At 41.0% G+C, this 288,358-nt stretch overlaps 1 protein-coding gene and 4 long non-coding RNA genes across 7 annotated transcripts; 3 read left to right on the forward strand and 2 right to left on the reverse strand.

Annotated features, from left to right (window-relative positions):
- Nucleotides 1-2,443: 2,443 nt before the first annotated feature.
- On the forward strand, nt 2,444-229,095 carry LOC113987308. Of its 2 annotated transcripts, none has more exons than XR_005565284.1 (10): nt 2,444-2,571; nt 132,040-132,107; nt 132,357-132,445; nt 133,464-133,543; nt 134,896-134,980; nt 137,015-137,092; nt 139,965-140,108; nt 141,348-141,424; nt 144,694-144,853; nt 228,856-229,095. It is a non-coding gene; the product is annotated as an uncharacterized LOC113987308 (long non-coding RNA). The 2 variants fall into 2 exon arrangements; XR_003540488.2 differs by lacking the exon at nt 228,856-229,095 and adding an exon at nt 146,234-149,137.
- Nucleotides 222,240-229,923, reverse strand: LOC120324182. The gene is made up of 3 exons (XR_005565285.1): nt 229,250-229,923; nt 227,807-229,101; nt 222,240-223,567 (listed from the first exon to the last, which is right to left on the reverse strand). It is a non-coding gene; the product is annotated as an uncharacterized LOC120324182 (long non-coding RNA).
- Nucleotides 229,098-242,095, forward strand: LOC120324183. Its single transcript, XR_005565286.1, has 3 exons — nt 229,098-230,769; nt 237,439-237,544; nt 240,977-242,095. It is a non-coding gene; the product is annotated as an uncharacterized LOC120324183 (long non-coding RNA).
- Nucleotides 242,096-269,592: 27,497 nt separating this feature from the next.
- On the forward strand, nt 269,593-278,516 carry ARRDC4 (arrestin domain containing 4). 2 transcript variants are annotated; one of them, XM_039385937.1, is made up of 8 exons: nt 269,593-269,960; nt 270,958-271,024; nt 271,297-271,444; nt 273,231-273,333; nt 274,033-274,289; nt 274,908-275,070; nt 275,564-275,718; nt 275,841-278,516. In XM_039385937.1, exons 1-8 carry the CDS (start codon nt 269,618-269,620, stop codon nt 275,895-275,897), a joined length of 1,293 nt encoding a protein of 430 aa, XP_039241871.1. In that variant the 5' UTR covers nt 269,593-269,617; the 3' UTR covers nt 275,898-278,516. The 2 variants fall into 2 exon arrangements, with proteins under 2 accessions (XP_039241871.1, XP_027575685.1); XM_027719884.2 differs by having other exon boundaries at nt 274,096-274,289.
- LOC120324185 lies at nt 270,840-274,337 on the reverse strand. Its single transcript, XR_005565288.1, has 2 exons — nt 274,122-274,337; nt 270,840-271,488 (listed from the first exon to the last, which is right to left on the reverse strand). It is a non-coding gene; the product is annotated as an uncharacterized LOC120324185 (long non-coding RNA).
- Nucleotides 278,517-288,358: the final 9,842 nt, after the last annotated feature.

A 288,358-nucleotide genomic window follows, 5' to 3' on the forward strand; every position in this document is an offset into this window, starting at 1 on the left:
AACACCCCGTCTCAGTCAGGAGGAACTGAATGGTGCTGATGCCTTTCATGCCTGTGGATGAACAAAAACCACCATATAATGCTTAGGGTCTTATTCTTTCCATAAAGCAGTTTTTGCTTCGGGGAATGAAGAAGGTCTAGAAAAACATTCTCATAATATGAGAGAAGTGGCAAAGGAAGCATTGCAGGGCATCAGTGTAATGGCTTGTGTTAACAACGTGGTATCGTTTAATGCTTATGTTGTGTTACACTTCTATGGCTTTCAAGTGCTTCTACACAGTTTTGAGTCCACAACAGCTGCTTTTTTAATATCCACAATTTTGTCACTTAATGTTCACACACTTACCTGAGGTGACTTTAAGGCCAGTTGTATCAATGTGTGCATATAAAGGTAACTTTGATCATTTGAACATCAGTTACTTACAACTACAAGCATTTGAAGGGGTAGGCCCTTAAACAAAATCAGTAGCCTCTACCTCCTCTAGAAATGTTCTCACTAGACTTTTTATACCATCCAGTATTTTTATTTACTTTACCCATAAAGAGTAGTTCCTTCTCACAATGAAAAAAGCTCTAAACAATTTTATTTTTACTTAAATTTCCTTCTGCAGATTGCCTCATGTCCTGATAATGTTTTTCCTTTTAAAAATTCTGCTTAGTTTTCTAGCTTCAGAAGCTGAAACCACATATAGCCATTGAATATGGCATATCTGACTCATTTATCCCATAAACGTTTAGCACCAGTGATATGGAAATGAACTGAACTGATAATGCTGTGTAGCGGCACAAACAACAGTCAGCTTGTCTTTAGAACCATGGAATTGTTAAGGTTGGAAAATACCTCTGAGATCATCAGTTCCAACCATTAACCCAGCCACCACCATGTTCGCCACTAAACCACATCCCCAAGTGCCACATCCTGTTGTCCCAATACATAATGATTAATTTCTGACATTTGGTACAGAGATTACGAAGCAAGTGGAGAAAATTAGGGAGGATTTTTATTGAAGAAAGAGACTTCTGAAGAAACAGTGTAATCAGTGTCAATTCCTCTACTCCCCAAAGAAGTCTAGGAAGCATCATCCACTCTCGCTTCAGTTGCAGCTGAATGCTTTCTAAGGCAATGTATCATCTTACTTTTGATCAAGGAACTAACTAGAAATAGGGCAGGTAGCTGGAGAAAGTTGATTCGGGAAGCACTAGATTTTCATATATATATATATATACACACACATATATATTCACGTATATATATACACACACACACATATGTTACTTCTTCTTCCCTCAGTCACCTCTTGATACTGCCTTTCTTCTACCACCCAGAGACAAGATGTGTCAAGGACAGTACATCAGAGTCAATGCTGCAGGCCTGCTATAGTGTATGTGATGATGCTTTCCAGTTGACCTTGGGTGTTTCTTTTTACTCTGGAACATCTGAGCTAATTTCTGGCTCCACGAGACTGGAAGATGCTTTGCAAGGGGCACTGGGAATGTTATTTAGCTCTGCCAATAAGGGTGTCATTTGGTTTGCAGAGATTTGTGAACAAAACCCAAACCAAATCACAACTCTTCACTTAAATTTGTAACTGGTCACATTTCCAAAGCTAGGGATTTTATAGCATTCAAAAATCTCCAGTACAAAAGACAAGTGGAAAGGTTTGTGTAGCTTGAAATCAGAACTATTCAAATGCAGAAAATCCGTATGAAAACACGTACTTTAGTTTACGGCCGTACAAGCCAGTCCTTGCTTTGAATGCTCCATGGACTGTAATTTTTTTATTTTTTATTTTTTAGCTTTGAGTTCTGTTGAATTGGAAGCTTCTAACAAAGCAGGCGAGTTGGGTGCAATTTCTTTGGAAATACTTCACATTGCTCTGTGTCTGATTCTACTCGTGCTTCACTTAATAAGGAGGAGACTGATCAGCATCTAGAACTTCTTGCAGAATTAGCGGGTAGACAGCTAGAGTGTGGATTTACACACTGTAAAGACTGAATATTCTTGATTACAGCCTGTATTCTAGGTGCTGTTGTGCCATCTGAAGGGGTAATCACCAATTTCACCTATAGCTGCTGGACATTGCCCTGTAGCAGAGCCGACCCCGTAGCAGAGCTGACTGGAAAGGCTGGGGAATACCCCCGCTAGCAATTCAGCAGGCATTAAATCATCAGTGGAATTAATTCAGAGAAAACACTGGTGAAAGTAGGATCAGAATGAGCAGCTATTACCTATATAAATAAATAAACCTGTACCCCTTGTAGAAATATAACAGAGCTAAAAAAATCCCTTCCCTACAGTAGCATTTCTCAGCATACCTTAGTTATTGACAGAAATCCTTATGTGAGTCCTTTGCCGTGCTAAAATCTACTTTCTTGGAAAATGTAGAACAAATACTCAGGCTGTGATCTCATTCCTACTAGTGCCGGTGACAGGACTCCCAGGGGCTTCACTGCAAATTAGATCCCCTGGAAAGAAACAGAGAGCCAGAACGGATCCGACCTCTCTGCCGTTTCTGGGAGCGAGCTCGTATTCTTCCCTGCCCTCCTCGCCTTGCCTCTGACAACTTTTCCAGTAAGATCTTCCCTCCCGTGCGTGCCTTCTCTTCTCTTTCCCTCCCACCTCCCAAAAGAAGTTCAGGACAGGTATTGAACGGGCTGTTAGGCTGCTCCTAAGGTACAGCCTCTGTGAGCTCTCTGTCAGTGGCTATTCCCATTCCCTGAGTTCTGTAGGTTATTTTTCGAAGTATGTTTTGTTTTAATTCCGTTTTTCTCAGTCTCTGTTCTCATAACTCCATCCTGTCGCTCTTTTGATCAGTTATACATCAACTGTAACATAACTCTGTGATTTCATTTTGGTGCCGCTTACTTCATCCAAAAAGGAACTCGCTCTTCAAAGAAAACTTTTATTTCATTGTCTGCTACATATGCAAGTATTCCCTAAGGATCGGGTTATTTATTATTTTGCTCCCCCTCTTTGCTTTCCCCGTTCCTCTCCAAAAGACTAACAGACACTAATCTCCTTTCATCAGGTTCCCTTCTTCCTAATTTTTTTTTCTTTTTGCACAAAATGCTCGCCACTACCTTTAACACCTTATTGTGTCTGGAGTGATAATTACTTTCAGTTGCTGCAGCTGGTGCATGGAAAGGCGTGCGGGCCCTGTAAATTGGGAATGGGCAACCTGGGTGGGATTGCAGGAAAACACAGAGATCTGCAAAATCAGAAACCACAAGTAAAAGAGGGATAGTTGTGCTTTTCAAATGTTTTCTTTTTTTTTTTTTTTTTTTTTTTTTTTACATTGAACTCATCTTTGAGACGTATTTCTGGTGAATCACCTCCGTGACAATTTGTGGTTCCTTTGTTAGAGAAAAGAACTGGCTGATGCATGTGATGGAAAATAGGAAAAATATGAGTTGGTACCTGACACGCTTAGTTAAAGCTCACATTTGGAAACAACACACAGAGACATATCTGAATGTGGGAAACATGGGTCTGTCAGCAGGTTTTAAGATCTTCTCAGGCATTATTAATTCTTATTTTAATGTTTACAGTGTTTTTCTGAACTCACCGAGTCTTGATTCAATCTTTCACTTCTCTCTTGTTTTAAGTGTAGGATTGAGTAGGAAATTTGGGGTTATCGTAAAAATGAACATGAAGACTGGGTTATAACCTTTCAAAAATAAGAAGATTTGCCAATATATATTCCCCATTTAGTTCTTATATAAGTATTAAGCAGAAATTATTATCGGTATTATTAGTGTGTTTTTTAATGTATTTTGCCTGTTGCAGTCCCTCATAGCATTTTGAGATGTTTTATACTCCCACTAACCATAAGGAATTTGGCACAAACTGTTCACTACATAAAATTGGGTTTTTATGAGACTGGTTTATACACGTTTTCTTAGATTTCTTAAAGTAAGAAGTACTAAATTATTTAATATACCACTTGAGATGCTTTTAATAAAATGTTTGCCATAATCAGCACTGCTTTGGGCATCCTGGCTTGAAACTCCATGTTTTGTCTGCTTTCTGCTTTCCCATTCTGTGCTGGAGGCTGGCAGATGTTTCCCATGCCCACCTAAGGTTAGGAATAAGATTCAGGTTTGGAAAAGTGGGGTCTGTAGTGCAGGAGGGGCAGTGGTCTTTTGCAACTTTCAGAAAGGTGAACAAAAAGCGTGACTAATCTGGGAGTCTGTCTTCAGTTCCCAAGCTTAGTTAGGTTAGAGTTAGGGTTAGGGTCAGGAGAAGTGTCCAGTGTGACAGGCTGTGGTATGTTCCAGTTTCTGCGGGGGAAACCTGATGTCCTTGTCTGCTTTAAGCTGGGGTGAGGCTGTGAGTTAGAAAAAACAGGGAGATAGCAGCCAAGATGAGTGTGAGACTTCACAAATTCCTGGAGATAAAACAAGAGCAAAGCATCACGAGCTTTGAAGGAATTATTCTTTTTGATTTGCGGGCAGCGCTGGGTTCCCAGGCCTCTTTGAGTCAGGGTCTGGGGCTGGGCTAAGGTTATGGTTAGGATTAAGAAGAGTTAAGGCTTTTAACTTTGACAAACTGTGGTATTTTGCTATTTCCAGAAAAGTAAATCGACGGAAAGTATCAGTATCTTCAAATTCCTTAATCATTATTTGTGGGCACTGTGAGTGTGTGGACATGTTTTGACTAAGAGTTAATATTCCAGTTGGGTTAAGTAAGCAGGGGAAGGTACAGTCAGAATAATAGGGTACCCACTTTCCAGAGGATAAACTGAATCATTATCTTCAAATAATTCCTTATTTGTGGGCCATTTGCACTAGGAGCTGAAAAATTAATTGTTTTGGTATCATGGCATGCTAAACTTCTTAGGGGTACTGGCATGGGGCTATAAGAAAGGCTGCTAATTCCAGAATTAAGATATGACTGGTCTGAGATTATGAATGGAGGAAATTCCTATTTTGTGTCAGGAATTTTGAAAAATGTAAATAAGGCTTCTTAGTGCAGTCAGAGAGCCCACCTCTTCCCACACTGGTACCTCCATTTAGCTGTCGTGTGACAGCTGCTTTCTACCTATATTTAAGAAAAAATATTCCTTTTTCTATGTGGTAGCTTTCCACTGAGTGCCATTTTTCCTGATTTGGCCTCTTTGAACAGTTCTCTAGGTGATAAATGCTTAAAGAGCTTCAAGATTTCATCACTGTATTTAGTCAAATCCCAAGTTCAAATGTCATTTTCAGGGTAGCGATGACATAGACTTTTTTTTTTTTCTATTGGGGGTGAAAGAATCCACGTTTCTTCTTGCAGCAAGTTTCTCTATTATAATTTCCAAATAGGCCTTACAATTCTGAGTTGAAGCCAAAATCTTTGCTGGAGTTGAACAAGAATCCCAGGCACTTGACCAAAGCAGTATTTCAAGAATATATTGTATTTATTTGAAAGACGATAATGCAATGCGGTCATCGTTTGCTTCACTACAGGTATAAATCCTCCAAAACCATTGCAGATGTGGCAGGGATATTGCAACCCATTAACCTGACAGAACAAAACTGTTTTTCTCTTGCAAGGCTTGTCCGACTCGGTCTTTTTCTTTCTTTGCTGCGAGCGTGGTTGTGTCTGTTGGCTCTGTGTGTACATTGTGGCGTTGAGTTCCGTTGTCTAGACCATCTCCCTGTGAGTTAATACTGGAATGGAGTGGCCTTACATCCCAACATCTTCCATCCTTTTTCTGTGTGTACATTAAACTCAGCCAACTGAGGTCTTACTCAGAGTCTGGCACTTTTATGCTCTTGAATGGGTATTTTTCATGAGTTTGTATATAACTCAGTAGGAATGGTAGAATCTGTCCCCCCCAAAATAATTTAGAAATCACTATTTATTATGGCATTTTAGCATGTATTCAGGATTCCTCCTTGTTGCTGAGTTTGTGTCCAAAATGGAATTACTAGTCTGCGTCTTTGCTGATTGTGAATATGTCCATGAGGCTGAATTTCATATCTACCCATTTATGAATCTGGCGTATATGCTGAATGCAGCATTTTGTGCAGGTCACGTGTTGTATACAAAACATCTGATAAAATGCTGCTCACAGTCTTACAGATCTTAGAAATCCTTTCCATATGTCTAATCTTAAATCCTTTCCATATGTCTCCATCTATACATGAGCACCAATTAGTCAATTAATCTGCCACCTTTATTTAATTAGATAATAAAGAAGAACTTTTTGAAGTTAAATCTTATTTCATTTTTCCAGGAATCAAAAATGACAACTAGTAGCAGCAACAAATTACAAGATAAATTTCCTAATCCACTCAGTGAATACATTAATATTACAGTATTTGCTGAGTTAAAACAAGTCTAACATTCAGTATTCCTCTTTGCAAACAAAATACATTTGCGTGAATCCAAATAATTTTTTTTTTTTTTTTTTACAAAAATGGCTCTTTGTAGCAGTCCTGGAACAATTGCAAGACATTTTGACTCTTCAGTGTCCTTAGAAATTAACCCTGTGTTAATGAAAGTTCATAAGCAAGAATCCCTATGCAATGGAAATCCTCCCATGCCCTCCTCAGGGCAACTCTCCAGCCGCTGTGCCGTGGCTCAGCAGCGCAGGGTAACCAGACCAGGGGCTAAGGTGCTGGCTCAGTATGTCTATCTCCATTGAACCTGTCTCATTAGCATGCCTCTGGGTTCCCTGAAGACATTCCATTTCATCTGAAAGCAAAATATAACAGAAACTGGATGTTTCTGGGTTTGCTGCTGGCAGCTGTTACCTTTCTGGGGAAAAGGAAAAAAAAAAAAAATTAAAAAATTCCTCTGCCAGGTCCAGACCTAGAATAAATGAAAATAGCTACACTGAAGCCCACAGAGCAATATCACTTTGCACCTAGGGAAGATTTGTCCAGTGTATTTCTTACTTCAACTGCAAATAAACTCAATATAGAGGCATTAGTATTTTTAAAAGGTGAAAAGGATGTTATTTGCCTTTTTCTTGTAGCAGTACAAGAAAATGATTTTTTTTTTCTCTTTTCCACAGGAAAATAGTTTTCTAATAATAGCCCAGTATTAAGTGTCAGGTAGTTGCTTTATGATTTTCTGTGCTTTATTGCAGTCAGCTATTGGGAACGGGGTCAGATTTCCAACTCACTGCAGAAGAGCTGCTTTTATTGGGTTGAGCATTGTTGTTTTCTGTCCATGAATTATCAATTGCTTTGAAGACTGATCACTTCCTTTCGTGGGGATACTTGATGAACACACAACTTTTTGCTGGTACCTGAAGCCTTGTTAGCACAGAGCTTATTGAATATAACCCCCTTTGTTTGTAAGTGCAGAGATGACAGAGATTTGGAAAGCGACTCAGTTACATTTGGATTTTTTTTCTCTGAATTCAGAGTGGACTGAACATAAAAAACATTAGAGGCTCTTATGGTTTCACCTCATGTCAAAAAGAAAGTACTTGAGGCGCTCTTAACAAAATCATGACTAAATAATCAAATCGCAACATGATTTATTTTATGTATAAATAAAAATTTCAAAATGAACTGTCCTTGGACAGGTCTTTTTATAGGAACCTGAATATGGAGAAAATCCCTATAAGTCCTAAACAACTAATATGGAAAGAAAGTTATTCCTCTGGCAAGTTTTTCAAAGTGAAAAGGAGAATTTAATTGATTGATATCCAAACGTTTAAATCATGCTTTGATGCAGTAGTGGAAGTAGTTTATCTGAATCCTTCTATTTAGATAGATGAAATCATAACAGAATATGTATTTTATAAGTGATAGAAAAGAAGGAACAGGAAGGGGAAAATGCAACCAATATTTCCAACGACAAAATGTACTTTAGGTCTTATCACAGAGAATATTTATGCACGTACTGTCTTAGAGTTACTAACTTAAGGAGGGCTCCTTGTGATAGTAAAATAAAGCACTGAGGTTTTTTAGGATATGGGCCTTAGAGATTTCAAAGTTGAGCAAAAGAGATTAGGATTCTATTTTTTTTTTATCCTGCTTCTAGTTTTTCATATTTATGTATTAAGCTGCTTGTATTAAGCTCTTTGCTAAGTAGTATTTCTGATCTATGCTGTAATTTGTCATGACATTTCTCTAGGCAGCTATTATAAAGATGTCTGCTTCCTTTTTTTCTTAAGAAAGTAGACTGCAAATAAGTCACTTGATTTTTAAATTACTATCAATTAGGAAAATGGAGTGTCAGGGTCCAGAAAATTGATAGCTGAATTCTGATCTTGGATCTGGAAAATACTGAGCCATAAAATATTCATACACAGACACACAAGAAAAAAAAAAAAAAGCTGATGTTATGTTCATCCGACCAACATATGTTGTTTGTGAGTGTCACTGGAGTTCCAGTTTTTAGAATATGGGAAAAAAAGATACTTGAGTGAAACAGGCAAGCAAGTGCATGATCTGACGATCACCTAAGCAGGTTTTAATTTAGAAACTGTTGATACCGAAGCTGCTTTCCAAGTCTATTCAGTACAAGTCAGTGAAACTCACACTGACTTCGGCAGATCTTGTGTTTTCCTGCCAGTCTTTTCTAGCAGCTTGTCTGTTCTGCGTCCAGCCCGGGGAGAAACAGCACCTGCCTGCCTGGGTCCTTCCACTGCCTCCCTTGTCACGAAATCTGAGTGCTTTCCAGAGAGCGATGGCTTTATCTTTGCTGCCCCCCAGTAAGATGGTGAATTGTCATCGCTGTTTTGCAGGAAGGAGCAGGGGACCGGTGACACCGGGGCTGGTGCCGTGTCGTGGCACAGCCAGGCACCGAGCCCGCGCCACGGGCAGGCATCGTGGTCCTTTAGCTTTACATCTGTCATTCCTCACCCTGCTTTTATGTGGTTTTGTGAATTCAACATACTTGACACCTACCTTTCAAGGTGTCTGAGTATGATCTGACCCGGAGCTTAACTCCTTTTGCAGCACCCTCTGAAAATGTGCGTTTTCTGAACTCTCTCCCGCCAGCAAACGTCGCAATCTCGCTTCTGTCCCCAGAACCAGCCACCCCCAAGGAGAGGGACAGCTTAATAGTCCCTGTTTGCAGGTTTGAGTGTGGGGAGAGGAAGAGGAGTATTTAATTCACAGGTGATTTTGAATTGTAAAAGATTGTACAAATCATCAGAAGCAGGTGACAAACGTTTCTGCAATTTAATTAAAAGTCTAATTGCACCTTTCAGATTCTTGCAAGAGGGAAAATGAAACAGAGAGAAATTGAAATCCTGTCATAATAATGTTTGTGATGAGTTTGATCAAGCCTACCGAATTTCCAGAACTTCACTATGGATTTCAACAGGCTTTGGGTCAGGACCTGTCACCTTTTTTTTCTCTACCTGAGCTCTTTTATCTTTGCCTTTATTTTTATTTTGCCTTTATTTTTTTTTTTTTGCTTTTGAAGTCTAGCCTTTGAATATGCTTTCTCTGTGGAACGTGTGTATATCTTCATGACTTCTATAATGACTCAGTTTTTAAGAGTAAGGCAAAAAAGATGGTAATTTCCATAACACACACATTTCATTTACGATTAAACCAAAAGGAGATTTGTCAGTTAGTACCCTGATTTCAGCTGTAGTTGGAACATTTTCCTGTATAGCAATATGTTGCCTATGAAGGCTGCAACCCCCCCCTTCAGTTATTTGAACTTGATGTGATGTCCAGAGACTGAATTCTTGAAAAAAAAAAGAAAGGAAAAGGTAGAGGAGGAGTACAGGTATTGTAAAATTTACTTTTTCACCTTTAGGTGTCCTAAAAATATTTTCAGAGCATTGAACTCTGTTGTTTCATTAAGAAAAAGTCCCGTAGTTGGATTTATAATTAAGAGCTGCTGATTTACATTGCATTTAACAGTATGCTGATCAGGCAACAAGCTTTTCCCAGCCCTACCGGATCTGGGATTCAGCCTTGGGAATGAACCCAGGCAGAGCTTGAACTACACAAAACTCTGTAGTCTGCAACGTGTTATCATTAACAAACTTTCCTTGTTTTATCTCCTCTCTCAGTAGCTAGTCCACAGTTTCCTTTCTTCACAAATGAATTGCACTACAGCCCTGCACTAAATTTGAGGTGGGGGATCTTTACTCACTGAAATATTAATGGAGCAGAATTTTTTTCTGTGAGACAGACTGGATTTTTCAGTGGTTTTTTTTTTCCCCCCTATCCATCTAACAAAGCTCCCTTCTTGTCAGTCAGCTTTGTAAAAGCATAGGAAGCGCTGAACACATTAGAAACCAAGATATGAGAGAACCCAACAAAAAACCTTTAAAAAAAAAATACTTTTGAACTTCAGAGAGGACGCAGCGATTGCTTTGCTGTGAACACAGAGCTGAAGAGTTTTTTGCTTTTTAACAGACATGTGTAGCACATTTGTGTCAGTTTTATATTTGCTGTCATAATATGATGGTTTTATTCAGGTTTTAAACATGCTTCGGCTAGAAACCCTACATCTTTAAATTAGGCAACCCCGGTGCCTTTGCGATTTCCCTAGCTGCACTCTCTCACCTTACCCAGGTGCATGTTAAATCAGTATTAATGACAATATCATCCTTCTGCAGTCATCTCCTGCCTGCAATTTGGTTTTAATTACCCACCACGTTGTCTTTCCCCCTCACTGACAGCCATTAAATAGGGAATGACACCAGAGCCGTGCTGGTGTCGAATAGACACTTCACCAGGGTGGTTGGTTCTTTTTTTTTTTTTCCTCCCTCTTCTCTTTCTTTCCTGCCTCTTTTTTTTTCTTTTCTTTTCTTTTTTTTTTTTTTTTTATAATTAAAAAAAAAAAAATCCTTCCATAAAGCAGGCTGCAGTGCCTCCTCGTGGTAGTCACCAGGAAAAAAAGAGGGATTATTTTGCTCAGGCTTGTTTTGATGGCTTAGCAATGCTTGCTTTGGCTCGGTTAGAGCTCTTGGGGAGAGGGAAAAAACCAGCAGGATCCTTAAGAGAGAGAGAAGAACCAGCACTAAAAGATTAAGGCATGATTGGGACACACTGAAGTGTCTCCTCATTGAAATCTAACAGTAACTTTGATGTAGTATTTAAGGCTCGTCTGACAGTCTGGAAGAGCTGCTCGCAGGCAGGAGCCCGGTCAGTCCTGGCTGTCAGGGAATAAAGTGCTGGAGGCAAAGCTGCTGGCAGAGGTGACCCAGCCTGCATCCCTCCCTGCATCCCTGCCTTCATCCCTGCCTGCTCCCCTGTGCTCCTGCCTGCGCTGCGCTCGGACATTCGACAACCTCTTTCGTTCTCTTGTTCTGTGTCGCTGCGTCGGATTGTACATAAACACAAGCAACAGGAATTTTTTGTGCCAGACACGGCCTTCTAAAATGTTTCTAAAAGGCCTCTAAATTTCTTTCACTTTGGCCAGTGGTTTGAAATAGCCTTGCTCTGCACCCAACATCAATATTTATCCCTGTGGGAGGATTTCTCTGTGTGAACTAAGTTCCTGCTGGAGGGATTTAATTCTAGACTCATTGCACCAAATTTTGTGGTATTAATCTTGATTTATAATGCTATAACTGGTGGTAGAACCTGGTCCAAGATTTTCTCTGTCAGTCTGATCCTGTCCCAGTCTCTCTGCAAGCTCAAATCTCAGCAAGGTCAGTTGAAAGGATATTGAGAAAGAGAGCTGGGCAGTGATTAGTGAAATAGCATTAGGGAAAATATCTGTCCACTAGAAAACAAGAAAAAAATTTAAAATAGTTTTGAGGAGTGAACAGAACTTTTTTAACTGAGAAATTTCTTATTCCTGTTTTCTCATCAGCATATTAGATTTAAAAAAAAAAAAAACAAACAAAACAAAACAAAAAGGTTATTGGAAGAAAAATAAAATCTGAATGCCCAGGCGATTAAGCTGGTAAAGATGTTTTGTGAAGGACAATCACTGCCCATCCACATTTTGTTTCTGACATGGACAATATTTGATCTTGTTAAATGTCAGCTGCATTGATTTGATTTGAGGGATCTGAATTGTGAATCACTAAATACTTGCTCTGTAAATTTGTTGGCCCTTTCAAGAAAATTTCTGACTGAAATTCTGACTGAGGCTGATAAACAGCAAGTCTACCAGGAGAGTTTATTCTCTGATAGAGCTTCCACATATTGGTTTACAGCTGTATTGAGTCCCCTTAGAATGATTTTTTTTATTTTTATTTTTTTTTTACTTTCCTAATATGAAACTTGATGCTTGGAAAATCTGATAAGTGAGTTTCATTTCCCTGGAAATTTATTGCTTCTATTTCCAAGTGCAAGGAAATAAAACAAGTAAAAACAATAAGCAGTCTGTAAGGAGGGTATTAATGAGAGGTCACTCTTTTCTCATGTAGGCTCAAGCTCAGGAGAAAAGAAGAAAGGAGTTGCTTTGGGGGCAATCTAAATGGCTGGTGCAATATATTTTACTTTATTTATTTGGTAGGATCAGCTCTGTTCTATTTCCCTCTTCAAAACGTGCTCTCCAAATCTGAACAGGATATTTATGACAAGAAATAGAGAGTCTTTTCTTCAGGTACTGGAAACTCCTTTGACTTCAGTTCAGGGACCGGCTGATTTTTACTTGGCAAAAGTCTATTTATGCTGCTTCGAGCATCTCTGAAATTCAGAAGAGCCCATTTGTACATGTAAAAAAGATGCTATAGAATTCCAGTGTCCCATCCTTATTCCAATGGAGAACTACATTATGCTCATCTAATTCCCTATTCTTTCATTTGGAAATGATGGTGTTCTTCACTTCTTCCTGGTAATTGCTGTACAATGCTAAGAAGCTGCCAAGTTCCACTCCAGAACTCATTATATTTAGTAACAGTGGAAAAAATTGCCATCTATGGAGCATTTTATATCGGAAAAGAACTGGGCTTCACAACAATGCAGATGTGCATCCTTGTAGATCCAGTCACCGAATCAGCTCCTAAGTGAGACAGACTGTCCATTTTGGGTGCAAGAAAAACAATTTGGAGAATAAACATGAAGGGAAAGCTGACAGTAAAAGACTTTAATGGAGGAAAATTTTAATGCCAGCAATGCCAATTTGATTTTTAGATTTCTGTTGCTCCAATTCCCTATTATTCCCCTCGTTTGCTTTGGAAAGTTGTACTTCCTCGAGCTGTCTTAATTTTTTGTATTGTAGAGCAGTGACTTAGTTGTATGTTGTAAATGTGATGCTTTTTTTTTAGACTCTGTAGCAGGTTTATTTTTAAATGTATTTTCTCTAGGGAAGGGCGCACAGTTTACTCAAAATTTACCATATGCTTTGCATCTCCAGTAAAACAGTTGTAGAAAATACTGTATTTTTAAATCTGGTGAGTTGTGAAGAATCAGAGAGAGGCTGGATGAAGAACACTAGTTAAAAAGATAGATACTTAGAAACTCCTTTCCTTGCTAGAGTAAACTGCTTCCATGAAGTACCTCAAGAGGAACTATTGAAAACATTATTGTGCTTTTAGGGTTATAGGCCTTGAATCTACAAACACTTGTGCATGTAAATAACTTCATATAGGTAAAGTAAATGCTTTGAACTCAAAAGAACTACTTGCATATAGGAAGTTTTTCATGTTTAAGTGCCTTACAGTTTAAGATTAAAACTGTAGTTAGTGTTTGATTAACATTTAATCCTCCGTGGTTGTGCCGCCTTATGGACAATCCAGAGGGAGTTTCGGATGATGTAACTCAGAAGCTGAGTGTGCAAAAAGCTTTTGGTCCATCAGTTACGTTGGGTTTATATTTTGAGTTTCAAGCTGATATAAATATTTTGTGGGTTTATTTCTTAAAAATAAAAGTTAAAGCTACTTCCTTCTCAACTGGAAGCCCTAGTTTGTGATACATGTTGCTGTTTTGGCTTTTTTCCCTACAAGTAAAAAAAAGTCTTGAATTTAATTCCCTAAAATTTTACATTTTCTATTCTGCATTTTTCAGCTTCAATATCTAAGGAAAAGTGAAAGAAACTTAGAAATAAAATACTGCCTTTTAAAAAGTAATATTACCTTTTAAAAAGTAATCCTAATCTTTGCTCTTCTCATTCAGCATTTTGCCAAAATCAGCATCAATTTGCAGAGGGTATCGATTAACTTAACGTCACTGTTTTTTCTAAAAGAACACAACTCATGCCCCACAGAAGCTACTAAAAGTTTTTCATTAGCTGTCTTGGAAGCTGATGCCATACAAATTAGAGGACTCCTAAATACAGGAAATATAGGAATTCTTGATATGAAATTCTCCATTTGGTTATAACTGTGCCTGTAGGGCCACACAGTCTATGATGGCTGTAAGATTTTTCCACAAATTATTAATCAACCCTTGAGCAGGTTTTATGACAGTGCTGACAGACAATGGATTTAAGGAATGTTTTGAGGAAGTGTCTGTGTTTATAAGGGAAGTAGTAAATGGGCACGGGTAAGACATTATGAAGAAACTAAAATGTGAAAATGCATCCTGCAGAAATGGAGAAGCACACGGAGAATGAATACAACTGAGCTGTTACACCCAAGCGTCAGTCACTGTTCTTTTTGTCTGGAGAAGTCAGGTTTTATGGGGGATACTGGGAATAGGCTGCTTTTTAGTGACCAGGGAAAGACTGTGAGGAGCTTCCTAGTTCATCCAGGTAACATGTCATAGAGAAGCAAGGACATTCCTGATACTTTTCTTGGTTTGTTTGATTACATATCACTTTTCTTCTTCTCCCTTTATACTCACACCTCTCAACTGTCATCTTAAGGTAATCTTTGTTATCTAGTACATCTTTGACACTGTTTATTTGTGCATAAAATAGAAATAGCTTTGTGTTAGCTACTCTGAGAGACTTATCCTGGGCTATGGGTCTATTTTGCTCAGTTGTGTGTGTGCTCACTTGGAGGACAGACAAGTAATCAGGGGTGAAATCCACCCCTGCGCTGGGTAAACATTTAAAGTTTATGATCCTTGTCCTAGCCCTGTACATAAGGGTGAATTTCATCCTCCATAAATGTAAAGTCTTCCTGTGTTATTACAGTTGCCTTTCCCCATTTCCCATTATCTTTGAACCCCCCTCTCCATCATTAAGCTTTCTTTTAGGGTCCAGGCAAATGTCATTCTCTTCTCCTCTTTCTCTGACTGGCCTCTGGTTATATTAGAAAATAAAATTAATCTCAAGGGGAAAATAGCACTTAAAATTATTACTACTGTTTAGCTTACTAAAGTGATTTGCTCTCCATGACCTGTCTCAGGCTGATCCTTGTACAAATCAAATCAGCACACAAAACAGCGCTGCGGAACGGTTTCCAGACTCAGAATTTCACAGCTCCCAAACCTTTAGAATGTCACAAGCAAATAAAAAATAAACATATTGGTTTATCTGTCCCTTTAGATCCCAGACAGTGCTTTCTTTTTTTTTTTTAAAGGCACGTATTCTCCCATGCTCCATATGAAGTGTATGAATAAGACAGCTGTAATGCTTCTAGGTGAGCCCAAGCTTAAATATGTTGTGGAGTGGGGGCTGGAGAAAGTTTCCAGGCGCTTCCAAGTCTATCCCTGTGTTGTCGGGGATTAATGTCACTCTGACCTCCAACAGTTTCTCATTAAGCTGTCTAAAATATGAACTCTTACCGAGCTCCTGCTCTTCATTTTTAAATTGATGGGTTTATCAGTGGGCTGGAGGAGACAGCTTGTGGATAGACCAGACTGCCATGATATTTCTGTGAGGCTCAGCTCGTTCCCTGCCAGGGGCACACGCCGAGCTCGGCACCGTGCATCGCACAGCCTGCCGAGCCCCGAGAGTGCCACGTGTCCTCACAGCACGGTCAGAGACGCCAGCTCAGCGTGGCTGCAACAGCAACACGTTCATTAGTTCTGCCTCTTAACAGCAAATTAGCGTAGGTGTTGTAGCTATCTGCCTTTATATGTGACTGTACTTTTTTCAGTCCCAGAAGGAGCTCAAACCATTGGGTGTCTCTCTGGCACACGCTGTTGTGTGGTGCAGGTGCGTCCTCAAAGGAGTATGAGGCTGATCCTGTGACACACAGGTAACATCACTCACACCATTTGTTGCACAATTGGGCTCTGACATCTTTGCCTTTCTGACCTTGTACGGGATGCCACAAGGATGACATTATCCCTTTTTGCCTTGAAGTCCTTCCCATCCAATTCAGCAGATACATACCGATGTCTGTGAAATTTAAGCAATGACATGACAAAATCCATGACAACAATTTGTTCGTCTTCTGGTGACCTCTTGTGGAGTCATTTAGAAATTAGGCTTGATCTGTTGTGTATGGTACGTTCCGGGGAGGGGAAGACAAGAGTCATAATCCAAAATGTTCTCAGGCTTGGAGGGACACTCGGCTCATGCTGAAGGACACGCCGTCTCCCACGGACTCTCTGCGTCTGGGTTTGATGGCAGGGTCATTTACTTGTCTCTCTGTACTCACTGCATTTGCTGTCTTTGTGCATCATAAAACCCCACTTGTCGTTGACTCTCAAGCACAGGCTTACCTTTAAAGATTTAGTGTAAAAACCCAAAGTATGTTATAGAAATAGATCTGTGCCTTATGAGAAAGATCCTAGCTCTTGTGTCACCCCATTTTTTAAATTGTCGTCCTGCACATATGGTAGACATCAGTGTGATTGCGAAGCCTGCAAGGTGCAACTAGGTGTGAATTGTTTAAAACAGGACTGCCACCAAGTTCATATCCAAGTTTGTATTTGGAAAATCTAGAAGTGATTGTTCTTCACCTGCCCATGTCTAAAGCATAAAATTAAAACCTTCCATGCCATTCATATTACTTTTTGTGCCGATTCTGCTCAAAGCCAACCTTTATTTTTCATTAATTCTTGCAAGGCTTGAAGCTGTTCCCAATGAAACCAATTGCCAAACTGATTGTGGGAGCCAGATCAAATCTGTAGTGTAATTTCCCCCCTGCTTTTTTATTGTCCTTGCTCCAAGTCATTCCTCTCTCATGCAAACTACAATCACTATGGCAAGCATTTACTTGATTTACTTGTGGGAAAAATTATCTCAGCTTCCTCTCTGTGCATGTAGTATCTGGCAATGTACTGTACTGAAGAGCATATTGAGAAATGTCATTGATTATTAAGAGTTTAACATGATGAGCCATTCCATTCTTCTCTTCATTGAGACCAATTTTTTCTTACTCTCAGGTAAAGTTTTAATATTCTAAATAAATAAATAACCCCCTCCCATGACCTATTATGAGAAGGATCCTCTTTGCAATGATAGTTCTAAAAACATCCACATGGGTCAAGGTTGTTTTTTTTTTGCCCTCCATTTGTTTTGGTTTTCATTTTTTGGCTTTATTATTTGGTCACTAAACAAAAGGTTTGCTGGGTGTTTTGGTTTGTTTTTTTTTTTTTTTTAAGCTTGAGGGAGAATATGAATGTCATAAATATTTCATTTTCCTAGCACATCTTGCATTGTTCCTCACTTTCAGACCTTGCCAGCAGTCAACACAGTAGTAAATTTCAGCACCTGTGGACCTTTTTCAGTAATTTATGATTTCCATTAGATTTCCATTAGAGATGGACTAAAACAGTTTAGGAAAGTGCTAGCACCTTCAGCCATACGGATCCTGCCTGTCTCCAAGGAGGCTGGGTTGGATTTTGGTATCTGTGCCCATGCCTGCTGCCAAAGGTGTGGGGCTTCAGTTTGAGCTGTTGGGTCTCAATGCCAGCCAAAATGCTTCCTTGGAGAGAGGGTTCCATATCTGAGGAAGGAAGGGCAGCCTGATAATAGAAAAACAGGTTTCTCAGTAAAAATGTCGCTGTTTCTCACTTTCTGCCCCTGTAGTGCAAATTCAGCCCACAGTGACTGGGTTTGTTGGGTCACTGCAAGTGTCTGTACTTTTTACGAACCTAAAGCCACACTATTTATGGGCAGCACTCCATCCTGAGCTTTTTTGGGTGCCTTCGCCCTCCTTCCAGCTATCCTTCTCACATACCTGTGGTCTGGTACAGGGCTTTGGTGGTAGTGGCTTTTTTCATGTTTTATTATCACTAGGAAATATATTGGAGGGAGGCCTTAAGGAGACCAGGTAAGAAGTGCGGAGTTAATTTGATTGAGAAATTGGCTTGATATTCCCTCCAGGTCTAATGTGAGCTTACAGGCAGCCTGTGTTTGTTCCAGAACTAGGTTTGAACCTGGAAAATCTCCCAGCTTTCAGCTCTTCATGCCTGCTACAAAGCGAGATACAGCGGCAAATAAATCACAGAGAATAATTTAGTCATGAATTGTCCATTGGCATTGTATCATAGCTTGAATATATTTCCCATAATAGCTCACGATAGTCCCATTGACATCCACTTGACTTTTATGAAGTTTTGCAGCTTTCACTCTCATATGAGCAGCTCTGACTGGTGTGTGACTGTAGCAGCTGATTTGAGGATGGAATATTAGACCACATATTAGATGAAATATTGTACTCATGGCATTTTCTGGAAGCTGTCCTTTGGGGTAGGATTGGAATCTTGGTTGTTCTGTCAGTTCAGTGTTTATTAATTATTTTAACCAGCTGTACTACATCTAACCACCATCCCTATGTAAAACTTTTCCTTTGTTGCCATCCTCCTACCACCTTTCAGCATTGTCATTCCAGCAGTAGGGCACTCCGGGGCGCGTGGCTCCTGCTGGGATAACGTCACACTCTGAGTGCACTTCACAATGGTTTTCAGCAAGCTGAGGAGTGACATTATCTCAGCAGGACACCTGCCCTTCACCTTCCATATGGGGACCCACCTCGGAAAGGTCAACACTTGCGGTTTAAAATAATATTTTAGCCATTGCTATTCAGAATTCAAAGAAAGAAAGGAGTGAATGTCAGATAGCCATGAAATTCATGAAACCCATTAATCCCAATGACAACTAGCCCCAGACATACACTTTGAACATTGTTTTACTTAGGTTTTAAGCACAATTTTTTTTTTTTTAAAGAATATTCTGCAGGATATTTTAACATTTAGCTCAAGTGCCAACAGAGTAGGAATTTGCATTCTAAAAAAGTTATGTGTTTAAAAATGCATTGCTGAATTAATAGGCTGAGGGCTTTTGCTTCTTTTATCTCTTTGTTTTCTCTCTGGTGCTTCTTGTACAGTTTATTTTGGAATAGCAATAAATCTGCTTAAAGGACAGTGAAACGATGTCCTGGATGGAGCTGAGTACGTGGCTTGAACCAGTGGATGTGTCTCATCACTGTAGTGTATCTTTCCTCCGGTGAAGCACCTACCACATATTTTTGGGGTAGAGGTATCTGAGAAATGATTATATTCACAAATCTTATTTACTTTCTAACCTGAAACATAAAACTGAGAAAGCACTTTTATGATGTTAGAAATGGTCAAATAAGTCACAGAGTTCCTTTTTTCTGTTCCTTTTTCATTTTGTATGAAGAACCTAACTCGTGGAGCCCAGTTCATAAAACAAAATGTCATTTGTGGAAAATGGAACATATCCTCCACATAAGCTTGACAGTATTAAATTTGCACCTTGTTTTTATCATTTATGCCACTAATGGCCAACAGCAGAGATGGCAAAGGTAAAGAAGAACATCATATTTGTCGCTGTTTTCTTTTATTTTACTGCTGATGCAATTCCAGAGAAATTAGTGGAGTCTCAGCAGCCCGAGTCAGGCAGTGCCGAGCCACACTGAGGCGTTTTGCTTTGAGAATCTGGCTGAATACTTCTGGGAAATGTTTCTCAATATCAGCTCAGCACGACAAAGGCATCAACTGGCTTGTGGGTGGAGTTTATCTTCAGGGGTTAGACACACCTTTGATTTGCTCAATATATGCTGTTTGATGCAACAGCAAATGGGAGGCAATAATTCTGGCGGACGGGTTTAAGAAGTGTCATGGGGAGCAGGCGAGCCTCCATTTACAGATCCCATTTTGACCCTTCTGTTCTAGCAAGGTTCTGTCATTCTGCCCATCACTGCACTTTCTGAAGATTTTGTCAATACTGAAGGATGACACAAAGATTTTTCTTTCAGTATTATAAGATTTCTAGACTTGGCTAAACAAGTGAATCTGATTTTGCTGAATTTCTGGCTGAGTTTTCAAGCCAAGAGGACTTGGCTATGTTTTTATAAGTGCCCTCTTTTAAAATTCCCAAAAGAGTCAAAACTGCTGTTGTCTTGGGAGTCTTCCATTAGTCATCAAGATAACAGGTTATTAATCCGAAATGCCTTTATGTTCAGAATTAATTTTTCACTAATTTTGTCCTAAAAGTATATACCATGTTCAGGCCTGCCAAATAGGAATGAAATTACAGTAACTGTTGAAAAGACATTTGAACAATAGTTGTCAAAACAGCATTGTCTTAGAAATGGATTAAACCAAGAAGCTCTGTTTTCTTCTAAAGGAGAGCTATTTCCATTGAGCTTGTTTTATTGATAAATTTCCAGAGACCTTGAGCAGTGGATTATTCTCTAACAATCAATGTTCTTACTTCACGTATTGTCTTTCCTACCATGTTTTGGAACATTATGGAACATGTCAACAGAAATCCATAAAAATTCAGTTGATAGTTGAAAGCATAGAATTAGTCAGAGGGGGTTTTTTTCAGGGACAAAATCCCCTTGTGGAGGGGTTTGTGAGTATGTGTATGCACCTGGGTGTCTGAGGTAAGCCATGCTTTCAGCTCTACTCCAATGTGCCAGTGCAGCCTAGGACTGATATCCAAACACCCAATTTGGCCTGGACAGAAGGTGGGCCATGTTTTGAGGAAAACTTCAGGCAAGTTTTCTTCCTCTGTTTTCCATGAAGCTGTTTAATTCATAGAGCTTTGATGTTTAAACTGATCCTGACCTTCTGTGAGTACTTCAAAAAGGGAAAATTAGCTGCTTGGAAAAATAGAATGACTTAAATCCAGCAGTTTGGGACACACATGTTAAAGCCCCACTGAACTTGTGTTGACTTCTTCAGTTCTTCTGGGTATTATTTCCTGATTGACTTATAACTAGAGAAAGGTGTTAATTTTCAAAACTTCAGGAATGTCTGTTTATTGATCTGTCTTTGAAACACTGTTCCTGGTACAAGAAGAATCCATCAAGACACAGGGAGCTGCTCTAAACACAGGGTATAAAAGACTTTGATTAACTTTATTTTGGCTTTTACTTACCTCTAATGAGTAAAATGATTAATTGAATAACACTCCCTGGCTTCACTGTAGTTGATGGTCCATAACAACTCCCCTGGTTCTCATAGTTTATAATTTAGCTGTCAAAATATTCTCTAGGTTAGATCTTGGCAAGAAAGGTCTTGACTTTGCTTCTTTATTTTTTTTTTTTTTTTTAAAGTAACAAAGCAAATCTACTTCAACTATTTGTAAGTTACTGAAGTGAGTCGAAAATATCCCACTTTAAAGTATGTGCCTGGTCAGTGTTAGGTAGTTATTATTTTGGGAGGATAAAAATGTAATACATTATTTCAAAGTATTTTAAATGTGCAACTTAGCTTTGCTATGATTTATTATAGGCTGGGATATACATATATTTTCAAAGATTTTCAGGTGGGGGGAATGTATCTACTGTATATTAATGGCACTTTTTGGAATAGGTGAACTGATCAAGTTTTTTTTTTGGTGGTCTACACCTGCTTGGTATTTTGGAACTTTTTAAAGTATTGTTTAAGAGTCTTGTATTTTTAAATTACTTTTGCTCTTCAAGATCTAGTGCATTAAAATACATTTGGGCCCTGTTGGTATGGAAACATAAGTTTCCTTCAAAGCAGGTTTCAGTTTTAGTGCTGCAGGACTCAGCTCTGGGTCCTGGGAGGAGTTTACCCCTCGCATCCATGAAGTTTTCTATTTTCCTGGAGAGATCACACCTCTCCTATGTGTCCTATTTCTGTTTTATCCCACCAGTTTTGGGGGCTTTTTGGTGATTAAATTCCGGCATCTGTTCCTGGGCAATCCTGTTTTCAAGTGGGTCTTTCCCATTCAAAGCCCACGGATACCCTTTGCTTGATTGCAGTTACTAATGGGCAAGTACAACTGTTGGAGCACTGACTGGGACTCAAGTCCTCCAGAAAGAGATTCTCTCACCTTTAAAAGGTTCAGGATAACACCTGAGCCCTACAGCAAGGGCAGCTTAGGAAAAGGTCCTGTCTCAGCTGTTTGCTCTTGGCAGATGGTTTTGTGGGGTGGGATATGTTTCACTTTTCAGAAGATCAGAGCCATGCAAAGAGCCAGCTCATGAAAGCAAATCTCTTCTTTCAGTGATTTTTGATGCTCCTTATAAATCATGCTGTTAAAATTCAAGCTAATTTTGCGCACATATTGCCTGACTTGATGGGGTTATTCTTTTTTTGTAATTAAAAAGACTTGATGAATTAAGCTAGGAGTATTCCCTTCCATTACTATACCCCTCTTCCAGTATGTTTTGTTTCATTTTTTTTTTTCATTTTTTAAAATTTAATATTAAGTTCACTTTCTTAATCCTTTACATCAACTTTCAAAGAAACAAACCCCAAAGTTTCCTAAATTGTTGACTCAGCATCTAAGTATCTCAGTTCCTATTCTGACATATTAAGAGTGTGTGTATGTTCAAGATTTCTTGCTTTGCTGTTATTTCTGGTGGAATTTTGCCATAAATTCTGTGAGTCAAAGGGAATATGCAGTTAAATATGAAGTCTCTGCTGCTTTTATTAAGCCAGATTCTTGAAGGTGCTAACTCCTTTTAAATTCTGTAGTTTTAATGATAACAGAAGGACGCTTATTTTAGTGTAGACTGCTATATCTTCCTGTCTTTTTATTCATTCAGGTCGCTAAGATAGTAGTCCAAGGATATCCCAACAGTAAAACTGAATGGAGGAAAAGATCCTTCATAAATGCAAGACCTTTCCTATAAAAATCTTCAAAATTTCCTTCCCAAAAAAACCCATATAAAATCTCACATTGTAAATTTAAGTTTCTACATGTGGGTCAAATTCTTATCTAGCTAAAATTAACATCTATGGCACTAGGGTTTATTAAAGTAGTGAAAAGGTTTGCACAGATATTGCACACTGCAGAAATCCTTTTTACTGCTATAATAAAACATAAAATAAAACTGTCTGTACTTCTCTATGTCAAAGCCACCCTTTCCATGCAACACCACTTGTTTAAAAAAAAAAAAAGATATCTGTTGTCTTTGTAAAACTATTTTATGAGAAGATAATCTAAAACTGTTTTATGAGAAGATAATCTAAAAGTCTGTCCAGAGATTGTCAGTAGAATCAGATCACTGATAGCAAGACCCAACAGTGAGATACAAAGCCATTTTTTGACTCATGTTGGCAAATACATGGTACAAATGTGGACACCTGGAAGTTTTATAACAAAACTGAACGAAAAGGTGTTGTCAGGAGTTGCAAGAAGCATCACTTAAAAGAGCATCTGAATTACCAGTGGGTTTTAACTGTTGACTTAAGAAAAAAATTTCCTTGAGCATGGCTTACAAAAAACCCTCATGTTTGAAGTGGGCTGATGAGATCAAGTTGTAAAGTGTTCAGACATATTCCTTAGATTTATTTACAGTGATGTTACATTTCACTCCTCACCAGCAGCATTTACAAAACAGTTTATGGTTTCTTCTGAGGACTGGCCTTTTTATCTGTGCCAAATTATGTCAGATGTGAGAATTCTGGGATCTGAAGTGATGCAAACCGGGGAGCTTGAATATTCCAAAATTAATTTCTTTTTTGAATATGAAAACTTTAAAGTGTCTTAAGCTGTAACATTTTCAACTCTCAGTTGACAATATTTATATATTCAAGAACTACCAAGTGGGCTTTCCCACCTGGTTATTTGAAGAAGTCCACGCAGGGTTGGTCTAATTAGTACTACTGTTGAGATGAAACATGAAAAGTCTGTCAGTAACATCTACTGCCAAAGTGAACTTTATGGTTAATAAATTCAGCAGTACAGAGGTTATTTAGTCAGTAATTAAATGTAAGAGTCAATATTTAAGTCCAAGAAGAAATCTTGAGAATCTTGATCTTGTTAAACTCCTATCTCAATTACATGATCAAAGCTTCTAGAAGTATTTTTCTTTCCGAGTATCACTTTCAAAGTCACTGACTCTTCTTCCACAGGGAGTTTGATTGTTGACTTCACTTGAAGTAAGTTTAGATCAACACTGAGCTATTTTGAAAAATCCTCCCTGATACTTTCTCAGAATAGAGACATCTGAACCTTCTGAGGTTAACCCATCCTTGGTTTGGAGTTGTCATCATCATGTTTTGTAACACCTCTGCTGCCTCTTCTCAGCTGAAGTTGTTTCAAATGTGAGAGAAAAAAATTCAAAGTAGTTTAATCTTCTTTCTTTTAAGAACTAGAACAAGCAGCAGATTTAGTGAATTTGCAATCAGATTTGTATAGTGATATTTTTTGTCTCTGTAAGGGTTATCAATAATATAATTTTTGTTCTTTGATTTCCAGTTTGGTTATGAGAGGGAAAGATGGGATTATGAGAGGGGCTTCCTTAAGCTTCTGTTTTGGTTGGTGTTTTTTCATTACCAAGTGTCTGTTTTGCCCACGATGGCACCAAATAATGTGAGAAAACTATGAAGAAAGCTTCTCTCTTCTTAAGAGGGACCTTGTGGCTAAAGCAAAAGCATCCTTCTACCTTATTTTAGTGAGTGAATTGGAAAACTGACTGGATTGAAAAACTGTAAACTAAAGTTGACAGCGTTGCCTCAGACACTTTTTTCTTATTCTGAGTGGAATTTTCCTTTTACATATACAAAGTTCAGAAGGACTTCCAGCCATCTAAGTAGTGGGCAGAAATATAGAAACTTCAGCAAGTTTAGAAAACACATGTGGGCTATTAATGCCTGTACTCACTGAGGTACCTCATTGATATTCATTTATTTGGAAATAAATCTTGCTATTAAAAACATTGAGGAGGCTGAAATTGGGGCCAGATCTTTGACTGGGATAAACTAGTGTAGCGCTTTCAATTCCAAATATTTGAGATTGTCAGTGCTGAGCATATTGTGAAATGACATCTGTCATATGGAATTTGAAAAAAACCCACCACCTAAACATACAAACTGTTTCATTCTCATTTGATGTAGTAGACAAACCTGAGATGCTTCCATCAACCAAGAAATTAGATCAATAATATGCCTTCAGTATGGCTTATCTCTTTTCATTTTAAAGTAAAGCCCATTTCATGTCCTTCCCTGTGGTACATACAAATGCTGAATATTGAACTTTTCTTTTTTCTCCAGTGATTTTCCTACAATTTCACTTGGCCAAACTCCTACTCTTTTTTTTTCCTGTTATTTCTTATTTTTCTGTTTAAGTTAGTTAATAATAAGATGCACCTGTCTCCCATCCTCTTAATTAGACTCCTAATAAAACAGTTGTACAAACTGTACAAATGCTAAGAATCTGCATACTTGCATGTATTTACCTTGGAATAAATTCTATTGATGTTTCCATAAGGGTTCATAGTCTTATTTTTAGAGTAGTTGGTTTTGTTTGGTTTTTTTTTTTTTTGGTTGGTTGGTGTTTTTTTTTTTTAATTCTTGACATGCAAATGGATACTTGTACTTAGTTTATGTTTTTGTGAATGACAAATAACTGTATGAAAATGGTACACTGCCTAGATATGCCAAGAATTTTTATAAAGGGTTTTTTTTATGGCAACTTGTACCCTTGAAAATTAAGGGTATTTTTTCAAGTTTCGTAATATATTTAGAGGAGCTATACTCTACTGTGTATTATGCAAATTATCCGCATCCTCTTATCTTCTCTCCCGTTTGTAGCATCCTTCACGGGTGCTTCTTGGCTATGCGTGGGTGAAGGATAATTTCAGTGCCCTCTAGCACTTCAGTGTCTGCTGTTGCACAATCAGGGAATCCGGTGTCACATTAAGGCAATTCTTATAATATAATCAAAGTTCTGATGTTGTACTGTCCTTTAGATGAAACAAACTAATGAAATGTATTGACCCTCCTTGCGCGCTTCTGAAGCGAAATGACTAAGCGGTATTGAAACTACATGAAATACATTGACATTGATTGTGGAGCCTGCATTCCCCGAGTCACTTTGGTGGCTGATTAAAGTGTCACATTGACAATATAGCCCCTTTTGAACAGGAAATTAATACCAGCCTGGTGGCAAGGAATGTTCTTCCAGACTGTAGCTTGCACTATCACCAGTCCTCAGAAATGAATCAGAGGCTCAGCCTATTCCGGCGTGGCACGCTGCTTTCCTTGATTATAACACATATATTGAAATTGCAACCACCATGAGGTAAAAAAAGGAGCTTGTGACATTTTATGTTTATTCTCATGATTCAATATGCGTATTACTGATAGGAATTTCAACAAAGACTTAACATGAACTATGTGTTTTCAGTCAGTTAAAGCTCCATTGAAAGTACGAGTCACATTATTAACTATGTCTTTCTAATCCATCTATCATCTGTTTGAGTACATAAAAGCCTTTGTTTTACTCTGTGGCTGATGTATGCACAAGTTGGGGGAATTTCTATAGATTGGGATATACAAGCACAGAAAAAAATATGTGTTTGACAGGGAGAGGGAGAGAAAATTATGTATTCAATGCATGGTGCAGTGCTAAAAAGGAAGGTATGAAGCAGGTGGAGCAGCAGTGGAAGCTTAAAGACAGGATCATCTCTGAGATTTCAGGGCCTACTTCTCCATCCCAGGAGCATCCTTTATAAACAGCCTGATGTAGGAGAAATTGAAGCAATAGAAAAGGAGCTGTGGCATGGGAAACAAATATTTATTCATTACTAAGTGAGAATCTAAAAGGGAAAATTATACAGATGTAGAAAACAGACAGCAGTTCTGCCCTGGAGAGATCAGATTTGAGGCCTGTCACCATCTCACTGCACAGTTCATCCTTTTTGAAATTAAAGGAAGATGCATTTTTGAGCACTGTGTTATCCAGCCATAGTTTTCTTTCTTGAGATGAACTTTGCACTGAAGTTCTAGTGAACAGAGCTACGCTGGTTTATACCAGCTCAGGCTACAACTCCACAGGCTGTGTCCCCTTACATCTATTCCAATTCTAAATTGCTCAGACAGCTGCCTCTCCTGCAGTCTCTGCAATTCTCTGCAGCACTGAACCTTATAAAACTCTCACTTTGAGCGCCTTCTGGGTCTTAGACTGGCTACTCAATTCTCATCATATGAGCCAGCTGCAAGCCAAATTTCCTTCCTGTCCCTGGGCAGAGTTATGGAGAGGAGCATGGAAAGGGAAAAAACAGCTTTCTTATAAGATGTTTAAGTATGATGCTGGAGAATAGGCTGGCCAAAGAAAACTGTTCAAGGCTGGAGGAGTTAGGATAGAAAAGGAGGTAGTAAAAACTCTTGCCTTGCAGTCCAGCAGGGAAGTTTTTTTGGCTCATTAACTTGTGAAACAGTTTGGGGATTTTCTAGAAGGTATCACAGGAGTGCAAAGCAACAATATGGCCATTAATAATAGTTTTATTACCAGTTAGCTGTACAGATAATTCCTGCATATTTCTTTCCACATCCAGAGTTCAGCATTCTCTCTCTGTGCACAACTACTCTGAGCTGGGGCTGGCCAGATAGCACCCCATGAAAAGATTTCTGTCAGAAAATACCCAACTGGGAAAAAAGGTAGTGTTTTATGGAGGTACTCTAATCATAGAAACTAAGCAGGTCTCTGCTGGAACCAGCCACCCAGCAAGGAGCCAAATCCTGGTGCCCCAATAGCCCTTGTGCCAGGGTTTCAAAGCCAGTGGAGTTTCCAAGGGACCGACAGTCTTGGGCTTCCCAGCTCCTGGGTGCAAACTCCCCCAGAGTCCCCAACTTCTCTACCATCAGCCTGGCCATGTGGGTTCTCCAGATGGAAGAGCATCCATCTGTTTTTCAGCCTCATTCAAAGTTAGCTAAGCTGGGAGCCTGGCAATGCTGCCCTCACCTGCCTCAGCCCTGGGCACCCTGCTGAGCAGGATCCTGTGAGAGCTTTGATCCCTCCTTTGAGAGCTTTGGGTCACCTGAGACCTGACACCTGAAGGGCCCATAATCCCCGAGCCATCCCCAGATCCATCCCAGGATGCTGCAGCATCCCCCTGCCGTGAAGCAGAGTGATCCATGAAACCTGTGTTCAGTCTGGGTGATTTGTTGGAGGGATGGAGAGGGTGGGAAGCCCCTCTCTAACTCTCCTCTTCTGGAGTCTGTGGCTCCTTGTTCAGGAACATTGTTGTTACTTTCAGCGCTGCTCCTGCTGTTGATCTTGGCCTTTGCTTCTGTGATTTCTGTTCCCCGCTGCACTACTTAGGTGAACAATAAGTTCCATTTCCAGCAGTGGTCGGCCTCCTCTCTTACCCCTTGCCTGCAGGAATTTCTTTTGTTTGGTTTGATATTTTTAGTCAAGCTGTGTTGTAATAATAAGAACAAGACCATGGGTATGCGAGATTCCAGCCTTCCTTCAGTTGCCATGGCTTGCCTTTGCGCGTTGTTATTGCTTTGGATGAGCTACTGCTGCTGCTGCAGCCCTACTCCTTGATTTCTGCTTCTTTAATACTGTTCCCTGCCTTACTACAAAGTGAACAGCGGTGCTTGTTCTCTCTGTCTGACGTCTTGAATCCACCCACGAACCCATTATATTCTGTAACGGCCAAAACTGGTGTAGGAGGGGGGAAAAAGAAATTAAATGAAAAGAAAAAATAAATAAGAATAAAATCCTGTGTGCTTTGGGACTGTTCTCTGCACTATAGAAAGTGCTTGTGCACCCCGTTGGACATGCAGATCAGGATGTGACCCTGAGTTCCTTGTTTACACTGTACCCAGGATGTGATGTGCTGAGAATGAGGACACCAAGGGGCCCTGGAGGTCACACTGAGCTGAAATCTCTGGTCTGTAAGGATTTATGTCCTATTGTTGTCTTAAAAGCTGCAGAAGCTGTGGTGGTGAGACCAAATCATGGATATGCTTAGAACCATGTGCATGCGAAGGCAAGGTCTGAGGGAAAATTCAAACAGCATCATCCCACTCTGCTTGTCCTCCTGTGGCCACTGAAGTGCTAGAGGGGCACAGACTTGGTAGAGGTGCCAAGGATTAAGGATGGCTCTACCATCAGCTTTAATGAAGCTCTAGTGTCTGATGGAGTTTCAAGCTGCTCTGAACCCTCAGTACTTTTTGCAACTGCGCATTTTAATGCCATTGTTAAAACTGATTTATCAACATTTATAACATACCCTTTCATTCCTACTTCTTTCCTTTATCTCCACACATTTCCATCCTTGCATCACTCTGATAGAAGGGATTGAGTAACAAAAATCTGAACACTGAACATCTAAGAATGTTCCCCCAAAGTACCGCTTTTCAAAATTTTCCTCTCTGTGATTTTAGCCAACAAAAACAGAAAGGTCACGGAGCTCTTGACCCAAAGTAGGGACATTGCAATATCCTTTGTCTGCCTAAATTTTAGGTTGAAAATAGTTCATTTTATCACATGAGTAGTTTATCCTGTTAAAATTTATTTTCTGAACTAATGAAGCACTTTGAATACTTCAGTAGAAGGTAACCAGTAAACAAAATTTGTCTGACCTACTGCTGTGATCCCTTTCCTAGGCCTTACTGTGTGCAATCTGTACTGTGGCCTGCTGCCCTTCTTCACAAGCTGGGCTTTCACATGGTAGTTTAAGAACAGAGATTTGGATGCTCTCTTATTTAACAAACAAATAAAACAAACCATATGTATATATACATATAAAAAAATCTATACATCTATATCTTTATGTATATGTGTATATATATGTATATGTGTGTGTATATATATATATATATATATAAAATAAGGAACTGATTTTTCCAGCTGTGGTTAGTCATTCAGCTTACAGTACAAAGCCCTTCTCTCTATATGTAGGTGCAGGCTGCTGCAGGTCTTTTGGCTCTGTTTTTATGATGGTTAGCACAAAAGGGTACCTATTTCATCTATGTAATTCTTCACCTTTTGCACTGAGGGAGCTTCCTTGGAGAAGACTATAACATTTTCTTGATTGCTCTTGTAAGCAATCCAAAAACCAAGGAATCTTATGTAGTTTTCTTTAATGCAGTCTGGATGATGAATTTACATCTATATATCAGAAACACTGTCTTCTGCCCTACATTACTAATGTCAGAAAATTGCCACTATATAATTCATCAAAGTATTTCTATAGACTCCCCCTTTATTATCTCTTCTCTTGCAAACGGTATAATTTGCCTTCATTCTATGTCAATGAGAGGAACTTTAATCTTGGATACTGCTGTATAAGGTGCTGTACACATTAAAAGAATGGCAAGGTAAAGAGGGAATGGGCCTGCATAAAAATATAGACTACGAGCTATTTATTAGCAACTGCAAACATGACAACAGAAGTCTTTTTAAAAGCAGCTTGAAAATTTTGCTTAAAATGGTGTCATATAATGAAAGTCTTTTTGCACTGTATGTGTTTTAATCAAAATTATTTTCCTAGAGTTTCTTTTACACTAAATAGTATAAGCTGAAATGTAAGTTATGTTGCTTTAGAAATGTGTGGAGCCCTGAAGTGGATTTAACTGCGAGAAAGTTTCAATATCTCATAGTCATACTGTACCTTTCACCCTAAAATATCCTAAAGTACTTTTCACACGTAAAAACCTGATATGTAATTGCACCTGCTTCAGATATGAAATGCAGCAGTTGTTTAATGGTGCACAGAAACACTAGACAAGGGTATGAGGCCAGAAATTGAAGAATACAATATCCAGCTGAAAATTCAGGTGGGATTTAGGATGGCAGGATGTAATTGCTTCAATTAGAATTTTGTGAGAATAATATATTTAATAGGTGCAATTCCTGGCCCTATTGGAGTCAATGAGAACATTGCTGCTGATTACAAATGAGGTTGGAATTCCTCTCATATCTCTACCTTTATGAAAACTTTAATGAAATACTGTAGTCAGAATTATTTGCAGGATTTTGATTTTCTCATCTCCTCCAGAAGAATTGGCTTGATCCTCAGCCCAGCATTATAGCTATGAAATCTTGTTAAGCACCTGTTTTACACCCGTAAAAGTGAGAGGAGAATTGGATCCAGCATCTCCTGTGGCCTTTCCCACCAGCGTGGGATATTGGTTCATTCCAGCTCAGATAGAAATGTCAGCTGCAGAATCAGCCTGACGCACACAGCTGTTCCATGGAGGTTTCCAGTGAAAAAGTAATTTCCCATACAAGTACCCAGGCTGAGAGCTCCTGTGCTGTGCTGAGCCTGTCAGCTCTCACGTGGTCGGGTTTTATGACTGTAGGCCATGTTTTAAAATATCAAATGTTTCTTTTCAGTCACTGTAGAATGTTAATAGGTAATGGGGAGGAAAGGATTGTGATTGCGTGGATTCACAGGAAGTATAAGCTGTGAAGCTTAATGTATTTCTGTGGTGAATCCAGAAAATATTTTATTCTATCCGTTCATCTCCCCTTTCCCCTTCACTCCCTTCTGTTTCTCCTTAGTTCTTTCAGTATACAAAGGGTTTGATGCTAATCTTAATGAAAATCTTCTATTGATTTGGTTTAGATACTGAGCTATGTAGTGCAAATACCAGCCTGTGAGCTGTTTGCTTCCCTTTAAACATTCATCCTAAAGTGCAAAAAAAAAAAGAATAGGTGTAAAAGTATATACCCAGGTCTCTCACTCCACCATTAACATATCTACAGGCACGTGCTCTCACTGCCTCCCATGTGGACTTTGGAATGGCCTTCCCCTGTTGCATCTGTGCCTGTCTCTGTGTCCCAAGGAGGACCCCAGCACAGCTGGGATAGTGCAGTAGACGTTTGACCCATCTTGAACGAGTAGCTATGGATCCTCTTGGTTTGGGGGATTTTCTTGCCCAATATCTATTGGGAATACTGAGTCAGTGTCACTTCCAGGCCTTGCTGTGCAGGAGTATTTGAGTGGAACAGTGTATGTGAAGTGTATTTTTCTTACATACTGTCTGCCCATCATCTAGGAATGAGATTTCTGTGCAGGAAAGAGACTGAGAATTTCTGTGAGGAGGCTCCAGTTAGAGAAAGTTCAGATTCTTTGTATTACATCCTGCCATTGCATTCCTGCAGAAAGTTTGATTATACCAGAGAAACTGTTGTGACTTTCCAGGCATGATGTATGAGCGCTCTAAGCAACACCCCAAAACTGATCGGGCAATATCCCATACAGATACTCAGGGAAGAGTTCACACCCTCGTGCTACATGAGCAGAGCTAGAGGCTTTCAACACTTCCACTCAAAGAAGAAACCAAAGTGAGCAGAAGCTGTTCAAGAGCTCAGCAGCTCTTCCCAATTCCAACTGGATGCCGTGTGCTCAGGTCTTGCCCTGTGACACTTCAGTGCCTGAGGACAGATCCAAAGCCCTGCCACAGTGTCAGGAAAAGACATTTCCTTTCTTCCTTTCTAAGATAAACACCAAATTTTTAAAAGTGATTTACTTGAAAGCTACAATTTTTTTCTCATTTCATGCCCCAGCTTGCTTCTAGGTTGTTGCTGTGATTTTTTTATTTTATTTTATTTTTTTTTTAACTCATAGCACATGGACTCTTTCAAAGACACCAAGTATTTGAGATAAAACTGCTCTCAGCCTACGGCATAAAATGTAGGGCTACATGAAAGTAAAAAAGGATGAGAGCTTTTCAATCAATTTGATGAAAAATTTAAGTTAATTAAAAGAATGCTCAATTTTTCCCTAGAAGGCGACACTGATCTTTATTATTAATGCATACCAGTGTTTCATAACTGTGCATAATAATGGCCTGTAACATCAGGCACAGCTTCATCCCCAGCTTAATTTGTTACAAAATCTTTTTTGGTATTCTTAAAGCATGCCCTTTGCCACTGTATCTCTGGTGCTCTTGGGCTAATTCCCAACTCCTAAAGGACGTCTTAGTTTATGCTCACACCTGAGCATTAATTTATCAGATTGTTTTTTCAGTTTAAAGCTTTTTAAAACATAATAAAAAAATTAAAAGGCATATAGAGACCCTTCACTGCTCGGCTTTCATATTACTTTTCTAGTATTCATATTCAATTAGTGGAAATAGCAGTACAGGAACAAATACTCCTAAAGGCTAGAGCTGTGGAGTAGGAGAAGAGGAACAGAAACCAGTCTCTGAGTGATAAACACCTAATGTTTCATTTTCTTCCATGTACATCAGTGGAGGAAGTGTCTTTCCAAGAAGATGGGGGACAGGTATTGAAGTAGGATCTTGGAAAAACCATATCTAGGTGTGCCTCCATTGCTCTTGTTTTCCACAGTTAGTGCAGTCAATTGTTAACTCAAGTTGGTAAAGATTTATATTTTAGAGCTGACAGCTAAGGCCCAGTTCCCGCCCTCCTCTGCATACAAGGAATAAGAGCCCTCCCACTTTGCTTGAATTCCATCCCTTTTTCCATCAAACCCCAGGCACTTCCCTGAAGAACCTAACTATGCAGCCACCAGGCAGTCTAGTGCTTTCCAGACTGATTGAGGTAGATGGTATTTTGGATTTTACAAGAGCTGTTTAGGGAGCTTAAGGTGATGAAACTTCCCAACTAGGGACATTTCTCCTGTAGTAGGAGGAATAAAACAATGCCAGTCTATATATTGGGACTGATGTAGGCATCATGTGCAAGTATCCCTTTGTACTGGGGGGAGTAAGATGAGAGGTAGATTGAACAGGCAGGTAAAAGCAGATCCACAGTCTGTGACTGTTACTGGACATTCAGCTCATCATATAACAGGGAAGAACTGGCACTATTTTGAAAGCCCCTAATTATTATGGCTACATCTGTCTCCATGGATGTACAGGGTTATCTTGGTCTGGGAAGCCAGTACCTTGTCCTGATCCCTGCACTATACTTCCAGTGGGCTGGCTGCAGGCATTGAGAAGTGACAATGGCCAGGTAAATGATCACTGGTGACTGGTGAACCCCTGTCTAATTTGTCTCTCTGTATCTCTGCACCTGTTAGCCAGATTAAAATCGTAGTGAGTTGATGTCAGGTAGTCTTGGTGCTCCACTCCCTCTTTGCACTTTTGCCCTCATCTCTCCCAAATACACTTTTACTGCAAACTCATAGAAATTATACTTTAAGTCCTTGAAAACAAGCACTGTATTGTAATTTTAGGTTCGATCATAGGGTTATGAGGGCTCTGTTCTGGATGAAGTTTTTGGGAACTAAAATAACACATCCATTTTCTCTTCTGCTTTAGTACAGAAGTTAAAGCAGTTTAGTACAGTACTTAAAGGCTCCTGAGACTGGTACTCCCTGTGCTGTCCCAGGACTAGGTGCAAGGATGGATCAGTCCCCAATCTGAGCAGTTTACAGGCTAGGTAGCCATGAGGCACAAAAGGATGCCATCACTACTAAACAGGGATATAAAAGGAAATCCTTGGGATTAAAAAAAAAAAAAAGCATGAATTTTTGAAGCTTCATGTTGTAAAGAACCAAACTGAAGGCTGCTTTCTTTCTTTTTCCTGTCTACTTCTTTTACTTCTAACATATAAACTGTAATAAATATAGAGGAAGGTATACATAGTATTTCTTTCCCCCTTTAATACATATGAAACCGATGTGTAGGCCCTCAATAAAGAAGAGAACTAAAGGAGGGGAGAATGGGAATAAAAGTAAATTCTCGGTTACATAACATTTATCATCAAGATGGAAAAAGCCAAGCTGGGAGTTGAAAGCAAGATTTAATGACAAGGAATGGTGATAAAAAAGTTCATAGCAGCTGATTTTTGTAGTAAGACTTGTAGCCAAGAGTCCCCTCGCCAAACTGGTTGTTTCTATCTATCTACACATCAACATAGCCAGCACCCTGAACCAACTCTTGCTTGCTGTTCCAGCAGAACCCAGGTGCTCTGGTGTAGCCATGGCAGATGGGGAGGAATTTGCACCCTTTGCAAACTGCATCCACAGTGTGGGTTGTCTCCTGCTCCTCCCCAGGAACATGATGGCACCCTGCACAGTGGGGATCCCTAGGACAGGCTTACATGCAGAACTGGTTGGAATTCCTGTGTTCCAAGGGAACTGGTTTGGTCAGGGACTCGACTTTAACAGCCTTCTCCATCCCTAATGACTGTTCTGACCCCAAGTGGGTAGTTTTGCTGGGATGGACTTCCTCAATCTGTTCTCCTGGAGCTTTCTACTTTGCATAAATAATTGAGCATTCATTAGAGCAGGGTCTTGAGCCTGGGTTTCCCACAGCTGAGGTGAGTGCCCTGGCCACCACACTATTGATTTTCCTACACCAACTGGTCAATATTTCATTGATCTCATTTGTGCTAATTGGCATAGGGGGTGCCCACAGGCTGTCTGGTGAGAGCGGGAGACACATGTAACCCCTATGAAAATAATACCATCTATTACCCAAAGGCAATAGCAAACACTGCTCTGTAAGATGCGTGTGTCTGGTGTAGCTTCAGGTATCCCATCTTGCATGTGATCAAACAACCTCCCACTAATGATTCCAGTGGAAATCGCAATGCCACTCGACATAATAAGCAATAATTGTATATCTTCAGTAAAAACAACATTTCTGCCTAATCATGAAAAGCACAGTTGAGCTACAGTCTGAACTGACTCAATTTATGTAACAGGATCCCGCTGTGTTTGCCCAAATTGGCATAGTTCCTCTCCAAGGGACTGAAAACTGACGGCAAATCCAGCATGAAGCCTGTTGTTACAGGAAGTGTAGGGAGTAGCACAAGTTTATTGTCAGCCTTCAAGTGTGCCTTTAGGTGGTCACCACATCCTGAGATGCTGCTGATAGAACTAGATGACATATTTCTGAAGGCCTGCCAAAAGATTCAAACAGACAGTATTGAAGACTCTTGCTCTGCTTTTCTTAGCAGTTTACTGTTTCCCTTCAGAACGAATATGAAATTATGCTGCTGTGAAGAAACCCACAGTGTAATGAGGGACACTGGGAAAGATTAACCAAGGCAGATAATGTCTTGTAAAGACTATCTCTTTGGCACCTTTGATACCAATTATACTGTGACATCTCAAAAGGAAGTCACCTGTCTTAGCTGAGCCGAGATATCCAAGGAAATCTAACAAGCGTTTTTTTTCAGTTCATTGTGCCATGAACATAAGCAATGATATAATAATCATTTCCCCTGGTGTAGCAGGAAAAAAAATTAAGTAAAATTAGTTCTCAACATGAAACCATTATGAGCTGTAATTTATTTCAGTAAGTGGAAAGTGTTAGGGAGAAAAGGAAAAAAAAACCTCAAACCCTTTGCTGATAATTTGTTATGTTCTGGACCCAGCAAATGACCTTATACATATGGACTTAAGTATACTCAGTGGGTACAATATATCTAAAATGACATAGAGGATTGAGCCTAATTGATATCATTAGAGCCCTGGTCCTTTTACACTTGGCCTTTGAGATGTTGGTGTTACCAAGAAAGCTGCTTTTGATTTATTTTGCTTTTCTTCTTCATCCTTTTGCTCTCTCTCTCTCTTTCTCTCTCTCATTTCTGCCCCCCCTCCCCCCTTCTCTCAAGTCCTGCTCAAAGGCCAGACCTGGGGAGGTTAGGAACTCCTGATCCCATCCAAGGGCTGCAGTGCTACAGATTGCAAATTCATTTCTGAAGTGATAACTTCTAACAAGAGGCACTTGGTACTTTTGACCAGTGTGCTTCTTAGGGGAAAAAAAAAAAAAAAAACAACACAGGAAAAAGAGTGCAATTGTATGGATAAAATACCAGCAACATTTATTCCAGGTGACTCCCTTTGGGGTTGGCATGTGCTTTTGTGCTTTATCTTTAAAGGGGATATTGTTTGGCAACGCGTCACAGAAAGCTCAAAGCTCCCAAATAAACTTATGAAGTAGCACATGCATCATGTTTCAGAGAAAATATTCTCTCCTGCTTTAATGAATCCTGGTATGATTTTTACTTGCAAATAACTTGAACTAGGTAGTTCTACAGAATGATGGCAAACCTAATAGTCTGAGTTTGATCATCAGTTGTTTCTTACTTAGCTGAAAAGATCTAGTTCAGGATTGGCTTTAACTGTGCTCACAGATTTCATGTTGATTTAAGAGTTCTCCATCTGTCATAAAAGCCCAAATATTGGGTCCTCAGGACAGGCCCAGCAGTACTCAAAGAGTAAAGTGTACTCCGCATTGTGTAGATTGGTGTGCTTACAGATTTTTAAGTGGTTTTCATTTTTAACTTGTGAATTAGATTTAAAACAAAGTCATATGCTCTCCCCTTAAAAATTCTACGCTGAATATGGTACAATTAATTCAATATTTTATTGTTTTACAGACAAAGCCTGAATGTTGTCACTGACTTTGTACAACATCTTCTTTATACACAAATGCAAACTACTTCTGTGCATACAGCATTTCAAAAGAATGTTTATGTGCAAAAAATAATAACATAGTACAGGAGCATTTTTTTTTCCCATACTGATCAAATGCAGGTTTGGCTGAGACTCAGTTAAAATGCTTCATCAGATATTCATGAAAAAGGAATGAGATTTAGCCATTTGAATGAACTTTTAGTAAACAAGAGGAAAAGAAAACACACACTGGAACTGGTAAAAAGAAACTTCTCTACTTAGAAGTCACTTTTACCTGCATTTTAACTAAGTTAGCCAGGGCCTGATCCAGTGGTCCCTTAAGCCCGTGGATTCTGATTTAGACCCTTACTTCAGGTCAGAAGAGAAAAGACAGGTTCCAGACTACTCAAGGACAGCAGTTTCCTTTCTTTTCTGATTGGGCTGAAAATCATAATCAGAAGCTTGGTGTTCTGTGATCTCATTAGGGTGAGTAACTGTCTCTCCTTGAGAAGCAGTTGTTGCAGGGTGATGGGGATTGGCATTCAAGTGACCTTGAATCCTTAAGCCAGCCTCTCCAGTTGCTGATGACAATCAGAGCCATAAATGCCTGAAATGCAGTTGTTCCACCAAGTCCAGCAGGTATTAATGCAAGCTGTGGAGCTGGCAGGACTCTTGTAATGGTCTGAGCGTGGTTTTGGTAGAGTGGAGACTTATTAGAAAAGCAGGAAAAAAAAAAAAAAGGAGAGTGAAAGAAAATGTTTTAATTGAAAACATGCAATCAAAAATAAACCCCTGCCCTACATCCTTTATTCATCTGCTAATTGAAAATGGGAGACTTGTGAACCCAAAGTGCTTTTGAGCACATCCGTTGCTTCTCCTTGCTGCCCTCAGAGAGGCAGAGTGCCATGGCACACACTGTGCACCGAGAGCAAAAGGGCAGAACAATTAAAAGGAAAAATGCAAAGTGCAGTTCTTGAAATGTCATGCATGTTAACAGCACAAAATGCCAGTTGGGCTCCTCGTCGTGTTTCCTGCATCCTTCTTTTCCTTTCTCCTTTATTTTCTATTTTTTCTTTTCTTCATTTTTGTATCCATGCATGTTGGAAGGCAACCGCGGAAGCAAGGCACGCACAGTTGTAGGCACGACACCACCACCTCCATTCTTTTGATTCATTTTCCCCACCAGCATCTCACTTCCCAAATGTCCACTCTGTCCAACACCCCCAACCCCCCAAAACCTGACTGTAACTCCCCCCTCTGCACCATTAACACCCATTACCAGCCCGTGTGTTTTTACGGTCAGGGAGCATTGTTGCTTAGGCCTCCCTCTGGGCTCAGACCACATAACTATAAATTTACTCTGGAGCCTCTCCTTCCTTGTTGGCTTGCTACATCCTCAGGCCTTCCTCTCTCCTGCACTTTTTCCCTGCTTTTTTCTTGTTGGCATATGCATCTTGACCCAAACAGCCTCGCACATATGCAAGATACAAAAAGTTCACCAGCTGTGATCAACAGTAAATAAATCTTGATGCCAGTATTAAGTTACAGCAATTTTATCCTCTCTCTTTTCCCTTCTCCACCCCTTCATCGATGGGAAAAGAATATGAACTTGACATTTGCTCACTGAAAGCAGATGGATGAGGTAGGTCAGCATTAGTTGTAACCCTAGCACTGTTTCTTTGGGTTTCCTGAAGGATGGAGCTAAAAGAATTCTCCTGGTGGGTCAAAGGCCACATTAGTCATTTGCTTAAAGTGGCAGAATTATCAAAGAAACACATTATGTCTCTATTCTCTCGGTCCTTTTTTCCCTTCCTCTTAGAGGAAGCAATATATTTTATCCTTTTACACCTTGTCCTGCAGAGGTTTTGTTCGGAGTGGTGTCACAGGCCTTCCCCTTCTGTGTAGAAAACCATTTTAATTAGTATAAAGCCTCCATGTGATACTTGTAAAGGTCATCTGAAGCTGGTGTGTTAGTACCAGTGCAACCACAAAAAAAAAGACTCAACCCTTCATGAAGAAGTTTTGAGTTGAAAAGAATGATTCTATTCACTGCATTTTTCCAACTTAAAAGGAAAGTTAAAAGAGCAGCTCTAACACTCAGAAGCAAAAAACTTTACATATTTTGTTTCACTATAACCTGAGGAGAGCAAACTATTCAGGGAGAAAGTCTTTCATTCTCGTTTCAAGAGCTTTACCCCGAAACTGATTAAGAGCCTGACCTTACCATAAAACAGGTCACAGTAATATTTTTAGGGGTTTCTTTTTTTTTTTTTTTTTTTTTTTTTTTTTTTTTTTTGAGGTTGTTATCTTGGTCAGGGAGGTACCGGGGTATTTATGGTTTACAGTTTAAATCATCTCACAAAGGAAAAAGTTTCTTTGGACTGAAAGCTTTCGGCAGCAAACTTTCACCTGCTATGTGAACTGTTCCCACTATTTGGCACACTTGCCTATGAAAGCTTAAAATAGTACATCAGGATTTTGGTTTATCTGGTTATTTTTTCCCCTCTTCTTTTCTTCTCCTGTTTTTCAAATGCTGGAACTCCCTATTTGGGATTCCTGAAAACATGTTATTAACTTATTTGGGATTTGCGAGATTGGCATTTAAAACAGGACAAAATGTCATTAGTCTTTAAGAACTTTCACGTTGTTTAGCTGCTTCCCAGCTATACCCAGCAGTCTAAAATGCTCTTCCCCCAGCACCATGGCAAAGTCACCACAGGCATTCTAGAACCGACTTCTCCTTGTTAACTCAGCTGTAAACCAGTTGAATTTCCACTGTCCTGCAAAATAATCCAGTTTATTCAGATGCATTTATAAAGCAAACAGCAAAACCACCCACTGTCAGTTGCTCACACGTTGGCATATGCACGCACAGACACCTTCAGCAGCCCATATAGCACTGACAGTATGCACAGCTGTTATATTTTACGCTATTTGATGCTCAATAATTAGCGCCTGTTAAGGAAAAAAGGAGAGATGCCACACTACCTTGCAACAAATAGCAGGAATCAGTATGTCCAATTTATCAAGACCTACTGCTGAAAGGAAGATTCCTGTTATAATTTCACATGATGTTGCTGTCACTATTACACTTGTCAGCACTATGATATCAACAAAAGACTTCTAGTATATCTAGCAGGCAATGACTCTTCTCCAGATTCACTGACTTGAGACAAGAAAACCACACAGATGCTTGGTATTGTCTTAGTTTAATCTGTTTTTTTTTGTTGGGGTTTTTTGCTGTAGTTGGCAGTTTTATTAATATTTTTTGGTAAGAGAAATGGATTGAGGATTGAACTCTAATCGCTTTCTCAGCTGCGAATATTTTGTGAAAAGAAAGCCATTTAAAATTGAGTGACATGATGTATTGGGTCCTTTTCTTAGTGGTGTCCAAGGAGCAACCAGCCTGGCTGCAGACTGGTTCTGCAGGTGATGTAAATTGACTTATAATTCTCTTGTGAGTAAGAGTGTTCCATCAACAAAACAGAGGTGTTGCATGGAAGCTGTGCACATTAACTTGCCAGTCTTCAAGACAACCCAGCTGTATAGAAACATAAAGCTGGATTGGTTTGGATTGGAAGGGACCTTAAAGATTATCTATTTCCAGCCCCCCTGTAATGGGCAGGAACACCTTCCACTAGACCAGGTTGTTCCATGCCCCATCCAACCTGGCCTTGAGCACTTCCAGGGATGGGGAACACGGTCATGTGTTAGAGGCATCTTCAATCTTTCCTGATATGTTTTAATTGCCTGCAGCTCAGTAGGGAGAGCGTGGCAGGCAAAGCATGCTGGAGGGTAGCCATGGCTACTGGGGGTCCTCAGCCAGGTTCTAAGAATTCAAAGAGACAGATGTCCCCAGCACCAGCTGGTGGTTCCTGAGCCTCAGAGATCTACATGAGGCAAGGTGAACTACACGTGAGGCAGCCTTTCCCCAGCAGATCCACGTGTAGCTTCTAGAGCAGAGGAAAGGATCCAATCTGTTATACATCCAGAGACCAATAAATAAATATGCACACGCTGGATTATGAAAAACAGAAATGAGATCCTGACCACGTGTCTGAGAACATAATCTGCAGACAGGCCAGATTTTATGTCTGTGCATTCCTTGAAGACAAATGAGACTCTTGGATGCATGAATTTTTCTGGATGAGTTTGATGGAATATAGACATGTCTTAATTTGCATACACTGCATTTAAACCTCATGGATTCAGTATCAATTAGATGTGTTGAAGTCTCTCTGGCAGCAAAATCTCTCTGATTATCCACAGTAGTGTTTTCCTGGGCTTCTCTTGCTGCTTTAATCCACTTGTTGTTTTATTCCTCACCCTGGCCCATTGTATTGTACTTACATGTGCAGAGATGCTTTAGGTTACCACAGCAGGAATGATTTTTCAGTGTAAATCTAAAGATTTAGTGCTCTGGTTCTGCAAATTTTACTTGCACTGGAGCAGTACTGTTCAGCTTGATATTTGCAAATTGCTTTAAGTCTCATTGCCAATGCTAAACTTTCAAAAATTATGAGGTTGGCTTTGAAATCATGAGTCTTTTTTTAAAGCAATTAGTTTCATAAGTTCTGGCACAAAAGAAACACTTAGTTCCTTATGATTTGTTTTTCATAATTTACTGCCAGTTTCAACAGATTTTCCTGTAGCTGCAGTTTCTTTGGTGGATGCTCTTGTACCTAATACTCTGTGTCCCCATGCTTGTGCTTTTCCCTTAGGCCACTGATGGAACAGACACAGTAACTTCTATGCAGCCACCTGTTTTCACAAGGCTTGTTTGAGCATCATTATTTTTGTCAAGTATGTCCTTCCCTTTCCCCAGCATAAACACCTTCTGATCACATACATTTTCTCTTCAGAAAGTAGGCTATAAAAATTAACAGATATCATAGTCATGGGTTTTTTTGCCCTGTGGATTGGGAATCTTACATTTAAACTTGATTGATGTTTTCAGATCTGATATTTTCATTTACCCCTGTAGCTGTGAGGACTAGAAAAGCATGTTTTGGTCTTTCAAAATTAACCTGAAAATCCTATGATTCTCTGCCTTGAGGATGTGAAGAAGACTTCAGTACTTTCAAGAAAATCATTAATAGCGTGATAACGTTTGTAAGCCTGAAGTTCTGAGCTCCATGTAGGCACAATTTACCATCCAAAATCGATGTGATTCCCTGGTACCGTCAGTTAAATCAAGGATGTTTTGTCATCAGGAGACAGGCCCTCTTTCCATGTGTGTAATCTCTCTCTCTATACACAGACCACTGCAGGTTACTCATATGCTGTTCAGCAGTACTATTTCTTCCCCTAATAACTTTATCCTTAGGTTTAGGAAGCAGAGCAGGATGCTGGTCACTCCACGGATTTCTGAGCTGCCTTTTTAGCAGGCCCATCAATATCTGATGGTTAACTAAGGTTTTGTATTTGTGGGCTACGTTTCATGTACATTTTGTGGTGGCAGCCGCTAGTGCTTTCCTCAAGCAAATGTTGCAGATGGCAGTTTTTAAGCTTGGAGTGGAGTAAGAGATGTAGTCACCCCCTTGGCTAGCACACCGTGTTCCCTTGACGCTGAGGAGTGCAAGGCAGCATGAATGGAGAGCAGCACACATCCTCTTGTTTGCCTCATGTAGAAGTGGTGCTTCCTCTAGTCTTGCACTGCACAGGTCATGGTTTGGTGATCTGGTGGAGCAGTTTGCCCCTCTCACTGGAAATATACCCTGCATTTCATATTTAAAATGTCCATATCATACCTAAATTGACCCTGGATATATGCATTAAGAGACTGTGGTACTCTGGAGATCTGTTGCATTTTCTATCATCTTACAGATTTTATGTCCACAGCACATTCCTTAATATCTTCTTCACACAGTCTGAAATCTCGATGCAAATTCATGCAGAAGAGCAGGTACACCTTTCGCTTTCCTTTCAGGATGAAATTGGCTTTGAACCTGCTAAATGTGCTATCATTTAGCTGGCCTGTAAATCCCCTCACCCAAAGGAAAGGAAAGGCCTTGGAGTTTCCATTAAGTTCTTCCTCCACACACCTCAGAAATCAGCCTGCCCGCTAAATTAGGGATCAGGTTATTCTGTCTTAATTCATCATATATGTTTTTCTATCTCCACATTACAACTGAATTTATATACATATATTTATAAAGTAATAAAATACGTCTGATAATTATAACTGAGTCAAGAGATGTTAGCAGTCAATGGTTAAGAATTATACATCTAAGCAACCATCAGCCACTCCAGTGATTTCGGCATTTAAAAAAATAGTGAATTCTAAACATCTAAGTACTGTTGCTGAGCATATGACTGTGCAATGACCAATTTGCAAAGCCACATTAAGAGAAATATATGAGCAGTGCTCTCCTTAGGGAACGGCCATGCCATAGAATGTGGGTATTTGTAAAAAAGCTAATCCTCCCACAGAGTTATGTCAATTAAGTACAGTTCAGGGTAATAAAGAAAATATAGTGTTATCTGGGCCATATATTACTATCCCTTGATTTAAAAAATTGCAGCAAGGTCAGTGGTTTTGGTACTTGCTACTTACTACTAAAGTGCTGCCTGAGTTTTGCTGTCTATGTCTGAGTGTGTGTCTCTTTTTCTTTTCCAGTGGCCTGTAGTGGCCCTGGAATGGGGGGGAAAAAAAAAAGTGAAAAGAATCAATAATGCCACTTCTTTAAATACCAGGGTGGATTTAGTGTGTGTGACTAGTGGCAGATTGACAGCCTAGAGAGCTAAAGGCCCATTCTTAACCACCATGTGCAGCCAAGAGCTGCGCAAGCCCCTCCAGGGTCACTTTGCAGTGTTACCACAGCTTTGACCTGGCTGGAGACACTCTTCCCTCCTTCCAACTGAATCTTTTGCTTCCTTTCTGAGGCTACAAGGAAATTAGTTCCAGTTGCAATGGTATAGTATTTTATTGGAGAAGAGAGGCATGGTTTGGTTTTCATTTTAAGGTGGACAATTTCCAATAGGAAATGGATATTTTAATTTGCTTTTCTGTGTTGTAGTAATAAGTGGCTTACTTTTAATAGCATAGCAGAAAAAGAACCACACAAATAAGAGGGACTAGTTTCTCATGGTTCAAACTATACAGCTGTTTTCTGGGAATAAGCAAAGATTGAATATGTTTTTTAATGCACAGATTATTCACAGTCCTCTGATAAATTACTAGGAATATTAGTGCCAGTTAAAGTTTAATTTTCTCTTCTAATGGACCTCTGAAGACAAAGCTTCAGATAAAAGTGAATCTTAATTCTCTGTCATGTAGCAGAGCAGTTCTTTGTATCCCTCTCTACAGACCCAAGATCTTCCTCACAAGTGTTTTCTCCTCTGGGTGTCCCAGTCTCCCTTCACCTCCGACTGCCAGGGAAGTCATAGACACATGGAATCATTTAGTTTGGATGAACATCAGCAGTTCAGATATTGCTGTTTGAGAAGTGGCAAAAGGCACGCGTTCTTTATCTAGGATGGATTTTACCATGACACTGAGATGTCATATTGAAATTGCACAAGGACTTTTCATTCTAAACATCTGGAAGTCTGTAAAGCACGAGCCAGACCCCAACAACCACCTCAAAATCCTGGTTCTGCCAATGCATACCTACTTCCTTACCTCTAGTCTTATGTATTGAATAGTACCCAGAGGCTGGAAAGACCTGGATTTTGAACCTGATTGTGATGATACAATAGATATTTTACCTACACAGAGCCCCATGTCAGGAAAAGCACAGAGGTTAATTCTGAGCACATGCTTAAAACCTATTGAAGTCAAACAGATATTTAAATACAGATGTCGGAAATATGTTTATGGGTGTTGTTGAATAAGGGCCTTAACTGCATTAACAGTTTGCCACTTGATGTTGCAAGCCAATAGTATGTTGCACTTTGGCTCTGTTAAAAATAACAATGAAATAGTTGTTCTGTAATTTTCCTGCCATAATTGAATGATCCTGCGTTGTGACTCTGCCAAACTTCGTGAGCCAGGTAACACCACATATGTCTTGGAAGTTTCCTCCTGGTGTCCTTAAATCACTGGTTCTAAGAGCATTTAGGATGACAAAGGGTATACACTGGAACTTCTGAGAGATGGGATATTTTTAAAAAGTTAAGCTTTTGGGAGCTACAACTAGACCAAAAATCCCCAAGCATTTTTAGAGACAGTATTAATGTAATTAATTTTATGTTGATGACTATGTATGTCTTTTTTAAAAAGTTTGAAAAAGCTGCCCTTCTGATTTTTACTGGGGTTTACCCCTTTTCACTCAGGAGTAGACAGCAAAACCCTCTGTGCAAGGTTCATTAGACTCTATCTGTATGATTTGTGTGATACATAAAAAATGTCAATAAAATAGTTTTAGAAAGACAACATTAAAAATCACTTTCTCGAGCAACCTAGGTGTTTGTCACAGGAGTCACACTTACAAGGTGAAATCCATGATTTACAGCATAGTCCTAGACAGGTAACAGTGACTTACTTCCCTTCCAGTAGCTGGGGTAGGGCAGATCCATTCATGGGAAAGGATGGTAGATAGCAAGCTACTTCTTTGATAGGTAGATAGCAAGAAGTAAAAAACAGAAAGGAGTTTGTCAAAGTTACAACAGGGCACAGCATTACAAAGTCACTGTATTGACTCGCTGAGATTATTGCAAAGGAACTTCCAACAACTCCTGGCTTGCTGTCAACAGTAAAGACCTACATACTGTCAAAGAGAGACTACTGTGTAAGCATTTCTTTAAGCAGAAATGTTGTTCACACTTAGTGAACTACTACAGGGGAATAAAACAAAACAAACAAAATAAATTTTTTAAAAAAACAACAAAAGAGGGAGTGGAAAATATTGAAAAGAGAATGAGGGGGGGAAAGGTGGTTTCTGTCTGTTTTGTCCTACCGGCAGAAGTACCAGGACAAATCAGCAGGTCTTCAGGTGGATTTTCTAGTTACAGTAGATGAAGCATTTCGTTGGCCACTTTGACGGATTGTTAACGTTAGTTGGGCTGAGTGTGATTAATTTGGCTGCTCTGTCAGTGACAGGGAGGAAAAGGTTCTGCTAAACCCGAGCAGAGGTGACTCTGCTAGAATTGGTTAGAGGCACAGAGCAACGGCGGGTGCGGGGCTGGGAGCAGGGGAAGCACGAGGCAGAGTCATGTCAGCTTCCCAGCTGTGGTCTTCTGGATCAAAGGAAAGATGCTGCTGATTTGAAATGAAAAGTTGGGGGTTTCCCTAATGTGATCTGGCGTAGGGAGCGACTGATATGGGCTTGTCCTTCCCCCGCTTCAGGCAAGGGGAAAAATGGATCCGGATGTGAGCAAATAGTACAAAGGGAAGGCAGAGCTGCTAAGCTACATATTTTTATGCAATTTTCAAATGTGTGAGCTGTCAGGTTTAAAAAATAATAATAACACAGGGTCATTCCTTGGCCTGCTAACAGATGTGTCCAACATTTGGATCCTAGCGCAAGGATTTTGCCTTAACCAAAATGAATACGTCTAATACATTGACAGTAAATCTCTCAGCACCGTTAAAATATAACTCAACTAATAAATGAGAAAGAGAAGACATCTGAGAAACTGCAAGTGTCTGCTTAAAATATATAGAGTTAATATCAGCAACTGGCGAGTGAAGGCAAAGCAATCTGAGCATTCCTGCTCACCATTCCGCTTTGCGGAATCCGGATCCGAAGGCAGATTCACATCTTGTGTTAACACAGTGCACAGCAGTAAAGCTGCATTGATTTCAGTCTGGTTAGTACGGATTTTCAGCTGTTTAAGGGAGAAAAACAGATTTCTGTGCTCAATGGGGTTGTGTGGCAAAGGCAGCAAAGGGAGATCTCCCTGTTTCCAGTCACTCCAGAGCCAGAGGCAACATAACCTGTGATACTTCACCGCTGAACAGTTGCTACTAACACCAGCTTGCAAGCTTAAAAGGGAGGTCACCTAATGTTTCCAGACCCAAGTAAAGCAGGGAGATGCACAATTAGCTGTGAGGTGCTGGGAATAGCTGTGCAGAAGATAAAGCTCTAGAGTCACAGCAGAAAGGTTATTCTCATAGTACAAAGGGTGCACACCTCAAAGCACAGAGACAAAAATATATTGTAGTGGTATTGACTAACAGATTTGTGCAGAAATGTAGCGGCAGGATTTCTTTGCAATCTCTGCTGGCTGGCTCAGTTGTTTGAGAAATGAAATTTTTATTCTGTATATTATTCTCAGTATATAGTTCTATAATACAAACATCTGTAACTTGCTAGAATTTTTTTATTCTGAAGATAAGAGTGGAACATAAACATATAGAACAATAACATGGTGCTTAAACTTAAAAAAATGATCTGTAAATCACAAGGTTCTAAGCTGTGGAAGTTGTTTTGCCTGCTCTTCCATGATCTTCCATTTCCTTTTGGAACTGGTCAGTCTCCTCCTACATTCTATAATAAGAGCTGGAACTTGGACATAGAGCACAGGTTTTGGAAATACAGCTTTTTTCAGGACTTGAGAGGGATCCATCATATTTACACTTTCCCATCCTTAGGAACAACCAGATGTGTTTAATTCCCATTCCTTGCCGGGTTTAGCTGCAGTGACTGAAGAGATAACTTCCAACAGAGTAACCTTGAAGATAAGAGGGGGGCAGACAGCTGGGACAGTAACCTTTTGCAGCCCCATGATTAATCCAATATGGTTATGAATCAGAGCTCTTGGGCACCAGAGCTTGGATGTTCAGCATCTTTGTGTAATCCAGAATTACTGCTGCCCATTCACCCGTGGTACAAAAACTGCAGCCTCAATAGAGGAATTGATGGACAGTAAACTACTGCAGCTAAACCTATGGAGAATTCAAAAATTTCTAGTTTTCGTTGTTGGGTAAAAAGCCATAATGGTTATTGAAGCAGGGAGCTTCAGAATATGCAAAACAGAATGAGATCATTATAGTCCTAATTGAGCAAAGCAAATAAAAACATGCTCAGCTCTTAAGCACTTGAATAATCTCAGTCCTTCTGACCAGACTTTAACGAAGGATGTAAGACTATGCTTAATGTTCAACATGTGAGAAGTTGGCTTCTCAGGGTCTCGAGCATATGCCTAATTTTTTTACTGAGTTAGGGCCATATGAATGAAAATGACATTTGTAGTTAGCATCTAGGCTAAATCAAGCCACATGCCTCAGGGTACAAAATAGCTATCAGATGGAGACAGTAGAATAGTGTTCTCACTATAAAATACTCACCAGAGAATCACTTTTCCCAGGTAAGTTCATAGCAGTTAATTTGGAAATCAAGTATTAGGCTAATATATTTAAGGACTTATTTGTTAATAAGAGGTTTCAAAGCACCTTGCATAGCTTTAGTGGCTGAATAATTTACCAAATAATGGGCAATAAATAATTTCTTCAATTAACTTTTCTGATTTTTACTGCTCCCAAATTCTCTGATGAACAGATCAAAACTTTTACCAGCTTAATGATTACTTGAAATCATTTGTGAATTTTTGAAACAAGTAGTTCTCTATCCAAAAATCTGTTGGCCAGCGTCAGCAAACATTCCACTGTGTGGGTTATTGGTAAAGCCAAGTCAGTCAATCAGAACAGGAGTAGCTCGCTCTGCCTATGGTCACATATGACTTAAATTCATTTTCTAATGAGCAATTTCCTGAGTTGCCCTAAATTTATAATGTGTGAAGGAAAGAGATTTTATTCCCTTTGATGACACCAAAAAAAAAAAGAAAAAAAAAAAGAAAAAAAAAGGTAGAATGTGTTTTAGTTGATTTGGCTCAAATTATTATTATGGCATGTCCTAAATTCTGATAAGCATTTTTGTTGCTCCCTATAACCTTTCACTATGTGCTGGTAGTTATATAGACCCTAATTCTAGTTGAAATAAAACTAGGTTTCATGTTACTAGGTATGGATGTGTTTACCTGGCTAAGCCAATACAGTACTATTTGCTTCATAATCAATATCAGCTAATAAAATACCACTATTCTTGTGAAACATACTCAGGGAAGGCAAAAGGATCTTGGCAAGACTGACATGTTACCTCTTCTATGTTGAATTAACAGGCAAAACTGAAATAGAATAAAATAAGGAAAGTAAAACAAACCAAAATGAAACAAAAATAAAATAGGCCCTTAAAGAAATAAGCTTACCACTGGCCTCTAAATTCTGGTTTCAGTGGAAATTGCTGTAACTTCCCAATATCTATTTTAGATCTGAGGAGAATGTAGATGTGGATGGAATCAAGAAATATTTACTACATTAACATTATACCAATAAGAATTGATAAAAAATCTTTTAGACTGTATTTATAAGTGATATATGGAAGTGTATTTTTATTTGTCCCCCTCTTTTACCTTTCTGTATGTGATCAAAGGCAGATGTAGCTTGCACTTATTTGGTCACGATGCCAAAATTAACAATCCAACATTTCCTATGATTTGTTCTCCATTCCATGCATTACTGTGCTTTGAGCTGGTGTGCCTGTCTGTGCAACCATGTGGCAACATGACTTGAGGAACTGATTTGCCTCAAAAAGCCATGAAAGAGAAGAGCTTGGGTTTCATTTCTCTTTTGATGGATCAGTTTTCCAATCCCATTCACCTTGCAGTTATAAACAGCCAAGGCACAAAGAAGAAATGGTGGACTAGAGCTGTACAAGCTCATACCATGAAACCACAGCCATAGAGAAAAGGCTATAAAAAGATAGTAATTTTTTAAACTAAGTTAAAGCAGTTTCACTATTTAGCTTGCTAGCTTTTCAGCTGGTGTGAATCAATGCTGCAAACCCACATGTACTCGTATATTGTGCCACTGAGATTCTGACTCAAAATCTGATATGTGCTTGGAAATACTCCATCCATGGTTGGATGTGAGTGCTGCCTCTGATTAGGATCATGGGAATTTCCCCTCCTAATGGGAGAAATACCCTACACCCAGCCATGCAGAACCATTAAAATAGCTTTGGGAGCTACAGCGTTACCTGCAGAGAAGCTGTCGCTGGTTGTGGTGAACCTTGATTTCCTCAGCCTTGGTTATGCTTTTTTTTTTAGTATTTTGAAGATAAAAAACCCAAAGAAATAAAATATTAAGGTTAGTTGTAAGTCTGTAAATACAGAGATTCCAAACTTTTATGGAACCTGGTGCAACTTCTCGTTTCCTCATATATTGTAGGACTGCAGCTCTAAATCTTACCTAATGTATATTAGAATCACTCTTCTCCAGAAGCAAATAAATTGCATCTAATTATCAGTTTACACCTGAAGTCTATTGCTGGAGTGACTAGAATAGCAGAACTATAGCAACAGAGTATTCTACCCCTCAGTTACCTTTATGGGGCCACCTATTTTGTCTCTTGGGGGATGAAGACTTGATCAAATGGCACTGGTTTTGGAAAAAAACTGTCAATGGCCTATTCTCTTGGTATTTTTGGTGTTGCTGCTTCCTCTAAGGGAGGAAGCAAGACAGACAGGTAGATGACAGAAACATAATCCCAGTTATATCCCACTCTGTTCTGAATATATAAAACTGGAGTAATACTGTTACTATCAGTGGGATAACTCCACATTAACATCTTTCTGTGTAGGAATTGATTCTTGATCATAATCCACCTTTAACCCATTTCACAGAAAGATGGGACTATTTTGCTAATAAAGACATTGTTCTATTGATGCCAATTTACAAGTCTGGGCAACAGTGCTGATTAAAGCAGCTAAGAGTCTTCTGCAGAGTTTTTGGCATTGCAGTTAGGAAAATAATACAAATATTTCTTCAAAATAAGCTGTCTCTGAAACATAAAACAGTAGTTGCCTACAGTGTCTTTTTTCCATATCAACAGACTTCCCTGTTTGTGCGTTCCTGTGCCCATAATGTAAAGACCATTTTTTTTTGTGTTTTATTGCCCAAACTGTTTGGGCAGTGGCTTTAAATGCTTGCTTTGGTTTGATAAGATTTCATTAACATATCAGGATCGAATTGTTGTCTGTGTTTGTGGAAATGTATCCGGCTTACCCCAGAGGTTTTGCGAATTTGGCCACTCCCCTTTAGTCATTATAGAAAGAGACCTGCCAAGATGAGAAATTACACCAGGAGGGTTGAATATTAGGATTAATTGTCTTGAACCAGTGCAGTGGAGCAGGTAGGCAAGTCAAATCGAGGTGGGGATAATGAGGGCCAATAGGCAGCCTTTATTGTCTTCTTTCATAAAGAAAAGTATTTAAAAGAAACTATTTCCCATCTTTCAGCACAACTAAAATTGGAATTTAAAGCTTCTGCATTTTCAGCAATGGGAAAATTACAGTGTTCAATAAAGGGAGGATTTCTTTTTAAACAGGAGAAACCAGGTTGAACAAAGATCATCTGTGGGCCATTAGCTTTTTCTTCAACGGTAGCTTAGCACCAGCTTTTCCCTCAAGCTGATAGGATTGGTCTAACCTTTTAGACCTTTGATATTGATCTTTAGCCTTTTCAATTGGACATTTTTACTGTGCTTAAACTGTATCTCCTGGTTGCTTCAAACACTTAATTGTGCTGAAAAGTAGTAATTCATTTAGAGGTAGAGGCAAGGTGGGCTAAAGAGGGGAAGGTAGTATTAACTGTAACATAACAATGACTATCAGTTAATAAAGAGAAATGCTTTGGATCCTTCCAAAGACTGAAGATTTTTGTTTAAAAGTATGAATTGAAATCATGAAGGTGTAAAGCTCATCTACTTATTATCCTTACTGCCTTCTGTCATTGCCAAAGACTCACCAGACAGTGCTGCAGAGTTTCAGTATCTCTGAAATGGGAAAGGTCCCAAACCTTTCCCTTTCTATAGCAGCTCCAGTGTGCCCCCATTTCAAAAGAATCCCATTGCTATCTAAAACTTAGAGAGACCTTCAAACAGTCCTTTGTTTTGGCTTTAATCCTTTAACCAGCTGTTTGTTCAGTTGTCTCTCCAACGCGGTTCCAGCAGACTGCTTTGTGTTTCCTTGTCGAGTTTATGTTTCATCACAGAACTATCACAGGCTTTTGAAAATAGAAGACATCCATTCTTGTGAGATACTGGTTCAAAGTAGTGAACAATCAGCTCAGATTAACTTTTCAGGAAATTTCCACCTTTTCAAAGCCAAACTCTTGTGAGAGGTATTTCCAAGATTAGTGAAATCAAAGTATTAAAATGAAATTCCATGGCCTTGGCACACTGTCTCTTCTCTCTTCAAGGAAATGAATTGTGACAATAATAGGATTTTAGCCTAAGGAACAACGTAGAATCCAGATTTGGCCCACAGTCTGCATAAACATTCTTCCACTCTCCAGAGTGGCTAGTAAGGATGAGGATATCTATTTTGCATGCAAAAATTTAATCAGTAAATTCTGAAAAAGTTCTTCGCCAATCTTGGAGAGATTCCAGGATGTTTTGGAAGGTGTTTTAGCTCCTATTTTCCACGTGCACACACATACTTACAAAAGAAGTCTGATGAACTTCAGCAAACTCTGTATTTCCTGACCCTATCAACCAAAATACTTAGTGAATGCATTTGGCTTAGTATTATGGGTAACTTTCATGATCTAAATTTGCTATCCATGATGACAGCATTATTTTTTCCTCGGTTTTTTTTTCAAGATTTATAGATTGTATCCACAAAGCACCTTTGTATCACTGTACTCGAATTCTACCATCCAGAATGAAATTTTTATATACCATCTATCAATGTGAGCTGAGTGCAATGAATAGAAAAGGCAGCTCTCTATCTTATCAATAATGAAAGAGTACTTCACTTCTCAGAAGAAATAAAGTGGGAGACTACATACCTATTTCTCCTGGAAACTACTCGAGGATTTCACAAAGGATGTATATCAACATATTCACCTTGGATCAACCAAATACCCTTCAGCTCTGTAGCTGCTAATTTTCCTGATCAAGCTCCATTTAATGTACCTGCGTTTTTGATGTCCCAGCTCTTACCATGTTCAGAACAGCTTTGTATCCACTTGAGTGAAGGAAGAGTTGAAGCCACTTTGAAATTCAGGCCTATTGTTAATATTGTGTTTTACTTTACAGTAACAATGAAGTACTACATTCTGAAGTCAGAAATTTTCTTACCTGTAAATCATAGTTCTTTTCCTAAATTTGACAACACTTCTCATTTCTGTCTTGTGCCCATTTAAATATAAGAACAGTTTCCATGGCTCTGTGTGGACTGTAAAAACTCTGCATGAGACAATAGTTGTCTTTACAAAAAGTAAATTAGAACTGGCCATGGGAAAAAAAAATCTGTAAACATGCAACCATTCCCAATAGCAAGCATAATTAATAGCAACTGTAATGTAGTGCAATGGTGTAAGTCAGAAATAATGCTACCACCATTAAATACACATATGTTAACAAGATCACAAGGAATGAAAAAACATTCACATTTCAGACATCCATTAGTCTCTCAGCTTTGCCGTCTGCAAAGGGCCTGTACCAGTGATCTTATGTTAATACAGTGTGTACTGTTTGGAAGGCAGCACAGGGGAATGCAAAATAGAGCATGAATTGCTGCAAAGATGGAATCAGATTTTTGCACTACATAAATTCACTGCAAAGATCCTCAATACATTAGGATATAATTCTGTCTAAAGCTTCAGAAATATATTAGGATATAATTTTGTCTAAAGCTTCAGGATTAGTGCATACTGTAAATGAGGCAACTTCATATCAGAGAAAGGGTGGCTTTCTTTTTCCAGGTATTGCAGGAGAAAAATTAAAAAATAAGAGACTAGTTTACATATATTCCATAGAGTGTTGGATAATGCTGTTTATCCGTGTTTTCCAGGGCAACTGAGCATAGCAAGTACACAACACAATGTACACAACAAAATGCCTTAATATCAATGGCAGAGCATCTGGGTGGTGGTTCTTCCCTCTGGTGTCTCACAGATAAGACTGTGGAATATTTCCTACATAAGAAAGGGTCCTTTTATCATACTCAGTGAGGTGTGGGTTATTTACCCTGCAGAATGTCCTTCCTGCAGCTGCCCAAAGGACACCAACTGCAGGGTAATGCCACAGACGTAGCTCGGTGTCAACCCTGTGATTTAGGTTTTTCTTTCAAAGAGGCAAGGGTGAAAAAAAGGGGTAAAAATGGGAGGTTGCAACATGACCCGTTTTTGAGAATTAGGAGGAGCAAACTCTCTTTGCCAGATCAAGCTGCAGAAACTTTGAGCAGATGTTTAGTATTCTAGGAAATACCATTTTTAGCAAACTATATTTGTATGAAATCTGTGATTATGGGTAATTGTCTGTCTTACTTCAAGTTCTATGAAAAAAAAAGTATTTCATCATCATTTCATCTAAACCACAGAGAGTGGTGACTACAACTTGGTTGAAATATTTTCAAAAACATCTATAGGTGTGAGGGGTTTAAAATTTCCTGTGAAATGTTCTTTTTTTTCTTTTTAACTTACCTCATAAAGTAGTACATCACGAGTGGCATTTGGTGGGGATCATTGACTGTAAGAGAGACAGGCAGTTTCTCTGCATACGGATTCAGTATTTAAACATGGATTTAAGAAAGTTGGATTATTTTATTTCAAGTTCACACAACTTCTTTTCTCCTTAACACTTACATGCTGTGACAGAAACACCGCCTGCCTTTGAGCGGGTACGGTCCCCTGCGGTTTATCTTTATTCAACAGTTTATAGAAAGTAACTTTTTAGCTTTACAAGACCTTCAAAGTTTCTTCTCTAGGTGTTGGGGTCTCTGAAGCATCTAAGTCTGCAAAAGGAGATATTTCAACCATCTAAAATATGCCCTGGGTTTATATGTAACTCAAAAAAAGGAAGGAAAACCATAAAAGATTAGTCATAAAATGGTCTAATTGGCCAGAAGTCTTTGTGGTGGCAGGGTGTTTTATTAACTGGAAGAGACATCACAGACAGTACACTGAGATAAATCTGACCCGACTTCTGCTAATGGTTTCTAGGAATGGAATAGCAGGCTGTGAGGGAATAGTTTAGCTGGATTTTTCTTCACAGAAAGTGAAGGTTGATTTTTTTAATTTTTTTTTTTTTTTTTTTTTTTTTTTGCTTCTCCCCTCACCTCCCTCCCTGAAATCTTTTGTGAATTAATTTTCTATTTCCTGTGATCAGGGTTTTTCTCATACCTCATTCATTCCAAACATTGCATTGAAAAATGTCAAAGATTAGGACAAAGGACGAAAGAACTGTGCACCTCCCATCTGGGCAGCATAAGTAATGACAGGGTCAAGATTGAAGTCCATGAATCCCTCCATTACCTCACTCTCCCACTTTCTATTTCATTTTTAAGGATGCCCTGAAATGTGAAGACTTCTTTTAATGCCTTATGAGAGTTACTGTGAGAAAGGTGATCAAAAGGACTCTGCTGGCTTGGGTGCCCTTTATCTCTGAGGAAGGTGATGCACAGCATCTGGAGATGATGGAACGCATGATTAACATTACCACAGAGAATGATTAATATCTTCTTAAAGCACCTACTTCCAGATTATCCATCATTTCATTAGAGTGAAAAAAAAGTTCTTTTTGAAAGGGGGCTGTGCCCCTGAACCATGAATAACTAACCCACCTCTTGACATGTTTACTAATTGAGTAGCAGAGTATGCTTAATATTATGTTGAACAAATAGTGGTGCCCCTCTTTATGCAGAAACAAAAAGGTGGGAAAAGAACAAAGTGAATTTGAGACAGTGGTTTAATAAAGCAGTTAAATGATTTTCATTTCATTGAGAGTGTCTTTAAATACGTTAACCAGCTTTATTTTACTTTTCTTTCTTCTCTCTTAAAGCAGTCTGTGTTTGTCAGGCTAGACTTTTTTGGTAAGGAACGCTTTAGGTCTCCGGTTTATGTAACATTTCTTTCTCTAAATGCTCTTGGAAAGCAGTGCTGTTCCTGTAGTGTTGGAAGTGGGTCCTTGGGGGGGTGTAACCTCTTACATCAACTTTCTGTGTTGAAGTCAGGGACCAATCCTGCAAACAGTGAGGAAAAGCCTTTGTGCGTGTGCTGACTGATCTGGGGCAGGTTAAACTGAGTTTACCAGGGGTCTGTAGTGGTGATTCCTGAATCTAACTGGAGAGATGAACAGGCTGCTGGCAGTTTGTAGAGGGAAAAACAGCTACTTTCTTATTGTCAACCATCCTCCCCTTTGCAAGTGCCTGCATTCTTTTTGTTTTTGTTAATGGCACTGAACAGCTCTAAAGTTCAGATCAATACAGTGCTACCTTAGTGCCTTGCTCACATATATAATATCTTCTTATATTAATCCTGTTTCCAGGGAAGTGTGACAGGCAGTGGTGATGCAGAATACTAAACTGGTGATTATTAATCACTGTCTTTCAGATCAATAATCCACTGGAACTTTTCCTTTCCCCCATCCTATTTTTTTGTCATTTGAAGTTAAACAGAAGTACTTATGTGTATCCTGCTCGTGTCGTTGTTTGTGTGTTTAACAACACGTGTGTCCTTCTGCTCACCATCAGCCTGGTGCCTGCAGCTTTTCGCAGCACCTTCTTGCTGATGGGAGCCTGCTTGCCCGAGGCATTCATCCCCACCCAAGGCTTTCAGGGGTGACCCTGAGACATTCATTGTGGATGCAAGACGGTAGATAATATGGCATTGCTGGTAATATATTGCTTGCTTGGTATTGTTGCCTGCAAACCAACAAAGGCAGGGATCACTGCCCTAAGAAATAAAGCCATCCGTAGCCCTCTGCCTTTGTTTGATTTCAGGAGCATTAGTTACATTATAGTGTGTTCAGATTCTAATGTTGGGAATTTGAGCTCTGGACAGTCTCCCCTGAGTGCTGTGACAACAGAAGCATGAAAGGATGTTTTCTGAGAATTTTAGAGGATTCGTTGAAAACTATACAGTGTGAAAACCCCACTTGACACACTCCTGGCTTTTTCAGGAAATTGTAGTTGGTTGTAGGAAAAAAAAAAGTGCTTTCTTAGTTTATTTTTTTTTTATGTTTCTAAGTTTCCCACCTGGTTTTTTTTGTGACGTATAGGCTTTGCGGGGGTCAGGTTAGGAGAGAGGAATGGCTCCTTGAAAGCCACCTCTGGCATGACTATTACAAGAGACAATGAACTCGAACATGCTTCTCTCCCCTTTTTTCCTCCAAAGATCATGAACTCGAAACTCAGTTGTGCATGCATGAAAGTTCTATAAACATTACTTAAACAGCAGCCAAAAGACCTTTGCCAGCTCTGGCCTACTTCTCCCCTTGTAGGGGCTCAGCACTCCCACTCAGTTGACTACTTGTCCTACTCTTTGCCCTCTCTGCTCTGCTGCAATCGTCCTGGAATTTTCCTCTATGCAACTGCTGTCCAAACCAGCTGCACCCACTACATCTTCAGCAGTGGACCGAGGAGGGTATTAATCATATTTTTGAGGAGGACACTCTGCTATTTATCTCCCTGACACCTCCAGCGTTTGGGAGCCCACTGCAGCACACAGCCCATTGACTAGTAATATTACACATTACCGTGCTCCATTGCCTCTCCCTGCCCTCTTCATTGAGTGGCTGTTCAACAGTGGAGTTGTGTTTGTTCAATCAGACATAATTTATACCTTTTTTGTTCCTTCTGGAGGGCTCTTGCTAATTTTAAGTCTAAGCACTGCGTTTTCCATATAATTCTAGCTCCGTTGTCACTGAACTGAAGAGGGTCGAATAGATCTGATTCCAGACTTGTTCAAACTTGTTGGTTTTAAATCACCAAAGAGGTGATTTAAAAAAAAGAAAAGGTGTTAAGGGAGATTGTCTCATACTTACTTTAAAGATCTGGGGTTTATTGCATGTCTAAGAATATGTATGTGTTCTGTCTCTAAGGGGAATACCTGCAACAGCACATGGTACTGCGATCCCCTGGCTATTGTCCAGCATGCAAAGTCTGCAAAGGAGAAGAGATTAATAATTCAGTTAATTTATAGCAAGTGGGTTTTTTTGTTTTCATGTTTTAAAAGAAATTTATAGGAAGAGGAGTGGGCAAGGAAAGAAAGATATTATAAGACTAAATGCCTAATCATTCATCCTCGAGTTTGTTTGTTCCCCTTTCAGATTCATCAAACTGTGTAATGAGAGCAGCTAGCTTAAGATCTGCCTAATTTTACACTATTTAGACAATGTAAAGAAACAGCAAGTGTTGTGCTCTGAGATCTTTGGGGAAAAGGATTACTCATTACAGGAGATGGGGATTATTTCACATAGGAAGGCTTAAAATAAACTCAAAATGCAAAAGAAATTATAAACCCACCATGTTTTTAGCTTTTCTCTTCTGGATGGAATTTCTGAGGGATGTAAACTGATGAGATTTCTAGAGGAGTTGAACCAATTTAGCCGAGTTAAGGATTTAGCCCATCAGGTTCCAGTAAATGGCCCATGGGATGAACAGATCCCTCTGGTGCCAGTCACTGTGGTGTATAATAATACTCTGTATTTCGTTCTATCTTCTGTTCTCTCCACTCCACTGGAACTGCTCTTGCCAAGGTCTCTAGTAAGCTCTTCAGGGCCAAATCTCAAGGCCATTATTCCATTCATATGTTCTTTGACATTTTGGCTACGTCTGACAGACCTCATTACAATCTCTGTCTTGAAATCTTGGTTTAAAGACTCTGTCCCTGGAACCTGTTTCTCCTGTTGACTTTCTGTTTGCTCCTACTACAGTGACCTTCTTGGGCCACCTTTTTTTTTTTTTCTTTCCTGCTTTTTTTACCTCTTCAGGGCAGTGTCCTCTGAACTCATATTGATCCCTATCCAGATAATTTCCATTGTAATAATAATTTTGGCTGTTATCACCTCTGCTTCTTTCCTGATGGAGATACTGCTGCACTGGCTTGCCTCAGAGCAGCCAAGCCTAGACATCTGCTCATCTTTTTGACATCTCATCCCAGATGCTTTATCACCAGGAAAAATTAATGTGGGTAAAATATTTTGTAACCATCTTAGTCTCTTATTCAAATGTGCAACCTGAGTACCCTGTTAACTGCACCTTCCTTGTACTTTCTTGCTATGTCTAGAACTTGTCTCTTCTCTCATAGCAGCTCTCAAGTTCACTAAATACCCACTTTTTTCCTTGTGTGTAAATTGAAGCTGAGCTTCATCCCCTCCTGAAGTGCAGTTTGTGGAAGAATCTAGGTCAGTGGATGAGGTGGGCATGGAGCAGGCCCATGTGGTTGGCATACAGCCCTGTGGGAGATATGGCATATATGCAATTAAGACAGAATGCTCTGGGAATTGTGCTGCTATCCTCTAACAAACCTCCACCGAGCATATGCAGATGGTGATTTGCAGAGGATTATAATTTGGCCACGTTTTGTTGAATATTCATGAGGACAGTGAACGATACCTCTCTGTCCCTGCATTGGCCTCTACGACATTTTGAGACAGTCCCCCAATGCACATTAGTGGATTTTCACTAAAATCCTAAACCTTTCAAACTAACTGGTGTGAATTCTTAGAAATGGCTGAACTGCTCTGTAGGAGCTCGTTGGTATTTTTCAGCATGAAGCAATAATAAATCCAACAGCTCAAACATAAAAAAGTTGTAGTCTACTGCAAACAACCTTCACTGGGACATGCTCTCGTTCTTGCACCTCTTGTCAATATTTCTGCTCGGAATTAATATGTAAATTTGAAAGTGAGACAGAAGTAATGTCTTCTTGCTCACATGAAATCTCATCTTTTTGTTTCATCTCAGGTGTAAAACTGAGCATAATTAGTCAGAAAACTAAGGCTCAAAGAAACCTGTTTGTTGTAAGAAAGACAAAGAGCAATAAATGAGCTTTACATTGCAACTGAGGTCTTGCATTATGTTTCCTGGTCAACTGAAAGCTTGGAGTCGAATTGCTCTCCTGCTCACTGGAAGCTTTTCTATTAACTTCAAGGGCAGAAACCTTCATCTTTCTGCACCTCTGTACCCTTGATGAGGTTCATACTGACTTCACAGGTCTGGTATCAGCCTCTCTTGATTAGTGCTCACAAAGCCCAGAGAGATGATTTCATAGGACAGCAAACGTTTTTAATACCTAACTTCAAAGTTGGCCCCGCTTTGAGACAGAGGTTGGACCAGATGACCCTCCAGCATCCCTTGCAAGCTAGATTAGTCTATAATTCTGTGATCAGTGTTCTAAGTGGAAGAAACACTGATGGAAACACACATAAGCTCCTAAAGGTTAAGGATGGGTATGATCTTAGTCTATCACATAGCAAAATAAAACAAGTTCATCTAAACTGTTTGGGGTCACTCAGTTACCCTTCTCAGTGAGGAGCAGTAATGATTTATAGTCTAAACTCAGTCACTGAGGATCCTCTGATCCTACCTCAGACCTTGCCAGCAGGCCAGCCCAAATAAGACATTGTTATTTGAACTACAGTTACCACAGTCTTCCCTAAACAAGACGAAAATGAGCAGAGTTATCATTATTCCCAGGTCTGCTGTGTATGAGTTCTTACTGGGTTTGTACAGAAACAACTAGAAGAAGGAACTGTTTGGTACATTGCAATTATTTTAGAGTAGAGAGTTTCATAACACTTGATGACACAGAAGGGCAGTCCACAGTTTGAAACTTTCCACTGTATTTGGCCTCTGATTAAAAAAAAAAGGGAAAAAAATCAAACCCCAAACTGAAAACAAATCTGAAGACCAGGAGAGCTTTATCACAGCTAAACATATCACAGCTGGACAATGTGAAAGGTTTGCAGCTGGGCTGGGTCAGGTTTGCTGTGCAAGAAAGGAGATCTTGTTTCAGAAGCAAAGGACAAGACAAGGAGCCTCTCTGGATTCAGACGAAGAGCAAATCTCTTGACCTCTAGGCCTATGCTAGCCTGTGTGAAATTCAGATCTCGGGACTAAGTAAGAGCTGATTGAGCAGAAGATGAGGCTTGTCTATTACATCCTCACTTTTTAATTAGATCTTCTAGCTGCATGTCCTTTGATCCTGAGCTGTACGTGACAATAAACATATTGACAATGGGGATTACATCAGGCCACTGTCTTTTCCAGCTGAGTGAGGGTGGAGGGTTTGTTCTGTGTAGAATTTCTCTGTGCAAAAAAAGTAAATTCTGGCGTGATCTGAAGTGGTTTTAAATGGAGATAGGTAAGCTGAATAAAAGGCTGTATGGATAATTTTGCTTTGGCATAATGGCAACTTACTCAAAGTTCATTAAATCCATTTCTAATTAACTCTAATTCAAATTAAGCCACTATTACACTGCAGTAAACATGTCCACATAGCTTTCTGAACCAGTCTAACTCTACTTTAAATTCACACCTCAAGTTATGTGGATACAGCTTTCTAGCAAGCTGAGCTGAGTATGAGGCTGGAGAGTGTGACAGATGACAGCATCCATGAACAATATCAGTGTGCTGCCATCTTTAATTTTCTCCTTTCTCTTTGTGTCTAAATAAGACAGCAACAGGAAAACCTGTTTATATAGTTGTTTGCTGACATGTTGGTTTTCCAGATTCAGCAGTTTTTAAGCATTCTTCACACCAACTTGCTCTTGATGGAGCATTTTGATGCGTATCTCATAACTTGACAGCATTCAATGCCTTCCTTGGCTGTTCCTGTCCTAGTAAAATAACAGGATCACCTGTCCTGATGAGCTGTGAGAATGGTCCTGGACATGTTTTTTTCTTGTGCTGCCTGCCACCATCCCAAATCATTCTGGGGGCCTGTAGGAGTGAAGCAATGCATGGTCCATCCCTATTCCAGCCCTCAGTGGCCTCTGCAGAGGGTGGGAGAGAGCAGAGATGCTTCCATTGTATCACGCCCTACTTAATGTCACCCTGCAAAAGGATGCCCTGATGAAGCTCAGAGAGAATATGGTCTAAATCAGCTTGCAGTCAAAGGACTTACAAGTGAATAATTAAGCCCAGACTAACTTCAGGGCACTTTCCTGGATGTGAACAAAAGCCTGTGGCTAGCACTATAAATTGAACCCACCCACCTGAAACGCTGCCAGCAAATCTGCCAAAGCCCCTTCCTGTGGAGAGAAACCTTCTCCTGCAGGTCTTGTAAATGAATTAATTATGTGTCTGTTGAAAAAGAGTAAAGGTTCGTCAGTAGTGCTAATATTTGGAATAACAAAGTTGTTAAGTTTGCTGCAATCCAATGTTGCCTAGTGCTGTTGGAGCTCACAGCTGTCTCCTAACACTCTTGATTGCTGAGTTCCACACACAGAAGGACCCGGGTGTGCCTTGGGAATGTGGTGAGGTGGGGTTTTTAATAATTGTTATGTTAATAAACACTTGGACTAAAGGAATTCATCAGTAGTTTTTGAAAATAACAGTCTTGCTACCAGCGGGTAACCAGAAATGCAGTCTGAAATGGAGAGATGAGCTCCTTGGGTTGCTTTTTTTCCCTTAAAAAGGAAAAATCCCACAAGACTGTCGAACAATTACATCTTAATTTACAAAAAGCCACTTAAATGTATATTGTCTTGTGAGCCATTTAGTCCTATTGTCTTCAAATGGAAGCTTATTCACGTGCTTAACTCTAAAGAGCAGCTTTAAGGCTTCATTGGATCAATCCCAGAGACACTAAGGGAGACCCTTGTAAAAGTAACTATTGATAAACACAGGTAAAACTTGGGAAAAATAGCAAAGAGCAACAAATCTGCCGGTAGGGAATAGCATGGGAGAAATTACTTTAGAGCCTGGGCTGTCTAGGACAGTCGGTGAGGTGACCACTTGGGAAGATATCAGGATGAGAGGTTCCTTAATAGTACTTATGGAAGGCACAGCAAATCAGGTCTGATCCAGCAGATATTGGAATGCTTCTTTTCTGGGCACTTCAGTGACAATTATGTTGACAAAAGGAAGACAGTTCAGAAAGAGAGAAATAAAGAGATGAGGAAGCTTGAGAGAATGACTCGGGAGGAATGAACAAACTGCACTGAGTAATGGAGAACTGTTAAGTGATGTTTGCCCCACATCATGAGTACACCTTGCTGGTGCTGCAAGGGTGTAAACACCAAAGCTGAAGGATTACTGAGGGCACCAAAATTCACAGTGATGTGAAAAGAAAACCAAAACCAGAAAATTTAGGTTCAAAGACAGTGAGGTTGTGCTGGAAAATGCATAGTATCCAAATGGATGAAGAACCACAGACAGGGAGGTAGCTGTGAGGGGTTTGGAACAAACGCCCAAAGGGGCAAGGGAAGTGGAGGAGAGCAAAGAGAAGGGGGAGCAGCAGAGGGAAAGAGAAACTTGCTGTGGTGGCTTTTAGTAGCCAGACCCACCAAGCTGAATTCATCACAGCCCTAATGACTAGACGATCCTGGCATGATCTGTGATACCATTGAGTGTGTTACCATTGTGTAACACACTCAAACCCTGCCTGAGTAACGTGGTATTTACCTGAATCAAGAATGGAGTAGGAGAGAGGATGGCAGCTGGCTTTTCCATACCCAGTACCTCTGCACTGGACCTCTAATAACCAGCATGAACTTAATATAAAAAATAAAATAAACCTTATTTTCACTATCTTTTTCTTTTAAATGTTGGTAGCACCTTTCAAGCAGTGACAGATCCCAAAGCCCATCCCTCCCATAGCTGCAGGTAATATCCTGATGTTCCCTATGGGGTGTTGGCAGATACTGTATATTTTAGCACATTTTGACAGGCCTCTACAGCATCTTTGAATCAATCAAGTTCTGCTAAATCTAATAAAAAATTTACCATTAACTTTTGAATCATAGTAAGAAAACTGTAAAAGGAGAATGGTACCAGGCCTGCTGCCTTGGTTTTAGGAAGATGCATGCTTTTCTGTCAATGTGTATTCACAAGAGTTATTTTCTTAGTCAATCCCGTCTGTGTCTGGAAAGTATTATTATCACTTTGCAATTAAGAAATGAGTGACAGTTTTGTTTTGAGGACATAAAAAGGGGATCTGATGACTCTGGGTGCAGCCATAATTGAGGCCCACCTTGGGTCAGATTTTGCAGAGATCTCAAGTACAGTTTCTCAGCTCCATTGTCAGTAACGAGTATTTCTGAAAACAGCAGTATTTGAGATTAAACTAATAGGAAATCAATGTTCTCCAAACCATATTAAAAAGTGACTTGTCCTGGATTACTTGGGAAGCCTGGTGCAGATTTGGGGATCAAACTAAGCTCTTCTAGATCACAAATACTTATCAGTCCTAATGAAATTCAGTAACCCTCTCCAGACATAACATTCATTACCTCAGAGTCCCAGTCACTGCAGTTATATTAGTAGTAGTACACAAGAATTCAACCTCCTTGGGCTGCTCTAACTATGCTGCAAACTGCTTTGTAGCTGTAGTGCAGATTTATTCAATGTTTCTGTGTGTCAGGGATAATAAGAATTATTGAATTCCACTTCATTATATGTTCATGGATTTAGCAGTGGAAAGATGGGGAAGCTGTTCACCCCTTGCTCCAGGTTGCATGTGCTGCTGCACAGACCTGGGATCACTTGGGTGACAGTGCATGCCCTCAGTAAGCAGGATACTCTCTGCTGTTTTATGCTGAGACATTTAATGTATAAAAACAGGGCCAATGGGAGCTTAAAATGTGAAATGTCAATTGGGAGAAGATGGATTTACAGGTTCTGATGCTAATGGAGATGTTTCTTCCATCTTAGTACCCACATAGCAGTAGTAGTATCTGATGGTAACCCAAAGAGGAATGGATGTCCTATGATGATGAAAGAACCTAATTGCAGACATCATAATTTCCTGATTTCTGTGCATGGCAGTCCATAACCTCAACTTTTCTGGTTGAAGGGCACTCTTTTTCCTTTCTTTTGTCTGCATTAGAGGCCTGATGGGGTGTCTGGTAAAAGAAAAAGGAAGATTTCCGGTGCCTTAAAGAGATGTTGAATCGAGGCTGTAGTTCTCATATATATGCACGTGTGTAGAAATTGCAATATGTTGTATATACACACATTATACGATCACACATATGCATTTGTATATACTGTTTACATGCATCGATGTTATGCTGTATGTGTTTTTATTATCATGGTTTGTAATCCCACCATCATTCAAAGTCTTACCAAATAGCGCTGTGGGCAACGTGCCAACTTCTTTCACATTCCTGCTAAAGTCACTTGGAATATATCTGAACGTGGCAAAATGCATTTGCCAAGTTATGTGCATAAAAACATCCTTTGATCTTTCAGACTCATAAATATGTAATAAAGTACATGATTGCCCTACTGATCTGTCCTACATCAATCTTACGTCTCTCTTTTATTGATTCATCAAAATAAGATATGATCAAGGTACAAAAGAGTTAAAGAAGCTATTTATTTTAATGTTTCCTTGGAGAGCTTGCATGTTATTTTGAGTACAAATTATATATATAATATTTCATGAATGATGTTTGAAGCATTAAAAATCACCTCTGCACTTCAAGTTAACACAAAACTCTGGCAGTCAGCCATCTTTTATTTGCTTTTTTTCCTTTCTTTCTTTTTTTTAAAGGAACACTGCAAGATGTGGTGTCATTTTTCTATGGCCGTACTTCAGGTTTTCCACCTTCTATTTTTAAATCATCTACTCAACTGGTATTGTAATCCAACTTTGAAATGTTCAGGAAGTCATACTTTACAATAGATTTAGTATATGGGCTGTTTGGATTGGGTAGTGAGTCTTGGCCAAAAGCAGGAATTATCCTGATTTGTACTGAGGGTAAAATGAGAGCTGTGAAGGCAGGGACGTATTGTCAGAGCAATAACAGAAGTAAAAACTTGGCCTGAAAATACATAATACCAAGCATTACCTCTGCCTTGTCATTTCTGAACATCTTTAAATGCCACGGTTCAGGCTTTGGCTCTGTCGGGTATAAAGCCGCTGAAGCCGAGAAAAGTGAAATATATTTGGAAAGAGGAAAAATTATGCAAACCATAAATAGAGTCAGTTACACAGCAGGTAATAAAATCTACATTTTGTTTCACAAGGGAGAAATCAGGTGGAGTCCTTAAGTGTTTGAGCTGTTAGTCTTGGTTGCTGGGAGGAGAAGTACTTTTCCCCATGATGCCGCATCTACCGAGTTAAAGGACCATCTGAGTTTGCTTTGACATATTTAGTGCATCCAACAGAGGCTGGTTTATGGCAGCCAATGCATTTTTCTCAACCACTTTATGGCGCTTACTCTTTGGAAGTGTAAAAACATCCAGTTCTGAAAATGTACCAATAATGAATGAAATAATTTCTGAGCAAGACCTGCCAACCAGGTAGCAGGGAGTGAGCTTCAACACACTTCTCTGAAGCTGTAAAATATGGGGAAAAAAGTGACATGGGTGCAGAAGAGTTCACTTCTTTGTCAGGTTCTCTCTTGGCCTGCCATATGAGTTGTAGATTCTGGGAAAACGGAATCATTTTTATGCAGTTCTTGTCGTGAATCCACTAGCAGTAACAGGCAGAAAAGACACAGATTATTGTGTGATTTTATGATAATCAAGATGCTTAGCTGACTTGGATACTGAGAGAGAGAAAAGAGGTGCCAAGTGCTTTGTGATGTTTGGCATCTCCCCTTTGAGGGTCATCACACATAGAAAACATTAATTAAGTTTCAAGTCACCCAACAATAGAAAATGTTGTTACCCTTTCCTTTCACCACTGAGAACTGAGTCCAAGTGCTGTAATCAACAGTATGGAGTGAACCACTGGCTGAGCTGGAAAAATTATTCCGACTCCTGACTCTCAGTTCTGCAGTTAGCCAGCAGAAAGCATTGGCTTTTCCTCACTTCCAGTCTGCAGCAGATTATGGCTTCACGTTACCCTTGGAAATGCTGTCAGTATAACAACCTTTGGAGACAGCAAGCCATATGCTGATTCTGGTGACATGGGTATAACAAGAGAAGTAGTTTTGCACTAAGGAGGGAGAGCACAGCCTCTTTCCACCAGTCACACTTTACACAATCCACATGAGGATTTGATCCATCTGGATACGCTCTCTTGTCTCCCACCCTACTTCCCTGAAGATTGGCTGTCCTCCTTTGACCTCCTTCAGGTTCCTCAGTGTTTGTGTTGTGGCCTCTTCTGCTTTCCTGTAGGTCTTGCCAGTTCCAGAATCACAGAATATTCTGAGTTGAAAGGGACCCACAAGGATCATTGAGTCCAGCTCCTCAGCGAATGTCCTGGACAGGGATCTGAACCCACAACCTTAGTGTTGTGAGCACCATGCTCTAACCAACTGAGCTCATCTCAGGGCCTGGTATCCTTCTTTGGAGCTGAGTCACCAGGTCTCACACCTTCCATAGCTGAGAAGGAAATAAATTTGGTTGTCCCCAGTCATATGTTTTCCTTGCAGAGACCTGCAGGTCAATAGCTGATGAAGCCCAGCACTGAAATGAAAAGGGAGGAAGCTTTCCTGAGCTTTTGTGCCAATCTCTAACCTCAGTCTGATCCCAAGTTTGTTCTGCTGCTCCTGGACAGGTGGCAGCTGCACTCCTAGTAGCTGGATCATTCCTGATCCTTCCCTTTGATGGCTTTAATCTGAATAATTTCAGTGGCACCATTCCCTGGGGCTGTTCCCTCTGTTTAGTCTGAATTGAGAGCAGCCACAAAGAGGAACCATCATGGTTTGTTTGTGCCACTGGGAAAAGGAGGCTTGAAACTGTTGTCAAGGCACAGGTAGTAAATCAAAGTAAGGTCCTAGCAAGAGTGAAACAGCCATGGGTGGGGTGAGACTCCCTGCAGCCACCAGGGACACCATGTTGGGCTTTGGCCAATGGTTATTGTCTTGTCTGTGTTACTGATGCTGAATCATCATCGTTTGGCTTCCAAAAAAATAGATTTGCTGATTGTTCTTTCTTGTCCGGATCTCAAACCTCATCTCCAAAGAATATTTCAGGTCAAAACATCTCTGTTACCAGTAATATGGAGGCAAGTCACTGCAGCCTTTGCTTGACATCCCTCCTGTGGGAGAAGCTGGGTTTCTGGGCTTTTATTTATTACTAATCATAGAATCATAGAATCAGACGGGTTGGAAAGGACCTCTGAGATCATCAAGTCCAACCCTTGGTCCACTATCACCACAGTTGCTAGACCACGGCACTAAGTGCCACGTCCAGCCTCATCTTAAAAACCTCCAGGGACGGAGAATCCACCACTTCCCTGGGCAGCCCATTCCAATGGCTGATTACCCTCTCTGTAAAGAATTTTGTCAGACTTTTTATATTAAAAATAAACAAACAAAAAGCTGGAGGATGAAAATCTATGATTACATGTTCTTTATTCAGTTAGGAAGGCAGGGAACTATTAAAGAAGATTTTTCTAAAACCTTTCTTGACTTCACAGACAACATACTAAACCAGAACAGTGAACAGACATGGGAATTAGGTGTTAGAATGATTTCTATTCCTCATTCTTGTAGATGTTGCAATTGTTATTTTAATAACCGGCCTCTATTGCTTTATATTTTTATTTATTATTCATTATTTATCCCATTTATTTCACTTTTGGAAAGCATTTTTACTGAACAGAAAACCTACTTCCTGAAACCTTCTACTTTTCCAACACTGTAACCATTCAGTAAGAGTAATTAAAGCCAACAACTTTCATTTCTTCAAACAACCTGAAAGAACCCCCCAGGTGAGACAGCAGTGACACACAAGGAGTCTGGTTTAAGTACCTCAAATATGAGCCTCTGATCCTACTTTAATATTAGTCACATCTTAAAATGAAAGAGGAAATTGAAACAGGTTTTGTTTCCATAATTGTTTTTTAAAGCTAGCATATTAAATCTTGGTGAATTATTTGGTAGGAAGGATGACTCTGCACCTTTGAATTGTAAGCTGAATTTTTATTCTTAGCTGCTTTTTCCTGGCAGGATTAAATGCCAGGTTCTCAGCTCTCTACGGAATTAGTAAAACCCTGTGATAGATACTATAGGAAATTAAAACACAGTGGAGAGATGATGATTGTTGGAAATGTTGCAGGTTTGTTTTCACAGAATTCCTTGGTAGATGTTTCTATTATGCATTTATCCAATTTTTACAAAATTTTTCTCTTTCTTCACTGGCCTCAGAAAAAGATTGAAACACTGAAAAGGCTTAGGCTGGTCAGTGTAACTACTCTGATTTATATCTGCTGCAATTGTGCTGCAGGATTTGTTGTTGAGTGTGTGCTGCTAAGGCAGGTTGCTGGGAAAAGGAAAATGCCGTTTTCTGGTAAAGGATTTGCCACCTTGTGGTTGAATGAATTCAGTGGAGGAGCCCACTGTTGAGGACAGAAGAACAGGGGGGTGCCTTTGCTAAACTGGAACAGTAATTTAGGTAGGAGTTTAGGAGCCACCATGGAGGAAGTGGAGCTTCTAAAAGGGATATACCCAGGAGAGGTTCAGGTTGGATATTAGGAAGAAATTCTTCACTGAAAGAGTGACTGAACATTGGAACAGGCTGTCCACGACTGTGGTGGAGTCACCATCCCTGAAAGTGCTTGGAAAATGAGTACACATTGCACTTCATGTCATGGTGTACTGGGGATGGTGACACTTGGTCGAAGGTGAGACCTGATGACCTTGGAGGTCTTTTCCAACCTTAATGATTCTATGATTTAGTTTAGATATCAAAACTAAAATAGCGTGAAAAAACCTTTGTCATGTCTCCCTCCACTGCCTATAGACACAGCCTAGATGGGTGAGACTTACAGATACATAAACTTACAGAGATGGCTGAAGTGGTGTTCGTGAATGCTATCCTTTGTGTCTGTTTTTTCTTCTAGAAGAAACAAAAGAAGTGAGGCAGTCTTTTCCTTCCTGTATGCTTCACACATTTTTCTCATGTATCAAAATTTCTGATTTCCAGGGTATTTATACATAGCTGACCCCATCTTTTTGCCTTGGGTTTCACTTTTCAGTCTGTGGCCTGAGAGCAAGAGGCATCATGTCAGGCAACACCTTTAAGGTGGTCTTTCTTCTGTCCTCCTTCCCCTACTTCACATGTTCACCCTCAATGCATTCTCACCATACAGTAGTTTTTTTAAGGAACCAGGGGCTAAGAGTAAGTTTGGAAAGGTTAAAAAAAATGAATATGTTAAACTTAAAAAGTACAAATGCTGAGGGGAGGAAAAAAGTTTGTCTATTTGCCCACCAATGGCGGGGAAGGGGGTTAGAACAAAATTAATGGGTCAGGGCCATTCCATTAAACTTGAATTTTTTGGGGCACTTTCTGCTCTCAGAAGGAGCAAAGAGCAGCAGAGGAAATAATTATGATATTTTCCTCCTTACTGCAACTGGGCATGAGTTAATGCAGACTTCTAAGCTGACTTACTAATAACGTGCATTCCAAAGGGTCTGTGCATGTTTCCAATTTAAAACTGTAAATTAGATTTTATCCTCAACTTGGCATCCATAAAAGACATTCATGGAATACACCTGCATAAAGGTCCTTATTCATCTCTCTCATCCCTATTTAGGGTTGCTTTTAGGCACTGTAATGGAGTGCAGAACCAGACTTTACCTGTGAAATCCAGTGGCTTGAAGAGGAAAGAGAATAATAATACTTTTTATTTATTACTATCTTCCAGCTTTGCAGTCCTTTGCCAGTTTAACAGGAATTCGAACATACCATCAAGAAATGAGGATACTTTCATTATTTAGTGTATCTGGTAGGAGTATCTGGTTTTAATGCTTTTAGACCTTGAAAGGTGACATAGGATGGTTTTGATACAAAGGATTGAATCCACCCTTCTTGGTGTGGAAGACTATATTATTTATACCACTCTTATACCATTCTCATACCTTATACTACCATGGTGTCAGAATGCCTAAAAACATGTTTCTCTGTAGCTTCTCTACCATGTCTCTTTTCTCCAAAGCTGTTGTTATGAAAATTCTTACAACCATGGCCTTTGATAAGAGTAACTCCATCTTGCTCTACCTGCTGGAAAAAACATATTCAAATGTCAGTCAGCAGCATCACGTTCTGTTTTCACTGGCAGAGGAGCATCGCTGTCATACAGGCTCTGAGCAGGGTGGCCCTTGTGTGGCCACACTGTTCTTACTGAACTCGTTCTTCCAGGCAAGCTTGTAGTGCCTCCCTCTCCAAAGCAGTTATCCCAGTCCATCGGTGGGGTTGTTATCACGCTGTGCCTGTTTCTGGTGCAGCTGTCTGCTCCTGGATGCTGTTGCAGGCTCACTGCATCCCCGGGGCAGCGCGGCATCATCAGCTCATTACTCTGAGCTGTGCCCATCAGATACAATCCATCTTCAGAGGAGCGTTTTTTTGGCTCAGGGGGTGAATTTTCTGAGATCTGTGTGTGGGTTTCAGCCACATGGCTCCTATTGACTTTAATGGGAGTCACGCTGCTAGAAGCCCATGCGCTCCCCTTGGGGTTACGCTCTCCCCTGATGTGTGTGGACTGCTCCACGCATTAGCTCTAAGGGGGAGAGTACACCTCTGCCCTGCCTTGTCAAGAAGAAACCAGCCCCCTCTCCACCCTTACCCCCACCCCTTTGGCCTTGTGTATTTATGGATGAGCAACAATGGAGACTCATTTCTATGGTAAGTTAGCAAGATTTATACTATAAATATTACATTACAAGGTTCCGACACGGTGCTATTTTCGAACACATCCACACTTTGCTGCAGAGCAGTGTGTCACTGAAATATTTCCTTTGAAGAATACGTTTTTGAAACACATCATAAAAAATTCTAGCATTGAGGTTTCTCCATTTGCACCATCATGGTGTGTGTCAAAATGACTTTATTAAAATATGATATTAGAAAGTTATAAATCTGACTATTTCTTTTCTTTCTTTTTTTTTTGGGTGGGGGGGTAGTATTCTGTAAGAGATTCAGAAAACAAGCAGCATAGCTTTAATTGAAGGAGACAATGTTGTCAGTATATGTGTTCCTACAGTTATAAAGCCCAGCAGTATAGTATTCATCAAGTCTGATTCCACCTGACACTTGACTGAAAGCATTTTGCACTAATTTGCTTTGTGCTTGTCTAGTAAATCTAAAAAGAATGAGTGAAGGGGTGATAGGTGGCCATTAAACAGAATAAACAGCCTCTGGCAAGTGAATGAGTTTTACAGACTTGTTGCTTTTGGGAGGGGGAGGGTGGAAGGGGAGAAGATTATAGGTCTTTGAATCAGCATGTGGCTGCCTCTATCACTCTGTAATCACAACTGTTTTCTTTGGCCCGGAGACCCATGTGCACCTCCAGAGAGGCTACTACGGTGAAGAAGGAAGCTCTGCCCCCGAACCTCTGCAGGAGAGCCCTCCAGACATATGATTCATATTCCAAGTGTGATAGAGGCCTAAATGGCAATTATTTTATCATATAAACACCAGTAAGATAGATTTCAGTCTGGAGCTGATTGCTTTCCTCAGATAATCCTTTTCAAATTTTCCCCTACATAAAATATAACAGCTTTAGGGTGTTTTCAGGTCCCTGCTTATGGTTCAACTTATGGTAAAAACCTTGGGCTTGTTGTCATCTTTGTCTGACTTTGCTGATAGCAGGCAGGAAATAGCTGTGTAAAGGCAGGAGGGGGTAAATAGCTGACTCTGTGGTCTGTAATTGGTTCATAGTTTTGGCCTGTGAAGAATAGAAAAGAAGGCAGAGGAGGGCTGGAAGACAGCCTAACAAGGAACACATGGGCATCTGAAAACTAAACACAGCTGGACCAAAAAGTACATTTGACCGTCCGTTCCCTGCTCTCAGACTTCTTAGCATTGTTGTTGTTACTGGTGAAGAATATATAGCACCGGATTCGAGGGGGTGGATGGGAACTTCACTGCGATAAAAGGCGAAATATCATGACTAACAAGAAATCAAAACAAAAACTTCCTTTCTCCATGTTCTTATTTATTTAGTTGCTTGCCTGCTTGGGGTTCTCTTATCTTGGCAACCTCATTGCTGCAGTTTTGCTGGACAGAATTTCAGGGTTTTGCTCCCTGGAAAAGACTTTATACTTCAGGAGGGTTCCTTTGGCTTTTCCTTTTCCTTGTCATCCTCTCCCTTGTTGCCTTCAAAACACAACTGTAGTTAGAAACTCCTGGGCTAAGAGAAGACATAATGAGCCTGAAAAAGAGGATAGTGTGATGAAAAAGTCTACCTATCGATACATCAAAGAGAGGAAGTTTTAATCCTCCCCCTCCAACCTCCCTTTGGAAGGTGGGAAAAGGGACCACACCAAACTCAAAGCTGGGCAGAGGCTCTCTGAGAATTTAGAACAATTCTGTGTCTGGGATAAGTCAGCTTTGTTTTGGCTGCTTCTAGGACAGAGGAAAAAACTTTTCCTCTCGGTATCCCTGAATTAAGGCCTCTCATTACTTGAACCTCATTAAAATAATCTCTCATCTGTACTTGTGCCACGAGGAAATGGCTGATCCCTCCCCATTCCTCTCCCCTGCTATCTGCACAAACGTATTTTTCTTTTCCAAATTAAAAAATATCTCGCTGCTGCTACACTTGGCTGTTTACATTCTTTAAAGAAAAAAAAAAAAAAAAGGAATCAGCCCTGAACCCCCTGACTGCAGAACTGCCATTAGCGTTGATTGTGTCCAGCAATGCACAGTCCACTTCAAGAAAGGCAACATCCTCTATTTTTTAAGCCAAATGTTGTGCACCGCAGCAAGAACAAACAAGAGTGACTTTCATCCTTCAAACACTGAAGCAGCTTTGCAAAGCCTGACATGAAAGGGCCTCCCTTGCTCTCTTGTCCATGTAGGCCTGGAAATGGAGCTGAAATGGCTAACAACATTGGTAATAATAGGGGCCTGCCTGGCATCAAGAGGTGAGCCGAAAGACTTCAAAAGCTGGCTCGAGCATGGCTGCAGGAGCATTTGCTCTGGGATTCAGGCTCCAACTTTTATTCTCTCCCTTTGAAGAGCTTACAATTGGGTGGAGGGTGGAAACCAAGCATTTTTGACATGAACTCTGCCATGGAAAATTATGAGAAAGACGGAGATGAAAAGGAATGTGTCCTGATTGTGCTGGCTACTTTTTTTATTTTATTTTATTTTTAAAAGTCTGCAAAACAAGGGGCTAGCAGTACTATAATCATTGATCCTGAAAAGGTTCTTCAGAGATTAGTGCTATCAGTGCAATGTGAACCTCAAGGCTGAGAGGCAGAGTGGAGGAGAGAGACCCTTTTGCACTAAAATAACACAAGCTTTTAAAGGAATAATGTATTACTCTGCTGGGGAAAAAAAAAAAAAAGGAAGAAAAAAGAACATAATAGAAAAAACACAACACCTGTGCTTGAAAAGAAACAAACAAAACAAAAAAGAAACAGCAAGCTTGGCTTACCTCCAAATTTCACAATCACCTGAGGGTCCCAATTGTTTGAGTGTAGATCCCTCAGCGCACACAGACTCCTGTTTGTTTTGTAAGCTCAGATCAATCTTCGGGACTGTGGTGTTGGTTTTACTGCCTATAAACATGGAATAATTTTACTAAACCTTGAGAAGCTGTTGGGGATTTATTTTATTATGGGCAGCTATGTGGATATCTGTGGGATTTCTAAATATTTAAACAAAGTAATCTTATTGTTTTATCCATTTATTTTTGGCAAAGCTTCATTAGTATCAAATATGCAACAGGCAGGTGGACAGCCCTGCTAAAGGTCACCTGTCATTTCCGATTGCACCACTCTTTTCTGTTGTGTCAACTCTGCTAATCTTTAATCATTGGGGCAATAGATAAAGAAAGGAGGTAAACAAGCTGGAAGTTAGTAGGAAAATGGAAGGAAAAGCAGGGGACAAGGTGACCACTCTCAGAAGCTGACCCAGGAGACCAGACCAAGTCTCACCAGGAGTGAGACTTGGAGAGCAGACAAGGAAAGTAAGAAATAAAGAGCAGGCAGGAATGGGAGAAGGGTGGCTTGGAAGGAAGGAGAGCCAGCTGATGGGAACAGCCATCGTTTTTAAGCCACCTATGCCTGGTGGTTTTCCTCTGAGTGTAGAGTGGGAGCAGAGGTTTGTGCCTGCCATCACTGCTGTAGCTCTCAGTAGAGATCTGCTCACCAAGTGTCCCATTTGCTGCCTTACAGAGAGGGTACAGCCTCCTATTGCTGACCCCTACTTCCAAACTCAGGTATCAATGCTCTGCAGGGGTGGTGGGTAATGGGGAAGGTGTCCTGCACCAGTACACAGATGGAGAATCATGATATGAATAGAGGAACACTGAAGAGCCTGCCCAGAGGCCACTGAAATGAATGGAAAGAGCTGGTTGGACATTCTTGAATTCAGCTTGAAAGCTGAAGAACAATTCCCACCCCCTAAGCCACCCCCAGATGTTGTCACTCTAAGCCTGTATCAATTTGACATTTTAAGATGAATATTCTGTATTCAGTGGCTCTCACTGCATGCTTTTGGCACTTTCTAGTGGTCCTGAGAGCTCCTTCTGAGCACAACTTGTTTTCTTTCTCTCGTTTGTAACCACACCATAAGGGAAGTGTGTATACACAGTACACTTACCTATTTTTCTCTGAGTGGGGAGTTGTGGAGTGGCTGCTGTACATGATTGCCTGTCAGGCACCAATTAGCAATCCATTCAGAATCCCTAAAGCTGTGATCCACAGCCAGGAGAGAGTTTGAGAACACTTGTTTTGAATTATTCTGCACAAATCTCATGCCATAGATCTACAGCAAAATGAGATCATATCCCCATGTCTTTTAAATACCAAGACATCCAGGTATGCCTGTTTTTGAACAAACGAAAACAAATTTAAAGTGAAGCTTTCCATGTAAAGCAGTTTCTTTGACAGTATGTCTTATAAATTAATATAACTCCATCTGAAATGCAATTTGCTTTTATGTCTCAAGCTACAATGACATGAGTATTTCAGCTGTTGAAATATAGAAGCTAAACTGCTGGATGCTGAGTTCTTAAATGCATTACTGACATGAGTCTTTCAGTTGCTTTTTCCAACCTCTTTTCTCAAAAGCAAAGAGAAGCTGCTTAGCATTTCTAAAGCCCAACTTGTCAGTCTGTTGCTGTTGCTGAATTTTATATGTTAAATCTTTGAATCAGTACTGATAGTTCTTAACTAACCAGTTCTCTAACTTTAGGGAGGGAGTAGCAGAAGAAAACAAAGTCCCTGAACTACAAGGACTACAGGTAGAAAGTGAGGCTATATGGGGCTGCTAGTGTTCTCTGAAGGCTGAGTGCTTAAAACAATCAAAGATAGGGAAAATCTAAAATAATATCTTCACTAACAATCTGTTAATTCGCAAGGACAAGGAAAAGAGCAGCCTTTGGTTGTATTGCTAAGTTTAAGAAATCTGCAAAGCACCAAAGCAAGAGGGAATCCGGCAGCAATTCCCAGGGCTCCCGGCTCACTCACTAGCTGACTTGATGAGCCTCTTTGATCTGGTATTGACATCGTATCAGATCTCCTGCACTGTTTTGCCCACTTGCCAAAGCCAACTTCCCAGAAGTGAAAATGTGCGTTCCTTTCCTTGGGGTAATTTGAAACATTGACATGAAACAGACCTCTCACTCTTCCTCTGCTGTGGTCTGCCTTTCGAGTAGTTCCTTCACTAGTGTCTTCTTAAAAACACTTGGAGGTCAATGCTAGGTTGGAATTGCAGTGTTCTCATCTATTGTGAGTCATGCGATGATTAGGTATTTAAGTGTATGAATACCAAGAAGAGAAAAGAGAGAATATATAAGTTGGTTTGGGAGCCTGGGATTCACAGACATCCAGGATTTTTTAGATGCCTTGTATAATGAACATAGGCTTAATTAATCATTTTTGGCTACTCACAGAGTACTGTCCTACACAGAATAGTCACTGTTGTTTCAGTGGTACGTGCAATTTTCATGGTAAGAAAGAAATGGTAAGTTTCCAGTACAATGTAACACATGGAAAGAAGCCAATGAAAAAACTTTCCTCTTCTCTCTGCAAAGGAATTTTTGACATTGGAAATGAAAGTATAATCTAAGTTAATGGTTAGCTCAAGTACCATGTCTACACAAGTGGCAAAACAGCATGGGAAATATGCTGCTCTGTTCCCAACTAGGCATTCCAGGTCTACTTGTTAAAGAGCATCCCAGGCCCTCTTACGTTACCTTGACTGTAATGTTGACCCTGTATTTAATTGATTCAGCAGTATTAGGCATATTTAGATCCCAAATTTCCCCCATATGTTACTGGTTGCCATAGTCCCTTCATGGGGATACTGGGAAAAAACCTCACATAAATTAGAAGTGCTCAAAACTGAGCTAGCCCATGTAACTGTACACAAAGAGACATCTATTTTGGGTAGGAAGTGTGGCAAATATGGGTACTTCAGGAGTTTGGACACAGTGGTTGGATTTATTTTACTATACTGTCTCCCTTTTGGATGTCAGTTGGCCAAGATTTTTCTCTCTCATTCAGTCAGCACTACTAGGGAGGAAATATGCCTGGAAAAATACTATGACAGTGCTTTAAAAAGTTACAATGGCAAAACCGCCCTTAATCAAATGGCTAGTCATTAATCTTAAATACAAGTGGATTGAGTATCAGGAGGAAAAAACTCTTTGTGGGGGGTCAGGAGTAAAGGCATCCAAGTTGTTTGTAGAATATTAAAAGCTAGAGTTCACTGAGCATCTGTCTTGTGCATTTTAATTGTATCTTCATGAACCTGAACTGTGGGGCCCTCAGCAAGCCCTACTCAGTTGTGCTGGCTCACAAAGCTCAAAGCTAGGCTGTAAGTCGTTTTTATTTAGCACCTACTGACAGAAAGTACTGAAGGTGGAGAAACATTAGGTACCACTTAAATCTGTTCCTGTATGTCTTGTTAGAAATGTACTGGAGTGATACTCTGGCTCTGAATTCACTGAGATTCATTATAAAATCCCCCTTGGCCTGACCATGCCATTGGAGAATCCTCAGCCCCCATCCAGCACTCAGCAGTGACTGGTCGAATCCAAAATCAACACACCACAAAGTCAATACTACCAAGTATTGATTCGGTGTTCTTAACTGTGTCAAGGCAGAAACTGGGGGTGACACTGGTTTGGAAACAGAAAATGTCTCTAGAAAGGGCTGCTGAAGATGCACGTAGCTGTTTTCTGAGAGCACATCTCAACTAAATCAAAGTGCTAAATGTGCCGGGGTTGGGATGTGTGGACAAGACCCTCCATCAGGACTCACTTCCTTTTTCAAAGGTAACGTGAGTTTTATCTTTGGCTTCCCTGGGAAATTTGTCCAAAACATTAGGAAACAAAATAAAATACCAAAGGTGGGCTTTTCTTTGGTGAGCCTGTCCCTAGAGAGAAAGCAATCGCTTTGATCTGAGCACTTGCCCAAGCCCGCTGAAGTCCATTTCAGCTCGCTGAGAGAGGCTTGGTGCACTGTTAATGCAGTGAAATGTAGCACAAGTATTTGTTATTGCAGTGAGTATCAAAGGAGGCAGTACGGCTTTGCCACTTACTATAAAGTGTTTCCATGAAAATGGAAATGAATGCTACAGGGGTCTGTTCCCTCTGAATGCACAGGGGAGCGAGGCGCTGAAGGGTTGCTTTCATTACACCATTAACAGGGCAAGTTACTTACTTTCTTTCTTCCTCCATCCCTCTTCAGAAGCACAGGGGCTTGGGGCTCGTTCTTTGGGTCAGCCAGGCAAAGCTGTGTATTCCCTGCCAGCCAGGGTAGTAAATCCCAGTGTTGTTCCCAGATGCCGTCTCGGGGCCCAGCAGAAATCCATCCCTTGTCGTCATTCCAGCTGCACTTTCTCTGCGGGGAGACGGCAGTCACCCCTTTGGCAAGCAGGGGCAAGCTGTAATGTCTGGCCAGAACCATCTACCATAAACCATCGCTTCCTGTTATGACACTCATGTGTCTAAACTTATGAATTTATTTAGGTTGAACTGTCTAACCTGCTCCAGTAAGAGTGAACTCAGCAGGTACTAAGTCATGCAACAATAGGAAGCACCAAAATACAACTTACAGTATTAGATCTCAGAATGAATTTCAGTTTAATTTTGTTCTTTGAAAACTCTCCCACACGTTATCCAGAAATATCTTTCCCATTTCTTCTTCCATTTTAAAAGTTATTATTAGTATTCTTATCATCTGGCCATAGCTTTTTCATTTGTGTATTTCGCTGATTAGCAGAATAGAAATTTTAGAAATTGCAAATCTAGAACTTGGGCCACCAAGGATAAAAGAGAGGGTATTCTGTTTTGATTTATACATCTGTCCTGATTAGGGAATTCTTTCTTTGTCTGGAAGCAATGTGATCTGGTTGTTAGAAAAGGGGAGACAGACCTTGGGGACGCTTGAGTTCTTTCCTGGCTCTGTCACTCAGTCAGATTCTTTACACCTAAATCTAGCCTTTGGGTTTATTAGTGGGTATAAGGACACCTCACCAGCATACCTGTGTGTTGTGAAACTTAATTAATTTATATTTTTGAAACTCTTTCAATTTATCACACTGGAGAGCTTGTATAAAACATGTAATTATTTATTTTTAAAGATGTAAGGTAGTTTCCCCTCTTATGAACATTAGTTTAGGTCAATCACATTTCGAGTACAATCACACAATGCTTCTTTCTAGAAAACATTGAATTTAGATATCCATTGTGAGTTACATCTTTACACCTGTAAATAATAATATCTTGAATGTGTGAGCATGTATGTGTGTGGCCATATATGTCTGTATATATTTATATATGCATGTTTATACACACACAAGCAAGAGAAGACATAGTCTTTCCAAATAGTCTGGAAAATCTCTGGGACTCCACAGCTGGCAGTGCATTTCTTTTATTTAAAGAAAACGTAGGCAAAAAGCTTGCGTGCAGTCAAAAACTTCCCCGGCTCTAATTAATTAATATGAAGTGTAAACAGATCATGAAATATTTTTTAGTGCTTAATACATAGAAATGTCCTGTGTTGATGCTAATGAAAAAGTAATGCCTGGAACGTTTCACATTGCGGGGCCTGGGGACACAGATCCAGGGAAAAGCAGTTCATACCAAACTGCTTTACAAGTGCAAAAATTCTGTTAGCCTAAAGCTACAGCGCCACGTAATTGTGCAGGGTGGGGAGGGGGAAAGGGCAGGAAAACCCCAACCCTCCTCTGCCCTGTGTTTGCAGCAGAGTCATTTATTTCAAGCCCTGGTAATGGGTCATTCTCTCAAAAAACGATGACACCAATATTTCAGCAGAAAGGATTTTTAATCTGCCATATTCTCAGTGTATCTCATTGCCTCACTGAATAGTCTGTCATTCCAGCTGATTCTTGAGATCAGATCGTTGCAAGGGAAGTTAAGAAAATATCTGAAGGCCATGAAAACCCAACCCTCTCCCCTGGAGAATAGTCTCTTAATTGTAATAGCCCGTTTTAATCATTGTGATTGTTTAAAATATTATGAACAGAGGGAAATAGGGAAGATAATTGTGCTTCAGCAGTCACAATCTTTTGTTATCACCTAAGCTTATTGGAGATTTAGCTGTGAATAGTCCCAATACTTCCTTCACATACCAAGTGGCCTTAATTATGTGGGCAGTTAGAATTCCTCTTGAGAGAGGGGCTTGGATAGCAAAACAGCAGGTAAGAAATGCCTCTTCCTTACTTCTTTGTTTCTTCCCAGTCCCCTGTAGCTAAGGCTGCATATGTGGTTGTCTCTGTCTTTGTGACACTTTAAATGTGAAACAAGTAATTTAGTTGAAAATTTTCTGTTATTTTTTTTACATGCTTCATATGCTGGGTTAAAATCCATTAGCATATAACAAAAATCGGAGCAGATGTAGTGCAACAGATTCCTTAAGGGAGTCCATATTTTTACATATTTTGTAATAAGGAAACTGTCACTCCCAGATGGTATCTAGCTAATACTGGTGGTTTGCTTGCTGATAACATACTAAAAAATAAAATTAATTGTATTCTATTTGATGACAATGAAGCCATTATCATATATAATTCACCCTTAAAGGAAACGTCCAAATGATGGTCTCTTGCAATAACTAAGCTTTCCCAGTCTCTGTGTCTGTCCCTTCTCCTCTGCCTCAAAAATTCTCTCACAATTTGTTGCAGCAGAAACCTCCAGCTGCAAAGTGTAACAGCCGTTCATTAGCAAAGCTGGAAACCAGTGTTAATTTGTACTGGGAATCTGGGCCAGCAGTACCTCAATGCACTCACCACAAGCTTCATCCTTTACCAGTGGTTCTCCAGCTACTCTGGTTTTGATGTCACTATTATATATTGCAGCAAAAGGAAACAATTAACCTTTCCATCGGTGCCACTGAATGGTACCTATTTGGTAATGGGTTTGAGTAGTGCAGGAGGTATCCAGAGCTGACACTTGGTGTGAAAATGAAAATCATTATCCAGGGTTTTACACAAAACGCACAACACTGATCTGTAGAATATGTTCAGCATAAAGTTAAAATGCTCCAAATATTTTAAAAAAATTCTGAAAAAAAAAGATTTTTTATAATTAAAAGCTTCTCAATTCCTTTTTTGGGCAAAAACTTGAAGACTATTACAGACTGGCCAGTTACAACATGATAAGAGGAAAATTGCTGAGCTCACAGGATTTAAGGTTTTTGATGAGGTTTGTCAACATCAGACACCAGAACAAACAGCTCAGAGGAATTTTCCTCGTCTCTTTCTGTCCTACCACAAAAATACACAGTTTTCAGGAAGCCTGTGAAGAAACTGCCCATGAAGGTGAGGAATTGTGGTAAAGAGCAATAAGGGAAGAGAGATTTTTCCTTCTTAAAGTTGACCTTGGGCAGGAATCGTTGACTTTGCTGACACTTTCCTGGGACCACAGCACTGGTTCCCTAGGCCACAGGGAAGCAAAAAGCTATTTAGCTGTGCAAAAGAGAGAGTTTGGCAGGACTGACTAACTTAAATAACTATTCAAGAAAACATCTAACTTGATAATAATGATTTCCTCATCTCTGTATGACTGTAGAGTGATATGGTGAGAAATACAGTCTGAAGGGTCTAGAATGTGTATGGCTGTGTTCATTCTAGGTTATTTAGCTTTTTGTTTAATTTGCTTTCTGGTATAAGCACAAAGTGATATGAGGAGGAACAGATGAGTGCTATTCCACTTGGAGAGTTGGTAAAGAAGGACAGTGTCGTAGCTTCTGTCACACAGGAAGTGATTTTATATGCTCCAAGGCCATTGCCTCAACTTGGGAACTCACAGCCAACACAGACCAACATAAAACAACCTGAACCTATTGGCAGACATTGCAGAGGAAACAGGTCTCTTAATATACATGTAATTTTAGTAAAACATTATTTTATTTTAAAAAATCACAGATCAATTTTTGGAAAGTAATATGTAAATCTTAGTCACCTATAGTCATCCATCCTCAGTTAGAAGGTTCTTAGTAATCAGTCAGGATTATTTTACTTCATTTTTCTTATTTTATTTTGCTTTCTTTTGTTCTATTTTAGAAATGAAACAGCACTGTGAAAATAACAAGAAAGTAGTGAAGTTTCAGTCCCTCAGTAGAATTTGTCCCATGCTTTCACCTTTTATTTCAATTCAAAAAGAGAAGACCTTTCTTCCCAGGTCTTCCTCTGCTTCATATCTCACAAAACCTATTCTTGTAAGGTTGCAGCCCCAAATGGCAGAATCTCATGAAATAGCTATTCCTATCATATTTCAGTTATCTGGTGACTAAAGTGCTTTGGAGACTGTCCATAGTCATCAAGAATTTTGGGATTTGGATAACAGATTTTCTCAAAGAGAATTTACCCAGCTCCAAATGCTCTGAACTCAGTTCATAATCCTTTTCTTCCCTAGCATCAGGCACTACCTCTGTGCCCTTTTTCTAATACATTAAGTACTAGACAACTGTAATATTTTATTTAGCATGATTTGAATTCACACTTCAAATGTCCCTTGAATAATAGAATATTTACCTCTTTGAACTTTAGTTCTGTATTTTAACTGACATTATAAGATCTACCTACAGAAGACACATGCCAGAAAAAGCATCATTGCTTCTATGTTTGTGGACCTTAACTCTCTCTCAGCCTTCCTCATTAAGACATCACAGCTGATGTGTTTTCTCCTCTGTGTTTTAATGCCTGAACAGAAGATGTATTTTATTCATGATTTGGTAGGAAATGTGTCTGGTGGGAAGGAATTTGGACACCATTAAAGCAACCTGAAATTCCACCATGAACACTGGGAGGGAGCTCTTTTTTCTTAGCCACATAAAGCATCTGCTTAAATTCTCAAGTGTGGAACGTGCAGACTTGTTAGGCAAGATTTTAACAGACTGTTTGGCACTGAGTGCAATTTTCCCAAAGACCTGGCAGTGGAAATAGTTTAAATAATGGTTTGTCAAATACTCATCAAGAGAAATGCTAATTGATGCCTCGTCTGAATTGAGCACCACACGATACCGGAAAGGGAATGGGCATTTCCTGTTTCTTTCCTACTCTAGGAAAAGAGGTGCTTCTCAAGAGACTGATAACGTTAGATCAGATTTATCCCACCTGTAGGACTATTCTGTAATGTAGATTAGTTTGTGGCATGCTTTATTTATTGAGTATTTTACTGAGTGATGTGTGGCTTCACAAGCCTGTAGTTTATTTAGTGCCAGCATTGCTTAGATGCCCTTTTACCAAATGCCATTTTGAACTCCACATCAACATCTGTGTTCTGGTGTCTTTCTTTCCTTCGTTCCTTGAAGTTTCTGGGTTTAGTTTAGCTCTTCAAGCCAACATGGGGACATGAGGATAAAGCACAGCTGTGGCTGTGGGACTGGAGTGCCAGCTGGCCACAGCACTGCAGCAGCACCGCAGGGCCGTTGGGTGAAGCCAATCTGAACTTTTGCAATAAATATTAAAAAGACCAAGACTTTGAATGGATTTGGAGGCTGAAACCAGAAACCAAATCTAAATGTCAGAGCCGGTCCCTATCTGCAGACTAAACTGAACTGAATGTTCAGACCCCAGCTTTGGCAAAGAAATCAAAGCCATAAATCCAAATCTGCTTTTTGTATTTCAGACCCTCTTGTGACTCTAATAATACTTTGCCCTTTCACAATCTCCAGTATTTTAGAAACTTTGAAATGATTTATCAAATGAGTCAGACTTTCCAGCCAGACTCACATGAACTAGTTTGCTGGAAATACCACCCGAAACCAAGGGCAGGATTGGGCTGTGGCTGAATTTTTGCTCTCTTTGTAGCTGTGTGTGGATACCAAGACTGTAAAATTTTATCTATATCTCTGTAACTCTTCCAATGCAATCCCTGTGTCAGAAGCCTAAGCTCCATGTGTCTTGGATTCCCATAACTTCCGAGATGCAGGTGCGTTACATGTCTCCACATTGACTTATTCCTCAGTTTCTGCCAAAAGGCTTTGATAGAGAACAGGACAAAGTGGTGGATGCTCTTGGTGCAACAAAGTCAAGCTTTGCTTTGTCACTGAGTGCCTACCCCAATATTAGGAAAATTAAAAGATCCACCTGAGGCTCTAAGGGGAGCAAGTGGCAGAGCTGAGACTAAAACACAGAACTGCTGAATCCATGTGTTGCTCAGAGCCTTTATGTTCAGAGAGAATGGGATTATTTAGCATCAAAGGTACCAGTAGCAGATACAGGGCATCTTCATTCATCATGAATAATGCTCTTAGTGAGAAATAATAGTATTCCTTAGTATTGATGATAATATATTGAGCGTTAGCGGAGCCTTCTGCTAAGAGAGTTATCTAGTGAAGTGAATTATGGAATTTTACTACCTGAGTACAAGGACTGATATAAATGATCATCTCTGTGGCAATGAATTGGTTTAAAAAGGCTTCATAAGAACTTGCCTAATGCTCATAAATTAACATTAAATATGAGATGGGTTATCTAATCACATGCTTTCAGGCAAATTCCTTTTTAATATGTATGTACACTGCTGCTGGAAATACAGAAGATATATCAGAGGAGATATTTCATGCCATAAATGGTTACGTTTGATAACTCTGTATTATTTTCATAGTTTTTGTCAGTTACAGAATTTCTTTCTTTACCATCAAAATTTCTACACATAATCCATGTTAAAATAACATTTAGAGACAACTTTAACCCTGTATATGCCTGTGGTTTCAGACTAAGGCTGGAATTTCACTGATCCTTTGATACGAAATATTGGAATAGTGGGTTCATTTGTCTCAAGTAAAAGTGGGGTTGAATCAGTGAGCTGCTGCACATCTTCTGCAAACTGCTGAGGCTCAGGAGCATCCCAGAGTGTGTCCATTGCAGCCCTTGGTATATTTGGTAAGCCATACTCCTGATTGCCACCTTCCCAAAAACATTGGTGGAGAGACTTGGTGAATACACAAAAAGCTGTTCTGAACTATCCCTATGCTGGGGCAGATTAATCTAGTGGATTTAATGAAAGAAGAGTAGAATGACCAAAACACAAATAGCTATTTTTCCCTGGATTAGCTGGGTAAGGAAACATTAGTGCACCAGGTTAAATAGGATTTTTTTCCTGCACCATATACCACTGCCTTCTGATGAAAAACACCAGCTCAGCCCAGAGTTTTGAACTCTAAACATTTACTGTCCTTTGTGGTGCTCGTGATTCAAACAATTCCCTTCTCAACCTGACAGAGGAGATCTGCAGTAGGAAACTGCTTCCACCTGTTGGAGTGACTGGAATTTTAAACTGGGTTAACTGTGGAGCCCCATTTGGAAATAGTTTGTAAAATGCTTGAATCCTCTGGGGGTGGTTGTATTATACACCTTGTAGTTGCTGAACATTTCAGGACTTAAACTTTATCTCTAAGTCAATCACCTGGGGATCAAGCTAGAGGACTGGATAACAGTTTTACTAATCAAAACAATTTTCTGAATATTGTTGAGTTCCAAGGAGTTTTCCCTGCCATCTGAAGACACAGTGAGAGGACGCCAAGAACAGAATTATAAAACAAATTCTTTAAATCGTGTTGTACTTGGAGTTTGATTTCCTAGACTTTACAGTGAGCAATAATAAACTAATTATGATTAAACTGATAAGGAGGACTCTAAGAGTCAGCCAGGAAAGTCTTTCATAAATAAACAAGAAGGAATGCTTGGTCTCACAGTTGACATGCATCAGAAGAGCTTCTTTTTGCCTTTTCAGAGTCAGCTCTTAAAAAAAAATAATCCAAAAACCATCAAAAAAGCCCAAACAAAAACAACTCCAAAACAGTGGAATAAAATATGTATTGTTAGTATTAAATAAGTTCCATTTTATCTTAAATCCCATGACATCCTTCTGACCCCAAGGAACTGGCTCTCAGTCATGTTGAAGCAGCATTATTACTGTTGCTGTTATAGAGCAAAATTCAAATCTAAACTCAAGACTTCCTAAGAGAGGAAATAGTTTGTATCTGGGTTTCTGTCTTTGGCCTTTTTGAATAGCATTTGGGTTTCTCAGTTATAACTGGCAAGAATTTATTCGGCTTAATACATGAACATTTCTTCCCAATAGGTTAGGTCAGCTGTGAGGTTTAATCAGTGTTCAGATTTTTGACATGCTGCTCAAGGGCATATCATCTGAGCAAATAAACAACCAAGGAAAGGCCTGTATACCACAGGGATGATGTAGGATTGCAGGGGATCAGTTCCACTCAGGTGTTCATGGTGGTAGTGTCTTTTCATGGCAGATAAGAGATGACATTCCGTATTACACCCTGCATCGCACCAATATGGATAAAACAAACAGTTATTGTTGTTTCCCCTTTGGAGCACTGTTGTCTAAAGGACTGAACTGAATGTGTGTGCTCCCCTTTGAAGCATGCTGCTCCTTCTCACTAACGTTGCAAATGTTTGGTGTCTTTTATGAAAGGAGCATATTTTCAGTGTTTTCCTTCACTTTAATTTTCATACCGAACTTGCCTCTGGGTAGTCATAGTCCTATTATAGTTCTTTTCCCTACAGTTACAGCTCTAAATTAAGGCCTTTGATTTCCAAGACAAGAATGAAAACAGTAGTGGGGACCAGAATCTTCTTTTTCCCTTGACAGTACTTTGGAGAAGAAGGGGCATTCAGCCAAGGAATGAAACTTAGAGGCAACCCTATCAGCCTCAAAGATTTATTTATTTAATTAAGTCACCATCAGGATGGAAAAATACTCTCAGTTGCCAGAGAGTTGCCTGTTCCAAGCTCAGGGAGGGTCAAAGTGCATGCTTGCAAGTTATATGTTACCAGGACTTGAACAAGAAGCTTCACAAAATGTTGCCCTTTGGTCTAGAGTGAACCATTTCTGCTGTGGGTGCTTTGGCAAGCAAGGAGGAGAGGGAGAAGGGCTGGGAAATGCACTGGTTTGCTCTCCCACTGGAGTAATCCTGCCTTAGAACTCACTTGGCATCTGTGTTAGTGTTGAGTGGCATAACTGGACATACACAGCAAGCCTGACAAATATTGGAGGATGAGTGAATGGGACCACTTCAGACAATGAGAGCAGCCTCCTGCTGTAGGAGAGAGCTACATGATCCAGATAATGTCCTTCAGAAACAGCTCAGTTCCCTCCATACAACTTGCCTCTATTGCCAAGGCAGTGCCGAGGGACTCCGAGAATTAAAAACTCTGGCTATCTCATACAGCTGGAGAAATTTCCATCACTGAGCCACTAGTGGTCCAAAAAAGCTCCCAAATCCCTTTATCAGCAAAGTTCCTCGAGGGCTGGGGTGGGAGGTTTCCAGGCAGTGCAGCCAGAGGCACAGCCCTGTACCAGCAGGTGTCTCTGTGCCTTGGCTCTTCATCTGGTACAAATTGGCCTCGTTCTTCTGGTCTGGCTCTGCACTAAACTTGCTGGACAATGTTTGCTGTCATTTTAAATAGCACTGAACATTTTTAAGAACAATTTGGGAAGTATATGTATTGCCTTAGACGATTTCTAGTAAATAGCTCATATTTGTTGCTCTTCCCCACTGGAAATGCTTCTGAGCTTTAGAGACAAAAAATCCTCTGGCAGGAGCAATTTAGTAAATCCAGGGTGTATTTTAGTGAGGCCTCTCAACTTTCCAGTCAGTTCAGTTGCTGATTTTTAGATAAATCTTGCGAGTATCACTCTCAGGTCTTTCATGCTCCTCTTATTGGCTTCATTTGTCTGTCGGAGGGGTGTGTTGCTGCAATATTTTTCTATTCCAGAGTTGCACCAATTTCTCATGCAAATTAACCTTGTTAATCATCTCTCAGGACAGCCATGATGTCCTTTAGCTAAGTTCTCTTTGCTCAATGAAACACATCAAATGCACTCAAAACATACATGAGTTTTTCCATAATCAATTGAGACACGTTTACCCCACTAGCAATGAAGAAGCTGTGCTGTGATTCTTCATTTTTCTTCATTTTGATTCTTCAAAATTTGCTTCCTCAAAAGCTAGTCCTCCTGCAGTCTGTTCTTATGGGTTACTCTTTGTGATGCTTGGAAGTCTCAGCAACATCCACACTGAGGGCAGCAAGTATGGTTTTGCTTTTGGATGACATGTAAGTGTCAGTCAGCTCTGAAATGTGAAAATCTATCTGAAAAGATACTTTTGGCTTCTTCTAGGATGCACAAATAGTTAATTGAAACTACCTATGAATTATCAGCGATGTAAATTGTTGTCTTGCTTGAAAACCAGAAGAATTGGCTTCAAAATTTGCTATTTTCACCCAGCCCCAGTTCTGGTGATCTTCCCAGACAATGACCTTTTTTTTTTTTTTTTCCCCAAAAAATATTGCTTTATATTCTCTCTGGCCTTAGCCAGAGTCATTACTTTCCTCTTTGTCATACTGAGACTCAATAGCATTGTAATTATTTCTGACATATGGTATCATCTATCCACCTCTCCTTCCAATATGTCCAAATAAAAGAGGAATACCACTGTGGCCACTAGACCATAGTTTCCATCAGTTAATACAACTTCATGGCACTCCATTCATGGGGGAGCATGGACCTAAACTTCACGTGCAGGGAGATGTGCTGTGCCTGGAGCCCTGGAATTTTGCTGTCTTATTTCAGCTCCCTCAGAACTGGAAATTACAGCTCCAGTTTACTTCTCCAGTTTTGTGGCAGAAGGCCAATGATTCTATCTGAGAGCTTTTTCTTTACCTTCATTAACCCCCAAATGTTGCTGTATTCAAAACATCCATAGAGAATGTATTTATCATTCATTTTCTGTTCATGTTGATGTGGGAAAACACGTGCAATCAATATTGAATCTCTTTCAAAACAACTTAAAATGGGAATACATATTGCTCTAATCTAAAAGTAATCATGATGATAAATGATGAAAAATATGCCAAAAAGTGAAAATCCTGGTTTTAGAAATTCTTTAGTTATGTGTATGGGCCTATATATATATCTATTGCTTACCAAGAAATTAAATCTCAAAGCAAAATTCAATTAGAAAGGAAAAAATTGCTTTTAATATTTAATTTTGTTCTCATGTCTAAACCTCATATGCCTAGTTTTGTTCATCTACCATCTACTTAAATGTAACCTGGTTATATATTTTATTTACCTATATAAAAATGGCCTCAAGTTCATGCTGAAAAATACAAATGTAGATTCAGCCATATTAATCTGTCTCCCACAGTTATTTCCTTATATAAAATAAAACTGCAAAGCAATATAAGCTGTGAAACACAACTGTCCTTCCTTATATTTATGGTTGTCCAACTTGTTTGCTGTCCCCTTTCAGACCGAAGGTAAAAGGCATTGCGTTATTAAAGAAGTTAAAGATAAATTTAGATTAAAGATAGATTAGACTGTGGTTTGGTGAACATCTTAATGATGAACCAACCCTGCTAGCAAAAGAAGTCTTACCTCTCTTCATGGGTACTGACCTCCTACCAGCCCTGGCAGAATTAGGTCAAGTAGCAGATCCACCTGCAAACCAAGCTAGCACACACACAGACATTTCTTTTCTCATGACTTTTCTGCCAGAGCACAAACAAGTGGCCAAGGACTAGAAAAGGAGAAGACTGAATTACCATTTAAAACCATCTGACCAGTACTCAGGAGTTCTGGGATCTCCAGGAACTCGCTGGGAAGAAACAGTAGTTTCCAATGTGCCTGCATAGTAAAAAATTCTTCTAGGCACTGCAGCAAATTGAATGGTTTGGACCATGAATAGCTTCTGTTAAAAAGTGACATTTGAGGGAAGAAGTAAATTTTCAATCGATTGAAATTTCAATTTTGATTCTCAAACAGAAAAGGACCTCTTCACTTTTACATTTTAAAATGTAGCAAAAGGATAATCCCTATAAAAAGTAAATTTACTGATAACTATTTATGAAGCTGGCAATAGTATTTTTTGTCCTGAGTTCAGAAGAAAAATCATGAGAGCAGCTAAAACATGAGGTGGTTCCATTCTGTGTGTTTTGGAAGAATAACTTCAACATTTGACTTAAGTCTGGCTGCTCACAGTGCATCAAGTTAAGCAGCAAGACATGGTTTTGCCTCATTAGGTCAGCAATGCCAACCACCAAGGCAGTGCAGCTGGTTCTGTGGTACTAGTAAAGAAATTATAAATATATGCACACATGCTTGTAGCATCAGCCCCCAAATGAAGACATAAGATCACAGAATTGTTCAGGGGGGTAGAATCAGTAACACGGATTATAGTAAAAACATAGTGAGTCAATTTGGGGCTATAAATACTCTGGTTTTCTGTTATGGTTTTAATCTTTATTAAGTTGGATGATTCTTATTTATTTTCTTTCACATATGCCTACGTTCCAGTATGTAGTTTTTTTCTGCATACATAGGCCTGTAAGACTATAACATACTTTGCAGAAGTGTTCTAAGACATAAATGCTGTTAGTCCAAATCCTTATCTGAGAAACCACACAGACACCAACACGCACTCAGCCTTTAGTATTTCCCTGTGCATTTTTACAAACAATGACAAACCATTTGTGGTTTTTTTTTTGTTTACAACCATGCAATATTTTTTGCATTTCTGAAGAAGAATTTAAAACATCTTTTTACTTTCTATACTTCTTTTAATGGCTTTGCATATTACTTTTCATCTAAACTCAGTATTTGAACATACACTTATCAGGCGCCTGTTTTCTTTGTTGCTTGTAATTACTGAATAAGTCGGAATCATAGCCAAGGAAGTCTGTGTGGGATTACATCTGGAGTAGTGTACTGTAGCAACAGAGTTTCTACTCTCATAGATTTGATCTTAATGATGGGCTACACTTTCATCTTTAAAAAAAATCATTTTCCGCAACTCAGTGCTTTTTATACCTCAGCTACAAAATGCTGTTTATTGTTCAGTTTCCCTTGCATACAGTGTTTGTAACTATAATTGAAACTTAAAAGCTACGAGCTTGAATAATTCAATCAGAAAGCATATTGTTTTTACTGTTCTCGGTATGAATTCAAACGATCGCATTATTGTGATGTTATAATATCAGAATGTATTTATTTTTGCTTGCACAGTCATAGAAGGGAGTGTTTCCTTCAAGAAAAAACAGTGAAAAGAAGGGGAAAAAAAAATAATAATAATAAAAAGATAGCTGAGCTTTATCCATGGCGGGGTCCTCTGGTCTAACTTAAGCAAATGAGATATCTTGTCCCCTCCAGCAGGCGCCTGGGCTGTCGCTAAGACTCTCTCTATCAGTGCTGCTGCATGCACTGAAAGTGCCCCCGAGGCTGAGTGTGATCATGTCGGGTAGGACACACGTAACCTCCTCCTCTGAAGGCACCTCCGTTACCGAGTGTGTCACTGATACCACGCTCGTGGCTCTCAGATGTCAGCTCGGGAAGGCACAGGGAGAAAAGCATCCCTGCTTCCCGTGCTACAAAAACGCCTCGTGGAATTACGGGGAGAGAGAATAGCTCCACGTAAGGTTCCGTTGATGTCTCTGGGCACCTTTTCACCCCAGAATTAGCTGGTTTGCTGTAGAACAAATCGAGGTTCATACGTTTTGTTTTTAGTGCGGATTTTTTTTTTAGTGGATGTAAAAGAACACTGAAGAAAAATCCCAATGTTTTAATTAAATTATCAGCTATCATGTTCTCTGGGTCAAGGCAAGCATTGAAAATAGAATGGATAAAACTGTGGTGTCTTATGCAAGCACCATGTGTTTTATCTCAACTCCACAGCAATTTTTTGAACTGATAAAACATCACATGTGACTTTTGGCTTAACATGGTTGAAGCAGTTGGTAGGAATTACCGATAATATGGGAAGGATTCATTTTTTCCTTTATTGCTATGTTTGGATAAATCATTATATATAATCATCTACTGTTATGTAGTGCTGTAGCTGTACCTGTGGAATTAGGCCCAGGAAGAAAAACTGTCCTCACTCCCAGAACCATGAATCTGAAATGTTCTTATTTATATAGATTTTCATTATGTCCTTAGCATAATTTCAGCACAAACAGAGGGCTTAGCCAGACTCCCATGGTGTGTCCTTTGTGTAAGGAACAGCTTAGCATCTTTGCCTCTGCTTACCAAGCTTAACACCTGTAAATCAACCACTCCATTATGCAGTAATTCCCCTTATTCTTAATTCAAAATAACAAAGTTAGCAGCAGAATTTGGGTAATGAGAAAATATATCGTTTCGGCCTGTATCCTCATTCACTGTCTTCTTTCCATTTGGGAGGGGGGCTAAGGGGAAGTGAAAAACCCTTTTATTTGCAAATTCATCCATATCGCTTTATAAGACAAAATATTAGGAAATAGCATGATTTATTGAACTGAGGCATTTCAGTAAGGCCTAAATGACATAGTCTGCTAAGAAACTCATTTTTCCATGATGAGATCTGATGATGGGGGTAAGACCAGGAGCCCCCTGCCAAGAAGACACACAGTAATGAACTTGCAGAAAGCTTTCACTAACACCTATCACTGATGATGGTTCCCCCTTCCCTTACCTCAAACATTGCCCAAATGGGGATGTACGAGAATCTCCCAACGGACTGTCTTGTGAGGTAAAATGAAGAAAGCCTTAAACTTCACAATTGCCAATAATGAGCAATCATTACTCAAATTACACCAAGCACTGATTAGGTTTAAAGTAATGAAGAAAACAACACGATCAATCATCATCAACCCAAAAGAAGTCAATCTGTGCTAGAGATACAGCAAGATCTTAGTGGAGGGCTCCATCTACAGGGTTTGGGAGATGAGAGAGAAAAACCTTCACATCACAATATCTGAACAAGATTCCCCCTGCTCCCTACTCTGCTCACATTTTTCTTACCAATATCCAAAAGCCACACACATAAGGGATTTTTTCCCCTTTCTTTAGCTGCACAAAAATTAAAAGGGCTTTATCAAACAACTAGGGCAGGAAAACTTTTTGGAAGGATATTTCATTGCTGGTGAACTGGAATGTCTGTTTAAAAGCAAAAGTGACAGGAGTTAAATACCTAACATCTATCAAATAGTAAAATTATAGTGAAAGCTCTGACTGTACGAACAGCATCAATGGAAGCTGAGGTTTTTAATGCAGTTTGTATTAATAGGTTCCAGCCACAGAAATAACATTGGAAAAGCACAAATTGCATGGAAAATTCCCATTTGACAATTTGCATCGTCTGCTAAATAGAAAATTACAAATTAGCACAAAGCTTATTTTGAAAAATCCAGAGGAAATTCATCCAGCCCTACATTTCTTAGGCACAGAATAAGATTTCGATACCAGTCACAGACTGGCTCTAGTAAAAAAGAACCCATTGTATTTTAAAAATAGGAAAATAAAAAAGGATGAGAGTAGTTGTGTTGCTATTCCATGCACACGCATATGTAAACTTTAAACTGTGCTAATAAGAAAAGTTAATATATGCATTTTATAAAAAAAATATTATTCCTTGGGGATAATTTCAGTTGAAATATGTCTCCTGCCCGTGTGTTGAAGGCGTTACAAAAAAATTATTTTAAAAGAAAATTATTTAAAATTTAAGCGTAGGAAAATACAAAATTAACATTTCAATCAAAGTCTGCTGAACGTAACAGAAGTTTCCCTACTGACATAATTCACTTTTGAATTGGGGATAATCATTAGAAATAATGAGATACAAATGAAAGCCTAGTAAAAAAAGGCATGACCAAAGGGAAATTAAAAATAATACCCAGCTATTCTAGTGTAGGTTTACATTGTAAGGCCCCTTGTGGAGGATTCCTAAAAATTTAAGGGAAAATTCCTAACTTTTCATACTTTTGCTTGAACTGTTCAGTACTATGGGGCTGATGGTTTGTCTTTACTGGGTTCTCAAAGTGGCCTGAGATAATCTATGGGAATAATGTCATCATCACTAAAACTTAAACTTGATTGGAGTAATTTTTATTAAAACAGTATTTCAACATCTTATAGCAGCAGTAAATTTAATGCAGTTTATATAACATACTTAATATTTATCGACAATAAGGAAATTATGAACTAGTCAAGGAATTTTTATATTGAAACCTATTTTTTGTGAAAGACAAAGATGAGGATGTGGCTGGCTGAGCTACAGATTAATTTGAGTACTTGCATAAGTAAAGCACTGTGAGGAGTACTGTAAAGATAAAAAGTGGTTTGGGAGTTAAGGTATTTGTAGATGTCATTTGGAAATAGTTGAGTATTTTGAGATTCTTTTGTCTTTACTCCTGGAAACACATAGTCTTCATGGGGGTAATTGGGCTGTGCCCTTACAGAACTGTCATGTAGCCCTAAAAATATTAAATGCCAATTTCTTTTTCAAGAAAAAAATTAATAGTTTGTTTATTAAAATTTGGATTTACTTAAATGAACCTCGAATAATATTGATTACCTTTTCCTCCTTCTGCCTTGCAGTAGAGAAAAAAAAGTAATTTATACCAACATGCTTAAAAGTTCATCTGTGTTATTCCAAAGTTTTATCTTTTTATAGAGTTTCTCCATTTCTAAGTGTGTTAAAATAATACTTTCTCCATTGCTGGGGATGGTCTTTTTACAAGGGCATTCTATGATAGGATAAGGGGGAATGACATTAATCTGAAGGAGGGAAGATTTAGATTAGATATTAGGCAGAAATTCTTCCCTGTGAGGGTGGTGAGGCCCTGGCACAGGTTACCCAGAGAAGCTGTGGCTGCCCCATCCCTGGAAGTGTCCAAGGCCAGGTTGGATGGGGCTTGGAGCAACCTGGGATAGTGGAAGGTGTCCCTGCCCATGGCAAGGGGTTGGAACTAGATGGTCTTTAAGGTTCCTCCCAACCCATACCATTATAGGATTCTATGATTTAATGCAAACACTGAATCTGCCTATTTAATAAGGAAAAAAAACCAAAACCAAAACCAACCAACCAACCAAAAACCCCAAGAAAGAAATAAAGTATTGATGGAAGATGTTGACTGCTACAAGTTTGTTTTGGAAAGTTTTTTACATTCTGCTTCTTTAAAATGTATTTGGATTGCCTATCCTTGACAACTATAATAAACTATTTCCATGGAAACTCAGGGGAGAAAACCGTGGAAATTTCATCAACAGAAAGAGCAGGTAGGAACTCTGAGTGCAGAAGGAATGACTTGTCAGCGCAAGGTAAAGCAAGTCAGTTGTTAAGGTATTAAACCCAAAATAATTCCTTTGGTTCTGATTGCTTGTTTTCAGACCTTTTAGAAAAAGCTGTAGAGAGCAGAGGCAAAAATTACATTGGTAATGAAAGTGGAAGGTAGAGTCAGTCCTTGTGGAGGCGAGCTTCCCACAGAATTTGTGGGCTTTGAGGATCCTTGTGGGTCCCTCCCAACTCAAGATATTCTGTGATTGTGTGTTTGGGTGTGTGTGGACCCTCAGGGTGCAGCCTGGGTTCGTGCAGTGACCAGCGGGCGCATTGCCCCTCACCACAGATGAAAACAGCATCTTGGTGGGCTCTTTCTCTGAAGGCCTCAGACATCGCTGTTGTAACTGGACAATAAATAGCCAACCTGACATTAAAATATTGTAATCACAGCAGACAACTCTATTTAATCTTTCATTATATTGTCAGATAGCAATTGGTTTGTGATGCACAAGTAGAAAACAGAAGTCAGTGGCATCTTTAAAGTCGTCTCTAATAAATTTCTTCTAAACCCCTCTGACCTCAGTGCAGAACACCATTTCAAAGTACTACTTGGAGAAGGAGAGCAATGTATTGATTCTGCAAGTTTAGAATTTATCTGGCACAGAGATCTCAAGAGAGGGACCTTAACCCAACTTCTCTAGAAGCAATAAGTCCCAGGTATTAATGGATCTCTGGGGGGAAGAAAATGTGGACTTTTTAATGCCTTTGATGCTTTGCATCTCCTGCAGACCCACTGGGGACTGTCCTGTGTTTCTGATAGCTGAGATCCTTGGATATGAGCAGTGGAACAGGTTGCCCAGAGAGCTTGAGAAGTCTCCTTCTCTGGAGATATTCAAAAGCTGTCTGGACACAATCCTGAATAATGTGGTCTAGGGGACCCTGCTTGAGCAGGGAGGTTGGACTAGATGACCTCCAGTGATCTCTTTCAACCTTAACCATTCTGTGATTCTTGTCCACTAGGAAATGGCAAGAAACTGTTCTTGAGTCCAAACTTCTGCTGACCTTTGTAAGAGGTCTCTTTAAGTGCAAAACTTCAGTAGAATAATTTCAGGAAAAATTTATTCCTCCAGCAGATCACCTGAGAAGTACCTGGTCTGATGGCCAGCCTTACCTCACTTCCACTGGGATCATGAAAAGGAAGCTCCCTCAGCTTTTCAGATCAGAGGAAGTCTAGATGAGAGCACAGAAGAAAGGTGAATCTAGGGAAGATGCTGTTACTGAGCTCCAGCCTCTGTATTCAGTGCAGAATGTATCAGGCAATACAGAGCTAAGGTTATGGACAATGGATTGGGAATTGCAATAGAGCCAGCTGGGAATTTCTTAGAAAACACTTGTCACTGAAAATAGACCAGACCTGTTTGTGAAACTAATATCAGGTTTTGCAAAACTTTTTCATGAAGATTTCTCAGGTTTCAGACAAGAATCCCTGGTCAAAGCCAGGTTGGGGTGGGTGGGAGCAGCAGAAGAGAGTATGATCTCCTTTCATGTATAATTATTCAGAAAAAGTGCAACAGTACAGGAGCTTGATGTACTTCTAGTCTTGTGCCTGAAGTAATTTATGCCAGATATAGGAGACAGTTCCTTTCCCAGCATTACATCAGAAACAGCCCGTGCTGGGACCTTCACCATACAAAGGAGAAATTACTTTTGTACCCATGTGTTTGTTTTCAGAGCAAGTGCTAAAGAAGATTGGTCATGAGATAGCGAACAGGGTTTGAAGAGATCACCCCTAAGAAAACTGTAACCACCAAAACACCCTTTATATGAAAGCCTAATAATGTTGTGAATAACTTAAAATAATTACATTAGAAACAGGAAAACACGAGCACATGTGGGTTGAGCCAAAGCTGGAATTCTGCTGATGCTCAGCTTGGTGGTCCTGTGGGCAGGCAACATACACAAGCAATTGCCCAAGGCAACAACATTCTTTATTAGATTGATTAAGCACCAGGTTTACTTATTGTCGTTAGTAATGGATGCCAGATTTCTGCTTTGCTTATGGTAATAGGAGCCAGCAGAGAGGAGGGAGTGTTACCGTGAGCCTTGGTCCTACTAGTGCTGTGGAATTTTCACACCTACCTTGTTTTAATGTGGAAACAACCAGAAATGGTCCTCACCCAACAATTGCTATATGATTCATTGTTCTCTCAGCTTAAAACTGAGATTTGTGGAAGCTGATTTAGGTAAGATAATAAATAATGGCCCTTTGTTATACCATCCAAGTAACTCCTGGGTTTCCTTTGCCCTGTTTGGGATTTCAACAAGGGGAATAGTTCTTGATTGGAGCTAATAGAGAAAAAGTGCAGCAAAGGAAAAAATTGCATTCAAATTGGCCAAAGGTACAATCCATGCGATGAATTCCCTCGCCAGACCCATGCCTACCCCAAAGAGTCACAAATTCCTCACTGCAGCCTATAGTGAGGTGCATCAAATCTGTAGGAAGGAGGTATAGATCTAAGGCAACTGATGGAAGTGTGAATGTTCCATTGACCTCCCACTGCTGTGTGTGCTCTGGAGCAGATCTGTGCTACATAGACTGCTTAAAAAGTTTTCTTTGAGAGTCAGGCAGACTCAAGTTCCTAAATCATTTAAGTGCTCCTGAAAACAGTACCCATATACTCCATACCCATGTCAAGGCTCTGTCACTTCAACTATCAAAATTTTCTCATAAGCCTTTGATATTGCATTAATTAAAAAATTATGTAGTGATATAAAATTGATGAATTCTTAGTTAACTAATAAATGTCCTTTTCTCACTATTGGTTGTTAACATAAACATCATCACACGGTTTAGATTTTACTTCATTAAATACCATCTAATATAGAAGATGCAACATATTTTATCAATAAAAAGAGTACTTTATATGCTCTACATTCGATCAAGACCTCATGCTTCTGTTTTTAGTTAGCTGCTATTTCCAATAGTTTAAATACAAGTGTGATTTGATTATTTTTAATGTTTTTACATATCAAACATCACTCACATGTATATTTTTCACAATAGAACAAATAATATTAAACAAGAATTATTTGCAGTGCACCGTGTTAACACTTAAGTTTTAAAATGATAGGTAGAAGATGCCATTAGATGTGCTTTTTAAATACCAGGATTTTTAGAGAGGAGAGCATATACAAATATTAATGTGCATATATAAATATATATATATATGTATGTATGTATGTATAAAACAATCATTTAAATCTATTCCTTCCATATTGATATAATGTGGTTTATATATACTACAAAGATTATTATAAAATGTAATAATTTTCATCCAATCCTCAAGTTGATTATGCAGAAACTATTCATTATTTAGAGAGAGAAATATTAAAACAAGAAAGTAACAAGTATCTTAAAAGAAAAATTATCTCTCCTATAAAGGTTGGTTGTTAATTTTGTGTATTTATTGTAGATTCAGTTCCTAGGATTCAAGACACTTCTGACCTTTTTAAAAATATGCTAATATGTTGAATTACTATAGGATGTTTCCCATATTTATATTTCCGATCTCTGTCTGCCTTATTTTAGCTAAATTCAATTTAAAAAATTTATAAAAAGGTACTGGTACTGTTCAGGACTTGTGAACTGATGCTGTGCAGGACAATGATGAAGAATGAGGTTTGCAGCCAAGACAGGCAGTAACTCACTATGGAAAATTATGTCATTGTTGCCCCAAATCAAAAGTGCCTCTCCTCATGACCTTCCCCAAAATCCAACTTTTTCTAGAACCAAATGCAGCCAGATTTTCTCCTGTGCTGCACTGAACAGGTCTCTGGCTGTATTTAGGAACAGCCTAATTGTCTTTGCCTATGGAAAGGTAAGACCTAATCTGTGTCTGCATCAAAGTGACCAGGACAAAGCACAGGTGCAGGGAGTCTGTGCCAAGTCATTTTGTGGGATTCATTTGATGCCGACAAAAGTTTTGAATAGGGCTGTCCCCAAAGAGCAGCAATGCCTGCTGATTAAAAATAAAAATATAAAACAACCCAGCTGTATCTCAAAAAAATTACACCTAGCATCATAAGGAGGAAAGTTGGAATTTTATGAGGATTGAGGGCTGGTTGTCATCTTTTGATAATGGGCTGGAAGAAAGTGGTTGGTGTATCTTTGTTTTCTTGTTTTATCAAGTTCTTGATTATCAGGTGATAACCCTCAAGCAGTTCAATTGAAGAAATTGGTAGTTTCCTCCAATAAAATCAGGACTGGACTTTAACAACCCCTTGTGGTACATAAGAAACATTAAAGAAATCCTTTGCCCACTGAAGTCAACAACAGCTTTGCCATTGATTTCAGTTGTGCCAGAATTTTACCCATTATGTTTCATTTCAATCAACGCTGTTTTCATTTGATCTAGCATTTTAAAATATTTTCTGTTTCCTTTATGTTAGGAACTATTGTTGAGCAGGATAGTAGGATGTTGCTTTGGGGGGGTTTACCTCAAGTTGTGCCAGGGCAGGTTTAGTTTGGATATTGAGGAAAATTTCATCGCCCAAAGGTTTGTTCAACCCTGGCACAGCTGCCCAGGGCAGTGTGGAGTCACCATCCCTGAAGGGATTTAAAAGATGTGTAGATGTGGCACTTGGGGACATGCTTGAGTGGTGGGTTTGGCAGTGCTGGGGTAACAGTTGGACTTGATGATCTGAAAGTTCTTTTCCAGTCAAAATGATTCTGTGATTCTATGATTCTATTGTTATGTTCTTTAGAAATCTATTTCTTTAATTATCATTATACAAGCGTACAATAAGTGATACAATGCCAAATCTAAATAATGGCTTTGACAAGAAAGTATGTGGACTCTTGAAAATCTTCAAGATGCAAAAAAAAAAAATGTAGAAAATAATCAAACAGAAATGCACATACGTGTGTGAGATGGTATTGGCTTGATTCTGACAAGAGCTGCCAGCTTTGTCTGTGTCATCAGATGAAAAGCACTGATGGCCACATGGACACCAAATCAGAGTTATCTGGAAACTGCAAGTGTTTTTGGCACAAAAAAATTGAAAGGATTGAAGAAAGTGCAGGGACACACTGCTAAAGAGGGAAGACAGGAGATTTTCTGTCTTTCCACAGACGAACTTGGATACAAAATCCAGAATTTTTGGGGGGGATTTTTTTTTAAATTTAATCAAATAATTTTGAACAGATATACTACACTTATATTTCCTCTGAGCATATGTTTGTGTGCTTTTGGTGTGTACATCTCCTGTCTGTGCCTGTCTGCACACATGGAATATTTCATGCTCTCTGGCTGGCTGTGATGAGTCAGACAGAAGATCGCTCTTTGTTAATAATATTTGCTCTTATTTCATCTTGTATTATTGTTCCTTGTGGATAGTTTTATAGCTATTTTACATAAAATTAAAAGAAGACAACCATAGAGGTTTATGGTACAGCAAATTCGGTTGTTCCCTTTTTATTTTTAGAATAGTTTTAGTAATTTTGGGTACTTCTTGAGAGCACAGAGGTGAGTCATGCTTTAAATAAATTTGTTTGCAAGGACATATAAATGACTTTAAATGGGAGGAGCGGAGCTGACTCATGTAGAGGTGAGGCTGCAGCACTTTCCATTGTTCCCACAACACCACTGAGAAAACAGGTGTAGGGCTGTGTAGCCTTAAAACCATGGTAAATCCTGAGCTTCTGAGAGCATTTAATTCTTAGTCTTAATAAAGCCAGGGTTAGGTGGGCACCCAAGAATCCGGATGGCCAGCTACAGCATATTCCTTGAACATTCAGGAAGCATTTGGAAACAGAAGAGATTTTGTAGCTTTATGTTATCATTATCCAGATTGATGTGGACTATATAGACTCCTAAACCAGGCAGAAGATTTTATGAGAGTACGGGAGTGAGCATATGCTTCTGTAACAAACCAAATACAATATATATGTGTTATATATGTATACTTACATATGCATTTATAAAAGACACATATCACTTATATGTTAGAAGAGAACCCAAGTGCCATATATTTTGAGAACATTACACCTGTAAGAAAAAAAATACATGAAATTACAATGCACACATAGGCATCCCTGTTTTCTGCCAAATTTCACAAGTTTGCACTCCTTACAGATACTTGAATTTTTTTACTCATTTTTGCAGAGAAATAAAGAAGGGGACTTCTAAGTTCACTTACCTGTTGTCAATTACTGACGCCTCATTACACAAATCACTTGGAAAGCTGATGAGGTTTTATCTAACATAGAGGCCAGGTCAATCAATCGTCATCAGACCTGTGGATCTTCAATGGACATTGAAAGGTTAACCCAGTTCTTCAGGGCCTCCATCATGTCAGCAAAAATTAGCAAGAAGGTGGCCGAGTTGTCAATAGAGCACAGAGACAATTAGTTAATGATTAGAATGTTAGCACTTGGGGAGTTGATAACAAAATGAGCCATCTTGGATACATTTGCATGCATTTAGAAAATCTATATAGCTTGGTGGGATGGGAGGGAAGTCTGTGCATATGGTGCAGTAAGGAGAGCCATAAAGCAGAATTATGTGTGTCTGAGTGTATTGTAGACTTGGCTGTGCTAAATGAAGTCACTCTATCAAAAACCCTGCACATTTCAGTTTATCAGAGTCAGGTACTTGGCTTTACTGATCTACTTAGTAACCAGCATTAGCAATGAGACTGCTGCCCTGTCATCATAACCCCATTTTCAGCTAAATGATTATGGATTTGATATGTTCTACAGTAAGCACTGGCCTTACCAGTTGTGATTGAACTTGGAACTTGTTAAATTAAAGACAAGGTAAAATTAAAATACTTCCTCCTGTTTAGGATTTCATCACTTAATTTTATTCTTGACTTCTCTTCTTTCATAAGAATATTTTGTAAGACTTCTGCCTGCAGTTATAATTTCATTTTATATCCCTTGTTGGAACATGAAATCCTCTGTCCATATCACCAGACCAGGGTTCCTCCTTGTGTTGGCTGAGGCTTCTTAACTAGTTTGGGCAGGAAAAATAAATGTTATAAATAGTCTGCATGATTACTTGGACAAGTGGGTTTTGATCGTTTCAAGGTCTCCTTTACCTTTGTGCTCTCCATCAGGTTCAGATACATTTCTGATGCTCACGACTGCATTTAAAAATTGCTCAAATGTTCTGCCATTGAAGTATTGCAGAGATTTATTTTAGGCTATTAGGTTTCTCTCTACCTTTGATGGAAGACTAGTGTAGGCTCTATATCTGAATCGCATTGTCCACCATTATAAACACCCCCTTAATAAGAGACATCCACTCAGTGCCTAACAAAAGAATTCCTTGGATTCTGAGAACAGCTTTAAGAAGATATATCATATATACTATAGGTTACCTTGTGACCCAATTGCCTTCCTATTGATGTGCTGATACCTGGATTTATGTCTCTGAGTGCTTTGACACACAAGTATCCAATTATATTCAATTTAGATTCAGGTGGCAAAGACCTTCACTTTTATTTAGCAAGCATAGATTTTGTAAGTTTTAAAGGAAATGTCATGAAGGGAAAGGGAAGATTTTCAGATGGCTGACTCCAGCTTTATGTTTTCTACCCCTATAACCCTCTGCAAACCATGACAATTGAAGTCATAATCATATTTATATGAGATTTAGTGGCAAAGGGGCATGAGATGACCAAGTGGTGGTTTCTGCAACAGTGAAAGCAAGACATTACAGTCTCCAACATCTGTTCAGTTTTCAGCCCTACATTTTATAAACAAAAAAGGCATCTCTTTTCCTCCTGTGAGCAATAAAGGGGATGAAAATGTGCTTTAAAGACATCCGCATTTGAATTGTCGCATCTGAAGCAGAAAGCCTAATTGTCTGGAATATTAGTCCTCCATGCCATTGTGATGAGCCTTTATGAGTATCTTCCTCCAAGTGTATTGAGAAACTCAAGTGTGCTTGACACTGAGCACTAATGTTTCTCTCTACACGTTGATGTTACCGTCACAAAAATGTGTCGTGCCTTAGAGCTGTAACTTCCAAAGCAATTACACACAGGAAATATTTCGGATTAAGTGAAAATAAAAATATCATGGCCAGTAAACACTGTTTCATTACCAGGCTTGTGATCAGAGTTGGTGTGTTTAAGCCACAGTTATACTGTGTCGTCTTTATTCTTTCATTATTCTCTTTATTTTTTCGTTATTCAAAGGATTTGCTTTTCATCCACTGAGTTCAGGTTTAAATATATATAACGGGACAGATTCCACATTATTACATCTGGAGCTATTCAGCTATGATCAATTGAGCTGTACCACATTAACCAAGAGGAAGCTTTTGCCCATAATGGCATAGGAACAGTCACAAAGAGGGACACATTTTCCATAAAGCATTGCAAACCCACACTGCTGGATTGTGCTGGTGGTACCCAGACTTCTGGAACCAGATGCATCCCTCCTTTTCACCTGCTCTTCACCTCTTGCAGAGGAAGCCCTTCCCCCTGACATCCATTGTCATCCTGCCTCTTTGACCTCTAAACTGACAGAAATGTTTAAACTGCCTTGATGAAAGTTTTCTTCTTGTCATTTTGTTGAAATGTTGCTCGTACTTTAAGGCCACAATATAGATTCTTTAAGGATGGTTTCTGGTTCCCTAAAGAAATTCCACACTAGCTGTTGAGCTGTTGCAACTATTGCCTTTCTTGTTTCTCATTTCTTTCTTGCACTTTGATCAGAAGCTTTGTTGAAATGTGTTGGTGTTGGTCCAAGGGAAGTTTTCTTTTTTGTCTCGTGCCAGCTACACTGAAGTATATTTCTGAGTAGAAGAATGGGCTAAGCAGGGAGTCCTGCTTGGGGAATGTAAACACTATTGTGGTCAGTATATTAAGAAATATCCTGAAGTTAAAGACAAAACTTCTATCTAGATGGGAAGAGATCTCCATAGTAAAAAAAAAAAGGCACTGAGAGGCTTTCAGCTGAAAAATTTATTGACATCTATTCAACCACTGATCTTAGATTGGTTTTATATGAAAATAATGAAGAAATCCTGAACCAATTCTGCCTAGTTTTCTCTAGAAACACAACAAAAAACAATTGGAAAAAACCATTTTAATGGTATTTTCCCTGTAGGTGAAAATAAAGAAACATAGCTGTTCCCTTAAGACCTCTTGTCTATGAAGACCTGTGAGCCTCATGTACATTTGGATAACAACAGCACCTCAGAGCTCTTTGAAGTTATACCCTTCAGTACTAATCTGATTTCATTCAAAAGAGAAATCTAGGATGATGTTTATGAGGGATTGCAGTTTCACCATGGTTTTGATCAGAAACAGATGGTGTATCTGAAACAATTAGACAAACTTTTGTTTAGAAGCAGCCCACACATAATTGGCTGTTTGATGTAGGACATCATAGCATTTGGTATTTGGGGAGTGAAACTTGTCCATCCATTTGAATCTGGCATACCAGGAGCTCAGCAGGTGTCAGTTGGCACTGCTTCTGGAGACCGTGTCAGTTCACATGAGCTGAAGATCCCAGGCCCCAGTCCCCTCAAATGAGCAATCATCTTTTCGCAAAATGGCCAGAAACGCACCCTTTCCTAAAAATCATGTCATAGAAGATGCACCAGCCCCAGGCAGCTAAAACATTGGTTTTGTTGCCAGAAATTTTTGTTGCCTGCAAAATTACTTTTGTTAAGGACTCCTTCAGCTGTACGTCCAGCTGAGCATTGATGGAACATGTGTGAAGACTGCAAAAAACACCAGACGCTGAGATCAGGGCTCTGGGTTTGTTTTGTCTTCACACACTATTTACATCTTCCCTGAGAATTAGTTCTCAGTCAGGATTTTGCAACTAAATCAATGTTTTCCTACCAGAAGGTGGGAAACTGAGTTATTGTAAAGGAAAAAGCCAGTGTACACAATATTAAGCATATGAGTCCACTTTCCATGACTGGAGACTTTCAGGGGTGGCCGAAATTTAGACATGCAGCTGTTTGAATGGTGGGATCAGGAAAACACCAGCTGTGGAGACCCATGCCTGCTCTGAAAACTGTTGGTGATCACTTTTCTATAAACTCAAGTGTGATATAACATTTTCTCCTTGGGGATGCTATTTACAAGAGAGCTCCATGAGGGGATACTTAAAAGATTCAGTCCTTTCCTGTGAGTTTTCATTGCCAGATGAATTTAGCTTGTGCCTAAAATACAGTGTAAGCCAATAATTCTTATGCATGGTTGCACACATCTGCATGTGTGGACATATATTCAGTTTAGATTTTTATAGATTTTGAAGGAAGACCAAACAGAACCAGCTGACCACTTAGGAAGGTCACCTGCTTAATAGACACCATGGAGTTGTACTTACTGAGAATTTAAAACAGCACTGTGGTAGACCAAGTCTCTGTCTCCCAAAGATACAACAGTATTTCGATAGGAACAGGATTAGGCACATGAACGGTATAGAATCCCACTATATATACACAAAGCTGATCGACTTGTTTGTTGAACAAACTGCCATTTTTATTAAACCCTCTTTTTGCACTCCACTTGTAACGGGATAAAAACTTATGTACTAATGGACCCAGGTACAGAAAAGTGCACATTTAAAACACTTAAGATGCATATGTAGCATGAGAAAAACACGTAAACATGAATCAGGCCCGCGTATAAAATTACTTTCACCCGCAAGGCCCAGATTTATTCCACCTAATTTTAGGCACTTAACTAGGGTGCTTAAGAATATACTCTCCTGTGGCTCTCCATGTAGTCAATGGAGCGAGAGAGGCACCTTAAGGAGGCAATTTAGCCTCTCTAGGATCTGAATTGTCCTTATGAGATTCCTGTTTTCCTCCAACACCTATTTGTAGGGCAACAGCGTTTTTATGGTTGATACTTCAATTGACTGCCTTGTGTGGGGGGGGAGATAAATCTTGGCCAAGGAGATTTTGTGTTGGAAGTAACTGTTTGCGTCACACTGTTGCTGTGATTTCTTTGAAGTTATGAGCATTCCCTCCGGACTCTTAGTGATAAAAAAATAATAATTTGGAGATAAGCTAAGAAATCTTTAGAGTTTCTTTAAACCTTTATACCAGACTCTCCGTACACAACATTAATATTGCAAAATACTCTGCAATGAACTAGTTCCTCAGAATGCCAAATTTTCCTTCGATGTCTCAGTTTCTCAACGTACAAAGATCTGATTACTTGACTCAAAGGCAACAAACAGTGATTTTAAACAACATTTGGCTATTTGTATTTCTATTAATAATTTTCATGAGTTGCTGCAACAGCATGTAATGAGTGTAAAAGTCAACAAAAAACGTTTTAACTAGCATTAAATTTGTTTCCTGCCAAAGTAAACACTACCACGATTCTGCTTAAAAAGAAAATCCATCCTAGCATAAGCAATCCTGCTCATTCCTTCCTGCACAGGCTGGGAATGTGCGAATAAGGAAAACGTTTCTCCTGGAATAATATTACAGATGGTTAAGTAGACATCCATTTTCTCACTGCCTAAAATGACTTTACATGAACCTCATGCAAAGCTGTCCAAATGGCATTATTTTTCTTAAAAACATGTGGGGTTTAAATTCTTTACTTCTCCAAGTCCAGTGTGAGTAGCTGTACCTTTTCTGCCATGTTCTCTCAATAGCAGGGGAACATTCCTTTGTCCTTGTGGGATGTTGTTCCTCGTTACTAAAGGTGTAGCTACACGTTACCCCAGATATGGCTCTGTTTAGGTAGTAGTGAATGTGCTTATGGAGGACCAGGCCAGTTCCACCTCCTTCCCTAGACTGATTCAAGCAGTGATCAGAACCAGATGCTCCACAAGAGAGTGCGAGAAACTCCCTAATAAATAACAGGATGTAATCTACTCATTGAGAAAAGCTGTTTCCTTTTTCTGTGGAGATTAAGTACCATTTAAAGTATTTAATTTTCTGTAATTGAATCAAGAGTACAGCTTCAGTAATTTTTTTGTCTATTGCTAAATTTTTATCCTCAATAAATAGTTTGTGGCCTAGAGCACCACAGACTATTTGTGCATTCTACAAGAAGTATATTCAAGTCTCTGTTGTCTTTCATTTTCACAGAATAACCCTTCTCCTTGTGTGATACAGTGAAAACTCAAGTTTTATCTGATTCAGGATCTATTTTTCTTATTCTTTTAATTCATTCTGCATTTTCTGTGGCATTCTCAGAAACTGAAAATGCCTGAGGTCTTACAGAGGATTTTGAGTAAAAAGAAAATAATGAATAAGTCATTAGCACCATTACTAGATCACTTTGCAGCCAGCCTCAAAAATACCTTCAGCATTAAAAATGACTGGTGCTTTTTTTGACGTCTAATGCAATATTGCCACTCATTTCCAAAAATCTGTGTACAAATCTGTTTCTTTGCTTTCAGTTGGTCATATTTTTGAAACACTTGTGTTTGGGGGAAAAAAAAAAGTCTTCTGTATTCCATTTTTTTATGAAAAGTAAACCTTTGAGAACAATCAATTTTGTAAAAAAAAAAAAAAAGAGGAACATTTCAGACAGATTAAAGAGAAAAAGAAGATTTCCAAATGGTTCTAGCCCAGAAAATGGTTTATAATGGTTCACATAATTGGACCCTGGCCTGTGAGATTGTGGAATTGCAAGTAACAGATGACAGATATTAAACCAGTTACTGCTTTAACTGAGAATTAAGGAATAGAATAGGGTGTACTACAAGTGAAATTAGTAATTGGGTTCAGGTCTGTGGGAATAGAATTGTCTTGCTTTGGAGCTAGTGAGAGCTCAACTCAAAACTTTTGCCAAAAAAATTGCAATGAAATAGTTTCTTAAGGTTTGAAAAATGTCAGTGAGATGCTGTAGTTAACTTTATCACTGTTTATTTATTTGCATTAAGGCAGCGCCCAGAGAGCCAGTGAGACCTAATCAAAAAAACATGAAAGGGCCTAAAACCTAATGTCTAATTTTATAGATTTAAGTAGTCCCTGTTGGCTTGTTTACATGACAAGTGACAACAAGTAAATAAATTCCAGATTTAGGGGAGCAGCACATACTAATCGTTGGATGACTAAGACTGACGAAATTTGTCTCCTTTTCTGCTTTACCATAATGGAGTGATTATGATTCTTTAATCTTTTTCTTTTTTTCCACGTTTACATGGCTGCTGCCTAAAAACCTTGTCCCTGAACTCTTCCAACAGCATTGAAATAGGTGATTTGTATTAAAAAACCACAAATGCTGTCGATCCTGGTAGTAAGAGCTTGTATTTTTGGGGGGAAAGAGCTACTGGAATAATGGAGCAGTAAAGGTAGATATACCTCTGACAAAGGTTACAGAACTGCATCCTGTTTCACACATTAAGGGGTGCAAATAGGTACTCATATTTATTCCACCAAAAATTGCCAAAAGAAATAACATTAAATAAATATTAAGAAAAGTCTGCATGATCTTGGGATTCTGTTAGGATCTTCCAGATTATGGAGCTCTCCAGCCCAAATGAGTAACAAATTTGGAGCAATACTTTTGAAAAAAAACCAAATTGAACGTGGCATGACACGTGAGCATTTTGGAGATATCAGGAATAGATATTATACCCCATTTTCACTTGTGGGTTGTATAGACCAGCAATAGCTTTATGAATATTCGGGCATTGGTACAGAGTCAAAATCAATCAACACTGTGGTATGAGAGGAGCTTCTTTAGACGCTAAAAACAATGAGGTTCAAAGAAGTCAACACACTTACATTTAAGGGAGCACATCACAAAGTGAATTGGGTCATCTCAGGGAAATATAAAAGCATTATTCTTCTGAGATTTGAAAAAAATACGTAATTACTTCTTCCACCAAGTATGATTCTTTTAAATAACCTTCATTTTTGTCCCTTGGAAATGAAAAGAGGTTTACATTAAAAAGGCATTTCCTCTGACTCTCTGTCCTTGAGCAGCACAAAATGTAAACTATACCTTTCCCTTCTTCCTTTGAAGAAAAAGGAGTTTCAATCTTCTTCTCTGAACACAGTCCATTTAAATAAGGAGATGGAGTCCCATCTTTTCGATCAGCTTTCTTTGTTTGACTTGTCAGTAATAACACTTTAGCTGAAATTGTACAGGCGTCCTGCTAATTTAGTAATTATTGACACGGTGCTGGGCAAGAAATGATAGCAAACACAGGGAACTGTTAAGAAGAAATGAAATAAAAGATCTTCATATCATTGTTGAATAATGGTTGAGATCATTTTGTGCTCTAAGTAGGCCCAAGACACCTTTTTCCATTTTCTCGACACATTTATAATTTATGCTTTGTAATAGTTCCAAATATTTTTAGGACTCTGCACTTTGTTTGAGAATCCAGAAGAACTGAATGAGAATCACGGAGTGCACACACAGATGAGTGAGCAGTGTGACCTGCCATAGCTTTTGATTTAAGAATGATCCCTCAGGTTTTTTTATATCCCCCTTCCCTGTTTCCCAATTTACAGTTGTATTTGGAGCTGCCTTTGCCCTGGCTGAGATCCGTGTTGCCCGTGCAGTTGACCCCACTGTATGTGGCTGGACTGAGAGATTGCTTTTGGATTTTTTCCTGTAGATAACATCATGGCAGCTTTACTTAGTTCAAACAGCTTCCCACTGGCCTGGTGTGCAGAGGTTTTAGTATCATTTCAGGGAAGTCTGAGAGCTTCCACCTCAGGGATGTGTCACTCTGCTCATTGTGTGGCCACCTTGAAACAAATCCATGAGAAAGTATCCAGTACTGCATTTGCTTCACACTTTGTAGATGATCAGGCTTGTTAATATTAAAGCTCCCTATTGAGAAAATATGGACATGATGATCTTTGTGGGTCCCCTCCAACTCCTGATATTCTATGATACAATGGAATATTTTATGTACAATAAAATACAGTTAACTTGTACATTTTTTATCTTCTTGAAATGCCCTTTTCCATCTCCTCTCACTGAACCTTGTTAATTTCCTAGACCTTCAATTCCTAAAACTTATTTAAAATGCCAATATTTCTCAGAAATAGAGAAAATACTCTTAATTAAGAGTTCTCTCTTTATTGAGGCCAACCTGTAGCTCAGCTGAGGATGAAAGATCTTTGTTCCCACCATGGAGCTCCCATATATGAATACATGGACTTATTACTTCCCATTTGAATTCAAAATTGAGTCCCAGTTATTAATGGTAAATATGTGGTGTAGGTTATTAGTGCCACTGCACTATGGAACCAGCCGGTGGTGGCACTAAAATCATGTTATTGGGATTTTTTTGCAGGTAGCAGGTATCTCTAGCTCCACAGTTACTGTCATTACCTAGACTCACCTATTCTTAATCACAAGGATGTTTTTGGACTAGAATAACAACAACAAAACCATTGTAAAGATAATATATTGGGGTACCCAGGGCTGATTATTCCTTGCTGAACTGTGAGTTTTGAAGCAGGAGGTAGGACAGAGCACGCAGAGCAAGTGATCTTTAAAAGCAAAGGCCTTAATAAAAGGAAATAGAAGGTGAGGTTTTAATGGCAAGATTATATCAGTGTCTGTGCAATGTATTAGATTTCAATGCAGTTGTATATTGATTTATTTACAAATTCATATTAAAGCTGTTCTTTCACATACTGGTGCATGCACTGCTAATACTCATGAAATATGGGATTCTGCAGCATCCAGGGACATGAAACCCATACTTAGTGAGCGGTTAGAGAGGAGAGGAAAGGTAATGTCAAAACTAATGAGGGCTTCGATTCCATGATCACTGCTCTGATCACAGCACAGGTCTGTCCTACCTGCCTCAACAACCTTTCACCTCACACAAGAGCCACAGGGAGAGTTTCAATCCAGAGTCACTTTATTATTCACTTATATTGAAGGATTCTGGGTCTTTTTGTTTCTGCAAAGTCTCTGCAGCAAGAGGTTGCAGTGCTAGGAACAAGTGAAGCTGTATTATGGTTTGGATGTTTCTAGCTAATCTACAAATATCTGCCTATATGGACAAATTATTTGGGTATAAAAAGGAAAATGAAGTAACAGATTTCATCGTAGATGTGTCTGTCTGCTGCCTTTAGGCTACACCCTGCACACACAGAGGTGCCTGAGCCACCCCTGTTCCTGTTCCTGGGAGGTGTCTCACTCAAAATTTACCCTTTGGCCACTGAACACTTATAGATGGTTTGCCATAAAATAGATGTCAAGTATAATTTTTAGTGCAAATGCAAATAGGAATTTTTATTCTTTCAACTTGAAATTGCCCAATCCATTTGGCAAACCCTCTTTCTCCTTTCCCACCTGTACATATCCATGCAAAGAAACAGAGTGAACCTTCACACTTTTGTGTCATTAGATTGTGGAGTTTTGATCACTTTAGGCATTTTCTTTCTTCAGATTTTTTGCCCAAGTTTTTTTTCCATAATTCTGCCTCAGTTCAAAGGCTTTTGAGGTGGCTTAGGGAAGAACAGGAAAACAAAAAGAAAGAAATTACTTGAAGGAATTTCCTGAAGGAAATTTCGGAAAATATTGAATTAAAAATACATCTCTGCTCAATTGAAACACTCTAAAATGATGTGTTGGGCTGTGTTGCTGTGTGTGGCACTCTGTGCATATGAGGCTGTTAACATGCTTTCTGTTTATATTTATCCTCTTCCGAATTCATTTAGGACCTACATTTTTTTATTCATTCCCATAGACTACTCACTTCAGTCAAGTGTTTCAAAATGATTTTTGTTTGTTTCATTTATGTGTGTTAAGTCAAATAAAATATTTAACAGGGCTTGGATACAAATTGGAAAGGGCCTCATCATTGGATGGAAACAGAAGATGCGGTGAAGAATCATATTAAAGAAAAATTTGTATCATTTTCAGACAAAAACTGAAATGAAATCTGTTTACTAACCCACCAGCTGTCACTGCTACTTCTAGTTGCAATGTATTGCATACACTGAGCTATAGACTTGCAGTCACAAGCATTACTGTAAGGTTTCTGCTGGGAAACTGAGCCTAATGCCTTTTCAACTTCTATTTTCTTCCAGAATGGGAAATTTAATTTTAGTGCCTGCGTGCTTTTTGATTTGCTGCAATGTTTTTTTGGGGTTTTTTTTTCTTGCATTTTAAAGCAGATTTTATTTAAAGCAAACAAACCAAAGCTGAGGTCCAACATATTAAAAAAGTATAACCAAGGTAAAAATGCTCAATGGCACTAAAACTTACAAAACACTATTGCAATATGTCCGTGACTATTCTGAATTCTTTCCAATGGTAGGTCTTTGCATCTCAAGCAAGAAGAAATCATGGCTATGTACTTAATATTTATGGCCTCTCTCGATTCACTGCCTGAGACCAAATTCATTGACCTGTGATGGACAGGACACAGTTAGTGTGCCACACAGTGTTTGTTTTCTGAAGGGAAAAAACAAGGAGATTTTTGCTTGTGGGAGGAAAAGAATAAGTACCAAGTAATCAAAGTACTAGAAACGTTTTAGACACACAGTTACAGATGCGCCAAGCTAAAGCACATAAGTATATGAGTCGGTGCCCGAGGCTCTGTGATGAGGACTTGGTCTCAAAATGAAGAACTAAATGCAGATCTTCTGCCTGCCTGTGCTTGAGCCTTGAGCTGCTGCAGAGAGAGAAAAAAAAATAGTCAAAAAGAAAAACACTTTTATTTGAGCTTAAAGGAAACCTTTTCCTGGGTTTTTGAGTATTTTTTGGGGGGGGGGGGAGCAAAATTTTGAAATGTAAAACCTTTTATATCACAAAATTAAAATAATTTTGTTTTGACACTGTCAAAGTGAAACACACTGACTTCATATGAGTATTTTTTCAAATGGTTTTGTTCTACAAAATATTCAACTAAACTAGGGAGAATATGCAGGATCTCTAGTTTTTGCCAAACAGTTTTGCTTGCCTGTGTTTCTATTCTGCTACATTTATTCCACAGTCAAGTTTCTGATTCAGAGAACCACCTAAGCCAAAGCAGGGCTTAGTGTTGCCTCCAGCACATTCAAAACAAGTTCCTAGTGAAAAATGAAATTTTCTGGATGGTTACAGTGGTCTCTTTTCCCAAGACTGCATTCATATTAAAGGGAAAACTTCATAAAGTCCTTCATTTATGTGCGTGCAATTTTATGTGCTGAGACAAATGTGGTCTTTAAACAGGGTGCGTGGTGTAATGGAATACACTTGCTGGGAGCTCTGCTTGGGCCGTCTGTGCCTGCATTTTGTTCCCACTGTGGAAAACACATCCCCTGTCCACATGGGCAGCTAATAACGTACCAGCAGTGCAGCAGAATAGAGTTTGCACCCACACGGACAGGCTGCTTTTAAAAAACATGGACTTCTCTTTTTTCCCTTTATCTCTAGAATAAAGGGCACCAGTGTGGGTAGTTTCTCTGCTTAATGTGCTACAAAGAAGTTATGGACGTGCCCAAACCCTCTGACCCAGAGGATGGAGCATGACTATAAGCAGAGAGAAACCCAGGAAACCAGCAAACTTAATTGTTTATATCCCCAATGTAAATATCCATATATAAAAACACCCCTTTAAAACCTGAAACCCACCCGTACCGACCGGTCCTTTTTAATCTTAATTTTGAACAGTTGCTACTCCAATTAAATTCTACCACCTAGCATTTTCAAACAGCTCTTAGTTGTTTCAGCAAACTCTTTTAATGGACAGCTGTTTTTGACAGCTCCTCCTGATTTGCCAGCGCTGTGTCATCTGCCAGAGCAGGAGGACCCATTTTGTATTCTGCTGCTGGCACTGAGGGGATATGTAAATGTACACATGAATCAGTTGTCACCAGCACAGACACACTGTGGCGAGATGATCAGAATGTGTTGGGAGTTTAGTTGGCTTAAAGTGGGAGGAAAAAAAAAAAAAAACCAACACAAAAAAACCCCACCACGCTTAGATTTCTTGAAGTGATTTTTATTTCAAGTGTCTCCAGTTTATTTTCACTTTGTGGCGCTTGTTAGATTTAGTTCAGGAGAGTGCAATCTGCTACTCGCAAATCACCAACCTGAAACTCAGAAGTTGAGGAATTATAGAAACATTTCAGGTAAACAACATCAGAACTTCAGCTACACAAACAGAATTTTATATAGGGCTCCACTTTTCAAACATTTTAACCTCAGTGAGAGAAAACTTCACGTTCCCAGGAGCACAGTATGGAAAGTTTTTTCAGGTTCCCAAGGCATTCTGGTAAATGGTTGGTGCTGTTTCAGCCAGCGAGCTCACAGTGTAACACCTGAATTTCACACTATATAAAGAGTTAATTTATAAAGTATAAGAGAAATCACAGGTGGGGTGAATGTCATTGAATTTACTGCTGTCTTCTCAGTGACCTGACAGTATAGGCTCCATCTCTCTGTGTTAGCAAGTGGGGGGACAAAAATTTGATTGTCCCTCTGTTCAGATTTGTTCCTCTTGCCATTACAGTCCACTGACAAAATCAGATGCTTCTCCAGTTAAACAGAATACATGTGGATTATACATTTAGGAGGTACTTTGAGGTTGGCTGCTGAGGTTTGGATTGTTTTGGCCATTATTTGCAAATCTGAATAACTGGTATGAGTCTGAACCCCCCTTTAAATACAAAACAAAAATAGGATATTTTGAAGTCCTGAAGACCTCCAAATCCTGTTTAAGTTTGAATAAAAACAACCTTTATTGCCTAAGTACTCACTTAACTGTAACTTTATTCTCTCAGAACATCTACATGTTTGAAAGATGCTACTGATGCAAGAATATATTGAGCACTTGAGATCCCCAGTGCCAAAGGCACAACTGCTCCGGTGTGTCATATACATTTTTCCACAAATTCTTCTCAGAGATGACCATCTCTGACTTGAACAATGCTGTATCTCATTTCTGAATTTAGAAATTAATCAGTGAAAGTCCTGGTGATGATGATTTTTTTTTTATAACCAATAATTAGATATGGACTAAGTCTCATTGGTGGTCATTTTCAGCTCTGTTGTATTTGTTTGTATCTTTATTTTGGTAGATAGCAATGCAGGTATGATTCAGGTCACAAACTAAATGAATTTTGAGTTTCTCAGGATGATGTTGTTCTGTTGCAATGGCAGACTAAAGGCTGGAAGATCCTTGGGCAGAACAAGAACTGTTGGCAGAGACCCCTTGATAATCTCGTTCTCATAAAGTTTGAAATTCAGAGGGAATGTTGTACCAGCCCCACCACAGGTAGTCCCAGAGTTTCTGCTTCTGTCTCAGAAACCACAATTCTGAGTACAAGAAATAAAGGTGACGCTTGTTGAACTACCCAGCTTGGGAGGAAAATGAGCCTTTATCATCACTGTTATGTAAGAAAGGGAGAAACGGTAAATTGGTAACACCACATGGCCTGGATGTTAGAAAGAATAGAAAAATGATGAGAACCAAGGGACACAAAGAAAACTTCCAGTCAAGGCAGTGAAACATCAAAATCTGTGCGTGTGTCTGCATGTGCACATGCTTGGATTGCAGGGTAGGGGTTAACTCCCAGAACATCGTGCTTGGGTATTCCTAGGTGGATATGATAGAATACTTAATAACAATGCAGAAAAATCAGAAGTGCTCAACAAGCATTTCTGTTCTGTATTTGAGGAAAAGCCAAGGTATGTAGTCATACAGGACCACGATGCTGCTGAAATAGTTTCTTTTCCAAAAATGCCAAGGTTGATCATTTTAATAATAATGTTGAATCTGAACAACCTGCATCCAATAGTTTTCACAGAGTTGGCCAAGGAACTGTCCGAGCATTTAGTGTTGGTTTTTAGTGCCTTGGAACGCTGGTGAGTTTCCAGAGGTCTAGAAGAAATCTAATGTTGTACCAATAGTTAGAGAGTGAGAATGGAGTGACCCAGGTAACAGGTTTAAGAAAGGCAAGGTTGCAAATACCAGTCAACATAGGATCGTGGGAAACCTACTCTGTTGAGCTAACAAGGACAGTTTTGATGAGATTAAATGTTTTTGGTAAAAGCAGCAATGTTTAAATCATATTGGGACTTGCATAATCACTCTGTGATGATCACAGAGTGACTATCTGGCTATGATTTCAGGGAATCTGTATATGCCTTTGAAAACAGTTCGATATTTTTAATCTGTAAATCTAAAAGATAATATTTTAGTCCTTTAGAACACATCCAGGCCTGTAGCACCTGCCAGCTATAGATTGCTATTAATGGGAGCTGTCTGGATGTAAATAAATGGTACTTGGTTCTCTTATAAAAATGCAATAAGACCAAAGTTTTACATTTCATGTAAAATGGCATTTTTACTTTAAAGAATATAATTTAACTTGACACAGCTCTGCTGAGCTTTACAGTGGCTTAATCAAATACAGCACTGCTTTAAAAATAGGGATTGCTTCAAACAGTGGATTAAGTTATTGGTCTTTCACATCTCAAGTGCTGAAGCTCGTTAGGTCTCGGGGTGAGAGTGAAAAGTGATGTTGTTTTAGCTCAGACTGAGTGTAATAGGAGTTAACTCACATACCTCTGTCAAGTTGACAGTTGGGTGGAGTTCTTTCCACTTAAAAGAATGCCCTTTCAGGTTTATCTAAGTTTGAAGAACCTGCTCATAACAAAACCAGTGCTATTGACTGAACACAAAGGTTTGTTATCCATCACATGTGCAGGATCCCCAGCACCTCGGAAGACCAGGCTCTTTCTCAGCTGTTCTCCTTCCCCTACTCATTCTCCAAAATCAATCATATTCCTGTAGTGATGTGGTTTTAACCAGTCTTGAAAAATATCTAATTAAATAAGCAAAGGACATAGGTAAAGTCCTGTTTGACATGAAGCTATTGATTGACTAATGCATCACATTTGAAAAATGTGTTCACATCCTCCTGTCTGCACAAGGATGGACCGCCATAATCTCCAAGACAAAGCTCCTCACATGACTCTTGGGTTTGTGCTAATGAAGTTTGTGCCTCCCAACCAAAGACCCTCTTCACAGGAAATACACCTTTTGAACGAGATTAAATGAGGTTTTGTTATACACAATAATCATCCTGTACCTCTTTGCTTGCTTATACACTGATCAATCGCTGATCGATGCTAATGGCTGCAATGTCTGTTTTTCATCAGTGTGCCTTCCTTCTTTCTTTGGCACTTCAGCATGTCACTGTGTTCTTCATGAGAGGCTTGCTGAAAGCAAAAAGTGTAAATCAATTGGTGTCTGTGTCGTAAACAAAAGCTCTTGGATCAGTCAGAGAGAGCCCTGGAGCACTGGATAGCACTGAGTTTTATCTACAGAATGTTTTAATGAGAAGACTGTTAAAACTCAAAATTCCTCATCCAGCCAAAAATGTTTTCAGTCATGATGGACCACAGGGTGAGGTACTGCATTCCTCCTTCAGCTAAGCCTCTGCAGAATTTCAGTGTTTGAGAGGTTTATCATCAAGCACATATATCCCTATCTCAATACTGTGTCACATGTACAAGGTCTGATTGGGCAAAGGGACACAACTAGCATCCTACCAACCATGCTGCAGGTTTATAAAACTTTGTGTTATCTAATTATTTCTTTTAATCAGTTGTTAGTTAGACCAACAGAACAGGTATGAAAGTTTAAGGCAGGTGGTTTTAAAGCAGCAGCAGCTCACTGAATGAATACCCCACACAACAGGTCAGGAGTAGGAGGTTGTAGCCAGTCTAAGACCAGCCTTCAGGATGTTAAAAACATACTGCCTGTGTAAAAGGTGATAATATTGTGTGCTCAGAGCTAATTTCAGGCAAGAAACCCATTTATGCAACTGGGACTTAGATGTTTGATGGTGTTTTCATTAGTAGATAAAGCCTATGTAGTTATGTTAACGTTTCAATGAATTTAGCTAAGGAAAAATCAGCAGTGTAAATGGGACTGAAGAAACTAAATACCAAGTTATTATTAAGAAAAGCTGAAAATCTTTTTCTAACATGTAATGTTGAGTTTGGCTTTCTAAAACAGTGCTTTCATTTAATGATGATTTATGGCCTTGTTATGGTTATTTATTACAGGAGAAGTATTAGTCTGTTATAAGTAGATATGAAGTATTGTAGATGGTGAGTAAATATGACTTCTTTTCATTCATTGCCTATGACAACCATCACATATTATTTACTGTTAATCACATTGTACTTAAACAGCAAGTTGTCATTTATCAATCAGTTATAAAATGTCCAAGTGTGAGTCAGGATCTAAATATGCCCTTGATTGTTGCAGAAAGCTATTTTTTTTAAAGATTTTCTCTTTAAAAATTGAGTAAAAAACTTAAAAACTTAGAGAATAGTAATTAATTTAATAGATTGAGGAGACATCTTGAAAACTGGAAAACTTTGAAATAATTTGTTGTTATTTCATTACATTGTCACCCTAATATGGTGGCTACTAATCCTTTCCAATGTGCTAAGGTGTTGTTTCAAGCCTCTGTTAATATTATACAACTTAGGATGTAGTTTAAAAAAGGAAAAATAAAACACAAGGAAAAATTTCTCCCCTCCCTCCCTATATACATACATATATACTCCCAAAATGACACCTGGAATTGCAAGTTAATGTAGATTTGCAGCCTGATGTGCCAGGGGAGGCTGACACAGGAAAGGCAGGGGTGGGTTTCCCTCATCTCTAGACTTGTAGTGAAAATGCCTTCCCCTTTTGGAGAATGATGCCTGGCTTGCTTGCTGTTCCCATGTTAAGGTCAATAAATCTCCCTTGAAATGGTGGAACATTTCAAACTGGAGGACACTTCGGGCACGTATGTTGGATATAGATTTTCTCGTGTCCTTTCCATGATTACAGCAGAAAACCCCAGCCATGGTTACAGAGAGCAGCAACATACAACAAACACAGAATGAAGGAGCCTTTCCCCTTCTCCCAGAAAATCCAAGCAGTGTCTTCTGCTACCCACTGTCAATACCAAAACAACTGTCCCATATTCCTGCAGTTAGAGCTTTCATCTCATTCTGGTGTGTCCTGAGATACTGAGTCTTCAAATTGTTATATATTAAATGACTAAGTAGAGGAGACATTTATCTAAAGTTTCTAAAATACTTCCCCTTACTCTTGTGTCTGGAGAAATGAACTTCTGGCAAGTTAAGGTAGTTTGGCTTTGCAAGTAGGGAGGAGAAAAAAGGAGACAGTATAAATAATTCTATTTAAAACATTCAGCTCCTTTGGAAATGGTTTGCTATTAAATATGTGCCATGTTTGGGTTTGCCAAAAAGGCTCTGTGGAATATCTCACATATTAATGACTTTTGGCTTTGCCATGTACAGTAATGAGAAAATTCCAGGGAAGCTTGTGCTGCCAAAGAAATATTGACTGGATCAGAGGACAGAGAATGGTTGAGGTGGTGGAGACAGGACAGCTTTCAGCTAATGGGGTGGGAACCTCCAGGTCTCTCCAGCTTGATGGAATGGGAACAGGAGGAAGGAACAGCCACTCACCAAGCTGAGGACAGATCTTGAAAAGGTCCAGAGTAAGATCTGTAAAAAGAACTTGTTACAAAGTACTATTATTTTTAAAAACTATTATTTTTACAGCTGCCACTACCAAACCAGGTTTGCACAACCACAAGGCCATGTTCCCACAACTAGAGGGCATGGATTGGAAAGGGTGGTGGGATATGAGGTTGTACTGATACAACCTGGGAACATCCTTGCAGCACAGGTGGCACAGGGACAGAGCAACAAATACTGAGAGCACCCCAAGGGCATGGAATTGAGCAGGCTCTGGAGTTGTACTAATTGACATCCTTCGGTGAATTGAGCCAGTGGGGTGGAAGACAGAAAATTCATTTTTTGGCGAGAAGCATCATGGTTTTGGAGCAGTATGATAAGAAAATAGATGCTCTGATTGACCCTTACACAGTGTACCCTAAGGAACTCCAGCCAGTGGATGCAAGTAGCTACAACAATGTAAGTTAGAGAAGTCTGTGGTTATTTTTCATTAACTTACATTACAGGACAGTATGGCCCTTGTATTTATCAACTTTCAGCTGAGGATTGAGGCCAGCATGGCTAAAGACAATATAAAAGTTTTCTCTGTAAAAGTCCTGTAATTGAAGATCTCAAAGCATTTTACAGGCATTAATAAATAAAGCCTCAAACACAGCTACCAGTATTTCAATCCCTAACGTTCAACAGTGCTTGTAAGTGCTGTTATAATAATAACAGTTGTATCAATGCTCCTGCAATTCCAGAAATATTAATGGCATCTTCTCTGTCAACAACTTCCCCTCCTCCAGGCCCTACTTTCTTCTCATGGGCAGGAAGCAAAATTTTGCAAGGCAAAGAGCTTGCTGGGGAGTTTTGGTCATTTGGGATTTTGTTTTTGTGGGTTTTCTTGTGTGTCCAAAACAGGACACCAACCAACTGGAGTGCTTTCATGTACTAATAGGTGTTTTTTCTGTTGTCAAAAGCATTTGGATGGATGGTTTTATTTTTTTACCTTTCTTACTGAAATGTGTTTGTGGTCACAGACAGCTAATGAAGAGAACAAAGGAGACAAAATGTTGTAAAATCATTAAAAAAGGGAAACACTGTTCAAACAAATGCATTTTGCCATTAAAGTGCCATTTTCAGTCTTGTTTGCAGCCCCTACTGTTCCTTACACTGGTTCTTCACTGGGGACAAAAAATTCATTAAATGGCTCTTCATTTTACAATATCAATATGTTTTAAGTCAAATTGTGCATTCTTTGCAGTTAATTCTCTTTTAAACACAAAGCACCATCAGAAAGTTTAGCTGCAGGGGGGCTACAGGCAAGAAGGAAGATACAAACATCCCTCTTACGAGAAATAATAATAATAATGAATTCTTTTAAAGTTTAAAGGAAAATAGTGGCTTTTTTTACGCCAAGACTGTAAGACCTGTTCATTGATCTTTTCAAAGAAGCAACAACAATAAGGAGAAACCAGAATGAAAGAAAATGAAAGGAAGAGAATAAAAGCCGTAAGGAGTTGGGGTACACGGAAGCAACAATCCAGAATCTGTGGATATTGATGAAGCCTGGGATGCAGCACATACGTGATGCCAGGAAAAAGCCTGGCTGTGTTACCTGTCTCTGCTATTAACTTTGCTTAACCACACAGTATTTTTATTGAGAAACCTTTTTTTTTCCTTTTTAATTTAAAACACTGCTCGTCTTATTTATCAGGCTCACAGCTCTGTACAGTTTCCTGGGTGGACTCATGCTGTAAGTGGGAAGCCTTAGCTGAAATGGGGCCTCAAACACTTTGCAGAAAGCCAACGTTTCACTGGGGTCATGGTGGAAGGGAGACAGACATGCCGCCCTTTAGAAACACAGAAGTTTTGAGATAGATGTTTCTGGTTTGAATCAAATTGAGCAACTAATGATTTGTGCTGTGAATGTCTCCACTGGAATGTTTTAATTCACAAGTGACATGTGGTTCTCCTGACAATCAGTGTGAGGGACAGAACGCCCATAGCAGAGTGTCTAAATTAAAATGTCATCAATACCCATGGCAAGAAAGCCAGAGAACCTGGTGAAGAGATTTTTACACAGTGTGTAGTTATGCAATTTAAATATATTCACTCTTATTTGAGCAGAAAGAAAATAAGAAGGGTAGTTGAAAAGTTCAACTTGCTGTCTTTCCAGTGAAAACAGACCTAAGCTGGAATATTTAACCTAAAAATTGCATCTGAATGAATTTTGCGCATTTGATGCTCACTTGGTAAAACTGCTCTGACTGCTGGTTGAAGAAGAGCAGCAGTGCCAGTGCTAGGATGAATCCACATTGCCAGTCATGATGTTGATGGCTCACATTGTGAGCCTCAACAGGCTCATTTGGAAGGGAGATTTCCCTGACCTGACCCATCAGTCACACAACTCTGAGAAATACAGAAAGTTTAGCACAGGAAGACTTGCAGCAACATGGTTTCAGTGTCACAAGATCACCAGCAGAGAGAAAAAGCAGAGGCTGACACCCCTCAGCCATGGCAGCTCATGGGGAGGGAATGCCAGCACAGTCCATTATTGCTTCCAAGAAGAGTGGAAGCCATTGAGATGTCCAACAAATATGTGGAGGAGCCAGTCTTACTATCATATGATTAGGAGTTTAGGCTCCTATTGGGCACAGGCCAAAATAAGTCCTGGAACAAGACAGATAATGAACTTGGGTTGTAAAATCCTGTGTGCTCTGCTGCCATTTTGGCCGGTGATCCTGTACCATATGTCAAGTGGGCTGCAAATTCCCATAAAGCAGCAGTTTGCTACACTAGACCTATAACAACAGAGGTTGTAAAAGGAATAAATGGCAAGTGGAAGGTGGAAATCCTGCCAAATGTACAGCACATGCTTATTAACAGCAGCACAGCAGCCAAAGGGAGGCAGGAGTTGCATATAGGACTAGGATTGTGCATGGGGAAAATGGAGAGTGACAATACTGCCAAAGCGTTTTTCTTTTCCTTTTGCCACTTCTGAAATACTTCAGGCATTCTGGGATTTTGGAATGAGAGTTTTGTCTTTGTTTTTTAAACCATGTTTTTGTACAGAAGGCAAACCTGTTGTTTTACTCCTTTTCTTTACTGAATCTGTGCACATTGCTAAACCCTCTAGGTGTTGGGTGGATATAAGTTGTAAACATAAAATCATAGAGTCATAGGATAATTTGGGTTGGAAAGGACCCTAAAAATCATTAGTTCCTGCCCCAGTCTTCAGATATGGGTCTGGAAGAGCCAAAACACTGAGCCCTCTTAACATGTCCTGTTTCTACTTTAGGAGAAGCAGTCCCAGGCATCTTCAGCAAGGCCTATAAATGTTGATTCTTATAATGGGAATTACGGTAACTTCCAGTGTTCCTATAGGCTAAATACTGTTCACTGAAAGCTTTTTGACTCAGTGAATGCCATTTTGCCTGAATCACAATGTCTTATGGGAGCAGATCAGTTTCAACAAAATGTCATTAGTAAATTCAGAAATGTCTTTACAAAGACTTTACCACAGCAGTACATTTCAAATGGTCATTTCAAACTCTTTTTTTTTTAAATTTTAAAATAAGAATCAGAGTGGAATATTTCAGCTTTTCTGAAATGAAACAGAGTCATTTTTAATAATTTCGTGTTAACGACTTCCTTTCCCAGGAATTATTTAAGCATTGCTGGGGAAGAGAGGTTGCTTTTACAAATACAGTTTTCAGTGCTAGAAGTTCTGGCAGAATTAAAATTCTTCTTATTGATAGAGTTGGAAAGTTATTGGGATTGGCTTTTTTCCATTCATCAACATTTCATGAAAGAGACTGGATTTGTGGCAAAATTACGATTAAGCACATTACTGAATTTCTCTGCAGAGTTTAAGATTGCAGTGTATAAGGAACTAAGAATTGACACACAAAGTCATTACATTGCTGTTTAAGTGACATGTGTTTTATGTTCATAAACAAAGAGCAGATCCCAGACGAGCCGCATTTAAAGGGCAGTCATTTATGTTCCAAAATGAAAATATAGGATTAAAAGTAGTTACAGTCAGTCAAAACTAGGGGGGGGGGGGAAGGCAGAAAAAATCAACAACAGCAAAAAACAAACAAACAAAAAAAACCAACACCGACACAAAAAAACCCAAACAAACCAAAGAGCACTTGCTGCTTAAATTTAACTCTGTCTGGCCATACCTTGTTAGCCTTTCTCGTGTTGAGTAATATTTGATTGATTTTACTGAGACTGTTTACAAGTACAGTTCAGTTCACTGACATGGCTGGTTGAATTTCCTCAAACAACACGCTCTCATTCTAGTCTCATTTTAGTGATGGTTCCTCCAATTCACACCAGCATTAAAGAAGGAGCTGTGAGTAATCTTAAGTGTTTGTACATTACTGGACCTAAAGACATAACTTCCTACCTGCAGGTACCCTACAGAATGGCAAACCTGAGTAGTTTAGACAAAATCCATGAAAAAGAAAGAATAGGTAGACATCAGAGAAATCACAACAGGGGCTGAAAGAAAAAGGAGACAGAAAAATCCATTACAAATGAAAATAATAAAGTCCCTTAAACTTTGAGGAAAAAATAGAAGCTCATTTTGCACAAAGATAGTGAGATGTGTTCATTGATCTTTTTAAGAGTCAAGGAGAAATTGGCCAGCAGCTGAATAAAAGAAAATGAAGTTCCATTAATACAATCCATCGAAAGACAACTCGGGTAAATTGATCAATGCAGCACAAATAATTTCTAACCTTTCCCTTCTTTAGAGAAGATGTTTGGGTTTTTGTTCTGATTTTTTTTCTCCTCTCCCAAAGAGTGTAAACAGCACACATCACCAATTTCAAGTGCTTTTTAGATGGCTTTTCTAGCAATAATTGAAGAATTTCTGGAACTAAACATAGTAATGGCTTTTCTTCTATCCCTCTCCTTCATCTCACCCTCATTGCCTTGAAGAATATCAATACATTGAGAAAGTTTGAGGGCTTCTTTTCCCTCATTTTTAAATTCAATCATCTTCCTTCTCTGCCTACTCCTTCAAAGAGTTTTTTGAAACATCTGGCAATTAAAAAACTAATGCAGCCATCACCATGGTATCTGTGTATGCCAGGGAAACTTCATATTGACTGAAATGCAAGAAGGGCCCAAAGGCCAAAAGATTTTTAGTCCTTGACAGCCCTTGCTACAATCCTGGCCCTTTACCTTGGATAGTAAAGCTCTTGCTTGTAGAAGTGGCAGGCCTTTCATTGACTTCTTTGTGTTAGTCAGATGTCATATGCAGGAGAGTGTTTGGAACCTGAAACTGCTGCTACACAGATGCAGCATCCTTTATCCAGAGGAATTATGCAAGCTGAAGTTCCCAACTCTCTTCTTTTTTGTAAAAGTAACTATTCTTGCCTCCCAGAAATGTGAAAGAGAAACAAATTTGTTCATAGTAAAATAAGCCTACAAACTCTAACGATTGGGATATATTTCTTTCCCAACTAAAAAAGGTCTCTGAAAATCAAAAACATGAGAACCAAACTTGACACTTGGGATTTGGCATTTTCACACAGCACCAAGTGCAAATCTAAAACTATTCTAATTTTGCTTACTGGGATAAAATGCTGTGATTTGCATTGAAGCCACAAATTAACAATTAGAGTATGGCAGTTAATGAAACAAAAGAACCAATGCAGCACCTTTGTGAATAGGCTGTAACCTGTGTTTATAGAGGAAGCTTTGTATCATCCCCTTGGGTTCTGTGAATGAAATGGGCCTTCGCATACGCTGCATAATTGTGAAAACATGAGGCTTTGTAGTCAAATACCCAAAATACACTCCATTTCATAAAGCTGCATCACATAACTCAGCAGCATAATCATTTTCTTCTCCGTGAGCAAGTTGTTTCTTACCCCTGAGGCAGAGCTTCATTCAGGTCAGATATGAAGTTATGTGAAGGTCAGTGTGGGAAAGATCAAACTACACCTGTCTAGATCACACCCACTCTGCTAATAAAAAGGTATATTCCCTGCCTGGCTTGCTCTCAGAAATCTTACACAGAATGGTAAAATGTTCCACAAAATGATTGGGTCCTAAACTATGCAGAAAAGTCCTCGAAATAAATCATTATCACAAATATTTTAACACAGACATCTTTCTGACACAGCTTTCATTGCATGCAAATATTTAAGCTCATGCTTAAGCTTGTTCTGATATCCCATCGTTGAACCTGCAGAGGGGCATTAGTGATTCAGAACAGGATATTATCCACTGACAGATAATCATTGTCTGTTCAGAAAGTTCTCGTTTTACAGTACAGCTGGTGTCTATCAGCTGTGATAAAGAGTGGTGCAGGGAGATTTGTACAGTTTAGAGGGGCTTTTTAAGAGAAAGTGTAGAGTAAATATCAGCAATCACCATTTAAGTAAAATTAGCAAGAAGCCAAGACCTTCTTTGCTCCTTTGTAGGAAAGGGTGAAAGAATCAATTTCCCTCTCCTTTATTACTTAAGTTACCCCTACACAGAATTATTCAGATGTCTTTCCATTTAAATCCTAGAATATGTTCTAAAAGCTTACGTAGATAGTTATTTTCATTTTTCTTATCACTAAATATAAAAATACATTTTCTACAAAAGCAAATGGATTAATTAAAGGAAATGTTAAATGAGATGTTTATAATTTTCATACAGAGAAAATTAGCCTCACTTTTAGCCTGAGGATATTGCATCACACAGACTTCTTGATGCATCTGTAAGGGACACACAAATGAAGGGCTTTATTTTTTTTCACAAACCCAGTGAACTTCAAATTTTACAAGGTTGTGTCCAGCAGTGAAGTCAAAGCCACGAGGGATTCTGGGAGCTAAGATCACACGGAAGATGTTTTATTACATGATGGGAAAAGTGGGAAAGGCTGAACTTTCAACCTTTTTTGTGAAAGCATATGAATACAAAAATCAAGCTGATATACAATAGCAACTAATCATCAAGAAAGACAATTGTTAGTGACTTGTGAAAGAAATCGCCAGCAGATAAGAAACAATTGGAAAATATTGCTGGTTTTCTGCACCTACCTTATTTAAGCTTGGAAAGCAGTTTTCCTCTCTCTGTAAGCTTTGAGACAATCAGAGATGTTAAACAAGAAGGAAATCGGGTCTTCACCTCTCTTGGTTTTTAGGAAGAAAGGAAGGAGTATGTTGGTTAACACTTAAGGACCTTTTATGCATAGCACAAGAAATAAGGATGTTAAGCAATGGAGCCGTCACTGACAAGCACCAGAAAAAGCCAGAACCAGAGGATAACAATGAATATGTGGCCTCTTGGAACTCTTTTCCCTCAGAGATATCTCTGCCAAAATAGCTTCACTTACATTTGAGAACTTTACCGAAGAAATTATCAAGGACTTTCTGAAAGTGATTTTTCTGTATACTGTGTGTAAATCCACAGATGAAGATAACACTGAGGGATGGGCATTAGCGATGGAAAAGCCCTGCAAAAGTGGAAGATTCTTTTCTTTCCTAATCACTTGCTTGAGCTGTGCCATTAGTGAGGTCTCCAACCAGACAATACCTGTTTTGTTCTCCTGATTTTGACCTGAGTATAAAATATACTGTACCACACTACTTGCTAATACTGTAACAGATTATTTTTTACTTCTTCTGTTTCCCCACAGTACCTGGCAGCACTTCCCTGCACTCTCTCTTAGTTAAGGAGGTGGAAGGTCTGAACTGCTTATCAGATAAGTTGATGTAGATTCATCATTCTCCATCTCTATCCTGAAGAAGCAGTCACACATCTGATGTTAATCCTAAAACCATATTCTATATAATAAAATTTCTTGTGAAAACTCTCCCTACAGCATTGTATGTTAGAATGACAATATTAATCATCCAATGGCATTTGCACACCCACAGTATCATTTCCAAAATCCTTGCCAGTTTTCTTATGTGGAATCTGCTAGGTTTAATGAAGCTTTTAATTGACTGCATTAAACACCACCCCACCACCAGCCCCAATTCACAACATGGATATATAGTCCTTGTTAGAAGAAACACCCTTATATTTGGCAATAGGGCAACTTCCCAAGAGGGGTTTCCAAGTGTCTCTGACTTCTGTCAGTTTGAAATAGAACTACTGCGTCCAGAAGTGTGGAATTTCTTCTAATAAACATAAAGTAAGATCAATCCATCCAAAATCTAAGCCCACTTTAGTACCCAGCCACAGTTACTGCAGAACCCAGCACTCTGGCAGACATTTAAGGATGGAGAAGTGGAGGTAGATGTGTGTTAGTCACGTAGATGAAGGGTCAAATTACAGAAAGAAACCTATAAACCGAATTGCTTTCCATTCTTTTTCCTTTCCTCAGTTTATGCCACAAATGTACCACTTTGTGACAGAATGTTGGTTATTATTTTGTCTTTTTTCCCCTTGTATGTTAAATTTAATAGAAAAATCCAATTATTATGTAAAGAGAGCCTTGCTATAATTGTCACAAACAAGTTAGCATAACAATGAAGAGCAGCAACTTCCTGAAGTCAAAGAAAGTGCTGATTTATGAATGTCTCTGAGGTGTGATTGATATGGAATGTTCTGAAGCAATATTTTCAATGTTTCTTCTTCATTTTACAGCTGCTTCCTCAGATCATCCTAGCTGAAGCATGTTTGCAAAGGAAAGTTGCTTTGGAAGTGGGAACTTTCCACAAATTCATTTTCTTTTCTTTAAAAAAAGAAAAAAAAAAAAAAACAACCACCAAACTGAGCCTACAAAAGCCATTATTTAAACAACCTCCTTTTTGAAATGTTTCCGGCAGATGTTTATGTAGAGAATGTGCTGGAGCTCCTTCAGTAAGACACAGAAGTGACATTTCTTGAGGGTTTTAGCTGGAGAATTTGTCTTTCACATCATGTCTTTAAACATCTGCAAAAGGCAACAGAATCTTTATTATCCTGCTAACTTGAAGAAAGGCGCAATGCACAGTCCTGAGTCCTTAAAAAATGTTATTTAATGGGACTGACAGATGAGAAATATCCAGCGCTAATGTTTTCCTTCAGTAGAAATTCACCTCTTGACCTTATGACTCCAGAGTACGGCTGCTGCCTTCTAAAAAAGAATATTTCCTTCCATTCAGATGTGCTTTCTATGGTTTTGTTGTTTTGTTTTTCCTTATTGCTCAGTTATTTGCTTTAGGGGAAGGTATCATCATCAGGATTCAAGCAAAAATAAGATTATAAATACTGCAAGAGCACTTGTGCTAGGTCTGGTTTATGGCACTTGTGCTTCCAACCCTCTTTTAATTTCCTCAGTTAGATATTTTTCTTCTCCCTCACAAAAATCAAAGCTCCCTTTTCTTTTAAATGGATTTTCAAAGAGTGGTATAATTCAGCTTTCCTATTCCTTTGCTGGAGTTTGGTTATTTGCTGTTGTGCAGAAAATATGGACTGGGGCCATTGCTCAGGACTACTCAGGTTGGCCCTTCTACCTTACAAAATAACTTTTTAAAGAAGAATTCCATTTATCTTTTGGTTGTCTGGATGGTTTCCGGTTCAGGTTGGAGGGGGGCAAAGTTTGCCTGGGGGCTTTTGTATTTGGGCTCTATTGTATTTTGGTTGTTGAAGCTTTTTTCCCTCCTCCTCCTCCTTCTTCCTTTTCTCTTTCTCTTTTCTTTTTTTTCTTTTTTTCTTTTTTTCCCCTCCCTCAAGGGTTTTCTCTGGGAAAAGTTTTCTGGGCTTCCATCCAGCCAGTGTCACAATTCACAGCTGTACTGTTTGATTCAAGTACTTCAAGCTGCCAGTGAGGTAGAGCCAAATGAGATTAAGGGCTTTTTTATTAAAGCAAGCACCCGCATGTGCTGGTATGGTCGAGGCTACGTCAGGCGTTCCAATACGAACCCCAATTTCTGGAGACCTTTAGTTCTCAAACATAAAATATTTATGCCAGGCTGAAACCTGACCTAGATGTACTCATCTGGGAGGAGCTGTAACTCTTTGCAAAGAAACGGTTTGGCTTTTATTAAGTTACAGCTTCAAGAAAGGAAAATGTACTGTTTTCTGGATAAGCAGCTGAAAAAAAATATGAAAGTTTAGCTATGTATGTTAAAAAGAGCGACAGGCATAAATTAAATAGATCTTTTAAATGATGAATTTTAAGAGAAGGTATGTTTTAGGAAGCAGGAGATTAATCTGTGAGCTTCTTGCCCTGGCACATGGTGGATTTGAACCCTCCATGCTGGTCAAACTGGGACACTCCCAGCACTGCCTGCCACACTCTGCTCACCCCACCCCAAATGTCACCTCTGAGGCCCAACTATGATGCCCAACCATTTATATTACTCTTTTTGTTGGGATAAACTGTACAGAGTTATGTGATGTGAAACTAAATACCACTGTTACTTTTATTTCAGATGTGAGCCAAAATCTGAACCTGCATTTTCAGAGAGAAATGCATTTTTAAGCTCCCTTTCCTTTTGAAAAGCAACAGAATTAAAACAGTTCTTTTTAATACTGATTCTTATCTTTTGTGTCAACATTTCTGAAGATAAATGAATTAATATTTTAAACACAAGCATACATGTTTCAATGGAAAACCTGATGTGCTGTAGTAGAGCTGATCAAAAATGTTTGAAAAAATAAGGAAGAAAATAAGAAACTGTAAAGAAAAAAACCAATTCACCACTCTAAAATTATTTTTTCCGTAAGTTTGAGCTAACTATAAAGTGGATCAGAAGGTTTTGAAGGTTGCTGAGATTGCAAAACTTGAAATTCTCAGACAGAAGTAGCCTTTTGCAACCTAAGATTGCCCTCTGTCTTCCCATTTTGCCCCAGCTGGGTTACTAAGCATCACATGGAAACATAGAATCACATGAAGCCCTTTGTGCTTGGGATTGTCCTGACCCACATGCAGGGATACCCACATCCTCATCTCTGCTGCTCATGGAATCTTAGCAGCCTTTGAGACTTAAATGCCGATACACTGCTTAAGTCTACAAGACTTAAGAAGAAATCAAAGGCAGCCACATTAATATTCTGTGCAAATGTGAAGAAGCCATGAAAGCTTTGTTTGTTGCTAAAGAAACCAACTAAATCAAACAAGTTGAAGAAAACAAAGACTTGTATAATTGTTTTAATTAAAACTACCACTTATTCCAGAAAAAACTGCAGCACAGTCGTGCTCTCCAAACATGTCTTGCTTAGACTTGCATGCTCAAAAACGATGTTTAATAAGTGAAATAAAACATTGCCAGCCATTTTCCAGTCCCCTTTGACGCAAAAGCTCCAAAACAAATTGCAAGAAACCCATGCAAAACTTTGTGATGTTTACTTCAGATTTTATCCAAGAGGAATTTATGGAACTCGCCATTCAACTCCAAAAGCATGTTATCTCAAATGAAATGTAACGCTTCTTAAATCTTCAAAGAGCATCGTGGCATTTAGCCATAAAACTCACTGTGACTTTAGACATTCAAAAACAGCATTACTGCCACCATCAGACTGCCCTATATGGATATTTTAAACCTTCATGGGCACAAATTTGCTTTTTTGGGTCTGGGCCCTCTATACATTCGGTCTCTAGTAAATGGTAGAGAAGCCATAGAGCTCCTTTGCCTTTCACTGGCTGCTTATCCCCTTCACCTCTTCCCACTCCACAAGAGTACTTTGGCATCTCAAAATAAGTCAGATACAGAAGGGATCGTTGTAGTTTCTCAGCTCCTGGAACCAAGCCTCTGCTTTTTAATGCAAAGTATGAATGATATAAATACATCTTAATTTTAATTGAAGGAGAATGTCTGACCTTTCTACAAAATAGTGTCACATAAGGTTCCTGTATTTCTTGTGACCTTTCCAATGCTCATTAGGCTGTTAAGCATGCAAGTTCAGCTTAAATTTGAAATATTTTGTCTCCCTCGAATATAGACTGGCTTTCACTGCAAAATTTGGTCCCACATTTCACTGTTGGTATATGAATCCAGAACACTGTCACTGTGTGGTAAAGAGGCAGTTATAAAATCTGAACCACACTTGCTTTCTCCTCTCAAATAATCTGTTCAGATACTGCAGTTTTGCTTGAACATTTCTTTTATCTTCTTTTCTCAGCACTCTGGGAGCTCCTTATCTTCACCAATACTTGGATTTGTGTATGTGTATGTTGGGAACCATTTATGGTATGTATTAATTCATTATGTCATTTCAAAAATCTTATTTTTTTCCACGCTTCCTAAGCATTAGCATTTTTAAACTTGGGAGAGGGTGGGGGTGACTGTTAGAAAAATCCCACAGGAAGCCATAATTTATCGATGAAAGACTTGAAATTTTCTTCTAAACATGTTATGTTGACCTCTTTGGAGACTGTAAAGAAGCTTATGGTAACAGCTCTTTTTTGTCTTTTCTTTCCTTTTTTTTTTTTTTTGCAGTGGCTGAGTGACTGAAATAATTTGAAGTCTGTTTTTGCTAGAACCTGATCACCACCTGTTTGAGTGAAGAAACTGAGGACTGTTTGAAAGTAATGCCTTTGGCAACACATACACCTTGCTCAGTCTGTCTCACATCTTCGTCTTATCATATAAAAGGCTTTTCCAAGCGTTGCCTGAGAACAGTGAAAACCTCATTATGAGCTGAAAACTGTTGGGGATTTCAATGTTGATAATGAAAATCTTATTTATGGAATTGCTGAATAGGCATATAAAGTCTAAAAAGCAACAGCCTACTAGACAAAATAATAGTCCAAGGGAAAAGGAGTAATGTAACTATGTCATTCCTATTTTATAATGGCTTTTTCCCTGCATGGTCGTAATGAGAGAGAGTCAAAGAACTGTGAGATGCAATTGTTTCTGGCATCTCCCAGCCTGATTTCAGAACTCATGTGGGTTTCCCATGTCCAGTTGATATCTTGGTAGTATGCAAAAGGCGTGATCTGTCAGAGACTGCTGAAGATGTGGATGCATTTTTCTGCTCAACAGCCTTTAGGCTCATGTAAGAAAAAGTGCGAACCCTCATCAGCAAAGGAAGAAAAAAATAAGTATGTTTTCTAAAACACAGGCTAGGTTCTCTCATGAGTTGTGCTGTCTCTGTAATGCTACAGAAGCATGTGTGCTAAATACAGCCCTTCTGTGACTAAACCCATCAGATACATGTAAAGCTGAGATGTTTAGCAGGGAGATGTGTGTTGTAGGGGAATAAAGGCTACACAGTTTTCCAACTCTACTTCATTACATGCTTTTATTCCACTGAAATCAGTAATCATGTCAGAACAGAGCTAGTAAAATATGATGGGAAATAAGGGCCTTTAATACAAACCTCTCTGCCTGTCTGTCCTTTTATAAGGCACCTCCCAACATAGTGTCTGAGTGCAGAGTTCCTCACCCTCATCTGATTTAAAACTTAAAATGGATGCGGTGAAGACTTACCGTCCATAGTAAACTGCTCGAGATGAATCAGCTGTTCAGATTAGCCTCACAGAAATGATAATGGGGCTCTGTGTTCACAGCTGAGTTATTTAAACTGTCTGATTTGGTCCACAGCTTCCTTGGACATTAATAGGTTGACTGCTATGTCGCTGAACTTAGTGCATGGAAGGTCAGCCTTTGAAAAGCTAAATAAGGTAAGTGCAAACTGAAGCATGTTCCAGGCGATACCGCGCACTCTAAATGCACTTGAAACCCCTAAGAATCACTGCTGCTCCTTAGCATTTCTCCATATCTGATTTCAAAGTGGTAGATCCTTGGATCGATGCTTTGGTTTTGATCTCTCATCCACCAGGAGATTCGGGGGTTGCTCACATGTTACAAACATATGCTGCTCCTGATGCATCTTGAGCAAAGCGGATTGAAAACTTCTTAGAAGGCAGCTTTTCATCAGCAAACGCAGACTTAGATGAATTGGAAAGATTTCTCAGGACTACAGCAGTTTTGCTGAAATTGCTGAGAGGGAGCATTATCAGGCAAGGACACTGCTCTTCCATAAAGACAGAATGCTTCATTTGACTTCTGTTTGATGATATTGTAAATTCTGACTTGAAGCCATTAAGGCAAAATGAAGAATTCAAACAGTATCAAGATGGAATGTTTTCTACTGTCCCAAACAAAGCACAATTCAGTTTAAGTATCTGTGATGATCTCTACATTGTGGCAATCTCATTTTTGTGATACATGTCATCATTTAGATTATTACTCCTATTTGAAAGAAAAGCAAATTTTGACATGCTGATGTTTCCTCCAGACCCGGCAGCCCACGCGAGTGATTGGAAAAGTCAGAGTAAGAGCATCTCTCTTCCCTTTCCACAAGCCCTCACTTTGATGCAGGACTGTGGCAGGGGGGAGAGGAGGGAGAAAGATAAGAGTTAGTTTGTCATCTATAAATAGAGACAGCCCTTCACACTCACTTTCTTGAGAAGTCTTAGAGCACTAGGGGAAAGGAGAACAGAATAAATTGAAGAGATGCTGGGAAAGTTCTGAACATTTCAGAAATGTTCAAAAGCATTGGACTCTGGCAGTCCAAGTTTAGAGGCTTATTCTTTCAATAGACACCATGAATTAGTTTCTCAGGTTTAATTCTGTCCCGTGTCTACCAGCTGGAAGGTTTGTTGAGCAATAAGTGTAAATGTTTGTAGATCATAAATCACTGCCCATGGCATCCTTGTTTTCTACTGACCTGGTTGTAGTTACTACAAGTTTCTGATGCAGTGGTGCAAAATACCAGGCAGAATCAGCAGCTGGGTCCAGGCCTAGATTTTTAGATTGTGGGAATTACAAGCTGAAAAAGATTGTTGGGAAGTTTAGTAAAGGTGGGTTGTCATCACACTTTGACCTGAAATGGAATAAAACTGTCCACTGCTAAGGGACCTCATAGCAAAGCTGCCAACATTACTCAAAAGTATTTTTAAAAGAATTGTTTTATAAGGGCTTTACTATATTGGATTTCTTCCTGCTTCCTTTTTTTTTTTTTTTCCAATAGGTGAAGAGGATGTAGAAAATAGACCTTATATGGAAAACTGTGAACCCTATGGTGGCATCTGTAGTAAAGGATCATTTTGTGGGAGGTAGGCAACTAGGCCATTGCTGGTGTTGATTAAAAACAGTCTGATCTCATGTTAAAAAAGATAACAAAAAGCCTGTCCTCTAAACCAACAAGCAAGTGATACCCAAGCCAGGAAGCTCAAAATCAACAAAATAAACCTTATTCCAAAAGCTGGGTTTGGTTATTAATTGACTGATTTCCTACCAATAAGAGCACACTTTCAGGCTGGTGGGCTTGATGAGAGGTACTTGAAAGCCCAAACTGAACAAGCATGTGAAATATTTAAGGCCACATTTTTATATTTATTAAAAACAGCCTAAATAATTAAACTAGTTGATTCACTAGTGGCTTTCAGGCTCATGCCCAGAGTGAAAGGTCATGACCTGACATACCAGGGCCCCACTTGGTACCGATGATTGACAGGAAAAGGAAATAAGTTGATATCTTTCACGTGGGAATCACAGCTTGTAGCAACTATGAGCAAGTGGGCTATTTGGACTTTGTGGGAAAACTTAATTGTGTTATTATTCAAAATCTTCGTTCCCAAAGTTGGTTCAATGGTGATTTATTTACTTATGTGATAAAACAGCTGTGTACTGTAATAAAATACAGGTCACTTGCTGATGTTTAATGCACAAAAGTGGGGATATGTTTGGTTTCTTTCACTTTGAACTTACAATCACACTAGGCAGCAGGGATGACTTTGAATTATTAGGAATTTTCTGTTAGTGTATTGGAAATAATTAATGTTCTCATTGTACTATATATTCTTCAGTGCTTGGTTATGGAGAAGGAGGAAGGCACCAAACACTGAAATATGAGCGCCTCTCCACCATATGCTTTCATTATTTCTTTATAATGATAAAAAGGGGCTGCATTCAGTGCCAGACAATGTCATGGCCCCAGAGATTTCAGTGGCCTGCAGAAAAAAGGAGAAAAAAGCATTTATGATATGAATGAGGATTTGAAATGGCTTTTTAAAAAAGGCCTAAGATCCACTTTCACCCTAAATTCTGAAATCACTTGGAAGATGTCTAGATGCGAGTTTGAAGAATAGCAACTTTCCACCAGGCTCTGTTTTATGTGGAGTGTTGCTGCCATCTTCACCAGGCTTTGTTACAAGGTCACATAATTGTACCAAGCAATAGGGCACAGTCTAACTTCACATATTGTCTGATTTGTTGTAGCAATGAACCCTGTCATCTTTATCCAGAGTACATATTCTTTATTCTTTACCCCAGTCATTTACCAGTTAGCCAAGTGATGCTCGTTTTGTTTATCACTCTGAGGTGAGAAGCTGAGGGAGTTTCACACCAGCTGCCCTGTCATTGTGCCTTTCTGCTCCTTCCCCAAAGCCTGAGGTCTGGGGACAGCGTGAACTGTGCCAGACTGCAGCTCCGTACCACACTCCAGGGATCTTCTATCCTTTTGCAGAAATGCCATGCACTACCAGTTCCTGCAGGACTGTGTATGGGCTGTTGGATCATAACAGTCCATTAAAAGTCCCATTAAAGTCAAAAGTGGTTTTACCCCAGGACAGGCCACGATGGAAAAGGTTTGCACATTTCAGCTTGGTGTGACACAACAGTTTGGGTGATAAAGCAGGCGCTCCTGGCATTTCCCTCAGACTATCTCCAGTATAACTTCTTTTCCTAGTCTTTCTCATATCGTATTCCCGGTGTAGAGCAAAGCAACTCTGCTTGGGAAGCTGTGGAAACTCTACCACTCATAGCACAGTCTCCAGGAGAATTTTAAGCCTTAAAATAATCTGATTCTAACACCAATAAACAAGCATGGTTACACAGTAAATCAAGATAAAGGTTGCTTCACAGAGTAAGAACTGGTGGCATTTCTTTTGCATTGTTTTGATGTTATTCCTTTATATTTAACATTGGGCAATAGTGCATGGTATTTTACAAATAGGACAGACATCAGATCCTGCCACAGGAGTGCAATTCTGTGATAAGTAAATTATACTTACTGGCAGAGAAATTAAATTTAAAAAAAAAATAAGTCTGGGGCAATAACATACTCAAACTTGAACATCTTTCTGCAGCAATACCAACCTACTTCCTCTGAACATTTGAGCAGAAGGGGGAGCTTCTCAGGACTTTTTCCCTTGGAAAAAAAAAAGGTATGCACTTCAGGTACCTACCTGTCTTGAAAGGAAAAAGCCATGATTAACCCAAATCCAGCCATTTTCTAGAATTTATTCAATTACAAAATGGAGACACTACAAAGAGGAGACCAGTTATCACCAGAGCTGTCAAAGAAGTCCCAGCTGCAGATGTGTGGAAATGTGTCCCCTGTGTTAGAGGCTACAGTCTGAGCTTACATAGCCCAGGAAAGTGTTTAAAAATCATGATGACACTGGTTTATGACTGACTTTGTCTAGATTCAGCCTGAACATCAAGAGGCAAAAGGCTCTCTATCCCGTGCCAATTCTCTGATCTTCCCATTCCCCTCCGCCTCCCCACCTCCAGGCTCTCTGTCTCAGCAGCTCCCTGAAGTGAGCACCATGACATGAATCTAGAAGTGAAGAAGCCCACAACTCTTCAGAAAAGAGCAGTTACTCTTAGCTTTGTTTTGCTGATGTTTTTCTTTCTTCTCCCCCCCCGTTTTTTTTTTTAAGAAAACAGAAAGCCTGCCAAAATTTGGGCTCTTTGATGTGCTTTGGAAAGAAAAACAATGCTATCTATCCAAGCCCTCTGAAAGGAACATAAATATGTCATTTTAAGACATGAATTACTTGAGAGGAACAATCAATACATTTCACAATTAAAGATGGTCAAGAATTTTTTGATGTTTTGCTGGAAATTTGTTATTAAGAAATTTTCAGAGACATTTGCCGGTTTCAGTGAAACTTTCTTTGGGAAAATTTCCTGAATTTATTGTAGGTGAAAGGCAGGAGGAGGAAGAAGGGGAAAGACACTGATATTTGCTGTAGAATATTCAATAATCTAATAATATCCCTGGGAAATATTCTAGACCCCATTCAAGCTTTTCTTCTGTCAATTTGGTTTGAGTGTGTGAACCTGCCTCATCCATTTCACTCATCCTACTTTGGGATGAGTAAAAAAATGGGTCGTAAAAGCAGTATCTGTTTTGTTTTGTTTATTTGTTGATTCAGCTTTGAGTGGACACTTGCTGTATAAAACTCTTCAGCTCTAAATGAGACACTGACTTCATTGTCTCAGGAAATTTGCTTTAGATGGAAGCATCCCAGGTTGAAATCTTTGGCCAATAAATGTAGGGAAGCTTTTGAAGCTGCAACCTTATAAGTTATAACCTGGTAACTAAACTTCTGTTTGTCCTCTATTTTTGAGGTTTTTCCTCCATCACTCCAACAAATCTTGAAAGAGCTGATTTATGCAATAAGAGGTTTTGACATTTTTATTAAGTCCAGGCACTTAATAAAGACATTCTTTCTGCAATGTGATTAAACTGAGGTAAAGAAGCACTTGTGCTATTTCTCTCTTTTTATTGAAGTTTTTAACAGATTTCCTTTTTTGCCTTCCTGTGACAGTGCCTGTTGCATCCTTTACACTATCTGCTCTCACTTTCCACAGCAATGGCTGTGTGGGAAATGCATCTGCTTGTACAACTGAGCTTTAAGAGGTTTCTATTTATATCTACTATTTCTAGTCGTGTGTTTTCAAAGAAAAATAAGTAGAAAATAGACATAGACTGCAGATGACAGGACTCCTTGCTTTAGGTTGATATGAAGATGTTTGTTCTCTGACTGCCTATGCTGCAATTCTCCGTGGATTGAGATGGGTTACTTGGAAAGAAACCTAAAATGCTTTGGGTTGGAAGTGAACTTAAAGATCATTTCATTCCAAAACCTCTGCCACAGGTAGGGAAGGTCACTCCCTACCTCAAGTTCAGACTACTTACTGTGAGAAAGATAAATAGGCCTGACTTTCAGAAGAAAGGTATTGTGTATTTCTTGAAGGTTTCTTAGTTTGAATTTGAGTGTCTAAAAGTTTGAAAGTTCTACAATATCTAATCACCTTGTGAAAGTCTAGGCCAGGATTTCAGGCTTTGAGGACAGCAAGCAAATGCCTTAAATTAGAGGTTTCAATTAGAAAATATGAAATTCTCTTCTGTAACAGGAGATGTTTTAGGAGACATGGGAATAGCCAGGTGGGAGTAATTGGTTTTGGAAGAGCTGAATGTGGGAGCTCTGCCCGGAGCTTTCTTTTATTATGGCTGTTTTCCTTCCACAGCTCAGAAAAACTCATATTCATGCACAGCCTTACACTTCAGTGGGATTCCCTGACTCGGAGGCTGTCAGCATCAGCTTATTATACAAGCCCTTTGTTTTATCCTATACAATACATCTCGCTCTGCGCAATTTGGCCTCTTAACCTGCCATGAAATATTTCAAGGGCTTGTTGCTGGAAGACATGTCTCTCCTCGCTGTGATTTGTGCAGCCGTGGCTGCATTTTCATGACAGCTTATAATGATTCGTGGTGGGTTGCAATACAATGAACTCATGCTGCAGAACAGCACACTGAAAAAGATCTTTCAAATTATTGTTCCGGTGCAAAAGGTGCCCAATCACCTTCCACCTGCGGATTAGTTGGTTGCTATAGGAACACACTGTAGCTTTTCAGTAGCTCTGCTACTGTAGTGCCCAGATTACTGACTCTGACAAACACAATAGGGGAAAAGAATCACGGGTTATTAGTGCTGCTGCTGATGTGGTCTTATAAACCTGGGGTGGCATAGAGCGGATGAATAGAGCAACAGCCTTGAAATGCGAAGGACGGGAGGAGGAGAGGGAGCAGAGTGAAGTGGAGCTAAAGTCACCGCTACGGAAATGTTGTCTTTGATCTTATTTTCCATTCTGAATAGATATTTTCATAATATAATGCCAAATGCAAGCAATACTGTAACTGACGGCCACTGGTCATGTCTTTATGTTAGTAGGGGGCTACTCCTCCCTCCCTTCTCTTTTCTTCCAGTGAGTACTGAAATCTGAACCTTTTCATTCCTGCAGGATTAACTCTGACCAAGGTCAGAGCAACTAGTCACCAATATTCTTCACGGGTGAGTCTGGCCTCCTGCACCCCTGGAAAATATCACCTGAAACATCGACCTACGCACCGGACTTGAACAGGGAATCTTGCAGTGTCAGAAACAGGTAGTGAATAGCTGAGATCAGGTCTCTGTCTACTCTGGTGGCCATAACTGAGTTTACACCGCTGAGCAAGCTCCTGCAGAGTGAGCTGCCTGTGTGCTTCAGAGGGGAGAAATAACTGCTTGCAGCTCTGATTTGTAGATGGTCTAAAACTCCCAGAAATAGTTTTGCTACCACTTGTGCTTGGGCAGGGTGAAGCAAAGGAATAAAATATATACTTGTCCATTGCTTGTGTGCCTTGAGCAAAACAAGCTGTGTTTAGTCACAAGTTCACCAGATGGTACTCTGGGGGTTATTGCTGTTATATTACATTACTGCAATATATTAGACAAGGCACAGTGATTCATTCTCTCTCCTCATCGCTTTTGGAGGCTCTGTTTCCCTCCCTATGGAAGGACAGCTGACCCTGCTGCTCATGGCCCTGGAGACCCGTGTAGGCTCCTGTTGGTGCCCGTCCACCATGGACAGGAAGCACCAAACATTGCAGCACCAGTGACAGCACCAAACATGACAGAAGACGTGGCTTGGACTCATCTCTGTGCCCAGAGAAGTGACTCCACTTTCTGATTAGCCAGATGATTTGTAACATTATTTTTTTTCAACACTGACTGCCTCCTCCCTCCTTCTGTACTCCTACCCCACTTGTTTTGCCTTCTCACTGGACCCTCCCCGACCTCATAATTGGACCCATGTGACCCTCTAAGCTGGGAAACCACTTGTTCACAAAATGCACTGGAGCACTGTACTTTTAGAGCCTAAGAACCATCAAAACACCACACAGAGGCATTGTTTCTCTCCACTTCTGCTACTCTGTAGGCTCAAACCCTCAGTCAAGTGAGTTATGTGCTGACTGACACCTAAGAGCCTGTGCTGGATTGGTGCCACATGTGCATGCAGGGCATAGGTGCTGCTGCTGGTCAGCTGGACAGCCCCTGGGACCATCTGGCACCCCTCTTTGGCCTCCCTGTCTCCACCATTATGTTCACTGACCAGCTGCTTTTCCTCATTGCCCTTGACAAAGCTTCCCAAGCCACCATTTCCCTTTGCTACGAGAGGAGACAAAGAAATGTCTCAGCCGTTCTCCCTCTCCCAGTGGCCTTGAGCTTCTGGTGCCCCAAGGGCCTGCCCTGGTTCACAGGTTGCCTTCTGCTCTCCAGCACTGCTCTCACAGTGCCAGGACACTGACTTTAGCATCCCCAATGCCTTCTTGCTCTCTCAAGATTATCTATTTTTCTCCCACAGATTAATGAATCCGTGAGCAATACAAGGACAATCGATGACAAAACTTGTCTGAGGCATCTGAAGGAGTGAGGAAACAGGTTGGTCTGAACATGCTTGGATCAGAACTTTACCACAGGTGTTACTGTAATTTCAGGCAACTTGAAAACTGCAAGTTGGGCCCTCTGTCACTTAGATTATGCTTTTCATTTTATAAGCCTCTGGAGGAAAATTAATTTCCTGGGCTGAACTTCTGTCTGCAAATTTAGAGGGACAGAACACACTCTGCCTGTTTAATTTTAAGTGGCTTTAAATGGAAATGGAGAGAAACACCTAACCAGGGAAGTATGAAAACGTAGCTTCAATAAAAGAATGGGAAAATCTTCCATCACCATCATCATAGGTATGTATGACCCTAGCAATGCTCAGGACTCCTATGGGAGCAACACTCCCGTTATGCCTTATTTTTTTATCAACAATGTTCTCCTCCACTTTGACGTCAGCTTCAAGATTGCTTGCTATGATGTGCTGCACCTTTCATATTTTCTTTGCAGTCATAATATTGCTTCAGCTGTAACCTCAGCACTTTGAGGAATAATTGTCCCTGACAAGGGGGTGAATCACTGGCAGAGAGTTGATAAGCATTACATACAGATGACAGAAGTCAGGACATATCGGATTACTGCTGTGAATATAATAAAAGAGCGCCTAAACACTTTGGCAGCTCAAAGACAAGCCATTTCATAACTCTCTAGTGGGGCTATTATCTTCCATTTACTGCCACTGATAACCAGGTTGCAACTGTCTCCCTAGGATCTAGTTACAATTCACTTAACACTTAGAGGACCAGACATATTGGAGGACACTCAGATGAGGATAATTTCTTAAAGATCATTTATTTTTAAATTTTTATCTTACTTGCTCCCCTCTTTATAGTGCGATAAGAACCTAAATCAGGAAGCTTTGAACTTCTTTCGGGAAAGGAGAGTTCATGGTCATCTTGCCTTTAATCTTTTACTCCTGAGTTTCTTTTGAAGCCATTCATATCCAGCTGAATAAGTGACAAGCAGGTTTCCACCTCTGTTACTCTTGTAATACATACACCCAGATCTAAAAGCTTGTTCCAATGCTGACTCCATTAGGTTTACATGTAGGACTTATGTTTTTGTTTTTGTAGCCAGGAAGGGGCACCTGAGCCTACAAACCAGGGGGTGTTGGTGCGTATCAGTAACAGATAATTCACGGTGTGCCAATTACAATCCACATTTGATGGAGTTTGGATACAGATGATATTTATATGCACTGTGTAAGATTTTGTTTCTAAACCTCAGTACCTAAGATGAGTTTAGCACTTCATGCTCCTAAATATCAAAGTTCTCTCTTTTAGGTAAAAGAAAAAAAATTATTTTGCTATGGCAGAAATCTGGCAAATCACCAGTGAGTCTCCTTACTATCCAGCACACCACTGAGAAATATTTATTAAGCTTGGGAATGAAACCCTCTCCATGTGAAGGGAAACTCTATATTCTGCAGAACTTTTCTCCTGAAGCAATACCATGAGCAGCAAATGTAAGCCGTGCTCAGCTTTCAACATATGAGGTGTTTTTAGATGCAGAAAGCTGTTTCACCCTTTCTCAGGCTGAAGACATGTGCATACATCTGTAGATGGGAGCCTTATTTTTTAAGTTTGGTTGCATAAATCCATACATGGATTCTAGTCTGCTAGAGCCCCCTTCACACAGCCACTGGGGAAGAGTATCTTTGCCAAAGATGGATCAGGACAACGAGAGGACTTTTGAGACAACTCGGAGGTTGCACATTTATAAATGTACCCCTATATCCCAGGTAAAAGTGCTCTTCTCACATTCCCATCACTGGAGGCTCTGCAAAGAAACGTCTCCCTACATGTGTTTGAAGAGCCAGATTTGGTGAACTTGGAAGTAAAACATCCTACCCCCTTTACTACTTAGACCTTTATTCCCCAGTGTGAACTTTATGTCTTAGCTGGCTAAAAATAGATCCTTCCTGCTTTATATAAAACACAAAAAATTTATTTGGAGAGAAATAGTACCAGGCTTTCTTAAACTACAAATAATAAGCAATGCTTAAAATTGCTTTTTCAATATGATTTGCATCCCTGCTTGATTTTTCATGGCACAAGCCCTCTTCTGCTGTAATAAAGGACAACAGCGATTAAGGAGGGAGAAAAAAGGTTCAGTCATCATCAAAACGTAATTCCAAGTGTTTTCTCATCAGGACTTCTGGATCTTGCCACTAACTTTCTAACAGCCAGGGAAAACCAGTTGAATCCCTCCTGTCCAGCTTTATCCAGCTGTAAAATAAGTGTGATCAATCTTACCTGCCCAACCATTTTGTCACGTGGTGCAACCAAGTAATATCTGTGAATTGCTTTAAGATGTTGAGATCAAGGGAATGATGGAAGTGCCAAGTGTTGTTGTTGTTATTGTATTAACAATGTTGGCTGTTTTCACTGTTCATATGGTAGCCTGGCTGGAATTGGGCAGGAAGCCCAATAATACCAACAACTAGCAAGAAACTAAAATAAAATGTTTTACTTAATGAGCGCCTCTGTTTAATCAGAAGCCTGTGTAATTATGTCACAGAGGGCTAAGGATCTAATGTTTTCCTAATACATTTGCTTTTAAAGGGACGATTAACCCGGCATATTTCAGGATGATAAGATGCTTCTTTGTTCAGTTCCAGTTATTTTTTTCTGCATTCCCTGGTGAGTCCAGAGAGAATCTGAGAGTCAGAGGATTGTTCTTAATTGCACAATAACTATCTTGTATGTCTGATGCTGGAGTATTTTCTAAAGACACAGGTTATTAGTCCTGGGTTGGATGGGTTTGCAAGAGAATTCAGATGCTGAATTTATTCTGGTTTGGCTCCTCTGAGGCATGGCATACATTACAGAAAGCTCTCAGTATTTCTGCCTGAAACAGTCAATATTCTTAGCAGGCAGTTTGATCAGGAAGAAGGAATAAAACTATGCCTTACCTTGAAACAAATAAATCTTGGTTTAAGTAGTAAAGATTGACTTCAGTTTACTTCTAAATGGTTTGTTTCCACACACATCTATGCACAAGTGTGTCCAGTTAATTCTTTTCAAATGTTTTGAAGAGAATAATGAGAAAAGAAGCTCTTCATCTCCTAAACACCACTGTCTTAAGATGCTAAACATCAGTTTGCACTGAGATTCTCAGAAAGAATTTATTTATGCTGCATGAGATGGAGGGAATGATTTTATGTCATATACATGAGATTCTCTGATCTACCTCTCTGTGAGTAGGTTAGCTAAAATGCATTTTGTCCATACCTTAGAGGCATTTGATCATTTCTGTTCTTAAAGATCTAAGTGTGGAAGACCCCATGGACCCCCCAGGGAATTTATCCCAGTACTTTGCCAGTAAGGACATCAGCTAATATCCAAGCAGGCTCTTCCTTGTCCAGTTTTGGATTGCCATGATGAGGATGGAAGACACCCCACTGCCTTCCTCTTTCTCTTGCAGGTAACCTCATACATGAATTTTTGTGTGTTTATAGTGTGATGACATTTACTGGGTATTTGTTCAAAGTCTTTTACTACGTAGTTTGTGTTTAAGTATGGTAGTCCTACATATTCTTTGATTGCTGTAAATTACTTTTAAAAGAAAAAAAAGAAAGGAAGCAAAAAAAGATGTACCTCCTTTTGTATCAGCTATCAGCCACATGGGAATTTGGTAGGAAGGAAAGAGTTAATAATATTATTATCAGGTCAGCAACTTTGAAAGGCTCTTCCACTTTGGAAACCATTTTCTTAATTATTTTAAGTTAACACTTAAATGCATAGAAAAAAATCACGTGTAATCTGAAACCCCAGACATGGGGACAGGACTGGATTGAGATAACATTAAAGATTTTATTGCTGTTACATTATAAATTATTTCTATTATGACGGCCCTATGGGTATTACATTCTGTCAGTTCGCTTTCACTGTTACATCACTTAATGTTATTAACACACTTTAGCGTATAACATTACAGTTTTATTGTGGAAACCTTAAACACTTACATCCAAAGTACTGAATCAAGTTATTATCCTAGCTGACCAGATCTGGTCTATTATCATTTTATCACTCATAAAAACCTGTGATTCAATTTGATTTAACACTTGAGGAAAAATCATGGCTCATATATGCTTAAACATAGTTGCAATATTAATACAAAGCAACACATGGATGACTTCATTTTATTAAAGTTGAGGTAGCCCTGGGAACTGCATTTATGATCTTTATGCCACACGAGAAATTTGATCTGACCTGTTGCCATTTGTGACTCACTAGTAAACTGATAAGGTTTTCTTACCAGTATATTAAAGAACTGTGAATATTTTACCTTTCATACTGCTTTCATTGTACACTCAGAAACCGTACATTGATCACAGTGCCCTAACCAAGGAAAAAGGTATCTCTCCTTTCTTGGAGTCTTACCTTGCAGACTGGAAAAATTGTTGCACTTGGGAAGGAGATACGTGCTCCACTGAGTTTAATATTAGAACAAAATTGGCACCTTGTTTCTGTGTTTGGAAACTTTTCTCTGCAAAACAACTCTGTTGTCTTCTGTATAGTTCAACAAAGCTCTTTAACACTTGCATGATGTTTAGAGGGAGAAGTTCCACTGAAGTCACTGGTTAGCATTGCACAGACACTTGATTTTTGGTTTTGGTTTGTTGCCTGAGTTTGCTGGCACTGCCTGAAATATTCAACATCTTACTTAGGTTATCTGTTTTATCTCTTAAGGAGAAGGCCAAGAATTGTGTGTGAAACTTAAAATGTCTTTTGGAAATTAAAAATGAGGATGTTTTAAATTTTGAAAATGTCAAAATGAAACGGTTCATACATTTCTCTTCAGTGGGAGGAAGAAGACAAGACTACACCGGTGTGGAACAGCAGTGCTGAATGACCTTAGCAAGGAGTTCTGCTCCTGCAGCCCGATTGCCACTGAGCTCAGAGGAAAGGAGTTTGCTCAGCCCAACATCCAGGAGTTCACTGACATTCCCAAGGCAGGAGGGTGGACTCACTGAACCAACCAGTCCTGCTCTGGCATGTGCACAAAATCCCCCACCCTAGCAACAAAGATGACAGCCTGGTAACAGCAGCTGCTGCTTAGTGGAAAACATTGGAAAAATAACTTGTTCTAGATCTGTGTTCCCTCTTTGCAATTTCCTATTTATCATTAAAAAAAAAAAAAGTGTTCTAAGAAAACCCACCATCCAGAACTTTAAAAAGCTTTAAGGTGTGAGGGTCAGACACACAGGTGCACAGGCAAAGAGCTGAGCTCCAAAAGCCAGGAAAAATGTGACCCTGTATTTCCAACACACGTTGTCTTTTTTAGCCAAAGCTAAATTGTTTTCCACTGAACAAGTGGGCCTGTCTTGTGGGAGTGGGGTATATGTGCAACTATTTATTCTTGCACCAAATGTGAAGGAAGGCCAAACATGACCAAATGTGTGTTAAATTCCAAGTCAGCATTTTTTGGTTATTACTGTTTGAAGTATCCCTGTTTCTGCTCAAAGCCGGGCTCACTGGATAGGAATTAGTATCCTAACAAAAGCAAACCACTGCCTCTGGTAAAATCTTCCCCTTTTTATTTTTTAATAAAAGCAAACTCCAGTTTCTCTTTTTTTCTTCTGTTGCAAATGTTCTTGAAAATTCCAATGAAGACATAAAGACAACTCTAAAGCAGCTTCCCCTGGTAAAAACCAAATCAGAGTAATGCTACATCACCATGTGAAATAACAAATTAGGTGGAGAGACATTAACTAGTGCCATTCATCAGCCTGAAGTGATACAATTTATTACAGGATAATAATGACCATAGTTGTATAAGTAGTAAAGGTAAAATTACATCATGACTTGCATTAGCAGTATGAGATTATATCCTGATTAATGCACAATTAACTTGTCACGGGTACAACACATGTGTTTGTAGGTGGCCAGATGGGTTACACCATGTCTTATGCTCACATATGTAACATTTATCACTTTCTCCTAACTTTCTCCTATATCTCCAGAAATTAGATGGCTACATCCACTAAAATCTTTAGACATCTCACTGCCTTAATGCAGAGCCATCTAAAGTCACAATACGACTAAGAGACCTTTAGAGGTGAGCACTGGGAAATCTTAAACATGTGCATGAGTCCTGTTCTTTTCCATAGATTGGGAATCTCATCCGTAGTTCCAGGGAGACACCTCCAAGGTGAGAGCAACAACTTTAACTGCTCTTCTACTAGCAGGCACCAGTCACCTGAACTGCTTTCAGAGCTGTATATCACAGCTCCTACTCCCAAGAGAAAGCTCCCAACACTCTAAAATGTACATGAAGAATTCCTTTACTCCTTTTTAATTCTAATTTTGCAGGAGAAATAATTAAGCTACAGGGCCAGGTGAGAAGGATTATTACTTTTAATTGCAATTACTGATGGAGGTGCTTCAGCTTCGCCTGAACTCCTCTTTAGATGCAGAACTGGGTAATTTGTCCATGTGCTGACATGCAGGTTTGCCTGTCCATACTCTCCCTCCCTCTGTTATTTTTTTTTTGTGTTGAGTGTGTGTGTGTGTGTGTGATTGCACATCTGGGTGTGTGCAAACGTGTATAAAGTAGCAAGGTAGTTGAAGGGAAACAAAAGGCCTCCGAGTTTTAATCTCTGTTCTGTCACAAAGTTGGTGTTTGTCTTTGAGAAGCTCATTTTAATTTATTTCTCTTACAGGTTTCTCAATGGGAAGTGGGGAGGAGGGATATTACGTTGTTGTGCAAGCCCACCTCACACTGTACATGATATTCACTTAGCTGTTTGAAGTTACAAATTGCTGAATGATGACAGAACATAACTTCTTAAAATAAATGGCATCAGATTTTTTTTTTTGCACACTTTTTAGTACTGAAATCTACCAGAAAAGGTTGTCTGACTTTGATCCTTCCTGTGCTTTATTTTCATGTTTGATGGTACCCTCTGGTTCCAACAACAAATGATGGTCATTTTCCAGCAGTTTCAATATAGAAGCAAAAGCTTTTATAATAAGGAAAAAATCTAATCATTTTGTTGTCTAGAAATGTCTTTTCCAGCTGACAATATTGAGTACTTGGATATAGGGCAACCAGCATTTGGGAAATGCAGATTTTGAGTCCCAGTTGTGCACATCATTGGTGTTCAATGTTTGGATTCAACTATTAGAATAATTTTATATTCTTCAGAATTACTTCTGCTGAATAGAATTTAGCAGAGTATAAATATTGTTTGAAGTCTGCATGGCTACAAAATACCCTGTTTGTTAGCAAATGAGTTCCTAGGAAACATGCTTGTATCAAACAGTTCCAGGACAGACAGTGCAGTTCATCATTTCCATCCATGAGGTTTTTGATTCTGGGATGATTAGCTAAGTTTATATTGAGACTATGTAGCTAAGATTATTTTAGATTATATTTCTCCTGTCTAGAGTAGACATTTGACTCTGTACTCTATAAGGAGCCTACCTTTGTCATTAGAAATTCACTTTATTATGACCTAGTCTCCATTTTCAGGATATCCTGTTGATGCTACAAAGAACTAGCCAAGACTTCGTTTACGCAAGTAAAAATGAAAACTGACATCAGCATCTATTTGAGATTTAAGCTGTGATATAACAAAATTCAAATAAGTTTTTATATTAGCATTAAGTCTGTGTTTGAGTGCACACTAGGCCTTAGACCAGAATCTGGTGTGTTCCCTTGAAAATGTAACTAAAAATTCATTTATTATTAAAAATAAAATCGTTCTCTCTCATCCTTCAGGATTGGTTTGTGTGTCTCTTGAAGTACTTCAAGATGACAGAGGAGAGAGTCTTTCAATTGCACTACCTGAAATAACTGACTTGCTCTTCACCTGAAAGAGTGAATTTAAGATTCAGTGATACATCAATGCTTACAATGGCCATGGGCAAAGGCAGGAGGAAAACAGTTAATTTCCTTTGTTAGTAAACTCACTAATAAAAAGAATTGTCAAGTCTGAAAATGTAAATAGAGTAGACTTGGGGCATGTTGGGAATTCAGGCAAAATACTTTGGGTTGAAGTAGTTAATTGGCAAGTCTGAAGCATTTCAATGTGAAACCATAAAATATAAATGAAAAAAAAAAAGGCAATTACATTTGAGACAGATGTCCACTTCAAACACAGAAACTGAAAAAAAATCCCTAAATTGAAAAGCCCCATTCATGCCATTCCTTGGATAATGTTTTGAGGAGAAAAAAAAAAATAGTCCAATGGATTTTGCATTCCAAACAGGTATTCTTCCCAAAACAAGAAGTTTTGGGCAGAACTTCATCCAAGCACACAATTAGTTTTTGCTGTTGTTCAGAAGACATCACAGCTCACAGAGAACCAGCATAATCACTGGCTCACACCTGTGTTCATTCCCAAATTACCCTCCAAAGGCTGGAGCCCTCCCAAAGCAGACACAGGTAACTCAGCCGCAAATCCCTGGTTTGCCCTCTGAGCAGTTCCCTACAGATAAATTAGGGGAAGGCACGCTGTGCGGGAGGCACCAGCTCCACTGTCTGGGAGGGCTACACACTTACTACTTAATTTTGCTTTTTGAAATTCCCTCTCAGCCCCCATTATTGACGTCTAGGCAGGAAGCCTGTGCGAGCTGAAGGGATCTGACATCCATGACTAAGACAGTTAATGCGCCTCGTCACAAAGCCACGAACGCGAGCCAGGTAGCAGCTCGCCTGTTTGCATTACAGAGCAGAAATTGGAGGGGTTTGGGGTGCATCCTTCAAGCTTCAGGAGCTGCTTTGCAATGTTTTTGAGCAGAGAGCATGCAAGGCAAACACAAGAGATTATCCTCCCCCCCACACCCCCCTCCAGTCCCCATCAGTCCCCAGCCCAGCCTGTAATTTGGCAAGATGAATGAAGTGTTTTCGGAGTGTCATCACTTCTGCCTCTGGCAGATTTGCTTCCCCAGTCTGCCTTTCGCCTTTTGGACCTGTCACTCAGCCCTTTGGCAGAGGGGAGGAGGGGGAGGGAGGAGGAAATCATCTCTTTGCTAATCACCTATCACAAGCAATGAAATCCCGCAGGCTCCGTGCCAGCTAGGTACATTTCAAAGGGAAATGGAGGGGGGCAAAGTGTCACTCAAGGCAGATATTTATGAAAGATGACAGTTTGCAAATATCTCAATCTTGGACAAGGCTGCTCCAGTGACACAGAGGAGTGTTGCAAAATTGGAAGAGTCAGCAGCCAACATTTATTTCATCAGGACCTGTCCAATCTTCAGTGATCGCTTGACAGTCTGGGGATTGCTGGCACAAGCCGGCCTCTTTCCATTGGTTGCTTTCCTTTAGTTTGCATGGATCAGTCTAAAGAGTTGTAATAAATATGTAAAGGAGGATAAGAGGAGTAGTTTTGCGGAGCCGCATCCTCAATGGGAGAGCCGGCACAAAGCTGCGCTCCCCTTTTTAGCTATGCCAAATAGCAGCAGTGGTAATTACATCTCTATTGATCTCTCCTGCATGGGAACAATGAGATACAGGCCCCATCTCGCTCATGGGGACCCCCCACGACTCCCAAGTTCTCCCCATTGCCACAGCAGCTGCCACGGCAGCAATGGCTTCTCTGAGGGACTTGTCTCCTGTCACCCCCTGGCTATGGGGGTAGGAGAGGAGAGATTCCCCCTCTCCCCTCCGGGCTGGTGAATGAGCATGGAAAATTTGCTAATTGTGCAGGAATGAGGTGAGTGATCTAGAAACTCATTTCCACAGCTCTGAGTGGGCTGAGGAGTTCACCTGGCCCCTGCTATCCACACCCTGAGGTAACTGCTGCCAGCTGCCAGCACTGAGTGCTCAGTCAGTGGGAGGGCTCCAGAGCCATCAATGTGCCAGCACTGGCCATTGTAAGGGTATATTTCCTCCCCGTTTCACTCAGCTCCCTGAGAGAAGAGTTTGTGGGTGCTGGTTTGGGCCATGGAGGTTGACTTGGACAAAAAAAGCTGCATGAAGTTCCTCAGGTAGGACAGAGGGCGTGGGAGTACGGTCACCAAAGGGAGGGAGATGGGCTCAGGGTTAGAGAACTGAACAGGTGGGAGGAGGAGGAGAAGAAACAGTGGAGAGGAGCTGTGTTCACATGCAGGGGAATGGGACAGAGCAGGGCAGTGAGATGAGGACCACTGCTGGACTGTCCTGTGTATGCTGTGAGAGCAGGGAAAGGCACATCCCGGTGCTCTTGCTGTCAACTATCCAGCAGAGAAATGTTCCTATGGGTCACATTCTAGCACAGCCTCTCTGCCTTGTTCTATAGAATCTGTGGCTTAAAGCTTTGAGAACCTGAATCTCTGAACATAGGGTATGTGCTTCTGCTTTTTAATTGCCCCTGTCATTTTACTTGCCCATTCTACAAACTAATTCAGGGGACAATAACACAAAAATGTTGTCTCCTATAGGAACCAGAGCACTACAGATTGAATTACTCAGCTGTGGGCTGAGAAGCAGGACACAGTTTCTGAAATGCTGTGCTAGAAAGGTCTAAAGTAAATGCAGTTATTGACAGCAGCAGAGGAACCAATGCAGCTGTTGGCACAAAAACTGGAATTTCCAAGGGAAGACATTTCCTTTCTTATAACTAACAAAGAGTTGTAGATTATAGTTGGAATAGTCCTATCTCAATATTCACTATTTCCGTGGGCAAATATAAGGCCTAAAAGGAGAGGCTGATTCAGCTACTTGCTATGTGGTGTTTTCTTGCATCTTATGCACTAAGGGTATGTGTGTGTGACTCATGGGGAGTAACATGGATGGAGGTGGATTGTGTTAGCAGAATGCAAAACTGCTCTTCTGTTTTAGGGTTTTAGCAATTCAATTGAAATGGATCTCGAATTCAATTAAAGGCCTTGTTCTTCCTTTCTTTATGCTTTGCATATCTCAGAGTTCTGCATAATTTAAGCTAAACTGTGGCAAAAACCAGCATCTTTATTTTAGTCATCAAAAAGTAAGTGTTTTCTCTGGGATCTCTGGAGTTCAGTAAAGATGAACATGGGTGACAAGTGATAAGATGCAAGAGAGCTCCTGATGCCTGCTTTTAGTCTAGTATATTCTAAGACAGTAGATAACTCATGGATGTCAGTAGGACTCTCCAAAATTAATAGTGAAAGGAAAAGAAATGCACCAACAAATCTGCTTATTGAGAGTCCAACAATGAGAAGTGGGAGTATTCATCAGAAGTTCTTAGAAGGGCAGCTTGCTTTTCATAAACAGTTCAGTGGTGTTTACAGGTGTGCTGAGGCCAGTACACTTGTGATATAGACCCTAAGGTTAATTTTACTTTGGCAGAATGGTAAAAGTTGCAGTTGTCTGCATTGTTTGCTGTGTTAGCCTGTTCAAACTGGCATGGAGAATCCTCCTCCACAAGTTTCTCCCTTGGCCTCCCCTGGCAGCCCACTGAGAAGCTGATCAGCTGAGTGGGCTGAGATAGGGGTTAGCACCCTCCCTTCACTCTGTTGCAAATATCTTTGCCAAAACAAATTATTCTTACCCAAGGATTCTTGGGTAAATCTTCCATCACTGGGGGAAAAAAAATGAAGTGCTATAAAAGGCTAGTTAATCACTGCATACCCTGCAAGGAGCAGAAGGCCATTCCAGAGTAATTGGAGTTATGTTCATTATTCTTATTTTCAATTACATTTCAAAATCAAATAACAACTTGCCTTTTAGACAGTTTCATGATCTAAATCCCACTCCTATAATTTTTACTTAGTGCTTACTTATACAAAAGTTCTCCTTGATTGTAATAGGCTCTTAGCTCCTGGAAGAAACTTGCTGGAAGAAAGAAATTAAAAAAGTTTGGTCTTTGAAATAGCAGAATCCCAAGCTGTCCACACAAATGCACATGTAGTTATTGTAAGTCACCTGTCCTGTTATTTAAATCTATATTCAAATAACTGCTTTTCAGGTGCCGTCTTGACACCAATTAAATGCACAGCTGTGCATCTGTTCATGTATAGGGCTCGATGTGCTGTAACTCAGGCCATTGCTGTTACTGCAGAGTAGGCAGAATAATTCTTAATAATTATTAAACAGCAGATGAAAAAAATTAATGGCTGCATCTAAACTATGTGAAGCAGGTGCACAGGTTAGTAGTTTAGTGGCCTTCATGAAGGTGGTTGGCTGTGCTCTGGTTCAAGAGCTGGTGGATTAATGTTATACTGGAGTGTGCAGGGAATATGTCCTCAGAGGATTTTTGGTCTATGGTGCAATGTAAGAATTGTGGTTATCCTCCAGATAAGGATACCAGGCTGCTGACAGTGTTGGACACATCTTTCTTGTGAGGTTTCTGGTTATTTTTCTCAAGTGTCCCTATAAAGAGGAGTCTGCACATGCACAATTATCTCGATGTACATATATCCTTATGTCATCACTAACCATCCTGGCAAGAGGGACACCAGGTAGTAAAAAGGTGCTTCTGCTTCTCAAATCAACAGAATTCCATCTCTTCTGAAGGCATAAAAGTGATCCAGTCTACAGAAAGTTGTGTGCCTGCATGTGTCTTCATACCACATGCTTAGTCCTCTGAAATATCTCTTGCCTTGCAGGAAGGAAGGTACTTCAAAAAAAAAAAAAGAAAAAGGCAAAACCCACAACCAAAACTCTCAATGTTATTCAATGGAATTCATCCCACAGGACAGGAATTCCCATACAGGTCAGGGAAAAAAAAAATACCACCTCCTTTTCTGAATATCACTTTTCATATGGTAAATCCCTCAGAGTCTTTATTGTGGAATGAATAATAGATTAATCATTCCTCTGTGTGCAGTGCTGGGGCTCTCTAATGTCACTGATTATTCTATATTGAATAAATAGTGTTGCTAGGTTGATATGTTTAAGGCAAATGAGATGCTTATTGGTATCCAAGAAGCCAGTTAACAAGATCCATTTTCCTCCATTGACTTCTACTCATGTATTAATGAGGTTCAAAAATGTCTTTTCTGTGTGTATCAGATAAACGTGCCTTTGTTATTCCCAAGAAGCACACAAATATTTGCTCCATTTGTGTTTGTATTAATGTGTCACTGAAGCTAAATCTTCAGAAAGGGAATAAATACCATATCCATTAAGCCACTTAAGGGGCGAGTTCTGCAAAACTGTGCTGCAGTTGTTGCCATGGCAAACATCCATATTTAGGGAATTGTGTGGCATCAACTCTAGTATGAAGGACCAGAAGAAGGAAATGGACTTCTCCCTAGACAACTGTCACCTATATATGTGTTTAAAAAGTGACAGTGGCTGAACAGGGCCTGTATTGAAAGACAATTCAAGTGTGCAAAGTAAAGGAAATGCAGAACAACCCAGGGAATGTGCAGAGGGAGGAAGAGAACAGAGAACAAACGATAACTGTTGGGTGTAAGTGTCAAGTTTTCCTGGGCTGCAGAGGTTTTTCCCACTAAGGAGGAACAAAGATATTCCACAAAATTGTGTCTTGTACAGTTTTTGTTATGCTGGTCCTTTTCCCTTGTCCCAGAGTAGTTTTCGGTAGGAAAATGTGTTTTCTTGTCATTGACCCATGAGTTTTGCACTTTTTGTCTTTGGCTATTCCTGCAGTGTCTGTGGGTGTCTGGAAAACTGTTAGACTTAGGAGCTGAAAGATCTCGCAGCTGTAACCTCTATGTGGGAAAGTAGATTTACCTTATCTCGAAATCACAGGTAGGATTAGGTGATCTTTTCCATGGCTTGGAGTGATTCTATTTGTTTAACGTGCTTAAAATGGTTTGTCCTGTAGCAACAAAAATGCCAGAAGACTTTGCAGTAGAATTCTGGACAATTGCCTTTCTGAAGTTTCTCAGTTTAAAAATTAGGAAAAAAAAAACTGAGAAAGTGCTGAGTTTTTTTCCTAGGCTGTTTTATGACACGATCCGTTTTGGTTTGTAATTGAACAATACCTCTAAATCAGTTTAAATTTTACTGTGTTTTTCTTCTGTCAAGAAAAACTAGTAAATTAACTAAGAAAGGCGTTAAGATTGTTTGTTGTAAAATTTTACAACATTATAAATAATGGGAAAATATTGTAAGTTCCTTCTAAGACGGTACCTCTAAGTTTTGGATTTACTCAGACTCTTTGTGTGGTGAGATTAACTGAATGAAAGAAAACTCATAAACATGCTTTAAAAATAGCTTAACAAGGTTTAAAATAAAATCCTGACTGACTTCATACCTGTTTAGAAATGTGGACATCTTGAGGTTGAATGGAGAATGAATTACACATGGATGTTGGGACAAGGGAGGAAATATTAATGTATAGGAAATCCAAGAAGTTTACTCCTTTTCTTCACCTGCCTGGAGCAAATTTCCTGAAAACATCTGTAAATGCTGTATAATAGGAAAGCAGACCTGGGCCCATACTGTGCAGGAAGCTCCAACCTTTGTCTGCAGTGCTGGATACAATAATATCAGAATGGTGGCAGAGTGAAGGGTATCTCTATGTATAAATCCAGATCCCTTTTTTCTTTATCTGCTGAGGGGTAAAAGGGAGACTGGAGACCAGGTTGAGGAACACCTGGGAGCCATATGGAATTTACTGATTTTTTTTTTTTTTAATTAAAAGTTTGCAGCTCAGTTTCAAACATTGCAATAACTTATTACAGAGTAAAACTTTACTGGATTCAGTGTAATAAAATCCCCTGGATATTCACACGTTGCCTACAAATGGCAATTGTCTTCTAATGCAAGCTGGGAGAATTGCTGTTTCTCTGTGGCCCTGATCCAAATCCACAAGTCAGTAGGGGGGCCTCTCGCCTCCAAACCAGGTCTGAGGTCTGGTTGACATCTCAGACCTTCCTGAGTGTTTTGAAAATGTCTTGGACTAGCAATGATTCCTTCTCCAGACACTGGAAAGTTAGCAAGGAGTAGAGGTCAGACTCCTCCAACCGATTCTTTTGTTTACAATTCATATTCAAGAAGGGGGTCTATTTTCAGTTACAGCTTGTTCATCCCCAGACTCTTATTTAGACCCACCTGTGGGCATTCCAGATGATAGAAACACCATGGGAAGGGGTTTACCATCAACATGCCCAAACGTTTGGTAAGTTATCAGTATGTAGGGAGTCATTCTCAGTCCTGGTTCAGATTCCTGCTGGAGTGTGATCAGCTTCAGCTCATTGCTGTTCCAAGCTAGGGCTGACTGGTTTGAGCCAGAGGTTTTCCAGCAGCAGACCAAGTACCCAAGCTAAGCTCCTCCTGATTTGTTTCCTTAAGTCTTTTATTTCTTGGATTGCCAGAAAGAATTCTGTGCCATGCTGAATGTCTTTGATTACAAGCTACCTTTTCAATCACTACTATAAAGACAGAACAGTTAGATATACTAAAATATGGTTTTAATCTTTATTGCCAGTGGTATTTTTGTGTCATGGAAGTTTTGTAAATTGTAATTTTCACTCCTTTTCATCTAATGTTTTAATCAGAAATACAGGAAAGAAAAAAAAAGCAAGATATATTCTCACTTCTTTGTGCCCTAAATCTGACAATTGGAAGTGACCAGTTTCTTATAATAGAAGTTGGGGGTTAGGAGATTATTTTAGCTCAGTTTCTCATCCAGCTCTGAAAACTGAGAATGTGAACCACGTTGCATCTGGTTTTGTGTGATAGAGTATTTCTTGTTCCACAGTTTGGGTTGTTCATATTCTGGGAGGTTTCTGAGTTGAGATTTGTAAAAATCAAATTCTTACAAGAGGCTGCTTTGGTTACTTTAAACTGGGGTACCAAATACAAACCTGCTTAAAGATTTCTTATCATTGGAAGTTTGCAAGTCAGTGCTCAAGTTGTTGAGCCATTTAACTTGCTACCTGCAATGTCTGCATTTTTCAAATAAACTGTAACTGTTGGAATCTTCTGTAACTTCTAGAGAGTTTGAAATCAAGTTTTACATAAGTTAGTTTCAAGTGACCATACAGTATCTGGTTCATAAACATAGTCCTGCAGTCCTAGAAAATCACAGGGTGTATTTTCTGAGATGACTGGCAATGTTGCAGATACTTATAAGCACTTAGGACCTAATGAAAACCAAGGCTATAGAGTGCTCCATCTCACTTCTCCCATCCTAAAAGGCATATATTTCACATAGATATGAAAGGATATAAAAGGATAATTACACAAAAAAGGCAAATGTGATTGTGATTTTCATTGTAGGGCACAGAGAGGGGAGACAAAACTCCCTGGTCTTTGATTTTTTTTTTTTTTTTTATCTGTATGCAATTACATAAGTTTACTTCAAAGAGAAGCAGGGTATGAAGCAGTAGTTTGAGATTTTGTGATGTAGATCAGTAAATCAATAGGTAGAAGGACATTCAGAGAGAGGTTATTCTGCAGATGAACTGGTTACTGCTTATTTCATCAGGAATATCTTGTACACCTAGGGCAGGAAAGCAAAGGGAAGTTATATCCCTGGTTTAACTCCTCAGAATTGTTTAGAATAAATTACATCTAATGGCTGGCTTTAAAAAGAAAATAACAAAAATGCAGGACTGCCACCAGTGTCTTTGAAACACATGCTTTGAGAGTGTGTCTGAGAATCAACTTCTGAGTAGTCCACTGGAGTCAGCCAGAACGGCACAGCCGAGTGCGAGGGGAAGGCAAGGCTGGCTAATTGAAAACTGGGAGCACTTTGCAAACACTATTACATGAAATGTGAGAAGTGTAACGTGGCAGAAACAAGGCAAGGCCTGGTGTAAGCAGTTAATTGTGTTGTACAGCGGCGTGTTAGAGCAGCACACTTTGGTAGAACCTGATCCACTGCCATTTCCAGCCTCCTCGTCCCCGTGCTGACTTGGGTTAAAGAGGTGACCATTTGGGTGAGAGGGTCCCCGGGGAGCCAGCTCACATTAACCCAGACATTTCCTCTGTTTGATGTGCCTTTATCACACTGCAGCAGCCCAGTGGCTCCGGTTATTTTTTTTACTAATGCACAGCAGTGATTTGTTAAAAGAGAATTTATTTAATTCAGGGTGAATATGGGCTTTTACGTTAAAAGCCCCAGCTCGTCTTTACCTGTAAATGAGGGTGGCTTATTTGTCTGCTACTGTCAGTGTCAGCTGAGGGCCAGAAGTGCTGCTTTCCGTAAATATCTTTTAGAGTTCGTGTATTCAGGGGGAAAGGAGAAGAGAGAAGAGTAGATTTCTTCTTCACAAAGTTACCCAAACAATCGGGTAATTATTCTCCAACACCACCTGAACACTGCTGTTGCTGGTTCAGTGGCTGTAATCACATACAAACCCCAGTACTGATGCAGTTATCTCCAGCCTTGTGCTTCCCTCTGCTCAGTTGTCAAAGCAGACTGATCTCTGAAGTTCAGGAAATGCCACCTTTTTATTCAAGTGCAGTCCTAAACTTCCCGCAGTTCTGTGTCCACATTCCCACTTTGAAAGTAGTTGGTATTCTTTGGGGATGGGCTTCCTCCTGCATTTATGGATTGCCAAATTCCAGTTCCAAGAGCCAAATTTTAAAAGTGCAGTTCTTGAAAACTGCAAGAAACTCCCTAATTTATCCAATTTCTTTTACTTCATACATTATAAAGGGGCAGGGGAACTAGTATCCATCTGTTTACAGTGTAGGCATTAATAATTAAAGATGCAGAGTATTTTGATATTTGGGGAACATTTTCCAAAACAACCTTGTTTTGTTTAGGAAATAGAGTGGTGCAGTTGAATTTTTCATTTTGATGTGGGATGGGAAGTAGAGGAGTGGATGTAAATGTGTTTCAGTGTGGATGACAGATAAATTTGAGGCTGTTGTTGACTATAGTTATATTCAGATTCAAAGTATTCTTGCTAGGGCAGATTGCGTGGTTTCCAAGCCCAATAGTTCCTTCAGAACCCCTAGGAATAACTTGAATCAGTGCCAATCATTGCAATCTTGAACCCAGAATGGGAAATGAGTGTTATTGCGGATTTGCAGATAATCATACAGCTATGCTACAACCACTTAAACCAGTTTAACTAAACTATAATTTTTATGTTACTTTACTGGATTGTGTCTGTAGTCAGCCAGTTGACTGCCTGTTTAAGTGTGGCAATAAACCCAGGCCAAGGCACAGCAGCCTTGTTCCAGGAGAAATACTAGTAGTTTAACTGAGTTCTGGTAGATTCATTGTATACTAATGGGCCTGTGTGCCTCGTCTCACGATTCAGACAGAACAACTGCACTGCCCAGGTTTTAAGTTAGTGTGGACTTCTGACATGCTCTACAAACTTGGAAAATGCACAGTTCACCTCCCAGCCAAGCAAGCTCTTTTCCTTCATTGTGCAAAAGGTTTGCTGCAGTTTGTGAAAGTGCATTTGTCAAAAGCCCTTGACCAAAAAACAACTGTTCTTGCCTCTATTGGAAACCTTTTGCTTCCCAAGAGCAGTCCAGTCTGCTCTAGAGGCTTTGCAAAATTTGGCAGAATGAGAAATTCTCTTGCTTCTTCTCATTTCCAGTATACTTAGAACTCTCAGGGCAGAAACACTGAAGACAGGAAAACTGCTCACCAGAAACCTCACCATCCCCTCCTCAATTTCTGTTGCCTCACAGATAAGCCCTATAGAAAATACTTTCTTGCAGCTGTAGGACATGTGATCTAAGATTGTTCATGTGCATTGACTGGATAATGGCAGTAAGAGGTTGAAAACCTACATGTTGTGCTGACACACACATAGCTACTGCTTCTATAGTGAAAGTGTTGAACCTCAAAACACCCCTGGGGGACTTGGGAAAGAGGCAGTAGGATTTTCGTAATTCTTCTGTTCAGTTTGTTCAACTGCAAAATCAAGAAAAAAAAAAAACAAACCAAAACTCATAGGACTGAAGATGAAGCACTTTTTTGACAGGTAGAAAGGGCAGTGTTTAATACTCAGCGTGAATTTTTTGCACACAGTGCTGGATTGCCCAAAATCAGAAACTCCTGCCTACCTGTTGGCTTCTTTGAGCAGAGCACAAACCTCTCAGCCTGCAAAGAGTTGAGGCCTTGTCTAGCAAGAAGGTGCAGAAATAAAACAAGTCACTACAAAATATCTATCAAAAAGATGTTCACTGAAGTACAAAACCAGTAGGTTCTCCCTCCTATTCTTGCCTGCAGATCAAACTCATATTTAGGAGCAATATGACACTTCCTGCCATGTGGATGGGCTTGACTGGGCATTGCTGTAAATTATACATAATGCAACAATGAGTACTAAAACTAGCCCCAGTAAGGCTGCCGACAAAGAATAAAGTATATGCTCTCCCTATGTGGTTTTTCAAAAATGAATTATGCTATTAAGTGCCAAGAAGAAAATTAGCTATGAGCTTTTAAATTTAAAATGATCCCCTTTTTAATTGTAAAACAGTGGCACTTAACTGCTATTGATCCAACAGAGACACATTAGGGAACAGGGTCACCATAACTGTTAATATTCACTGCTTAGTGAAAGAGCATCAAAGGACATTTTAATGTCACAGACTTTCTTGGGGAGTTTTTAAAGAAAGCTTAAATCGGCCAGCCTATGAATGAAAAGGACATGAGGTAGACAAATGTAGAAACAAATGTGATAGCAATTTTCTGCTAATCAAATTGTAACTCGGAATTGATTTTTAGGCAAAAGTTTATGTCATATAGATTTCCAAGGCATAACGACATTTAAAAATCCAGAGTATGTACTTTTTGTAGACCAGGACTTTATAAAAATGGTCATTGGGGAAGGAAGGTTTATTTACTGCTGATGCATTAGCTGGTAGCAAGTTCTCTGTGGCTGATGCCTGGACCATTCCTATTTCATGACTTGGAATATATAAGTAAACAGGAAACCTCACTCAAGGGCTTACAAGTTTTGTAGCTGATACTCCAGTGGAACAACCTACTCTGAAAAATCTCTCTCAGGGTGACCACCCAAAACTGAAGCTTTGTTTCCCCATCCCTGACTAGCACTGCCCATGAATTTGGCAGGCCTTGCAGCATTATCTGTAGCAGTGGCCACACAATCTGTTTCCAGCTGCTAATGGAACATTTTCAATAGTCGTAATTTTTGCAAGTACAAAGTTTTAAGTTGTAAAATTTTCATCATCTTCCCAGTGGGATCATATCCTTGAGAACTTTTTTTTGGACTGTGAACTTGAGTTTTACTAGCAGTGCTAAGTCAAATAACTTTGTTACATATGTGGCTATACTGTAGCCAGATTTTAGTTAACATTCCAGAAATAAGTGGGTTTGGTAGTCTTTCATTCCAAGAACTCCAAGGAAGTACTTTGAGCAATTCCCTGTAGTCCGTTAGTCATGATAGCTTGATTACTTTCATGTTTAGGCTATTGATCTTTTTAGTTTCTTCATCCCATTTTCATAAGAAAAGATGAGGAATGCAGGGGGAGTCTTTGAAAATGGAAATAGTATTTAATTTACCTTTAGGAGTGGATGTACTGAGAATATTATCCATTCTGAGAGGGGAACGTGATAACTGTTGTCAGTTTTGGATGCAGTTACCATGCTGTGACTCTGTAGACTGCAAACAACTCAGACCAAGGGGTGCATCACCATGTGTGATTGTACAGCCATTTGCACAACCTTTCCAACATAGGGTTAAATGTATATCAATAGTATTGTTTAAGGGAAAGAGAGAAAGAAGCAATAATTTGCCCCCTATTTAAAACTCACTGCCTTAAGTACTAAAATGAGCAGAACAGGAGACTGTCTCCTAAATGCACCAACAACAAACCCAGAGCTGAAAAAGATTTAATATGATCAGGGAGGTTTCTCCAATCTAAAATAAAATAAAACAAGGGTAATTGCCATGCACGAGGAACAGCTTCCTGCCATTCGGGGGCAGCTCGGAGAAACCTTTTATCCACAAAGACCTTATATGAGAAGTTTGAATGGGGGATGCTTTTATCCTGCAGGATGGAATTTGATAACTAGGCTCTGTACCTCTTTCACTTGTGGGTTATTAGGTCTCTTTCACTCTTGGGATCAGTATAGTGTATGGTTTGTGTAGGAACAGATAGTTCTTGTCTCTGTTGTGAAGACAGTGTGGTTGTAGGAGCCCTCCTGGGACTTTTATAATGATCAGTACAGAAAACTCAAGTCTATCCTGGAGCGGGAAAGTGCATCGTTTAATGAAAACGTTGTCTGTTATTAATAGAGTGATGGTAGAACTGAGGAAGAAGCAGGCCTGGGGGGCCTTTGGGTCTTCAGCTAAGTGTTTCTACTCTGCTTCTCTCTTTTTTTCCTTCCCAACCCCTGGAAAAGAGCAGTTACAGTAACCTGAAGGAAGAGATACAATCAAGAGACAGCCTAGAGCAAGAAAAGGTCTCTGTTGTTTTTCAGTGAGGTCATTTGTAGTTCACAAAGCAAGGTCAGACAGATGAGACTGCTGCAGGCTCTACATGCAGTCACTATCACTAAAAGTTAAATTTCCAATTTTTTTCTTACTTGTCTTGCTGTATTTTGTTGGGGGCTGCACGGGTCTGTTATTACAGAGCATCTTATCAACTGTATTCTCTGTAACAAGCAAATGTGTTTGCCTGACTTCCAGAGACTTGTTTTCCTAATCATGCACTGGGAAATCAAGGGATAATCACACAGGAAAGGGCACGTGTGGGACATTAACCTATAAACCAAGAGATAGGCTGAGATTACAGTTGCTCCTTCAGTGAGTTTGCTGGGTGATCACTGACATAAGCGTTAATCTCCTTTCTCTTGGTTTTGTCCACATTTAATTTTCTGTTAATGCCCAGTAGGAAAGTGGGAGGTTTCCATGAATCCATAGGCAGGAGAGCAGTTGCTTGCATAGCCAATTATATCAGAAGAATTATTTAAATTATTCAGAAGGCATATCTGTCCCTGCATATGGGGCCTAGTGGAGTATATCTGTTTTCCTGAAATCAAGATAGGGTTAGGAGCAAACAAGGCTTTGATTTGTTTGCTGAGATACAGAAAAGAAATATGAGTATGTGCATATACACATATCCATTTTTATACACTTAGTTTGCACATGTGTATATATTGATTTTCTTAAGAAAAATTCCTCTACATCTACAGCATTTTAGTCCCATGCCAGCCCTCTACAAGTGAGAGAATTAAAAACAATAAGTGACAAATTGAATTGATGTTGACCGAACTTCTAGATAATTAATACGTTTTGAAATTCTTTCTTCTGGGCAGAGTCAATCCTGCAAGGTGCTGGTGGCTGAGGCAGAATCCAAAAAAACTTATGCACACACTTCATTCTAATTAGATGCTAACATCCCTCTCAAAGTCAGTACCCTGCAAGGCTAAACCCACAGAAAAATTTTAAACATTAATTTATATTTTTGATTTTTTTTTGAGTGCTTTCTTTGCTGAGGAGGGAGACATTGGGCATATAGGAATGTGCTTAAAATTAAGTGTGTATTTAAATATTTTGGTGGACTAGGCCACATATTCAGCAGACCTGAGCTTTCTAGGGCCAAATTCTGATATGTTCCAGTGTGTGATTCCTTCTCCCTTAAAAGAGACTCCTTGAGGAGTTAGGTACCACTCTGAGTAAGGATGTTAGAAACTGGCCCATAAGTTTGATAAATCACTTCTAACAGCTGTTTACCATTAAACTGTATCTAACACACTGCAAATACTGGAAATACACTGGGCCACAAAATATGTGAGAGTGACATTCATGTAATGCCAGATTGTGCACACATGTTAGTGAGCAGTTATCCACTGGGAAGTCTCCCTGAACTTACTCAGATGAGTAAGGGCTTGCAAGACAGAAGGGTTGCATAATTAAGCCCTCAATAATTTGATTTATAAGCAAACCACCATGAGAATGTTCCAAGGGGGTCTCCAAAAATATCATATATTTTCTTCCTCAGATTATAATTAAAAACATTCTCTTAGAACTTTTCAAAAAATAAAAAAAGAGATCTATGGAAGCCCAATACAAAAGTGACAACACTTAAGGGTCAGGGGAAGGCAGAGTGTGAAATAAAGGAAACACAATTTGGGGTAAAACTGCTTGCCAACAAAGATGAATGGTGTCATTTACAATCCTCTTGTCTCTGTCTCAGGTTGTAGCTTTATGGATGAAGTGATTTGAGCTGCTGGGACCATAGACATTCTAGAGAGTATCATAATGTCCTCAGGAGTCAGAGTCAGGAATGCATATGGTCTGCCCAAGACAAATAATTGTCGTGCAAGTTTTGGAGAGGTGACTGAGCAGGAGTCACTCATGGGAATTAATGGTGTTCTCAGAAGATGTAGAACATCCTTCAAAAAGAAAACTTGCTGAAATTCATAGTCATAGAATAGTTTGTGTTGAGGGAACCTTAAAGATGATCTAGTTCCAGCCCTTCAGCCATGGGCAGGGACACCTTCCACTAGACCAGGTTGCTCCGAGCTCCAAGCAACCTGGCCTTGAACACTTCCAGGGATGGGGCAGCCACAGCTTCTCTGGGCAACCTGTTCCAGTGCTTTACTACCCTCACAGTCTGAAATTCTTCCAAATATCTGATCTAAATCTATCTTCTTTTGGCTTAAAATCATTTCCCCTTGTATAAAGTCCTTCTCCAACTCTCTTGGAGCCCCTTTAGACACTGGAAGGGGTTTTAAAGTGTCCACAGAACCTTCTCTTCTCCAGGCTGAGCTCCCCCAGCTCTCCCAGCCTGTCTCCATAGCAGTGTTCCAGCCCTCAGAGCATCTTTGTGGCCTTCTCTGGATTCATTCCAACAGCTCCATGTCCTTCTTATGCTGAAGGTCCCAGAGCTGGACACAGTAGGGTCCCACCAGAGAGGAGAAGAGGGGGAGAATCACCTCCCTCAACCTGCTGACCGTGCTGCTTTTACTGCAGCCCAGGATACAGTTCACTTTCTGGGCTGCAAGTGCACACTGACAGGTCATGTTGTGTTGTTTGTCAGGTCTCTGAAGTTGGCCTTTTCCTTTGGCTCAGTGTTTGGAATAATACTTGAATGTAGTGGTGTCTTGGTGTGAAATGTAGGTAAATATTGTTTAGCCAGGATTTGAATAAGCTGTCAAGCTTTTTTAATAGAATATAGAAGGATAATTCTATTCATAAAATTTATAAAGAATTAATTTAGAGCTTCTTTAATTTTATATAACCATTGCAAATACAATTTAATCTGTCAATTCCATAGAATTAAGCCTACACACTTCTAACAGAGATAGGTAACAGACCTTGCAGATGACTTAAAATATCTGAATGAAGAAGTATTTACAGACTGGTAACACATACACACCTTCATACATGCACATATAGGAGATGTAGATTAATAACTAATTCATAACCTGGTGTGGTCAGACAGGAGGCTACAGACACAGGTTAGAACATGCCCTCAGGACAGGTTTCATATGAAGAACTGCAGATGTTTCCAATTGAATTATTTTTTTCATAAATATGTGGAAGCAAATCTGTATGAAAACTGAACATTTCAGGCCATTGTCTGCTGCAGCTCAGCACAGAAATCTTGTTTTGTGCAACAGCTACTCAAATATGAAAAAAAATAAAGCACACAGGCTTTTAAAATATCTACTGGGGGGATGCATTTTTGTGAGAGAATATATGCATGGCTAGGGTTTGATGTAGAATAATATACCATATGGCCCCCAATTGACTGCAGAGTTGTAATCCAGGTGTTGTGCTAACTGTTTTAATTGTGCAGTGTGGTACCTACGCCCGGGGCTCAAATTGGGAAGGGAATTGGAAGGAAAACAGTGATCCTCTTGTTGAAAAATGTAATTAGTTTCATAAATATAGTAGTGGACAAAGGGGGGGGGGGAGGTCCCTTTTTTAAATGTTTACCAATGTGCCTTTGCAGGTGCTCGCATATGCCGAGTATTTATTGTTGCTGCTAAAAGATGACCATTCAAATCCATACTTTCCAAAATTCCCTCCTTAAAAAGGAGAAACACACATTTCCTTTCTCGTGTTCTTGGCCGGGAAAAACTGCTCTTCCACTTTTTTCTGCAGAAAAGTAAAGTACAAGCTAATAAGTGGAGTGTCCAGCTCCCACAAAAAAAGCAAAGGGCATCGCTTTGTTCCTGCTCAATGACAGACTAAAGAGGCAAAATCGATGTAAATATGTTAAATTTATTTCTGTCCAATTTCAGGATTGTTCCATACCTAGAACCCTATTTCCCACCAATCTTTGCAATGTTTTTGAGTCAGATTTCAAATGTTTCAAAGAGCTGAACTTAGTTTTCAGAGACTGTCCAACAGACTAAAAGATCCTCCTATCAGCAAAGCTTTCCTGCTGCTTTAAGTATTCCCTGAATTTTGCCATGCTGCTTTCCAAAGTACTCTTTGTGTGTTTTCATCACTTGGCCAAGCCAGACACAGAGTTTCTCTTTGGGTTACAGCAATCAAATTTTGTTTTGTTCTGTTCCTGCATCTACCTCTGTTAATTAAATCTAAATTCCTTTTTTAAAGGGGAAGAAGATTTCACCAAAACTTCCTCACAAAAGATTACAGACTCAGTTTGATACTAACATGTAGTTAATTAATTTATTTCAGTGTTGTCAACTTGTTTGAACTGCAGAATATCCTCCAGAAAAGACAAGTATCTGAATACCAGTTACATCATTTGAAATTGTTTCATCTGCTTGGTTCAAAATGTCTTGTTAATTTACCTCTGAGGGGATTCGTTCTATTTTTATTTGTGGTGATCCACCAAACTACAGAAATCTCATTTACTTTAAGTGCTTAGGCAGGACACCTAAATATGTCAAACTATAAGGCCTGATAATCAGTGAGGGATTTTCTCAGTTTAGGATGTATCCCAAGGGAAGTGTTGTGTCAAGACATTTGTTAGGGAATTGCTGAAGTGGCCACCAGTTCAGGTATTTCAGAAGTGGATCAACTAGTGCATAGCGAATGCTAATCTATCAGACTATGAATTATCAATACATGAAGGAAAATGTGTATCTGGAAAAGCTTGTAAGGTAGTTCTGAAAAAAAAAATTTTTAAAGAAAATGTTCCATGTTGTACTTGGAAAACACACACAGTTTTATACTGTTGAAACAAAATTTTTGCAGAATATTTGTAATGCCCAACTACAGAAATAAAACTGCATGGAATAGTGGAAATACTTGGAGAGCCAATAGTGTTTGGAATTAAAAATGCAGCCTGTGAGTCTTCTTACAACCTTCTTGATAAGAGTGCCTTAGCCTGCCAGCCAGGCAATCAAAAAAAAAGAGTGAATTTGTAACCAAAGAAAAGACCACATTGCAGATGCCTTGATAGAAGACACAGCTTACATCTGCCTTCAGGATCCAGAAGCTGTGGAATGTCTGAAAGGGAGGGATATTTTTTGGCAGCGTTACCTGATCCATGTGTCAAGGGAAGCATTAACAACATACTTCCATCCCTCACAGACACAGATTGATGGAAGCAACATTCCTGTAAACAAATCACAAGGGGCCACCTCCCTCTCCTCTCGCTGCTTCCAACCAGGCCCATCCCACAAAGCTTGTGTGTCTGCAGCAGTGCCTCAGGAGCCAGGCAAGACACGACCAGTGCATCGACACTTCGAGCAGCCAAGATTGTCACGTTGCTTGTACTATTTTTTTCCAGAGTGCTGGAGTTTACGAGCCTCCTTTGTCATCACACATGTGCTGTCAGCAGAGCTTTCCAGACAGAAACTTTTCTTATGTAATGTAGGTCTCTTTAAAACAATAAACCAGGACTAGGATGTCAAGGGAACCGCAGCGTATTACTAGAGAGAATCACATTTGAGAAAACACTTTTAAAGAAATCATGTTTGCCTTTCATGTGCTTTCCATAATGTCTTTTACCCTGTTAATTACCAGTGCAGTTGCTGTCTTGTAACTCATCTTCCTTTAGCTGAGCCTGTGGTGGAGCTGTAATGTGGTGTGATGTAATACAGACTTTTACACTTAAGTGGCATCTTTCATCCCTATAATCATAAAGCAAGGTATCAATAAGAATGAACTTCCAAATGGGGGAAAAAGACATTGCATGTTTACTTAAGGAAGCACACAAATTTTACAAATCTCTGTAAGGAATTGTACTCACTTCACAAAGCAGATTTTGAAGAACAGTCAGGCTTGGACAGATGTGACAAGATGTGAGCAGAGGAGAGAGATCACTTTACACCAGGCAACCTCACAACTGTTACTTAATTATATCCGAACATCCAGGCAGAGTGTTTCCTTCTACTGTAAGGCACAAGTGGTTTTAAACTCTTCATCCCACATGGGCAAAGTGAGATGTGCATGATTCGGATCGTAATGAACCACTGGTGGGGCCAGAGAGAGCCTGCTTTGCAAACCTGCAAGGTGCGCAGGTACAGTGCAGCTCACTGATTATAATCTCCTCTCCCACTTCAATTGTGGGATTTTCCCCCTGCAAAATAACCTGTCATGTCTCTCTATCTGAAAGCTGAAGAGTTGGGAGTTGGAAGTAAATGCATAGTTGTTTCAAAGCAAGCAGCACTATTTTCTCAGAGTGAAAGAAATTTATCGCAAAAGTATTTGGAATGTGGTGCTGGTTGGACAGGTGTAAGTGAACCCACTTGCACTACCAAAGCAGTTCAGAGAACAGCAAAAATGAACAGGAAAGCAGCAGTGCCAGGAGCTTGTTTGGAGAACATCAGCAGTTTGTGAATAAGTTACAGCATAGTTTGGTTTCTCAGAGTAAATATGGTGACAGCAGAGTGATGAACACAATTTTTGTGTCACACTATTACACCACTGGAGTGTTGTGCTGTTGGAGATCACGTGTGTTACTAAGTAGTCTGTGAGGAGAGGGTCTGTCAAGCAACACAGAAAGAACTTCCACACTATTCTGGTTTTGAGGGGCTGCTTTTGGCTTGGCTCTTTCTAGTCCTGTTAGCAGCTGGAGTGCAGTAGGTGCACTCATGGCACGTATCTTTCTGCTTTAGATTCATCCAAGAGGAATGGATGAAGCTAAAGCAGCCCAGTTCCACAATTCCAGCCAAGGCACAGTACCAAGGATTAATCAGAAGCACACTCCTGAAACCAACTAAAATGCTAATGCATATGCACTTGGCATCATTCAAAGGTCTGTTAGCATTGCGACCGAAGCAGCACGGCATATGCAGTTAGCAGTGTGTCTGTTCCCTCAGTAACTCTCAAATTGGCTGGTTCATTTCAACCATTCAACATGTGATCTTGGGGCAGAGATATTGGGTGCTGTGTTCCTATAAGTTTGGGAAACGCAAGTGGGTAGGTAGGGAAAAACCCTCCAAAACAGTGACTTTTCTGAAACCGAAGGCTGGGCTGTAAGTCCAGCTATTAAAGAGGCTGCAGGGAATCCAGGAGGAGAGCATAGATATCCCAGTAACAGCAAAAACTCAGATCAGGGCTCACACCTTATTAGACACAAAATAATCCAAACATGAGACAGAATACCATAGGTATCATATGATCCATTCCTCCCCAAACTGTTTGCTTACACAGCAGTCTGTGTTTCTGTGGTTATGAGGTGTAAGTTTTCCCTGTCCTCCCACTTTCACACTGGATTTCACAATGGCAAGAGAAGCTGCATTGTTTTGCACGACTTCACTGCAGGTGACAATGTTCAGAGCCAAGAATGGTATTACAGACGTGGAAGGGAACAACCCACATGTGTCTGCCTGCCCCACGCTTAATCCTGCAGAACAGGAGGATGCACCTCAACTACCTACAAGGGTAGGTCCTGTTTTCACCCACAGCCTTGACTTCACTGCTGCATTCCACAGTGTAAAAATACCCCAGGTTCTTAGCTTACACGCCGCTATTTATAATCTTTGTGTGATGCCAGACATGTGCATATATCAGTATGACACTTTCAGAAAGCAGTGCTGCTATTTTAGCAGCCCTCTAATGAACAGTGTGGGCAAAGCCATGTAGACAAGCTGATTGAGGAAAGTGTTGGTGAGTGAGGGCTGTGGTGGTCTGCTGGTTGTTGGTTTGGGTTTTTTCCTAAAATATTAGGCTTTTTTTTTTTTTTTTTTTTTTTTTTTTTTTTTTTTTTTTCCACACTTTGTTACCATTAAGAATAATCTTAAATGGCCCCTTTCTTCCCTGGCAGCCCTCCCTCCCCTTCGCACCCAGCACCCCTCCCCCAGATGTCTTGATTAGTGGCTGTGTGTATGCTGGTCAGATTCTGGGATTAATGATGGCTAATTTGTCTGAGGTTGGTACAGCCTAGCCAGCAGGCTCTCTACCACCAGCTTTTGCTGCCATATGGGTAGAAGCAGCTGTTTCAATTACTTTCTGTGCCCAGATGTGTCAGACGAGACACCCGTGCTCTGCGGGGTACGTTCAGCCGCTCGGCAGCTAATTACTTCAATCGCGTGTCGGAGCATGATGCTGTGTACTGTAAAAGGGGGTTTGAGAACAGCCGAGTGCCAGCTGTCACCACGGCTCACACTGATGCGAGCCTGATAGTCTGTGACTAGATTTGAGCTTCAACTTTCTGGGAATCTCAATACAAACCGTGGATGTGTCTAATGGTGGGACTCTCATCCGCGTGTGCCCCTCTGCGTACGCGTGTGCTTTTGTCGCAGGGAAATGTGTGCTGGAGGATGAAAACTGTAGAATATGTGCTGTGTAACATGCATATGTATACATGTAAAATACCCTCAGCTGGCGTAAACCAGACTAGCTCTGTTAACTTTGGAGTTTCACTTACGCCAGCTGACCATTTCCCTCAACTGTGAGTATAAAACCTGTTTTGTTATGGAGGTGGGGGATTTTGCCTTCTCACTGGCTCCAGTATAAATTTGGAATCATTGTATTTTAGTTAATGCAGTTCCCCTGACACAAGGTGAATGTGACAAGGGGATCAAGTCTGTCAAATGTCTGTCAATCAGTGTGACAATCTCATTCTAGATCCTAGTTTCCAGACTCAACAGCTTTGCCTCCATCCTCTAGCTTTACTTTCAGTATCCTTTCTGTGTCAATCTCTGTTTGATCTGGTGTTCATTGTCCCAGGGGGCAGAACCACGTGGTTTTGGGCTAGATCCTTTCCTAGTGGAACCTTCTTTGCACTTGGCAATGGAAGGAGTCCAGCCAACATACTTAAAAGGAAAATCACTAACCATTACACCAGCTCTAGTATCCTGATCCAGTAGACCTACGTTACTAGAATTTATTTGTGATCCCTGCAATTCCCAGGAATATTTTTCTTATCCTGAAGTTTAAATCATTTCCAAAGGAATGTTCATCTGGGGAGATAAACTAGCCCAGCCAAAACAGTGCCTAGGACTCCTGCCCATGTCAACTTCCCAGACTTGCTTACCAGAATCCAGCAAACATTAGCAGTGGCACAGTGGAAGCGAGACAGTTCAGCAGAGGAATCAGATGGCATCCTAGAATCATTTCCAGAATGAATTAAACAAAAAAGTTGGATTAGACACATAAGGACTCAGGAAAAACAAACAGGAGTCCCTCCATTGCACCTCCAACGTTTCTACTTCATTTAACGTAGTACCATTTTTTCCTCGATGCTCTTAAGCCCAACCCTGCATACAGTCTGTTGGTTTAAATTCATATTTTCATTTGTCCTGGTGTAGTTCCCTGAATATGCAATCCCTGACTGTAAATTAAAATCAAGCCTGTGTTGTCGACTAGGTGAGAGCCCTATAAAAAGGTTAATGGTGCAATGACTAATGTCAGAAAAGTGTTGTGGTCAGCTGTGAAGTGATCAATGAATCCAACTGATATTCAAATTAATGGAGCTGGTAGAGAGTGGGGGGGGGGGGGACATGGTGGGAGAAAGATTGAGGAAAGAATCTGTTATAAATACACTTCTTTACACAAATTACTACAAGCAAGTCTGAAAACAAGTGCAGAGCAAAGCATTTAATGCAATGCCATTGCCATTTTGGGCAAATACTCTGTAATTTGGGGTAGTTACTAACATTATCATCATCATCATCATCATAATACACGTATTTAGGAAAAAATAAACATTTGTTTTGTGTTAATTCTATGGTAATCAGGGTGATTGTACTGTACTTAGCTACTGTTTGTTACCATGGTTATTTCTAGTGGTTCTTGGTTATTAATGTCCTGGAAGATTCAACAGTCTTCAGCGCTATTTCAGCCTGCTCTTCTCCGATAGGCACGACTATCTGGGGGTTTGGGATTTTTTTTTTTATATATTCTAATGATCTGCTACAGAGTTTTACAAACAAAAATAGATTTGCTTCTTGTCAGACGAACACTAGACACTGGCTTCTTGCTTTGCACCAGTCTAGCAGTGTAAAGGGCCTAGAGTTGAGTGTCATCTATCCTCGCTAAGCTTTATTTATATTGCCAGATGGGTGCAGAGAAGCCTTCATGTGAAGAGAATCAGACTTCCCCATGTGTTTTCTGTGGTCTATAATCTCATAAAGATGGACGGTGTTGCAACATTCTCACAAGTGAAGTAACGGGTGTCGCAAGGAACAGCATAGAAACACATTTTTCTAATGTATTCTAGAAGCTATTTTTAGTCCTTCCAATGAATTTTTAAAATCTCAGTAGTGTATTGGCACATACCTACTTCCATTTAGCACGATGGACATATTTGTTTGGGAATTAAGGCTCAGACTTAACAAGTTACTGCTGCTGATCTGTGATAACCAAGCGTGTACGTGTGTGCTCTTTACGAGAGTGACCGGGGCTAACTCAGCACATGACCGTGACAACCTATCACTTAATGGGCTGTAACCCTTTCCTGAGTCCATGCTTTACCTTCTAATCCTATTTTCCTGCTCACTTCCTTAAAACTTCCTATTTTGTTCCATAGGGAATATGTTGAGAGAGTGTGAATAACAACTGAACACCACTTTACCAGGCACCCTAAGCAACAGCTTGTGTATGAATTGTTTGAGCTGTTTATCATCGTTCTGAAGGCAAATCCAGATGAGAAACATACAGTTGCATGTTAAAATGTATGGATCTAAAAAACTCATTTTCCTATTTTTTTTTTTCCACTTAGGTGTCTATAACACAGCAAAGTTTATAGTTAAGGTTCTTTGGGTACTATTTTTACAGTGTGACACATCGGTGTATTCTGGGAATGTAATATGCTGTATGGAAGACTGATAGGGCTCCAGGCAGGAAGGAAAACTTCTGTGGCAAAACACCTTTGTAGGATTTATTCCTGATGCAATGCATGTAATATCCTTGGGACAAGCATAGTTGCTCTTCAGATAAATACATCCCTTCTTGACTGACTTGTCTTAACATTGTCCACTGGAAAAATCAGGTTAAATCATGTTCAGGAGGATTGCTAATAGTTTCTGGGCATTCTTGATAGGTAGGCTGAGACTGAACTGGATCCAGTTTGGATTTGAATTGGGGGATGGCTTAATCCAAGGTTTTCATTCTGTTTCCAGAACAGAAAACGATAATAGGGAAGAGGGGGATGATGGTCAGACCTTTCTGCATCTTTCCCACTGTATGTTTAACTACAAAACAGTAAAAGAAGGGAAATTTCACCTTTTTTTCAGCTATGGAGATCTGACTCCAACATCTCTATTCATGCCCATCTGATGTTTTAGTGTGGTTTTCCAAGTATTAAATTGTGACCAAGACTGTTGAGATTGTCTCCAGATCTGGGCAGTTGTGAAGGTCCCAGTTGTCCCATCATCAGTTGTCTGTCAATCCATTGAAAGTAGTAAGTTACAGTAATGGAAATAAAATCAAGTGTAAGTCAGAAGGGAGTCAAGCCTGTTGTTGGAAAAGCAGAATCTACAGGAGAGAACTATCGAACTCTCTTCACAGATGGAGCCTCAGTAGTGCAGCAGAGCTTTCAAATCCTGTGGACATTGTCTTAACTGAGTCAGACCTCCACAAATGAATTGTCATTTCCTGAAAGAAATGAAAGTCAGAAGTACAAATGAATTGCTTAAATGTGACAACATTGAAGCCTAATAAGCAGACAAAAGAATGGAAAGCTTCCCAGAAATACTCCCCGGGGAGAAGTCAAGAATTATCTAATGTGGATAAATAGGTTAAAAGGATATCCACATCTTGGGTTTTGATAAATTTAGGATTGACAGGTTGAATGAGGAAGAGGTAGCCCTAAGCAGAAGCTTGTATTTAGGGCGAGATGTCAACTGAGGGAAAAACAGGCTCAAAGCTGAGGCGTATGATTTAATCAAGGAATCTGACAGACTCACTGAAAACTTCTTAGATAAGACACTGGAAATAAAAGAGACAATGTCAATAAATACGTTTGATTCCCATCGTTGTTCCAGGAAGCAAAGTTTTACATTGGAAAACAGAAGTTGAGGCCACATTCGAAAGTTGTTTATACTTTTCTTATGGAGCAGCGTAGAGGATCAAAATATGAAGGTGTATTTTGATACTGAGGGAAAAATTATGCCCAGGAAGAGCTTCACGGAGTTATCATAAAACCTAAATGGAGAGATGAGTCTTCTCTCTGTGGGCTTTGCAGCACAGATGAGGTTGCCTGAATTTGGGTATGGATTCCTAATGTGAGTTGAGCTATAAAATGAAGCAGGTGATGTCAAACCATGACAGAAACCAGATAGGCCCAGTTGGATTTGGGCATAATTTGTTTTGTGTTCATTGAAGTCTCACAGTTAGATTTATGGAGGCTAAATGGCATGGGAAAGCTTGCACAATGAGTCAACAGTAAATTCAGGATTTGAATATTTCACGGCTTTATTCCATGTCCCTATGGCATATAACATATTTACTTGTGTTCTACTGCAAGAAATGGCTTTTGATACAGGCCTCTATGAAAACACGCATCCCATTCAGTGATAAAGGAGTTAATTTGAAGGTTTCTTTTGGTTTATAGTTCTACATCAAGTGTGAGGAATAAAAAACTACTATCCCATGCAACATTAAATCATGAATTCATGACCTTTAGGGTTGAGTTTTTAACACCATAATATAATATACTTTTGAAAAAACAAGTCAGTTACTTTGTGCAGACGAGAAGAATTGCCAGGTCCTCAGAAACTGACTGTATAACACATAAAAGTTGAAGAAAGACACAGGTAAAAATGCAGCCCATGGAATCCTCTTAAAAGAATGGAAAGAATAGGCTTGATGAGTGGTTTACTGCAGCCTCTCTGAACAGAGGGAAAGGGGAATGCAAGCATTCTTAAGTTACTCATAAAAATAACATTAGTTTTTCTTCTACGCTTTTACGACTGAGGAGGGAGATTCACTGGTATCTAAGAACTTCCAGAGCTGGCAGAAAGCTCTCAAAGCTCTTTGAATATGCTGCTACTCCAAGAACAAGACAGGGACCATCAAGATAATTGTCTGATACAAATCTTTTGTTAGAGTAATAGATTTTGTACTGTCACGATTCCTGAATTATAGCCATATGTACCAGTGAATGATGAAACATGTAAATGGTAATTCATCATTAACTCTGTGTATGAGAAACTAAATTATTCTTTTCAGTGCTGTTCTTGTATCTGAGACATGATACATTACGTTATGCTGTAATTTATAGACGTGGTGGAATCAGCCAAAAAGTTGTATTCTCTTCCAACACTTATAGTTGAATATTTAGGCTTCTCCTCCCTCATTCATTCAATTTTTATTTAATTGTAATTTATTTCCTCAGGGGAAATTAGGCATAGTGGCCGTGTTCCAGAAAAATGGGGTGCAGCTTAATATGGTAGTTTTTGGATTAGTCTAAAAGTTTTGATGCCAATAGCCTGTGTAATTTTGAGGAAATCACTCAGTCTTTCCATGAAAACTGTAAGAAGGAACAATGATGTACAGCTGTGTCACAGGGGGGCCACTTAAGAGGTGTGTTTAAGGATAAGCATGGAGCTTTCTATCTTCTTCAGTCCATAATCAGCTTTATCAAAGTTAAGAAAACTTTAAAAAAAAAAAAAGGACTAGAGAAGTCTGCTCAGGAACTAAATACCCCTCTCTGGGTTAAAAAAAAAAAAAAAATCAACACTTTGGATATTAAAAAGCTCATCAAAATTTCTAACTTTGAAAATCTTGATTTGGCTCTCATTGTTCCATTGCATTAATTTATTTACCCTTAAGTGGAACGTGGCCTTTCAGTCTGTTCAAATGTAATACTGGTGGGACCTCACTGCTGATGCAACTTGGGTAAAGACGAGGAATAGCTGCTGTTTTGGTTGCCCCAAATTCTGTGATCAGAAGAAGAAGAAAGGCCTGGGAAAGGTGTTCAGATTAATGGAATACCACTACAGAGGTGGCTGTGTGATTTGACTGTTTATTGGCGTTGCTCATGCTGGCATGTTCTGTGCAAGCCATAGCCCACACCGTGGGGATCAAATAGATGGCAAAGGCTTCATGTATTTCCAGCCAAGTGATAAGAGCAGATGAAATAAAAATCAGAAACAGACTCTGTGTTACAGTTTAAAGGCCAAAGGAGGGGCAGGGTTAGTATTAATGCTCAAGAAACAAGTCTTTTTAATTGACTTTTCTGGAAAAAGTTTTCTGGTTTCAGGAAAGTTTTCCACAGCTTGATGTCCATTTCCAATGGTGTTTTTTTTTCTCTTGCTACATCTGTAAAACATAGAAATGCTGTATTGTTTTATCTCCCAGGGAAGATATCCTTTCTTCTAGATGTAACCCTACCTCTAAATGACTTCAGAGTTCAGATTCCTGGAGGTGTAGTGGATATATGGCAATCCAGGCCGTAATTTACAATAAACCATCTTCTGACACCACTTCCATGACTTAATGCTGAAAGTATGTTGTTGGAGAGGTTGCCCTACACTACCATGGTGAGAGAGCCTTAGTGTGTCATGGTAAATATTTTATTATTTGTCCTGTTGTGGTTATTTCTTATGCTGCCACAGACGTTTTCTCAATTTCTCTTTCTGCCTGGACATGTTTTCTGATATCCCTCCTGGAATAGGCAGATGTTCCTAATGGACAAAAAATTCAGTGTTTGCAGCATACACTAGCTTGTTTTATTATCCTTACATGCTGAAGGAACTTTTCATCCCTCAAGGACATGATTCAAACCCTGAGCACAAAGTATTAAGGAAAGTGAGCAGAACTAGAGAAAAAAAAAAGACATGTTCATATTTTTCTGTATAAAAGAATGATTGGTCAAGAATGTTTTCCATATCTCATTTTATGTATTTAGTTAGTTAGTTGTTTGTTTGATGTATTTTGGGGGTGAGTCACTTGCTTATTTTCACCTAAAAATTGGTAATTTTGAAAATGCAGTTGTTTTATCATGAAGTTGGTCAGTAAATTATTGCAGTAGCCTGTAAAATTAGCAAATACTTTCATATCTAGAGGAGTAAAGCTGTGCAAAGTGACAATATTTGGAATGCATGACCCTGCAAACATTCTCACTGAAAAGTACATTTGGGACATTCATGATCCTTAGTCTTTTTCTCTGTCTTATCCTTTAATTTTTGGACAGGTTACATAGCTATCCTATGATTCACCTTCTGCATTTATTAAGGGTTTAATGATACAGGAGTAAGTGGTTTGCTTCACTGGTACATGTTGTAAGATTTTAATCCAGGGATGGCTTGGAAGTCCTCAGAAGGCTGGAAGCGCCATCCGTGGCTATAAAACACTGCAGTGTAATCACCTTTAAATCATCTGCTTTGAAAATCAATTAACCAAAAAATACCACTAAGAATTATACTCCCCGGGTTACTAACAGGCATCTTTTGCCAGAGAGTTGGAATTGCAAGAACAATGTCAAAGAAGGACCCTGTAAAGATTGAACTTTTGAGTTTTCTCTGTTTATTGTAATGTGCATCTACTGTGCAGCAGATATTTTTGTGTGGGAGAATATACTTCAAAAAATGTATCTTACACATGGCATTTTAATACAATTGCTTAAAAAGTGTGTAACTTGAACAGACCCCTCTCAGGAGATCTCTTTTGGCAAAGTGAAAAAACCCTGTTCTAGCATTACAAAATCCCCACAGATAAATTTGAAATATATGTCCCTTTCAGTGTTTTGACAGACTACAACTGAATTACCGTGAATGAAAGAAATCTTGGGGGTAGAAAGTGAAGGGGAGGGGACTACTTTCACTTCAGGGATGTATTCTACACAAGCCTGTGCCTGATGATACTCAGCTCCATTTCGGTGTTCATCATCACTAATCCCTGGTACAAATGAATATCTGCACTTCTAAACAATCAAAGGTTAAAGACAACTCAGCCATTCATGTGGCTCATTATACTATGCTGATTGCAGTGCATCAAAGTTATTTATAACCTTAGTTCATAAAGTTGGATTTCCAGTAAATGAGTTCCTTTTCAAAGGTTAAATATTTATGTCCTTATTTTCTGTCTGAAACAGTCTATAGTTAGGAATGTGCACTAACTAATGAGCCATCACAACCATCTTCAAGAAGAGAAATAAAAGTTTTGAGTTGCTATACTGGCTCCCAAGGCTACTCCTTGCTTTAACTGCTTCTTACTGCTCCTATGTGTGTTTTCAAAACAGATCAATGCCACAGCAAAGACTTTAAACCGTTAAATTTATATAGTCAGGCTTAACCCTGGTGGAGTGTGCAAAACAGTATAGTAATAATAGTGATATCCTCTGTCTGCTTCCCTTCTACTGACTCAAAGAGCCAAAACAGTTACAAATAAAGGACAGTAATATAATCAATTCTTTCAGCCCTTTTTAGTTCATAGCCTAGGGACAAGTGTTTTGCACTCTCAGAAAGGGTAGGCAGGAGATCCTGTGTTGTCATTCTCTTATCCACCAACTAACACCAATTTTGACCCAGCAGTCTTTGCTTCATTGATTTCTGGACTTGCAGTTCTCCCATTTTCCCATCATGGTTGCAACACAGTTCTCTAAGGTTACCAAGAGTGCTTTCTGTTCAAAATAAATCTGTACATAATGAGCTAAGTTGCACATTCATCATCTTAAAAAAATAGAAAAAAAAACTATAGGCCTTTGTGCAAGAGGAGTACCCTGTTACATACTGTCCTGGGAGAATATACAGGGGGAAAAAATGAATGGATTTGTCTTACGCTTATTATCCTGATTTCTGATTCAAAAATGTATTAAGTGATACTTACAAAACTGAGCATGAAAAAATTCTGTAATAAAATAGGAAAGCATTAGTATTCAAAAGGCATTCAAGGCATCAAGACATCCTGCAGTTACATGGCACAGATGTATTTATGCTGTAGTTTACTTATACTGGGGGTTTTTTCTGGTCTCATAGTGAATTTTTTTTTAAGCAGTGCGCAGTAGATACTTGCATGGTTAAGATCTCTGTCATATTTGTGCTTGAAAGGCAAGTCTTGGTATTTGTTTGCATGTCACACTTGGAGGGCCTGTCTCTGAAAACATAGAGCATTTAAATCCCCCAGCAAACAGGCTCCCCTAAACCAATCCAGCTGTTTTCCAAGATCACTGGTATTTTCTTCAGTCTCCAAGATCAGGCTGTTTTCCTTATCTGTCACTTGTGGACTTTTCCAGCCATTCCATAATCTCTGCATCCCGAATTCAAGGAGCAAAAACATGGTGAAACTTTTTTTGCTTGTATCCCTGTAGCTATCCCAGATGTAAAAGATAAGAACTCAAGTGAAGCTTCTTCCTAGTATTTCTTTCAAGCTGCTTTTCTCTCCCTCAAAGGCCCTATAGGTCTTCCCTTGGCCACTTCAAGTAGATCACATTCCTTTCTTTTGGGTGGAGAAGTGAAGTGTTACCATTATGCATCTTTTTTCTGAGGCTCCTTATTACATGAGTAAATGATAAATACTGCAACTTCAATTTGTCACTAGAAAGGTGCTAAAGGGATCCAAGGTGTTGCCAAAACTTGATTTCCCCACAGGAGCAGGAAATTTAAATAAAGTACCCACATAATGCTCGGAGGATGGTAGGTCCCAGACTCCAGAGAAGGGAGAAAAAACAAATAATACTCATTATCAGTCCTGGAAACAATATTCATCCCTAAACCTACTGCTTGAGTCTCTCAACAACTTTGAAGTCATACAAGTTTGAAGTCCCTTTTCTCCCCTCTACAGAAGATTGATGAGGCAGGAGATGTAATTACAATTCTCTAACTGGTATGAGGTAGCAATTTCATCAAACTGTGAAATTCACTGTACCAAGACTGAGGCATATTTATAGGAAGACATCCAATCTCGGTGTCAATTGCATGGCACAAAAATATTTCCAGGGTTTCTGTGTGGGCAGGGGATAAGGCTGGCATTAGTCATACAGTTGGTGTGGGACTGACCCACAGTCTTTCCAACGCCTTCTTGAGAAAAATAGTAGTCCACATTGAAATACCTTTTGAGGGACTATTTTACTACTTCTTTTCCTCAAGTCTGAAAATTATGGATGAATAATGATCTCTCAATTGCCCTTCACAATCACAATACGGCCGAAGAAGTTAATAAGTCACCTCTGTAGCCCCCCTCCCTTCCCTGTACAGACATTTTTTACCACATGGGTGAACACAAAGAAATAATCAGATAAGAGATTTTTCTTCTAAATTAGGCCTCTTGTTTGTAAACTGAAAGAGTGCTAATGCAGTTCAAACTCAGCTGTGTACCACATACGCACAGTCGGCCCAGGAGTATTATAAAGAGTGGGAGAATAGGAGGTTTTGTTCTATTCTTCAGTCTCTTTCTATATGAGAGGGCCATTCATTCAATCCCTATGCTTCTCTCTCTCTCTCTCTCTCTCTCTCTCTATTTCTCTCCATAATGCCAGCATTAGCTGCAAGCTGCTAGCTGTAAAAGTGCTTTGATGTTGACCTCTCACTGCCATTGACAGACCCTCATTGGTGGGTGAGTAGCAGAGCAATAAGGGCATGTGTGGGAGAAAAGAGGATGAAAGCCTGGACAGCTAGGAAGGGATAATATGAACAGATTCCTGCCTGTTCACTTAGTTTCTTTTTTTTAACTGGGTCTTCTGATTACAGAGGTTACGAACCAGTAAAACTTCAGAAATGACCACTGAAAGCCTGCTGTACATGAAGAATCAGATAATTGTTCCAGCTCTTGCCTTGTAAAATTAAATCAAGCCGTGAACTAGGCAAGAACACATAGGGGAGTTGAAAACATTTTCCTGTTTAATGCAATGAAATAGTGGGGTTTTGTCTGATACATACAGTAATATTACAAGGGCAAGTGGCATGTAAGAGGCATGGGGGTAGGGGACACGGGAGAGTTGCCTACTAATGATGTTGATTATTTTGTTTTTCATCTTGTGCCAAAACCTAAAGCATGAGTCTTGGACTTTGAAAGGATCAAAACTGAGAGGTGCACTAATAGGTCAAAAGAACTCAGGGAGGTTCCTGCCCCAGGGAGTACGTGTGTGCACACGCACGGATGTGTGCACATAAAAAACTACCTATTGCTCCCCACTGCGTTCTTGCTTATACTGTAAGTGCTCCTATATTCAGATCACAGTGGGGCTCCAGGCCCAAAAGCAGCTTTGCCCCCTCCAAAGAGAGCTGAGAGATGGAGGGTACGATCAGGACCACCTGGGCCCCCAGCCAGCTGTTTGTGAAAGCACAGTCAGGGACACTGGAAAGGCAGGAAAGCCTCAGTGCTGCCTGTGCCCTATTGAGGCAGGATGTCTCCAGCCACTTCACCTCTGCACTCCCCCTTCACCTCTCTGAAAGCTTGGCTTGTCATACTAATAATTAAACCCTAAGGCTCTAACGTGAAATGGCCAAAAGGCCCTGCAAGGCCAACGGAGGGAACAGGAGGGAGGGAAAGTTCACACAAGTTTGTATTAGAAATCTTGTTTTCAGTTGTGACCTGAAGGACCAACTATCAGAACAAAGCTGCTTGACTGAAGGTTCCCATTGCCTGTGCTCTGTGGAGCAGTGTCTGATCTTCTGCTTGTTTGGGACAGGAAGAAATCTGTTCTACCTCCACTTCAAACCCTGCAGCAACTCCCTGTTGGCAGCATTAGGCCATCAGAGTTGTTTAACTGTTTTAGGCGAGCTGTAGATCATTGGTTAAACCTGGCCTATGCCACTTGCAACACATGTGCTGCCATGTCGAGTAACCACTGGCTGGAGCCAAATGAACCAGTTGGAAAAATGGGGGAATGGGTGAAAGAGGTGCCCATGTTACAAACTGCCACTTAATAGCACGTCAGCATTCAAATCATACTCTGTTCCAAGCACTTGAATAAGAAAGAAACCATCACTGTTATGCTCTGGATTTTATTTCTTCTTTAAAAATTATAAGGTATTCAGCACACACTTTCAGTGCAGAGACTCTTCACACGTTAATCCGTTAGAAAGAAAGAAATCTTTCGCTGAATGATTAAAAATATTCACATTTTGGAGGGGACAAAATTCTGCAGCACTTTTTGCCTTGCCGTCTGCATTTGCTATCAGGGAACTAATTCTCCAGTCAATTTCACAGATGGTTTCCTGTCATTACTATACAATTCTATTTATTTGATAATAATTTTATAGGACTTTTCCAGAGAGATTTGGAATTACATGTTCAGCTTGTAGCAGTTTTTAAAAGGTGTGTGAATACTGCACTCAGTCAAAACTTCCTCGCTTAAACTTTTTAAATAGAAAATGGATTTTCAATTCAAGCAAGAAATCTTGCCAGAAGTGTCTTGGTTAAAGTTTTTCAATGCATTTATCTCTGTGTAAAGGGAAGTGTATATAACCCTCTCTGTTCTGTCACTTTACCTTTTGCTCTTTTCAACCCATCTGAAATAAAGGCTATTTTCCCCTTTCCAACTAGAAATGAAACGGCACTTCACTAGTTTTTCAAAAAGGTACCATTTTTTAACTTGAGAGCAGAATGTACAAAATATTTTAAATTTCATGTTTGCTTTTACTTTTTTAAGATAGCGTGATGAACCTACAGAACAGGTCAGACACTGCAGAAAACTGGGGTTTGTGCAAGTTGAAATTTCACCCAAAAGAGAGTAAATCTCTCCTGGTTTTGTTATTTTTCCAGGAAAGATCTTTTCTTACATCACCTTCTTCTACATGAATATTTTAGTTGGAACTGTTCTTTAATACAGTCCAGTCTCTGACAGGGCACTCTGTTGTTGCTAAGCTACCTGAGATTACAAGCCATTGCTGTTTGGTGGAACTCCACTGATCACGGCATCGCTGGAGCAAGCAAGGATTTTTTGTTGGTCATTAAGAAAGAAGGGTCTTCCTGGGGAACAAGCTCCATCCCAAAACTCCAAAGAGAGGATGTTTCAATCTGGATTAATCTCCTTGAGAGCTACATTAAAGCCTCTGGAGCTTCTGCACTGTGAGCTAGGCCCACAGTTATAATAACAATAAAAAAAAGGTCTTCTCTGGCATTTTCAATTAACGAAGCCTTATGGGATCTGGATAGGCAGTTGGAGCCTCCACTCCAGAGGATTAAAAATATATCTTTGCCAGAGGTAGGGGAGCTGTTTTGGTAGGTACTTTGTATTCTGCCTGTCTGTGGACTGCTGAAATCCTTACTGTTCCCTGATGTGTCATTTCACTCCAGTGAAAATCACAAGCGATAACTCAGGAGGCAGTAAAATTACAGGGGTCACAGAGTACCCCCAGTATGCTTGAAATCAGGTCACCAACCTCACTCAGCTGGCCCCCTTGCTGATAACTCCCCTTTTCCCATTTCTCCTCTCCCCTGTTTGCTCTGTGCCTCAATTATTCAAAAAAAAAAAGTAAAAAGAAAGGGAAAACAACCAACTCCCCAGGGCCTATAAGAACAAGTGCACTTGGACAGCTACAGCAGTGGACAGTGCTGGAGCAAGGGAAGATACATTTCTGCTACCCTTTGGACTGATCTGGCCATGTGTTTGGCCCACCTGGAGATATCCTGCACTCCAGTCATGCTTTGCAGTGTTCCAGCTCTGCAGAGGATGGAGCTCTGCCTGAGAGCAAGTCCCATTTCAGAAGGAAACTCAAGTAATAAACATGATTTCAGCGGGAGTGACTGTGTTGTTGTGGACTCCCAAGTGGTTTGATGAAGCATGGCAAGATTGGTACTTTGCAGTTTTATAGTATAAGCTGAGCATGAAATAGAGTGAGGGAGAGAAGAGAAAAAGGATATGGATGTAGAAGGCTGGAGGTTTTCAAGTCCCATTCTTCTCATGGTGTTCACAGATGAGCCATAAGGGATGGAAAGAATTTGATCAGTCTTTCAAATGCAGGTTTTCTTCCAAGTTTAGAACAGTCAAGAGTTGATTAAATTTATGGGAGCTCAGAATATTGCAGTGGTATTTCTTTGGTAATAGTTTTTGTTTCTTGAATCTTCTCCTACTATCTATAGGAAATTATGGACTCCAAACTGAAGGGACAATACTCAAAGTATTCATTGGAGATTTCCAACATATTTGTTACTTTATTGGTTTCTTGTTTGGTAAATTATCTCTTTATGTGGTCTTTCTGATACCTAGTCTTTTGTTTGGGCTTATACAGCTTTAATTTTTTGATGATTTGTGTTTTATAACAATTCCCTGGAAAATGCTGAGCTGGACTACTTTAGTTTTGATAAATGGAAGTACAGGTACTAGATACCTCCTGTGCCAGGTGTTTCTACTCTGGGGGCTCTTCCTCTCTCAATACCCACCATTCTTCACTGAGACGAGCTTTGTGGCTTTACCAAATCCAATTTCACTGAGGGGTTTTTTGTGTTGTTTGATCATGTCAAAGCAAGTAAAAAATACTCTAATGGCTTCTTTTTCTAAAAGCCTCCAAAAAAAAAAAAAAAGACTTTGGAGAGTGTGAGCCTTTCTGTTCCTCCTCACTCCAAGCATCCTTCTTCCTGCTAGTTCTTTGCAGGAGGAACTCAGGGATCCCTGTGCCTTGCTCGTAAGCCAGGAGCAGCCTTCCTTCCTTGCAGTGGAGGGGAGAGTTGCTATAAATCAGCCAGGCAATGAATGCGTTTCAGTTGCCTGCTCAGTTGGATGGGGGCAAGGAACTGAGGAAACCACCTACAGATGAGACAGTTGTGTGAGTCATGAGAAGAGAGAAATGTTCAGCACTTCTCAGGAGGTTTTTACCAGCTTTAGAGAGGGAGCTGAGCACTTATGAGCACTTTAAGAAGCTTGTAAGTAAAACTCCCAGAAAATATTAAGCTCTGTTAGTGCATGGGCAGCCATGAAGAGGCCAAGACCCAGTGTTTCCTTCTGAGGGGCACTTATCTTACCCAGGGAGCAGGAAGACTTTCTTGCAATGGTTGTTATTCTGCAGAGCTCCTCAGGGCAGGTTTGTTCCCTTGACTTTTAATATTCTGGTTCTTCTCTGTTTGTCCCAGAAAATATGACTTGGGTTTCATTTTATAAAAATAATAAAGCCAGAAAAGGTTAAACTCAGATTTGGCCTCTTTGCTTTCTAAAAGATGGCAATAGGCATTTTCAAAGGACCAATTCCAAGCTTTATTATACTGCTACAAGGCCCGCAGGAGGGAAGAGCGTTACGCCCAACTCGTAGTGCAGACAGAGAAAGATGGATTTTTAAATTATCTACCTTTGCTTTGCAACATGAACATTTCAGGGCAATTATCCTGAGATAATGCCTACAAATTGCTCAAGACTTTGGGTTTATAATTGCTCGTGTTCTTTTAAGGTTCCCAGCAGACTAGACCAGCAAAATCACTGCCAGTCAAGCCAAGGTTGATCGTATACGGTAACTGAGTTTTTCTTAGAAGACAGACAAGCAAATCAGTTTTCTTTAAGAGCAATAATTCTAACTAATTGTTTGGTTTCATTGTGCCTCCATAGCAGGAGCTGTAGTGCTTGGCAAGGCAGAACAGTGACACTTCCCATCCGAGGCACATCCATGTAAATGGGCAAATTGAATTCCACTGCATGAGGTTATTCTCGTGCAGCAGTAAGCAGTCAGCAGCACTCCACAGCACATCCCCACATTCCCTTATTTACACACCAGTAGCCATTCCAGCTACCTTAGAGAGCGAATCACGAATTTACAGTGAGGTAATGTTATCATGTCAGTGCAGAGAGAAATAACTGTAGCTGCCTGCCATGTTCATAATTAAAAATCATTTCTTAATATAATATTTAGGTGAGGTTTCAAATCAGCAAGACCATAATAAAAGAACACAGTTTCAAGATAGGAATTTGTATATTCACATCACGTACATTTGACTACATTTATATATACCTATTACCTATTTATATACTTATATGCCTATTTGTAGACACCTATATTTTTTTATACAGAGCCTTACTCCCCATTAGTTTTGTTGTGAAGCTCTGATATCATTCCTATCACAGGCATCCTCCAGGCATTAGTTAAACAAGGGAAAATTTATTTCATCATTATTACTTGCTAAGCACAAGCAGCATTGGCCGGTTTAGGTGTCACACTCCAGCAGTGTAAAATCTCCCCTTCTGTCCCTCCAACTGTTGCTATTAGAGCAGCTGAATAACTGATTTTTCTCATCCAGTAACTAAGATTAAAGAAAAAAAAATATAAAATAGGCTTAGCTGACATTTCTGACATTTGGGGGGAAAAAAAAGAAAGATATTTTGCACAAGAAAAAAATCCTCCCTCCCAAAGTGCATTGGGTTATCAAAAATATTTTGCTTGACCTATATAAAAAAATCTTTGGGTTGTTTTCATGTTATTTTTTATGTGTTCCAGCAATATTTGGACTGAAAATATTGTCTGGAGAGAGATAGCAAAGTACACGGTTAAAAAACGTTGAAAGTGTGTATCTAGACTTTTCTGAATATTTTTGCATTTTTTGGCCTTATTTACTAGAATTTACAGATAACAGTGGTCAGTTTGAAGCTAGTTTTTTCAATGAGGAAACTAATTTCCTGAAAAATTCCACCTAGGATTTGGAAGCAAGGAACATGCCCCAGCGTTGAAAATGTCATTAGTACCCTGCTAATGTACTTCAGTAGCAGTTGCTATATTATTCCATTTTTAGGGCTTATTGTAGTGCTAAGTGGGGAAAGTTTTGGGAACTTGTGCCTTTATAAAGCTGTGGAGTCCATACATTGTAGTTGGATACAACATTGAAAACCATTGGGTCAATATATTCATTCTCCCAGCCACCAAAAATATCTGCTTTATTTTAAGGGGCTCCTTCACAGCCCTTCATAATGTCTTACAAACTGTGGCAAAAATCATGTTCTGGGTGAGGGAGACGAGAGTTTTATGTTACCAAACTTTTGGTTTGGTGTGTATGTATATATATATACATATATGTATATGTATATATAAAGCACAGAGATTTGAGCCCCAGATACTGCCAGATTGTTTCACCGTTTTATTCATATTTCCTTTCTCATGAAAATAAGTCTGTAAAAATAAGAATTGTTTACAGTGGGCTATATGAGCACCAAGAGCTGATGTATGTCATAGGCAACCACATCTAGGACTTCTAATAAATTATTGACGTCAAGACATATTTCCAGAGAAAACCAAAGAGCATGTGTTACTGCAGCAAGTGGGTTCTTAGAATGAGGAAAAATCAATTTTTCATCCACAGTTCTTCTCAGCTAAAAAAAAAAGTAGGTTTTTTTCCCTAAAATTAATTCAGGGTATGACATTCACACAAACTAAATTTTTCATTGTCTTCTTGAGACATTAACTTGACTAACTGTTATCTCCAAAAGATTCCTATGTTGTAAAGTCTCCCGTTTACTGGTGTAATCCTTTTGAATGGCAAAGTGATGTCTCTTCCCACCTTCCTAGGCCTTAAAGGAATAATACAAAAGGCTGCTTGTAAATCTAACATGTGTCTGGAATGTCAAATCCACTTTTCTGCCCCATGGCCACCATGGCATGTTATGTTGTAGCATTCATAAGCTGATCAGATGATATTTTAAAACTATCTGAATTTTAGTATTTTGGGCAGGGATTTTGTCCCTCTACAACACTCACTGGAAAGTCATTTCAGAAAGTTTTTACTCCAGTGGTTAGAAACATCTTGTAATTGAACTCAAAGCTACTTTATAGCCATGTCTTCCTGGGTCATCTTTACACATATATATGTATATATATATCCTCATATGGCTGGTATGGACACCTCCATTCCTGAATTGTATCTGTGTCCCTTTAAGCCATCACTTAGGGAGGCGTAACAAGCAGAGTCTTTTAGTTTCCTCTCAGAAACTCTTCAATTCCTTGATCATTGTAATAGTCCTCTCTGCACCCTCTGCTCCAATTTGCATGCATCCCTCTTGAGCATGGGTAACTAGAATTTACGCTGTATTTCAGATAATGTCTCACCAGTGCTTTGTGTAGTAGCATTAATATTTTCCTCTCGTTATTAGCACTATTACAGGTGATGAATCCTAGGATTGCATCTGCCTTTTCAGTTGCATTATATTATGGCACATATTTATCCTGTAATCAACTAGGAAACCCAGGTCTTTCTCTTCCTTTGTCATTCCCAACAGCTTCTAGCAGAAATTCTCATTATTAGTCCTTTAGTGCATGACCTTGCATTTTGTACTGTTCAATTTCATCCCATTTCTATTACTTCTGTCCCCAAGGTCATCCAATTCTTCCTGCACGATATTGCGATTTTCGTTTGTGTTGATGGTGCCTCCCAACTTTGTACAATCTGCAAATTTCATTTGAACACTCTTACTTTTTGTGCCCAGTTTATTAATGAAGCATTAAATGAGATCAGTCCACAGACTGATCTTTGAGGAACTCCCCTAATGTTTTCCCTCCAGCCCTATATTTCCCCCTGCAGCCTATTACATCTTCCCTTCCCTGGTCACCAACCCAGACCTTAGAGTTCTGACTAAGTCTCTGTTTTCCCCCAGTGAACTGGGTAGTTCCCTAGTGGCACCTGCTGAAATACTTTAATGGAGGCTGGATGCGTTTTAAGAATTCTAATTTAAAAAATTATTTTTATCAAGAAAACTCTCAGGGTAGCTGGGCACAGTCTTGCTTCAGGAAATCCATGCAGTAAATGTCTGCCCTTTACTCCTTTTGATTCTGTCTTCAAATTTGTTCTGAAATCTAGTAAGCTATTAAGGTCTGACTGACAGGTCTTCCCTAAATCCCCTTTATCTACTCTAAGAAGAAGAAAATGATACTACAAGGTACAAGAAGTTGGTACAAAGGGGGTAGGTACTGCTGTTCCCTCCCTATGTTATAGTGCAGCACTTCACTGCTCTATTAACTACTGACAGTGGCTACTGGATGTGCAATTTCATGTGTTTGTTCTCAGTTAGTGATCACATTGCCACTCTTCAGAGGTAATAAAAGGAAGATGTTCATTTAGGCTTGTGAAACTTCCTGCACTCTCAACCCATCCTTTCCCCCATAGTGATTTTCATCCCTTCCTCCCTTGTTCTCTTTCCATTCACTCAAATCATGTTCTGATCAGTTCGTTTCCTTTCCAAAATCCAACAGGTTTTTTTGAGGTTCCTGTTTCTCTCATCTCTCATGGTATCCTTATGAACTACAAATCCCTGCTTGAACCCAAAATTTCGTGGCACAATCAAAATTCTGGCTTCTCCTGGCCTGTCAGTGTAGAAGAAAATATCACACACACACACATTGCATTAGGCTTTGCAGCAAGAAACACAAGTGACCAGAGCTCCATAAACTCACCATGACATTTAATGGACCTTGATGTGTCCTAAAGGTTCTCTGACTCTTCTTTTTCTTCCCTTTCTGGCCTGTAGCTCTTGGAGAGGTTTTAAGAACTCTCTTGTCACGTCCATGTGGATTTGTCTCTCTCTGGGAGAAGGTCATGCCATGGAAGTCAAAACCCCTCTTTTTTACAAAAGCAGTGGCTAGAAAAGGTACCCTCTACATATATTGGGAGCAGCACTGACATAGTATTTGCTCATTTGTGAAAGTGGAGGCTGACAGGATACCAAAAAATCAGAGATCCTTCCTTAAGAGAGAACATGGCAGGAACTTCTGAACTCAGAAACAGCTCTTCTTCCTTCCACCCTGGTTTCAAACGGTGCCTTTCACCCAGACAGATTTCAAGCTGTGTCAGACTTCTCTCTGTATTTTACCTGGAGCATTTCTAGTATCTGTGGGACCAGCATGTGGAGTTCAGCAAGCCGTGGTTTATGTGAAGCAGCACAGTGAGCAGCATTCCCAGAACCTGCATTTGATAAGCAGATGAGCACCTTGCTGGCAGGATAGTTTAACAGGGTAGGTTGCATTAAAGTTTAATTTCACCTCTTGGAAGATGCATTTCTTTGATGGCAGCAAGCTGTGGTCTTTCTCAGTGTCGTGCACCAAACATCTGAGGTGCACCTTGGAAATTAGTTTCTCATCATTCTCATCTAAAAACCTCCAGAATTACTGTGCAAGCAGACAAGACAGCCCAGTGTTTGCTTTTATGAGCTGAAGTCTCCTGTTCCTTATAGCATATGCTGTTTGTTAATTATTCTCTTTCTCTTGTGCCATCTCTTCCCTCCTCTTGTTTATCCTCCCCTGTGTTTTACTTCTCTGATGGTTTGATCTCTTGCACTGCATCTCCTCAGCCCCAGTGTGCTTTTTTGCATGTTGGTTTTGATTTCCTTTTGCTGTGTGGGATTATACATTTATAACAGGCCTCTACAGAGCCTGAAAAGGAGTATGTTTTGATAGTCAGAATGAGGAAAACATCATCTCTAAATCATGATTCCCTTATGCGGATTATTGATGGGGGGAAAGGAAGAGTTTTAAAGCCTTGCCTTCCAACTCTTCCCTTTTTGCAGCCCGAGTTCTTTCAGTATTAGAAACACTTCCCTTGTCTCCTTTGCTTATGCCACTGCTGGCTTGTGGTGAGCATGGTGTGGAGCAGGGATACCACAAGGGGTGCTGATGTAGCAGCCCTGGAACATGTCACTGTGGTTGTTTTCCAATTCCCCATCAGGGTACCTCTTGAAAGGACACCTTGACCAGCACAGCTCACACACCAGAGCAGTCTTGTTGAAATCTCTGGTTCTGTTGTGAGGATGGGGTTTGGAGAGCTCACTCCAAAGAGGGCCCAGGTCCCATTCCAAGGCAAAAATCAAATCTGTTTTGATTTAATAGAGTTGTCTTATGCTGCAGTGAATTCTGGGCTTCTCCTTTTTAAATTACCAGTGCACCAGAAAGGCTAGATAAGGGCAAATTAATGAAAAGAAGAAGACATAAAAATGTCTAAGGTACCAATCAGTGGAGGAAAGAAGGGTTCTGCCATCAAAACCTTCCCCAGTGAAAAGACCCAGCAGGATACAGTGGCTAAATGTATTTGCCACAGCACTGATAGTTAAAGAAAAGTTACTTTCATTCACCAGAAGTGCAAAAAAGATATCTGAAAAAGCTCTCCTCCTTTTTATTCCCTCAGTTCTTGTCAACAAAGCAAAGTTCTGAATGGCAAGGGGGAAACTCATGTCCCCACATTCCCAGGCAGTGCCTGCCATGTTGCTGCACATGGTGGGGAAATGATCACCCCCCGAAGAGTGATTACAACCCGAGCAATAAAATGGTGACACTGTCAGTGGAAGGCTGTATTTTGATACTGTGTTTCCTGCATTTCATTTCCTGTGTGAAGCCCGAGGAGATTTTTTTTTTCTTTTTGAGCATCTGGGGGTTCAAAGACCGAGATACTCATCAGGTACTCGAGGAAAGCAGGAAAGGAGAATAATTCTGTTGCCATCAGAAGACTGTGCTTCCTTTCTTTGTGCAGAACCCAGGGTGATTTCTGGGCCTGAGTCCTGTTCCCTTTACATGGCAGGCAATAGGGGCAGGGCTGAATAACTAGAGCAGGAGTCTCTAGCTTGCTCCAAGTCTTATAAATTCTGGAAAGATCCTTATAGCTAAATGGTTATTTGGAGGGATGTAGCAAAATGTCTCTAGGAAAGAACTGTTCAGAGAACTGGAATGGTCCAGCAGCATCCCATCCTCCATGTTCCAGGGGCTCTCAGATCACAAATATCTGAGTCTTGGTCCTTGGTCATGCTGAGATCTCTATTTCTTGCATTACTGTAGAGTATGTGGAGTTTCTCACAGGCTAGAGAATTTTGCTGTGATCCCTAGGGTGTTTTACCACTGCCAGAACCACCAGATTGTTAGGGTGATTTGTGTTTGAAACCCTCTGCTCCCCGAAACATCGCTTTTCATATGCTTTGCATTGTAATACTGCATGTGACAGGCTGCATTGCACTTATCCGTGTCTTATACCAGAGAACTTCTCATCTTCTTTCATGGATGGGAGCAGAGTGGTTTAAATCAAAGCATTTGACTTTGAACCTCTCTTGAGCTGGCCTTCAGGCAAGTTCTTTCTGATCAAAGACAGAAGCATACCAGGGTCCAGGTATTAAGGCTGAATAATTGGTTCAGACTAAAATAAGAACTGTCCCAAGCCTCCACAGAAAAAGTTTTTATGAAGTTTAAAAAATGTGCAGGTAACTTTTTGGCCCTTGATATACTTTTTTGAGGAGATGCCAGTGCAGAGATTGCTAATGCAGAATCTGACATGAAATATCAGTCAAATTTGCCAGTCAAAGCTTACCAGATTACTTGAGAAGCAGGTAGAATTAGGGGTCCTAAGCAGAATAGCAAAAGGTGGGATACTATCAGTATAGCAGCATATGATTAAGATGATTTTGCAACATCCGGATTTATTCTGCCATACAGGACTCCCCATTTCTCTGAAGAAATGGGTATTTCCACAGCACATAAAGCTGTGGCTTTTCTAGAGACATCACAGACCCTTCAAACTGGGGGGAGAAAAACAAACCAACAACCAGGCAATCACAAGCAATTTACCAGACGGCCCAGGATGCCTGTAGCATCCCAAGCAGCCTGAGCCTGTCTGCCTCTGTTTAGGATAAATACTGAAACTGCACCTCTGTGAACTCTTCTGCCTGTGCCCATCAGTAATGTGTATATAAAAAGTCTATGCCTGGGGATCAGCTAACGGGATTATTCACAGACACAAAATGAAGCTGGCCCGATCCTGACATCCTTTGCAGCCCTCCCTGAGCTTGCTGAGAGGGGCAAAAGCAGGCTCAGGCTCCAGCTCTTCATAATTTTGGCAGCGTTTTGGGAATCTGGAAGCAGGGTAGCAGTGGAAATAGGCTCCTATTTTTTGGTTTTGTTGGTTTTCATTTTTAATAGAACAACTTTCAGTCCGAAAGGACACCCTGGTGAAGTGGTGAGGCTTTTGTCTCTTGCTATAATGCCACTGGGCTTTGGATTGACCTGTGTGATACAGTGACACTGTGTGGTTTGAATTTTTACATACAGCTGCATAAAGCAATTCTCATGTAAATTCTGGAGGTAAATAAGCCTGCTGTTGGTCTGCTGCATGGACACATATGCTCAAACCATTAGGCTTGAAAGGAGATTAGAATTAACCCACCCGTCTCTCACTGGCTCGCTCTTTCCCTCCCCACCACGCAGCTCTTACAAGAGCCTAAACACCTTGCTATTTTTAACGAATGGCAGCAGAGTTAAGGCTGACAGAAGAAGAAAATTGTTGTATCCCTTCCCTCCCCCTCTTCCCGCAGCCGCAGAGCCTCTGCTAGAAGCTGTGTGGATTTAGACAAGGCCATGAGCTGATTACTGTGGCACCGACGAGCACGTTGTAGTTGATGCACTTCCCTCGCTCCCTCAACCTTTGAGTTGCACAGGGCTGAGCTGAACCCCTTCAGTTCCCACTGTGGCAGTGGGAAAGCTTGGAGCCTGCTGTATCAGGCCTTGTGTGTGTTTTCTTTCGCTCTGGATAGCTCCATTACCTCCTACTGGGCAGGGAAAGCTTTCAGAGCCAAAGAAACCGAAAAGACCTTTCCAGGCACCCGAAGCTGGGACATACCCCAAGCGCTTCTGCAGGGCTTGAATGGGCAGGGTCTCACCCAACAACAGGAGGTGGCCACTGGCTACCAGTGTGTCTGGGCCTGACATCTAAATGGCTTTGCTTTCCAGCCAAGGAAGGATTTTATTGCGTGTTCTTTAAAGGCAAGAGAGAGACCAAGCGTGTGCGTGCACACACGTGCACAAAAACGCAGAGGGGGCGAGGGGGCCGAGGGGAACCTGGCCCGGGGTTGTTTGTTTATGCGAACTTTAAATAATTCATTTTTGTCCCTATTGAGCTCATCACAGCGTGACAAAAATAAACGTGTCTTCTTGGCCTATTGTTTGGAGCTGAGGATTGTCGAGCGGGAGGAAAATATTACAGTGACTGAGGGAGATACACGTAAGAGTGTGACCTTTAACTGCAGTACCTATAACCAGTCTCATCAAATTAAAGCACTGTATATTTTCCTTAATAATCTCTGATTAGGCTCGGGGTATGAGCGGACACGAACGCCCGCCATTGCTATGCAGCGGGAGGCCTGCTAAGCACCAGCAGAGCGCTTGGGAATAAGTGAGCAAAATGCTTTAATTTGATAGGGTTAGAATCCTGCAGGCTCCGGGGTGAGAAGTCACCAACAGCTCCGCTCGCACTGAATATGCAGAAATAAAAAAGTAAATTGCTTACATCTGCTGCAGGCGGGAGGGAAAATGATCTGATTGGACAGGCCGAGGGCTCTCCATCTCTTTTGGGTTAGGAAGAGGGGTTTGGAGCATCAAAAGCTCGTAATTGGAGTAATTCTGAATTAACGGACATACACACGCGCACACGCACAGGCGCGCTCACCATTTTGGAGCAGCTGGTCACAGGATGCACATGCTCAGGAATGTTTGGGGGTTGCAAAAATGCTGTTAAAAGCGTTGCCCCTTACTCCTAATATTATTGACATTTGGATTTCACGGCCTGTAAGGAGTGCAGTAAGCACAAAAAGCCCTGCCCATCTGCCCAGTAGAATTGCCGGCCTCAACCTACATCTGTTTATTCACAACACAATTATTCTCTCTCTCTCTCTCTCTCTCTCTCTCTCTGCCTCTCTATCTCTGTTGTCTATCTGTTCTTTCATGTCTGAGGGTCTTCGCTGTACGCAGAATCCCAGGCTTTAGCCTTGTCATCTGATACTGTATTTAATCTATGTATTTGATCAATAAGAATCAAAGACAAGGCTCAAGGTCTTTTTGGCACCAGGCATTCAGCTTTGTGTTGGGTGTCAGAGGTTGTCTACAGTGTCACCTTGATGGTGTCACACTAATTTGTAACCTACTTTGCTTGCCTCTGTGATCACGGTCTGCACTGGATTGTTTTTTTTTTTTTTTTTGCTCTCTCTCTCTCCCCCCTTTTTTAATGCTTGTTTTTATGAGTTTGAGAGGAAAGAGGTGGGGGAGCATAGAGGTGGGAGGCTGAAGACATTAGCTTAGAGATTTAAGGAGTGCATTTCCTGACCCTCCTCCCCCTCCTCCCTGTCTTCCCTCTGCGAGTCACTTATGCTACAGAGTCAGGGTGTTACCTCTACCTGACAGGCACCCTATCCCAGGGGGGAAGATGTTAGTAAATCCAAAATGACCAAGGGAAGAAATCCTGTAAGGCAAACTTTCAGGAGTGATTTCCCAGCTTGCTGCTGACAGGAGAAGGCAGGCACACCAAGCCAGGGACTGAAAGGCCAGAGTCCAGGCTTTATCCCACTTCTGGGTAAATCCACAGAGTAGGTACATCTCTAAATTTCACTGGTATTTTTCTTGGAGCCAGGGTTCTTTGGATCTCGCAGTGATGCACAAACTTGAACAATTTGTTCTTTTATGGCTGCCTAAGGCTGTACTGCATCATTTCAATGGCCTTTTGTCTTGTGACAAGTATTGCAATGCCTATAATGTACTAAACATTCAAAAAATCCATGTAATTAATGTCCCAACATATCTAATATAGAACTATTATCTTGAGGACAGATAAATGCAGTTTATTATCTTTTTTTTTTTCTCCTTTGCCTACACCTCTTCCTTCTCTTTTCTGTGCTGTTATTTAACACAAAAAATAATAGCACAGTAAATGTATTATTTAAGTCTCTCATTTAGAATTGTGTGTGTGTGAAGGCAGTGCACAAAATGAGGCTGTGTTTAGACCCAGATCTTTAGATTTAGACTGCAGGCTCCACCGCCGATTTCCTGAGGTGCCTTGGAAAGTCAGCCAAAATTTTCACAAACGGGTGGCTGACCCTAAGCATCCATTTCTGAATCTTGTTTTCAGAGGCACCAACCACCCACAATGGCTGCAAGAATCAATGGAGACTGGAGTGCTTCAGAACCACGCACCTCCAGCCACTGCACTCGGCTTTTCTGCCTGTAAAAATTCATTTTTTAACATTATTTAATGAGCTAGTGGAAATATTAGGGCTTAAGAACAGCAGAAGGGCCACCTACCCTGGGATCGTGTCCCTGATAACAGCTGGGGTAGATGTTTAAGGACAAAATACCTGAGAGAGAGTAAACAATAATAGGAAAAATTTTGGTTGTGTTTTTTAAAAGCCACAGGCTCTGGGGAAAGGACAGGGCTCGGTGCAGAGGTTTTACTGTTGTGGTTAAGCTGCGTGTTACGACTAAGATGCATTTTGAAGTTGTCTGGAAGAAGGGACACCCTGACTGGATCCCACGCGGCCTTTGGACAATGCTGCTTTTTCTGGCTGTCAGTTAGCAGAGGATGAGAACAGGGTTGATTTTACAGGTTTGACTCTAGAAGGTTCTTCGGGGACGCCGGTTATTTCCCCATTAAGGTGCCGCGTCTCCCAGATCGCTCTGCTCCGGCCTCTGTCGTAGGGAAGCTTCTTTTGTCTGCCTGGCCGTGCCTGCCACAGTCTATTGGAAGGTATTTGTCAACAATTATATGTCTATTAAGGACAAGTCAATCAGGCCATGTGCAAATAGCCAGACCTCTGGGGTCTGCCTATTGATAGGGACCTGTCAATAGCCAATCCAGTCTTTTTTCAACCAAACAAGAAATTAAGCACTCACCAAAATCATTGCTAGTCTGAATCCCTATGGTCCATTTTTATTCTCAGAGTGTTGGTCTCTTTCTTTTTCTTTTTTTTTTTTCTGGGCTAATATTTATTTTGAATAAACAAAAGAGACTGGAAGGCGCTTGTTAAAGCAGAGTTTTAACTGTAAGAAGAATGTCTCCTCAGTGTAATTAAGAATATTACCAAACGGTTGTGCTTGTAGGTGGCTGCAGTTAATCCCAATGACAGTGAAACTATAAAGGAATTAATAACAGAAACTTTAAATTAGCCCAACTGTAATTAATATCTACAGTATATAAATATCCACTCTTTCACCAACACAAATTTCAGACATATTTACCTTTATTAGGCTGAGGAAGGTGGTAATATTATGCAATATTTTCATGCATATTCAATTTGTAAACTCAACAGTTGATTTTGTAATTTATATTGCAAATTACTTTGCTGTTTCACACACGTGAGCAGGAGAGAGAGAGCGGGAGAGAGACAAGACAGTGTGTGGGAAGCTTTAAACAAAAGCCTCTAGCAAAAGCCATGACATCAAAAAGATGCTCCATAGGGCCATCTCCTTTGAACTGGCAGAACTCCTGGTATCACAGAATACATTGGTGTTACACAACAAACGACAGCATTAAATAACTTTGCCCAGAGACCTGAAATGACCAAAAATATTGAAAGCAGATGTAGTATTTAAATCCAAAATGAGATTTGATCTGTCCTTTTTAGGTACATCACAGCTGGCTTTGTTAGTAATTACCCAAACAAACATTCTGTCCATCAGGGCTTTATTTCTTTTCATTTCTACCCTTCAAAAAGGACGAAAACTGAGAGCCAAGCATCTTTTCCCTAATATTCAAACACCGAATTAGTAACTAGCAAACTAATTTATTAAAATTCAGCATTTTCCCGATAACATCCTTGAAACACCTATTCTTTGAACTAAGGTGATCTATTTCTGCCCTGAAAGATTAGTAGAATGCAAAGATACATTCATTGCAGAATATTCCCCAGCCACTGGAGGATTGCTAGGTATGGTAATAGTTTTAATTTGGCCACAAACTTTTTTTATCACAGTCTTTTTTTAGGTACATGTTTCATGTGAGAAAAAAAAAAAAAAAAGAGACTTACCTTTTCACTTTCCTATTTTAAAAGCAAAAAATACTTTTTTTAAAAGTTATCCTGATTGTGGCTCCTTTTCTAATTCTCCATCCTCCCCTCAGACATGGACCCTTTAGAAAACAGCTTTGGCTGTTCTTTAATCTGATTTTAGCAGGTGCAGCGTGTGGACGAAAGCTTTTCAGCAGATGCTTTGCAAAAGTGACCATTAAAGGCAGGCGATTTATTTCACTGTAAATACGAGCTATTTTTGCTAAAGAGCCCTAAAAAAAAAAAAAAATCCAAACGTGTGAGTACACAGGTTTAGCATGCATGCTTCCAGCTTCTCTGAGCATGCTGTGCTGTGTCAGCTTTCATATGTAAAATCAGCTTTCAAGAGATCATTTATGTAATAATCTAAGGAGAGGAATCTGTAACATTAAAAAGCCCCATTTAAAACAATCTTTCATACATATATGTATATAGGCACAGAACTGTGACACTTAGCACTCAAATAAGTACCAAGTAAAGGGTATTTTTTTTCTAAAAGCTTTTAATTTTACTTCATTTTTACCTCCCTGAACTTGGAGGGACAATGACTTCATAGGTAACCGGAGCAATTCCTAAATTCATAAATTTTAAAACCACAAGAGACCATGTCATCTGACATAGTCCATAACAGAGACCAAAAATCCTACCAGTCCTTCCTGCCAGCTCCTCCTGAAAGGAAAGCATGTAAGTTTAGAAATTTTTTTTTTTTTTAAATATACCCATCCCATCAGCATTTGATGTTTTTCTGCTTGATGGACTTCTTTAAAACATCCAAGGAAGCTTTTGAAGGGCTATATCTTTTCAGTTTTTATTGGAGAGAGAAAGGCCAAATTTTATATTCAAAGGGCTTAAAGTGCTGCTAAAGTCCATCTTTAAACTCCCTGCAGTTTAGGGAATTTAGGGAGAAGGATGATGGCTCTTCTGCCCTGCTTCATATTTACACAGTACAACAGCCTGCAAAGAGCACGACTCTCTAAACAGTGTGACATGGGCTGTGATAACTGACTGTAGAGGGGTGAGCTGAGGACAGAATATTTGCCTTTGAATTTCAGGGGTTCAGGGTTTTTTTGGTTTCGGTCAGGTTTAGCCAACTTACTCACTCTGAAATAATTTTCCCCTCTATACCTTCTAAAATCGCTTTTTTTCTCTTTTTTTTTTACTCTTCACTATCAAGTTATGTTCTTAATCAATATTCATGAAGAAAAAATAATGCAGGGAAAAACTCCGTAACTTGGTGGGCAAGGACCTAATTCAGGATTGGATGGTGGGAGCTCATTACTGACAGTGACTCTGCTGTCCCTGTGCTGCTCCGATACAGCCGAGCACTTGCAAAATTCAGAATTACCTGAGAAAAGAGTTTAAACATTTGATGGGGAATAGCATGACACGTAGTAACAAAGACTCAACCACTATCTGCATATATTCCACCGCTTTTACGTGAAAAGCAATCTGATTTTAATAGGCAGGATGAGGTTATTTAGGGATGATTTTGTAAAATAAAACACACACAGTGTTTTGTAAAATAAAACACACACAGCCTTCACACACAGTGAAGGCTCCACAGATTTTACGTTGGGTAGTTTAACAATGTTTTTCCTGTGAAGATGGTGTTTGCATTAGGTGGTTTCTATTTGAAACACCTGCTTAAAACAGAACGGGGAGGGGGACAAATCAACAAACAAAGGACAACCCTGTCTAAAGCACAGAATTCCCTCTGCTCCTCCAGGATGGAGAGGCAGTTCAAAGGGAAGGGGCTGTGAGATTCCCTCTGCACCGGCAGGGGACACAGACCCCGTCCAGAGAGAGGTTCCAAAAGGGTAACAAGTTCTTGCTGTGATTTTAAACTCTGTACAGGCAACGTCTGTCCCTCTTTTGATGAGTTAGAGAGATTCTCCCCCATGAAAAGAGCTGCTCCCCTCTGCCCTAAAGTTGCGGCGCGCTCAGTTCCGTGTCTGGCATGACACGGCCGGCTTTGCTCGGCGAGGACACCACCACACAGATTACCAGCCATGAAGTTTCTCCTGCTCTAAAACCCAGTTCAGGGAACACAGGTTTGCTACAGATGCAAAACCTTAACACATGTGTGGGAAAGTAGATGTAAAGTCACCATTTAAAAATATATGTATATATATATATATATACATAAAAATGCAACCGCAGCATTTTACAGCAGCTGACATCTTGTTACCATAGTTATGGCTTTCTCTATGAGAAAGGGATGATGCTTTCGTGTGCCCTTACTGAAAGCATGTGCAGACAAACATAGGGAATGCAAAATATATTTGCATACTGTGCAGTGCCAGTGCACAGAGAGCGAGCTTCATGTGCTGGAATACAGCTCGGAGACTGCTAAGGAATTTTTCTTATTTTACAGATTGTTAGGACTCGGAGGTTTGCTAAAAATATTCTTTTGAAGCTTGTCTAGTCCTTAGCAAGGGTTCCAATTTATCCTCCCTTTAATGGTGTGAAACTGGGTTTTGTTAGGGCTGGGTACATGATCTCTGCTGCCTGGTGCTCAAAGGCGGGAGGAAAAAGCCTCTGATGCAGATACGTAAGAAGGGAAGAAAAGCAGCTTCTGATCTGGTTATTTCGTGATCAAAATTGCTTGAAATGAACTTTGATCCAGCGAGTATTCTGAGGAATTACAGCTAACAAATAAACAAACCCAACGGGGAAAAAAAAATAAAAAAATAAAATCCTTAGAGCTTTTATTCCCTCCTCGGTTTCCACAGGCATCTTGTCGTCGGCGACAGCCTGATTTCAGGGAAAACTTCCCCAGACTTTGGACTAGGCCTCTCCGTTGTAGGTTCTTGGCAGGAGGGACCGAGTCCTTCCATGCGCGGCTTGTACCGCGCGGAGCACCTGGAGCGTAACAAGGGATAAGTAATAATAATAACTGCCCACTAACCACATCAATGTTTTAAGTACCTCTCATAAGTGGATAACTTGATTTGTAAATAAACTACATTCCAGGAATATTTCATAAACATCCTGCGCTAAGTCGGTGCCTGGGGTAATATAGATTTTCATCCATATTCATCTCCGCGCAGGAATTCCCGGGAGTTGCTGGGGGGTTGCGGCAGCACAGGCTTTCATGGTAATTTCTTTTTTTTTTTTTAAAAAAAAAAAAAAAAAAAAAAAAAAAAAGGTGATCCAAGCGCTGTAAGAGCCCCGCGGACGGGCAGCGTTAATTGCGGCGGTGGCTCGGCGGTGCCCGCGCTCGGCGGCGGGGCGGGGGCGGGCCCCGAACCCGCGGCCTCCGGGGCCCCGGCGCGGCGGGAGCGCGGGGGCAGCGGGGCCGCGCCGCCCTCCGCGGTGCGACAGCGCCATCTACCGGCGGCGCGCCGCGGCGCGGGCACAAAGCGCGGCCGCGCTGTCGGGGGATGTCGCGGGGGATGTCGCGGGGGATGTCGCGGGCGTGTCGCCTGCCCGCACATACGTTTGGCTCGCTCTCCCCGCTCAAGGAGTGTGTTTGTCACCGCCTGGCTCCCTGTGGTTCCGGTACCTGAGCTCAGTCCTTAGCCCGAGGATCAAACCGTTTAAAAACCCGTGTTTATTCGCCCTGCAAAAAGCGTGGGAATCGGCTCGGGGAGCGAGGGGATCCCTAATTCCGCAGGGTGGGTGCTGGGAGCGGACCTGGCCGGAGGAGGCAGAGCCCAGGTGCCCACGGGACATCACTCCTCGGGTGAGATGAGGTGCAGAACGATGGATTTTATACTTATGACCGGGAAACATTTTCTCGTGTCAACTGATTTGGTACCGGACTATTCCATCAGTGTAACTGGTTTGATTTCAGTTCTGCCGTGGATAGGGGTGATGGAGCAACTACAAAATGCAATGATTTCACACGTGGTATTTCATTGCTTTGGCTGTGGGGTTTGTTTTAGGGCACCCCGTTCTCCAGGGTCACCAGTTTGAGAGTCAGCAATCACCATGGCATGAGGCTGTGCTGAGTAGGCATCCTGTTGTCCCCAGCTGTTCACTGTGGCGACAGCTGGAATCTTCAGGAAGTCCCTCAGACGTGGAGGGATCCTCAAATCAATTCTTCGTGGAGTAGCATCACCAAACCCACAGAGAGCCCCTGGCCCGGCGAGCACAGACCACCTGGCTGGGTTGCTGTGTGCTTTGGCTTTGTAGCTGCAATGAGCCAGATCTAAAGCGTCTCTGCCTGGAAACTCCTGGCTAAAGCAACTATCGAGGGCCCTGCTTCTGATTTAATGTAACACCAAGGCTGGGAAACAATATTATCCCAGTGTTTTCCTGCAGCAATGAAACCACGATCGACTGTGACTGGTATTTAAAACACCCCTGCTGAAAGCGTGGTATGTCTCACTCAAAGAGGTATTCCTTCAAGGAATGATGTTAAGGTATTTTCTCTTGAGTATAATTGATCTGTATCTCTGTTTTCAGATGTAACAAAAGCTGCTCTGAGTTGCTGGAGCTTTGAATGTTGTAATTTGCACTTTAGGAGTTCACACTGGGGGGAAAGTGTTCCAGCTATTTGGTTATCATTTGGTTACCCTGCCTCACTGGATTTTTATGTTTCTTTCTGTATAGATTTTTCCTGCAGTTCTGCCATATATCCTTAATAGAGAGAGAGCTATTTTAAATATTTTCAGTTCTGAAAGGGAATGTTTGGTAATAAGTGTTCATGAAATAAAAACAAAAGGTATCTTCTGGGAATAGAAAATACAATCCAATATACACCTTTTGGGTTTTTTTGTGGAAAAGTTCTTTTTAGTATTTTAATTACATTTTGGGATGGATAGGAGAACAGCATGACCTTTTTGGAGGAAAGGAATTGCAGTCTTTGGGGTTTTAAACTGAAGGGGTGAGGGACTGGGGCTTGCAGATTTCCACCATAGTTCTGCAATTCCCTGACTGAAAACTGGTAATGAAATCTCTGTCCTATTTCTAATGGATATAAGGGAGTTCTGGGGCTGGCAGTCCAGCTGCCATGTGGGCATTGGAGACTGGTGGGGAATTCTGGGAAGAAAATGGAACTCAGTGTAAACTCGCTGGTCTTCCTTGCACTGAGACCTGCAGACCTTGGGCTGTGGCTCTCTCTTCCTCTGGGAGCAGAAATCATCTGGAATTACTCCTGTTGGAGTAACTTGAGCTGGCCAGAGGTGAGGCTTTCCTAAGCCCTGGAGTTTCTCCAGAGAGAAGATAAAAGACGTGTGTTGCTTGGAAGTGGCTGGTGGCTCTCAGAAGGCTCTGGCTGGACTTCACATCTGCCTGGTTGTGAACCTGCCTCACCCCACATGGGCTGAAACTTTTTTGATTAATGCTTTGGTTTTGGTTTTATTCTAAAGGTGGTGTAAATATAAGACCTTCTCTTGCAGGGGCCCTTTCAGTCTTGGCTCTAGGACTAAATTTTGCCCAGAACTGTGCATATTCAATCCTCAGGTGAGATGCACAGACCCCTGCAAGAGAAAGCACAGAGCTGAGTGAGGATTGAAGTCCTTCCAGTTCCATCAGAGTTTTGCCTGGCTAAGGACTTAGGCCTTTGGCTACAAATGAATTCAGTTTGCTTTTCGCCCAGAGAATGCTGCAAACTCCCCAGAAAGATAGATTTATTTTTTTTTTCTCACTAACACAATCACAAAATAATACAAACTTCTCCCCACAAAGTGTTGATTGTTCTATAATGAAATTGTAAGTAATTTTGTAGTCGCTTTGGGGAAAAAGCAAAAACTGTTCTTAGCACCTGCTGTATGATATCACAAAGCTACGGCTCATAATGATTCTAATATGTGAAGGCAGTTGCATAATATCGTCATATTACAGTTTGTATGAGAAAAAAAAAATCACGGACAAGAGATTGCCAGTAGAAACTCTTCATGAATGCTATTTTTTTCCTCATTGCTGTTCCTCTGTCTCAAAATATCTTTGCGTTTTCCTTGTCAGAGTCTGTCGGTTTCATTGGTGGAAATAACAGCCAGCAAATAATGAAGAGGGAAGGGAAGGGGGAAAAAAAATCACCATGTTTAAAAAAAAAAAAAAATGCATTTTTTCTATAGGAGCTAATGTTCTATAAAGAGATGCAAAAGGAAGAGAAAAAGATACTAGATAGCACAGCTGCATTGAATTGCAAGACAGCTGGAATTTTTCAATGTAACCAGATTTTAGATGAGTTTTCTTTTCATTTCTCTATAATAAGATCTTTGTAAACCACAGTTCTAAACAAAATCTTCTTGGTGATGATGAAAATAGGGAAGAGCAGTGCTGCTTGTTCTGTGTGTGTGTGTGTGACAGCCAAAATATGAGGCCAGATCCTTCAGAGCTATAAACCTGTGTCAGCAGAGCCACACAGTTTCCACTGGCTGCAGAAATGCCTTGTTGCAGGCCCTGAGTTACAAGAATTGCAGCATCCAAAGGGATATTGCTTAGTGGTCAGGATGCCCTGAATGCCCTCAGCTGAACGGATGAGAATGAAAGAAATTTCAGGCAGAGCCTCTAATAAGACTTAGAGCTGAATCAGAATTTGCCCTGGAAAATCCTGGGCAGCACATACCACTGCAGCTACTCCAGACCTTGGAAGAAATCCAAGCTGCTTCTGCCTCACGCCCAGACTCTCAGTCTGACCTCTCCGAGTGATAAATAGTGAGTTCACATTTCACCCTGATCCTTCCTGAACCTGCCCCCTTGCAGAGGGCTCGGCGTAGGAGGGGTCAGGGCCCTCGTGGGCATGCAAAGGTGTGATAAAAGGAGAGAAGTTCTTGTGCTCTCTCTCCCTCGCTCCCTTCCTCATTACATTCACACGGGTCAGCGTTGTCTGACTCCTCAGCAGACAGAAGAGCAAGAGGCATTTCCAAGCGATAGTTCCTGTTCTGCCACCTGCCTGCCATGTGCTCTTTAGCAACTTACCTCATCTCTGCTGGTCTGCTGATCTATAAAACACAGTGCAAAGGCAGCCTCATGGAAGAATAGTACAAATGCTCAACCTGTTAAATATCTCACTGAGAAACCAGTGCATTCAACTATTTTGGATAGCTCAATACACAGAACTTGCCAAAAATAAAATCCCATGAATATCTGTTTGAGGCGGATTTTTAGTGCACCTTAGCGAGACAGAAAGCACTGCTGGCTGTCTGCAGTTGGAAGGGTAGTCTCCTGACATTCTGTGCTATATCCTAACAACATCTTCCTTCGAGCTAGAAATCAGTGCTGCATTCATTTTTTCTGTTGTAGTTCCTTTAAATTCTTAAACTGGATCAGAACCAATGCTTTTTCTTGTGGCAGCAGGGGGGTGATTTAGTTAATGCTGGGCTCGGGTGCCAAATCATGAGTTCCAACTTATTCCTATCAGTGGCCATTCATCACCAAACTTGGGGGAGTGAGGCAGAAATACAAGCACACTGACAATTTGCCAGAATGATTTCAGACCTGGCATTTAAGAGTTCCTGTTGTAGTTGTTCTTTTGACATGTCTCCTAATTTGCTCCCATCTTGAAGACACTCACTGCTCTAAGACTTAAACAATCTTCGTCTGGGAATGGGACTCAGCAGCAGGAACAGGGGGGCCTTATCCAAGGGTAAGGTTGCAGAAGGGCAGACAAGCCTCCTGACTTCTGCATCATCAGCAAACATAAATGTGCCTGTGGTGATGCTCTTCTATTGGCTTTGCCTCTCACACGGGAGGAGAAGGCAAAAAGCAATATGCATTATTGATCAGAACGTGCAGGTGAATGAAGATGGACAAGGGTAGGTCACAACTTTATTAACTCCATGTAGCCAGCACTTGCACAGATCCAAGGCTGAGTTATGCTGTCTTGATATCCTGGATCTCAAAGAATAGTGATCCACGGATCCAACCACTCTTCCAAATCCTTCACCACCAGCTGTGAACATGGTACAGAAAGAGGCTGTGCCTACAAAGACATGAAGACTTCTTTGATGCCATAGGCACAGATTCCAGCAGCAGTATCCAGGGCTGCCTGTGTTGTGGGAGCCAGTCTCTCCTGCATCAGCCACAAAATAAGAGCCATGACTGAGCTGAAGTGCTGGGACAAGAGATGTACACTTGTCCCTCATGAACACAGTGATGGATTAGCTGCCAGCTCTCTCTTACCCTTCCCACACACACAGCAAAGCAGAAGAACCTGCTGGTAACCCACACTGTCCCATTACCATTTTTGGCTGTTGGCTTTACTCGTGTGCTAAACATCCTTCCTGTGCACTCCTGTGAGAGTCACTCACCACAGTAACCAGAAAGTCAAGAAACACAAAAGCTGCAGAAAAACCAAGCTGAACACAACCAAGGTGGAGCAAGTGCTGTTTCAGCAGAGTGCAGGGTACTACAGTGGAGTCACAGATACCCTCTCCATGTAGTGCCAGTGAATAACTAAGTCTGTGAATCCTCTGGATGGTATTTAATTGCCTCTGAATAGATTGCAGCTCTGAGATTCATTTGCTCTTCACTATGAATCACTGAAACATTTTCATGGTCACAAATGTTCACAGCAAAACTGTTCAGAGAAGTATTTTGCTTATTGATAGGCAGAAATCCAAGAGGCTTGTTTTAGTTTTCATTCTCACTCAATCCACAGGTTACAAAAGGTTTTCTCTTCTGTTGCAAGGTGTTCCCCTCTCCCACATTGGTGTGACATTATGACATTAGTCTGGCAGAAATGACATTAGTCTGTGCTCCTTCTCAAAGTTTTTATATTAAGATTGGTATCACTAGCAACATCCTTGAAGAGTTGAAAAGAAAACCAAACATGGACAGATAGTTAGAGTACAATAGTATTTAAGATAAATGAGTTTACATCTTGGACTAAAATCCAAACATATTAATATATAATGGATGTGTGCACATCTGTGTGTATGACCAGAACCTTTAAATCTGAAGTACATGAAGAAAAGGAATAGAAATGCTCTCATGGAAACTGTTAGGCTATTTCTGCTTGGTTCTTCCCAGCGCTTAGGATTTGAAAATTTCTGCTAAATTTTGAGTAGACTTGACATGGCATCATTGCTACCAAATAAATTTGGAGCAGGGCATCCCAAAAATATGTAAATTGAAGTACCAGATTTAGAGCCTGTGTTTGCTCCTTCCAAATAACACAACTTGCATGTATATAGAAAAAAAATGCACTGTTTGGATGTAAAGTAAAGGGGAATATATAGAGGAAGGCCACAGCACAGCCTTGCCTGATGTGGCCCAGTGCTCTGGCTCCAAAGAGCTTTGATAATGACTTAGTAAAAAATAGTGATCTGTGCTTTGGGGAAGCATTTTCTCCCCAAGCCAGCCAGCAGTAACCTTGTCCTAGAAAACATGAGGATGTGCTGCTGTTGTAAAGTTCCACTCTTCATTTTTTGATGCATTTTTAAGTCAGGGATATGCCACTCGAATGCCCTTGAAAATCTTCTTGGGACATCTTTTTTCTTCATTCTTCCATTCATTCCATATCTATCTGTATAATTCCACCTGTTGGTCCTAAAGGCTCAATATGACTAACAACAGACCAAGTTTCTTTCAAAATTTCTCCTTTAACTTAAGCCATTTTTTCCTAGGAAAGTATCAAAACCAAAAAGGCTACCTTCCAAGCCCATTTGAATGGGTAATAGAACTAATAGGGAAATGGTTTGTATTTATTTTTAAAACAACCCCCTGAGTATCACATTTTGTCAAAGCTAACATTGAAACATTGCAAGTGTCAAGTTTATGTCTGTACCCAGTCATGATGTCTGAGCAGGTTTCAAGGTTTCAGCCTGCCAAAGACTGACACACACACTTAACTTTATGCACTGGAATCTTTCCCTGACTTCATGCAGACATCTCTGTGGGATCAAGGCCGGTATTTGTGCAGATACATTAGCTGTCTCTCCAGCATCTCTGTTATGTCAGCCAGTTCTGCTTCTGTTGTGGTGATTTTATTAATTGGCTACTAGGGAAGCAGAGTAAAGTATCCATAAAGAATACAGGGGAAAATAGGAGATAGAGGAGATGGAAGAGTGTAATAAGAGAAAGGACAAACTTCATCTTGAGGTGGAGGCTGAATCCATTTGCCTTGGAGTCAGTGACAGGACGTTTCCACCAACACTCTCTTCTCTGAACAAAACTGATTGTTTCTCACCATATGCCAACAAATTCCTGCTACACATCACTTCTCTTCCCTTACCTGTCTCCTGGCCTCTAATAGTCACGTTATGTCCCATAAAAACACACAAACAAATACAGAACACATCACAAAGCAAAAGCTGTTTCCATGCAATAAGTTTATCCCAGGATGTATCAGTGACAGCTCCAGAGCAGAAATTTACAGCCAGCTTGAGGTGCTATCAGCATGCCAGGACTAAAAAGGGACCAAATGAGCCACGGTGTGAGGGAGAAGATGTCAGCCCAGACACAGCACACAATATTCCTGGGATAAAGAAACAATGCAGAAACCAGCAGTGGGTAACAGATGAGGTATTAGGCCTCGTGGGGAGAAGACAAGGACTTAAATCAAAAAGACATCCTGATGAGACTGGATGTAAGCTGAGCACACAAGCCCCCGATGAGGGATATGAGAGGTGGTTAGAGGAAACACTGCAGGAATTCATCCATAGTGAGCAGTGCAGGAGTTGGAGCAACAGGACGGGAGAGGTGGATGCGAGGGGACTTTTCAGCACTGTCAAGGAAATTGGCCAAACGCTCCCTCCCGGAGGCAGTGTCATCAGGGCAGCACATGGCAAACTGAAAAATAGAAAGTAGGAAAGTAATGGAAAAAAGAGACAGGAATATTTTAAGAATCTTAGCTTTTGCTAAGTTTCAGAAAAAGTCTGTGGACAGTCTGGGATTTCAAGCCGAATCTTTGGAGTCAGTGCAGGCCACGAGCTCATCTCTCGCATTCATATTTTAGTAATTTCTTCTGATGTTGTAATGTGAAAAGATTTTTATATTTAAAATATTTAAAATATTTATCCTGTTAACATGATGCAAAATAGTCAATAATTTACATATATTTACATCTAATGTTCATTTATAGGCAGACAAATATAAATTTATCAGTGTGTGTGCATATGGCTGTAACATATGATTAATACACTGTCAGCATAATCTAACGGCTCACAACCATCAGTTGTGCAAATAGGCCTTTCTAGCCGTGTTTCCTACTGCTATTTAACCTTTCTCCTTCCCTTCCTCCCCCCTTTCACAGTCTGTCTAACCCACCCTCGCTTCAGTACCCTGCCTTAAAAATAGCAGGCAAGGTCTGTGCAGTGGCCATTCTTTTTATACATATTTCACAATGACTAAAACATTAGGGGATCTCTTCTCTGAGGCTTTTGGATATGAGAGGAGTAGAAATTAACAAATATGTTCCTTTCTCCCAGAAATCTTAATATGTAACTAATAAAAATGAGTCCTCTAGAGTAAAGCTCTTGATTCGCTGTCCAGCCTTGGGCATTAAATATCTTAATTTACCATTCCTGGCACACTAAAAGTCCTTTTTGGTCTAGGACTCTGTGCCATCTTCCGCCTGTCCACCAGAACGAGCACTTGGCCTCATCACACAGCACCTGCAACGGCCCAAGCAGATGATGCCATGGCACGTTGATCCAGTGGAGAGACTCATGGGAGCCTGGCCACAGAGCTATCCCAAATAACTTCCCAGATCTCTTAGCTGGAAAGGAGCTGAGCTGTCAAAGTCCAACCCCAGCTATCCACAGTAGGGGTTCTGTTTCCAATAATCCTTCCCAAGCATGGAAGATTAGGTTTGTTCCTGGAGCAGAGATGTCCAGCATACACATGAGTAATGGCTGTATCATTGCAGTGCTGACTTGCATTTCATGATGCAATATATTTTCCATGCTTTATGGCCCAATCCTGAATTTTTTATTTGATGTGAGTGATTCTTCATCCTCAAAATAGTCCTGTTGACTTCACAGGACTCTCTGGACTCCCCATGAAAGTGAAGTTTATGGTCTCACTCATGTTTCTCCTTTATGGCCCAAAGCACCGAGCTGACCTTCCAGGAGGTTCTGTGCTGTTGTGAGCAAAGCAGTTGTTTTTCCTCTGGTTTTCTCTCAGGATACTTGCTTCTCTCCCAGCAGCTCTGAAGTAGGCAAGGCAATCCTTATGGAATGCACTAAACACTTCCAGACTGCCTCGGCCAGGGATAGACACCTGTCTTATTTCACACGTTCTGCTTCCTGAAACCCCTGCTTGGATTTACACCCTGGGAAATTGCTCAATTTATGGAGGCTTAATTTCCCTCCCTTTTGGAGCCCTATCCCTGTGTTTTGTCCAGTGTATGAGAACTGAAATACTACTGTAGTTTCTTTCTGTCAGCCACTGTTTTGTTGGTGACAAGGCAACAAACCCACCACCTGAAAATGCCCAGACCATGCTTCAGTTCATTCCTGTTAATTAATTCCTTGCACACCACCATGTTGAAAGCCATGGACCTCTCTAGATCTGATCCCTCTGTCTAAGGAACTAAAATATTAAACTGAGAATTCATGAGAACCTTTCAGAAGGATACCAGCTTTTCATCCCCTCACTTCACTTCCTATCTCCATTTCTTGGCACTCTCAGTATGGCTTTGTCTTTTCAATCCATAGATAGTCTTGTTCCATTGTCAAATTATTAGACTTCTTTCCTCAAAAACAGTCCTAACCTATGATTAAAAAACAAGAAAAAGGAAAACTAAATGGTTCAAGTTTTCAGCAGTAAAGTATTTGATAAAAATAAGGGGGTTTTTTTTCTGTGAGACACACTGTTCACTAAACTTTCCTTTATTTGAAAAATCAGGTTTCCATCAAAAATGTTTCCATCAGAGAGTTTTTCTCCCAGGCTTTTATTCAGTGTGCAGCCCTGCTAACAGTTACTGAGGTGCAACATCTGTTGACTTCAGTCAAAGTTGCACCCCAGTAATTGAAAGCAGAATTGGGTCTGTTCTTTGTAAGGTGTGTTGAATGGACAAAATCTTGCATTGACTGAAGTGTTAGTCTTAGCAGTAAGTGATCCTCTAATTTAATCCTCCACTCTATTCATGTCTCAGATACAAATGTTTAATAAACTGCAGCTTAATGGTAAGGCTGAGTTACCCATCAGCACATTTCTCAGCCAAAATTGTAGAGTAAACTACCCTCAATAGTAGGTTTATGTTACCATTTACATTACTGGGTAAAACCTAAATTGGAGTTTTTATGTATTATGTGTTACTTACATAATACACCATATAAGTAGGTTTATTTTCTCAGCTTCCTCCATTTTCATGTTGGATGTTGCTTGATTGTACTTATTACTGATAAATTATGATTGCTATTTTTTTCTTTTATATACTTCATGTATCCATGCAAATGGATTTTGCATCCAGTGTGTGATACAAAAAAATCCTGTGATACAAAAAAAAAAAAATCTCCCCAAACCTATAATTTAGGGGGGGGGCTCTGGTACAGCTTCATTTAGATCCCAGACATACTTTATCATTCCTGGACTCAAACTTACCTTTCATGTGTCTCATACCACACAGAACAAGCCTTACATTTATATTTGTATGTTGTTTCTTCCCCACCAGAGCAGGTGAAGTATATATGTTCAACATATGACGAGTTTTAAAAACATGAGTATGTGTATATACTTTTAATTATACATTTAAATCTAAATTGCACTTTTATTTGTGTGCTAATGACTGGATCCTTTCTTGTGGTTCGTTAGTCTTAAATAGCTTTGTGCTTGATACAGTTCATCAATAGAGTTCCAGTTCCTACTCTAACTTTTTTGCTACTAAGAAACTTCTTATATAAAATGATCATCTCTACTAGAAAGGTATGTTTTATGAATGTATTTCCTCCGAGAGATACTCAGAAGCAAAATTGATGTCACCTACACTATATTTGCAACCAGCACTTGATATACCAAGTGTCTGCAAGTCAAGAAAACCCACCAAAATACTTTTGCAGAATAATGCATTAAAGATTGAATAGAGGGGGAAAATACACTTATATATCCATTTTTATGAAATTAAATAATTTTTGTTCTTGTTTCTCGAAAATTTTGGTAAGAATAGAAAAGTTCTCAAAGAATTGCAAATTTATTGAAAGTTTAAATAACTTCTGTTTAAGTGAAACTACTTTATTTTGAAGTTACAAAGATCTTATGCCTGTTAGAAACATTTAAATAAAAGCAAAGTTGTGGTCTCATTACATGCCAAAAATATTTATGTATAATCTTTAAGCCAAATTAGTGGTGTTGCTCAGGAGAATTAAGTTTTATAAGCATCTGAAACATGAAGCCTTTGTGTTTTGTACTTAGATTTTTGCCAACAGCAGTTTTGTACTAGTCCAATGAGAGACCTCACTGCTAACGACATTTGAAATTAAGCAAACAAAATATTTATTATCTAATTCATTATAAATTTTAATCACCAGCTGTAGCAGCATAGATATTCACAGGTGTTTTTAAAAGTCTTGACCTGTTTTGAATGAATGTTAAAAAATATTCATATCATTCTAACGATCTTTTGTCTTAAATTCTTCCAGCAAATTATTTCTGTGAGCAATTGATTTCCAAAATCTCTGTAACACAATTCTACTGGACCCCAGCATGTTACCCCAACTATTATTTGGGCTCTTAAAATCTTGCATCAATAGGCAAACACACGAGTCTAATATGCAGAAATCATGCTGTGGTGTTAATACTGGTAGAAAACAATGTAGGTGGTACAATAGCATGGAACAATTCCCTGGATCATTTAAAGCTGATTAAATTGTGTTGATCAATCATTCTAAATAACGGAGGAGGAACAAAACAGAATACTGTGAGGAACGAGGATGGGGCATAATTTTTCAGCAAGAAAAGCTTTCCTGGCTTAGCATGAAAATATAATGTGTTAACAGAGTCTTAAAATCAATATACCATGAATTAGCAGTCAGCAGAGAACAGCCAGATGACAAGGGGAATATGATTCATTTCTTAGAATGACTAAGATCTCAGGCAGCTCGTTGAGCCGAATATTTGGAGACTGTGAATAGAGTTAAAAGAAATTCCTTTAATTTGATCGGGAAGTGTGTTTATGACAGACGTAAAGCACTTGAATTCTACTGAGGATTTCCTCTTGTGCCGCAGTCTTCCTGACTGCTCTTTACAGCTCTTTGAGTACTGACTGCTGAGCCAGACAAGCCAGTCCTTACACCTTCATGCATGGAAATGAAGTTTCCAATTCTAGACCAGTAATTAGATAACCCAGCACTCAAAATGTAACGATAATGAAGTGAAAAGGAAAGGATCCCTCAATAATCAGATCCTTTTCAGGCATTTAAAAGAAAATGCATTTTGATGATTTTCCAAAGACACTCAGCTGCCTTATTCTACCTCTTTCCTTTCTTTCATTTCAGCTTAAAAACTACAGTTTTTTCATTAGACAAACAACATCCATAGGTGTTCTGGATGCAAACGAATGTGGATTGCCTTAATATGGGAAGTGACAGCCCCTGGCATTTGTCTGAATATTAATGCTGAATCAGATGGAGAAATCATTATGGCTGATGGTTTTGGTTATTAAGTTTAAAATGTCAGAAGCCTGACTTTAAGTTTTCATGACAGCAACAAATTTTTTTTTTAAGTTTTTTAATGCTTAAGTTTCAATTTAAATTCAAATTTCCACTTCTTTTTTTGTCTTATTTTTTGGGCTTTCAGACTGTTCGGGAACTTTTATTTTTGGTGGGTTGGGAGAAATCTGAAATCCACTTTGAGCTGGTAGCAAAGTCCTGCTGTCTGTTGTTGCAGCTGAACACTTTTGCTTTTTGTGCTATCAGCCTCTGTCTCTCTCTTTCTCCCGGGATCATATAGGACAATATTTTCAGTGGAGCCCATGGCCAGCTTTTTGAGCCTGGGCCAGATTTCCAGAGCTGCATCCTGCAGATCCCATTGTTTACAGACAGACATTCAACAAAGCCCTCAAGCTGTTGAGTCCTTTTAAAAACCTGGCCACATATTTCTGTGTTGGCTTTGGATGTAAAAACTGGGCACTGATGCTTCATGGTTGAGCTCTTCTGCCATTTCTGACCTTAGAGGACGTGTCTGGTGGTGTTCATCAGGACTGGAAGCCAGCAGAGTTTGGAAGTCTGAGCAGACTCATCTGGTGTGGAAGTGGGTCTTGGAAGACACTAAAATACTTTGGCATGTGACTGGTCCTCATCAATGAAAGGTGTGTTCGTGTGTCCCATGAAGTAATGCTCACACAGCAAAACAAAATGTAGGCTCAAGCCACCTCTGTTAAACTCTGGATCAAAAGTGCCTCTCTTAATTTCTAAGGCACATATTTTCCTTCTTTATCAAAGTGCCACCTCTTAGAGACCTCCTGGTTCTGCAAGTTCTGTAGAAAACCTCACTGAGTCCTTCAACAAAACAGATGTGAAGGTCAGATTTAAAGAGAGGGATGAGCTTAAGCTCAGAGGGAAGCATTCCCAATGGAGCAGAGGAGAATGAAGGGCTCCTTGTGCAGAGTCTTGAGAGATGCCCATGCCTGGCAGCAGAAAGGAGTATGAGATGAAGCATCTGCTGAGAACAGGGAGGGGAATTCTGGATGTCTGTCAGAGATTAATAACTCGGTAACCTCGGTAGGAACCATAACAGCAGGAATCTTCAGCACAGGCACTGTGCTTTTGAGCATGGGTCTCTCATCCCTCAGCCATCCTATGCTGAGCCTCTTGCCTTACAAACTGGACTCACTTTGCTTGGAGTGAGATCCAGCACGGGATCCAACCACAGACACTCTCACACCAACACTTCTTCAAACCCCACTGGTTCTGCTGTGAGTGGTAGCAGGTCCCCAAACCATAAATCCTCCAGGGCAGGGCCATTGGGTGCTCCACACATGCAGAATGTCAGCTATACTTTCGGGGTAACATACTCAGAAGCACCAAAGTGACTTAGAAGCTGAAGTCCCCAGCAGTTTCAACTGCTGTGCAGCCTCTAAATTGCTTTGACTTTCAGGAAGACTGAAGCTATTCAGATGTTTACTCACTTCCAAAAACATTCCCGCTGCTGTTTAACAAATACAGTATATTCCCTCTTTGGGGTGCTACAGTGAGTTAACAGCCTAGCTCTCTTGAGTAAGGCAGAGGAGAACTGAAGGCTCATCGGCTCATATCTTTGATTTTGGCAGAAAATGTGCAGGATTTTTTTCAGGACTTCTGAAGTTTGTTGTTCACGTGCATGTTCCCCATTTTGATTCTGTTTCTCCCCCCCTCAACACTTTTAATTTGGTTGGGGGAGAGAGCAGAGAATGGCTTTTTCTTTCCCATTTATTGTGGCAGAAAATGGGGGATGGAGACCGGCTTTCTTCGACTCTTATATTCAAAATAGCTATAAATAATTAGTTACAGGGACCTAGCTTCCCCCTCCTTTTAAGGCCTAATTTAAGTTCTTTATCAAAATGATTTAAAATGCCTTTCTCAGTGGGAAACTATATTTCAGAGCTTTTATTTATTAGACTTCTCAAAAAGTGTGTTTTTAATGCACATCCTGACTTTCTGCCAAAACTCTCCACTGTAACATTGGGAGTGGAACAACCCTTTGTATAGGGAGTTATATTTATTGGATTTTTACATATTGATACAGAGCAATTCATCTAAATAAATCATACATAGAATTGACACATAAATCTCCCAGTGTTCACTACTCACTGTACTATATTACTATCTTGACAACCTTCCCTCAAATACAGAAAAACTTTCCTTTCGGTGTACTCTTTTCTAGTCCTCTTGGTCATTGTTGCTGTGAGCTGTGCAATTTGGACTGGGGATTGTGTTTTATGAGGTAGGGGCAGGGCAACATCACTGCATTTTGAAGGAGGCAAAACAGCCTCAAACTCTGCAAAATGTGTGAGTTTCATAAGGTAGCAAAGCAAAGGCAGATTTCACGGTAGATGGTTGAATATCCGAATATTTTAGCATGATGAACCCATTATGGCACTGAGAGGGCATTACGTTCCTCTGGTTTAAAAAGTACAACATTTCTCTTGATGAATGCCTGGTTTGAGGAGTACAGTTTGCTCCAGCAGTTTCAGGACTCCCAGACTGAGTGTGTGTGTGTGTGTGTGTGTGTGTGTGTGTGTGTGTGTGTGTGTGTGTGTGTGTGTGTGTAGGTTGGACACATCCATTCCAGGACAGCCTCTATCCTCCTCCCAAATTGTTTTCTGCTTTCTGAGCAGATGTTGCATATGAGACAGTCTGGCCCTAATTACTTTAAGCAAATACAAACCCCTAAACCAAGTCATGGACAGGGACAATTCAGTGTAACCTTCTGGCAGTTCACACCAGCAGAAGCTCTGCCTGTCTGTGTTTTGAATCCCTCTCATCCCAGGGATGTGACAGCCTTCTCTAAAAACTCAAGTTCAGTCTTTCCCAGTGATGGTTTAAGAGCTGTGGCTTTCCAAAGGGATTTTGTAGTTCTGGGCCCATCACTCCAGAAGGCTCTGACAAGAGGGCTCTGACATTCAGGCAGTACTCTTGAAAGTTCAGAGTTTGGAAAGTCAGAGCTCTGTAAGAAATCATTACAATAAAAGGTAGAACAGATTCTAGCAGGTGTTCAATCACCCAGCATGGTGCCACTTAGAGGCAGAAGACCTTAAAACAACCAGCAAGATGTCTGCAGAAGAAGCCTCAGCACTCTGTACCCTGTCATTTGAGGCCTTTCATCTGGGGTACATTTGACTGCGTTTCAGGCTGGGTCAGTGCTCAGCCTGGGCACTGCAGATGTGGCTCAGCTCAGGTGATGTGTGGAAAAGGGCTTCCTTGTGCAGTGCACAGATTAGAGTCAGGCCTCAGGAAGCACCTGGGGCTGACAGCTTCGATTGAACCCCCCTGTGTAACCAACCACTGCTCGGGGCGGTGAGGGTTGGATGGTGCAGACAGGCCTGTTCAGCTCTTCCAGTCCCCTTCAGGAGATCAGGTTTGGAAGAGACTCTGGTCACAGCCTTGTGGGTCCCAGGGTCCAACCTCCTCCAGGACAGCAGCCAGGAAAGGTGAGAGGGCCAGTGATGACAGCAGGGATGAAGTGACCAGCAGCATGTATCATTATAGTGTCCCCTGCTCCAAGGACCTCCAAGCTACAATATTCTTTCTCTAGTTAAATTAGAAATAGCAGTGCTACAGCTCCAGGTTTAGACAATCAGTTCAGAGATCTTACATGGCCACAACTTCTACCCAGACAGTCTCTTGGTGTGAGATCAAGCCCACAACTCGGCTTGATCCTTTTAACTGTGTGAGGACCACAGGCATCATTTCTTCAGTAGAAGAAAATAGAAGGAATCCAATTAAATGCTAAGATAATTTTCCTGATTGAAAAACCAACCTTTTATGAGGATGCTTTATTTAGAAATGGGGAAACTGAGGCACAAAGGCACAGTGACCTGCAGGAGGCCATCAGTGACACTGCTGTCAGCATTCACCTCTGACTGGTGTCCAGCTGTCACCATCTCCAGGATCTGTCATTGCAAGCATGTTTGGGGAAGAAAGCAAACACAGAGATCCTCCTCTTTCAGAAACCCTTCTTAAAATGCCCTACCAGTACAGACTATTCCTAAGGGAGAAGGGGATACTCCAGCTCTGCTCACTGTCAAAATGTCTCATGTCAGCAGATCATGGGTAACTCTGCCAGGCCTTCCTCTGGTCAACTCTGTTTGTAAAAAGGTGATAGGTTTGGAGAACGGCTTTAAAATGCCAGAGGGCAGAATTAGGTTAGATAACTAAGAAATTCTTCCCTGTGAGGGTGGTGGAGCACTGGCAAAGGTTGTCCAGAGAAGTTGTGGATTCCTCATCCCTGGAAGTGTTCAAGGCAGGTTGGACAGGGCGTGGAGAACTTGGTCTAATGGAAGGTGTCCCTGGCAGGGGGTTGGAACTATATGATTTTTAAGGTCTCTTCCAACCCAAGCCAGTCTATGATTCTATGATTCTTTGACCACTGGTAATTTTAATGAATGATGGCTCTGACATTTTCCCTATTATATTCAAATATATTGTTTATCATCTACCTTAAAAAAAAATCACAAAATGGCAAAATTCTTTTAAAATACATGTAAACTTGCCTCAGAAGAACAAATTTGCTTGGATGGTAAACAAAAACTCTGGGTTTGTTTCGACTTTTTTTATTTTTTTACTTGAAACCTGTGTGCATGTCAGAAAATATTTCTGTGTACTTTCAAGAATAATTGAAGCATATGTACCCAAAATGTAATACTTTTCATAATGGTTTCAGACTAAATTATCCATTATATGGGACTAACACATAAAAGCCTTCCTCTACATCAAGTGATAGATCAAAGGGAGGAACGGTGGCTTGTCCACATGCACAAGCCACACCTCTCAGATTCTGAGAACAAGGATATGCCGTCTGCATTTTAACTACATCTCCATGACATGAAACAGTATTCCTGCGTCTCCTACTGTGGGAGAGTCAGGTAGTCCTGGCTACAAAGATTTCCTTTCACATTTCTGTCCCCCTTTTTTTTTTTTTTTTTTGTTCCATCATACAGATGACATTTCAGTGACTAGTTCTGGGTGAGTCTAATTTGAAAACTAAACCTTTCTCAGTTCCTCCCAAGGCGGTGGGGGAACCTGTCAGGAGGAAGTGATTCTCAGTCCTTTGGTGGTAAATCCGTGAACCAAAATCCTGGTCCTGCAGCCTGGGGGGTGGGTGCTGGTGGAGATGTGCTCCTGCATAAATCCCAGCAGCTTCAGCTGGCTCAGCACGAGGAGTGATGTGTTCCTGTTCCTGATTTCCCGCCAGTGGTTGGAGCATGGAGTTGAACATCAGACCCTTCCTCTCTTGTCTGGCCGGTTTGTTGAACTCAGATGAATTTAAAACTTTCTGTGCTTCGTTTTTCTGTCTGCACAATTAATCTAGTAATATTTCCATCCTGGTAGGAATTCTTAATTGCTTTGTCTACCTAAAATCCTTTCCTTCAAGTTGATGATGTGAGGGAGACAACTCCTGAGCATTACTGCTGGTGCTGGTAAGCACTAATGGATCACTTTCAGATAGGGATCCAACTTTTGGAGAATTTTGTTGTGAGTTTTTCTCAGTATCTCTTCATCAGTAATAAGAAATACAAATGTACTGGTTTAGTGGCATGATTAAAGATGTTTGTGTTTGGAATTTGACTGCAGTAGGAGACTGAAGATGTATAGCTTCATTTAAGTGCATGTCTAGATCCAGTCTCCCAGCCAGTAGATTGGATGTTAGCCCAATTATTCCCATTAGGGTCTAGTTTCCAAGCACTGATGTACAGCCACGAACAGGGAATAAAGTTCCTTGAAATACTCTACCCTTGCTGAAATGTAAAGGTACCTTTTATTGTTGTCGTGGCTGCTAAAAATGTGAAGTGCATTGGGGAAGTGCTGAGTTGAGGCACCAGAAGAAGAGGCTGTGATCATGGAAAGGCTGAAACTTCTCCTCTGATCATTTCTGACAGCTCAGAGTGGTTCTTCCACAATTGGAACCACTTGTGTTGCTTATTAATATAATGAAACTTATCCTCCAGCAAAAACAGAACCAACGGTTGACACAGGAGTGGAAGGAGAGGCTGAAACCTGATCTGTTTAGGGGTCTCTTAAAGATGATGGAAGACTAATAAAATCCAGTTTGCTTCCTACCTTCACTACAAGTCCCACTCCCAGCCTGTCCTCACGAGCTAAAGTGGAATAATGGCTCCTTCCAGAGCCAAGACAACCCCCCGTTCTGCTTGAGATACCAGTACAGGTGAACAGCCTCTAATGGTATTTGGCACCAGGGCCCGTTTTGGTACCTTCCCTAATCTGTGAAATTCCATATTTTGATTCCAATGGGTGCTGGATGAAGCCTCTAAAATGCCTCTTATTTCTTCATGATTAGACTTTTATTGGTCAGGTTTTGGGGTTTTTTTATATAATTATTTTTGGAGTTAAAAAATGTTTCTACAGTACTTCAGAAAACCTCAGTGTTTGGTACATCTTCATCATGGAGATAAACATAAGAACAGAAAAACATTCATTTTTCCATCAGCAGTGAATTAGAGAAACAGTCAAAATTCTGTATTTAATAAGACTGCTCAACACCAAGGAAGGCGATCATGACATGTGGAGTGAAAAAAAAATACTATAATGATCAAAAAAAGACCCAAAAAACCCCAAACCTGAGGTCTTCTGGTTTTCAAGAAGTAGGCAGGAAAGCAGCTAAACAGAACTGTAAGGGTAAGCAGGGCAAAATGTCAGAGTTGATTTAACTCATTACATTTAAGTGGAAAATAAGGGATGAAAGTTTAGTTTAAGAAAAATTAAGGAAATACCCAAGAATGAGTTTACAAAGTGCAATATTTTCTCTCAAAGCCGTAGGGTTAGCAGGTTGGTATCCAGCATCTGTGACTGATTAGGGGCATTTGAGATGGCAGGTGGCTTTAGGAAATGGAAACCTTACAGGGCTTTACAAACACTTTCTGCAGTTAGGCAAAGTTATTTGATTTATTCTCACTGGTTCTCATTGCATAGCCTGGTTTAAAATCTATCAACTTGTCTTAATCCATGTTAATATTTTCTTATAGACACAGTGTTGTGGAAATTCTCCAATTGGATTCTTTAGAGTTGCCCTGGAGAATAATAGAGGTACTCGGTTTACACCACTGAGGGCCGTGTTAAGGTGAGGAACATAAATCATGGCATTTAAAAATGCCAGCCAAATCTTTTAGACAGTAATGAGATCAAGAATCAGATCTGATCATATTTGCTCCTGACAATTTTAAAGAGACCTATAATTCCATGTACTTCCCCTCTGTGTGGTCACACTGAAATTGCCTGTCTATATTAAGAAGCCAAAGCCCCAAAAAACTCCTCAGCAGAGTGAAGGCTGCAGTGGGGTTGATCCATTGATGAGTGTCACAACATTGGAAAATCAGCAGGAAAAGGCAAACCTGCATCTATTCTTTCCTCTGATCCACAGGCCACGAGCCCCACTGAGGCTGTGCAAGAGGCAGGACCACAGGACAGTTTATGGTTCTCCTCTTTGGGTTTGGATGGGAACCAAAACTTATCTCTGGGAAGAAGTATTTGGAAGAGAGACTGAAGAAAAGAAAGTAAGCCCCCTAGGAAATGGCTGGAGCTGGTTCACAAGTTCAAGCCAACACACAACAACTGGCTCCTCAAAAAATGATAATAATAGGTAAAACAGAATTCGCAGCTGTGAGTGGTGCAACCATAAGATGATTCAGGGCAGGTGAAGCTGAAACTCTCAATTAACCTTCCCAAATAGCATTCCTGGGGAATAATAACTCAAGGAGAAAATACGGCAGAAGCCCCAGTACAGGTTTGTTATTACTAGAGAAGAAAAATCAGTGTTTGGCCAAACCTTTCCATTATCTGATATCGTAAAACCAGTCCTGCAGTGCTGTCTGGGATGTTCAAACCTCAGCACTTGTCCAGATCCATTTCCAGCTATGGATTGTGTGTCTTTGTGTGTGTTCTTCTGCAGATTTATTTTAAATTGCCCTTCCTGAAGTTGTCCAGCATCCTGATTTATAGGATTTTACTAAGCTTCTTGTAGCCTTTTCTTTTCTTTACTAAGTATTTTACTTACTTTGTATTTTTCTCAAAAAAAAAGAAAAAAATAGATTTTATTGGACAGGGGTTCACACATAGCTGCATAATGTTTGTCTTATGGATTTTGTATTAAACCACTCTAACACTTTTGTAGACCTGAGGAACTCGGCAAATACAGTGAGGGAAATGCCTTGAGCTTCATCTCATTGCTTTGAACTGAGCACCGTGAACTTTGCCTGGTTACTGAGCTGACACGTGAACAACTCATTTGCAATTCAGAGAGAGAGAGAGAGAGAGAGAGGAGGGACCTGATCCTCCTCTTACCAAAACCAAAGGAAATCCTGCTGCTGACTGCAGCAAAACCAGCAGCAAAATCGTAATGACTATTTAAGATGATATTTCACAAGTACAGTAATGTGACAATCATGATGAAGAGGTGGTTTTTCCAGAGGCACTATCTGAATTAATAGGGTCTTTCCAACTAGCTCTCCTTGAAATGGATTGCAAGAGGTAAAACAAATAAAAAAAAAAAGTCTCTAGGATACTTTCCCCGTCATCGGGATTTTTATTCATTTAATAAATAGCTGTGATATTTATAAGTCCTTCCTTTTTTTTCATCATTGTCATCTTCTCCTTCTTTATTGTAGCATGAGTAATCTAATTTTTCTGCATAGCATGTTGCAGTTTGATAGACAGGTCTCTGAGGGAAGCCTTATGTGTCAGCATCAGTGAAAATGACTTCTGAGGTTGGCTCACACCCCCACGCGAGCGTGGAATCCAAATCACCCCAGAGTTACGCAGCCGCCTGCCCCACGCCTCGCTGCTGGATAATGTATTCACTTGCCTCTGGCAAAAAAAAAGTGAGATCCTCCATTGCATACTGATGTCATGAGGAAGGAGCCATAATTGGGGCTGGTCACGTGTGACAGTCACTGAAAGCTGTTTTTTGCCATCGCTGTAGATAAAGTTCACGTCTCTTGATCCGTACCTATAGACATCATGTACTCCGAGGACAAGGGAGGTTTGGAGAGCCAGAAGTTCAGGCATATATTTCACAAAGAAAGGGAAATGCAAATAGGCTGCAGGTGCCCAGGTCTGTCTTTTTATCAGAAATCCACTGTAGTGGCAGGAGATTTTTATTTGGCTCCATCACTACTTCGGTTTATCAGTAATAATTAATGACTTGTGCAATTGCATTTCCCACTTTAATCAAGGACAGATATTTCAAATCCAGAATTACGATAAGAACACATCCACAAATGGGCTGCTCTTTCTTTTTCCTTTTCACAGGCAGATGCAGAGAGAGAGAGAGACTTTTTGCTTCAGGTGCATATAAAGCTTTAGTTTCACTTCCAAAAGGAGTCTTTGAGACTGAGCTTCCAAGTTGCATGGCTCATTCCCTCCTCCCAGCAATACACACCTTAAATAATTTGGGTACCAACTATTTGAAATCCTCATGTGAAGTCCACTGAAGGGACAGAAAATTTCCAGTGATCCATCTGTTTCCAATTATGCCCCTAACAACACTCCGGCCCTTTCTTCCTGCTCGTAATAGCTGGAGAAGTTATTAGATCTGCTGGGGCTCTGGATGGTCTGCCACTGATTTCTGTGGACTTGGATCAATGCTCTTTGACTCAGTTTCCCTGTCCGTAAACAAGACCTTTAGTAAGGGCCAGGTCTCTCCAGGGTATGAAGAGATGCTACCTGGTTATCCCATAACTGCTGCCAGTGACACCAGAGCTGAACCTGCAGATATGAAATACAGCTGTAAATTCTGATTTCGGTGTTGTCCCACCTTCAGGTAAGGAAATGGAGCTCGTTTTGGGACAAAGCCCCCACATTCAGTGTTCTTAACCTTCAGTCTGGATAGCTGCAAAGAACAGAAGAATTTTATGCATAACATTTTAACTTGACTTGATATTCTTCCCAGTAGTATGTAAATAAGCTGCCTGATTCAGAGCACTCTATTCCTGACATATAACCCATTGCTCATTTAGCAGATTTAATTTTACAGGCTTTGTGCATTTTTTATGTGACAATGAAGATGTGAGGAGACATGTCTTTATCACAGAAAGCCAACAGCAGAGACTCTTTTTCACAAGAATCCCTTATTGCTGCTTTTTTAGAGCAGGATGATTCTAGTACAGGGTGAGCCATATGTGACATCGGGCATAGTTTTACTTGCAAACTTTATAACTCTTAATCGCTGCTGTATTTCCTGGCACTCTCAAGTAATAATGTCAGTGGATATCAAATCTTAAGTACATAAGACTCAATTATGATCTTGCAGAACACAGAGGCTGCTCAAATCCAGTCCAGACTGTGAACTCACAATCTGCTGTTTACTTAAAGTATATAGAAAGCACTTGACCTCTTCTCAGTGGCATCCATGTGGAAACACTCGACAATAGAGGCCTTCCTTGGTTTTCTTAGGAATCATGTTTCGACATTTTTATCTCCTCTAATTAAGGTCAATGGTCATACACTCCCACTTCTCTCCTCACCCCACTCTTCCAAAATTGCAGGCACTTATCCAGCTCCAGTTACCCTGCATGAAACAAACTGGGCCCAATTTGTGCATATGCAATTTCACGGGGGGGTGAGGGGGAATGAAGAGAGTCACAGAGATTTGAGGCTTTGCTGAACCAAATGCTGTGTCTGAGCTCTTGTGCTCACGTGCTCCTACACCACGAGAAGCAGCGGAGTCTGATAGTCAGCAGCAAACAGGAGGCGGGGGGTAGGATTGCTGCAAATGCAATTCCACTATGAGAATATTTCCTAACCCACAGCACATGTTCCCACCCAGTGGGGAAGGTGTGAGCGAGCTCTGAAGGAGGACGGCGAGAGCGAATCTCATCTCCCTTTGCAACACTGTAAGTGCTAATTGCAGGCGGGGAGGAAGGGTGTAGCTGGTAGACGTCTGGGAGAAAGGCTGGGGAATATGGCACAAAGACTCGTGATGTCGAAGAAACCCAGGAGCGCTTCACATCCCAGCATCCCCGGAAGATTCACTCCGACACTGCTGTGCTCTGACTCAAGCCCTGGCTGCCTCTTCTTGAAAACCCTCATCCTACTCAGCGGGGCACTTCCCAGGAATGCTAATGCCCCAGCCAAGGACACCTCCCGGCCCACCATCAAGGCTGAAAGAACACATCCCACTGAATAAGGGGCATATGGGGACTGGCTTTAGCATTAGAAAATCCTTTTCAGAGGATGCATCCTGCTTAGTAATTATCTTTTTTCTGTTAAAAAGATTATTTCTTTTCGTTATTATTTATTATTGTGTGTGGTGCTAATAAAACCAAGATTGCAGGTTCAATCCCTGTACAGGCCATTCACTTAAGAGTTGGACTCGATAATCCTTGTGGGTCCCTTCAAACTCAGAATATTCTGTGAAATACAATGCAAGAGCTCTGTGAAATCTATCTGAATTCATCTTCAGCTTTCAGACACTGTGCAACCAACATGCTAACACACATGGCATATAAGAGAACATGGGTTTAAAAATAAGATACCATGTAATATTAAAATAAGCTATGTTAAGTAGGTGGCAGCTATGAATGGTTAACAATGGAAGGAGAGGTTTGTAAAATAAAACTGTGCTTTTAGAAGTCACCTTACATATGTAAAAACAAAATTGGGCCACGCAGTGCAGACCTTGGTATTATTCAGGCAATGCACCCTTTCCCTTTAGACTGACTTGCTCTCATTTCTCACACAGAGCAGAGTATCATTTCCAGAAAAGAGCCAATGCTCTCCTTTTTTTTTATATTAAAAAAGAAAAAAAAGAGAACAAAACTAACAGAGTTGTGCCCTAAGTGAGATTGTCTTGACCCTTTGCAAAGGCAGGTCTGTAAGCCAGATCCCCAGCGCCTCCGTCAGCACAAGCTTCCAGCATAACTCCTTTGCTCCTGCTGAGTTCAGCCATGGGTGCAGGATCAGGGCACTTGTTTTCTGTAGAGAATAACTACCCCAAAACATGATTTTTTTCCCCTCCTATGCTGTTTTTGTAAGTAGCTGAAAATGTCTGTTTGTTTCTAAGGGCAGCCTGAGCTGTTGTGCAGCACCGTGGGTTCCTCACCCCAGTGGCATGGGGAGTGTGTTGGTAGTTTCCAGGCACCGGAGAGATGTGTCAGAGCAATCTGACAACCCTGAGAGATGGATTTGTCATGTAAAAGTAGGAAGTTATTAGCTCCCAAAATGTTCTCTTGGCAGCAGGAGGGCAGCTCGTGCCGCCACGGTGAAGGCGGGTGCTGGGCCAGCACGGCCCTGCAAAGGGGTTTGTGTTGTCACATATTGGAGAACAGTGTAATAAAAACCAAGGATTTTTATTCTTGAAAGAGCTCAGACACTCATGGCACAAGGAAGATTATGTTTAATTAAATATTGAACCCTTTTATATATCTGTACCCAGCTCTGAATCACACTCCCTTTCCTTACAACCAGAGGACATTCCCACATCTTCAAAGATTTTACAAATAAGGCTGGTTGAGAGTTTCGTTTCCCCTGGAACTAAAATTGAGCTACTTTGGAGCTGGAAAGTAGCAGCCCTTAAAAATCCCTCTATCAGCAGAGAGGCCAGGAAAGAAAAAATATACAGTATCCTGGAAGTGAGCTACAAGGTGACTTTTTAATAGCAGACAAACAATATTATTATTTAGTACCTGTGCTTTGTTTTTATGTTGGAGGGTGGGTTACACCTCTTCCACTGAGTTCTGTAAGGGACTCTTGCACTTCAGTTACTCCTTGTTTGATTCCTGCAACAACTTTCACAATGTTTTTTTGGGGAAGTTTTCATATTCCTGCCAAAATGTAGTCACTGGGGACTGCTTAGACATCCTCAGACCCCCCTTAGATTTAAGTTCCATCTTTTTTGCAAGTATGCTGTGAGTTTTCTTCTGTGCTGGGATACGTGTTATCTTGCTCAATTGCATTTAATTTGGTATCAATTTGCATATTCTCGTCCTGGGCTGAATCCGTCAAGATTTTCCCATGACACATTTTGCCTCTGCTGTTCCCGTGACACATGTTCCTTCTGCTGTGGCAAGATCTACTCTGTGGATTCATCTTTTCTTTTGAGAAAAGCGTGCCTGTTTTTCCCGAGTTCAGGTTCTCGCTGTTAGGATTTTTCTGAGCCTTCACAAATCTGCAGTGATGTCAGTTCAGACACGATCTTTCTCAGTTCAGCAGGGATGAAACTCGAAATCCTTTCTCACTTCAGTCCCTCAGCTGGCTTGAGCAAAAGGTTGTGGTTTGCGCCGTGTCATCTGGTTTGCTGTTGGGTGTTTTGGGTTTTAAAGCTGTTTCTATGTCCATAAGGCTAAATTTTAAATACCAGTCAAAGATTGGCAACGTTCTTATAGCACTGGGACTCCTTTTCAAGGAACACCTGTGGGTGAGTCACTTGAGCTGTCTGTGCCTCAGTTCTCCAGGTAGAACATGAGAAAATAATATTAATGCCAGTCTAACTTCCTTCAGATACTGCAAGGCTCAGTGCATGACCAGAGGTGATGTTCTCAGGTATTACAGTAATAGGGGTCACAGGAGTTAGATGGAAAAGTAAAGCAGAAGCTAGTTAAGACTTTCTCAGCTGCAAAGGATTAGTGTTCATTTTAAAATCTCTGGCTCTTGACAAATTGGGAGAGTCACTAACGTGCAGCTTAAAAAAAAAAAAAAAAAAAAGCCAAACCAGCTGAAATAAGGGTGTTAGCAAGTCTGGCAGTGCAGCACAGTGCACCTTATCTCTATCCTGGTGGAAAATCAAAGGCACATTTCCAGCTGTGCCCGTGAGCACTATTTGGTCATTGAACAAAGCAACTGGCACCTCGTATCCAACCTACGGAATGATCACAGCCTGCTTCAGGTGCACAAACAAGTGCAGAAATGAGCTCCATGCACAGAACTCATTGTTATTCAATCAAGCCTTTAATTGTAAATGTTTTAAGCAAGGAATTGCTCTGTTTTATGAAAGTGTGCTCAGCATTATTCCGCCGCAGACATCTGTCATTCAGCAGGCGCCACCCAATAAAAGTGCTTAAAATGTTCTGTTCCTCAATTAAAATATAAACCAGAGCTGTTTAAGGGCTTTTACGAGGTGATTTCTATTTACCTGACAGATTTCCACACTGAAGGAGCACAAAGCAGGATTTCAGTTTCTGATCAGAAGCGATGGCTCTGCAAAATAGTAAAGCTTTAATTTTTACATCTTTTTTTTTTTTTTTTTTTAACTTCAGGGATAGTAAAAATCCATGAAGAAGAAAGAATTTCCTGTGCCAGAGGAAAACTAGGAAGAATTAGGAAGGGTCATCGCTGATCACACATGCTGTGCTCCCCAAAAGGAGCCAGAATGTTTCATCCCTGGGCTTATATACTGGAGGAACTGGGATCCAGGATGAACCTCTGGAGCCTTTGCCAGCACCTGCTAGCCTCTTCTTCCAAATTTCATCTGGCAAAAGCCAGAGAAAAGGATGCTCTGCTCTGGTCTGAAACAGCCTCTTAAGAGAAATGAGACTATGGTTAGACAAAATCTCCCATTATGCCCTGATGAAACACCACATGAATGCTCCCATGGTTGTTCCATTGCAGATGGATATCTCAGCTCCCATCCTGCCTTACCATGGCTCTCAACAAAGACCTTTTCCTTCCTCCCTCTACTCAAGCAGGAGTAGAACTCACACTGAAAACAACCATTTTCACAAAAAAACCCCTGAGACCTCTAATCTTTTTTCCAGAGCCTCAGAAATTCACCTTCACTGCCATGGGAGATGCCACTTGTCCATGGCACTGTGGCCACTCCAAGCACACCTACTCAGGGTCATTGAAACCAGAGATTCCACCATTAGAGGTGCCACCTTTTGCAGTGCCACTGCTGCTGCAGCAGTAATGATGAAAGGCTTGCTGTGCACCCATGTGTTGCCTCACCAGGATTTCCCTGTTACTCACCTGCAGCTTTACTTACCTCTATCCTGTCCTTCTCTGGTACATCTCCTTGCAGAACCACATTTGGGAAGCCACTGCCAGCTCATGTGGGAAACTGGCAAGCAGGGAAACGCTGGCCTGATCCATCTTCAGCTTGAAAGCTGCAGAAAAGGCTTTGCTTTGTGTTGTGCTTTGTACAATGTGCTGATCCATGGTCTCCTGTGCTCCATCCTCTGGCAGGTCATCACTTCAGTGCACCCAGGCAGCATCAGGACAGAGAAGGATGGCAGTGTCAGGATGAGAGGGCTGTACCCTTGCAAGACAAAGCTTTCAACACTGAACCTTAAACCCTCTGGTTTTGCCAGGTAACAATAATTTTTGCACCAATTTGCTCCATCCTATATGACCATTAAGCCATTGTGTCATTCTTCATCACACCGGGGTTGCAGCTGGTCTCCGACAGTGCAGGAAAGCCAAGGATGGAACCTGTGGGGAGAGAAGGTGGGTGAGTTTGCCCCAATCCCCTCCATAGCTGGGTGCCACCCTGCTCCCTCCTGCAGCTGCTTTTGGGTGTCTGCAGCTCCACAGACCCTCACAGCAAGACAAACTGGGATCCCACACCACATCAACCTACCCCAGGAAACGCAGTCTTCTCCCAGGAGTTTCAGGTATCCAGTGTTCCTCCGGCCATGCCTTGCTGAAGGAACAAAACTGCCTGTGCTGGAGGTAAAAATACTTGCTGATGCTAAACCTCGAGTTGGTGAGTCTCTGCTGAGCTGCATCATCATAGTCTTCTAGGAGAAATGTTAATTCCCTTTTAAAATTAAGGAGAGGAAAAGCAAACAGCAACTAAATCCAAGAACAGGTAGACAACTTAGCTCCAGGATTTTGCACTGCAGGTATCAGGAAGCTTTCTGCCTTGAACCACGCTGCTTGGAAATGCTGGGAAATCTCATGTTAGTCCTTAACTCAGTCTGTTGTGTGTGGTTTTCTCCTCTCCAGCAGCAGCATGAGTTAAGGAGGAGGCATTAGCCCTCGCTGCGATACCCCCACTGTCAGTTCAAGTCAGACTCTTCACGTTATTTATATGTTCCCTTTTGTAAGTGTATCGATTATACAAGTGAGTTCTCAAGTGCTCAGGCACTCGATACAGCCACACAAAGGAGGAAAATGTCCAGGTTAGCATGGAATTACACGTGTGCTGAGCATGCCAGGGGACAGGAATAAATAGTGACATGTACAATTCAAAGCTACATCTTAAGAGCTTTCTGTTTTATTGCAGAGTGATTAAAAATAAAACCTGCATTTCAATTTCCAAAGTCCAGAAACTAAAGTTTGTCAGAATTATTCTTAGCCATGGCAGAATTGCCATCTTCAGGCCACTTCCGCACACACCAGGTTATTCCACAATAATCCAAAATCCAGCGCAAGCTCCTCCCTCCCCTCTGTTCGTTTTACCCTTTGCATTATGAATGCTGTGGGTAAGGGCTGCCTGTTTCACAGGGGGCTTGGTATCACAGAAAGCTGGTTGTTGATCTCTGGATGCCTGCAGGCCAGCAATCTGTGCTACAAGTTACCCCTCTTAAAAAAAAAAAAAATCACCAAAAAAAAAAGACAAGTGGATAAAACTGATACAAGCATCTGTAACAAGCTAATTGGACCCTTGTGGGCAACATAGCAGATACCAAATTAAAACAAACAAAACATCTCGTTGTACAACTGTACTTCCAGGACCACTATCACAAAGAGATCCGTCTGGATTTTTATTTTAGTTTTGTTTTGTTTAAAAGGACCTAATTATGGCCAGAGCTGGAGTATCACAAGTCTGTTTTCATCTATAAAGAAAGGATATTTTGCCTCTGAACCTGAGAAATTGTTAGAAGTTGGTAATTAGTATGACTTGTTAATAGAGTTTGGCTGTGATTAAGCTGTGATTGAGTGTGAGTTTGGTTCTTGTCAATGCGAATGCCTGTAAGGTTGAGAGATGTTTAATGAGACACCTGTTGTCAGCAGCACCCGGTGGGCTTTGTTGCGCCTGATTGGAATTTGTACGGCGGAGCAGGAGCCGTCGGAACAGCAGCAGGAACAGCCCCGGCTGGCGGCTCAGCAGCAGCGGGAAAGGGCCTGAGCCAAACGGAGGGTCAGACCCACCAGGTACATCCATCCAGCTGCCAGGGCTGCCCCTCGGAGGGACCAGGTTTGCTCCCTTTGGCACAGCCAGAGCCACTCCGGGATGCTCCGGGGACGTGCCGTGTCTCACAAGTCACGGTGTTTGGGGGGATGCATCACCCACACCCCTGGCCTTGCAATTACAGCTGACCTGGGGAGCGCAACAGGCAAAAATATTGACATCTGCATTTAGTCAGTAGGGGGTGTTGGCCTGTGCCACTGTGCAATGGTGGGTCCTTGGGAGATGGCAAAAGCAGGTCTAAGGCGCCCTCTGCCCCCCAACACGTCCAGCCTGGCAACAGTCACAGAATCACAGAATGTGCTGAGCTGGAAGGGACCCACAAGGATCATCAAATCCAACTTCTGGCCCTGCACAGGACCATCCCCAAGAGTCACACCATGTACCTGAGAGTATTGCTCTTTAAAATTTGACACCGATGGACAAAGGGGCTGCACAGGCCAGCCCTTGCTCATCCTTCCCCTTGGGAATTTTCCTCAAGGAAAAACGTCCCACTGAGTGACTCAGTATCTCCTGGGTTTGGGATAGAGAAAGTTTCCTTCATAGACTGCATTTTTGTTTCAAAAATCAGCATAATTTTCTACATGACTCCATGTAACCACTCCCCACACTGAAATCCAGGCCTGATGATAAATTTGTGTATTTAGATTACATACATAAAATATTATTTCCCCCAAAATATCTATTAAACATTTTCAAGTGGCTTAAAACATACTTAAAACATAACTGGATTTTACATGCAAAAAGCCAAAAAAGCTGGAAGCAATTGAGCTGGCCTCTGTCACAGTCTTCACAGTCTTTTAATGTGAAGTGCCTGAGCTGGGAACAAGAACAGAAACATTTCAGCTTGTGGAATGTTCCTCGGGAAGGAGCCATTGGCTTTGTGATGGATCTGAGCAGCCACTGGATGGCATTGCTCTACACAAATGGACCTGTAGAGCAAGTGCTGAGCGAGTGTGGGCTGCTGTGCCAAGGAGATTAATTCAGCCCTGAGAGGCTCAGGCCACCCTGACCTTACCAATTCTTTAAATAACATTCAGAGTTCTCTTGGCTGCCTGGTTGGGAGCTCTGGGCACAGAGTTTGGTTAGAGCGAACAAAGCCGACATCCCGAAGCAAACCTATCATCAGGCTGAGTGCATTTGTCTTTCATTTTACGTTAGATCAAATATTCATCCAGTTCTTGATGGGTTTCCTTCTCGTGAGAAGGGAAAAAAGAATCATTTGTAACCTATGACTGTATCAAACCACTGCACCCGGGCAGAGAGCAATGACTTGACTGAAGCCCCAGTCCTGCGGCTGTGCCGGGCAGGCAGCTCAGCTCCCCAGGCTCACGTGGTGACTCAGCTCAGGCTGTTGAGATGAGCAGGTTATTCGTGTGTAGTGTGAAAAGCAAAGCTAAAGAAAAGAGAAAAACAATTGGGTGCCTGGCATGTTCTGCTCTGATGTTCAAGCCCGGGTTATTATCCCGCGTGCGGTGCCACTCCGTGTGACAGCAGCCTCTCAGCATGTCTGTTTTCTGCTGCATCACTTATTGATAAGGAATCAGCTGGTGGCAAAATAACCCATATTTTCCCAGTATCTGAACAGGAACACACTATCTGTGAGGGCCAGCTGATAGTCATAGCCAGCACATGTATCTTCACATTCGGGTATAACCTCATGAGGTGAGTGCTTGTACGTGGGCTGGGAGGTAAAGCTGTTCTGGGCACACATTGTCTATTAGTATTGCCCTGGGCTTGACCAGTCTAATAAATTTCATGACCATAGTCAATTAGTAACTCTAGTTACACTGGGATTAAAACCAGGTCATCAGTTCAAGTCCTGCAAAAGCCCTTACACTCCCAGTTCTCAGTTCTGTAGCCAAACCTCTGCACCCAGCTGCCTTTTTAAGTACTGGAGAGGTAGGATGAGTAAATTGCTTTGCAAAATAAATGCTACATTTCTTTTATGACCCCATTTGTCTCCCTTTTCTGGACCTACCTCCTAATCCAAACAACAAGAGAACAGTATCCATCTTGATCTGCTCAGCAGTCCACTGTTAAATGCTTTCTGCTGTCAGAAATGCTCAGGCTCGGTGGGAAATTGAGGTTATATCAGCAGTGGGAAGCTCAGGTCCCAGTTCTGGTGGCCACAGCTCTGCTACAGTGGCTCCAAGAGGAGACCAGGACAACTGGTGGTGATTAACTGCTTCATCTCTCCTATTAGGAACCGCTGCTTGAGGTTTCCTGTGTCACCCACGGGGAGACCTCTATGAAGTAACACCAGTGGGCTCAGGGATTTCAATCTCTTTCCACTGACTTTAGAGGAAAAGGCAATTTGTTCCCAACTTCAGCACCTCAGGGCTGTGTTGGAGCCCCGGTGGGATAAATCTGAATATCTGCATTTATTTAACTGTCAGGGAGCGTAAAGACCAAAAAGTGGTGTGCTTCCTATTTCTCCTCCACTGCACTCTCTGGAAAAGATCCCCTTGGACCCAGCATTCATGGGATGGCAGAAATCCTGACCGGGGTGCCACCTGCTGTGCTGGCTGTTTTAAGGCAGAGCTGTTTTAAGGCATCAGCTCAGCACACAAATTTGCCCTGGATCTTTCTAGAGTCAAGGCAGCACTCCAGACCTCCAAAAAGTCAAGGTGACCTTGGAAACCGCAGGGCAGTCCAGAATGCTGGCAAACAAAGGGAATTCAGAAAAAATGAAATTCTAGACTCATTCCAACCCATTACAAAACTCTCAGGAAAAATGAACTGTATCCGCTGACGTGCCTCGTTCTGTTTGGTGGCACAATGTAACGGGGGATCTGTCACTGTCAGTGCTGCTCTTGTCTCGCTGAAAGCCATGGTGCCTTTCACAACCAGGAAATCAAAATTCCAGCCAGCTGTCCCACCTGCTGGAGCAGCTTCTATTCTGGGCTCCCATGTGCCATAGGTATTGTGCTTATTGATTAGCTGGGGCTTATTGTCCCTTGACATTGTTAGGGAATATACTCCTGGTTATAATCACTAGAACTGATAAAGGCAGAACATTCCAAGCCTGGCTGCAGCAGCCCAGGAGGGGCTGTGCCAGGCTGTGGATACCTCTCCAGATCAGACTGCGATGGGACTGGCACAAAATGAAAAAAAAAAAAAGCTAAAAAATAAGGATTGTTTTGAGAAGTCACCGAAGTCAGAAAAGACTGGGGGCCTCCGTGACTCTGGCTGTCAATAAGGTGTTAGGTAGGGGAAGATTAACACCCTTTAGCAATGACACAGCTGTTCCATTGAAGGTGATAACATGCAATCAGGGGAGGGAAGAGTCTAGCACAGAATAATGAACAGAGCAAGCAAAGATTAGGGAAAGGGAAGGTTTTAGCCCAAGAAGCTGAAAAAGCCTCTTCAAGCTGATTATTTTAGTGGATATAAATAAGTATAAAAAGATCCAGAGCCTCACATTAGGTCTGCACAACGAGCTCAAATATTTACCTCTCTTTTTAGAGTCAGTCTGGCTCCTAGGAAGAAGAAAAATAATGATAATGTAGAGAATAAACTCTCTTATCTGCCTTGGCAGTGAGTGTGCAGATAAACACAAAAATTCCTACCCTAAAGACAGCATGTAGCACTGAATCTCCTCCTCTGAAAACACAGCAAATTGTGATAAGAGTAGGTTTGGGAAGACAATAGGTTTAATAGTGGAAAGAACCTAGTATTTTGTCCACTCTTGTCTTCCATGGAAAGAAATCAGAACAATCAATTTCTCTCTCTACTGCCAATGGCTAAAGGTAGAAATTGGTGTTTTGATACACCTTCAGCTTTTTTGCTGACTTGACTGAGCTTGTCCACTGCAGCAGGAACCCCTAAGTCAGTAAAATGGCACAGATTTCCACAGGGGACTGTCAGCATCAGGATGCTTAATACAGAGTCAAAGGTGATAGTGCTAGATGTGAGGCCAGTTTGCCACCATCATTACCTTTCTGCTCACCCTGTGCACAGACAGCATTTCTTTAGCCATGTGGCCCATTCCACGATAAAATTTTGGCTAGACTTTAGGAAGATGTGGGAGTCTAGCTGAAAGATGGAGGACAAAATAGGATCACCCTTTAAAATTCAGCAAAGGCTTAAGCTGATCCTGAACCATATTGTAACGAAAACACAGTCCTCATAGGCAGTGTTGGGGGACTCAGCTAACACCCATGTGCAGAGAGAATCTAAATCCCAAGGTGCTCACCGAGAGACGGAACATTTTAGTTGACCTCTACCAAACCCTTCAGAGCCCTGAATTCCTGCTGGGCAGGAAATGAGAACTGGCTATCTATTTCCTAGAGGAGTCAGGGACCCACTAGTCGTTTCCCACCTCACTCTTCACTCCCCATCCCATTGGTTACACACAATCCATCTCAACAGCAATTATTCTTAGCCCCCACAACCCCAAAGGTGGCAAGTCCTGTTCCCCCTCCCCCGTTGGACACTGGCCAGTCACCCACCTCTGGCTGGACCTGCCCCGTGGGGAGCATCCATGTCCCTTTCCACTCTGAACTGCTCTGCAGCCATCCTGCATTTCTAGGAACAGAGTGAGACAGGCCGTGCCACCGGCTCGCAGGGATGTGACAAGAGCTACATCTGTTCACTCTCCTCGGTGCTCAGGAGCTGTGACATTGCTATGGGTACAGCCTGGAACAGCACAGGCAGGAGCTCCAGGGAAGAGGAGAGGGTCTGGATGGAAACAATAACAACTGCAGGGACACCACCGGCACCAGCGGGAGCAAAAATGTTGCTTTACCACTTCTGAGTGCAGCAGAGCATATGGCCAGTCTGGGACTGTTGTCAGCAGCCCAGAATGGGGTAGCTCTGTTCTGGCAAACACCATTTTTTGTCTTTATGACCAAAGAATAGTTGCATGTTGGAAGCTCTGTAGTTGCTAGGGGAAGAGCCATTAATATGCTGGCGACTGAGAAGTCAGCCAAAGCAAGTGCTGAGATAAAATTACTTTTTCCCACTTCTATTTCACCCCGAGTGTGTCATCCAGTGTGTTTTCTCTGCTCAGGGTACCTCATGCACACTGTGCCATGCTAACTTCTTTGTCATTTCTGATTTTGTTTTTCACCTTTCCCAGCCACGACTCCAAAGAATAATACTAATCTGACAGATTAGAAAGGCTTCTTAGATGATAAATGCCTGCTTACTGGCAGAGTAAGATTTCAGACTGTTTTTCTCCCGTAAAAATACTTTTCTCTAATAGCCTGAAAAGAATAGCAAATAAAATAATAACGATGGTAATGGTGAGATCACGCTGCTAAATCAAAGCATGAGACTGGGAATACATCCACAGGAGGGAGATCCTATGGAATAGTGAATAATTTGGTGATGGGGCTCAAAGGTGTTACCTGGTTCCCAGCACACAAGAAGTTAAGAGGCTTCATCCTGCCCAACTCCTGGGGTAACTGTGCATAACCTCATTCCAGAATAGCAATTTTTTTTCCCTCTGTAGTTTTACTCTGCTGGGACAAGTAGTGTGTTCGCAGGTAAGGCTCTCTCTCCCCTTCCACACTTGGAGCCTGTTTCTCCGTACAGATCAGTGCAGCCCTCAAATCTTGCCTGTACAAAGTGACAAGTCCAATTCTGGGAAAGGTTTATTCCAAACCAGAACAAAGTATTCTTATTCCAAAGTAAATATATCTGTAAATCTCCTGATTTCAGAGTAGAGTTCACAAAGTAATGGAGAGAACACAAGGTGAGCATCCCTGGGCACCCCTCCCTCCCTCTCTCCAGCTCTGTCCCCATCCATAAATAACAGTGCAGCTATACACAGAAGATGAGATATTTTTTTTTTTCAAAAGCCCTCAGTTTTAAAGTAACTGTTCCCAATTCCCTCCAGTAATTCCCCAGATATGTCCCCTTTCCCCTGCTACACAGGAGTACAGCTCCAAACCATTCTTGAATGAATCAGCTCTGCTTTGCCTGTTTGCTCTAATCCACACCACTTACAGCTATTTTCAAAACTGGGAAACAATACAAAGCCACACTTGGTGTGATCATGCAATACCCTGCAAACACAACTATTCATTAAAAAAAAATAGACTGTGCACTATGCCTGCCAGCTCCTGACTCTGCTGTGACACAGGCACTTTTTTTTTTTCCACCAGAGGATTTTTTTTGCATCATGAGGCGCCGAACAAAAGTCACGAGCAGTTCCTCTGATCAAAAGAAATCTCTGCTCGAGTCTGGGGCTGGTTCACCCCGTCCCTTCATGCCAGACACTGCTCATTTCACTGAACACTCACTCTGTTCCACACTTGGCCCTTGAGAAGTCGGAGCAAATTCAGCACTGTACAGCAATACACTGAGAACAAATGTATTGTTTCTATCAGTAGAAAAAGAATTTAACTATTCCTGGGACACAGAAAGCTCATATGCAACGCCAAGATCTGTTAATACTTTGCCTATACCATCAATATGGATGTACGTGGCCTTGTCCTGGCACTGATTAGTTGTAAATAGAAATGGTATTAATTTTTAAAATGCTTTGCTTTTATTTAATAGATCAATTAAAGTCTTAAAAAAATTATAATAAATGAAATAACCAATATGTCCTAACCAGTTTGAAAACCTTCTCAATCTTAAGTGCATTTTCTCTACAGATCTTGTGACTGTTCTTTTCATCACAGGGTCAGAGTAGGATTTCAGGTGCAGAGCTGCATCTCCTGTATCTGCTCCCTGGCACTATCAGCACCTCCAAACACACTGAGTGACTTCAGTCTGCTCCATATGCAGGTACTGTGCAATAAATAACGAGCCATGTAATTACAGTTAAAGTACTGAATCAGTCTCTGAAAGTTTGAAGTGTAGGAGGTGAGTTTTGTGAGGACAAGAACAGCATTTGCTGAATGTACTTCAGTCAAACCATGAACTAGAGTGATGTGGGCTGAAAGATCTACAGAAAAATGCATCTCTGTTCTGGATGAGACTTGGCTATTTTTTCCATTGGCTTCCACATTAATTTGGAGCAAAACCACAAACACCAACCTTTTCCATTAAAGAAAACAAAAATGCGTCTCCCAGGCAGTGGGAACCATGAAATCAGGAGCTGAAATATGAAGCTGTGGCTTCTTTTTAGAAAGCCAAAGAGCGGCTGGGAACCTCAAAGCCCCCGAAGAGCTAGAAATGCTTGACCACCATCCTTACAGCTTGCTGACTTCCAACGTATGGATGTGGAAGGAAAAAGCCCTGATGTGGCAATCCCTGACGAGTGTGTATCATGTTGTAAGCCCCCAGCTGACCATCTACAGCTCCTGCACAGAAGCCATAAGTCTTGTAAAACCAAATGTCCACTTGAGCCTTTCCTCTACAGGAAATAAAGAGGCAGCTTGGGATCTAATGCTCCCAGCTCCTGGATTCTCCCTGGCTTGGCAGATGCACTGCAAAGGAAGCAGGAGCCAAGGAGCCTGGTGGCTCCCAGTACCTCCCCAAGCAGCTGTGACAAAATCAGCTAATTGGTAGGAAAAAGCAGATTCTCTTGTAACTTGGACAGCATCTGACCCATCAGTTTTCTTTAATGGAAAACTGTTCCTTGAGGGAATTGCATCTGCTCCAGTCAGTTGTGTCATGAAAACCACAAGGGCAGCCGTGAGCTTTATATCATGCTTGGGCAAAAAACTCCATGTCCTTCACCAGAGAAGAACTAAATCATTATCCGAATTTCACACGTGGTGAAACTGAGGCATTGAGAGGTGCTCTCCTGACCTCTGCTCTTTTAGCACAGACGGTGCTTCCATGTCACACTGCCCATAGGCAGCCACGGTGGCAAAAGGCCACAGACTAGTTCTTTCTCACCTCTGGAATATGCAGCATCACTGCTCAAATACGGCTTCATATTAAAATATTCTGAACTCTGTATTTAAATGAAAGGGCGCTCTTCAAGGTGAGGGAAGAGTGAGACACTGATTCTTTGTCTGGAAAAAACTACAATTGTCTGAAGAAAATAGCCTTCCTCATTGACTCAAATGGAATAATTGGAACGCCGTTAACAGCTATTAGTTTGGTGATGAGAAGGCCCTATTTAGTGAGGCTGAAGGATTAAAGAGGAAACAATCTGAATTCCCTCTCTCACAGCACACCCCCTCCAAAACCTCCTTCTCAGCTCGACCGCTGCCCGGCTGACTTTAAACTGCCAACGCCGACAAAAAGGGGATGTTGCATCTTTTATAAACAGCCTTTTGTTTGCCGCTCTGACACCTGCGAGAAGCAAAATTGTTATTTTCTTGCTGCTTGTTGCTAGTTTGATGCCCGCTCTGGGGCCCTACATCAGAGACACTGCTCAGAACAGGTTGCAGGGGTCCGTTTCCGTGCTGTCTGCCGACGGTGCTGCCTGAAGGAAAACCATGGAAACGGAGTTTGACAGGCTCGCGGGGACCCACGGCTGCCAGAGCCGCTGTCTTTGAGCGCCTGATGAAGACATCACAGAGCAAACACAACATTAAAACGCTGCCGCCTGCTTTGCATCACTTAGAATGCAAATCTCTTTGTTCTGCTCGGCCCTTGCGTTTGGTAGCCGAGGAATCTGTGCCATCAACTAACACGGATTGGACGACCTTTTTTCCTTCCCTGTACAACTCCCCTCTCCCAAAAAAAAAAATAAAAATAAATCATTTGTTGCGGGAGGGAGCCTTGTGTGGGGATATACACGTGAAACAGCCCTGGTCTTCTGCAGTTCCTGGGATTTCCACTCACAAATTAAGTGCCCACACTGCAGAGCAGAGCAGGCTGGGCTGCTTTGTTGCTCCCTGTGCATTATTTGACTTGGATTCATTTACATGGCAACTCACAGGGGTAAATTTTATGTCATCTTTATGTCATGGATTAAAAGGCAAAACTAATCCTTTATTTGAGCAGCAGGTCCCTTCCAACCCTTCAAGCCACACAGATGGAAACAGAGGGGGAAAACCCCAAACCATGCCACCTCCAGAATTCCAGGTTGATAATTTTTATGCTAAATTTGAGGAGCTGTGTGGTTATTAATTCCCTCCTCCCTTTGCAAGCCTGTATTTTAGTTGCAATTTCTGACTGGCTCAGTCAAGGTCAAAACTCCTAAACCATCTAGACCTGTGCCTTGGTGCTCAGATGTGCCACTTCTGCAGCCCCTGACAAGCTGTGCTGAATAAGGGGTGGCCAAGAAGATTTTTGTGCTGATCGGAGAAACTCTGGTGAACGTCTGCAGAAGGACAGAGCTGGTGGGGGGCAATAACCAAACTGATCATCCTCTCAGAAGCAGTAATTTATCATTTTGGTCTCCCTGCACTGCCCAACTCACCCATTACTCACACTGGGAGAGGGCGATGGTTGCTCAACTGGCAGCAATACCCAACTGAGGGTTGCTGCTCACAACTGGGAAATCATTTAAGCACAATGTATAAATCCTCTCTACCAAGATTCAGTAAGACTTACATGGCTATTTAGGTTAAGACCATTCTCAAAGACTTTCCTGAAAATACAGCTGGAGGGCTTATCTGAGAAGCTTCTCCAGAAGTTTGGGGAAGCTGGTGCTCAAGGGCCCCAGAAAGGAGCCTGTGACCTGTCCCTGCCTGGGCTGCAGGATTTGGCAGTAGATGAGGCACCTTCATGGCTGTACCTTGGGGTTACACCAAACTGAAGCTACTGCCTCCTGCCCAGATCTCTTCCACTGAGAACAATCCATAGAAAGGCCACAGGTTTGTCGCCCTCATTTTTAGGGGATCAGTTCTGCAACTGGGAACAGAGGACAGACACAAGAATAAAGACATTTCCAAGTCATGGCAAAGTCGTTTTCCTTTCCTTTGCACTGCCACAGTGGATGTTGGTCTATGTTATCTGTGGGTTCAACAAAGTTAGGTATCTTCACACAAAGCCAGAGAAGAACAATCTGCCTAGACAAAGTTTTCTAGTGTTTTCAGTACTAGTCCCAAGCTGCTTTGCCAGCTACAGCCTGGGAAAGACACACTTTACAGCATGGGTTAGCTGTGTGTGCAGAAAATATTATTTGTGGGCAAGATCAGCGTGCAGTTATTGGAAAACACGGCTGTAAGTCTCCGTGTGAGTGTTGAAGTGACGTCACACAGTATTTTGGCAGTCACCAAGGAGATCCAGGTGCTCTCTGCTTCCTGTGCTCCTTTGGGTTATGCAAGTCTTTCTCCTTTTCCACTCTTTTCCACTTGTTTTCTTTCTTTTCAGGCAGACTCCTGGAAAAACCTTTCATTTTCTTACGGACTCATTGACTGAGGTTTCCTGACTCAAATCCCTCTACAAGACCCTGCAGAAATGACATCAAAACATCACCATTTTGAGGCCACATGCTTTTCCTGCCCACTGATGTCCTTTGAGTTTGAATTGCAGCGTTTAGCTTTGACTGTGAGGCAAAGTTGGCAGTTTCCTGACTAACCCAAAGTGAGGTCAGAAAGAAGAATGAAAACCAGAAAGGCGCCCCAGAATGTCTGAGCAGAAGACAATCAGATTTCTGTGTCAAAAAGAGGGCAAAACTAAGGATGTGGGACTTGCATGAAAAATCTTGTAGACAGTTATTTTTTTCTTCTTCCTTTCTCTCACAGTGGGACAAATTCCACTTTTATTTCAGTTCATCTGTAAAACATGAGGAGCCAGCTGAGCATAGCGTTGGTTCAGAATGAGGGCAGCTGACAAGGGAAAGGTAAAAGGAACTTGTAACTGCTGCCGTTTTCTCCAAGAAATTATTGCCACGTGAAAAAAAGCCCTCAAACTAACTTCCAAAGGATAGAGGAAGGCACTAGGACATCATCTAACATTCCCTGACATAGCAGACTCCAAGGTATAATTATTAATGCATTGGCCATTTAAATATAGGCCATCACCTCCTGTTGTCTCAGGTTTTCTTGTCATCATCTGGTGCTTGCTTAGGATAGGATGCAAATAGGGAGGAGGCAGCTCTAAGGGTCTGGGAGCAGAGTTAATGGTCAGAACTTGGGTGCAGGTGGAAGAGCAGGACATGAAAGAGCACCTTGGCTAGAAAAAGGTTGGAACAAACTGCTTTAGCTCACACATAAGATGTCTCGGGTATTTTCCAGGCCAGTTCTAGCTCCCATAGTTCTTTATAATACTATAGAACTATATAAAGTTCTATATAGTTGGACACCACTCTTTGTTACTTCAATTCCTAAAGAGTAAAGGCTGCATTTCATACCCAACATACTTTCCAAATGCTCCTTCATCTTCAAAGACTTTGGAAATTAATCACCAATGCAAGTTGTAAAAAACTATTCATCAACAGCATGTGTCACTTCCCAAGGAGCACAGAGAGGTACGATGGCACAAGGCATTGCCAGGGAACTGTCCCCACTGATAGTGGCACTGCTCAAGTGGGGTCTGAGTCCCATCAGTGGAAAAGACCCCTCCCCTCCAGACAGCAGCACTGATCAGAGGGTTTGGGACTACAAGCATGCTACAATTTGCAAGTCTACAGCTATTAGACAGCGAGGGAGATTCAGAAACAGCCTAATTAGTTGCATTTTCTTTTCTAACCTCAGTCAAAAACCAGTCAGACTGTGCTTTAGATTTGACATCCTATTAAATGCAGAACACAGGCCAATAGCTTTCATTTTCCCTTGTGATGCCACAGACTGTTGTTTTTATAGTTTGACAGAGAGACATAATTAGGCCTCAAAAAGGACAAGTCTAGACTATTAGTTCCCCACAGAGGCTCCCTGGAAAATCAGAACCCACAATTATTCTCCACTTTCCCACTGAGGCAAATTTGCAGATATCTGCTCTCCTGCCTCAGATTTTCTGCTCACAACCTTTAAGCCTGGGAATTCACTGTCCTTTCTCTTGAAGGGCACAAGGGAAGAGACAGGGAAGGATGGTGCTGGTGCTGGATTTTCCAAAGGGCAAAGGCATTTTAAGGACAATACATGGCATTGCTAATGCTATAAGTGTGAGGGCTTTTCAGTGCTTCAGGCAGAGCGGAAGAGAAATTTATTGCCATATTTCTGCCCCTTCAGAATTGGGCTTCAGAAAAATAGAAGTTACAGGTTTTTGCCTCAATCACATGTAAAATGAACCAAACACAGAGCATCAGTCTGAGCACGATTCCTCTCCTGGTGTCACAGCAGCCATTGTCGGAGCAAGGCATTTAGTGACACTTCTCACTGAGACCTTTGCCCGTTCTCCTCTGTGCTTCCAAGTTACCTGCAGTTTCGCTTTTTGTTTCTCAACAACCAGGAAGCAGAATCAGTCTCTGGCTACCACAGTCTCTCCCTCACAAGCAGTTCCTTAGTCTTTCTTTGCCAAGTGGTACATACCAGCTCTCCCTTGCTTAGTTTCCAAGTGCTTGGATGGTTTCTGTACCTCTCCTGTTGAGCTGCAACCTTGGACACACCTGATTCAAAGGAGCTCTCAGGCTCAATATGAGCATGAAGCATTGGTCCTTTGTTTGTGCTGCAGCATCATATTTCAGATGCATCTCCAGTGTGTAATCCCCAGTAATCCTCAGTTCATAGTGTGCCTAGCCAGCAGTCCCTAATTCTGTGTAAACCACCCTACAGCTGTCTTTTTTGTCTCATATGTTACTGTTTTCAAGCCATTTCCCCAATCTATCAGCATTGTATTGAATTCTAATCCTATCTTACAAAGTGTTACTCAGCGCATTTCCTGGGAATTCGATGCACAGGAACATCAGCTCCTTGTGAAGGCCACCTGCTTCCCATTGCTCTGTGCACGATCTGCCCCTGTCCCGGGGAGGTGCAGTGCAGAATATGCTGATGGTGCCCTTTTTTTGTGTGTGTGCTGAAATGTTTTCCTATATGTGCTATCAAACCTACTCAAGACCTGTGGAATCACAGGATCACAGACTGGTTTGGACTGGAAGGAACCTTAAAGATCATTTCATTCCAACCACCTGCCATGAGCAGGGACACCTTCCACTAGACCAGATCACTCCAAGCCCTGTCCAACCCAGCCTTGAACGCTCCAAGGATGGGGCATCCACGGCTTCTCTGGGCAAACCCTAGACGCTTGATATCACAGAAATGAGTAAATTCTGGACAGAGCTTATTTGCCTCTCAACAAGTGCATGAAAATGTTTTCCATTTCTAATAATGAAGGTTTATCCCTTACTTTGGCCGAGGGTTATCACATCCCTACTCAGCTGCAACAGAAACCAAAGTCCTCCAGAGGTGTGCAGTTGTTAAATGTCCCCATTGGTGACACTGGCACCTTTTCTGGGCTGAAAGGGTCATCCACAGTCGTGCAGATGCCAAGTGCAGCCCAGCACCCTGTGAGCAGTCAATTAGCCCGGCCGTGTCTGCTCAGCCTCTCAAGCACTTGGTGGAAGTAAAATGCTTACACGATCCCTCTGCCTACAAGGCCTTGAAATCTTTAGGGGGCCTGGCTTTGCTGCCTGGTTTTCCATTGACAGGCTGATAGAGACATCACAAATCTCTCCAAAGGCCAGTCACTAGGCTTCTTTCAACATCAAAGGGTGTCAATGTTCACTCTGCCTCAGAGCCTGGGGCAATATAAATCACACATGGATATGTGAACTGAGTGTTTGAGGTTAAATTCTCTCTGTATACACAAAAATTTCACCTTGGGTAACTGATACTATTGTGTTGTCTCCCCATCAACATCAAATGCTTTCTGTAAATCATAATAGTCCAATACAAAACAAAGTTTTATAGGTGAAAGTTAAAAAAAAAGGAAGGATGAACCAGGGTGTTGTGGGAAGACATTAACTCATTTTAAATATACATTGTAATTATCTTGAAAGAAAAATCATTGAACTGATGGGGTTTTGTTGGTCTCTTTCAACACCCATAGTTACATTCATGCTCCCTCGGCCTGAAGTGAGCCTCCAGTCACAGGGATGTGAAACACCTTCCCTGGATCATCTCTGGTGTGTTTCTGCCTAAAAGCACTTGCCCCCCAGCCAGGCTGATGACTGCCCATGGAGCACCTGTTCCCCACACTGCTCCTCCCTCTCCCATCCCGCTGTCCCACAGCGTGAGCCGGGCTGCCCAGATGCCGCCTCCTGGCTCCAGCCATCAGCTGGAAAAGGCGGAATGCCCGGGTGGTGGCTGTTGGGAGAGTCTGACACCCTGACTGGCACAGTTGTGGCACCTCTGTGGGGAGTCTCTGCCACCTCCAAACAGGAGACGGGACAGCTGGGGCTGTCAGTAAATTACACTGCACAAAGATAGCTCCGGTGCCTGCCTGGCCTCCCCCTGGCAGGGGCTCTGGAGGCAGAGCTACATCAGCACATTTGCACGACGCTGCACCGCTGCCAACTGGCCCTGCCTGCTCCGAGCAGCAGCCGCAGGCACCTGATGCTGCTGCCCAGAGAACTCGGTCCAGCATCTTGCAGGGTATTCAAGAGATCATCCTGCGGCACAGAGTGCCAAGTCCCCGGGGGTTTTGCTGTCCCCAGGAAAGAAATGGCTGTTAAACCCAGGCTGTTTGCTACTCGATAGACTTGCTCAGCTCCCTGCATCTCATCTGCACTCTCAGCAGCAGGTTACATCCCTGGTTCAGCAGGGCAGGGAGTGAAGCAGATGGAGCTCAGCAGCTCCTGCCTCCTCCTGCAGAGCACACACAGCTCACCCTCTGCGCCGCCACTGCTGCTCCTCACACCAGAGAGGGATTTTTCCCTTGGGCAGCCACCCAGCCAGCCTCCAAGGCTTTGCACTAAGCAGAAACAGGAGCTGGGAAACTACCTGCCTTAAACGGTGTGGTTTTAATGAGATTTTTTATGACCTCTGCAGTAAATTGCCTGTGCTCAGTATTGTGTTGGAGTAAGTAACACCCGGCAGAAATCGTAGCGAGGCAGTAATTGCGGAGTAGCTGCCTAAGATCTCCCTGCCATCAGGCAGGGGTTTTCATTTCATACATTAGTCACAATTTGCATATAATCATAGTCATAGTTGCATATAATCAGCACATCCCTTTGAATGGGAAGAAGGAAAAGGGGGTGAAAGCTGCCCGGCACTGGGGAAATGCATGGAGTCACTGTGGGTTTTATGGATCTCCCATCACTCCCAGCCTGCCAGGGGCCACATTGCTACTCGAGTCACACACCTCTTAACACAACCTCTGGATTAAGGCAGAGAAAATGTGTTTGCCTGGCCATTTCTGAAAGGTTTTAGTGAACACTGGGTGCATTATACATCAGATTTTCCATTATTGCCATTGCCCAAGCTGCAACAACAGCAGATTCTCAACCATCCTAACAAAAATTATCTTTTCTTCTGGAAAGCTGTTCCTTAGAAATAATGACTCCTCAAAGGGATGGGGGGAGTGTCTCTGGCTCCCTTCCTTCTCCCACTAAAACATCCTCATGCCCCTTAGGACCACGTTTGCTTTCTGATTGCTGCCATATGCACCAAACAGTTTTCCTACCTTCAGACCTCTGAGCTTTTGGATGTCATATCCTGAGTTGGTTTTGGTTCTTGATCCCTCCTGCTGCTCCTCACCATTGCAGCTCTCACAGCAGGAGTGAGGATGTGAGCCTGGGCTGTGTAATGTCCTTGGGAGGTTGTCAGGACACCCTGGCAGAAGAGACAGACCTGTCAGGGACAGGCACCAACCCGAAAGGGCAATTGCTTCTGTGTCACTGAAACAGCCTGTGCTTTGCAAGGAGGGGACAGGCCGGTATTATAAGACACCAAACAGCTTGAAAAGTCAGAGCTGATGATCAGAAAAATTTCTCCATCACCTTATGTGGTGCAGGAGATATTCATCACCTCAACCCTTCAAAACCAGCAACCACAGCTAGAGAAGAACTATATTCTGGCACACATAATCTTAGTCCTTGTTTGGCACAGTAGTGTTTGAGGCAACATTTCAGGCTGCAACTGAGGGAACTGTGCTTCATCAGCAGCCTCCAGGTTTTCACCCAGCAAAAGAGCATGGCTTTTCCTGGGATTTTAAACAGCCTTAAAAGGACCATCATGGGATATTCACTCATTTTTGTCCACTATTGTGAAATCATGATGTGAAATTCTTTATGTTTTGAATAGCGTTTGTCTCTTTCTGGTTTTTATTTTTTAAGCACAGTCTGCTCTCAGTTGCAGTCAGGGAATGATTATCTTGCAGAAGTTGTACCTTGTCCATTGACTCGCTGGGCCCATCTCATGTCTGTTTTAAAATCTGCATAATGAGAAGAAAGCCATTTTCCTTGAGATCCATTCTCCTGTTCAAAGCTCCTCGAGCGCCAGGTTGTTGTTTTTTAATCACACAAAACGGTATATATTAATGAGCTCTGAAGTTACATAAAGATAGATTTGAAGCATAAAAACACTAATATGCCCTGTAGCATTCAGTGCTTTGAACACGGAATGGCATCTGTGTGAGAGTGTGATTGCAGGCAGCTATGGAAACCCGTGCCAAAAAATGAGGCAATGCTGAACAAGTGGTGCAAGATTGGGAAAAAACTGGGAACGAAGATATTCAATTTGCATTAAAAGGCCTAGCTCGCTAGCAGCCCAAATTGTGCAACTTTCTGCCTTTAAATGATTATTTTCTGTTTCTGCTGCCAATGTGGAGATTGTCTTTTTCCTGGAAGAAAATTTCCCTCTCTCTCCAGCCACCAACAGAAATAAAGAGCGAGCCAGTTCCCGGGTCAGATGTGGCTGTTCCAAATGGGACAAGTTTCGCAGCCATGGAAAAGTGCAAGTCTTCCCTCATCTCTGCATTCATCCTGAGCAATTTCCTTCTCATTTCCAGATGGTGCCAATTAAGAGTAGGAACCCCTGCCCTAACAGTTGTTAACAAAACAAGCACAATCTGAGACTTTAATGAGTAAAACTAGAGTCACATCATATGCCCAAGAGAAGCCAAAATGAAAAGAACGATGGCAGTTGGAAAACACTTGGGTGGCTGCATCTTAAAATTGTAAAATGCTGGAGGATTTTTTACCATTTTTTTAAATTGTAAAATGCTAGATTATATTTTTAATACTGAGGGCTGCCTTCTACTGCTCAGTTCAGTGGGATTATTTTGAGGCCTAAAGATAATCATTTGGATAAACCATTCCAATCAGCGACCATTCCAATCAGCTGGGCCATATGTAATTCATATTAGAAGGTATTTTTCCAATACATTATTGAGTTAATTTTATAATCAGTAGATGGTAATTAGGATAGCATCCATGCTTTCAAAAACAAAACCAGATACTCCTGGTTAGAAGACCTCACCATTGAGACATCACTAAAACCACCAGCTAAAAATAGAAGCTCCATTAACTCAGGCTACAAACCAGATTCACAGGTTTTATGTCATGGGGAGGCAATTAACTATTTTCACGGATTACCTGAGGGTGTAATGGATGATCTGTCACTTGAAAACCTCAACTCGAGGGTGACCACCTACCAAAAACCATTCTCTGCTGCAGTTGTGTGCAACTTAACTCACAGATTTCTGAAAAAAAAACTACTATGGATTTTTCAGCTCTTGGGTAGCAAACCTTACACTTGTCCTGTTTGTATTAGCTACCTTTTTCTGACTCTGCACAAATAAATTGTGAATTCTGGGATTTGTGGACTGAAAAGCCAGCATTTTGCTCAAACCAAAGTTACAAACTTGATGGAAGAGTTTCTGACAAAATACCCATGTCACAAAGAGGTTCTTTTGACCATACAGCCTGTAAATCTACTAAGATATGTTGGAAGTGCAGTTGAGAGGAGTTAAACCAAGCAAATGTCAGATAATCTTTTCCTTTAATAATTTATTTTTGTGTTGGGAAGTACTGTGGTATTTTTACATCTGAAAATGCTTGGGGGTTTGAGTATGATCCTATTCAAAGCCTGAGCACACACCAGTTGGTAGGATTCTACCAAAACCCATCCAATGCCCATCCCAGCAAAAATGAAGGAAGAAATACAAATATTTCAGGCTGTTCTTCTATGCTACTTTACAATATTTGTTCCTTTCTTCCATGAAACACCAGCATAGAGCAGAACAGCCTGAACATGTTACATCACACGAGATGCTCCAGCCCTCCCATGAAATCTCACGGCCTGCTGGCCAAGAGGTGGCACTCAATAAACATAATGTGCTGTAATAATTGAGAGGGGTGGGCTTTTCTCCCCCTTTTCATACCTGATCTGCACAAATGTTGCTGTTCCATGTACATGACAATTATCAAAATCCAGCTGGAGTTTCCCATCACACTCTGCACTGTTTGGGCATACTCTGCATTGTGCGTGGTCTGTATTAAAGATCTGGTGGTTCCACTTGCAAGGGGAGCTTTAGCCCTGAAGTGCAAACCCCTGAAGTTGCCTCTCCACAACCCAGAAGCCCTCTCTTGTCTGTATTTCTCTTGTACTGCTAATGGAGAAGCCTGTGAACATTGAGGTTGAGATGCCCAGCCGTGGGAACGGGATCACCAGGCACTTCTGGTTAGCGAAAAAGTCACAACAACCACTTGGAGCATGAGCTGGTAAAGTCCCTTGGTTTAATTTTGCACCAAAATTTTAGATGACCCAAGCCATTCGTAACTCAGCATACATTATAACAGCAGAAGAGATGGATGTGCCCTGTCACAGCAGTAGAAACAACACAGTGGATCAGAAGAGGTGGAAACTGATAAAGGACACAGGAGATAAGAGAAGTGACGTGGGGCAGACCAGAGGCCCAGCTATCCCAGTGATTTCAGATGTCCGACAGCAAGCACAGGGAATCAGCAGGTATCATAGGAGACTATTTTGTGGCACACTCTCCCAAGAGGCTGCCTGAACAGGGATGCAAGGAACACATCAAGTGTAACACCAATTTCCAGCTCGAGTCTCCTCCTTAAACCTCCTGTTCTCTCTGCCCTGAAACCCACCAAGCTTCTAATATGGCTTGGGAAGCAATGCAGGCGTGTGCCCAGACTGTCCTTCAGAGAACAAGCCTCTACCATGGCACAAGAAGATCCAGGGCCCTAAACTCAAAACCCCCTCTGAGAGACATGATAAATCCTTATAAAGTCCTCATTGCCCAGGAGTCTTCTGAGAAATTCATAAAGGTCACTCCAGTTCTGACAGTGAGATGACTCCCTCAAGCTCAGACTCAGTGCAGAGCCAGCTGCTGTGCGTGGCTGAGCACAGGGAGGGGGTTTACTACAGTAAACCTAGGAAGAGCGATGGGAAAGATCCTTCAGATTAGGAAACCCTGAGATTGAGTCCAGACACAAGGAGTCAGTTTAGAAAGCAGATTAATATTATACACAGGGATTTCTGAGCCAGCAAGATGAGCTATGCTTCATACTGCAATCAAAAAAAATAGAGGCAGCAAGAAGTTACATCATCCAGGTCTTAATCCAAAGATACACATACTAAAAATGTAGCACATGGTTAAATGCTTTGCTAGGTCAGAGACCTAATTTGCTCCCTGTCAGTAGAGCTGTTCTGTATCGTGGACAGTGTTTGGGCTAATTAGACTCTGCTCCTGGCCACTGCAAGAGCAAAACCTAAGGCATGAATCCTCTGGCACTTGGAAGTGCTGTCAGCACTTTACAGATAACAACAAATGATAATAACCACCTTTGTGTTTGAGGTCTGTGCTTGGGGTGGTTTCAGGAGTGATCAGATGTGGCAGGGAAATTTTTCAAGCCAGTCAGGACAGAAAGATGCCCCAGATACAAATCTGGACACAGAGTTATTTTTGCACACTTTTTTACTTCATCTCCACTTTCAATTTCTAAACACTCCTGCAGATCATCCCTCCCCAAATCTTGCACTTTTAATGCTAAACTGTATCATTGCTGGCTCCAGTTTTAGATGTGGAAAGTACTTTTGCTCTTGCATGACTAATTCATATGCACAATTAACTTGCATGCACCTACACAGTGGGTGATGGTCATTCAGGTGCTCTCCTGCTCCCGGACTCACCCACTTGTTGCAGGTGACTTTCAGCCTTGTGAGGAAGGGGCTGTTGCCCTGCTGTGTGTGGGGGGCCCAATTCCACTCCCCTCACAAACAACATCAATAATGCCACGATGCTCACTGCACCTGCAAATTTAACACATCATTGGGCATATATTTTGGGCAAGAAATTCCATAACTGCTTTCCCAACAGCACTGCCACCGCTCTGTTTTCTGAGATCCGGGTTCATTTTTGAACCCAGTTGAAACATCTCCTATTCCATCACACAGTAAAAAAGCTTCACTCACCTAAGTTACTCCAATCATATACTAAAGACCAATAACATCTAGTTATGAACAGTTACAGGTTGGTTGCTTGTCTGCCTTCCCTCTAGCCTGTCTAAGCTGTTCACAGCCTGACAGTGCTGCCTCGCTGGGCGAGGGCCGCCAGCCAGGGCTGCGAACACTAGATGGCACTTTGCAGCAAGGAAGGTTAAGAGTTTATGCAACTAAATGCAGATCTCATTTATTGCCTCATTCACAGGACAAGACACTTTGCTCACTGTGTCCTCACCACCTCCTTGGTTCTAATTCAGTGTTTTAGTTCACTGAGAAAAATTTTATCACTTCCCAGAAAAATTCTTACTTTCATTGATGGATACCTCTACTCTGGTGACATGAGTACTTCATGATGAGCTCTAGCATATATTAATATCAAACCACTTTGTGTTTTGTCTCAAGCTGGAGCATATGCAAGGAGCATCTATATGATAATGGCTAGGTCAGATACTCCAAAAGCTCTTCCTCCTGATTAAAAGACAAAACCAGACCCAGCAATGATCTTATTGCCATTTACTGAACTGCTCCATCAGAAAATGAGGGTCCTGCTTCAGGCCTAGAGATTCCTCCTGCCTTTCATACCAGGCTGTGACTGGTACTTCTTGGATCATTTCAAAGGGTCAGATGTTGCCCTTGGCTTATGCCTGGAATTTGCTGGCCCAAGAGGAGCTAAGTGATGGTGTGTTACAGCCACACTGCAACTGAGCAGCGAGAAAATTGTCCAGCCCCGCAGAATGGGCTCCTCCTTGGAACAGTGACAGGGAGACGTGCAGGTGCCTCAGAAGCTCCTCTGGGTTGGCTGAGGACAAGGAGCTGCCCTTTCCCTGCTGACACCTGGGCCAGCATTCATGTGAACGTGGCTCCTTTTATTTATCCCTGCGGCTACACTGGAATAGTAACCCACAGCCAGCCTCAGCCTGCCTTGCAGAGCAGGTACGTGAACGTGGTCTGGAGCATCCTCCTCCTCCTCTCCTGGAAGCTGAGGTTTCACCCCACCCTTTCCCAAGCCTGGCCTGCAGGCACCACGGTAAATAACTTGCTGCTGTCTATTTAGGAGCAAGCTAAATGGGCACCCATTACGTGGCAAACATGATGGGCAGAAGGCTTAAGGCTGCTCTCAAGACACACAAGGAGACTGGGCCTTTCTGCAGCACCTTCCCAGGGACACCAGCACCAGCTGCAGTGTCACACCAGTGGCATGGCAGTGAAGGCAGAGCTGGCAGCACCAGCTCCCCACGCAGCAGAGCAGACAGGCCGTGTCCTGCCGGGCAGGATACAAACAGCTGCACCATGGGCTCACCTGAGCTGACGCCCTTCTTCACCTCTTCCTCCAGACATCTCCCAGATAAAATCCAGGGTAAATCTCCCACTAGTGCTACTTCACCTGTTCTGGAAACCTTTTTCATTCTTTTATAGCTATTATTCCTTCATCCTTTTGACTGTCAACTGTTGCTACTCCCTTAGAGCAGCAGCATTCCTGCCCAGTCTGATCTTTTCCAAGGTCTTTCTTAGCTACTTTCAAAACAGACAATGAACTTCCCACCTTTTGTAGCTTTATCCCTATCTTTTAAATAAAAGATTTCTACACTTTTGAAGTCATCACCTGGATTATCTCTTTTTTCTCTCATCCTTTCCTATCTCCTCACCAAGGGCAGCATATCATTGCTTGGAAGTATTTCTTCTCTCTTCCTCCTTCAGGTCACTCTACTAGATTCTCTTTTTTCCCCAGCCACCAGTCAGGAAAGCAACTTGCTTTACCCCAAAGTCTCAGCTATGTGGTTTCTGAATTAACCAAACTGTTAGAAGAGTTGAACACACATCTGCATAGGTTCCCTTATTCCAGAAAGAACTGGATGATGCTCAAAACCAATTCTAGTTTCTGATGGTATCACAAACATTGTCCTCCCCCCAATTTAGTGAGTTGAATTCACATTACTCGCTCGCTTTGGTCTGCTTTGACATCATTTCTCATCTCCTCAGACAAATTCCAGGCAAATTCAATAGGATTTTTGTCTAAGGACTGGATAGACATCTTGAAGTCGTATATCAGCCCCACAGCCGTGGCTAAACAGCACCAGTAACTACCAGCACACTGCTGATGGCCTCCACTGCTGCTGTTGGCTTCACCAACAAAGGCAGAGACAATGAAACAGAGAGAGATGGTAACAGAAAGGTGCTGTCCAGGAGACTGGTGGGGCCATCACATCAGCACCAGACCAGCATGGGACCAGCCTGCTCACCTGCTGGGAACAGGGAAAACCCCCGCTCTTGGTCCCCTCATGGGAGCGTGATGTGGGAGCTGGAGGTTGTCTAGTCAAAGGGCTCCCTGCTGCTACTGATGACACCTAATGCTGAGCACCTCCCATCCAACACCCACACAGGGCCTCCTCCAGCACAGTCTCTGCTTAAAAAAACCCTCCAAACCAACCAGCCAACCAACACATCATAGCATATTCTTCCGTTCTTTCCCATCACACACTATAGCCCTATTAACCTAATAAAGACACTTCAATCTCCTTTCAGTTCAGGAGAATTCTCCCCATTGTTCCCACAGAAATCTCTCGGGATGTACTGCCAAGAGCGCGCATTTGCTGTCTCGTTCCAAGTTGCTTGAAATAACAAAGAATTATCCTTACAATTAAGATCAGGCTGTACAATTTAGATACGTGTCTTAAAAGAGTTATTATTCTCTGCCAGAGATGTATTGTTCTTCCCCATTTAATTTTATTTACTTTTTTAGTGGATGCAACAGTTACGCTGTCATTTATCGGAGAAGAAGGAAGCAGCAGCTGCAGAACTGTGTATGTAAAATAAACACAGTGTGTATGAAGCTATCAGAAGCTCAGACTTCAAGGAGGAGAGGAGGAGGATTGCTTTTAATAAGATCTCATGTCAGTAAAGTTGTGAGATGGAACGGCGGGGTCTTACCCTATTAAAAATAAGAGTGGGAACAAATTCTCTTATTTAATGGAACAGCAGTGTGAGCTGTGTGTGTACAGACAGAGGCCTTAATTTAAAAAGTAAAAAGCAATTTGGTCATTCATGTTCAGACTTCGGGCACTCTGCAGAGCATGCTGAAAGCGCTCATTTCTTTTTAACCCTTTGGCTGCCAGACCTGTATAGCATGGAGGAGGCAAAGTCAGGGTCTATTTATCCCTTGAAGAGCACTTTTTTTCTTCCTCTGGTGCTGTGCAGGCTGATCCTGGGAAAGACAGGTGGGAGGCAGGCGTCTTGCTCCCAGCTCTGATGCTGCTGGTTGTGTTTGCCTGGGTGAATTGTTTCACCTGCCATCAGTACAAACACAGATGCTGATGCTATCAATGGCTGCTAGTTGTTTTGTTTATTTGTCTGTGTTCAGCCAGTGACCAGGAACCCCCCAAGCATGAGAACACCCAGACCAGACAGCTGGACCAGAGCCTGCTGCAATTGTACTCACCAACATGATGTCACATGTCACGACTCGAATCTGCCACATCCCTCACACATGGGATGTTTGTGCTACAAGGACACTTAGGCACAGTGAAAGGCCTGTCCCAAAACCATCAGAAGCAAGCACAGAATGGGGCCTTGTGTCCTGACCCCACAGACCAGCATAAGGGGGCAGTGGTTCCAGGGTGTCTGTGTGCACTCCCCGACGTGCGTCAGAACCATGGGGCACTGGGACCACCAGATCAGGTTGGATGAACATCCTTAACTCAGGTGTTTAATAATAAAGCCAAAACCATTTTTTAATAGAGCTGGATTCACCCACAGGTGATAACAGTAATCCCACACACACTCCTCCTGTATCACCTGGCTCCAGCAGCACACCTTGCTCGACATGGAGCTGCACAATCTCTGAACGGCTCCAAAACAACAAACCACAATGGTATTTCCCAAAATGTTCTTACACACATACACACATACAGAGCTCTATTGCAGGCATTATTTCAGTAATGGCATAATTGTGCAAAATATGTAAGTATTTTCTGTAATTGTATAATCAGTATGTAATTACATAGAGGAGAAAATATAAACATATATTAAACAGGTGAATGCATTTACGATTCAAATATAAATTTCAGTGGCAAGTGAAACCGAGCCAGTCTGTACCTGTATGTGTAATTAACAGAGGATTGGAATTAAATACGTTGCATTTGTATAAATACCTGATAGACCCGAGGCCACCTTTGAACTAAGAAAACAGTGACAACACATGGAGAGGCATTAGAAGGTGGTAGAGGTGCAGCTTCAGGAGAGGCCTGTCCCAGTTTAAGGGATCTCTCTCTCATTCTCCTCTGCTGAAAAATGAGGAGCAGTAACAAAAGGAAATAGTTGGAGCTTCTGTTGTGCAGCTGCAGCCTGAGTGAGCCCTCCTGGTGCAAGGAGCCCAGCAACCACATCTGACACTAGAGATTATGAAATCACCGCCTGGACCTCTTAGACTCAACAACCTGACCTGATAAAAAGTAGTACAGAAATTCTGAAGGAAAAGCTGTTAGATCTTTGACCTCCTTTCACTCCTGCTTCTCCTGACGTCAGCTATAGTCAGCCACTGGAGGCAAAATTAGGTCTCTAGGGTTTTATGTCTCATCTAGAAGACCCATATTACAGAAAAACAAACCCATTAGCACAAGCATCTTCCAAGAGAAATATTTTATCATATGGAACGTCTCAGGGATTCGGTCTTCAATGAGGACTGTGCTTCGATCACAGATGGGATCTTGGGAACTGCACTAAATCACAGATGGTATATTTCTTTCTATAATTCACAAAATGGGCTATTTCCACTGCTTGCTGGGTTTTTTTCCCTTCTCTGATTTTTATATTTTGCACATGGCAATTGCAAACATGGATACAATTTTTTAAAAGGGCCCTTGAAAACATTTTCTTTTAATGACGCCTGTAATCTTTTCCTGTTCAGTAAATCTAACACCAAAATATCAATCTTTTTAGAAATTAAAACATACTTAATTTTAATAGGATTGCATTTATGTTTTATATGCTTTGCTTATTTATCTTCTGTGTCATTTCTCTTTTCTTGGATAAGCTCAACATTCCCTTGTTATCTCTTGAAATACTGCTTCAGCCATGAGCTACTGCCTAGACTGAGACGCAGCAGCTCCTGCTGCTGTCCACTCATGAGCTGTGGACAACCAGTGGATCCCACATCCCTACTCCTTACAGCCTGTGTTATCTTCATCCTGAACAACAACCAGCTGAACACAGCAGCATAGCCCAAATTCACCCCATTCCCTTCTTGCCCTTGACTGTGGCAATTATTTAGGCACCCTCTAAAATCCCTGTGCAGTCAGGAAGAGGATGGAAGGAGGGAAGGAGAGAAAGGAGCATCCCCTGGCACATCACATTCTTTGGAGAAGCCTCTCTCTCTCTGTTGTCTATGTAGGGAGCCTAAGGCAGGCAGGTACTTCACCAAACTTGGAGAAGGGAAAGGAATTTGGACATCCTCCAAACAGTCTTAAAACAACAGATGGAAACAGAGAGATATAGGGGTCCACGAACAGTCAATGGGATTGTGATATGAGTTTGCATAATACATGTCTGGCTTTGAACATCAGTGCATCTCCTCTTTCTAGCTGCTAAGTGACAGCAAAAAAAAAAAAAAAAAAAAAAAAGCCAAAATTACATCTAATACTTTCCTGAAATTGCTTCATTGCTTTTCCATATAAACTGCTGCTATAACTGGCACAGAGTTTTTATTTGTTTGCTGGTAGGAGAGGAGGACAGCCTATAAAGTCTGAATAAAAGAAAAAGCAGCTATGAGCAAATCTCTCTCTTCAGCCACGATCCAAAAAGATTTAGAGCTCCACATGTTGATATCAGTACAGTAACAACTGAGCTCCCACCAGCATCACGCTGCGATCCAATCTCTGGGGATCCTCTTCTATATCCATTTAACTTCTCCACCTCATTTGCTATCACAAGATGCTCAAATGCTGTTGTCATTTTTATTCTGTTTTCTATGTACTGATGTTATCAAATATTACACTTCACTGGAGGGTAATCTAGAGAACATCGCATGCCCTCTTCAATACCGAGCTGCTCAAACACTCACATGCCAACCCCAGAGCCGAACAGCAAATCAAACGAAGATTCCATGCAAGCCAATGGCAATCCTTCTGCTGGGCTCTGAATCACACTTTTCAAGAGTATTTCCAATTCTCACCAAATCAGGATTCAATAATCCTTCAACACTGGTAAGAGATCGGGATTGCAATGACACCCAATCAGGCTCTGGCTGAGTAGGTGTTTGTGACCTACTCATCGCTAGGCTTTCAATGTCTTGTGCTGACCTTCCTGACCCTCAGGAAATGCCCACAGTGGTCCCCTGGGGTCACAGACCATGATTTTGACCCACAGGAGAGCAGCTCCAAATTCCACCCTGAATACTTGTGCCTCAGACATGGTCACAGTTATCAGCACATTCTAATTGTGCAAAATTCACAATCTCGCTTCAAACCCTCATCAACACTCTCAGTGGGTCTCGGTGGGTCTCTCCCACCACCTTTTTTAGGAGAAAATGCATATCTAACACGAGGTCTCAGAAGGGTGAGGGCCACCTCAGATTATGCAGCACTCATCCAACAGACTCACAGAGCAATAAAATCCCTGACAAATCACCCCCCATACCAGGTCAGAGCAAAGACCCAGTGTCCCATCTTTGATGGGTCCAGTGCTGCTGGACAAGTAAATCAACATCTGGTTCATAGATGGTCTCCTGCTTTCTGTCAATCAGAAATTAGGGACTTCTTGGATTAGGAGCTGCTTCTGTACCACCATGTTTCATGGCCAGGCAACCATCTTCCCTCCCCTCACTTTGCTCTTCATTTAACATATTCCTGTTGTTGGTCTCTGAGTTTTTCCAGAGCCTCCAGTGACTTTCTCCACTATTTAAATACACACTTCATGAAATCACATTTCTTTGTGAGATGTTTTTTTGGACTCCTTTGTATCCTGCTAACATGTCCCTCTCCCAAGTCTCCCTCATGTAGAAGTAGTGCCCGACTACCAATCTGGTTGCCTTTTTGGCTAACAAGGTGGGAAAAGCCAGGAAAGTGGCCAGGCATCAGATTTGGGAGGATAAGTAGCCAGTGAAAAGTGGTGTGTGAAGCATACTCTGACTGCATCTCTAAAATCCCCACACAAGAGCTCCACAGCTGGAATGGATACTGCTCTTGGAATTTAATGCCCATACTCTCTCCTGTACAGCCCAACCATTCAGCCTTTATGAGGGTGAAGTGGATATGAGCCTAAATGTTTTAGAGGCAGTGAGTTTGTAGTCATGCCACACATGATTTAGTGAATAACTGATGCAAGGCAAAAAGATGGCACAGCTCTGTGATCTAACAGCTGTGCAAACAGGCTAGAGAATTTAAAATTCAGAAAGCTGTATCTCCAGGAAAGCATTTAAAGGAAAAAAAATCCCTAGTGCCACATCTGGTGGCATCAAATTGTCATTATGACATGGTATTTAAGATGATTTAATGGGTTTATTGCTGCGAAAGAACCTTGGAGTTTGCTTAAACTACTGTGCATTAAAAGGATGTAACTCTAAATGATATTCTGACAAACTACTGCCTAAAGAGTTCACTACCTTTCAGGAACACACACGTATGTACATCAGCATGTGTGTGTGTGGAAATAAATAGGTCAGTAGACAGAAAGATGATCAGGAGCTGCACATCTCCACACACACATATTTAACAATACACACAGACTCACGTGTGTTGGGAGACATACCTTTTGAAAAAATCATTCATCCCCTCTCTCTTCTACACCTCATACATCCATACAGCAGGCAAGATCCCTGTCCACCTTAATTACTACTCACTTAGGGCACTGAATCAATGGGTGGTTTTGAAACAAAGGATTCAGCTACTAAAAACAGCCTGGGAAAGTGCCCAGGAAAGGTTACTGATTATAGACAGCTTCTAAGAAAAGGTGTCCCGAAAAAGAAAAGGTGTCTCTTTTCTTGCTGAATATTTTTTATGTGACTTAGTGTTTCTCTCACCTTTAGTTCCCAGAACAGTTCTCATTTCCTCTGAATGTTCTGACTTCTTATCTCAAGCTCTTTCAGCTTGTTGATTTTAAATTCAATCTGGTTAATTCAAATTCAGGGCACGTTGCTCCTGAAGTCTTTCACTGTTTCTGATTGCACAAAATGGGGCTGTTAATGGTATGGGGTTTTGTCAGCCAGGAATGGTGCAAACTTCCTTTTACTTCTTCCTTTCATACTAGATTGACACGACACAAGCCAGTCAGACAATCTTGCATTGGGTGTCTCACTCAGGGGGGTCTCTCTCCACTAACTGCACAAAGAATCACAGAACCATAGCATGGTTTGGGTTCAAGGGACCTTAAAGATCATCTTGTTCCAAACCCCTGCTGTGAGCAGGGACACCTTCCATTAAATCAGGCTGCTAAAAGCTCCACCCAACCTGGCCTTGAACACTTTTACGGATGGGGCAGCTACAACTTCTCTGGGCAACTTGTTCCAGGGCACATTGGACGGATGGCTTAGGTGAATGATGAGGATCACAACCCATGAAATTGTATGATGGAGCACATTTGTCCAACCAGACAAATTCCTGAACAATCCCATCAAGTCACCATCATCTGTGGCTATTTTCCACAAGCAGTGAATGTGTCTGCCTCTTTGTATGGAAGTAAACTGTCAAAGCATATTCTGCCCCTGCTAGTCAACCCAATGTGCACAGAATGGGGAAGTAAAAAGGGCAGTTTTGCTCTGTTCAAGACTGAATTTGCTCTTTAGACACCAGAAGTGACCCAGACAAGGTGGCATTGAGCTTCACACATCCCAGTGAGCCACCAGACCTCTGCAGTGCCCTACATTGTTCAGGAAGAGATGTGTTTGTTTCAATGGGGGCTTCTGCTGCTGATCCCCATCCGTGTGGTACCACCAAACAGCTCGGGGCTTGCTCTTACCAACAGTCTGTCCTTGGTATCTGTTCACATCTCTGACTCTTATTTATATTTATCTATAACAAATTACATTTATTTTTCTTTTTTTTTTTCCCTTAGCAAAATCCACCTCTTACAAAGCAAGAGAGAAGCTGAAGTTTGTTTCTTCTGAAAGCAAGTCAGCTCCAATTCAAAATGAGCAGGGGACTTCAACAGCCAAAGGGTCAGTTTTTCTCTCTCTCTTTTCTTTTTCCTTTTTTTTTTTCAGTATGGGTTGATAATGAATAATTGGAAGAGGGAGAAAAAATCACCTCAGGTTGTATATTGCCACTTCCTCTTGCATCGTGGTTAATGCAAACCTTTGATTAGCCCACTGAAGAGACCACACATTCAATAATTTGAAGCAAAAGGTTAATGGTGTTATTACAACTATTATCCCTTTTAAAATCATTATCCTCTTGTTTTTTATGTCTATATTACCTTCACCTTTCCATGAACCCACTTTACCAGCTGTTTCCCTCCGTCATAAAGTTTGCTGAACATCATCCTAGGAATAGGATAAATGCCATGTTTTATCAATCAAGCCTAAGGGAATTCTCAGCATCTCATAACCCAAACTGTAAAGGGAGATTATTACAAAGTTTCTATTTTGATTTTTAAATTGGCCATGAGTGAAATACACACTTAATGTCAAGGTGCACAATGTTGCAATTATGACACCATTTTTCTTGGGAAATTTTACAAATCAGCAAAGTATGACAACTGAAGACTTAGAAGAGACTAATCAATTATCATTAATTTTAAATAGGTTCTTTATTAGAAGGCCAAATATTCTCAAGCAAAAATGCACAGCATTACTAAAAGAAAGATAATGACAATGTGCTAAATCGAGGTGATAACCAGTCCCATTTCTAAAGCATCTTCCCCACTTAGCATCTAAATCCTACTGACATTCAAACTTTTATGCCTCAATGTAGAGAATATGAACTAACTTCCCAAAAGTTTTAGAGCGAGTTTGATTTTTAAATCCATGGTAGTGTCTCAGACATATCTAAAAATGCTCATTTTATCTCCAGAGACACCAAGAGGATCCAGATTGTCTAACTTCAGTCACCTCAAGTCAGTTCCTCCATCAGCATTTGAGCTGAATCTTTGCTCTTTACAATTAACTTCCTGGTGCAGTTGCTTTACAGTCAGCACCTTCTGGAATCTATTTTTCCATTTTTCAGATCCCGTGGACACCAACAGTCAAAGCCCCCATCACACACCGAGCCCAAGATCGAACACTGGGCCTGGAACTTGTATAAACAGAAGAAATTCCCAGCAAACCTAATTAAGTTAAAAAAATGAAGTGTGGAGCGAAATTAAAGGCCTTAAAACAATCAAATTTTACAAGTGCTCAAACTTCATTATGCCGAATAAAATTATCACACTCTTCCTGGAATTTTAAAAGAATCTGTTAATGATAATGCCCCTACATGAAAATACATTCTTTGCAGAATGGCAACGGTGCAGCATTTACTGAGCTCTTAGTAAAATAAATGAAGTGCTCTGTGATTGCTTCCTTTGAACACGGAAAAATACAGGTAGTGCATACTAATGTTTTCCAACAATAGTGTCTATCAGGGAAAAGCTGTGATCTGCACAGATATTTAAGCAGAACAAAATGTAGCCTCTGCCTATGCCATTTTTATAATCATGGATGCACAGGACAAGTTAATGCCTGTATAACTTGGAGCATTGGTGACAGCACAAGCGAGACATTTTCTTTCTCTCTTTTTAAAATTTGGAACATTTTTGCTACCAACTTCTGAGTAGTAATTCAAGACAAAGAAGGGGAAAATTTGCCACATGAAAGATGTAATAAGAAGCAAATTCCCACTACAAAAGTCCTGTGATTGACGTGGTCTTGTCATTATCATTGAAAATAATCTTCTGGTATGTTATAATGACAAGAGAATGTGTAATGTTATTCTGATACAAGAAAAGCCTGTGTACATTCATTGATCCAAAGAATTCTAATTCACCCCGATGAGGAAGATAAGAATTACAACAGCAGGCAGTTAAAAGTCCATCCAGCCCTGAATCCTGGCTCTGACAATGCCTCATATTTCACATTTCAGAAGAAACTGTCAAAATAGCCATTTCATTGTGCTCACTTCTAAAAATGAACAGTATTAATAGCGTGTTCTTATCTCCCAGGCTTTTCACAGCCAGCTGACCACTACTGGCTCCCACAACAACAGTTACCATGGCAAGTGAGTTTGATGTGTTCTCTTTTTCTTTTATACATATATATTTATGCATATAGGTGCGTGGCTATAACACACAGATGCATGGCTATAACTTACAGATCCATGCAATAGCTGAAATTGTAAAGTCCTAACCTTTTACTACATTTAAGAATAACTTGAACACTTTATTTTAAAAGGAAATACAGGCTTAATGAGCCATGACCAGCCCAGCTTTTTCATTTCTGTTTTAATTCACAGCTTGAACCAGTAACTGACAAATTTCTCCAAGAAATGTTGAAATATTTTTAGATGTGGTTAAACCCACTAACGGTTTTAAAAGGCCACCAGTTAAAACACAAACTCCTGGGTTTGGAGGAATGGGCCTCAGGATATGAGGCATAAAATATTCCACTTCTTCAGCTCATCAAAGGAAAGGCTAAAAGGCTGATAACTCCTGATAGGTATCTAGAAAAATCCTGTAATGGGGATGATTCGACCTCATACAAAGTAGCCAAAAAAACATTACTATTTAGAAACTACCTTGGAATTAAGACACCATTCCCTTGAAGTAAGATGAATAAAAACCAGAAGTGGCTAGAAAGAATAACAGTGTTGCAATGTCCTGGCATCTTTATGGTAAGATTTCGTATCTTTCTGGGATGCTCTGCTGCAGTGTTTGTGAGAGCCTTTGCTTTTAGGCACATGAAAGGGGAAGAAAATGTGACTCAAAACGTCCTGGTCACCGCAGGGCCCATGAAATGATTTGAGAGAGATTCAGTTTCACTTCCATAGTGGGACGTGTTCATGAACGTGCACCTCTACCCTAAGACAATAATTCTAATCAGATTTCATGCCTTGCAGCATCAGCTGGTTGCCTGTAAGAGGATTTTTTCCCCCCAGATGTGTCAGTCAGCTTCCATTGCTGGGGGTGTTCTCCTTCCCTCCAAAGCACTGGAGCCAGGAGCTTCATGTCCTCTCTTGGACACCCAGAATATCCTTGATTGATTCAATGCCTTGCTTACAGGTCAAAGGTTATTCTGGTCACCAAATTTTAGGGAAAGGTTCTTAAGGAGCTGGATCGTTTTGGGGTATATGTGCTTTTCTGCCTTCTGCCATCCAGGGCTAATTTCCCTCTGCACACCCCTCACCAGTGACAGTGCCCTGCTTTCACTTGTTCCCCTCCTGTTTCAGGCACCACAACGATATGATGGCTGAAATACCAGCTGGGGTTTTAAGCTTGAGAAAAAGTATGCAAGGAAAACCTGTAGTAGTAGCAGTTTGTGATAGTGGGTTAGTTTGACTAGATGGACTCCAGGCAGTTTCTATGAAACCCCAAACCCCCCCTCAGTGTTATGAAGAAAAAGGCTCCACGTCACGGAACAACTTCAGCTACTCCAGAAGTGGGAGGTCAAGTATCTGAATGCATTTGTACAAGTTCCCTAACATCCCCCCCTTCTCTCAGAACATCCAACCATCTGACATCAGGCAGAAGCACCTCACGACAAACACACCTTAAGGACAGAATCACACTGTGTCTATACCTCAAATGATGCTGAAACAGCAGCAAAAGCCAAACAACGATCCCAGGCTGCTCCCTGTCCTGCCCATCACTCGTGTTATCTCAGGCTGCTGACTCCACTTTCCATCCATTGTAGCTCTTACTCTACATTCCCTTTGGGCATAAAGCATTCCATTATCTCCATTTTCTGCTGAGGTAATATCTCTCCTAAGCCTGGGCAACAACAAAAACAGCTCAGGTTGTGAAAAAATCGCTTCACGTGGAGCACCTCTGCATCTGCAAATTGCTGTGCTGCTGAGAGCCACACACGGACATGAGGGGGACGCCTTCAACCAGAGGCTGTCCAGCAAACAGCTCGCTTGGAACACTCTTTGCAAAGATTTGGGATATGCCACCCGTGTTTTCTCTGAGATGTGATCCCATGTCAGTGCTTGGTGCGAACTGGGAAGGCTGAAGTGGCACCACAAGGCACACATTCCTGTTTACGGGAATGCTCTATCAGAAGATGAGTTCAGATCCAGGCATGCATTTCCCTTCAGTGTGAGTTTCCTGATACAAGATTTGGGTTCATCCCAAGTTCAAGTTTTTTCAGTTTGAATTTAAAAAAAAAAAAAAAGGCACTTCACAAAGCCCTCAAAACCCTCAAATTATAGACCATAGTAGGAACCAGCTAAAGTAGCACATAACTAAGAACCCAAATGAGTCTGTTAAGTCTCATTTCCCTTTCTGGCTATTCATTCCCTTGAGCTGGAACACCAAACCACGATCCACACATTAATAATGCAGCTGCTGTCTCAGAGTTGATTCAACAACAGAAATCTGTATCCTCATTCCATGTCAGATATTTTTAGGAACATTTCTGACCACCTTGCTTTGAAGTCACTGAAATGCAGAGGGGTACATGATACAATTGTAGGAAGCTCTTCCTCCAGAGGAGCACTTCCAGAAGGCCACTCTAATTGTGCAGGCATCACAGCCCCAATAAATCTTTCTGTCCTCAGGGGACAGCAGGATGATGAGATGTTCTAACCACATCCATTATTTTTCTCTACTCACGCTCCTTGCAAAGCCTGTGGCAGCTGTAAACATCCAAAGCCACCTTGGAGCAGTCCTCTGCTGCCCAGCTGAGTGCTGGATTTAGATAATTTTTATGCACAGGAATGAGCTGTAACAGATCCTGCACTCTGATTCATTGTATAAATATTTAAGTAAACAACAGGTCGCTCACATGTTTTCTTTATCAGTGCACAAAACAACATGACGGTCCATCATATGCTGGGATGCAATTCCAGTGTGTGGAACTGGTGTGGGAACCCTTGTCCCGTGGACAGGCTCAGAGGTGTTCACCCGGAGGTGAGGGGGAGGGTCCTGGCACTGCACTGCCACTGGAAGTGGAAGGGATTCCTTGCAGTTTGCACCACAACCTTCCCCTCTGCCCCAGCCTCCTGACTCAGGGGTGACACACCTCTCCCACCCCTTGGTATGAACCAAGGATTCAGTGCACGAGCCTTGACAGCTTGGTTCTCCATCATCAACCTTGTGCAACCTACTGTATCTTTCTTCTGCCTCGTATTTCCTACGTGGGCTATCCTACTCTCATTCGCGATTTTCCATTTCCAGACATAACCTTGAATTACGATTGATCTTTTGGCCTTGAAGGTGATTGTGCTTTGTCTGACTGGGCCATGTGAACAAACACCTGCCCAGATAAAACCTTCAGATTCCTGGGCCAGTATCTCAGTATTTGCTTTTCTCAATTTGCCACATCCTTAAAAACATGTTTCCTGGTGTTTTATGCACTGGCTGTAGTGACATATCAGACTAGCTGGGCAGCAGCACTTGGAAAAGCATCTCTGGCTGCTCTCAATCTCTTATCTGTAAATGTCACTTAATTGTCTAAGAAAAATTTGGCTGACCTTTCAATTACTGGTAATAGAATAAAAGCAATAAAAGCCTGTCCATGACAGTAAGTGTCACCAGTATCCATTCATTGCCTTCTTGTGCTGATTGGGAGTGCCAGGGCTGCATTTTTGGCACAGTGTTGATAAGAAACTTGCTGGTAATAGGCCAGGAAGTAGGGAAAGAAAGGAATTGTCTCTCATCCCTCCCTGCCCTGACTCCACAAACAACTCCAGAAAGTGGATTTCTGAGTCATCTGGAAAAAGAAGGCCCTACATTCTGAGGGCTTTTGTGGAACTTAAGAGCCCATAATATCCGCTCTCAGGGGTAAATATTGCTCTCAGCCAACTGCTTCCTGACATGTGTCAGGAAGAGAGAGCTGAAACTATGTGCAGATAAAGGATGAGGTACATGGGCAAACCCTCCCTACCATGCAGAAAGGTCAGGATGGAGTTTGCACACTGTTCATTGCCCGTGTGAGGCCTTCACTCATGCACAGCCTGTCCCATGGCTCTTCCACCGAGCTCAGCTGCAGCTCAGACACTGCTTGTTTGCCCGTTGCGTTTTGTACTGGCTGAGAAAGCCACTTGAACGGATGCTATAGCACAGCAATCTCAAATAAGAACTCCACAGCCTGTAAATTAGCTGTTAGCAGCTCTCATAAACACTTCCCCAAGTCCTCCTCCAGCAGCAGAAATAGCTCTTCACTCTCTAAACTGCCAGGCCGTTGATTAAGAACAGAAAAGCTTAGTTGGCAAACTCCTAGTGCTGGTGCCTGACTCACTATGAAGAGCTCTGTCTCCGTTCCTTTCAAGCAGGAAGAGGACAGCAAATACTCATCAAGTTTTTCACATCCCTCCCAGTTACTGCTTGGATTTCTGAAAAACAAAAACCTTCCCGGAAGCAGAAGTTGTTGCTGAGACCATTTCTTACCCTGTACCTCCCACCAAAAAAAAAAAAAAAAAAAAGTTATTTACATATCATGTGTCCTTCCCATTGTGGAAACCTGGACTCTGTTCCATACTTTCCAAAACTCTTCTGGCAGGCTAAAGCCCTGATAGCCTGTTCTATCAGTATGTGCACAGAAATTAGTTAAAAAATAGTTACTGCCTGTAGAAACTTGACATGAGACCTATCTAAATTCAGTGACCTGACCACAGCAGTCATTTCCAAATTAACCAGCAGAGCCAGGATATTACCAGCTGCTGTAGGAAGATGTTCTCCCACTTCCTTTGCCTTCAAGATGAGTCTGTGATTCTAGAGCTGTTCACTGCTTTGTGGATACTCTCCAATGAGACCCTTCTTTGTGTATTTTTTTACTCTTACACACTAATTTGTGCATTAACTAATTCATTCAGGCAGCTCTTTCTTACACAGTCCTGCATAAAGCGGCAAAATAAGTGAAATGAAAATATAATTAAGCATGTCAATATAACTCCTGCTCTTTCACACCTACTCCTGCATTCAGACAACCAGTCACACACAAACACCCACAACTTAGTCTGAGTGTTCATCTCCTCTTCCTTCCTCCTGGCTCATCAGAGACTAAAATAGTCACGTGGTGGATTCCACCATTCATTTTATGTCACTGGGTGGGTCAGTTAAAATGTCTCAAACACTACAAAGTGTCCTCAAGATGGGGGTAGATGAGAAAACCAATCACTCCATGGTAATTTCAACAAATTCTGGTCTTTGCATCCTGATGAAAAAAAATGTATTAAAGGGCAAACAAACATCAGGGATAAGTATCACCTGACTGTGACAGAATGTTCCTATTAACTGTGTCCTCTACAGGCTAATTGTTCAAGTTATTGAAGCCTCCTAATTCTCACTAATTCTGTGTAATGTTTTGTTCCACAAGCAATTGTCCATGTTTATTCATTTCCCTATCTACCTCATTTGCACTTAAAAAGAATAAATGGGAGGCAATGTTTGAATGGTCACATAAACCCCTAAGAGAATTAATTACTTTTACACAGGCTCTAATTCATGCAGGAAAAAGGGAGGTTGTGGGATTTTGATTTTTTTTCCCCCTCTGTATCACACTCTCAAAATCAGCCTGCACACACACATTGTACTTAAGAAAATTCTGCAAATAAGCAAATATTCAGTCTGGACATCCAAGCATGGTCTCTTGGATGGCTACAAAACTAACCTTATACTTGCTAATGTGAAAAACTGGACATAAGGAAAAGATTTATGCAAAATTACTCATGTATTAGTTTAATTGAGCTAAAAACCACCAATGTAGCGTGATTTCATACACCACAATTCCCAACTACAATGCATTTGCAGTTTCAACTAAAAAAAATTATTTCAAAAGCACAAAGGTACATGAATATCCCAGAACTCTTTAACTACTCAGACAACCATCACAGCATTATTTGCTTTAGTTACATAATTCTTCCTCATGAGTTGGGGAATCCGTGGCCAAAGGTCAAAATAAAGCCTATGACTTCACCCCATCTGTAACCACATTCCTTTTTCCCAGGTTATTATCAATTACCACCGAGGTGTTTACAAACTTTTAGCCAACAGAAAGTGTTCCAAAGGCCTACCTGGCTCCCGGCAAGGACAGGTGCTTCATTGCAGCAGTAACTCTAAATACGAGGCTACATTTCACGGGACACACAGGTATGCCAGGGATTCTGAGGGAGCCTGGGAGTTATCCCACCAGTTACTTAAAAGCCAAGGCTCTGAGTCGGGAAGACAATTTTAGCTAATTTCAGTAATTAACTGAGTCAGCTGGGAAGCACCAGGCTGGTGTTTTGCAGCGCCCCAGAGGGCCGGAGGAATGCAGGAAGATGCAGCTGTGGGGAGCTTCAAGCGGGCAGGTGACTCGGACCGGGAAGTGACTCCTTGGTCACCTGTGGAAATGCCGGCGGATCATTCACCGCACACACCTTCAGGAAGATGCACTGCTGTCATCTCAGGCCATCGTAAAACACGACACTGCCGAGAACCGACACATTCACCACTCTCCCTATAGATGCTGGAGGGTTCCTAAGCTAGCGCTTCTAAAAACTGTAAAAAGCAGCAAACTCTGTGTTTATTCTTGTGGATAAACCTTTGTGTTTGGGAAGGCGTCACTGGCCGGGTGTGACAGCACGCAGCCATTTAGCTTCCCAGTTACAACGGGGGTTGTAAGAACAAGTTCTTGAACCAGGGCATTTCTTGGTTTACAAAGTGCAGAAATAGACAGTATTTGTGTGGGCAATGAGGTTTCCAGACTGTCCAGAATGGCTTATTTACAGATAAACCTTCACCTCCTGCTCGTCAGTGGGGTGCAGAAGGGGCTCACACAGGCAGCATCAAGTCCCCGAGGGAACCCCCTGGCACACCAGGGGGAGGAGAGCGACACCGCAACACTTTTCCACATTTAACAGTCCCAGCCCGGCTGTCGGCGGGGAGAGGCTGAGACCGACCCAGCACACCCCAACAGCCATGACAGCGCCTGAGGGCCACTAAGGACCAAGGTCTCCCCGCAGCCCGGGGTCACCGAGGGCACACGGCTTCCCCACAGCGCGGGGCTGGAGGGCAGTGACCACAGGCGGTGGAACAGCGAGGGGACAAGAACCCCGAACTCTGGTGCCCGGGGACCCCTCAGGACGCTCGAAGGCAGAGGGGCTAAAAGGCTGCGGAAAGTTCAGGGCTGGGAGGGTAAAGGCTGAGGGCCCCGCCCTGACCCCGCCCCCTCGTCCGGCCCCGCCCCTCCCCTGCCTGTTTACCCACAGGCTGTGCACGTGGTGGCCGCGCCTCGCCATTGGCCGCCGCTGCGGGGACCTGCCGCCACGCCGCCAATCGCCGCGCTGTCCACGCGCGCCTGCCCTCGCCCCATTGGTCCCGGTGCGGCGATCACGCAGCGTGACGCCACTGCGGGCGTGCGCGGGCCGGGCGGCCAATGAGGAGGGGGCGCAGGGGCGGTGCGCGGCGAATGGAGGCGCGCGGGGCCGCGGTGCGGCCAATGGGCAGCGGGCGGGGGCGGGGCGCGGGCGGGGCGCGGGCGGGGCGCGGCGCCGCGGGCGCTGGCGGACACGGGCGGGTTTAAAGCGCCGGGCGAGGGCGGGCGCGGTTCCCCCGCGGCCGGGGAGCGATGGCGGCGGCCGGGCCGGGCCCCGGGGCCGGCGGCGCGGTGAAGACGCTGGCCCTGGTGCTGGAGGACGAGGCCCGGCGCGCCGGTGGTGGCGGCGGCTACTGCAGCGGGGACACGGTGTCCGGGCAGGTGCTGCTGGAGCTGGCGGGGCCGCTGCCGCTGCGCGGGCTGCGCCTGGAGGCCGCGGGGCGGGCGCGCGTCGCTTGGAGCGAGAGCCCCGGCGCGGGGCCCGGCGCGGGAGCCTGGGGGGTGGCGGTGCGGCCGCCGGGGCCCGGCCCGCGGAGGGAGGCGGAGGTGCGGTACTTGGACATCCGACAGAGCCTCCTGAGGGACCCGCCCGAAGGTGAGGCGGGACCGGCGGGGGTGGGAGCGGGGGAGTGGCGCTGAGGGAGCGGAGAAAGCGCCCAGGGACGCCGTGGGCAGCGAGGGGAGGGGGAGAAGTGGGCGCCGGCACCCTTGGCAATGGGCAGCGGGTGCTCAGGCCCCGTGAGGACATCGCCGCCCCGCCGTCAGAGCCCTCACCCCAGAAGCTGCCACAGCCTCGCCAGTGGCCGCCCACAGACTTTTTTTGCGCGGTGGCTGAAAAACGCGGAATGGGGCTGTAAGAAAATCCGCAGTTGAGTTCCCTGCAGAGGTTCAGCCCGCCTGTGAATTCCATCAGCCGTGTGGGTTGTGCTCTGTAAGCAGCAGCTGGGAAACCCCCGTGGAAGACCCTGGGAGCAGTCGGGCTCCTCCAATGGCTTGAGGAAGCAGAGGCAGCTCGCTGTGGCAGAGCTCTGTCACTCGGGCACTGCAGCACCTATGGCAGCGTCGGAAAATTAAAAAACAGAGCAGCGACATTTTGTTCTGCGAGAGTGAAACGCAGCTCTCAGGCTGAGCTGCAGGGAAAGTAAATTTAGGCCTTCAGAATTGTGTAACAGCAGGCCCTCTATGAATGTATATTGGGAGCTCATGTATTAATAGTATTTCATCATACTGACCTTAAATTGCAGCTTTTTTAGCACAGAAGTTAGTTTAATTGTTAATTGGAAAAGCAGATTAACTGCTGTCTTGCTGAAAAGGAAAAGAAACTTACTTTGTGCTCTGCAGAAGCCATTTTGGATTCGAAATTGGCCAGAGTCCTGAACTGAATCTCAAGGTCTCCCATGTTTCCTTGATTTTTGTTTTTCATTGAAATCACATCACAGCACAAATAAAGCACGGGCTGCAGTCCAGAACCCACTGGGATCAATAAAAACTTCTTGTATCTGGGTGTTCTTATACATAAATAACTTATAAAAGCATCTGCTTTGTTCTATTTCTGGAATAACTAAAACATACTATTCATTTTCATCCTACAGGTGAGGAAAACTTAATTCTTCTAGATGGAAGACACGAATTTCCGTTCAGCTTTCAGCTCCCTCAAGAGTAAGTTAAATAATCCAACCTGAAGGGATTGTGCTGGACGCTGCTTGTAGTGCAACATTATCTTAATGTAATTTGACTTGTGTTTTTTTTAGTATCAGCTTTATATGTTTCTCTTAATCAGACCCCACAGACAGGCCTTGTTGGCTTCAGTTTCCCCCAGGCCCTAAAAGTATGAGCTGTAAATTGGTTAAATGTTCGTGTACGCGGGAAGTGCTCACGTTTGGAACTGAATTATTAATTAAGGGTAATGGTTTTGTGACTGCTTGTTTCAGGCCTCTGGTGACCTCTTTTACTGGGAAGTATGGCAGTATTCAGTACTATGTGAAAGCCATCCTGGAGAGGCCTGCAGCTCCCGATCAGAGCGTGCAGACAGAGCTCCAGGTCATCAGCCATATCGACGTCAGCTCACCAGCTCTCTTGGTAAGAGGGTCCTTCCTCCGCTCCTCCTCCCCCTTCAAAGCCAGCTGCAAAAAAATAAAACATTTCCAGGCAGCATTCACATCCATAACCATTTCCATGTTATTCTGGAGTGTCATTTTCTGACTTCTGAAAGCATATAAGCTCCCTAAGCTTTTCTCTATAAATAGATGATCTTAGGTTGTGTGAATAGCAAACAGAGTGGCTTTTTTAATAGCATTGATTACATCCCTGCTGGCAGAGATGCTCTTGCCAAAAAGTTAGGCAGGCTTCAGATGCATAAATAAGGCTTAATAATAATAATGCATGAGTGTAGAGTAGTTTACTCTTACCAGAGCAACTACATTCACAGGGCTGCAGTGTCCTAAACTCTACAATAATAGTAGGTTGAGGAACAGTAATTAGAGAAGAGTATTAATCATGCCCAGCCTGTCATTTATGCTCTGGCCATTATGTTACATATCCCTCCATTTTGCATGTCGTTTTCCAACATGAAGTGTGTGCACACAGCTGCTCCAGAGATCCTGTCAGTTATTTCCCTGTGACAGATTTGGCCACATTAAAGCATTGAGTTTTTTGTAATGACTGGAAATACTGTAGAGTAATAAGAAAGATCAGGCATTAAGTAATGAGAAAATAGGCAAGATGGAAGCTAATGAGCTGGATTCTTTTATCTCAGCCCATATTATGAAAATAATATAAAATTATACCTTGCACTTTCATGATAGCAACTGGATCTAAATGGTTATTCATTTAAATATGAATGAGAAATTTCTATTTTATTTAAAATTATAGGATAATTTTAACATCATGACGTGAACATAGCTAAGAGATGTTTTGAGTAGGGTGTTTTTCCTCTTTATGTGCTTACATTTTAATCTCTTTTAGAGAGAACTTCAGAGTATTTTGGCAGTGACATCTTTAAGCAGAATAGTCTTTATATTCAACACTATCTATTAGGAGTTTGAAAGCATTATATCCAGATTCTGTAAGGACAGAGCAGCCCATAGGTAATGGCACAGGAGAGGGCTGTGAGGCATATAAAGTAGATAATGCCAGTCAGGGGATTCCAAGGCTATCACCAAAACTGCAGAACAAATTTTTTTCATTGTAATAAATATAAAAACAATTGCCATTATTATACTGACTGGGTGCTGTTGCCCAGTAAATAATTTTAAGTAGGATCCTGGCTTGGATCCTTGACGTGTGCTTGTAAGTTTCTTCTAATGAAAACTTTACAAAATGTCATCTAATGTGACAGTCTTTAAATAATTAAGATGTTTTTTGTCATGAGCCTAAATTTTTGCTGGGTTGTGTGGCTTGCATGTAATGAAGTTGCACCCCCTTAGCCCAGTGTATATATATTTATTCTTTCTTAAAGATACAAAGCTACAAACAGTTAACCTGCTTAACTATTAGTTGTTTGCAGATTAAATTAATTTTGCATTCTTCTGCACTGAGGAACGTGGGGGATAAATGCCACAGCACTCCATGAGACCTCTGAAAGGTTCTTTTTTTGAAGACAGATCACATTCAAAGACACCCTGGCCTCTGTCTTACCCAGTTGATACAGTCTAAATTCACACTGGGATTTTGAAACAGAAATGTGCAGATTGCCAAACCTTGGTTCCATTTCACATGGTGGCAAAACTCCAGTTGCACAGAGCAGTTCAGTGATTCAAATCAAGTGGATTTTAGAGCTGGATTGCAATGATTGACATGGATAACAGTAACTGCAAGTGATTGAGAGCTTTATCCCATAAAATGAAAAATACTCTGTATTTTATAGACACCTGTTCTAAGAAGTCAGGAGAAGATGGTTGGCTGTTGGTTTTTCACCTCTGGGCCAGTGTCTCTCAGTGCCAAAATTGAGAGGAAGGGATACTGTAATGGTAAGAGTAGTTATCTTAAAAATGTAAACATTAAACACCTAGTAGCTGGGGTTCTTTTATCTCTGTGAAGCCAACACTTTATAGTTCAAAGAATAATTCTGTTTAGTAGGAGTAAATTAAGATCTATATGAAAACTTGGTTTAACAAACATCATCTTGCCTTTCCCCTTGGGAAATATAATTAAAAGGAAGTCCTGTTAATCTTACAAAAAACCCCATGTACATTTGAGTTTAAAGAACAATAAAATGCTTTTATTTGGGACAAAATACTTAATTTGGGATGTAATTAGGTTTTTATGTCATTTGTGTAGCTTTACACTTTTGTAAGAATGGGCTTTAGCAGCTTCTTTGTCATCTTGATAACATTAGAGACATTGAGGAAATAAAATAAAACATCCTGAAATTCATTTAGTACTATATAAAAGGAAGATTGGGGCATAATTTGCAAATAAAGCTTTTATAGCTTGTTCATATTACGCTTGATGTTTCAAAATGAATCATTGTTTATATATAAAATGTAGTAGGTGGCTATAATTCTGCCTGGATACCACTCTGAAAAAAATAAACTAGCTTGAGGAAACTTCACAAGTATTGTTCTCATAACACTGCAGATGATGTACGTGCTGTGTAACATGCTTTGATACTCCCAGAGGAAAGTTGGGAAATACAAATTATTCATTGGACTTTTTCTGTCTCTAAGGGGAAGCCATACCAATCTATGCAGAAATTGAGAACTGCTCTTCTCGTTTGATTGTTCCAAAAGCTGCCATTTTCCAAACACAAACTTACCTGGCCAGTGGGAAGACAAAAACCTTCCGTCAGATGGTTGCCAATGTCCGAGGAAACCACATTGCCTCTGGGAGTACAGATACCTGGAATGGGAAAACTCTGAAAATCCCACCTGTATCCCCTTCTATACTTGACTGCTGCATTATTAGAGTAGAATATTCATTAGCTGTAAGTATTGGTTATTCAAATGTACAAACTTTGGATTGAGTTGGGAACAGAAGAATTTACCGAGTAGCTGTTAGGTTTTTAATTTGGGGGTGACAAATATAAATCTAGAGAAAGTTGTCCCTACTCATGGGAGGGGGGTTGGAACTACATCTTTAAGGTCCCTTCCAACCCAAACCGTTCTATGATAAATAAATATCATAAACCATATATATAGATGAGAAACTGAAGATCATGAAGAGATTCTGAGATGGAAAGATGGGAATAACAGGGAAAATGGAAATATATTTCTAAGGAAGAAGCAGCTTAGTTTGAGACCTGCAGAGGTTTTTATGGGAAAGTAGTTCAAGCTGAATGGGTTCCTCTGGTGATTCTTTTCAGAAGGGGGAAGACTGAAAATCAAGTGCATAATTACGTTTGTCAAGATGTTTTTAAATGTCACCTAGAGACAAGTTACAGAAAGAAGGAAAGGAATGCTGCCAGGGTATTAGCTGAACATATCTGGGATCAGAAAGCTCTTAATTCTTAGACAATTTGCAGTGTAGGGAGTAGGGCAGCCTTTAGGAGGATTCAGTGGGGTCTCATGATGTTTTTTTCTTTTGTTTGGGGGTTGTCACATAGGTGTATATCCATATTCCTGGTGCTAAGAAATTGATGATTGAAATGCCTCTGGTGATTGGCACTATTCCATGTATTGGATTTTCAAGCAGAAACTCCAGCATTACCAGCCAGTTTAGTATGGATATGAGCTGGCTGGCACTGACCATGCCTGAACACCCTGAAGGTAACACATATTGAACACTCTTTATCCAACACAGCACTGTCTGCAGCAGATGGGTGTAGTGCCAACTTATGGGCACTGTAGGGATGTAGGCCATGGAACTATGACTCAGGAGAAGTCTCAGGTCCAAAAGGATTGGGTGACTCCAGCCTTCCTTAAGTTTATCTTTACCCTGATCTGACTGAAATAACTAAATTTTGATAGTGGGAATTCTACTTAGGAACTTAATTTATTCATTACTGAATATATCTTGATACAGCACAGGCTTGTTGCTGGAGTTGCCCTAAAAGCATCTGTGTTCCTGCTGAATCACCTAAGCTTACTGAACACATAATTTTAGTTACAATATGTATGAGTTTAATGCACTTCCTACAATCTGTCAGTTGTACAATGTTTTATAAATAGTTTTCATGGGTTTGGATATACTGTACTACAGATGTTGTCTTGCTGTGAGTGAATTGTTTGAAATTTGACAGTAGCATCTCTTGTGTTTCAGCACCACCAAATTATGCTGATGTAGTGTCTGAGGAAGAGTTTTCCAGACATGTTCCTGCTTATCCACCACCCATTGACTGCGAGGAACAGTTGTGTTGTCCTGTCTTTGCTTATATACAAGAGTTCCGGTTTCAGCCTCCACCTCTTTATTCAGAGGTAAAAAAATAAATAGCAGGTGGTGTTTTTATTGTCAGATGGCAAAAAAGAACAACAAACCAAAACACATACTTAAATGCAGGAATTGCAGGCAGTAATTGTTGCCTTTCTTCTCTCCCTAGATTGATCCACATCCAACTGATGTAGAAGAAATTCAGCCCGTTTCGTTCAGGCTCTGAAGAGGATTTGTAACAAGCATCATTGTGATGAATGTCTTAATCTTTCTGCTGCTTAAGCTGGTAGTGCAGCTAAAAAGGAAACAGTTTTCTTTTTCAAAACTTCAGTTTGTGTACGAGAAAGGCAAAGGAAAATGGAGGAGGAGGTATGAGCACGTTTGGTGATAAAAGAGAATCTGCTGGATTAGTCTGCACAGAGGAGTAACGGGGGAGCAGCCAAGCTTGGGATACTTGAGAAGTACCTGAAAATGCTGAAATGAAAATGAATGAATGAAATACTGAATGTTTTCCCAAAAGTGGACACACTACACAAAGTACGAGGAGGAGATGTATGGATCTTCTGAAGAGAATTTATATTTTGTTTGGAACACTCTGGAAGAATGTACATAATGATGTTGAGAACTTCTGTAGTAGAACTTGAGTAGTAGAACAGAATGTGGGGTAAGAAAACATTTCCAAAAAAGATTCCAGTGTTCAAGGGGCTTCAGCTTTGCACTGTCTGCATCCAGGAAAGGAACACTACTAAAAGGTGAAGTCTTAAATTTGTATTTCATGAGAACCTGCCCTTCTCACGACTGCCAAGTGGTACTATTTCATCACTCCTAACGATCCTGAAGGCACCACGGATGACAGAGTAGCTATTATGCAATACTATGAAGGCAACCATTTCCTGAGTGAGAGACACAAGTATGGAAGAGAAAAGTGGACTTTGATACAAGCTTATGCACTATGCTTTCTTTCAAGGGATTTCTTAAGGGAATTATTCTAGCCTCTTCTACTGTGAGTTCTTCTTTTGCATCTTAAGCCTATGGATAGCATGATAAGGGGAAGCATGGCAAGGGAGAATCCTTCTGCCAACAGCAGGTATACTTAGCAAAATGGACAATACTTATTTATTCAAAAGCCTTTATAAGCCTACCTCTGTTTTGGATATTTACTTACGGTCAGATTTGAGACCAAAAAAAGTCTTGTTAAAGCTCCAGTATACTTCAAGGTTCTAAAAGGGACCCTAAATGGTTTCTGTGGTTAGTGAATGAGATAAGAGGCGTAGGGAGAGGTGTAAATATACCCAGAATAGACATAGCTTATAACTGAAGTGAAAGCAGATATCAGGGGAACAAAGTCCTCTGGTAATGGCACAAAGCTTTTCATTACTCCTGCATTTTTGTCTAAAAGATCTATTGTCAGGGGCTGCACTGGTCATTTGCTATCCATATGTTGGTCTGTTTCCTTGTTTGTTTTTGCTGTTTAATTTTGTTTTGGTGCAATATTTTAATGTTTTCTTCCTCAGGTCATTTAGAACAGTGAGAGTTTGTTGCTGCTAAGAGTGAAGGCACAGCATTTACGTGCCCTTCTGCTGCCTTCCTTTAAAGTAGAATGTTTGCTTCCTGCCAAGCATCAATTGGGATAAATAAACCACCACCAACAGATCACTTACAGGAGCAGAAACACAGCATTGTCAGCACGCACGTTTACAGTCCTGTCTTTAAAGTACAGGGGATTTTGGACTATTAGAACTACTCCATATGTCTTACAGAAGGGTTTGGGGTTAAAACCCGGTGCTTCATGTGGTAAAACATTGTACTTTCTGATAACTACAAAACCAGTAATTGAGTTTCCTTCATTTCATCAGTAACTGCAGTTTAAAGAAAGTTTAAATGGTTTTTTATGAAATCTGTCTTCATATAAGAAGCAGGGATTTTTCTACAGGCATACACACGTATATATTTTTAGTATGACTTCCTTACATTGTCTAATTTCTAGCACTTCACCTCAAAATCACTTTTGCATCAGTGTGAAAGACAGACTGATGGAGATCCATGTTTCCAAACTGCAGTTATTTTTTTTTTCATTTGCAACATTAAGTATTGTCTTCTATAGCAAATGCAGCTTTAACCAAAATTTGAGTGCATGTTTTAGAAAGGACATTCTAAAAATAAGTATTTAAGTCTCAAGATGTAGCTCTCATGCCTTTTGAAGTGAGGGCCTGCCCATACAATCAATGCAGGATTTTCATTCACATCACCTGGAAAGGGAATAAGCATCTTTTCCTTAAACAGACACCATTATAGTTACTTGAAAAGTAATGTTGCTGTGTATTAACTTGCATGTTAATAATTCAAAAAATTAGCTTAAAGAACATTAGGTGCTTTTTTGGACTGTAATACCTGATAGGTGATGTGTGCTACCTGGTATAATCATGGTCAAGCAAACAAGAGAATGAAGGGTAAAGATGTGCTTTTTTTTTTTCCTTTAAAATCTTTGAGTTGTTTTTTTTATTCTTTGCAGATAAACTGTGGCCTTAGATTGTTTGCTGCAAAAAAAAGTCAACTATTATGTGTTTCTTAGGAAGCACACATGGCCCTTCAAAGGAGGGGTGAAAACAAGATTAAATTCTGCTCTCTGGCACTTGGCTTAGTGCAGAAATTGATCCTTAAAAATAATTACTGTTTGCACAATAATAAGTTCGATATGCAGGGGCTTTGTTTTGATAACTGTGAAACAGTTTAAAAGAGACAAAATAAAAAAAAAAAAAAGCTGTTTAACATACAGGAACATGATTGTATTTTGTACTAATGAATGAGCCCCATGGGTTCTTTGTTAATAAAAGTGTCAAACCTACATTGTGCTGTTCATCTCTGGTTTGGTGTGTCTAAGATAAAGGGCTGCAATGTCAAGAAATACCTGTACTCTGCCACTTCTGAACACATACAGGTCTCTATTTCTTTTCTCATCTGGGAATTTTGCCTTCATCTGTCACTGTTTTAGTTCCCTCAGCTATCTATAACCAAGAATTGGTTATGGGTAATAACCAAACAAATTGATCAAACAGGACCTGCTCCCACCTATTGTTATTATGTAATAATATATAATATAATAATTAATTATGGGTCTCCTACCCATAAGGATTGAAGGATATGTGCCCTAATTGATATTTCTCTCATGTATTAATTTTAAAGGATATTCTTTTGTGTTTCCTTTAGACAAGATTATCTTCAGTGTGTAGTTTGTAGATCTAAATACATCAGAACAACCTTATAACCATAGTACAGAATGACTAAGGCAGAGAACCTGCTACACTGGGGAAAGAGGTGACAAAATGGACCACATCACTCACCTGAGCCAGGAGTGAGATGATGAATCTCTATCAAGGTCCTGCCTCCCAAATGACAGTTGATTTCTTCCTATTTCTGCTTTTTAGGGAAGACCTGTTCAGGATCAAAGAATCATAGAGTGGTTTGGGTTGGGATGGACCTTATCCAGTTTCACCCCCTGCCATAGGCAGGGACACCTTTCACTAGACCAGGTTGTTCCAAGCCCCGTCCAACCTGGCCTTGGACACCAGGGATGGGGCATCCTCAGTTTCTCCAGGCAACCTGTGCCAGGGCCTCCCCACCCTCACAGGGAGGACATTTCTTCCTTGTACCTTGATGGCCTGTTCAAGCACAGAGGGGGTTATGACTCATCAAAAGGAAGATGCAAAACCTCAGATTCTGGTCTTAGATTTCTAAAAGCTCTCTCACTAAATGATACTTAAATATCTTATCACTAAGGTCACAGCAGCAATTCTACTTCCCCCACTGTTCAGTTTTATAGAGGTGTATCTCTGTTGACAAGCTGTAATTGTCTATTAAAATATGTTTAGTGTTTAAACAGGTAGTAAAAAGCCATGCAGGGATAGAGCAGATCCTGCAGGCTTGTGTTTGCAGCTCTGACTCCTCTGATGTTTGCATGGAAACGTGCAGTTTATGTACAGAGTAAGAGAGATCATTCAATCAACTCCTGGGGCATGTTCCAAATTATTAAAATAGCATGTTCCATGACTTCACCACCCAGTTTGGACAGCAAAAGGGAACATCTTAACTCCTCTTGTAAAATCTGTTGCTATATATATATCAATAAAAACATGTTTGGAGAGCACAGTTTGCAAACAATGTTGATTTGAAGATAACCAATTGTTCTACAACTCCCTAAAAAAAAAAAACACAGCGGAAATGCCTGTTTTCTAGTCAAATTCTGCTGATTTTCAGTGCCCTCCTCAGGGTAGTGACTGAGCACAGGGACACAGAACCCAGCCTTCAGACTGCTGCATTCTCTAAAGCTGATTATATAATATGTTCACATCAATATGGACAGTGCAGGCTGCTGCACAAAGTAGATTCTCCAAAGAACTAATTAGGACTATGATGAACCCAGTCCACTTTTGGTATTAAAATTTTATATATGGCATAGACAGGGTGAGAGTCTTCTTTCCAAAGATCACAGTCTTGTGGTCGTAATTTCTAAACAATTAATAGGAAATGACAGTACAGAGAAGCTCTAGTAGAATGTGGACATTTTAGCACAAGTGACTAATAATTTTAATTTAAAAAACCATAAAAGATGTGGAATGTAAAGTGGCAATTTTAGTAGAACAGCTGCTTCTGCCAGCAACATGCTGTGGGCCTTCTTAGTTACACAGGACAGGTTCTATCTGATTAAGTACAACTGTACTACTGATAAATCTCCAAACACCCATCCCTTGAAAGGAAAAGAGGAAATCCTCAGTTTTGGCTTGTGTTCAGCCACCTGGCTGCCTGTAGGGTGAGGAGAAAATGAAAGACAAGGTGAAAGGAGGAGCCAGTGCTGGTGCTCGACAGACAAGTAGGTTGTCTCAGATAACCCAAAGAGTGCAGAGCAGCCCAAAATATTTTTATAAAAATGCATGAGACATTTGTTCTGTCAAAATGATGGCAAAGTTTCTTATCACTACTTGTGGTCTCAAATAACAAGTGACTGTGGCCAGATTAGGGGAAACCTAAGTATCATGTCAGGCATATTTTTACTTGGCACTCAGCAACTGTGGCACCCTAACAAGCAGCATCATCCAAACATCACACCAGCCCTGCTTTGCTTCTGGCTCTACTCAGTGTCCCAGAACTCTATGGATACCCTTGCCATGCTCTCCCCTCTCCAGCAAAACTGCTCACTGATACTTTGCTTATCAATAATTTGATAATTCGATTATTGTGCAAGGCTCAGATGGAAGTCTCTGAAGGCTCACACAGATGGGGAGAGCTGCATAAAGACATTTCTAGTCTTATTAAATTTTAGGAGAACAGAGGTAGAAATGGTAGGCAATCATCCAGTGAGGGATGAAAGCTGAATGGGGAAATCATAGAATCATTAGGGTTAGAAAAGACTTCTGAGATCATCAAGTCCAACCATTAATTCAGCACTGCCAAGGCCAACACTAAATCATATTCCTACTAACACTAAACATGCCTTTTAAATGCCTTCGGGGGTGGTGAGTCCACCACTGCCCTGGGCAGCCTCTTCCAATGCTTGACCACCTTTTCAGTGAAGAAATTTTCCCTCATATCCAATCTAAAACTCCCCTAGCACAACTTGAGGCCGTTTCCTCTTGCCCTGTCACCTGGGAGAAGAGACAGACCCCCCCCCCACCTGGCTGCCACCTCCTTTCAGGTAACTGTATAGAGAGAATTGTAGAGAAAGGAGGGAGGTATGGAACAGAGCACACAGACACAGCAGTGAGCACTCCTTGAGGGGGGAATTAACCTGAGCACCAAACACAACCACTCGCTCCCAACTCTTGTACTGTCAGGACTCGCTGCCAAATATTTCTGGCAATGAAAAAGTCTCATTATTTTACAGCACCTTGGAACAGCATCAGCCTCCCCACAAAAGGGTAGGATTTTGACTGCAAGGTCTTAAACAGGATTGTTGCACACCCAGGAAGATCCCAGGTTTCTGTATAGGCCAGTCCTATTTGATGTCACGTCTAGAATCAGGTTGCATTGGTCACAACATTATCAGGCCACAGCATGAGGAGAAAGTGATTCTTATTGCTTAAGTAATTAAGTTCAAAAAGAGAGCACAAGGGACAAAAGTTATAATTTCATTTAAATAATTTAAGGCCTAAAGTGCTTTTCTCCTATGTCTTAACTTGATGTGACCAATGCATTAGCCTTAAAAAATTAGAAAGATGCTAAAAAAGAAAATATTCTGCTGTCCTGAGTGTAAAATGGGAGCAGAAAGGGAAAAGCATTAACTGATCTGACAGATTCTCCTACTACAGTGTCCTGGGGGAGGAGAGAAGTGTCTGAGGGTTTAGTGTCCATACAGACCTATCAAGTTTTGCACACTGTGTGCACGGCTGGTACCGCTCGCCCCAACAGTGGCATTTCAGAGTCAGCACATCTCTCCCTCACCCTGAGATCCTGGAGCAGGTTGGCCTGATCCAGTACCTGCCATGCAACACTCAGAAATGCTGGAATCCAAAGGGGGCCTCCCAGGCTGCAGCCAGACCTCCTCCCATCTCACAGCCTGGAGCAGCTGTGCTGTCACCTGCACGGACATGAGTGACACAACCAGCTCCTCCAACCCCGCACAGGAGTCTCACACTTCAGGGGCAAAGAATTGGAGATGTCTATTTGCAGGAGGTGTTAAATAGAAAGGTCCCCAGGAAGGGCAACTTCGCAGACTTTTCCTCATGTGATCCCACCTGCTATCGCTGGGAGAGGACTTTACACTCTTCCAAACAAATTAACAATTCATTTCCAACCCTGACACGAAGATTAACCCTGCCAATTAATTCCTTAATCTCTTGCTGCCGACAAGGCTCACAGTTGCCATGTGGATGCCTGTCCACTGGGGCCTGGAGCAGGGCCATGCTGTTTAATTAATGCTGCAGCCAGGATATGGTGTAGTTGATACTCAAACATATTCCAGCGATACAACCCAGAGCTGCACCTCACACGTCACCAGACAGCGTGGGATGGGCACCTCGACAAGGGCAGGGATTATCTCAGAGCTTGTGGTAGCTTTTGCTGCATAAAGGAGACACTTTAACCAGTACAGAGTCATTTAGCCATCCTTTAGCTGTAGAAAAATGCTCCTTGGTCATTTCCACGAGAGATGTCATCAGCATTTTGCACATTTCAAGTAGCAGCAGGGAAAAAACAACCCACGAGACTTTGTCAGTCTTCTTCCCCCTGCCTAAAATAACTGACAGGATGTTGGGTTTGGGCTCAGTGCTAGAGGGAGAAAGGGCAGCCACTCTGTGTGCAGAGGCTGCTTCAGAGAGAGAGATTAAATGAGAACTGAATTGACATGAGTTGCGAAACGTGTGAAGTACAATAAAAAGGAAAAGTGATGCTCAGTCACCTCAAGGAATCTTTGCAAACCAGCTATAACAAATAAGGTCAATTTTCCTTTGTTTCTATAGGTTTTGCCATATGTAATTAAAAAGACACTGCCCATTAACTTGTTTTAAAAAGTTAACTAATACTCAATAAAATCTATGAATAATATTAAAGACTAAAACCTCTGGACATATAAACCAGGAAATTGCAGGTGTATAAACTAAGCAAACAACAAACCCCCCATAATTTAGTGCCTGTTACAACTAGTCCAGTGGGTGGAACAAGTGAAGGGAACATAGAACTGCTGGGAGCATGTGGATTGTATAAACACACACGTAAAGGGTGTTTACAGAGAAGTACCAGGAAGGAGGCAGGATGATATACTGGACAGGACACTCTGCTCCAGTAGAGTTAGGCAATGTCTGCTTTGGGGTTTTGTTGTTGTTGTTTTTCATGCATTTCTGTTCAATGCTCAATTATACACTGAACTCCCTTAAGCCCAGGAAGGGTCAAGGTCACCCTGTGGCAATGGCCAACCAGGCACAGGGGGGAAAAAAGCTTGGGTTTGCCTGCAGACCTCTGCCCACCTGGTCCTGACAAGGCAAGAGAAACATCTGCTGTTGGTGAGTTACAAAAGGGGAAACAACATTTGATGCGAAAATTACATCTACCTGATTGGAACAACCAGTCCAAGAGCTGTGCAGGTCCCCATGTCACTGGTCACACTAGACAGGTGTCAGCTTCTTCAGTAGATCCTTTTTGAAAGGCATACAGGAAAACTAAGAGTGGTTTGAGAACTGGCAGAGTCTGAAGCAGAGATCAATATTTATGTGGTGGAATCTTCAAGGGCACCGTGTGTGCCACAGAATCAACTCCTCGGGACGTCAGGGTTTGTTTCCACGGGACTTGTCAGAAGGACAAGAAGCTGTTGCTCATGACATGGCATTTTGTGCAGGAATCTTAAGCTGTCCTTGTTGATTCTTAGTGGCATTTCCTTCGTGAAGTCACTTGGTACCAATTCTCACCAGGATTTGGGGCTACGGGCGTGTGTGGCTCCCATGGGGGTGTGTGGCAGGGGGTTAATTTGCTGCTCTCTGCAGGATGATTTGGCAATTCCTTGTTTTCTGCACACTTTCTTCTAGGAACTCCTGCTATAAATAACTCTTGGGTAGGTGCCAGGAATGTATTTTTTCCAGGCAGAAGCCCAAACCAAGCAGTGAAACACCTGACTACCAAACACGGCACACCACAGAGCGTACTGGTACATGGAATGGGGCAGAGGGATGGGATCTGTTGGTTGTACACTGTGGGAGTCGGTAGAAAAGCCCAAGCAGTTCTAAGAGCAACATCCTTCCCTCTTGCACTTAATTTATGCTTAAAATTATTTATCGAATGCAGCTGTCTGCAAGCCACACCAAATCCTAGGAGAGCTCAGAGTTCTGCTCAAGCCATGTGCACAGATTTTGCCCCCCATGCTCAGCTAAGCCATTATGTCAGCCCCAGATTTGGCACATCACAGGCTGAATCCCCCCCACTCCAACTCCCACCTCATGCCAGTCCAAAGCAGAGCAGCTCCATGAGAACTCAGCCTCTCACTTGTGCTCAGATTGTCTTCAACCAGCAACCATGGCAATTATTTGCACTCCTGTCTTTAAGGCGCCTGTTTGATCCCAGCCAAGCAGCCCTCATGGGAATCTGGCACACACTTAGAATCCAAGCACGTTGGGAAAATGACTTCAAGGCTATTTAGAGGGGATTCCTGTGCCTACTACAGCTCACAGGTCAAGGGGATCCCCATCTCTGCCTTCAACACTCACTGTTAAACACACGCTGCCAGAAAACTTTGCTTTGGGATGGGAAAAGCAGAGGAGAGAACGGCCTGACACAAAGTTCAACAACATCAGCTTTGGCATGTTTTAATTTAATGCAGGACAGCAATCCAGGATGGACCAGGCTTGGTTGTTTACCATCCCCTCTCTCTCTCCCCCACCCACACTCTCCATCCATTTACAGTGGTGCCACTTTTCCCAAGCATAATCCGTCACTCACAGGCCCGAGCAGGCAGCGATTCCTCCCACTCCTTCAACTGCACCCTAACTACTCCCTTCTTTCCAGACAAGGGCACGCCAATCACTGTTATCTTGGCTGCATCACTACTCCAATCCCTGAGCAAAGACAGGCTATTCTATTGCCAGACCTCAACTGTTTAGCCCTTCCCTTTCACACCCAAATCACAAGGATCTTAAGATCCCTGCAGCAGGCAGGGGGTGGCAGGGAACAAGGCTTCCTGTGCTCTTGCTGTCACAGCTCTTCTTGCCAACACAACTCCTGAGAGCCAAGGGCTGAATGAAACCAGCAAGGCGGTGTCCCAGTCTCTGCTACACTGAGTGAGAAGCAATCTTGCCATGGTTGGCACACGTTCCTGGCTCTCTGGCTGGCAGAGCTGCAGGAGGCATTGCAGGATGCCAGGAGATGCCCCTTCCTGGGTGACCCACCACTCCATCAGCAGCAGGGCAGCCCTCCTGCCCAGGGTCTGGCACCAGGACACAGTTCATGCACCGCAGCGACCGCTCCGGTGCCAGCACTTGTTTGAATAATGATATTTTCAGGCTGACACCTGCAGAGGTGTTTGCATTTTGCTCTCATGCACCTCAGCAGCATTTTCTTTTAATTGATCTCACAGCCTGAGATTTTCCTAAAATACTTAATGGTTTCACAGCCTTGTTTCCAGGAGGATTTTTTCAGCAGACTGCAGTGCACAATAATGTGTCACTTGCTCTCCTGACGATCCCGGACTTTCCAGGCTCTAGAAATCCAGATGCTGCTTTTCCTGTCCTCATCCCTTGGCATCCTTTTCCTGCTCTCATCTCTTGGCAATGAAATGAAACCAATTTGCAAGAAAATCTACTGCAGACATTGTTGTCTTCAGCTGAGTGGAAACTCCCAGATCCTCTTGCTGTTGCTGGCTTAGGAACATTTGTGGTTTCTGGCATGTCCCTGACAGGTACGAAACTTGTACAACTGCTGAGTCATGAGCTGCGCAGGGACTGACGCAACACACTGTGCAGTCAACTTCCAGAGGTGGCCTTTGGCTGGAAATCTACTGGGAGGAGGGAGAGGTGAGCACCGAAAACACCTGTGGGGATGCAGGGAGGAGGTGTGGGACACAGGCCAGCGGCAGCCGGGAAGAGGTGGCCTATAACCAGAAAGGGGTGTGTGGCTCACACCACTCCAGGGAGGATTGGGCAGAGCTCCCAGGCAGGACAGCTCACTTGGAATGCTGCTGCTTCCCCGTGAGATGGCTGTGAAGGGGGTAAATGGCGTCACACCTGTCTGACAGCCAACAGCAGAGACAACACCCACTCCTACCTACCCAAATACACACGTGCAACGTCTTGTTCTATCACCCCATGCACCCCAGGTCACTTCCAGCAGATTATTAAGGAATATAATTAGAAATGCTCTCTATGAAGGAAAAAGGGTGAACAACACCTGATCTTAGCTCAGTTGGTTAAAGCATAGTGCTGATAATGCCAAGGTTGGGGGTTTGATGCTCATATGGGCCCATTCACTTAAGAGTTGGACTTGAAGATCCTTGTGGGTTCTTTCCAGCTCAGAATATTCTGTGATTTTGTGAGCATATTCAAAGCCATCTTCAGCTGGTTAATTTTTGACCCTGAGATGAGCTCAGTGACCCTGAGATTAGCTCAATTGGTTAGACCATGGGGCTAATAATGCCAAGGTTGTGGGTTTGATCCCGGTATGGGCCATTGACTTAAGAGCTGGACTTGAAGATCCCAGTGGGTTCCTTCCAACTCAGATTATTCTCTGACTTTGTGATTTGTAACAGTCTTGAGCAAAGACACACTTGGAGGGAATTTGTTTTTCTGCATCAATTCTCTAATAGCTGAAAGGACCCCCTCTATGGAAAGCATCTGAAATCAACAGCTGGAAACCTGAGCTGCTTTTCTGTATCTGTCTTTTGAAGCAGAAAGGAAGGAATGGGTCCAGAGAGACCCTGCCACTGCTGGGCAGCAAGGAAACACACTGGGCAGTGTGTTTGAGGCACATATGAGATCCTGTATTGAAGGAGCAAGGCTGCTGCCTTTTGAAAGGATGGAGGGATAACACAAAATGATCAGCACCATAAGGACCTTCTGGCCACAGTGATCTGCTGGTGAGGGACCACAAGTACGTGGTACAGTTTGCATAAGTATAAACAGGCAGCCTAGTAAATTTATCCAGCCTTAGTCATGCCAAATGCAGCCACGGCCTATTGTAACATAACCAGAATTCATTAGGTGCTTCCCTGTCATCCATGTGAGTAATAATAATAACAACAACTAATACTGCAGACATGAACAAGTTAATCCTGCTCTTTTAAAAGCAAAAATATTGCTGCCCTCATTTTAAGGGTGGGAACCTGAGATAAGCAAGGAGGGTGACATAATCATTGTTATTCTCTGGAGTACACGATCACTTACGGTGTTTTGGCGCCTGGGTCATTTAGGTAATTATTTCTGTGATCCACCCATAAGTAGAACAACAGAGGGAAAGGTTTGGAAATGGAGAACACACGTAAGACCACGCTGCTTCACAGGATACTGGATACTCTTCTCATTAACTCTGACCGGAGGCAACAGATACAGGAACTTTTGGGAAGAAAGGTAGGATATGATGGGTGAATGCATCCTGCTTGGACCTTGGCTCTAGACCTAGTGAGCACCAAGATTCATGCACATTTTCACTCTACCCTAAAGCTCTTGGAGTCAGGGATAGACATAAAAAGGGGACAAGGACTTTTAACATCTGTCTGGAATTCAGCCTCTTGGGTCTAGAACCAGACCTGGTGTCACTGGGGCTGGATTCAACACGACCTGGAAAGGACAGAGGGTCACCCACCTCTGCTGCCACAACCAGCACACGAAAATATGGCCCACCAGGCAGAGTCAAGGCAGTAGTTACTAATCATTCTGTACTTCTAATAAGCCTGTCCTGGAAAACTCCAAATATTGCTTACTGACCAGTCTTTACCATATCCTGCTTTTTGTGCTGAATTCACCAAGCTCACAAACCTGCTGCCACTTTAACCTACCTTGCAGTTGTTTATTTCAGACAGCAGAAACTTCTGCTTTTAGCTTCAAACACCCAAGCTCAATCCCTTTATAAGAATAAAAAATTTAAGCCTTTATAACAAAATCTCCAAACACTCGATAAGCACTACAATAATCCCCATAATACACATCCATCAGTCCTAGAGTCAGCCTACAATCTGGATATATCAGAGAAATTTTCCTGGGGGCTGCAGGGTGGACTCCT

Source organism: Pipra filicauda, unplaced genomic scaffold, assembly GCF_003945595.2.
Source record: "Pipra filicauda isolate LSUMZ 115617 unplaced genomic scaffold, ASM394559v2 scaffold44_size3831614_pilon, whole genome shotgun sequence".
NCBI classification, from domain to species: Eukaryota; Metazoa; Chordata; class Aves; order Passeriformes; family Pipridae; genus Pipra; species Pipra filicauda.

Excerpts from the sequence above, each read along its gene's own strand:
- ARRDC4 (XM_039385937.1), top strand. The coding sequence starts at position 269,618 with ATGGCGGCGGCCGGGCCGGGCCCCGGGGCCGGCGGCGCGGTGAAGACG. Across the intron at positions 269,961-270,957 it reads CCTGAGGGACCCGCCCGAAG|GTGAGGAAAACTTAATTCTT; the intron begins GTGAGGCGGGAC and ends TTCATCCTACAG. Across the intron at positions 273,334-274,032 it reads GAGGAAGGGATACTGTAATG|GGGAAGCCATACCAATCTAT; the intron begins GTAAGAGTAGTT and ends TCTGTCTCTAAG.